The 221519-nt window shown below is 39.5% G+C and overlaps 1 long non-coding RNA gene across 1 annotated transcript; it reads right to left on the bottom strand.

Moving 5' to 3' along the window:
• Positions 1-237: 237 nt before the first annotated feature.
• LOC129044618 (uncharacterized) lies at positions 238-148279 on the bottom strand. The gene is made up of 3 exons (XR_008504719.1): positions 148224-148279; positions 146383-146582; positions 238-313 (listed from the first exon to the last, which is right to left on the bottom strand). It is a non-coding gene; the product is annotated as an uncharacterized LOC129044618 (long non-coding RNA).
• Between the last annotated feature and the right edge of the window lie 73240 nt (positions 148280-221519).

Genomic DNA, 221519 nt, shown 5'->3' with positions numbered 1-221519 from the left:
ACAGACCCTTTAAAGGAAGTGGATTGCTCTTGCAGGCCATGAGAGACAGCCAAAAAACTGTGAGTGCCTAAAGCATAAAAATGTGACAGGGGAATCATTCACCCCTGAACACATATCCTCACTGGGGATCCCAAAGGTCCAAGTCACTGGAGAAGGATTTGACCTTACCTGGAGCTGAGACAAATTTAGAGAGTCAAACAAAATACAGGCGTAGAAGAAGCAGCAGGAAGAGCCTTGTGGGCTCTCTTGGTCCCCAGGGAAGCCATTTCTGCTTTTGTCTCACAGAGGTCCTTGAGAAGGGCTGCCAAAGGATCTGTGAAAAGACCAGAGGAAGAAGGAAACTTCCAGCTAAACTTTGTAACAATTTCACCCAAACACAAAGTTGCCTGAACAGAACTTGGGGGAGGGGGTGCATTGGGAGTGCAGACACAGCACAGAAGCCACTGTAGGCTGGGAGGTGTTAAACCTCAAAGTCCTGCTTGTTTTCTCAGCTAGGAGGCTGGTTGCCTGGGGCAAGTTCTCAGCCCTATTCACTTACTACTTGGAAATAAACTTAGTGCTGTTGGGAGGTAGGGGGTGGGTGGGAGTGAGACTGGCCTTTTGGGCTGTGTGGGAGCTGGGTAAGGCCTGTAACTGCCAGCTTTCCCTCACTTCTCTGGTGATCTGCATTAGACAGCAGAGGCAGCCATAAACCCCCTGGGAACATAACTCCATTGGCCTGAGAACCATACCCCTATCCCCACCAGTAGCTGCAGCAAGCCCCACCCAAGGAGAGTCTAAGCTCAGACACACCTAACCCTGCCCCAAACTGATGGTCTTTCTCTACCTGCCCTGGTAGCTGAAGAGAAAGGATATAATCTCTTGAGAACTCTAGGGCCCCGCCCACTGCCTGATCTTCCCTATACTACAGCAGTGGATGCTCCCTTGAAAGCTTCACCTCCTGGCAGGAGGCCATCCAACACAAAACTAGTGCAATCAACAAAACTACAACTAAAGACTCTCACAGAGTCCATTTCACTCCCCTGCCACCTCCACCAGAGAAGGTGCTGGTATGCATAGCTGAGAGACCGGAAGATAGTTCACACCACAGGACACTGTGCAGACACCCTCAGTACCAGCCTGAGGCCTGGTAGCTCTGCTGGGTGGCTAGATCCAGAAGAGAAATAACAATCACTGCAGTTAACTCTCAGAAAACCATATCCCTAAGGAAAGGGGGAGAGCACTACATCAAGGGAGCACCCCTTGGGATAAAAGCATCTGAACAGCAGCCCCTGGGCCCCAGATCTTCCCTCTGACATAGTACAACAAATTAGAAGGAACCAGAAAAACAGTTATGGTAATATGACAAAACAAGGTTTTTTTAGTTTCCCGTAAAGATCGCACTAGCTCATAAGCAATGGATACAAACCAAGAAGAAATCCCCAAATTGCCAGAAAATAATTTAGAAGGTTGATTATTACACTGGAGGCATCAGACTTTCTGACTTCCAAATATACTACAAAGCCATAGTAACGAGAATAGCATAGTATTGGCACAAAACAGACTCATGGACCAATAAAACATAATAGAGAATGCAGAAATAAATACATGCAAGAATCAGTGAACTGATTCTTGACAATGGTACCAAGAGTGCACATTGGGGAAAGAATGGTCTCTTCAATAAATGGTGCTGGGAAAACTGGATATGCAGAAGAATAAAACTAGATTCCTATCTCTCACCATATACAAAATCAACTCAAAATTGATTAAAGACTTAAAAGGGAGACCCAAAATTATGAGGTTACTGAAGAAAACCTAGGGGGAAACACTTTATAACATTGGTCTAGGCAAGGATTTTTTGGATAAGACCTTTCAAAAGCACAGACAACAGCAAAAATAAACAAATTGAATTATATCAAACTAACAAGTTTCTGCACAGCAAAGTAATCAATCAACATAGTGAAGAGCCAACTTATAGAAGGGGAGAAAATATTTGCAAGCCATGTATCTGACAAGGGGTTAATATATCTAGAATACATAAGGAATTTAAACAACTCAGTAGCAAAAATAAATTAATTTTAAAAATCTGATTTTAAAATGGATAAAAGACCTGAATAGACATTTTTGAAAAGAAGACATGGTCAGGTATGGTGGTTCACCCTATAATCCCAGAAATATGGGAGGTCAAAGTGGGCGGATCACCTGAGGTCAGGAGTTTGAGACCAGCCTGGCCAACATGATGAAACCCTGTCTCTATTAAAAATACAAAAACATTAGCCAGGCATAGTGACATGCGCCTGTAATCCCAGCTAGTTGGGAGGCTGAGGCATGAGAATCACTTGAACCCAGGAGACAGAGGCTGCAGCAAGCCGAGATCATGCCACTGCCCTCAAGCCTGGGCAACAGAGTGATACTTTGCCTCAAAAAAAAAAAAAAGACACATAAATTATATAAATGGCCAACAAGTACATGAAAAAGTGCTCAACATCACTAATCAGCAGAGAAACACAAATCAAAACCATAGTGAGATGTCATCTCACTCTGGTTAAAGAGATGAACCATTATCAAACAGTCAAATAACAAATGCCAGCATGGATGTAGAGAAAGGGGAACTTTTATACACTGTTGGTGAAAACATAAGTCAGTATAGCCACTATATTCAATAGTATGGAGGTTCCTCAAAAAATTAAATATATAACTACCATGTAATTCAGAAATCCCACTGCTGGGTATACATCTACAGGAAACAAAATCAATATGTTAAAAAGATATCACTACTCCCATGTTTATTGCAGCAAAAATTCACAACATCTGAGATATGAAATCAAGTGTCTGTCAACAGACGAATGGATTTTTAAAGTGTGATATATGTACAAAACATAATACTATTCAGCCATAAAAAAGAATGAAATCCTGTCATTTGCAAAAACGTGAATAAACCTGAAAGACATTATGTTAAGGGAAATAAGCCAGGCACAAAAGACACATACCACATGATTTCACTCATACATTGAATCTGAAATATTTGACCTCTTAAGAGTAGAGATTGGAACAGCGGTTACCAGAGGATGGGAGAATGCAGGGAAAAGGTGGGAATGGGGAGAGATTGGTCAACAGCTACATTACAGTTAGAGAAGAAGAAGAAGTTCTGGTGTTCTATTATACAGTAAGGAGTATGCAGTGAACAATAATGTATTGTGTATTTCAAAATAGCAAGAAGAGAGAATTTTGAATGTTCTCATTACAAAAAAAAGGTTGAATGATGAATATACTAATTACCCTGATTTGATCACTATATAATGTATACATGTATCAAAACATCACACTGTACCCAATAAATATATACAATTGTTAATTGTCAATTAAAATTTTTTAAAACTACAAAACACTTCTGAAAGAAATTAAAGGTGATGTAAATAAATGGAAAAACATCCCATGTTCATGAATTGGAAAACAATAGCATGAAGATGTCAATACTATCCAAAGTGCTTTACAGATTTAATTCAATCACTATCAAGGTCCCAATGACATTTTCTGAAGAAACAGAAAAACTCATTCTAAAATTTATATAGATTTCCAAAGGACTCTGAATAGCCAAAACAATCCCCAAAAAGAACAAAGCTGGAGGACTCACATTTCCTGATGTCAAATCTTACCATAAATCTATGGTAATCAAAAGTGTGGTACTAGCATACAGACATATAGACCAATGGAGTAGAATAGAGAGTCCAGAAATAAACATTGAATAGTGCCAAGACCATTCAATGGGAAAAGGAAAATCTTTCCAACAAAGGTGCTGAATATCCATATGCAAAAGAGTGAAGGTAAACTTTTACCTAACACCATACCCAAAAATTAATGTCAAATGAATCAAAGACCTAAACATAAGAGCTAAACTATAAAACTCTTGGAAGAAAACATAAGGCAAAATATTAATACCACTGGATTTGGCAATGATTTCTGACATATGACATCACAAAAACCAGCAATAAAAGAAAAACAATTGGACTTCATAAAAATATTTGAATGTGCATCAAAAAACACTATCAGAGTAAAAAGGAAACCCACAGAATGGAAGAAAATATTTGCAAATAATATATCTGATAGGGAATTGATATGCAGAACATATAGAGAATTCCTACAACTAATAAACAAAAATCAAACAATCTGAATAAAAAATGGTCAAAAGTCTTGAACAGACATTCCTCCAAAGAAGATATACGAATGACCAATAAGCACACGAGAGCTTGTTTGGAGGTTCTAGCAGGGGAGCGCAGCTACTCCTACTCGTATACCCTTGTCCTGTCTTCCTCTATTGGGGATGGTCATCCTCTATCACTGAGCATGCAGCTTCAAGAGGGACACACATAGAGCAGTGACAGAGGAAGGGCATACCTGCTTAGCCAGCCAGATCAGCCAAATCAACCCTGGCAATCAAAGGGGAGACAGATGTTGCAGCCAGATCACCCTCATATCCAAGCACATAAAAAGATTATCAAATTCCCTAATAATCAGAAATGTGAATAAAAGTTGTACTTGTATCTCACCTGTTACCCATTAGGATATCTACAGTAAAAAAAAAAAAAAAAAAAAAAAAGTGTTGGTGAGGATGTGGAAGAATTAGAATCCTTGTGCACTGTTGGTGAGAATGTAAAATAGGATAGCCTCTGTGGAAAACAAATGGCAGTTCCTGAAAATATTAAAAATAGAATCACTACATGAACCATCAATTTCACTTCTGGGCATATGCCCAAAAAACTTAAAAGCAGGGTCTAGAAGAGTTATTTTTATACTCATGCTCATAGCAGCATTATTCACAATAGTTAAAATGTGGAACCAACCCCAAATGTCCATCAACAGATGAATAATCAAAACGTGGTATATACATACAATGGAATATTATTCAGCCTTAAAAAGGAATAAAATCCTGACAAATACTACAACACAGATGAGTCTTGGGGACATTATTCTGAGTGAAATAAGCCAGTAACAAAAATATAAATATTTCATAATTCCACTTATAAAAGGTATTTAGAGTAGTCAAACTCATAGAAGCAGATAATAGAATGGTGGTTGCCAGGGGCTAGGGATAAGAGGGGATGAGGAGTTATGGTTTAATGGTTATAGAGTTTCCATTTTACAAGATAAAAAGAGTACTGGAAATGGATGGTTGTTATGGTCACACAACAATATCAATATGGTCAATACCACTGAACTGTACACTTAAAAATGGTTAAGATGGTAAGTTTATGTTATATGTATTTTACCAAAATAAAAAGTTGGAATAAAGCGATGTAATTAATCATATTAATAATCTATAAAGGAGAAACCCTGTGATCAGCTCAGTTGATGCAGAAAAATCACATGACAAAATCTGACATCCATTCCTGACAAAATCTGTTAGCAAGAACATACGGACACTTTCTTAATCTCATAAACGGCATGTATGAAAAACCTATAGCTAACATCTTGTAGTGGTTACCTTACAAATTTCAACATTCATATTTTACGTATTTAGCATCCATCTTAAGTTAGTACTTTTGCAATCTCCCAAACAAAAGCTTAACTGTATTTAACTTCAATCTCTTGCCATTTGTACTATTGTGATATACAGTTTAGCTACATATGTAGTAAAATTCATAGGACTTTATATCATCATAATCATTTTAAAAAGCATTCTTTTAGTTACCATCTCCTGTTGTTTTCATTCTTTCAAATAATTCCATGATTCAAATAGGATAATTTTCATACAGCCTTAAGAACAGGAAGGGGAACATCACACTCTGGGGACTGTTGTGGGGTGGGGGGAGGGGGGAGGGATAGCATTGGGAGATATACCTAATGCTAGATGACGAGTTGGTGGGTGCAGCGCACCAGCATGGCACATGTATACATATGTAACTCACCTGCACATTGCGCACATGTACCATAAAACCTAAAGTATAAAGAAAAAAAAAAAAAAAAGAAGTACAAAAAAAAAAAAAAAAAAAAAAAAAAAAAAAAAAAAAGAACCTCCTCTAGTGTTTTTTTAGTGCTTATTTGCTTGCAGTGCATGCTGTTTTTATTTGTCTAAAAACCTTTACCATAATTTTCTCTTAACTTTTTATTTTGACAGAATTTCAGAGTTCAAAGAGTCAAAGCAGTAATACAAGTTGAAATAATACAAAGAATTTCCATATTCACCTAGATTCCTCAAATGATTACTTTTTTGCATTTATCATATCATTCCCTCTCTGTCTTCTCCCCCAACCCCACTTCTTGTTTTTTTTTTTTTGAGACAGAGTCTTGCTCTGTCGCCAGGTTGGAGTGCAGTGGTGCGATCTTGGCTCACTGCAGCCTCCGACTGCCTGGTCTAAGCCATTCTCCTGCCTCGGCCTCCTGAGTAGCTGGGATTACAGGCACGTGTCACCACACCCAGCTAATCTTGGTTTTTTTGCTTTTTTTTTTTTTAGTAGAGACGGGGTTTCACCATGTTGGCCAGGATGGTCTCAATCTCCTGACCTCATAATCCACCCGCCTCGGCCTCCCAAAGTGCTGGGATTACAGGCTTGAGCCACCATACCCCTTGATAATTTTTTAATTACATTATTCTTTCTAAATTCATTGGCTATCTAGCATCAGAAACAGCTTTTCCTTCTTAGTCATTTATTAATTGGTATCAATGTGAATTTGTGGGTTTTTTAATTTCACCTTTATTTTTTGAAGGATATTCTCTCTGGACGTAGTTTTTTTAAAGATGTCATTTCAGTGCCTCTGGCTTAAAGAGTTTTAGTTGAAGAATCAGCCCTTAATCTTGTTGTTACATTGGAAGTGATATCTGCAGTTCCCACTTTGCTCTGCCCCCAGCTATGTTTGAGGTTATCTCTGTCTTTGGTTTTCAGCAGGTTGAATATATATGCTATAGTTGGTTTTCTTTGGATTTAGCTTGTTTGGGATGTGCTAAATGCTTTGATCTTAGAATTGAAGACTTTCATTCACAGATGAATGAAAAATTCTCATCCATTACCTCTTCAGTTATTACTTTTGCACCAACCTGTCTTTCTTCTTCTTCTGGGACCTATATGTAATCCTATAATTTTTTTTTATTTTATTTTTTTGAGATGGGGTCTCATTCTGTCACCCAGGCTGGAGTGTAGTGGTGTGATCATGGCTCACTGCAGCCTCTACCTCCCTAGGGTCAGGTGATCCTCCCACCTCAGCCTCCCAAGTAGCTGAGACTACAAGTACATGTCACCACAGTCTATTTTTTGGTATTTTTTGTAGAGGTGAAATTACACCAGGTTGCCCAGGCTGATCTTGAACTCCTGGGCTCAAGATCATCTTGACCTCTCAAGGTCCTGGGATTATAGGCATGAGCCACCATTCCTGTCTTACTACAATTTTTTTTAAACTGAGTTCCACACATCTGTTACTCTCTTGTTTCTAAAAATTTTTAATCTGCTGTGCTTCAATTTCAATTTCAATTTGAGTATTATCTCTTGATCTTCAGTTTACTAATTCTATATTCTGTGTCTAAGTCCACTGTTGAAACTAATGACATTTTAAGATCAATGAATTTTTAATTTGTACTTTTTAGTTCTAGAGTATCCACCTGACACTTTCATTGGTTTTCAGTTCTCTGATGAAACGTTTCATGTTTTATCCATTTGGTCCTCTTTATGTTGTTTACCATAAATCATTGTTATTTTAAAGTCGTTGTCTGTTAACACCAATATCTGGATCATTTGTGGATCTTCTTTCCGTATTCTTCTTTCTCTTCCTCTTTCCCTCTTCTTCTTGTTCTTCTTTCCTTGTTTTTGGCTATTTTCTGACATGTTTGCATTTTCAGTAACTTTTAATTTTAATATACCTATTGTTCATAAATAAACTATAAAGACACCAGATGATAAGTTCTATAGCTATTGTTCTCCCTTTTTGTCTGTTAGGCTTATTGAGTATAGGTTTAATAATCTCAATCTGGTCAGGCTTTCTACTGAATAGTGTCTGGTTTGAAGATTTAGTGTGACTCAGTTTACCTCTGGTGTGTCTCTATACCCCAAGATTAGCCCTCCAAGGCTTTTTGTAGTCTAGTGAGCATCTTTCTCCCACCTGAAGGATGGCATGTGCTTCTATTATTCCTTTCAGAGGTTTTAAGCTTAGCTTTTTAGTCTCCTGCCTTATTCCACTTCAATATCTGAGAAAGGAAAGGACAGTCTGTTTGCGGTAGCCCCCTTTTCTCTAGAAAGAATTTGTCTCTTAAGTCCTGTGGTGTTTGGTTTTCTGTTCCTGTGTTAGTTCACTTAGAATAATGACCTCCTGCTCTGTCCATGTTGCTGCCAAGAACATGATATTGCTCCTTTTTATGGCTGTGTAGTATCCCATGATATATATGTACCACATTTTATCCAATCTACCATTGGTGGGCATTTAGGTTGATTCCATGTCTTTGCTATTGTGAATAGTGCTGTAATGAATACACATATACGTATGTCATTATGGTGAAACAATTTATATTCCTTTTGGTATATACCCAATAATGGGATTGCTGGGTTGAATGGTAGTTCTAAATTCTTTGAGAAATTGCCAAACTAGCTGGGCACAGCGGCTCATGTCTGTAATCCTAGCACTTTGGGAGGCAGAGGCGGACAGATTGCCTGATCTCAGGAGTTCAAGACCAGCCTGGGCAACATGGTGAAACCTCGTCTCTACTAAGAATACAAAAAATTAGCTGGGTGTGGTGGCAAGTGCCTGTAATCCCAACTACTGGGGAGGCTGAGGCAGAAGAATTGCTTGAACCCAGGAGGCAGAGGTTGCAGTGGGTCAAGATCACACCACTTCACACCAGCCTGGGCGACAGAGTGTGACTGTGTCAAAAAAAAAAAAAAAAAATTCCCAAACTAATTTTTGCAACTTTTGAAAATTATATTTTAGTTGCTGCAGATATGGTTTCTAATTTTCTAATGAAAACTAGGTGTCAGTATATTAATAACTGCTACATCCTCTTATATTACTTTTTATTTAAATAAGATAGCAGCATCATTTTAGGAAACTGGAAAGCCTGAATATCCACTAATTCTAATGATATTTGAATTTCATTAATTGACTGTGAAAAATAAAGGAGGAGTTTTATAAGTTAGTTTATACAATCTCAAACATTTTTTAAAAAGATTCTTCAAAATACATCATAGGAATATATAGAGGAAAATGAGATATCAATGTTGTATTTATACATTGTTTATATTCACACTATAGTTATTATACATTTATAATGCAACAAGACTTCTTTAAGCATCTTTTTTGTGGCTCCCTGTGAGATATAGGTGACTAGATCTCTATCCTTAGTCTCTTCTGAAATCACTGAACTGAAACAATGTCATGACCATAACCTTGGACAACGGTGTGTTGCTAAATATCTAACAAGTGGCTCTTCAAGGAAGAAACAAACACACATGGACTTATAGCATTATCCATTACTCATAGCATAAATCCTCCCACTATGTTCAATTTCAGCAACCAGCATGATTACTTAATGTGGGGTTTGGGAAGAGATATGAACAAGTGGCTTGCATAAGCCAATGCCAACAAACTCCAGTATGCTACTGAGTCCTAGGAATGACTGAGTTGAGCATAGTGAGGAGTTCTTTAACAAGTCTATTCCGGCTTACTTGATGCTTTACAACTGCCTACGCTGGTATGGTTAGTGTGCACAACAGGCTGCCTTAAGTGATTATCTCTTTATTCCATGAGCCATTATTCATTTTACACAGGCAACTCACAAACAGCATCTTCTACTGAAACACTAAGATAGTAACAAAAATAAAATGAAAAAAGGTTTCTAAAATCCAGGGGTGCTGCTCCATCTGGGACATTTATGAAGACGGTGTATGCAGACTTCAAGTGAGAGTCAGCTCTCAGAAGGAAGGGAATCTTAGCAGAGGGCAGGGAGTCCAGTGGGGGAAAAAATAAATCACAAACCTGGAGTTGCTGCTGGACATAGATTTACCCTCAGGAACAGTGGCTGAGAAGCCTAAGAAGAACCATAAAGCTGCTAGAATCTCAGGGTTAGAAGAGTTCCTGTGATTAATCTGGATTTACCTCCCACCCAGGACCATGTTCTCCCCCAGAGAAGAATCTGAATGTCCCCTGGAGTTCAGTGATTTCTTTCTCTTCATCTCAGTTTCTCTATCCTTTAATTAACCAATGTCTTAAGAAAATTATGACTCAGATAATCCTAAAATATACTGAGAATCTATGTCTTTTCCAAATATGAACAAAACTTAGAGGGATGTTTTATATTGACTGCAAACTACAGATGACTACTCAGCCATGATCCATCAGTGCCACCTGCCATGGACACAGGAGAGGCAAGTGACTGTGCTAACACCACAAATCCATCATCTTTGACTTAAAAGAATCTATTCCTCTCAGGTTTCCCCACATATGAAAATTGATCATCATAGCATTAGAGAAAATGAGAAGAAATCCCAAAGCAGAGGGAAGTTGTTTACTTCTTTCATGCCTTGCTTTCTCTGTTATAATTCACAGGGGTTATGACGACAAAATAAGACATGTGTAACTAACCTGCACATTGCGCACATGTACCCTAAAACCTAAAGTATAATAATAAATAAATAAAAATAAGACACCATTCAGAATTTGGAAAGGAGGTAAAGCCGCCTTGCAGAATTATTATTATTATTATTATTATTATTATTATTATTATTAAGATGGAGTTTCGCTCTATCGCCCAGGCTGGAGTGCAGTAGCGCAATCTTGGCTCACCACAGCCTCTGCCTCCCAGGTTGAAGCAATTCTCCTGCCTCAGCCTCCCGAGTAGCTGGGACTACAGGCAGGTGCCACCAGGTCCAGCTAATTTTTGTATTTTTAGTAGAGATGGGGTTTCACTATATTGCCTGCCTCAGCCTCCCAAAGTGCTGGCATCACAGGCATGAGCCACCATGCCTGGCCTACAGGACATAATAAGTTACAGCAGAGATATGTAAAGTCATCTTGAAAGACAGCAAGATTACACTGTAACGTGAATGGATGTCCATTCAGGTTATATATAACCTTTCTTGGATGTCCAAGAAAGCATATGGCAATCAGGATAGGGACGACCAGCAAGAGAAACTTAGAAAAAAATAAATAGAGGGATGACTTCAACTACATAAAAGGGGTAGAAAATACAAAGCCAGAGGTCAATGTTGGCAGAGTCTTCGAGCAGTGTCCAGGACAGAAGAAAGTCTGACTGCAAACTGGAGAGTTCCCACTGGTAAAGGACCCTTCATAATGCACTGAAGAGTTTCATGCCACCTTAGCTGGAGTGGGACCCCATCTAAAGAAATACACTGTTCTATTTGCCTAATCCTGGAACACTTAGCTGTCCAGAAAAACATGCCTATTTATAATGATGTGGTCAATTGGAGAATGACAAAGAGAGGTTGTCTGCACCTAGGAAACTTTCCAGGAGGTGCAAGTGTGTCACGATGAAGGCAAGTGGCCATGTATTTGCTGAAATCCTCTCCAGTGACCCTGGCATTCATGCCATCACCCATTTCTGAATATCACCAGGCTTCAGAAAAAGAGTATATCACATCTACATGAAATTAAAGCCCATGTGACAATTATATTTCTTTTCATAAGTTCATAAATAATTTAAGTAATATGTACATCAACTCCTGTGAGATTAATGTAATGCTACCCCTGAAAGACTCACTCACTCTCAGAAAACCAAAACAGGTTTCAGGTGTTCAAAACTGATGGCTAAAACCTGGACTTAGGTGAAGTCAGCTGGTTAAATGGCAATCAGCTAACCTTCCCTGATAGCTACCTTGCCTTGTGATGGAGACTTTTAATTTTGGGCAACAAAAGGTGGCATAACTAAGAGTGTTAGCTCTTTCTAGTTCCTACCCACAAAATGAGGCTAACACCTTCTGCATAGCATTGTTGTGAGAATAACAATGATAAAGTTCCTGGAACATCTTCAGTGGTCAGAGACAGGCTAGATGCTCATCAGTCCAACTTCTTCTTGTGCACAAAGAAATGCTACATTTCCCAGCCTCCTCTGGAATTACGTTGAGGCCATTAGATTCTCACCAATGGGATGTGTCTGGAAGTGATACGCATCACTTCCAGGTTTGGTCACAAAACTCCCTGTACTTTCATATGTGGTTAAGAAAAATTACATATAATAGGAGGCCTCTGAGAGAAATCAGGAGCCATTGAGAATAATGAACAAGAGAGTTATTTCCATAGTCGGGGCATAGTAAGGAACCCTTATGACATCTGCCTAACAGGATTCCAGAACTGTTACAAACAAGTAACTGTACAGTGTCTCTACTTTTCCCCTTTCTGAAGGGTACTTATTGTGGTTATCCTACCTCTGTTCCATCATTGTATACTGGGGGGAAAGGAATATAACTTTTTTATTTCATAAGTTGCCAGGCTTAAAAAAGCGACATTTAGATATGATGGAAAGGATGACTGTACAACTATCAGGATTCCTGAACTTTAAGCTGGATGCAGGGACTTGAGGGAGGGGGTTTTGGTGATGACCTTGGAGAGCATGTCCTATGTATAAAAGCAAGAATGAAAGAGACTTCTCTGATCATATGGGCAGTGCATGAAGAGGCTTGCTTGCTGTCCACTACCAAACCTGTTTTTCTCAAGCACACAGAAGCCTGCATTTTCCAGTATAATTTGCAGTTATGTTGGAACAATAAGAATGGGTTCTGGCAAGTGGGATGTGGATAAAAGTGATCATCCATACTCACTGTTACCAATAAGTAATAAAGTGGCCCCTAGCCACAGGTAACTATTTAAAAGCAAATTAACAAAAAGCAAAAATAGACAAATGGGACTGAAACTAAAATGCTTCCTCACAGCAAAAGAAATAACCAGGGTAAACAGACAACTTAGAGAGTGAGAGAAAATATTTGCAAACCATGCATCTGATAAGGCAAAATATCTAGAATCTATGAAGAACTCAAACAGCTAAACGAGAAAAAAGAAAACCATTAAAAAGTGGGCAAAAGACATGAACACTTTTTCAAAAGAAGACATACATGTGGCCAAAAAACATGAAAACATGTTCAACATCACTAATTATCAGAAAAATGCAACTTAAAACCACAATGAGATACCATATTACACCAGTCAGAATAGCTATTATTAAAAAGTCAAAAAACAACAGATGTTGGTAAGGATTCAGAGAAAAGGGAACACTTATACACTGTTGGTGGGAATGTAAATTAATGCAACCTCTAAGGAAAACAGTACAGAGATTTCTCAAAGAACTAAAAATAGAACTATGATTTGATCCAGCAATCCCCCTGCTGAGCACCCCAAGGAAAATAAATCATTTTATGTGTGTGTGTGTGTGTGTATGTATATATATACATGTATGTATATGTGTGTGTGTGCATGTGTCTATATATACATTTTATATATGTATAAAATCACTTTATATATATATGTATATATAAAAGACACCTGCACTTGTATGTTTATCACAACACTATTCACAATAGCAAAGTTATGAAATCAACCTAAGTGTCCATCAATAGATGATTAGATAAAGAAAATGTGGTACATATATACCATGGAATACTACTTAGCCATAAAAAAGAATGAAATTATGTCCTTTGCAGTAACATGGATGAAACTGGAGGCCATTATCCTAAGTGCAACAACTCAAAAAAATCAAATACCACATGTTCTTACTTATACGTGGGAGCTAAAGAATGGGTATACATGGATATACAGAGTGGGATAACAGACACTGGAGACTCCAAAAGGTGGGAGGGAGGTGATGGATGAAAAATTACCTACTGGTCAGTGGGGCCAAGATGGCCCACTAGAAGCAGTGGTGTTCCAAAGAGCCCATCGGAAAAAAAACCATAATAAGCATGTGAATCCTTCACCGGCAACCAAGGTATCCATGTTCTCTCATCAAAATTGACTAGAAGGCTGGCACGAATCAGAGAGAGAAGGAAGAGCAGTGTGGTGCAGCGGCCCATGTGAGAGCCACATGGGAAAGGGAACCCTCTCCCCCAGCCAAGGGAGGCAGTGAGTGAGCATGTTACCCAGCCAGGGAAACTGCTTTACTGTGCAACCCATGGATTGGAAGACCCCACTCGTGAACCCACACCACTGGAGCCTAGCGTACCAACCCTGGAATGCACAGATTCTTACAGCCTCTCAGCTGGAATTTGCTTAAGCCTACCGAACTCCCAGGGGTAGGAGCAACAAGCACCTGCTGCGGCTGCCAGCTGTCTAAGTCGTTTGAGCTCCTTGGGGGAGGGGCAGCAGCCAGCACTGGGACGCACAACTACTTAACGTGCTAAGCTCCCTGGGTGGGTGAAGGGTGGCACTCATTTCTATAGCTCCAGGCTGTGCTTTTCCCCTGCTGGAACCAGGGAGGCTGGATGGCTTGGTCCAAAACTTGCCTTCACAAACTAACACACTGGCTGTGGCAGTCTGCGGCCAGAGTGCCTCTTTAGGTCTAACCCTGACCCATCCTTCCTGGGTGAGTGGGGCTTCCCTGCAGGATCTCCAACAACTCCAGCCAGAGGCTCAGGGACAGAATTAGGATCTCCCTAGGCCTAGGGGAGGGGTGGTCACAGTCTCTGTGAACCAGCAGACTTAGCCTCTCCTCCTGGTAGTTCTGAGGAATCCAGGAAGCCCAGATGACTGGGTTTTGCCTCGGTAAAACACATCATCTCCACCAAGGCACAAAGTGCTTTGTTAAATGGGTTCTGCTCCTGGTGCCACCAAACTGGGTGAGACCCTCCAACAGGGTTTGTCAGACACCCTACACAGGAGCATCCTACTGACATCAAGTTGATGTTCCTTGAGGTCAGAGGTCCCAGAAGGAGGAGGCACCCATCTTTGCTGCTCTCTAGCCTTCCTGAGTGACATTTCCAGGCACGGGAGTGAATCAGATGAATAGGGCTGGAAGTGAATCCCCAGCAAATTGCAGCAGCCCTACAGAAGAGGGACCTGACCATTGACAGAAAAACAAACGGAAAGTGACAATGACACCATCAACAAAAACAACAAAACAGGCCCCCACAAAAATCCCATCCAAGGGTCAGCAGCCTCGAAGACCAAAACTGGACAAATTCATGAAGATGAGAAAGATTGAATGAAAAAATGCAGAAAACCCAAAATGCCAGAGTGCCTCTTCTCCTCCAAATGATCACAACATCTCTCCATCAAGGGTGCAGAACTGGATGGAGGATGAGATGGACAAATTGACAGAAGTAGGCTTCAGAAGATGGGTAATAAAAAACTATGATGAGCTAAAGGAGCATGTTCTAACCCAATGTAAAGAAGCTAAGATCATTGACAAAAGGTTAGAGGAATTGCCAACTAGAATAACCAGTTTAGAGAGGTATATAAATGACCTAATGGAGCTGAAAAACACAGCATGAGAACTTCATGAAGCATACACAAGTATCAACAGCCAAATCGACCAAACAGAAGAAAGGATATCAGAGTTTGAAGACTACGTTACTGAAATAAGACATGCAGACAAGAATAGGGAAAAAAAAGAATGAAAATGAATGAACAAAGCCTCCAAGAAATATGGGACTTCATAAAAAACCAAACCTATGATTGATTGGAGTACCAGAAGGAGACAGGGAGAATGGAAAACAGCTGGAAAACACACTTCAGGATATTATCCAGGAGAGCTTCTCCAACCTAGCAAGACAGGCCAACATGCAAATTCAGGAAACATAGAGAACACCACTAAGGTACTCCATGAGAAGATCAACCCCAAGACACATGATTATCAGATTCTCCAAGGTCTAAATGAAGGAAAAACTGTTAAGGGCAGCCAGAGAGAAAGGCCAGGTCACCTACAAAGGAAAGCCCATCAGGCTAAGAGCAGACCTCTCAGCAGAAACTCTACAAGCCAGAAGAGATTGGGGGCCAATATTGAACATTCTTAAAAAAAATAATTTTCAACCCAGAATTTCACATCGAGCCAAACTAAGCTTCATAAGTGAAGGAGAAATAAAATCCTTTCCAGACAAGCAAATGCTAAGGGATTTCATTACCACCAGGCCCACATCAGAAAGCTAGAAAGATCTCAAATTCACACCCTAACATTACAATTAAAAGAGCTAGAGAGGCAAGAGAAAATGAATCCAAAAACTAGAAGAGAAGAAATAACTAAGATCAGAGAAGAATTGAAGGAGATAAAGACACAAAAAACCATGCAAAAAAATCAAAGAATTCAGGAGGTGTTTTTTTGAAAAAATTAACAAAATAGATAGACAACTTGCTAGACTAATAAAGAAGAAGGGAGAGAAGAATCAAATAGACACAATAAAAATGATACAAGGCATATCGCCACTGACCCCAGAGAAATAAGAATTACCATGAGAGAATAATATAAACACCTCTATGCAAATAAACTGGAAAATCTAGAAGAAATGGATAAATTCCTGGACACACACACCCTACTAAGACTAAACTAGGAAGAAGTTGAATCCCTGAATATACCAATAACCAGCTCTGAAATTGAGGCAGTAATTAATAGCCTACCAATCAAAAAAATCCCAGGACCAGACAGATCCACAGCTGAATTCTACCAGAAATACAAAGAGGAGCTGGTACCATTCCTTGTGAAACTATTCCAAACAATTGAAAAGGAGGGACTCCTCCCTAACACATTTCATGAAGCCAGCATCATTGTGATACCAAAACCTGGCAGAGACACAACAAAAAAGAAAACTTCAGGATAATATCCTTGATGAACATCAATGCAAAAATCCTCAATAAAATACTGGCAAACTGAACCCAGCAGCACAAAAAAACTTATACACCATGATCAAGTCGGCTTCATCCCTGGGATGCAAGGCTGATTCAAAATATGAAAATCAATAAATGTAATCCATCACATAAACAGAACCAATGACAAAAACCACGTTTATCTCAATAGATGCAGAAAAGGCCTTTGATAAAATTCAACACCCCTTCATGTTAAAAACTCTCAATAATCTAGGTATTGATTGAACATATCTCAAAATAATAACAGCTATTTGTAACAAACCCATAGCCAATAAAATATTGAATGGGCAAGAGCTGCAGGCATTCCCTTTGAAATCCGGTGCAAGACAAGGATGCCCTCTTTCACTGCCCCATTCAACATAGAATTCGAAGTTCTGGCCAGGGCAATTAGGCAAGAGAAAGAAATAAAGGGTATTCGAATAGGAAGAGAGGAAGTCAAATTGTCTCTGTTGGCAGATGACATGATTCTATATTTAGAAATCCCCATCATCTCAGCCCCAAAACTCCTTAAGCTGATAAGCAACTTCAGCAAAGTCTCAGGATACAAAACCAATGTGCAAAAATCAAAAGCATTCCTTTACACCAACAATAGGCAAGCAGAGAGCCAAATCATGAATGAACTCCTATTCAGAATCACTACAGAGAATAAAATACCTAGGAATACAGGTAACAAGCGGTGTGAAGGACCTCTTCAAGAACTATAAAACACTGCTCAAGGAAATAAGAGAGGACACAAACAAATGGAAAAACATTCCATCCTCATTGATAAAAAGAATTAATATCATGAAAATGGCCATACTGCTCAAAGTAATTTATAGGTTCCATGCTATCCCAATCAAACTACCACTGACATTCTTCATGGAATTAGAAAACACTATTTTAAATTTCATATGGAATCAAAGAAGAACCCTGTATAGCCAAGAGAAGTATAAGCAAAAAGAACAAAGCTGGAGGCATCATGCTACCTGACTTCAAACTATACTACAAGGCTACAGTAACCAAAACAGCATGGTACTGGTGCCAAAACAGACACACAGACAAATGCAGCAGAACAGAGACTTCAGAAATAACACCACACGTCTACAACCATCTGATCTTTGACAAACCTGACAAAAACAAGCAATGGGGAAAGGATCTCCTATTCAATAAATAGTGCTGGGAAACCTAGCGAACCATATGCAGAAAACTGAAACTGGACCCGTTCCTTACACCTTATATAAAATTAACTCAAGATGGATTAAAGACTTAAGTGTAAAAACCAAAATGATAAAAACCCTAGAAGAAAACCTAGGCAATACCATTCAGGGAATAGGCATAGGCAAAGGCTTCATGACTAAAACACCAAAAGCAATTGCAACAAAAGCCAAAATTAACAAATGGGATCTAATTAAACTAAAGAGCTTCTGCACAGCAAAAGAAAGTATCATCAGAGTGAACAGGCAATCTAAAGAATGGGAGAAAAATTTTGCAATCTACCCATCTGACAAAGGTCTAATATCCAGAGTTTACAAGGAACTTAAACATATTTACAAGAAAAAAAAAACCATTGAAAATGGGCAAAAGATATGAACAGACAATTCTCAAATGAAGACATTTACATGGCCAAAAACATATGAAAAAGAGCTTAACATCACTGACCATTAGAGAAATGAAATCAAAACCACAATGAGATACCATCTCATGCCAGTCAGAATGATGATTATTGAAAACTCAGGAAACAATAGGTGCTGGCAAGGCTGTGGAGAAATAGGAACGCTTTTACACTATTGGTAGGAATGTAAATTCATTCAACTATTTTGGAAGACAGTATGGGGATTCCTCAAGGATCTAGAACTAGAAATACCATTTGACCCAGCAATCCCATTACTGGGTATATATCCAAAGGAATATAAATCATTCTTCTATAAAGACACATGCACATGTATGTTTATTGCAGCACTATTTACAATAGCAAAGACATGGAACAAACCCAAATGCCCATCAATGATAGACTGGATAAAGAAAATGTGGTACATATACAGCATGAAATACTATGCAGCCATAAAAAGGAATGAGATCATGTCCTTTGCAGGGACATGGATGAAGCTGGAAGCCATCATCCTCAGCAAACTAACACAGGAACAGAAAACCAAACACCACATGTTCTCACTCTTAAGTGGGATTTGAACACTGAGTACACATGGATACAGAGAGGGGAATAGCACACGCCAGGGCCTGTTGGGGGTTGGAGGTGACAGGAGGGAACTTAGAAGATGGGTCAATAGGTGAAGCAAACCGCCATGACACACATATACCTATGGAACAAATCTGCATGTTCTGCACATGTATCACAATTTTTTAGAATAAAGAAAAAAGAAAGAAAGAAAAGTCACCTCTTGGGTACAATGTACACCATTTAGTTGATGGTTACACTAAAAGTCCAGACTTCACCACTATGCAATATATCTATGGAACCAAATTGCACTTGTACCCCCTAATTCTATAAAAATAAAAAATACTAAAAATTTAAAAGATACTTTTCCTAGGATAGTCATGACGATTACATCATACAAAATTTTTCTTAGTATTTGGAATGAAAGGTATGGTAATTAGTTCTGGTTAACCCAGCCAGAAAAGTCACTTGAATTTCAGTGGAATGACATTTCCTGATATTGTTATGTGCTAGGTGCAAAAATATGGCCAAGGACAAAGTTCTGGTAAGCAGACTGAGTGGAGATTCTGAGTATGAGGTCTTTGGTCTGGCTTTGGGTCCTCTGCTGGCTCACAGATTGGTGCCCATAAACAAATGAAACTTTGTTCTTAGTCACACTAGCTACATTCTGAGTGTTCAGCAGCCACATATCTAGTGACTTTCATACTGGATGGTGCAGATAAAAAGCATTTCCTTCATCATGGAAGGTTCTATTCAACAGTGCTGGTCTAGCCCCACGGGAGTGAACTTGGCATCTCCTTAAATGAGATGAAGGCTCGGAAGGCCCAAATAGTGGGGAGACTGGTGACTATTCATTAGGACAAATTTAGGACATATTCAAGTGTCAGTCAGAAATAACAAATGCCTCTAATTAAATATGTGACTGGTGGATGAAACAAGCATATTTATGCCTGTAGCAGAGAGTTGGAGACAAGAGGACTAACAGTCGCTACTTTAATAACAATGTTATCTTCCTCTACAGTGAAAAAATGTTTGCTATTTATCTAGCTTATATAGGTACAAAGTGCTATGAAAATAAGTCAGTGGGCTATCCTGACTTCTGGACTGATTATCCCCTCAAAAATCATATTAGCACACTTGAATTTCGCTCTCTATGAAGGAAGAGTTTGTAAATCAAAAGTAAACCTCAAGACCTGTTGAAACAAATTTCTAATCAATGAAAAGTCCTGGGATGCCTGCAAAAGTGCTTTCAGAAATATTGAATATTATCTAAATCATGATCAAGGCCAATGGCTGCCTGTGTGGCTGAAAGTTTCCCTATAGGACTCACAGAATGTTTCCACACCGCCAATCCAACAGAATTTGGTTTCTTAAACATTGCTCCAGAAGAATCCCACAGGTAACAAGCATCACTTGTGACATTAGCTTCCTCTCTGGTGATTATGATGAGGTCAAATGTCCTATGTCAGTCTGGAGCCATAGGTATTGTCTATTTGTTTATTTTTCATGTATGAATGTGTGCCTAAATATAAGTGTGATATCAACTTCCTTAAGATTTTTTTGCATATCTAAATCTACACATGTTCCTATACACAAAAACATGATCATACTGTAGCATACTGAGGAGAAAAACAGCAGTTTTACTGCTATTCATGTGGACATAGGCAAGTCACTTAATTTTTCAGAACACTGTTTAACTGTACTCTAAAATGCATGAGTGAACTAAATGTCTACAATCCAGTCTCATTAACTTACATTATTTTTAACTTCTATATAAAGAAAAAACAAATAGAAAAATATATTAATATTCTACCTAAGATTTTATTGTCCCATTTAGTTTTAAACAAGCATATTTGACTTATTAGTGCCCGTAAACAAATGAAACTTTGTTCAAATTTCCCCCAAGTACTCTTGAATTGCTACAAATATTCATGAATTCACAAGAACCCTTGGATATAAGGGCAAACTATTACACCATTGAATGACAGGGCTGATGGACTGATCTTGTTAGCTAGACAATCCAGGATGACATTTGCTGTAATCCAGGATTTGACTGAACTAAATGTGTATCTTTGCCCTATACATTGGAAAATGGCTGTTTACATTGTAATCCTGTGTGAGGCCATATCCATCTAACTTTGAGTCATCTTAATCTTTCAAATATCTTTCTTTAGTCAAGTAAGTACCATAAGTAACCATATGATCCTCAGAGCAAACACTTAGTCCTTGTCAATTATCCCTTAACATATCCATAAGAAAAGAATGTTCAGTCAGGAGGCATGGCTGTAGTGTGGAAATAAAGTCATACTAGGAACAGAAAAACTAAATTTGAGCCCCGGTTTCCATTCAGTCTAACAAACATTTATTGAGTAACCAGTATGTGCAAAAATGTTGGGTTAGATTCTGGAGATACAATGGCAAATAAGACAAAAATAGCTTACTAATTCATTGGGGGAGATAAGCACTAAACATGTAATTGCAGATATAAGCATTTCTAAGAGGGATATGAAAGATACTATGGGGGCATAGATGAAGGGACTTTTACTTACTGAGAGTTAAATGGAGATGAGAAAATTAAGTGACAGTTATCCAGGGAAAGATAAAGGAAAAGTAATCCAAACAGTAGGAAACACATGTGGTGAAGCTTTAGTGGCAAAAGAGAACATCACACACGAGGAATTAAAGGAAGTTCAGATGAGTTAGATCATAGAGAACAGGAGGAAAATATCCTGAGACGAAGAAGAGGAGGTACACAGGAGCAGAATGTGGAAGACCCTGAGATAACATCAAACAGCTATGATCTTGGGAAGACCTCCTTGGGCCATCATAGTACAGGATACTAGAATGGGTGAACGTAAGAACCCTTCCAACTCTGAGGTTGAAAGATTGTATGATGTTTAATTATTCCATGTTCCAGAAGCCCACAATTTAAATTTGAGGGTTGAGAGAAATGTAGCTAGAGGTACACTATAGGGTATAGTTTAGGGTAAAGTATAGCCTGATGTCTCAAGCAATTTTTCCCTATTCCATGAATTTTAGGGATGTCTCTGTGTGTTGTCATGGAAACAAAGCACAAGGATTCCAAACTTTCATGCTGTGTGATATAGCCATTGAGTGGAGATTCTGAGTATGAGTTCTTTGGTCCTGCTTTGGGTCCTCTGCTGACTCACACCAAACCTGGGATGTTTATTACTCTCTGACTTATCACCTCCTTTCAAAACTATCATGGAGATACTGAAAACACTTTTCCTAGGATAGTCATGATGATTACATCATACAAAATGTTCTTAGTATTTGGAATGAAAGGTATGGTAATTAATTCCGGTCAGCCCAGCCAGGAAAGTCACCTGAATTTCGGTGGAATGACATTTCCTGATATTGTTATGTGCTAGGTGCAAAAATTTGGCCAAGGACAAAGTTCCGGTAGGCAGATTCACAGCTGGTAAGCAACTGTTGCTAAGACTGCATGCCTTGTGAAACAGAAAATGTTTTTCTTGTTCTGCGATGTTTCAAACACCCTGACAGTGTTGGGGCCATAAAGATGCTCAAGAAATATTGATAGAATATGAAATGAATCAAAGTGTCTATTGGTATGGTTTAGGTTTACTCAACCCACCTAGACAGACATGCAGCAGGAACCCATGTAAATCATAAAGGATAGGAACACACATTTCCAGAATTGGTCCAGCCTCCTTTCTATTTATGCATTCTGACTTGCTTTGTGTAACTCTGGACTTCCTTGGTTTTTCTACCTTAGTTTGGCTTTGTTATTGAATGTCACATTTCCTATAACCTCCCACCCCTAGCTCTTGATAATTTATTTTAGGCTCACTATTCCAGCTAACCGGCATCTCACATTGTAGCAAGTGCTAATATTTAATCACTTAAATAACAGACATCATGACAGAAACTTTTAATTCTCCTAGTGACACAGAGCAAGCCATTTGTGAATACAAGGGTCACATGTCACTTGAAAGCCCTTTTTTGCATAATGGCAGGTGTTTCCTTTAACTTCAAGTCACTTAACCTAGTGCTTTCCCTTGGAGAAACACAGAATAAGTCTGTTCCTTTAACATGACAGTCATTTAAATAGTGAAGATTAGGAATTACTTTCTATCTCAAGCTCTTTCCTAGAAATTCTTTCAACTACCATGTAGGGTACAGTTTTGAAATAATCTACCTTCCTGATAAATTTGGTATATAAACCAAAAATTACATGACAAAAAAACACCATAACTGAAGTCAAAAGAGAAGTGAAAAGCCAAGAGAAAATATTTGCAACATATATCAGAGATAAAAGCTAATATCCCTAATATGTAAATGTCTCATAAAAATTAAGAGGAGAGACTAAAATCCTGATAAAAAGATAGGCAAGGCATGAATAGAAACTCACAAAAACATACAAAATGACCCTCAAACATATGAAAAAATGGTCACTCATTGGATTTTATGCAAATTAATTTAATACTAACTACATTGCACTGACATACCATTTCTCATTTATCAGAAGGGTGAAAACTGCAATAAAAGGCATTTTGTTGGTGATGCCATGTGGAAATGGCTCCTTCTTACATTGATGGTGGGAATATAAATTAGTACAATTCTTTTGGAGGAGAATTTGGCAATACATAATTTAAAATATATATATGCAGTTACCTATTGGCCCAGCAAAATAGTCGAAGCAATTGTGAGAAGTAGTTTTAAGAATTTACCCTAAAAATATAACCTCAGCAATATGAAAATACACATGTACAATATTACTTATGGCAGCATTGTTTGTAATTGTTCAGTATTTGAAATAACTTAAAGGATAAAATATAGCAAAGTTATGAATAAACTATGGTACATCCACACAGTGCAATACTATACAGCTGTAAAAAGAATGAGTTATCTATGAACTGATAAAGAGTAATTGTTAGCATAGAATGTTAGTTGAATAGAAGCAACCTACACAAAAGTGCCAGTAGTAAGCTACTTTGAGTATAAGAAAGGAGGAATAAGAAAATACACATGACTTTGTTCATTTGTGAACAAATGAAACAGAAAAGGCAAACCAGAAACTAATAAGAGTGTTTACCCACAGACTGTGGGTAGAAACCAGGTGAAAAAGAAGGGGAATGGAGTATAAGGGACTGGGGGAGTGACACTTCTCTAGTAAAAAAAAATATATATATATATATATATATGTGTATATATATATGTATATATATAGTTGTGACTTTTAGAACTATGGTGATTTCTCACAGACTTGGAGTAAATATAATAATTAACAAAGTGGGGAAGGGGACCTCAAATAGGATATAACAGAAAAGAATGAGCCACACTCCATTACAAATAAAGTCATGTGTCACTTAACAATGGGGATATGTTCTGAGAAATGGTAATGTTGTCTTTGCATGAACATCATAGAGTGTACTTACACACACCCAGATGGTATAGCCTACTGAACATATATAAACACAGGAAAGACACAGTAAGAATATGGTATTATAACCTTATGGGATCACTGATGTGTATGTGGTTCATTGTTGACTGAAACATCATATTGTGGTGTGTGACTGTAATATAACCACACTGAAGGGGTGGTGCCTGTAGCTAACAAACCAATTAACTTTAAAAAACATCAGTTTGACTATAAATTTTTAAGGTCAAAGACAAAAGAAAAACTCTGCACAAATATTGTACTTTAGTTAGGTTTGTTTTCCACAGGCTTACATATCCTGAAACTACTTTGCATGTATTCTATGAATCAGCCTATGATATTAATAATAATAATAGGTTGGTTTTTGTTAGGGAAGGGCATTGTGAATAAGAAAATGGGGAAGGCTAGAAAAAACCTTATCTGGAGGTATCAGTACTAGCTCAAGGTTTGAAAATGCATCTAGATAGAGAAATACTTATAGGAATATGTGTGTGTGTATGTATTCATACATGTATTTCATAGGCCTGTCTTCTGAGGACTAGGAGCAATTATACCTACATATCCGTGAATGAACCTAACACTTATTCTCTAGAAAAAAGGAATGCTTTCAATAAAATATCATTTGTCAGTAAAATAAGCCAGGACTCCTTGAAGAAAAGGCACACTCCAGGGCTAGGACAGGGAAAGTATAAGATAAGCCTCCACCATCTTGTGGTGCCAGAGATCTAAAAGCGCTCAATGAATGATAGGGCCATATCAAAAGGACACTGGAGCTAATTGAATGAGCTCCTGGTGATCAGAAAAATTGGAGCAACAAAATGAATAATGGTGATGAATTGTCACTCATAGAATAAAAAGAATCTGTGAGTCCATGCTTATATAAATAAATAATTTAATAGATAAATGGTAAAGAAAGAAAAACACTTTTTTTATGAGACTCCAATTAATAAATGTAGAAGGAATGCTGAAAAGAGAAGTTCACCATTCAGCAAATACCTCAGTAACAGCTATTTAGGCAAGAATCATCAACAGAAGCTATAATTAGTAGACAAAATATGATGAGACAAAAAGGTATTTACATAGTCTCAAAGTATCTTACCATAAGATACTTATTTAAAAGGGGAAATACAGTGGAAGAGCTTGGCAGACACCATGTTGACCAACCGTCAAAGATAATGTCACCAGCAATGAGACAAGTCAACATTATGTGCCTCCTGATATGATACACTGAAAAGGACATGATATCACTTCTGTTGAATTCTTGAAAAAAAAAATGCCTATCCTGAATCCAATCATGAGGAAACATCATATAAATTGAAGAAAGTTGCATAATATTTTGAACAGTATTCTTGAAAAATGTTAAAGTAAAAAAAGAAAGATCAAGGAACTGTTTCAGATTAAAGAAGACTAAAGAGACAAGACAACCACTAAATGCAATGTGTGATCTCAGATTGGATCCTGGATCAGGAAAATGAGATAGGACAATTGGCAACATTTGAACAAGGTCTGCTAAATACATAATAAAATTGTATCGATGTTAATTTCCTGATTTTGATAAAGGTACCATATAGAATAGGCTGAATTTGCATCTTACTAAAATTCATATGTTAAAGTCCCCCAGTACCTCAGAATGTGACTATTTGGAGATAGAGCCTTTAAAGAGGTAATTAAGGTAAGGCGAGATTCTATGGGTGGGCCCCAATGCCATGTGATTGGTATGCTTATAGGAAGATATTAGGGCACAGACAACACAGACTGAGGGGTGACCATGTGAGGACACAGTGAGAAAGTAGCCATCTTCAAGCCAACGAGACAGGCATCAAATGAAACAACCTGCCAACACCTTGATGTAGGACTTCCAGCCTCCAGAACTTTCAGAAAATAAATTTCTGTTTTTTAAGCCACCTAGTCTGTGGCATTTTGTTATGGCAGCCCTAGCAGAGTAATACAACATACAATGGGATATTGTTTAGTCTTAAAAATGAAGGAAATTCTGACAACATGCTAAAATATAAACTTTGAGTACATTACATTAAGTAAAATAAACCACTTATGACAGGCAAATGACTCCACTTACATGAGATACTTAAAGTAGTCAAACTCATAGAGCCAGAAAGTAGAATGGTGGTTTCTAGGGGCTGAGAGGAGACAATGAGGAGTTACTGTTTAATTCGTATAGAGTCTCGGTTTGAGGAGATGAAAAAATGTTCTGGAGATAGATGGTGGTGGTTGTACAACAATGTAAATATACTTAATGCCACTGAACTATGCACTAAAAAAATAGTTAAAATGGTAAATTTTATATTAAGTATTTTGTCCACAATTTAAAAATAAAATTTAAGAAAAAACAAGGAGGAAATTTGGATAAAGAGATGAAAGACACAGAGAAGACACCATGTGACAACAGAGGCAGAGACTAAAATGATGCAGTCCAGGAATGCCAAGCAAGGACTGTTAACAGCCACCAGCAGCTGGGGAGAGGCAAGAAGGGATTCTCCCTTAGAGCCCTAGGGGAACACAGCCCCACTGACAGCTTGATTTCACACATCTAGCCTCCAGAACTGTGAGAATAAATTTTTGTTGTTTTAAGCCAAGAAAAAAAGGAACTCATGAGCCTTAGAGCCCCAACCTGAAGCTTCTGTGAAACATTACACAAAGCGATATATCTAGTCAGCTTAGAATGGATTCAGGAGGATGAAGTATCATTATTTCATGTGGATTAAGTGCTTGAAATGTGCAGGTCTGAAGTGTCTGTAAATGTACCTGCCCAAACAACAGCCAAGTCTCATTCTTTTCCTTGGGGGAAGCTACTTGTCTTCGTAAATCACTGCCTAAGTAGGGCATCACCAGGAGGAAAGAGTGAAGCAGATAAACTTTATCTCCTGTGATCCTAAGCCCAGTTTGCCCACTCTCACTTTCCACCAGAGCAGCAATGGTGGTGGGAAAATTGTGAAGGAGTTAAGAGACTTGTTTTTATTTTTCGTGTTTATTTATTATTTGTTCACAGAGAGTCAACTATTGAGTACTTTTTGCATAATCCAAGGAATATGTAAATTTGTTTAGTTGACAAATATTTGAGTGCCTGCCATGTGTAAGATGCTGGTATATGCACAGGAGATATGGTAGTGAACAAGACAATGTCCCTGTGGCTACCATGAAAATGCACCTCTCAGATCTCCTATTTCAGGGAATGTCACTGACACCCCCAGATGTTGTGTTCTGAAATCTGTCACAATATTCCTGCCAAGGCCACATTTCCCATAATCTGCTTCCAGCTATTAACTGAACATGGCAGTGGTACTAAGATAGGCCAGGTCCTGAAAGATGTAGGCTTCCTATAATGAATGACTTTGGCTTAGGGACTCCTTGGCCTTCCAGAAACTTTCTTAAAATTATACTGCAATCCATGGTCTGTCTTTCTTACTTTCCCTCCTTCATAAGAGTCAGAACTCCAGTATGGTCTAACCTGTTTTCCAGCTTTCTCTGGTTTCTTCCCCATATTCCCTTACTGGTGTTTCCCCTAGTATGTCTATTGTGTCTTGTATCAGGCCATTTTTGTGTTGATATAAAGAAATATCTGAGGCTGGGTAATTTATAAAGAGAAGAGTTTTAATTGGCCCAAGGTTTTGTAGGCTTTATAGGCATGGCTCTAGCATCTTTTCTTCAGTGAGGGCCTCAAGAAGCTTACAATCATGGGAGAAGGTAAAAAGGGAGCAGACATCTCACATGGTGAGAGCAGGAGCAAGAGAAGTGGGGAGGTGCTACACACTTTTAAACAACCAGGTCTCATGAGAACTCACTCACTATCATGAGGACAGCACCAAGACATTCATGAGGGATCCACAGCCACACCCAAACATCTCCCACCAGGCCCTACCTCCAACATTGGAGATTACATTTCAACATGAGATTTGGAGGTAACAGACATCTAAACTATATCACATCTCTAACCCCATCTTGATGTCTGCTTCTTAGAGGGCCTTGACTATCAGTCCCCAACTCTGTGTGGGAGGTGGCAAAGAGAGTGGTTAAGAGCGCAGGCTCTGGAGTCAGACTGCCTGGTTTGAAGCCCTGCCCTGCCATTTGCTAACAGGTTGTCTAATGTCTCCCTGCCTCCATTTCATCAGCAACTTTGCCTCAGTTTCATCATCTGTAAAATGAGGATAATAATAGTATATTAATCTCATAGCATTGTAGTTACGATTAAACAAGTTGTTTTATTTAAATACCATGAGATTTACAAAACACTGCTGAAAGATATCAGAGACAACACAAACAAATGGAAAAACATTCCATGCTTGTAGACAAGAAGAATCAATATTGTTAAGATGGTCATACTGCCCAAAGCAATTTACAGATTCAATGCTATTCCTATTAAACATAACAATGTCATTTTTCACAGAATTAAAAAAAAAAAAACTACTCTAACATTCACATGGAACCAAAAAAGAGCCTGAATAGCCAAAGCAATCCTAAGCAAAAAGAACAAAGCTGGAGGCATCACACTACCTGACTTCAAACTATACTACAAGTCTATAGTAACTAAAACAGCATGGTTCTGGTACAAAAACAGATACATAGAACAATGGAATAGGTTAGCAACCCCAGAAACAAAACCACACGCCTAAAACCAACCATCTGATCTTCAACAAACTCAACAATAGCAAGCAATAGGGAAAAGACTCCCTATTCAATAAGTGGTGCTGGGACAACTGTCTAGCCATATGCAGAAGATTGAAACTGGACTCCTTCCTTTCACTATATAAAAAAACAACCCAAAATGGATTAAAGACTTAAATGTAAGACCTAAAACTATAAAAACATTAGAAGAAAACTTAGGAAATACCATTCTGGACATAGGCCTTGGAAAAGATTTCAAGAAGTCTCCAAAAGCAATTGCAACAACAAAAAATTGACAAGTGAGTCATAATTAAATGAAAGAGCTTCTGCATAGCAAAAGAAACAGAATAAAGAGAACCTACAGAATGGGAAAAAGTATTCACAAACTATGCATCCAACAAAGGTCTAATATCTAGATTCTATAAAGAAATTAAACCAACAACCAAAAAACAACCCCATTAAAAAAAAAAGACAAAGGATATGAAAAAACCCTTCTCAAAAGAAGATATACACATGGTCAATGAACATGTGAAAAAATGCTCAACATCACTAATCACTAGATAAATTCAAATCAAAACTATAATAAGATACCATCTCACACCAGTCAGAATGGGTATTATTAAAAGTTCAAAAAACAACAGATGTTGATGAGGCTTCAGAGAAAAGGGAATGTTTATACACTGCTATTGGAAATGTAAATTAGTTCAGCAACTGTGGAAAGCAGTTTGGAGAGTTCTTAAAGAATTTAAAAAATAACTCTCATTTGACCCATCAATCCCGTTACTCGGTATATACCCAAAGGAATATAAACCGTTCTACCAAAAAGACATATGCACATGTATGTTCATCACAACACTATCCACAATAGCAAATACATGGAATCAACTTAAATGCCCACCAACAATGGACTGGATAAAGAAAATGTGGTATGTATATACCATGGAATACTATACAGCCATGAAAAATAAAATCATGTTATTTGCAGCAACATGTATGCAGCTAAAGGCCGTTATCTTAAGCAAACTAACACAGGAACAGAAAACCAAATATCACATGTTCTCACTTATAAGTGGGAGCTAAACCTTGAGTGCATATGGACATAAAAATGGGAACAACAGACCCTGAGGCCTACTTTGAGTGAGGGGAGGGTAAAGATTTAAAAAAACACAAACCTACCTATTGGATACTATGCTCACTACCTGGGTGATGAAATCATTTGTACACCAAACCCCAGCAACATGCAACTTACCCATGTAACAAACCTGCAAGTGTACCCCCCAAACCTAAAATAAAAGTTGAGGAAAAAAATATGTAAAGTACTTAGAATGGTGCAAGGTTACAAGGGCTATATAAACATCAGTTATTATAGAGCTTGTGTTTTAGTAAAGGAGATAGAAAAATATATATAAAAATACTAGGTGGTAAAAATACTAAGGTGAAAATCAGGAGAGTTATGTGATATGGTGACTAATGAACTATTTTAGATTTGGAAGCTAGGAAAGGTCAATAAGAAAGAATAACTAGAAGTTATTCCATATATTGCTGAGTTCAGTATAGCTAAACTTGACTGTGCTCCAGCTGATCTGAGATCTGGGGAAGAATTGCTTAGCCAAAGGTAACAGCTTGCGTAAAGACCTGAAAGCAAGAATGAGTAGGTCATGACTCAGACAAAACAAGAGGAACAGGGAATCTAAAGGATGATAAACAGTGGAGGAGACAGGTGAGGAGTCCAGGGATTCAGGCAGAAACCAGACAGAAGAGTCTCATTCCTTTCTTCTTTCATTAATTCATTCAGTGTGTATTTGGCAGCCACCCAACTAAGTACCAAGAACTCTGATAATTCTAGCTCTGAACTTTCTAGTCACATATTAGAGGTAACTTGAAGTAGTCAAGTCCTAGACAAAACTCACACAGGAGGCAAAACATTCCTCTAAAGACTGCCTCCTTCTTTGTGTTTTTGCATAACTTGATTCAAGTTTTCTGCCGTTTGCACATTTCTACTTATAGACATATTTATGATGAACATAGGCTGTTTTTTATTTAAGTTTACCTTATAGATACTTCAGTTTTTAAAAATTATATATGGTGCTTAATACATATAAAATAACTAGATTCATTTTAGTTATCAAAGTTCTGATAGCTTGAAAACAACAACAAACAACTCTGACTAGTAGAATTAGAAATTATTCCATACATTGCTGAGTTCAGTATAGCTTAACTTGACTGTGCTCCACTTGATCTGACCAGCAGTTAATGAATTCCTTTCATAAGGGGGCAGAGTTTGGTAACCCCTCTAGCAGTTTTATATAATAGTGTCTGAAACACCCACTTAGGGGTATGTGTTATTTTACCTTGTGTTGCAGTCTAATGTGAAGCCAGAGATTAATGTTTTGCAACTTCAAGGTCTTAAGCAAGCACTTAATTCTGCATGACATTGAGCTTTCTCTGAACAGGCATAGCCATATAATTCATCAGGGTCTAAGTGTCCTCATTTATAAAAAAAGTCTAATAAGCATTTAATATATATTACATAAACATTTAATTAAATATTAGCCTGAATGAGTCACACCTTCTCCAATGGAATCCCCTGAATCTGGAATGTGGGACAATGAGGAGATTACAAAGCTCTTTTGGGGTACACTTTTTACCCACAAATTCAGTCAAGGTGAAAAAAATCTCTAACTGGAATTTCAGATGGGGAAGTGACAGCTAAAGTGGTGAACTAGACAGAAAAGCCACTGGGCTTTCATCTCAAATTAGAGCCTGAGGATAAGAATAGCTTTTGCAGCAACACTCACCTAGGCAAAATTACAAAGGACATTAGTTTCCAGGTCTCAAGCTGCAGTTGACTATAGTGAGTCTTCCCTCAAGGGCTGCATACCTTCCTCTGATAAAACCTATGAACTCCCCAGGGAAGCCAGAGATTTCCTTGTTATATCTGCCTCTAATTGGGGTTCGGCCTCTTAGTCCATTTGTTGCCGTGAAGGAATACCTGAGGCTGGGTGATTTGTAAAGAAAAGAGGCTTATTTGGATCATGGTTCTGCAGGCTGTACAAGGAGCATAATATCAGTATCTGCTTCTGGTGTGGGCCTCAGGCTGCTTCCACTCATGGTGGAAGGCAAAGGGGAGCTGGCTTGTGCAGAGAGCAGATGATGAGAGAGGAGGCAAAAGAGATGGGAGGGGGGTGTCAGGATCTTTATAACAACTCTCTCTCATGAGAACTAACGGAGCAATAATTCACTCATTACTGTGAGGATGGCACCAAGACATTCATGAGGAATCTGCCCCTATTACCCAAACACTTCCCATTAGGCTCACTTCTAATATTGAGTATTGAATTTCAACGTGAGGTTTGGAGGGTCAAATATCAAAACTATAGCAGGACCTGTGCTATTTACTAACCCTGTGGCATCAGTTGTTCAGTCTGCAAAATACAGCAACATATAACTGACACCTATCTTCCTCAAAGAGTTATGGTGAGTTTTTACCATAACTATATGTGAGGGAGAAAAGCAGTAACTTAGAGAACAAAGTGGGCAATGAAAAGAAGCACTTCCTGAGATCTTAGCATTGAAGGGGAAGGATATAAAACTGATTATTCTCTAGACTAGACAAAGGGCCATAGCAGCAGAAAGGAAATCGCTTCTAACATTGGATAATTGAGGAAGGAAAATAAAGCTTGCCATATTGTGTTGCTTGTTTGATTATGGAAATGAAAATATTATTTTTACTAAGGTGGTTCTTTACCTGAAGCAGTGACTCTCAAGTTTGGTTGCTCCTCAGAGTCATTTCGTTGAGCCCAATGCCACACTTACTGAGAATATCTGAGACATCCACTTCTGGCTAAGATGGAATAACAGATCATGTTACTTTCCCATTTAAAATAGCCAAAAAATGGACAAAGTATATAAAACAATGTTCTACAAGGCACTTCACATAGAAAAAAAAGGAAGGACAATAATCTTTGAGACAAGGGAAAAACATTAGGTAAGCATTGATTATCCCAAGCTTACTACCTAAGAAACCTGAGAAAGCTTCTAGGCTCTGATGCAGAGTGGAGCCTAGTGGACTGCTTGAGCTGGAAGGAGAAAGCAGAGTCTGGTGAGATTAAGCTGGTAGAATTCTAAGGACAGAATACCAGAGAGAAAGAGCCACAAAGAGAGAGAATGAAAGTGTGAGAACTTTGGATCTGTGCAAATATACCCCTTGAATATTCAACTGAATATTGAAAATGTATAAGAAAACTACCTAAGACTGGGTTGGAGGAACTGTCTAAAAGGACTAGAAGTGACAGCATCCAGCATCCACATAGGGCCAAAAATAGTGCCTATTCTTAATAGCCAGAATGGAAGACCTCAAGATTCAAAGGTCAATGGGTAGGTCAAACAGGTTGTTGCTTCAGTGGTATGGAATAATTAGCCCTATACTGATAACTGCTCCAATCCTGCCTAACAAAACTTAAAATCAGACAGAAAAATATTAAACTGTTTCCAAGTAACTTAACTATATTCCAGAGTATATAAGCCCAAGAGTATTTATAGAAATACAAACATACCCAGCAGTCAACAAGATAAAATTCACAATGTTTGGCATTCAACAACAGAAATAAATTACTGGCCATAAAAGGAAGCAAGAAAATATAACTCATAATGAGGATATAAGCCAAGTAATTGAAAATGACCCAGAATTGACACAGATGCTAGAGTTAGCAGACAAGGACATGGAACCACCAGTTATGGCTGTATTCTATATAAGTCAAAAAGTAACTAGAGATATTGCTATGAAAAAAGCTTAAAGAAAACTTCCAGAGAATAAAATTACAATGTTTGACATAAAAACACACTAGCTGGAAATAGCAGATTAGAGATGGCAAAAGAAAAGATCAGTAAACTATAAAGACAGAGCAACAAAAACTATTCAAAATGAAACCACAGGAAAAAAAGAATTAAAAATAAAAACAGCAGTGAGCTATGGGATACCTTCAAGCAGCTTAATATTTTTGAAACTAGAATACCCAGAGAGAGAGACAGAGACAGAGACAGAGAGAGAGGGAGGAGTGGTGAGAAAAAAAGTTATAATATTTACAGAACAAAATGACTGAAATGTCCCCAAATTTGAGGAATACAATAAGACACAGATCCAAGGAAGTCAACAAAACCCAAGCACAAAAAATTAAAGAAAATTACACCACATCGAATAATAAACCTGCTCAAAACCAATGATAGAGAATCCTAAAGGCAACCAGAGGAATAAAAGACATTAACGGCTGAGGAACAAAGATAAAAAAAAAAACAGGCTGGGTACAGTGGCTCAAGCCTGTAATCCCAGCACTTTGGGAGGCTAAGGTGGGCGGATCACGAGGTCAGGAGATCGAGACCATCCTGGCTAACATGGTGAAACCCCGTCTCTACTAAAAATACAAAAAAATTAGCCAGGCATGGTGGCGGGTGCCTGTCGTCCCAGATACTCTGGAGGCTGACACAGGAGAATGGCATGAACCCAGGAGGCAGAGCTCGCAGTGAGTCGAGATCGCACCACTGCACTCCAGCCTGGGCGACAGAGCAAGACTCCATCTCAAAAAAAAAGAAAACAGACATCTTATTGGAAACAATGCAAGTTGAGAAGACAGTGGTGTCACACTTCAAAATACTAAAAGAAAACAACTATCAACCTAGAATTTTATAATCAGTGAAAATATCTTTCAAAAATTAAGGCTAAATATTTTTTCACACTAAAAGAATGTTACAGCTTTTTTTTACAGCAGATTTGCACTACAATAAATGTTAAAACAAGTTCTTCAGGCAGAAGGAAAGTAATACCAGATGGAAATACAGATCTGTAAAAAAGAATTAAGAACAATGGAAATTGTAACTACATAGGTAAATATATATATATTATTAAGTCACTTTTAACAATAATTAGCTGCTTAGACACAAATGATACATTGTGGTATTTAGTTTATTACAGATTTAAACATCTGTAAAAGTAAAATAGATGACTAAAATAGCATAAAGTTCAGAAGGGAAGTAATATACTATTGTAAATTTCTTCTATTATATATGAAGTGAAGGTAGACTCTGATAAGTTAAAGAAGTAGACTATTTACCTTAAAACAAATACTAAAATAACAAAGAGGTATAGCTAATAATCCAAAAAATTAGATAAAATGAAATAATAAAATCTATTCAAATATTCCAAAAGGTGGCAAATATAGGGGGAAAAGGTGGGGGAAGGGGGATGCATAGGGAACAAATAGAAAACAAATAATATAATAGACCTAAACCTAACCATCTTAATAATCACATTAAATATAAGTGGTCAAAGTGCCTTCACTAGAAGGCAGAGATTATGACATTGGATAAAAAGTAAGACCCAACTGTATGCTGACTACAAGGAATATACTTCAAATATGAGGACACAACTAGCTTAAGAGTAAAATGATGGAAAAAGATTACCACACTCACACTAATCAAAAGAAGGTCAGAGGGACTTGACCTTCTTTTGATTAGTGTGAGTGTGGTAATCATCTATCATCATGGCAGATGGGAGGTAGGACTAGATTGCAGCTCTGACTCAGATGGACAGAGCAGCATGTGGAGGTTCACATTGTGAATTTTAGCTCCTGAACAACTGCAAGAACAAACCAGGAATCCCAAGAGGACCCAAAGACCCTCTGAAGGAAATGGATTGCTCCTGAATGACCTGGGAGACACCCCAAATACTGTGAGTGCCCAAACTGCAAAAGTGGGAAAGGGAGATCCTTCAATCTCAAGTGCACACCCCCACTAGGGAAATCGAAAGTGTAGTTTGTGGGAGAAGTTTCTGACTTTATCTGGAGCTGAGTCAACTTAGAGAGCTGAGCAAAATACAGTGGCAGAGGAAGCAGTGGGAAAGGCCCTGGGAATTCTCACAGGGTCCCCAAGCAAGCTATTCCTTCCTGGCACCACAAGGATCCTTCAGGAGGGTGGCCAGAGGCATGGGGGAAATGACACAGGGAGGAAGAAGTCTGCAGCTCAACTTTGTAACAATTTGAATGGGGCAAGAAGCCTCCTGGCCAGAACTCAGGGGAGGGCATGAATCCAACATGCAGACTCCATAGGTGGGGGAAGAACTAAAGCCCTTTTCTTTTGCAACTGAGAGGTAGGTAGCCTGGGGCAAGTTCTCAAGCCCTACTTGCCCACAGCCTAGAAACACTTGCTGCTGTTGGGGGTGCACAGTGGGAGTGGGACCAGCCCTTTGGATTGCATGAGAGCTGGGTGATGGCTGTGATTGCCAGCTTTCCCCCACTTCGCTAACAACCTGCATTGCTCAGCAGAGGCAGTCACAGTCCTCCTAGGTACACAACTCCATTGGCCTGGGAACCTCACCCCCACCCCCCACAGCAGCCACAGCAAGTCCCACCCAAGGAGAGTCTGAGCTCAGACACACCTATCCCTGCCCTCACCTGATAGCCCTTCCCTACTCACCCTGGTAGCTGAAGACAAAAGGCAATACTCTTGGGAGTTCTAGTGCCCTGCCCACCACCAGCTCCTCTCCATACAATTACAGCTGATGCTCTCTGGAAAGTGCCACCTTTTGGCAGGAGGCCAACCAGCACAAAACAGAACATTAAACCACCAAAGTTAAGAACGCTCACAGAGTCCATTTCACCTCCCTGCCACCTCTACTGGAACAGGTGCTAATATCCATGGCTGAGAGACCCATAGATGGTTCACATCACAGGATTTTGTGCAGACAACCCCCAGTACAAGCTCGGAGCCTGGTAGACTTGGTGGGTGGCTAGAGAGATAACAGAAGAGAGGTAACAATCACTGCAGCTTGGCTCTCAAGAAGCCATATCCATAGGAAAAGGGGGAGAGTCCTACATCAAGGGAACACCCAAGGGACAAAAGAATCTGAACAGCCTTCAGCCATAGACCTTCCCTTGGACAGAGACTATCCAAATGAGAAGGAACTAGAAAACAAACTCTGGTAATATGACAAAACAAGGCTCTTTAACATTCCCCCCCTCAATCACACTAGCTCACCAGCAATGGATCCAAATCAAAAGAAGTCCCTGATTTACCTGAAAAAGAATTGAGGAAGTTATTAAGCTAATCAGGGAGATACCAGAGAAAAGCAAAGCCCAATGCAAGGAAATCCAAAAAACAATACAAGAAGTGAAGGGAGAAATATTCAAGGAAATAGATAGCATAAAGAAAAAACAATCAAAACTTCAGGAAACATTGGACACACTTATAGAAATGCAAAATGCCCTTGAAAGTCTCAGTAATAGAATTGAACAAGTAGAAGAAAGAAATTCAGAGCTCAAAGACAAGGTCTTCAAATTAACCCAATCCAATAAAGTCAAAGAAAAAAGAATAAGAAAATATGAACAAAGCCTCCAAGTCTGGGATTGTGTTAAACCACCAAACCTAAGAATAATCAGTGTTCCTGAGGAAGGAGTGATATCTAAAAGCTTGGAAAATGTATTTGGGGGAATAATTGAGGAAAACTTCCCCAGCCTTACTAGAGACCTAGACACCTAAATACAAGAAACACAAAGATCACCTGGGAAATTCATCACAAAAGATCATCACCTAGGCACATAGTCATCAGGTTATCTAAAGTTAAGATGAAGGAAAGAATCTTAAGAGCTGTGAGACAAAAGCACCAGGTAACCCATAAAGGAAAACCTATCAGATTAACAGCAGATTTCTCAGCAGAAACCCTACAAGCTAGAAGGAATTGGGGCCCTATCTTCAGCCTACTCAAACAAAACAATTATCAGCCAAGAATTTTGTATCCAGCAAAACTAAGCATCATACATAAAGGAAAGATCCAGTCTTTTTCAGACAAACAAATGCTGCGAGAATTCTTGTAGCCACCACTACAAAAATTGCTAAAAGGAGCTCTAAATCATGAAACAAATCCTGGAAAGATATCAAAACAAAACATCTTTAAAGCGTAAAGCACACAGGACCTATTAAACAAAAATACAATTTAAAAAGCAAAAACAAAACCCAAAAATATCAAGGTAGACAGGCAACAAATAGCATGATGATTAGAATGGAACCTCACATCTCAATACTAATATTGAATGTAAATGGCCTAAATGCTCCACTTAAAAGATACAGAACAGCAGAATGGATAAGAACTCACCAACCAACTATCTGCTGTCTTCAGGAGACTCTCCTGACACATAAGGACTCACATAAATTTAATGGGGTGGAAAAAGGCATTTCATGCAAATGGATACCAAAAGTGAGCAGCGGTGGCTATGCTTATATCAACAAACAAACTTTAACGCAACAGCAATTTAAAAAGACAAAGAGGGACATTATATGGTGATAAAAGGCCTTGTCCAACCGGAAAATATCACAATCTTAAACATATATACACCTACCACTGGAGCTCTCAAATTTATAAAACAATTACTAATAGACCTAAGAAATGAGATAGACAGCAATACAATAATAGTGGGGGATTTCAATACTCCACTGACAGCACTAGACAGGTCATCAAGACAGAAAGTCAACAAAGAAACAATGGATTTAAACTATACTTGGAACAAATGGACCTAACAGATACCTACAGAACATTTCATCCAACAACCACAGAATACACATTCTATTAAATAGCACATGGAACTTTCTCCAAGACAGAACATAGGGTAGGCCACAAAATAAGCCTCAATAAATTTAAGAAAATTGAAATTATATCAAGCATGCTCTCAGATGACAGTGGAATAAAACTGGAAATCAACTCCAAAAGGAACCCTCAAAACCATGCAAATACATGGAAATTAAATAACCTGCTCTTGAATGATCATTGGGCCAAAAACGAAATCAAGATGGAAATTTAAAAATTCTTCAAACTGAATGACAATAATGAGACAACCTATCAAAACCTCTGGGATACAGCAAGGATGGTGCTAAGAGGAAAGTTCATAGCCATAAACACCTACATCAAAAAGGCTGAAAGAGCAAAAACTGGCATTCTAAGGTCACAGCTCAAGGAACTAGAGAAACAAGAATAAACCAAACCAAAACCCAGCAGAAGAATGGAAATAACAAAGATCAGAGCAGAACTAAATAAAAGTGAAACAAAAAAATACAAAATATAAATGAAGCAAAAAGCTTGTTCTTTGAAAAGATAAAAAAAAATTGATAGACCATTAGTGAGATTAGCCAAGAAAAGAAGAGAGAAGAGCCAAATAAGCTCAATTAGAAACAAAATGGGAGATATCACAACTGATACTACAGAATTACAAAAGATCATTCAAGGCTACTATGAACATCTTTACATGCATAAACTAGAAAACCTAGAGGAGATGAATAAATTCCTGGAAATATACAACCCTCCTGGCTTAAATCAGGAAGAAATAGATACTCTGAGCAGACCAATAGCAAGCAGTGAGATTGAAATGGTCACTTAAAAATTACCAACAAATAAAAGTCCAGGTCCAGATAGATTCACAGCAGAATTCTACCAGACATTCAAATAATAATTGGTACCAATCTTCTGACACTATTCCACAAGGTAGAGAAAGAGGGAACCCTCCCTAATTCATTCTACGAAGCCAGCATCACCCTAATACCCAAACCAGGAAAGAACATAACCAAAAAAGAAAACTGCAGACCAATATCCCTAATGAACATAGATGCTGAAATCCCTAAAAAAATACTAGCTAACTGAATCCAACAGCATATCAAAAACATAATCCACCATGATCAAGTGGGTTTCATACCAGGAATGCAGGAATGCTTTAACATATGCAAATCAATAAATGTGATATACCACATAAACAGAATTAAAAACAAAAAAGCACACACATGATTATATCAATAGATGTGGAAAAAGCATTAAAAAAAATTCAGCATCCTTTTATGATTAAAACTCTCAGCAAAATCAGCATACAACGGACATACCTCAATGAAATAAAAGCCATCTATGACAAACCCACAGCCAACATAATACTGAATGGGGAAAAGTTGAAAGCATTCCCTCTGAGAACTGGAACAAGAAAAGGATACCCACTCTCACCACTCTTCTTCAACATAGTACTAGAAGTCCTAATCAGAGCAATCAGACAAGAGAAAGAAATAAAGGGCATCCAAGTTAGTAAAGAGGAAGTCAAACTGTCCCTCCCTGTTTGCTGATGATATGATTGTTTACCTTAAAAACCCTAAAGACTCCTCAAGAAAGCTCCTAGAACTGATACATGAATTCAGCAAAGTTTCCGGGTACAAGATTAATGTACACAAATCAGTAGCTCTTCTATGTGCCATCAGTGGCCAAGTAGAGAATCAAATCAAGAACTCAACCCTTTTCACAACAGTTTCAAAAATAATAAAATACCTAGGAATATACCTAACCAAGGAGGTGAAAGACCTCTACAAGGAAAACTACAAAACACTGCTGAAGGAAATCATAGATGATGGAAACAAATGGAAATACATCCCATGTTCATGGATGGATAGAATCAGTATTGTGAAAATGATCATACTGCCAAAAGCAATGTGCAAATTCAACCCAATCCCCATCAAAATACCACTACCATTCTTTACAGAATTGGAAAAAACAATTCTGAAATTCATATGGAACCAAAAAATAGCCCACATAGTCAAAGCAAGACTAAGCAAAAAGAACAAATCTGAAGGCATAACACCACATGATTTCAAACTATACTATAAGGCCATAGTCACCAAAACAGCATGACCCTGGTATAAAAATAGGCACATAGACCAATGGAACAGAATAGAGAACCCAGAAATAAAGGCAAATACTGACAGCCAACTGGTCTTTGACAAAGCAAACAAAAACATAAAGTGGGGAAAGGACACCCTTTTTAACAAATGGTGCTGGGATAATTGGCTAGCCACACGTAGGAGAATGAAATTGAATCCTCATCTCTCACCTTATACAAAAATCAACTCAAGATGGATCAAGGACTTAAATCTAAGACCTGAAACTATAAAAATTCTAGAATATAACATTGGAAAAACCCTTCTAGACATTGGCTTAGGCAAGGACTTCATGATTAAGAACCCAAAAGCAAATGCAACAAAAACAAAGATAAACAGCTGGGACTTAATTAAACTAAAGAGCTTTTGCACTGCAAAAGTAACAGCCAGCAGAGTAAACAGACAACGCACAGAGTGGGAGAAAATCTTCACAATCTATACATCTGACAAAGGACTAATATCCAGAATCTACAAGAAACTCAAATTAGTAACAAAAAACAAACAATCCCACTGAAAAGTGGTCTAAGGGCATGAATAGACAAGTCTCAAAAGAAGACATACAAATGGTCAACAAACATGAAAAAATGCTCAACATCACTAATAATCAGGGAAATGCAAATCAAAACCACAATGCGATACCACTTTACTCCTGAAAGAATGGCCAAAATAAAAAAATCAAAAAATGGTAGATGTTGGCATTAATGCAGTGATCAAGGAACACTTCTACACTGCTAGTGTGAATGTAAACTAGTTCAAACACTGTGGAAAACAGTGTGGAGATTCCTTAAAGAGCTAAAAGTAGAACTACCATTTGATCCAGCAATCCCACTACTGGGTATCTGTTCAGAGGAAAATAAATCATTACACAAAAAAGGTACTTGCACATGCATGTTTATAGCAGCACAATTAGCAATTGCAAAATCATGGAACCAACCCAAATGCCCAGCAATCAATGAGTGGATAAAGAAACTGTAGTATATATATATGAGATGGGATATTAACTCTGCCATAAAAAGAAATGCATTAACAGCATTCACAGTGACTTGAAGGAGATTGGAGACTATTATTTTAAGTGAAGTAACTCAGGAATGGAAAATCAAACATTGTATATTCTCACTGATATGTGGGAGCTAAGTTATGGGGACGCAAAGGCATAAGAATGATACAATAGACTTTGGGGACTTGGAGGAAATGGTAGGAGGAGGGTGAGGGATAAAAGACTACAAATAGGGTGCAGTGTCTACTGCTCAGATGATGGATGCACCAAAATCTCACAAACCACCACTAAATAACTTACTCATGTAATCAAACTCCACCTGTACCCCAGTAATCTATGGAAAAAAAAGAGACAAATACAAGAAGGTTGGAGGGATGGTTTTAATATCATAACAAGAATATTAACAGAAATAAAGAAGATCACTTTTTACATTTAAATTTTAAGTTCGGGGTATATATGCAAGTTTCTTATATAGGTAAACTTGTGTCATGGGGGTTTGTTGTGCATATTATTTCATCACCCAAGTATTAAGCCTAACACCCATTACTTATGTTTTCTGATCCTCTCCCCCCTCCCACACTCCACCCTCAGGCCGTGTCTGTTGTTCCACTCTATGTGTCCATGTGTTTGTTGTTCCATTCTATGTGTCTATGTATTCTCATCATTTAGCTTCCACTTAAAGTGAAAACATGTGGTATTTGGTTTTCTGTTCCTGCATTAGTATGCTTAGAATAATGGCCTTCAGCTCCATCCATGTTGCTGAAAAGGATGTGATCTTGTTCTTTCTGGCAGCATAGTATTCCATGGTGTATATGTACCATATTTTCTTTATCCCGTCTACCATTGATGGGTATTTAGGTGGGCTCCATGTCTTTGCCATTGTCAGTAGTGCTGCAATGAATATACACGTCCATGTGTCTTTATAATAGAATAATTTGTGTTCCTTTGGGTATATAACCAGTAATGGGATTACTGGGTAGAACGGAATTTCCATTTTTAAATATTTGAGGAATCACCACACTGTCTTCAACAATGGTTGAATGAATTTACACTCCCACCAACAGGGTACACCATTCCTTTTTCTCTGCAACCTCACAGGCATCTGTCATTTTTTGACTTTTTAATAATAGCCATTCTTATAATCATATGAAGAAAAACTTTTATTCATATGATTGTTAGCTATTCCTATTAAACTACCATTGACATTCTTCACAGAACTAAAAAATATATATATTTTAAAATGTATATGGAACCAAAAAAGAGCCCAAATAGCCAAGAAAATTCTAAGCAAAAAGAACAAAGCTAGAGGCATCATGTTTCCTAACTTCAAACTATACTACAGTGCTACAGTAAACAAAACAGCATGGTACTGGTACAAAAACAGACCCATAGACCAGTGGAACAGAATAGAGAATCCAGAAATAAGGCCACACACCTACAACTATCTGATCTTCAACAAACCTGACAAAAACAAGAAATGGGAAAAAAAATTCCGTATTCAATAAATGGTGCTGGGATAACTGGCTAGCCTTATGTAGAAGACTGAAACTGGACCCCTTCCCTATACCATATACAAAAATTAATTCAAGATGCATTAAGACTTAAAGGTAAAACCCACAACTATAAATGCCCTCAAAGACAATCTAGGCAATACCTAGACATAACAATGGGCAAAGATTTCATGACAAAGACACCAAAGCAATTGCAACAAAAGGAAAAATGGGCATACAGGATCTAATTAAAGAGTTTCTGCACAGCATAGGAAACTAGCAACAGAGTGAACAGACAACCTACAGAATGGGAGAAAAATGTTGTAAACTATGCATCTGACAAAAGTCTAATATCCACCATCTATAAGGAACTTAAATTTACAAGAAAAAAAAACATTAAAAAGTGGGAAAGGGTAGGGGGAAATGGCAGATAGGAGGGAGGACTAACTTGCAGCTCCCACTCAGATGGACAGAGCAGCATGTGAAGACTCACATTGTGAACTTTTACTCCAATAACTACCACAGGAACATACTAGGAAAACTGAGAAAATCCACAGACCCTTTGAAGGAGGTGAGCTGCTGCTGCAGGCTCCATGGGACAGCCAAGGAACTGTGAGTCTGCTTGGTTTCTCAGCTGGGAGGCTTGTAGCCTGGGGCAAGTTCTCAGCCCTGCTCATTGGCTGCCTGGAAATAAACTTGGTGCTGTTGTGGGGACATGGTGGGAGTGAGATGGGCCTTTCGCATGGCAGGCTGCATGGGAGCTAGGTGAAGCTTGTGGCTGCTGGCTTTTCCCCACTTCCCTGGTGACCTGTGTGACACAGCAGACACAACCATAATTCCCCATAACATAACTCCATTGGCCTGGGTACCACATCCCCATCTGCCATAGCAGCTGCAGCAAGCCCTGCCCAAGGAGAGTCTGAGCTCAGTCATTATAACAAAAAGATACCTGCACATGCATGTTTATAGCAGTACAATTCACAAATGCAAAAATATGCAACCAGCCCTAATGCCCATCAAGCAACAAGTGTGTGTGTGTATACATATACATTTGTGTGTGTATATATGTGTGTATATATGTGTGTGTGTATATATATCCCTATATATATATACAAACATATTTGAAAACACACACACGTATTTACATATAGACACACACACCATGGAATACTAGTCAGGCATAAAAAGAAACAAAACAATGGCATTCACAGCAACCTGGGTGGAATTGGAGACCATTATTCTAAGTGAAGTAACTCAGGAATGGAAAACCAAAGATCACCTGTTTCTCATTCATAAGTGGGAGCTAAGCTATGAGGACACAAAGGCATAAGAATGATACAGTGGACTTTGGGGGCTTGGGAAATGGTGGGATGGGGGTGAGGGATAAAAGACCACAAATTGGGTACAGTGTACACTACTGAGTTTACAGGTGCACCCAAATCTCAGAAATCACCACTAAAGAACCTGTTCATGTAAACAAACACCACCTCTTTCCCAGAAACCTATTGAAATTTTTAAAAAGTGGGAAAACAACATGAAGAGACACTTTTAAAAGGAAGACATACATGCAGCCAACAATAAAAAGATCATTTAAACATAATAAAAGGGTCAGTTCAACATAACAATTTTAAATGTTTATACAGCTTATAACAAGTTCAAATACATAAAACAAAAACTGACCAAACTTCAAGGAGAAAGACAAGTCCATAATTGCAGCAATAGCTTCCAATACTTTCTCTCAAAACTTGATAGAATATGAATACATAGGCCAGGTATGGTGGCTTATGCCTCTAATCCCAGCACATTGGGAGGCCAGGGCAGGCAGATCACTTGAAGTCAGGAGCTCAAGAACAGCCTGGCCAACATGGTGAAATCCCGTCTCTACTAAAAATACAAAAAAAAATTAGCCAGGCGTGGTGGTGTGAGCCTGTAGTCCCAGCTACCTGGGAGGCTGAGGCAGGAGAATCACCTGAACCCAGGAGGCAAAGGTTGCAGTAACCTGAGATTACAGCCTGGGTGACATAGTGAGATCCCATCTCAAACAAACAAACAAACAAACAAAAAACCCATAAAAATCAATAAGAATATAGAAGACTTGACTATCAACAAACTTGAACAAATTTGTATGTATAGAATACCCTGGCTGACAATATCAGAGTAAATATTCCCTTCAAGTACATGAGGAATATTTACTAAGATAGACTACACCTTGGCTCATAGAGCAAGTCTCAGTATACTTGAAATAAAAAAAAAACATACAAAGCATGTTCTCATGTTCTCTGACCACATTGCAATTAAATACAAAATCAAGAACAGAAAGATACCTGGAAAATGTCCAAATATTTGGAAAAAAAAATAAGTTTCTAAATAACCCATGGCACAAAGAAGATGTCTACAGGGAAATTAGAAATTATTTTGAACTGAATGAAAATAACATAACAGATCAAAATATTTAAGATCCTACTAAAGAAGTAAATAGGGAAAATTAAATGCATATATTAGAAAAGCCTCACATCAATGACCTGATCTTGCATCGATGACCTGAGATCTATCTCGCATCAATGACTTGAGATTCTATCTTTTTTTTTTTTCTTTTATTGTAATTATTATTATTATTATTATTATTATTATACTTTAGGTTTTATGGTACATGTGCCCAATGTGCAGGTAAGTTACATATGTATACATGTGCCATGCTGGTGCACTGCACCCACCAACTTGTCATCTAGCATTAGGTATATCTCCCAATGTTATCCCTCCCCCCTCCCCCCAACCCACAACAGTCCCTGAAGTGTGATGTTCCCCTTCCTGTGTCCATGTGTTCTCATTGTTCAATTCCCACCTATGAGTGAGAATATGCGGTGTTTGGTTTTTTGTTCTTGCGATAGTTTACTGAGAATGATGATTTCCAATTTCATCCATGTCCCTACAAAGGACATGAACTCATCATTTCCTCTCTTAAGAAGCTAGAAAAAGAACAAACCAAATCCAAAGTAAGCATAAGATAAAAATAAATAAATATTACAGTGGCTATTAACAAAATAAAAAACAGGATCCCATTCCAAGATGGCTAAATAGTAACAGCTCCAGTCTACAGCTCCCAGCATGACTGACACAGAAGATGGGTGATTTCTGCATTTCCAACTGAGGTACCTGGTTCATCTCATTGGAACTGGTTGGACAGTGGATACAGCCCACGGAAGGTGAGCCAAAGCAGGGTGGGGCATCGCCTCACCTGGGAAGCGCAAGGGGTCAGGAGATTTCTCTTTCCTAGCCAAGGGAAGCCATGACAGATGGTACCTGGAAAAACAGGACACTCCCACCCAAATACTGTGTTTTTCCAATTCTCCAACAGTCTTAGCAAATGGCACACCAGGAGATTATATCCTGTGCCTGGCTCAGTGGGTCCCACGCCCACGGAGCCTTGCTCACTGCTAGCGCAGCAGTCTGAGATTGACCTGCCAGGCAGCAGCCTGGCAGGGGGAGGGGCATCTGCCATTGCTGAGGCTTGAATAGGTAAACAAAGCAGCCAGGGAAGCTCAAACTGGGTGGAGCCCACCACAGCTCAGCGAGGCCTGCTGCCTCTGCAGACTCCACCTCTGGGGGCAGGGCATAGCTGAACAAAAGGCAGCAGAAAATTCTGCAGACTTAAACATTTCTGTCTGACAGCTCTGAAGAGAGCAGTGGTTCTCCAAGCACAGTGTTTGAGCTTGGAGAACGGACAGACTGCCTCCTCAAGTGGGTCCCTGATCCCCGTGCAGCCTAACTGGGAGATACTTCCCAGTAGGGGCCGGCTGACAACTTATACAGGTGGGTGCCCCTCTGGGACGAAGCTTCCAGAGGAAAGATCAGTCAGCAATATTTGCTGTTCTGCAATATTTGCTGTTCTGCAGCCTTCGTTGATGATACCCAGGCAAACAGGGTCTGGAGTGGACCTCCAGCAAACTCCAACAGACCTGCAGCTCAGGGGCCTGACTGTTAGAAGGAAAACTAACCAACAGGAATAGCATCAACATCAAAAAAAAGGACATCCACACCAAAACCCCATTTATAGGTCACCAACATCAAAGACCAAAGGTAGATAAAACCACAAAGATGGGGAGAAACCAGAGCAGAAAAGCTGAAAATTCTAAAAACCAGAGCACCTCTTCTCCTCCAAAGGATCGCAGTTCCTCGCCAGCAGTGGAACAAAGCTGGATGGAGAATGACTTTGATAAGCTGCAGAAGTAGGTTTCAGAAGCTCAGTAACAACAAACAGAAGGATGTTCAAACCCCAAACCCATCGCAAGGAAGCTAAACACCTTGAAAAAAGATTAGATGAATGGCTAACTAGAATAAACAGTGTAGGGAAGACCTTAAATGACTTGATGGAGCTGAAAACCATGGCACAAGAACTTTGTGATGCGTGCACAAGCTTCAGTACCCGATTTGATTAAGTGGAAGAAAGGTTATCAGTGATTGAAGATCAAATTAATGAAATAAAGTGAGAAGAGAAATTCAGAGAAAAAAGAGTAAAAAGAAACAAGCAAAGCCTCCAAGAAGCATGGGAATATGTGAAAAGACCAAACCTACATTTGATTGGTGTACCTGAAAGTGACAGGGAGAATGGAACCAAGTTGGAAAACACTATTCAGGATATTATCCAGGAGAACTTCCCCAACCTAGCAAGGCAGGCCAACATTCAAATTCAGGAAATACAGAGAACACCACAAAGATACTCCTCAAGAAGAGCAACCCCAAGACAGACAATTGTCAGATTCACCAAGGTTGAAATGAAGGAAAAAATGTTAAGGGCAGCCAGACAGAAAGGTCAGGTTACCCACAAAGGGAAGCCCATCAGACTAACAGCTGATTTCTCAGCAGAAACTCTATAAGCCAGAAGAGAGTGGGGGGCCAACATTCAACATTCTTAAAGAAAAGAATTTTCAACACAGAATTTCATATCCAGCCAAACTAAGCTTCATAAGTAAAGGAGAAATAAAATCCTTTACAGACAAGCAAATGCTGAGAGATTTTGTCACCACCAGGCCTGCCTTACAAGAGCTCCTGAAGGAAGCACTAAACATGGAAAGGAAAACCCATACCAGCCACTGCAAAAACATGCCAAATTGTGAAGACCATTGATGCTAGGAAGAAACTGCATCAACTAATGGGCAAAATAACCAGCTAACATCATAATGAGAGGATCAAATTCACACATAACAATATTAACCTTAAATGTAAATGGGCTAAATGCCCCCATTAAAAGACACAGACTGGCTTTTTTTGCAGCCAAAAAACACATGAAAAAATGCTCACCATCACTGGCTATCAGAGAAATGCAAATCAAAACCACAATGAGATACCATCTCACACCAGTTAGAATGGCAATCATTAAAAAGTCAGGAAACAACAGGTGCTAGAGAGGATGTGGAGAAATAGGAACACTTTTACACTGTTGGTGGGAATGTAAACTAGTTCAACCATTATGGAAGTCAGTGTGGTGATTCCTCAGGGGTCTAGAACTAGAAATACCATTTGACCCAGCCATCCCATTACTGGGTATATACCCAAAGGACTATACATCATGCTGCTATAAAGACACATGCACACATATGTTTATTGTGGCACTATTCACAATAGCAAAGACTTGGAACCAACCCAAATGTCCAACAACGATAGACTGGATTAAGAAAATGTGGAACATATACACCATGGAATACTATGCAGCCATAAAAAATGATGAGTTCATGTCCTTTGTAGGGACATGGATGAAACTGGAAATCATCATTCTCAGTAAACTATCACAAGGACAAAAAACCAAACACCATGTTCTCACTCATAGGTGGGAATTGAACAATGAGAACACATGGACACAGGAAGGGGAACATCACACTCTGGGGACTGTTGTGGGGTGGCGGGAGGGGGGAGGGATAGCATTAGGTGATATACCTAATGCTAAATGACGAGTTAATGAGTGCAGCACACCAGCATGGCACATGTATACATATGTAACTAACCTGCACATAGTGCACATGTACCCTAAAACTTAAAGTGTAATAATATAAAATAAAATAAAATAAAATAAAAAAGACACAGACTGGCAAATTGGATCAAGAGTCAAGACCCATCAGTATTCTGTATTCAGGAGACCCATCTCACGTGCAAAGATGCACATAGGCTCAAAATAAAGGATGGAGGAAGATCTACCAAGCAAATGGAAAGCAAAAAGGAGCAGGGGTTGCAATCCTAGTCTCCAATAAAACAGATTTTAAACCAACAAAGGTCGAAAGAGACAAAGAAGGCCATTACATAATGGTAAAGGGATCAATTCAACAAGAAAAGCTAACTATCCTAAGTACATACACACCCCAAACAGGAGCATCCAGATTCATAAAGCAAGTCCTTAGAGACATACAAAGAGACTTAGACTCCCACACAATAATAATGGGAGACTTTAACATGCCACTGTGAATATTAGACAGATCAACAAGACAGAAGGTTAACAAGGATATTCAGGACTTGAACTCAGCTCTGTAACAAGCAGACCTAATAGACTTCTACAGAACTCTCCACCCCAAATCAACAGAATATACATTCTTCTAAGCACCACATTGCACTTATTCTAAAACTGACCACATAATTGGAAGTAAAGCACTCCTCAGCAAATGTAAAAGAACAGAAATCACAACAAACTGTCTCCGAGATCACAGTGCAATCAAATTAGAACTCAAGATTAAGAAACTCATTCAAAACTGCACAACAACATGGAAACTGAACAACCTGCTCCTGAATGACTACTGGGTAAATAACAAAATGAAGGCAGAAATAAGGATGTTCTTTGAAACTAATGAGAACAAAGATACAATGTACCAGAGTCTCTGGGACACATTTAAAGCAGTGTGCAGAGGAAAATTTATACTACTAAATGCCCACAAGAGAAAGTAGGAAAGATCTAAAATCGACACCCTAACATCACAATTAGAAGAACTAGAGAAGCAAGAGCAAACACGTTCAAAAGCTAGCAGAAGGCAAGAAATAACTAAAATCAGAGCAGAACTGAAGGATATAGAGACACAAAAAAACCCTCCAAAAAAATCAAAGAACCCAGGAGCTGGTTTTTTGAAAAGATCAACAAAATTGATAGACTGCTAGCAAGACTAATAAAGAAGAAAAGAGAGAAGACTCAAATAGATGCAATAAAAATGACAAAGGGGATATCACGACCAATCCCACAGAAATACAAAATACCATCAGAGAATACTATAAACACATCTATGCAAATAAACTAGAAAATCTAGAAGAAATGGATAAACTCCTCGACACATACACCCTCCCAAGACTAAACCAGGAAGAAGTTGAATTTCTGAATAGACCAATAACAGGCTCTGAAATTGAAGCAATAATTAATCGCCTATCAACCAAAAAAAGTCCAGGACCAGACGGATTCACAGCTGAATTCTACCAGAGGTACAAAGAGGAGCTGGTACCATTCCTTCTGAAACTATTCCAATCAAAAGAAAAAGAGGGAATCCTCCCTAACTCATTTTATGAGGCCAGCATCATCCTGATACCAAAGCCTGGCAGAGACATAACAAAAAAAGAGAATTTTAGACCAATATCCCTCATGAACATCATTGTGAAAATCCTCAATGAAATACCGAAAAACTGAATCCAACAGCACATCAAAAAGCTTATCCACCACAATCAAGTTGGCTTCATCCCTGGGATGCAAGGTTGGATTAACATATGCAAATCACTCTGATGGTAGTTTCTTTTGCTGTGCAGAAGCTCTTTAGGTTAATTAGATCCCATTTGTCAATTTTGGCTTTTGTTGCCATTGCTTTTGGTGTTTTAGACATGAAGTCCTTGCCCATGCCTATGTCCTGAATGGTATTGCCTAGGTTTTCTTCTAGGGTTTTTATGGTTTTAGGTCTAACATGTAAGTCTTTAATTCATCTTGGATTAATTTTTGTATAAGGTGTAAGGAAGGGATCCAGTTTCAGCTTTCTACATATGGCTAGCCAGTTTTCCCAGCACCATTTATTAAATAGGGAATCCTTTTCCCATTTCTTGTTTTTCTCAGGTTTGTCAAAGATCAGATGGTTGTAGGTATGTGGCATTATTTCTGAGGGCTCTGCTCTGTTCCATTGATCTATATCTCTGTTTTGGTACCAGTACCATGCTGTTTTGGTTACTGTAGCCTTGCAGTATAGTTTGAAGTCAGGTAGCGTGATGCCTCCAGTTTTGTTCTTTTGGCTTAGGATTGACTTGGCGATGCAGGCTCTTTTTTGGTTCCATATGAACTTTAAAGTAGTTTTTTCCAATTCTGTGAAGAAAGTCATTGGTAGCTTGATGGGGATGGCATTGAATCTATAAATTACCTTGGGCAGTATGACCATTTTCACGATATTGATTCTTCCTACCCATGAGCATGGAATGTTCTTCCATTTGTTTGTATCCTCTTTTATTTCCTTGAGCAGTGGTTTGTAGTTCTCCTTGAAGAGGTCCTTCACATCCCTTGTAAGTTGGATTCCTAGGTATTTTCTTCTCTTTGAAGCAATTGTGAATGGGAGTTCACTCATGATTTGCCTCTCTGTTTGTCTGTTATTGGTGTATAAGAATGCTTGTGATTTTTGTACATTGATTTTGTATCTTGAGACTTTGCTGAAGTTGCTTATCAGCTTAAGGAGATTTTGGGCTGAGACAATGGGGTTTTCTAAATATACAATCATGTCATCTGCAAACAGGGACAATTTGACTTCCTCTTTTCCTAACTGAATACCCTTCATTTCCTTCTCCTGCCTAATTGCCCTGGCCAGAACTTCCAACACTATGTTGAAGAGGAGTGGTGAGAGAGGGCATCCCTGTCTTGTGCCAGTTTTCAAAGGGAATGCTTCCAGTTTTTGCCCATTCAGTATGATATTGGCTGTAGGTTTGTCATAGATAGCTCTTATTATTTTGAGATACATCCCATCAATACCTAATTTATTGAGAGTTTTTAGCATGAAGGTTGTTGAATTTTGTCAAAGGCCTTTTCTGCATCTATTGAGATAATCATGTGGTTTTTGTCTTTGGTTCTGTTTATATGCTGGATTACATTTATTGATTTGCATATGTTGAACCAGCCTTGCATCCCAGGGATGAAGCCCACTTGATCATAGTGGATAAGCTTTTTGATGTGCTGCTGGATTCTGTTTGCCAGTATTTTATTGAGGATTTTTGCATCAATGTTCATCAAGGATATTGGTCTAAAATTCTCTTTTGTGGCTGTGTCTCTGCCAGGCTTTGGTATCAGGATGATGCTGGCCTCATAAAATGAGTTAGGGAGGATTTCCTCTTTTTCTATTGGTTGGAATAGTTTCAGAAGGAATGGTACCAGTTCCTCCTTGTACCTCTGGTAGAATTCGGCTGTAAATCCATCTGGTCCCGGACTTAAGAGTGAACAGGCAACCTCCAAATTGGGAGAAAATTTGCACAACCTACTCATCTGATAAAGGGCTAATATCCAGAATCTACAATGAACTCAAACAAATTTACAAGAAAAAAACAAGCAACCCCATCAAAAAGTGGGCAAAGGATATGAATAGACACTTCTCAAGAGAAGAAGACATTTATGCAGCCAAAAAACAAATGAAAAAATGCTCATCATCACTGGCCTTCAGAGAAATGCAAATCAAAACCACAATGAGATACCATCTCACACCAGTCAGAATGGCAATCATTAAAAAGTCAGGAAACAACAGGTACTGGGGAGGATGTGGAGAAATAGGAACACTTTTACACTGTTGGTGGGAATGTAAACTAGTTCAACCATTATGGAAGTCAGTGTGGCGATTCCTCAGGGATCTAGAACTAGAAATACCATTTGACTCAGCCATCCCATTACTGGGTATATACCCAAAGGATTATAAATCATGCTGCTATAAAGACACATGCACACGTATGTTTATTGCGGCACTATTCACAATAGCAAAGACTTGGAACCAACCCAAATGTCCAACAACGATAGACTGGATTAAGAAAATGTGGCACATATACACCATGGAATACTATGCAGCCATAAAAAATGATGAGTTCATGTCCTTTGTAGGGACATGGATGAAACTGGAAACCATCATTCTCAGTAAACTATTGCAAGGACAAAAAACCAAACACTGCATGTTCTCACTCATAGGTGGGAATTGAACAATGAGAACACATGGACACAGGAAGGGGAACATCACACTCTGGGGACTGTTGTGGGGTCGGGGGAGGGGGGAGGGACAGCATTAGGAGATATACCTAATGCTAAATGATGACTTAGTGGGTGCAGCACACCAACATGACACATGTATACATATGTAACAAACCCGCACATTGTGCACATGTACCCTAAAACTTAAAGTATAATAATAATTTTTAAAAATATGGAAATCAATAAACATAATCCATCACATAAACAGAACTAATGACATAAACCACATGATTATCTCAATAAATGCAGAAATGGCCTTCGACAAAATTCAACAGCCCTTTATGCTAAAAACTCTCAATAAATTAGGTATTGATGGGACGTATCTCAAAATAATAAGAGCTATCTATGACAAACCCACAGCCAATATCATACTGAATGGGCAAAAACTGGAAGCATTCCCTTTGAAAACTGGCACAAGACAGGGATGCCCTCTCTCACCACTCCTCTTCAACATAGTGTTGGAAGTTCTGGCCAGGGCAATCAGACAAGAGAAAGAAATAAAGGGTATTCAATTAAGAAAAGAGGAAGTCAAATTGTCCCTGTTTGCAGATGACATGATTGTATATTTAGAAAACCCCATTGTATCAGCCCAAAATCTCCTTAAGCTGATAAGCAACTTTGGCAAAGTCTCAGGATACAAAATCAGTGTGCAAAAATCACAAGCATTCCTATATACCAATAATGGACAAACAGAGAGGCAAATCATGAGTGAACTCCCATTCACAATTGCTTCAAAGAGAATAAAATACCTAGGAATCCAACTTACAAGGGATGTGAAGGACCTCTTCAAGGAGAACTACAAACCACTGCTCAACAAAATAAAAGAGGACACAAACAAACAGAAAAATGTTCCATGCTCATGGATAGGAAGAATCAATATTGTGAAAATGGCCATACTGCCCAAGGTAATTTATAGATTCAATGCCATCCCCATCAAGCTACCAATGACTTTCTTCACAGAATTGGAAAAAACTACTTTAAAGTTCATATGGAACCAAAAAAGAGCCCACATTGCCAAGACAATCCTAAGCAAAAAGACCAAAGCTGGAGGCATCACGCTACCTGACTTCAAACTATACTACAAGGCTACAGTAACCAAAACAGCATGGTACTGGTACCAAAACAGAGATATAGACCAATGGAGGAGAACAGAGTCCTCAGAAATAACACCACACATCTACAACCATCTGATCTTTGACAAACCTGACAAAAACAAGAAATGGGGAAAGGATTCCCTATTTAATAAATGGTGCTGGGAAAACTGGCTAGCCATATGTAGAAAGTTGAAACTGGATCCTTTCCTTACACCTTATACAAAAATTAATTCAAGATGGATTAAAGACTTACATGTTAGACATAAAACCATAAAAACCCTAGAAGAAAACCTAGGCAATACCATTCAGGACATAGGCATGGACAAGGACTTCATGACTAAAACACCAAAAGCAAAGGCAACAAAAGCCAAAATAGATTAATGGGATCTAATTAACCTAAAGAGCTTCTGCACAGCAAAAGAAACTATCATCAGAGTGAACAGGCAAACTACAGAATGGGAGAAAATTTTTGCAATCTACCCATCTGACAAAGGGCTAATATCTAGAATCTAGACAGAACTTAAAATTTACAAGAAAAAAAAAAACAACCCCTTCAAAAAGTGGGATATAAACAGACACTTCTCAAAAGAAGACATTTATGCAGCCAACAGACACATGAAAAAATGCTCATCATCACTTGTCATCAGAGAAATGCAAATCAAAACCACGAAGAGATACCATCTCACACCAGTTAGAATGGCAATCACTAAAAAGTCAGGAAACAATAGATGCTGGAGAGGATGTGGAGAAACAGGAAGGCTTTTACACTGTTGGTGAGAATGTAAACTAGTTCAAACATTGTGGAAGTCAGTATGGCGATTCCTCAAGGATCTAGAACTAGAAATACCATTTGACCCAGCAATCCTATTACTGGGTATATACCCAAAGGATTATATAAATCATGCTCTTATAAAGACACATGCATGCATATGTTTATTGCAGCACTAGCAAAGACTTGGAACCAACCCAAATGTCCATCAATGATATACTGGATAAAGAAAATGTGGCACATATACACCATGGGATGCTATGCAGTCATAGAAAAGGATGAGTTCATGTCCTTTGCAGGGACATGGATGCAGCTGGAAACCATCATTCTGAACAAACTATCACTAGGACAGAAAACAAAACTCTACATGTTCTCACTCATAGTTAGGAATTGAACAATGAGAACATCTGGACACAGGGTGGGGAACATTACACTCCAGGACCTGTCGTGGGATGGGGGTCTTGGGGAGGGATAGCATTAGGAGAAATACCTAATGTAAATGACGAGTTAATGAGTGCAGGAAACCAACATGGCACACGTATACCTATGTAACAAACCTGCACGTTATGCACATGTACCCTAGAACTTAAAGTGTAATAAAAATAAATAAATAAATAAAATCAAAAACAAAAAAAGGAAAAATCAAAATCAAAAGCTGGTTCTTTGAGGATATTAATAAAATTGATAAGCTTTCAGCACGACTGATAAGGAAAAAAGAAAAACACTCAAAACACCAATATTAAAAATGAGAGAAAATACAGCACCACAGATCCTTCAGATATTAAACGGATAGTAAAAAGATATTACAAGCAACTTTATGCCAATAAATTTCATAACTTAGATGAAATAGACAAGCTCCTTGAAATACACAAACTACCAAAAACTCACTCAAGAGGAGAATCGTTTGAACCCAGGAGGCAGAGGCTGCAGTGAGTCGAGATTGCACCACTGCACTCCAGTCTGGGAGACAGAGTGAGAAAAAATAAATAAAAAGATTGGGGCCAAAATGGGCAAACAGAAACAGCTCCGGTCTGCAGCTCCTAGTGAGACCAACACTGAAGGCAGGTGATTTCTGCATTTCCAACTGAGGTACCCAGTTCATCTCATTGAGAATGGTTAGGCAGTGGGTGTAACCCATGGAGGGTGAGCAACAGCAGAGTGGGGCGTCACTTCACCTGCAAAGTGCAAGGAGCCAGGGGGACCTCCCTCCCCCAACGAAGAGAATTCATGTGGGACTGTGCCACCCTGCCCGGATACTACACTTTTCCCACAGTTTTTGGAATCTGTAGATCAGGAGATTTCCTCATGTGCCTACACCATTAGGGCCCCAGGTTTCAAGGACAAAACTGGGTGGCTGTTTGGGCAGACACTGAGCTAGCTGCAGGAGTTTTTTTTTTTTTTGTACCCCAGTGGTGCCTGGAACCCCAGCGACAGAACCATTCACTCCCATGTAAAGGGGGATGAAGCCAGGGAGCCAAGTGGTCTTGCTCAGTGGGTCCCACTCCCATGGAGCTCAGCAAGCTAAGAACCACTGGCTTGAAATTCTCACTGCCAGCACAGCAGTCTGAAGTTAACATGGGACGAACCAGCTTAGAGGCAGGAGGGGCACCCACCATTACTGAAGCTTTAGTAGGTGGTTTTCCCCTGACAGTGCTAAAGAGGCTGGGAGGTGTGGACTCGGCAGAATTCACCACAGCATGGCAAAGCAGCTGTGGCCAGACTGCTTCTCTAGATTCCTCCTCACTGGGCAGGGCATCTCTGAAGAAAAGGTAACACCCCCAGTCAAGGGCTTATAGATTAACTTCCATCTCCCTGGGATGGAGCAGGTTGGGGAAGGGGTGGCTGTGGGCACATCAGCAGCAGATTTAATCTCTCCCACCTGCCTGCTCTGAAGAGAGCAGCTGATCCTGGCAAGAGGCATTCTCACAGCACAGCGTACCAGCTCTGCTAAGGGACAGACTGCTTCCTTAAGTGGGTCCCTGACCACCATGCCTTCTGACTGGGAGAGATCTCCAAATAGGGGTTGACAGACACCTCATACAGGAGAGCTCTGGCTGGAATTAGGCCAGTGCTCCACAGGAAGGATCAGGCAGTAATCTTTGCTGTTTTGCAGCCTCCGCTGGTGATACCCAGATGAACGGCATCTGGAGTGGACCTCCAGCAAACTGTGGCAGACCTGCAGAAGAGAGGCCTGTTCGAAGAAAAACTAAAAAACAGAATGCAACAACATCAAAATCAACAAAAGGGACCCCCACACAGAAACCCCATCCAAAGGTCATCAGATTCAAATATCAAAGGTAGATAAATACATGAAAATGAAAAAAAAAGGCACAAAAATGCTGAAAATTCCAAAAACCAGAATGCCTCTTCTCCAATTGATCACAACTCCTCTCCAGCAAGGGCACAAAACTGGACAGAGAATGAGACTGATGAATTTGCAGAAGTAGGCTCCAGGAGGTGGGTAATAACAAACTCCTCTGAGCTAAAGAAGCATGTTCTAACCCAATGGAAGGAAGCTAAGAACCTTGATATAAGGTTACAGGAACTGCTCACTAGAATAACCAGTTTAGACAGGAACATAAATGACCTGATGGAGTTGAAAAACACAGCATGATAACTTCATGAAGCATAAACAAGTATCAATAGCTGAATCGATCAAGCAGAAGAAAGAATATCAGAGATTGAAGATCAGTTCACTGAAATAAGGCATGAAGATAAGATTAGAGAAAAAAGAATGAGAAGGAAAAAACAAAGCCTCCAAGAAATATGGGACTATGTGAAAAGACCAAACCTACATTTGATTGGTGTACCTGAAAGTGACAGGGAGAATGGAACCAAGTTGGAAAATGCACTTCAGCATATTATCCAGGAAAATTTCCCCAACCTAGCAAGACAGGCCAATATTCAAATTCAGAAAATACAGAGAACACCACTAAGATACTCCTCAAGAACAACAACCCCAAGACACGTAATTGTCAAATTCTCCAAGGTTGAAACTAAGAAAAAAATGTTAAGGACAGTCAGAAAGGTCAGGCTAACTACAAAGGGAAGCCCACTGGACTAACAACAGATCTCTCTGCAGAAACCCTAGAAGCCAGAACACAGTGGAGGCCAATATTCAACATTCTTAAAGAAAAGAATTTTCAACACAGAATTTCATATCCAGACAAATTAAGCTTCATAAGTGAAGGAGAAATAAAATCCTTTACAGACAAGCAAATGCTGAGGGATTTTTGTCACCGCCAGGCCTGCCTTATAAGAGCTCCTGAAGGAAGCACTAAACATGGAAAGAGAAAACCAGTACCAGTCATGGCAAAAACACACCAAAATATAAAGACCAATGACCTATAAAGAAACTGCATCAACTAATGTGCAAAATAACCATCTAGCATCATGATGATAGGATCAAATTCACACATAACAATATAAATCTTAAATGTAAATTAGCTAAATACCCCAATTAAAAGACAGACTGGCAAATTGGATAAAGAGTCAAGACCCATTGGTGTGCTGTATTCAGGAGACCCATCTTACATGCAAAGACACACATAGGCTCAAAATAAAGGGATGGAGGAATATTTACCCAGCAAATGGAAAGCAAAAAGAAGCAGGGGTTGCAATCCTAATCTCTGATAAAACAGACTTTAAATAAACAAAGATCAAAAAAGACAAGAGCATTACATAATGGTAAAGGGATCAATGCAATAAGAAGAGCTAACTATCCTAAATACATATGCACCCAATACAGGAGCATGCAAATTCATAAAAAAATTCTTAGAGACCTACAAAGAAACATAGATTCCCTCACAATAATAGTGGGAGACTTTAACACCCCACTGTCAATACTAGACAGATCAATAAGACAGAAAATTAACAAGGATATTCAGAACTTGCACTCAGCTCTGGACCAGGTGGACCTAATAGAAATCTATAGTACTCTCCACCCCAAATCAGCAGAATATACAGTCTTCTCAATATCACATTTATTCTAAAATCAAGCACATAATTGGAAGTAAAACACTCCTCCGCAAATGCAAAAGAATGGAAATTATAACAAACAGTCTTTCAGACCACAGTGCAATCAATTTAGAACTCGGGATTAAGAAACTCACTCAAAACTACACAACTACATGGAAACTGAACAACCTGCTCCTGAATGACAAAACAGCATGGTACTGGTACCAAAACAGATATATAGACCAAAGGAACAAAACAGAGACCTCAGAAATAACACCACACATTTACAACCATCTGATCTTCGACAAACCTGATGAAAACAAGAAATGGGGAAAGGATTCCCTATTTAATAAATGGTGCTGGGAAAACTGGCTAGCCCTAAGCAGAAAACTGAAACTGGACCCCTTCCTTACACCTTATACAAAAATTAACTCAAGATGAAGTAAAGACTTAAATGTAAAACCTAAAACCATAAAAACCCTAGAAGAAAACCTAGGCAATACCATTCAGGACATAGGCATGGGCAAAGACTTCATAACTAAAACACCAAAAACAATGGCAACAAAAGCTAAAGTTGACAAATGGGGTCTAATTAAACTAAAGAGCTTCTGCACAGCAAAAGAAACTATCATCAGAGTGAAAAGGCAACCTACAGAATGGGAGAAAGTTTTTGCAATCTATCCATCTAACAAAGGGCTAATATCCAGAATCTGCAAGGAACTTAAATTTACAAGAAAAAAAAAAAACAAATAATCCCATCAAAAAGTGAGCAAAGGATATGAACAGACACTTCTCAAAAGAAGACATTTATGCGGCCAACAACCATATGAAAAAAAGCTCATCATCACTGGTCATTAGAGAAATGCAAATCAAAACCACAATGAGATAACAGCTAACGCCAGTTAGAATGGCTATCATTAAAAAGTCAGGAAAAAACAGTTGCTGCACAGGATAGAAATGCTTTTACACTGTAGGTGAGAGTATAAATTAGTTCAATCATTGTGGAAGACTGTGGCAATTCCTCAAGGATCTAGAACCAGAAATACCATTTGATATCCAGCAATCCCATTACTGAGTATATACCCAAAAGATTATAAATCATTCTGTTATAAAGACATGCACACATATGTTTATTACAGAATTATTCACAACAGCAAAAACTTGGAACCAACCCAAATGCCCATCAATGATAGACTGGATAAAGAAAATGTGACACATACACACCATGGAATACTATGCAGCCATAAAAAAAGGATGAGTTCATGTCCTTTGCAGGGACATGGATGAAGCTGGAAACCATCATTCTCAGCAAACTAACACAGGAAGAAAAAACCAAACACCACAAGTTCTTACTCATAAATGGGAGTTGAACAATGAGAACACATGGACACATGGGGGGGAACATCACACACTGGTGCCTGTTGAGGGGGTGGGGGCCTAGGGTAGGGATAGCATTAGGAGAAATACCTAATGTAAGATGATGGGATGGGTGCAACAAACCACCATGGCACCTGTATACCTATGTAACAAACCTGCAGGTTCTGCACTTGTATCCCAGAACTTGAAGAGTGAGTGTGTGTGTGTGTGTGTGTGTGCGTGCGTGTGTATAGCTCAAATTAAAAAGACTGACTATATTATGTACTGAGAAAGATGGATGGGGAGGAACTGTGTTTTTTATACACTGCTGCTGGCAATGTAAAATGGTACAACCACTTTGGAAAACAGTTTCACAATTTCTTAAAAAGTTAAAAAATACAACTACTGTGATTTGTCTATTCCACTCCTACACATTTATCCAAGATAAATTAAAGCATATGTCCATATAATGACTTATACATGAATTTTCATAGAAACTTAATTAGGAATAGTCTCAAACTTGAAGAAACCCAAATGTCCATCAACAGATGGATGGTTAAAGTGATACGTCCATACAATGAAATACCACTTATTTAAAGTGGGCATGGGTTAGGAGAGGAGAAAGAATGACTCCTCTAAAGAGTTTAACTGAGATCACTTTGACAACATCACGTGAAGGCCTTGAGGTGTCTTATCTGCCGTGCAGCTCTGGTGCTCAATTGCAGTCCCTTGCCAGGAGCCACTGGCAATGCTGTTTGACCTTGTGATAATTTTTTAGGATGTTTCTGTGTTCTTTATAATCCCACTTGCAGCTCCCCAATTTAAGTCAGTCATAGAAGAGTTGCTTAGATACCTATCTGGCTATCATCTATCCTCTAAACATACCTACTGCAACAGACTAGAATACATTTAGAATTGTGAAACTGCAAAATGTTTAGTTTTTGTGAGAAATATTTTATAAAACCGTAAGACAGGCATACATACGTTCTCTCCCTTCAAACTTCATTTGCAATTTTCAGGGATGGAAAATGGTTTATTCCTTCAGTGGAAACCAGAAAAAGACAAAGTTTTCCAGCTCAAGGTAGATATTTAGTCTTTCTTTTCTTGCAAAATACTAAGACAAATATTTGCCCTCCAAAAAGTTCTCCATGAACAATATTGTAGGAGGAACGTGCTGTCTTCCAGAAGTGTGTTTGGGTGTGATAAGGATCCTGTAGAGACCTACCGAACTCTAAAAGCCTCCCATTCCTGTGATTCATAACTGCAGGGATGATTTCACCGGGAAAAACCTAGGGATACATATTCAGGATTTGTGGCGGCCTTGGGCAAAAAGCTGAAGGCCTGAGGAATCTGTGGTCAGGGCTTTGGATAAGGTAAGGTCTGAGAAGCTGCTGACTAGCCCTTATTGTAACGATTGCGATCTGGACTTTCTTATCTGAGTCTCCAGCCACGAGTGGACTCTCAGCGCCTCCCAGTCGTTCTTCTGTAGGTTCCTTCTATACTTCCCCATCTTCACAAGGCTGTTTCAAACCTTCTCCACCTCTTTTCAATTTCTGGCCCTTCAAAATATCTGGACTTCTCTCTTCCATCAGATGTAACCTCACTCCAATTCTGGCCCCTAGATCCATAAGTGAACCTGCATCCTTAGTCATTCTTTTCTACTTTTCTCCTTCTAGAGAGGGAAAGGTCTCTGGATCCTATGCCACCTCTTTCTCAGAAGTTTTCACCTATAGGTTACCCTTTTCTCCCCCTGTATCTTAAACCACCTCTTCCCTACTGGTTTCTTGCCATTTATTGTTAAATGATGTTAATTTTCTTCCATTGTAACACAGAAACAACATATAAAGCCATAACACCTTCTCCCTTTATCCCTTCTTCCCATCCAGATATTACCCTCTCACCTTTCTTTTACAATTAAACTTCTTAAAACACACACATAACACAACTCTCTCCCACTCACTCTTCTACTCAAATATGTCTTTCCACATCATGCCATTAAAGTTCCTATTACCAAAGTTGACAGGAACTCTCTTGCTAAATCTAATGAACACTTCTCATGTCCTACCTTCTCAACCTCTGTTGTGTGTGACAATGCAGTATAGCATAGTGGTTAGAGCATGAACTCTGTAGCCACAGTGCCACGGTCTGTCTCTGATTATTCCTTTTATTACCTTTGAGTAAGTTCTCTAACTTCACTTGGCTTTGGTTTTCTTCCCTGGAATATGAGGATGTTAGTAATAGTGTTAACCTTATAGGATTGTTGGGAGGATGTGACGAGCTCTGTGTATAGCACTTAGCACAAGGGTGCCTGGCACAGGGTAAGCACTCTCTAAGTGTTAGTATTATTATTGACCACCCCCTTCTTCATTCCTGAAACACTCTTTTCAGCCATTCTGCACTCCTCAAGCTTTCCAGAGACCTGTCCAGTGTAGCTTCTCATCTCCTTAGCAAGTACTATTTCTCTGCCATCCTCTAAATGTTAATGTTCCCCAGGGATTTTTCTTAGGTATTCTCTTCTCAGTCTCCTTGGGTGAGCTATCCCAAATGTTATTTCAATTCTTTCTTATATCCCAATGACCCCAAACTGCCTCAATGCCCTAAACTTCGTATCTGAAATACTTACTAAACATTTCCATTTATATGCCCCATAGGCTGTTCAAACTCTACATGTCCAAAACTCAGTTCATTTTCCCCTCCAAAACTTGTCTCCTCTTTTTTTATTATCCTAGAGAATGACAACATGATCTCCTCAGGTACCCAAGTTAGAAACATGGGTTGCAGTTTGAATTTCTCCTTCTCTCTTCATTTCACCCATCACAATCTATCACTAAGTCAGGGCTACTTCATATATAATTTTGATTCTATTTTTATCTATTCTTACTTTTAGCCCCTGGTTGAGGCTATCACCATCTCTAGCATGGATTACTGGGAAAAAAAGAATTTGTCTTCCTCCCTTCAGTCTGGTTTCTTTCTACACAGTTCTTTGTACCTCAACCATAAGACCTTGTTAAAATGCACACCACTTTCTACCAATTCTGTATACCAAATCTTTCAATATCTCTTTCTTGCTCTTAAAATCCAAATTTTTAGACATGGTGCTCAAGGCTCTTTAAGGTCTTCTATTTTAATTTCTGACCATTTTCTCCCTTCACCCTGAATTCTGTACTCCATCAGACTAAGCTACATTCAATTCTCCAAAATTTTGAAACTCACACTCACCTCCAGACTTAGCAGTCCTCTTTCCCCTTTCTACTGTCTCTCCACTATCATCTGGTTAATTCCTACCTGCTTCAGATGTCACTTCTCATGTTCAGTAAAATGCAATTGATTATCACCCTGCTGATGTTGGGCAGCTCTGTGTCTATTTACAGACAAGAGAGTTTCTTACACCCTTTTCTCTTCTTACCCCTGGACCTCTTATCCTGTTCCTTTTATTCACTTCCCATCAATCTACTGATAATTTCCAAATCTCTAATCCTAGCTTGGGTCTGCCCTTCAAATTAGCATTAACATTACCATTTCTGATTATGTATATATATATATTGCATAGTGTATGTGTGCATATATACATGTATACATATTCTTTGACTTATGTGTAACATCTTACTAGTTTCCTCATTTATGATATAAATATTTAATACATGTTCACTTTACATTTTACATTTGTATGAGAATCATTTTACCCTTTTTAAAATTTATCTTTTAATAACCATGTAATAGATTTACTATCATTATCCCCATTTTACGTTTGATGAAACTGAGCCCTAATTGATAATAGAATTGGGTCAAAGAGGAAATAATTTACTAGTAAGTGACAGAGAAGAGCTTTAAACCCAGTCCATGCTCTTAAGTACTATCCTACCTTCTGTGAAAAGTTGGGGTCCCTGTTGGCTTTGTCCACCAGAGTATCCCAGTACCTAGAACAGTGTCTGACAAAAGGTGGATATTCAGTAAATATTTAATAACTTGTGGGCTGAATTAGTTGATTAAATTCAAGTATCTGACAAATTTCAAACTGATTTTCTGACAATTCCATCCCCCACAAAGTAGAAAAATCAGCTACAGATACACTGCTACCCCAGGAGATCAGGAAAATACAAGATAGTTATTACATTTAGATTTTGTATCAGTCAGGATTCTCTGGAGGTATGAAACTAATAGGATATATGTATATATGAAAGGGAGTTTATTAAGGAGAATTGACTCACACAATCACAAGGTGTAGTCCTACCATAGGCCGTCTGCAAGTTGAGGAGCAAGGAAGCCAATAGTAGCTCAGTCTGAGTCACAAAACCTCAAAAGTAGGAAAGCCAACAGTGTAGCCTTCAGTCTGTGGCTGAAGACCCCAGAGCCCCTGGCAAACCACTGGTGTAAGTCTAAGAGTCCAAAATCTGAAGAACGTGGAGTCTGATGTTCAAGGGCAGGAAGCATCCAGTAGGGGAGAAAGATGAAGGCTGGAAGACTCAGCATGTCAGCTCATTCCACCTTCTGCTTGCTTTTTCTAGCCATCCTGGCAACCAGTTGGATGGTACCCACTCAGATTGAGGGTTGGTCTCTCTCTCCCAGTCCATTGACTCAACTGTTAATCTCCTCTGGCAACACCCTCACAGACATACCCAGAAACAACACTTTGCATCCTTCAATCCAGTCAAGTTGACAATATTACCATCACAGATTGCAATATAGCATTTGACAAGGTCTCTCATGTTACCCTTTTGGGGAAGAAAACAAAATGCAAACTTGATATTATTTATTAAGATGCTCAAAATTAGCTGAAACAGAAGGAAGCTGATTTCCCAACTATAGAAAGACAATACTCTGTCTTATCTCAGTCTTGTTGAAATATTTTAATCTGCCTTACACAGAGCAAGTCTGCTTTATTACCTGCTTTAGCTCCAGGACCTAGAAGAATGCCTAGCATGTAGATATAAATTTGTTTGAATGAATATTGTGACATACTTGCTAAAGTTTGCATAATAGAATTGTAATGAAAGAAATACACTGGACCTCTAAGCAGCATTTGAAACAATTGACAATTCCATCCTTGAGACCTCCTTGCTGGTTTTCTATCTGTAAGTCAGGATTACTCCCTTTCTTCTTCCTTTGTGGAGTCCTCTTTCTCTTCCAAGACCTATGTGGTGGAGTTTCTTACACCCTTTTCTCTTCTTACCCCTGGACCTCTCATCCTGTCCCTTTTATTCACTTCCCATCAATCTACTGATAATTTCCAAATCTCTAATCCTAGCTTGGGTCTGCCCTTCAAATTAGCATTAACATATTCAACTGTATATTTGACATCTCCATTGTTGCCAATCCAAGCTTATCATGTGCAGAATAGAACTTATAACTCACCCAAGAAACCAAGAAAACACCTGCTTTTCTTCCTATGTTTTCTCTTTCAGCAAATGTACTCATAAAAATTGTTTACCTGAATGAACAATACAGAGGCCACACCTAAGAATACCCATTTAAGTCCCAGAGTTAGCTCTTTGTTCCAAAAAAAGCATCTGCATCAGCAAGGGTGGAGGAGAAGGAGCTTAGCAACAGCACATGTGACAGAGACTTTGGGAATTGTGTGACGAGAGGCTGAGGATGAGTCAGTACTCTGAGCTGTGTCAGCCAAAGAACTGATTCAACTTTGATAGCATTGACCTGAACTATGGTATTTGAAAAAAGAAAGTGGTGGCTTTTCTATACTCCATATTGGTTATAACACACCTGGAATATTGTGGTCACTTCTGGATACTAGGCTTTGGGTGTAATAAAGATAAGTTGGAGATAGAAGAAATTGACTAGAAAGATGCTGCAACTTAAAACTATTAGAAGTGAATCAGAATACACTATCCCAAGATATTCTGCTTTGCCATATTGATTACTTTGAGCTGATGACAATGAGAAAGAGTGGATAAAGGGCTCTCAACTCTCCCCCTTTCTACTTAAAAGGTGGGGCATAAATTTCCTTTGGGAAAGGTGCCCTTCATGTGCCAGGAAGAAAACATTCCTATCTCTAGAAATAGGGAGTTGACACAGAGATGAGTCTGTACAAATAAACCTCACTAAAATAACACTTATCTTCCATTAGTTTCCCTATATATTTCCTAGTTGCTTTCCTACAACTTACTGCCTCCAGCCCAAGTCTCTTTTTCCTTTTTCTTGTCATGGCTCCAAAATCTATTACTCTTTGTTAAAATGTATATAGGCCCACAGGTCTAACTTCTTCTTTGGGTTTTAAAATTATTTCTATGGATCCCCAATGCCACATAAAAATATTAACATCAAATAAAATTTGTATGCTTTTTCTCCTGCTAAGGTGTCTTATGTCTGTTTAATTCAAAGGCCCAGGAACAGAAACTAATGTGAAAGGAAAATAAATCTTGGCACCCCCAAATCACTAAGCCAAGGGAAAAGTCAAGCTGGGAACTATGTCAGGCATACCTGCCTCCTGTTTTATTCCTAAATAAGATAACTACAAACATAAGAAGCTACATACCTCCCTCACAATTTGCCCACAAAGAAATTCCTTGTGGACAAAGGACAAACAGAACTCAAAGTCATCCCTCTGCTCACGTGAGACAAATGCATATCTGATTGTCTCCTTTGCTCTATTGTTTCACTAAGCCAGACTAAAGCATAAGTGACTATTCCTATAAACCATGTATTCAGAGAAAGGCTAATCAGAAACTAAAAATAATGCAACCTTTTGTCTTTTTTCTGCCTATGACCTGGAAGCCCCCGCTTTGAGTTATCTTGCCTTTCTGGACCAAACCAATGTATATCTTACATATATTGATGTCTCATGTCTCCCTAAAATGTATGAAACCAAGTTGTGTCCCAACCACCTTGGGCGCATGTTGTCAGGACCTCCTGAGGCTGTGTCATGGGCGTGTCCTTAACCTTGGCAAAATAAACTTTCTAAGTTTATTGAGACCTGTCTCATATACTCTTGGTTTACCCCAAGAGGGTAGAGGAAAAGTCTTTCCTTCCTTACACATGTGAATTGAGGAGCTATTAAAGGCTCAGTATAGACATAAATGCTGCATCTCTACAGTTGTGCTACTTTTATCCTTTAATCCAAGATACAGGGTGCCTAAGAGAGTGATAGAAAGCAACTGGTCTCAAATATATTTGCTGATTGATCCAGGACTTTAGCAATTGACTTAGTCTGCTTTCTTAAAAGGCTGAATGGCTTTCTTAGTCCGATTAATGGCACATAATTTGGATATAATTAAATATTTATTTTACAGATTTTGTCAATTCCTTGGAATCCTATGGTGGAGCAGTCCAGATTCTCCAAGCTGAGCAATTTGGCTTCTCCACTTTTTTTGGAAAGTAGATTTGGTGCAAAGGTGTTTAATTACCTTCCAGCCTCTCTAAATAGGTATGAGATTCCAAGCTTTATGATCCTTGATAGCTGTAACCAGCTTATGTAAAGATGCTCAAAGTAGCTCCTATGGCCTATTTCTTTTTTCTTTTCTTCCTGGAGTTTCCCAAATACCTCTAAGATGCAACATTTGCATGCCCAGTGGGTATATTCAATCCTATTACTGTGCTGAGTGTGAAACAGTCCACCCACAGAATGGTCTCTGCCCTCAGGGTAAATTAAATGAGATACCAGATGTGGTAGAATACTGCATTGAGTAGGTGCTTGATAACAGTTGGATGTGAATGCAAAAGAACTATCTTGCCTCTACACTAATTCATTATTGAGAAATAGCTCTAAATATTGGCCAGTTTTCAATAAGTATAGATATTGCTAATGAAACCAACACAGACCGTGAAAAAAGTGTTCTTATTATTTAATCTGGGTATTTCATCTCCCACCAGATACTTTTCAGATCTTGGGTATTCTCCGGAGATAAGCAGTGGGTGTAGTGACCGTGGTAGTAAAGATCATGGATCTCATTAATGAGACGTTTTCAGACAAGAAACCTGTCATGTCTAATGCAAAAGTTTTCTGTGAAAACTTAGAGATAGATGCACTCACTCAACATTATTTACAAAAAAGTGGATAATACATTTTCTCCCTGTGAAAATTTATTCATAAAATAAGAACACAGAAGCCAAATTGGAGAGTATGACTCAGTGGACTTCTGGTTGATTGACAGACTGATTAATCTGAAAAGAGCCTTTCTTGTAAAGAGTTTAAGGTGTTCCTCTTAGAATAAAATAAAATTAAGGACACCTGAATACAAAGCATTGGCATTGAAACTACTAGAATGTGGCACATTTTTAAAATGTTAATAGTGAGAGAATTTCCAGACTTTGTAATCATGTGTAAAGTTCATATCATAGTTTCCCAATACAGTTATACTGTAGTATGATTATATGTTTCTGACATTCCAGCAACCATAACAACAGTTCACACTTACTGAGTACTTATTATGTGGATGACATAACACTAAGACCTTATACGGATTAATTCAACAACCATGTGGGATTGGCAGGGTGGGGTGGGGTGGGCTGAGGTGGGAAGATCTCTTGAGCCCAGCCAGGTGGTTGAGGCTACAGTGAGCTGAGATGGCACCACTGCACTCCAGCCTAGGTGACAGAGTGAGACCCTGTTTCTTAAAAATCAACGACAAAAAAACAGAAAACCACCACCACCACCACCACCACGACAGTCAAGTAATTAAAAGGGGCCCCTGGAGAACCTCGGGCCAGCTGGCACACTGGGAGGATGGGGTGAGGCCTTGGGAAGTTCGTGCCATTTGCAGTGGGGAGGAGCCTGGCCTCTCCTGTTCCTGGATGGTGACCTGGAATTCAATCTGTGAGATGGGGGCCTGTTAACAGGAATCTCTCTGGCTTTGCTGACAGTCTTTTTCCTTTTTGCCCAATAAATCCTGTAACCCCTCACCCTTTAAAGTGTCTGCATGCCTAATCTTTCCTGGTCATGTGACAAGAACCCAATTTTTTCTACAATACCACCATGTGGGCCATAAACATTTTCCCCATTTTGCAAGTAACGATGAAAATATCTAATATTTACTGAACATAGGCACTATTTCAATGGCTTTATGAGCATTATTGCATTAAATCCTTTAAGTAAAATTACGAAAAACTTGGAAATAAGGTAAAAAGGCTACATCATGACCTTTTGAAGACTTACAGAGCAATGTCCAACAAACTTGCATAAGGGTCATATGATTCTCTAGAGGAGGTAACTTTGACTTACCATTTACTACTAATCAGATCCCAGGCTCTGTAAAGTTAGTTTCTAACTTTTAGAAAATCAAACGTTACAAATGATTTTTGCGAATTATTTTTGTCTGATAGGAAAGATAATCCTAATGATCATAATGCTTTTACTTACAGGACATTAACCAGTTTTCTGTCAAAATGTTCCAATCTTATTCTGATGCTTCTTTCTATTTTCCAAGTTTCTTGTATCTTCCTTTACACCAGTTTTGTCATCCTCCTGGTTCCATCATTAATAAGTCAAATTAATCCTTGATACATTTTGTACCCTATATTTGCATAATTATGTATTTCACTTATTGAAAATTATATAGTTTGATATTATAATACTTCCAATGATCCTCTGAAGCGGTTGCTATAGTCATCATTCCTGTACAAAAGTTGAGGAAACAGACACAGAGGAGTTCCTTACTTGCACAAGAACATATGAACGGTAAATAATAGAGTCAGAATGCAGAGCTAGGCTGTTTGATATCAAAGCTTACATGTTTAACTTCTGAGTTGTCTTCTACGAAGGCCGAGACAAAGAGTTAACCAATTTTACCAATAAGACTGTGTTCTAGTAGGTGTGAGAGCTTAATTATTCTGGCTCTGATTCCACAGGCTTAATGTCTATGTTTTGCTGTATATGACATGTAGGCATTGAACACAGTCTAGGGAAGTAATTCATGGAAAAGAGGAAGGGAATTTAAAAAAATCTTAATTCTTATCCATTTTGCTAACTTCATTAGGGATACATCACAAGAAACCAAAGCCAAATTAAGAAAACAAAACAAAAGAATAGTCCAGAAACCTAAAAAAGTGACAGAGTAATTTCCTACACCAGCATTTTTTTTTTTTTTTTTTTTTGCTGAGTCAACAAATGAATTTGCTAATTGCCAGGGTTCCAAACTCTTGGTTTTGCATTTATTCTAATTTGCATTTCAATGCCATTAGGGAAGATTTCTGGAAAGAAATTTAGGGGATGAGTCTACTGCTGGTACATATGCCAGAGAGAAAGCCAAGTTTACTATTTACCAAGTGAAACAGTATGAGAAGTAACTTATGGCACTTACCAAATACAGATTGCCAGGTAGTCAGGAAAACATGTGCCTTTTGTTAGCACTTCTGATAGGTCCCTCATTTGGGGGTTCCTTGGGAAACCTGTGGGACAGAACCCTTCCCACCTACATGTGCTCTTTCCATGATCTATATGACCTAGACAGATAGAACACATCTTCATCCAAGAGTTCTAATGTAAATGCACACAGGGAGGTAAGTACGGTGTGAGGATCAGGGGAGGACTGTGGCCTCGCTCTGACGAAAGGTGGTGGTCATTCCGTCACTCAGCTGATTGCGGTCACATGCTACATGCTGACAGGCTTAGTGTGACATCATCCCACTTACAAAAAAATTAAAAGCCCCACAAACTCAGAGTTTTATGTAAAAACTCCTGCTTTTAAATGTTGGCAATTATTTCAGTATTTAAACACTGTGCTGAATAAACAAAACATATCTGAAATCCAAATTTAGCCCACAGGCTACTGGTCTGCAATTTCTGATTTAAATAGACCTATTATGGGAAAAACTAAATTTATTCACAAGTTAAAATAGGGCATAATTATTGTTTAAAAAGATTTATCATAGGTTCCTTTAAGAAGCAAGTTCTTTTCCATGTTTAAAATATTACTAGATTCAGGGAAACTGAATTTTAGACTCATTTTGAGTAATACATCAATTATGTAGAATGCCTTATTTGCAGAGACTACCTAATCTTGCTTGGTCCTATCCTAGCTCTTTGCATTCAGAACAATTCTAATTAAACTTAACACTTCACTCATTCAACATATAAAGTAACTACCACATAAGAAATTTGCAAGGTGTAGAAAATACCAAGGTAGGTAAGACTTGGTCTGGAAGAGTCCTATTTACATGAGCATAGTATATATAGTGGGAAGAATGTGAGTGACTTTGGAACTGACAGACTGAGTCCTGAATCTGATTTTTTCTTGCTATTTGAGACAGGGTCTTGCTTTGTTGCCCAGGCTGCAGTGCAGTGGCACAAACACGGCTCCTTGCAGCCGTGACCTCCTGGGCTCAAACGATGCTATCTTCTGCCTCAGCCCCCTAAGTAGCTGGGACTGCAGGCGCACACTACCAGACCCGGCTAATTTTTGTGTTGTTTGTAGAGATGAGATTTCATCATGTTGCCCAGGCTGGTCTTAAACTCCTGAACTAAAGTGATCTGCCTGCCTTGGTTCCCAAAGTGCTGGGATTACAGGTGTGAGCCACCACACCTGGCCTCTGATTGTTATTAGTTCTATTATCTATCATTTGCTGTATATTTCTTAGTTTTAGTTTCCTTATCTGGAAAATGTGAGAAATAACATCACCATTCTAAGAAGATTTTGTTACATATACATGAAGGCACTAGGCAAATAGTAAGTGCTTAATAGTTAACTGAGTTGAATCTTTGTGAAAATTTTTTCCACTCTGTTTTTATGAAGTAAAAATTTTTGTTGCAAGTGACATAAACCCAACTCAAACTGATTAGGCAAAAAGGTGAGTTTTTTGGGAGAATACAAAAATAATCTATGTAACCAAAAGAAGAGTCGAATAATCAAACAACAGGAGGGGCAGGGATGCCTCAGGTGGGAAACAGAACCTGGACTGCCATCAGCATCTCTCTTTCTCTTTCCTCTCTGTATTCTCTTTTATTGCAGTTCAGCTTTCTCCACATAGCAGTGCAGATGCCATGGATAGTGCCCAGCCCTCACACTTCATAGCTTTTACCTCCAGAAAATAATCACCACTATTATTTTAGTGCCAGTTTGAAGAGTGACAGGGAAGGACCCTGATAGGGTTGGCTTAGACCAGCACTCACTTCTAAAAGAAATCACTAGGGACCATGAATTTAGGTTGTGGGAACACATGAAAATTTAAAATTCCCTATAAGTACATGAGTGCCTGGAGAAGAAAGTTTCAAGGAGAAGAGGATAGGCTGGTACCCTGAGAAGGGAAGGCTGTTGGACAGACACAACAGACTTTAACCACACAGTCTTCACCCTCCTGCTTCTTTTTGTATGGATCTAAAACATCTGAAATGAGAGTAATTATCAAACACATTCTGACAATTATCTAATTACTTTATGCTTATAGCACCTCCACAAGGGGCAGGATAAGTATTTCCATCCCTTTTTATACATCATAATTTCAATCAGCATATGGAATTGAACCAAGAGCCAAGTCTACCAAGCAATATATTTTTTATGTTGAATCATTATATGCTGAGGCTAATTTGCTTTTTCCACTTGATTCATAATTCCTGTTGGGGAGGAAAAACTTCTCATCTACCCTTTTAGGTTCAATGACTAATGACTAGGGGACTTCAAATTAGACTAATAAAAGACAGATTAACAGGAGAAAAAGCACATAATTTTCATTAATGTTTACATGCACAGGAGTTCACAGAAAAAAGTGAGACTCGAAGTGGTTAGAATCAGGGATTTAAAGACAATTTTAACAAAGGAAAGGGAGTTTGGACTTTGAGGGACAATAAATCATGGGGAAGTGACTTAGGAAATAAATTAGGGAATGAATATAAGGGTTATTTTAGTAAAGCTGTTTATGCAAACTCATCTTGGTGTCAACTCTCTGTCTCTGGTGATAAGAGTCCCTCCTCTTCTTTTCCTGGTACGGGGGAAAACCTTCACAGAATAAATTTATGCCTTGCTTTTAAGCAGATAAAGGCAGAAATCTCTTTCTGCATTTATAGGTTCTTAGTTGCCTTCATCTCAAAACTATCCCTTTTCCAAAGTAGCATATGCAGGGTTGGCATATCCTGATCCCTTTCATTCCTTTAAGGACTAGAAGCTCCTTGGCTCTAAACCATGTTCCCATGAGAACTGGGCACAGAACTAGGTTGCATGTGTGGCAGAGTGACCGAAGCTGTCAACAGATAATTCCATGGATGTTTTCTTTACCTTAAAAACAATCTGCAGGCTCAGAATGCTCTGGAGATTCACCATGTGGTGCCCCATTAATCCAGAACACTCAGGCGCCCCCATGGCAGGAATATTATGCTATCACTGTTGCTAACTATGCACAGGAAAAGTATCCCATGGGATGCCACTTCCAGTTTTACTAAGGTATAATTAACATACTGAAAACTGTGTATATGTGGAATGTACAATTTTATAAATTTTGCCATTTTAAATACTTGTGAAGGCATCACTACTGTCAAGATAACGAACATATGTGTCACTCCCTAAAGTTTCTTCATCCCTCTTTGAGATCCCCTCCCTTGTGCCTTTCTCCCCATCTTTATCTCCAAGCATGCGCAGATCTACTTCTGTCACTATGCATTAGTTTGCATTTTCTAGAATTTCATACAAATGAAATCATGCAGTATGTACTCCTTTTTTTCCTGGCTACTATCACTCAGTATAGTTATTTTGAGATCCATCCATGTGGTTGTGTGTATTAATGAGTTCTTCCTTTTTATTGCTTGATAGGGTAGTGTTTCATTGTATGGATATGCCACAATTTGTTCATCTGTTCACCTGTTGGTAGACATTTGGGTTGTTTCCAGTTTAGAGCTAGTGCAAATTCAGCTGATACGAATAGTGAGCAAGTTGTTGAATGGACATGTGCTTTTGTTTGGAGTAATACCTCGGAGCGGAATAGCTGGATCACATCGCAGGCATATGTTCAACTTTTTAAGAAACTAAGTTTTTCACAGCCATTACATTATTTTACATTCCTACCAGCAATGCATTAGAGTTTCAGTTCGTTCATATTTTTGCCAACACTTGGTATTCTGTCTTTTGAAGTTTAGCCATTCTAAAAGATGTGTAGTAATATTTTATTGTGGTTTTAATTTGCATTTCTCTCACGACTAATGATACTGAACATCTTTTCATGTGCTTAAGTGCCATTTGTATATCTTTTTTGAAGTGTCTGTGCAAATATTTTGCTCATTTAAAAACTTGGTTACTTCTTGAGTTTTGAGATTTATATATTCTAAATGTAAGTTATTTATCAGATATATGCTTTGCAAATATATTTTCCCAATGTGTGGCTTTTTATTGCCTTAATAGTGTCTTTCAAAAAGCAGAATTCTGCTGCAAGTAATCACTGAGAAGCCCATCTCAATATGCTGGGATGTGTGATGCTAGTTTCTAGGAGGGGTAGAACAAGAGCTCTGTTACTGGTGCCCTTGTATAATCTAGGAAGTTAGGTGGTGTTAGCACATGTGGCACCACACTTACCATGTAGCCAGGACATGGGAGTTATGTTCTGTGCCACGTCACGGGATCATTAGGTAGTATTTTCATCTAACTCCTGACACCACCACCAGGCAGCAGGCCCCCCTTTAGTGTTCACCAAGATGCTTGGCAGGTTGGCAGGTACAGTGACTTCCTCACTGTGTTACAATCAATCACTCCTAGCATCCTCTGGAGCCCAGAGGCAAACTCGAAAGCTAGGTGCACATTCAGCATCTGCAGCACCTTGCAGTTCATTGCAGTTTCCTATGTGGGGTACAGCTGCAAATCAGCATCATCATCTTCAGCATGCCAACAAGCCTGCATCAAATGGCAAGTAAAATGCATGGAGGCAAATGCTCTCCAGCTGTGTTCTTCTTGCAGGACTGCTAAGTCCTGAGATTCCTCCAAAGGTCTTAGTGTGGCAGGAGTAGTATTGTATGACAGTCCATAGAGGGAGTATGGATTCCATTCCAGAGTCATCTACAATATACTTGATTATCTGGAAATGCCCAGGGGCATGGTTAGGTTGATTTTTCCCCAGACCGCCATCCATCACATAGGCCCATCATCCTTCCTGGGTTAGAGAGCTGATGACTGACTAAGCAACATTGCCCACAGCCAGGGGCTGCCTTCATTACAAGTGGCCATGTCAAATATATGACGGAAATTATTTGAGAAAAAGGGGGTAGGAAGAGAAAATTAGTGCTCATATTTCTGACAGGTTAAAATAGCTACGGTGAAACAGGGTGCTCTTTAGTGCAAGTAAATGATTCTTTTTCTGTCCAGAAATAGTCTTGGACCCCAAAAAAGTGCTAGCAAGGTCATGCTGTATCTGGTAAGCATCTTCCTAATCGCTGAGGCTTTCACCAAAATATTTAACTGAATTTGAGGCGGAGCGTCAATTTTTTAGAAGAAATAATATAGGCTCTGAAATAATCCTTGACAAGAATCCATGATAAGACATGAAGTCTCAGATAATAATTTGGGGAATGTGTGGCTAAGGGGTCCAAGAAATTTGCCCTGAGGTGGAGGAAGACAAGTCTTCACACACTTGGAGGACTATGGGTGAGGTGCCCAGCCAGGTTTCCAGTCATGGGGATACAGACCTCCCAGGTACTCTGGAAGACAGACTTAGAGACCCTGATGGCAAAGTCACCTTCAAAAAAGAACTCTGGGGGAAAGGAAGGAAATAACCACTGATTGAAGAGATACTGGTATCAGACAATAAGCACTAGGATACCCCTAAGCTACAATTATCCTGTACACAATTAGAGAGTATCTCACTGCATCCAGACAATAATACTGTGAAGTCTTATTTCTCTCACTTTTAGATTGATGCTCAGAGTGGCTTCTCTAATTCATTCACTTATCCTAGCATTTACTGTACAGCTTTTACTGTGCAGTGTGTCAGCACTCTGACAGTCACTGGGGCCACAAAGATGAATGAGACAAAGCCCCTGACTTTGAGGAGCTCATGATCAAATCAGCCTAATTCATGGGACAGATATGTCAACAGAAAAATGACTGTACAGTGCTCTGTAATATGTTGTTTTATTTCAACTGTGCCATTCAAGCTGAGAGGCAGGGCAATATTAGAGCAGAAGTAAGACTAGAAGGACAGCAAATTTGGTCTGAGCCAGTTATGGAAGGCTTCTCTTAGGAACTGACCTGAATCATGTTCTCAAGGGCAAAGGAATTAGCTGGACAAAGAAGGGAGGAAAAAGGCTTTCCAGAGTCCTGAGCTACTATATCTCAGAATGGATTTTGAGCCTGGCTCTTGTCCATTTTCAAAATGGACTCCAACAGTTACCAGGATCCCAGCCTTGAAGATTTCTGAGCTCCCAGAACTGGGCTAACTCTGAGGGAGATGGAGTGTCCCTAGTCAGGTCCCAGGGGGTGAGATGAGCTTCAACAATCTTACTTTGACAATACTCCTAAAGTAGTAGACCTTGATTTAACCCACAGCTTTTGAGACCTGTGGGGCATACCCTAAGCATCCCTGAAATTGAGACAAATAACTGATTACTTCCACCTTTCATGTGAGGTCCAAGAACAGTTTACCCTTCACAAAATCAAGTGAGTTACTTCTTAGCATCTTAGCATCTTCTAGTTTTCTTAGTGGTTAATAAGAGCTAATATTTATTGAATGCTTACTAAGTAGTAAGCACTAAGCATTGTTCTTAATATTTGCATATATAAATGCATTCAATATTCAATATAATAAGTAGATAATTAAATATATTTTCCATTTACTAGATGAGGAAAATGAGGAACTGAGAAGCCAGATTGATCTAGTGTGAATCAGGTCCTGAGGAATGGGAGCCCACATTTTCAGACTCAGCACCAGATTTATTAAGTTACGAGAAGCTCTAGAAACCAACTCTCAGGAGGGGAAACCTATTAGTACATCATTTGAATCAGAGCTATGTACCAAGTTGGGACAAAGACTCACATTTTTCAGATTTTTTTGTGTGTGGGACTCCTACAATCCCAAGTGCCAAGTAGCTAGAAACAGCAACACAGAGAGACAGTGGGCAAAGAAGAGGGTAGCATTTCATTTCCACAGGACTCAGATGCTAATGCATTATGTCTTGTTATTAATAGCACTTACTACACTCTTACCTGCCCTTGGCCCTCAAGAGAAACTGAGAAGACTCCTAGTAGTCTAATCTCACTCTCTTTCCACATGTACCTTGCCAGCTCCATGCTAGTCCTTTGGGACACTTTCCCCCATTTTCATACCTCCAAATTTCCCCTTGATAGTCACTGAACTCGGATTTCACAAAGTACAATTTGCTTCAGTTTCCAAAATTGCCCCAAGGAGGGCTTTGCTATGGCAGTTGTTTTGTACTAACTGGATGACCTGTCCTTGGCACACTTCCTTTAGCATATAATATGGTTTGGCTCTGTGTCCCTACCCAAGTCTCAAGTCAAACTGTAATCCTCACATGTTGGAGGAGGGGCCTGGTGAGAAATAATTGAATCATGGGGGCAGATTTCCCCTTTGCACTTCTCATAATGAATGAGTTCTCATGAGATCTGGTTGTTCAAAAGTGTGTAGCACTTCCTCCTTCTCTCTCTCCTGCCACCATGTGAAGACATGCTTGCTTCTCCTTCACCCTTCCACCATAACTGTACGTTTCCTGAGACCTCCCCAGCCATTCCTCCTGTACAGCCTGTGGAACTGTGAGTCAATTAAACCCCTTTTCTTTATAAATTAACCAGTCTCAGGTAGTTCTTTATAGCAGTGTGAGAAGAGACGAATATAGTATAATTCAGCCACATTTATCAATGGTTCCTTGACACATGCGGTTTACCATTGACTTACTGACTTCCACCTGGAAAGAAGCAACAAAGCCTTCTGCCAGAGAGGGCAGTGTTCTGCTAGGTAAACAACCATAGACCAAGTTCTCAATGTTGGGATCCTTCTTACAGTTTAAAACTCATGGACCTCCAAGGCAATTCTCAACACAACCCCTCCAACCCAAACCCCCCACCCATAGAGCAAGAGTATCATTTCCTTCCTAGTTGCTTTTGGCTTGACTCCTTTTTTTTTGTTTCTCCAGACTTGGGAAAGTGTTTTAAGAAAGAAGTTATTATAATTATTTTTCTGGTATTGCAAGGCCAATAGATTGGGAGACAACTACCACTGAAAAGAGAACTTGTTATACTAACATACTGCAAAAGGAGGGGCCACACAAGAATGTGCCAGGGTCAGTAGAGAGACAGAGGGAATGGAAGGAAAACATGGGAAATGCTTTTATTGTAATTTCTCTGGGAAGAAATGGGCAAGGCAGGGTAAGCAGGCTTAGAATAGGCTAGTTTGAATAATTTTAATGGTTTCTAGGGATGTTCCTAGTTTTCTGGCTTCTGGTCCTGGGGTGAGTAGGGCAGGGGAATGGTGGTATTGCATGTGAGAACTGCACAGAGGAGATAGTTGGGGATGTGGGCTCTGGATTGGATGGTTTGCGTGTAAAACACAGGCTTGCAGGCCAGTCCTTTACCATCTTTAGAAATTGGCTAACCCTGGGAGGGGCAGTCTCTACAGGATGAGGAAAGCCCTAGATTTCAAAGCATCAAATACGAGAACTAGAAAATGTAATTATTATAGAAAAGAGCTGCTAGATTCTTCTCTGCTAAGGAGGTATGTCTCTCTCCAAGGTCCTGCCTTAAGCATTTTTTTTTTTTTTTTTTCCAGAGTGAGGTGCTCTGACTCATCCTGGGAATGCTCCATTTTCTCTGATTTGCATCTAAAAATTAAAATATCCAAATTCAGCAGTGGATCTGGAATTCACACATCTTTGTATGTGAGGCTAGTTTCCCTGGATTGAACATGACTTCCTCTTTCAAAGAAGGATTTTTAAGTCTCTAAGTCTCTGCTGAAGTTGGGATTATGGATCCCCAGGTCATGTGTGAATAGCCAATTGTTTCTTGTGGGTCAACTGCTGAGAAATCAATCAACCAACAGCAGCCAGATCAAGCTGCTATTAATAGTTACAACAATTAGGCTCGGGCTAGGTATTCTCTATACTAGTACCTTTCAGCTCCAGCTGCAAAATAGAATCACCAGAGGAGCTTTAAAAACTATCAGTTACTGGCGCTGGCAGCAGACCAGTTAAAGCAGAATGTTTGAAGGTGTGATCTGGGTAACAATATTTTTCAGAAGTTCTCCATTAAATTCTAAAGTTCAGCCAGGGATAAGAACTACTGTTCCATACTAACTGAATTATTAAACAATTTGACAATGGGTCATTAGAATAGCTGGTTAATGGCCAATAGATAATGTAAAATTAAAACTCTGGATTAATTTGGAACCATCTCGATTTTTAGAACAGAGAGTTCTTGCCATAGAAGAGCTGGGTCTGAGGCACTCAGTGTCTGTTGCTTCCTGCTTCAGACTTCAAAACTGCCTGTCTTCTCCCTTACACTGCCTGTATGGGTAACTCCACTGGACTTAGAATATCCTCTATTCCCCTTACTCTGTGAAAATAAAAGATCGTCAGAGGCTATGATAGATTCCAAGAGGCATGTTTTCACTTCCAGTTGCCATTCTGGTGGCAAATTGGATACTCTTCAGCCATGAGACATGGCTCAGCTTCTGACAGAATTTAGTGGAATGCCAGGAGGGAATTGAGGTATCTGACTTTGGGCCAGGATGCCTGTTCTCTGTAAGCCTTCCAGATACCTAGCCAAGCTTCTTGCACTCTAATTACTGAGATAAACAGCAGCAGACCATTCACTCAAATCAGCCGAGACCTGCTGCTGTTCCTATTTTCATAGGCACCAGGAAGAGAAGCTGATGTTCCTAAAGAATCCTCAAGTTTTCCATAAAGTCCTGGGGAGGGGAGGATAGTCCCCAGAGAATGCCACACCCAATTGCAGAGTTGCCTTGGTAAACCTTCTTCCAGAATTTTCTGTTTCAGAAATCTCATTAAAGAGTTTGAAACTCTATTTTGGCTGTACTTTTGGAGGCTGATCATGGAAAACCTCTCTTGTCTACCTCAGCCTTCTTCTGCCTTTTTAAGCATGTGAAATGATCATATTATTGGGAAATCAGAAGTATCCAGGAACAAATTAAATGAGCTTTGTCAAGGTCACTGAGAGAACATCTTCAGATTCTCTTATTTAAGATGTCATGTGTATTGGTAAGTCATCTTAATGATCATGGACCCAAAAAATACACAGGTTCTGAGAATCTGTAAAATAATGATGGTAGTAGCAGTAGGATCCCTCAGCACATTATAATTTATAAAGCATTTTTCTTTTTTTTTATTTTTTAATTATTTTATTTTATTATTATTATTATTATTATACTTTAGGTTTTATGGTACATGTGCACAATGTGCAGGTAAGTTACATATGTATACATGTGCCATGCTGGTGCGCTGCACCCACTAACTCGTCATCTAGCATTAGGTATATCTCCCAATGCTATCCCTCCCCCCTCCCCCCACCCCACAACAGTCCCCGAAGTGTGATGTTCCCCTTCCTGTGTCCATGTGTTCTCATTGTTCAATTCCCACCTATGAGTGAGAATATGCGGTGTTTGGTTTTTTGTTCTTGTGATAGTTTACTGAGAATGATGATTTCCAATTTCATCCATGTCCCTACAAAGGACATGAACTCATCATTTTTTATGGCTGCATAGTATTCCATGGTGTATATGTGCCACATTTTCTTAATCCAGTCTATCATTGTTGGACATTTGGGTTGGTTCCAAGTCTTTGCTATTGCGAAAAATGCCGCAATAAACATACGTGTGCATGTGTCTTTATAGCAGCATGATTTATAGTCCTTTGGGTATATACCCAGTAATGGGATGGCTGGGTCAAATGGAATTTCTAGTTCTAGATCCCTGAGGAATCGCCACACTGACTTCCACAAGGGTTGAACTAGTTTACAGTCCCACCAACAGTGTAAAAGTGTTCCTATTTCTCCACATCCTCTCTAGCACCTGTTGTTTCCTGACCTTTTAATGATTGCCATTCTAACTGGTGTGAGATGGTATCTCATTGTGGTTTTGATTTGCATTTCTCTGATGGCCAGTGATGGTGGCATTTTTTCATGTGTTTTTTGGCTGCATAAATATCTTCTTTTGAGAAGTGTCTGTTCATGTCCTTCGCCCACTTTTTGATGGGGTTGTTTTTTTCTTGTAAATTTGTTGGAGTTCATTGTAGATTCTGGATATTAGCCCTTTGTCAGATGAGTAGGTTGTGAAAATTTTCTCCCATTTTGTAGGTTGCCTGTTCACTCTGATGGTAGTTTCCTGCTGTGCAGAAGCTCTTTAGTTTAATTAGATCCCATTTGTCAATTTTGGCTTTTGTTGCCATTGCTTTTGGTGTTTTAGACATGAAGTCCTTGCCCATGCCTATGTCCTGAATGGTAATGCCTAGGTTTTCTTCTAGGGTTTTTATGGTTTTAGGTCTAACATTTAAGTCTTTAATCCATCTTGAATTGATTTTTGTATAAGGTGTAAGGAGGGGATCCAGTTTCAGCTTTCTACATATGGCTAGCCAGTTTTCCCAGCACCATTTATTAAATAGGGAATCCTTTCCCCATTTCTTGTTTTTGTCAGGTTTGTCAAAGATCAGATACTTGTAGATATGTGGCATTATTTCTGATGGCTCTGTTCTGTTCCATTGATCTATATCTCTGTTTTGGTACTAATACCATGCTGTTTTGGTTACTGTAGCCTTGTAGTATAGTTTGAAGTCAGGTAGTGTGATGCCTCCAGCTTTGTTCTTTTGGCTTAGGATTGACTTGGCGATGCAGGCTCTTTTTTGGTTCCATATGAACTTTAAAGTAGTTTTTTCCAATTCTGTGAAGAAAGTCATTGGTAGCTTGATGGGGATGGCATTGAATCTGTAAATTACCTTGGGAAGGATGGCCATTTTCACGATATTGATTCTTCCTACCCATGAGCATGGAATGTTCTTCCATTTGTTTGTATCCTCTTTTATTTCCTTGAGCAGTGGTTTGTAGTTCTCCTTGAAGAGGTCCTTCACATCCCTTGTAAGTTGGATTCCTAGGTATTTTATTCTCTTTGAAGCAATTGTGAATGGGAGTTCACTCATGATTTAGCTCTCTGTTTGTCTGTTATTGATGTATAAGAATGCTTGTGATATTTGTACATTGATTTTGTATCCTGAGACTTTGCTGAAGTTGCTTATCAGCTTAAGGAGATTTTGGGCTGAGACAATGGGGTTTTCTAGATATACAATCATGTCATCTGCAAACAGGGACAATTTGACTTCCTCTTTTCCTAATTGAATACCCTTTATTTCCTTCTCCTGCCTAATTGCCCTGGCCAGAACTTCCAACACTATGTTGAATAGAAGTGGTGAGAGAGGGCATCCCTGTCTTGTGCCAGTTTTCAAAGGGAATGCTTCCAGTTTTTGCCCATTCAGTATGATATTGGCTGTGGGTTTGTCATAGATAGCTCTTATTATTTTGAGATACGTCCCATCAATACCTAATTTATTGAGAGTTTTTAGCGTGAATGTTGTTGAATTTTGTCAAAGGCGTTTTCTGCATCTTTTGAGATAATCATGTGGTTTTTGTCTTTGGTTCTGTTTATATGCTGGATTACATTTATTGATTTGCGTATATTGAACCAGCCTTGCATCCCAGGGATGAAGCCCACTTGCTCATGGTGGATAAGCTTTTTGATGTGCTGCTGGATTCTGTTTGCCAGTATTTTATTGAGGATTTTTGCATCAATGTTCATCAATGATATTGGTCTAAAATTCTCTTTTTTTGTTGTGTCTCTGCCAGGCTTTGGTATCAGGATGATGCTGGCCTCATAAAATGAGTTAGGGAGGATTCCCTCTTTTTCTATTGCTTGGAATAGTTTCAGAAGGAATGGTACCAGCTCCTCCTTGTACCTCTGGTAGAATTCGGCTGTGAACCCATCTGGTCCTGGACTTTTTTTGGTTGGTAGGGTGTATGTGTTGAGGAATTTATCCATTTCTTCTAGATTTTCTAGTTTATTTGCATAGAGGTGTTTGTAATATTCTCTGATGGTAGTTTGTATTTCTGTGTGATTGGTGGTGATATCCCCTTTATCATTTTTTATTGCATCTATTTGATTCTTCTCTCTTTTTTTCTTTATTAATCTTGCTAGTGGTCTATCAATTTTGTTGATCCTTTCAAAAAACCAGCTCCTGGATTCATTAATTTTTTGAAGGGTTTTTTGTGTCTCTGTTTCCTTCAGTTCTGCTCTGATTTTAGTTATTTCTTGCCTTCTGCTAGCTTTTGAATGTGTTTGCTCTTGCTTTTCTAGTTCTTTTAATTGTGATGTTAGGGTGTCAATTTTGGATCTTTCCTGCTTTCTCTTGTGGGCATTTAGTGCTATAAATTTCCCTCTACACACTGCTTTGAATGCATCCCAGAGATTCTGGTATGTTGTGTCTTGGTTCTCATTGGTTTCTAAGAACATCTTTATTTCTGCCTTCATTTCGTTATGTACCCAGTAGTCATTCAGGAGCAGGTTGTTCAGTTTCCATGTAGTTGAGCGGTTTTGAGTGAGATTCTTAATCCTGAGTTCTAGCTTGATTGCACTGTGATCTGAGAGATAGTTTGTTATAATTTCTGTTCTTTTACATTTACTGAGGAGAGCTTTACTTCCAAGTATGTGCTCAATTTTGGAATAGGTGTGGTGTGGTGCTGAAAAAAATGTATATTCTGTTGATTTGGGGTGGAGAGTTCTGTAGATGTCTATTAGGTCCGCTTGGTGCAGAGCTGAGTTCAATTCCTGGGTATCCTTGTTGACTTTCTGTCTCGTTGATCTGTCTAATGTTGACAGTGGGGTGTTAAAGTCTCCCATTATTAATGTGTGGGAGTCTAAGTCTCTTTGTAGGTCACTCAGGACTTGCTTTATGAATCTGGGTGCTCCTGTATTGGGTGCATATATATTTAGGATAGTTAGCTCTTCTTGTTGAATTAATCCCTTTACCATTATGTAATGGCCTTCTTTGTCTCTTTTGATCTTTGTTGGTTTAAAGTCTGTTTTATCAGAGACAAGGATTGCAACCCCTGCCTTTTTTTGTTTTCCCTTTGCTTGGTAGATCTTCCTCCATCCTTTTATTTTAGCCTATGTGTGTCTCTGCACGTGAGATGGGTTTTCTGAATATAGCACACTGATGGGTCTTGAGTCTTTATCCAATTTGCCAGTCTGTGTCTTTTAATTGGAGCATTTAGTCCATTTACATTTAAAGTTAATATTGTTATGTGTGAATTTGATCCTGTCATTATGATGTTAGGTGGTTATTTTGCTCGTTAGTTGATGTAGTCTCTTCCTAGTCTTGACGGTCTTTACATTTTGGCATGATTTTGCAGCGGCTGGTACCGGTTGTGCCTTTCCATGTTTAGCGCTTCCTTCAGGAGCTCTTTTAGGGCAGGCCTGGTGGTGACAAAATCTCTCAGCATTTGCTTGTCTGTAAAGTATTTTATTTCTCCTTCACTTATGAAGCTTAGTTTGGCTGGATATGAAATTCTGGGTTGAAAATTCTTTTCTTTAAGAATGTTGAATATTGGCCCCCACTGTCTTCTGGCTTGTAGGGTTTCTGCCGAGAGATCCACTGTTAGTCTGATGGGCTTCCCTTTGATGGTAACCCGACCTTTCTCTCTGGCTGCCTTTAACATTTTTTCCTTCATTTCAACTTTGGTGAATCTGACAATTATGTGTCTTGGAGTTGCTCTTCTCGAGGAGTATCTTTGTGGCGTTCTCTGTATTTCCTGAATCTGCATGTTGGCCTGCCTTGCTAGATTGGGGAAGTTCTCCTGGATAATATCCTGCAGAGTGTTTTCCAACTTGGTTCCATTCTCCCCGTCACTTTCAGGTACACCAATCAGACGTAGATTTGGTCTTTTCACATAGTCCCACATTTCTTGGAGGCTTTGCTCGTTTCTTTTTATTCTTTTTTCTCTAAACTTCCCTTCTCGCTTCATTTCATTCATTTCATCTTCCAGGGCTGACACCCTTTCTTCCATTTGATCGCATCGGCTCCTGAGGCTTCTGCATTCTTCACTTAGTTCTCAAGCCTTGGTTTTCAGCTCCATCAGCTCCTTTAAGCATTTCTCTGTAATGATTATTCTAGTTATACATTCTTCTAAATTTTTTTCAAAGTTTTCAACTTCTTTGCCTTTGGTTTGAATATCCTCCCGTAGCTCAGAGTAATTTGATCGTCTGAAGCCTTCTTCTCTCAGCTCGTCAAAGTCATTCTCCATCCAGCTTTGTTCCGTTGCTGGTGAGGAACTGCGTTCCTTTGGAGGAGGAGAGGTACTCTGCTTTTTAGAGTTTCCAGTTTTTCTGCTCTGTTTTTTCCCCATCTTTGTGGTTTTATCTACTTTTGGTCTTTGATGATGGTGATGTACAGATGGGTTTTTGGTGTGGATGTCCTTTCTGTTAGTTTTCCTTCTAACAGACAGGACCTTCAGCTGCAGGTCTGTTGGAGTACCTGGCCGGCCGTGTGAGGTGTCAGTCTGCCCCTGCTGGGGGGTGCCTCCCAGTTAGGCTGCTCGGGGGTCAGTGGTCAGGGACCCACTTGAGGAGGCAGTCTGCCCGTTCTCAGATCTCCAGCTGCGTGCTGGGAGAACCACTGCTCTCCTCAAAGCTGTCAGACAGGGACATTTAAGTCTGCAGAGGTTACTGCTGTCTTTTTGTTTGTCTGTGCCCTGCCCCCAGAGGTGGAGCCTACAGAGGCAGGCAGGCCTCCTTGAGCTGTGGTGGGCTCCACCCAGTTCAAGCTTCCCAGCTGCTTTGTTTACCTAAGCGAGCCTGGGCAATGGCGGGCGCCCCTCCCCCAGCCTTGCTGCCGACTTTCTGTTTGATCTCAGACTGTTGTGCTAGCAATCAGTGAGACTCCATGGGTGTAGGACCCTCTAAGCCAGGTGCGGGCTATAATCTCCTGGGGCACCATTTCCTAAGCCCGTTGGAAAAGCACAGTATTCGGGTGGGAGTGGCCCGATTTTCCAGGTGCCGTCTGTCACCCCTGGAAAGGGAACTCCCTGACCCCTTGTGCTTCCCGAGTGAGGCAATGCCTCGCCCCTGCTTCGGCTGGCGCACAGTGCACTCACCCACTGACCTGCGTCCACTGTCTGGCACTCCCTAGTGAGATGAACACGGTACCTCAGATGGAAATGCAGAAATCACCCGTCTTCTGTGTCGCTCACGCTGGGAGCTGTAGACCAGAGCTGTTCCTATTCGGCCATCTTGGCTCCCTTTCAAGTGAGGTAAGCATTTTTCATAGCATTGTTAACAATAGTTAAAATTTAATGAGCACTTCTCCTGTGCCAGATTTTGAGTAATTTGGATGTATTTTCACCTTTAATTTTCACAAACTCCTTTGGAAGTAGGGGCTACTATCCAAATTTGAGAGAAATAAAAAAGGAAGGAAGGAAGGAAAGAAAGAAAGAAAAAAGAAGGAGAAAAATTGAAGAGAGGTTAATAACTGGCCAACATTTTCACATTGTTAAAAGATGGTGCTGGATCTCTAAGTTGAGTGTGTCTGACTGCAGGGCAGGTGCTGTTAACCACCCAAATGCCTACAGGGGCTAGGCAGGTGAGAAAAAAGGGGAGACCAGGTATAAAATAACACTCTCTTTTGCTGGATTTTCCTGTTCTTCCACATCTCTAAATGTAGAAGAGAGCCTCTTGTCCTTGGGTCTCTTCTGTACCCACCTTTACTCCCTGAATGACATCATCCAGTTCCATCTACTATCAAGGACTCCCAAATTTTCACCTCAGAATCCAGCCTCTTCCACACATCCAGACCCATATATCCAATGCTTATTGTTACTTTCACACTTGAATGTCTAATAGACATCTCAAAGCTAACACGTGTAAAACCAAACTCTCAAGTTACATCCCTGGAGACCAATCTTCGCTACCTCAATGTTTCCTGGCTCAAGAAATAGCCCTGTGATTCACACATGTGCTTATGACAAAACTCTTGGAGTCATCCTTATTGCCCCTCTTATTCTTACACCTCATAACTAATCCTCTTTTCATTTTATTCATTCATTTTACCCACAGAGAATATCCCAACTATTCTCTCTCTCTACCCTGCCTTCACTGTTATCATAATTTAAGCCACCATTATCTCTGGCCTGGCCCTTGCCTTTTAATGGTTCTCCCTGTCTCCTTGTCTGTAGTCTCTCCTTTGTCCCCCTAACAATTAATGATGAGGACAAACATCAGCTGGGTAAAAAAGAAACTATCAGTATGTGGAAGGACTGACAACTTAAGTATTGTCAGGTCTCCCTAGCCTCCATCTGGTACAGTTTAGAAACTGCACAAACTCCCTCACCTCATGACATTGCTCCCACAATGACCACAGCCACTGGGCTTTTGCATTGGGTTCCAAATCACTCGTCTGACAACCATGACCTAGAATCAATGCTCACCACAGGGCTGCTTGGTTATTCCTCTGTACCATTTCCCCAAGATTCCCCCCTTCTAATAATGGGGTTCTTGAGGTCTACTCCATCTCTGTCTTTACCCTCTATGCTGTATGCTTAGCTTGGATGACTGAGTTTATGCTTCAGCCCTGACCCCAACCTTCCTGTTCCAGCAAGCGGTCTCTCCCTGACCCTCCTATGAGAATCAGGCCCTGTCTTGCCCTCGCAAACCCCTCCTTAGGATTCAAGACCTGCATCAACACCAGCACTATGCTGACAGTGGTTGCTTTGCAAATGGCACTCTCAAGACTGACCCTCAAGGCCAAGCCCGACCCTCAAGGCCAAGCCCAGGCTGGTGCTGAGGCAGGCTTCCTTGGCGGCAACATAATAACTGTGCCGATTTATAGAGGGCCTGTCTGCTGAGTCTGGGATGCTGTATATAATAATGGAAACTCAGTCATCCTGGGGGATGGAGGTAACCAGGTCCCTTACCAACTCAGCCAAAGTGCTCAGAGGGGCCCAGCTGAGCAGCCAGGAGAACAAAGTTATAGACTAAATAAATTTAACCTAGGTCCAAGAGCCAGAAATTGACGATGAATGAAACACCCTCCGGAAGTAACCAAAAGGATCAGAGCTTGAGACCTTTGTCGTCAGGGCACCTGTGGCTTGAGCTCTCAAAACACTTTGAAGAGAGGGAGTTACTTCTCAAGGAAGCACTAAAGGCCTAGCTGAGCATGTTTCTTCTGTGAGGCCAGTGTATTCTGCAGAGGAAAGGTCACCTGGGACCTAGAACAGGCTCCCTTCAGATCCAGAGAAAAAAAGAGCTGCTCTGCTAGATTGGGGCTGGGCTCAGAGCTCAGCTCCTCCACCCCCAGCTCTGTGGCCCAGCATCTCCATGTACACCACTTCCTTTGAACTTCTCAAGACTCTGTGGGCCAGGTAAGGCTGTGTATTCATTTCCTGTGGCTGCCATTATAAGTTATCACAGACTAGGTGGCTTAAGACAGAAATTCATTCTCTCACACTTCTGGGTGCCAGAAATCTGAAACAAAGGTGCCAGCATGGTGGACTCCTTCTGGAGACTATGAGGGAGAATTTCTTTCATCCTTTTTTCCTGGCTTCTAGTGGCTGCTGGGAACCCCAGCATTTTTTGACCTCTACGTATATCACTGCAATTTCTCCTTTCTTCATAAGGTCTTTCTGTGTTTCTCCTCTGTACCTGTGTCTCTTATTTTTATCTTTTATAGGAAACCTATCATTGGATTTAGTGGCCATCCTAATCCATCATGATCTTGAGATCCTTATCTTAGTTACATCTAGAAAGGCCCTTACCAAGTAAGGTCACATTCTGAGGTCTTAGGTAGACATATATTTTAGGGGGTGATATGGTTTTGCTGTGTCCCCACGCAAATCTCATCTTGAATTGTAGCTCCCACAGTTCTATGTGTCATGGGAGGGACCCAGTGGGAGGTAATTGAATCATGGGGGCGGGTCTTTCCTGTGCTGTTCTCATGATAGTGAATGAGATTTCGTGGTTTTATAAAGGGGTTTCCCCTGCACAAGTTCTCTCTTGCCTGCCACCATGTAAGACGTGACTTTCACCTTCTGCCATGATTGTGAGGCCTCCCCAGCCACATGTCACTGTGAGTTCATGAAATCTCTTTTTCTTTATAAATTACTCAGTCTTGAGTATGTCTTGTTTAGCAGTGTGAAAACGGACAAATACAGGCGACATTACTGAACTCACCACAGGCTGACAATTTTATTACATAAGGGAAACCAAGACTGTGAGAGGTTAAATCATCCAAATCACAAAGCTATTAATGAAAGTGCCAGATTTGGAACACAGAGGACATGGCATATCTCTTGGGATGTTCTGAAGCAATGGAATACCCAATGCTTTGTTTTAGCAATAAATGGGTGTCTCAAGTTATGTGCTGTTCATTGTAGATGAAGGAAAGATCTTAGAGTAAAAATTAAGTGGTAATGCCAAGACTAAGTCATCTCAATATACTTTTAGTTGCCCAGTTGCTTTCCACAGAATTTCCATTTAATTTGTAGACGATTTTCTTTAAAGCTAAAGTCTCTGATAACACACTTCTTTTCTGATTATTTAATTACATTTATGTGACAGTTTTGTATCAAGTGCCTATTATGTGTCAGACTGGTATAAAGATGTGTAAGACATAGCCTCTGTCGACAGAATGCTCACTATCTGGGGATAAGCTTGTGTCTAACAGACCATTGCTGTCCAGAACAGAGAGATGAGGGTAATAGAGAATGTTTGAAGTACCAAGAAAAGACAAAAGATGGAGCCAGGAATTATGCCTAAAGACCAGAGGGCAGGGTTCAGGAAGTGAGCTTTAATGAAGTCTTGAAAGAAAAGTGGTGATTCCTCAGGGGGATAAGTAGGGAGAGGATTCTAGATCAAGAGAACAGCATGTGCAAAGGTATTTATAAATAAGTAGGGATGTTTTGTTTGCTGGGGTAAGGGTTAATATCTATTAAAAGTTTGAGAAAGTAAGCAGAGACCATATTGTTACCGGCCTTGTGTACTAGAACAGGCATTCAGGTTTTATCCTAAGCCACTGATGAGCTTTAAGTAGGGTGAGGAGTGTCACAGGTGAGTTTGCACTTTAAAAAGACCCAGCAGCAGTATGGAGAATATATAGGCAGAGGGCCAGTATGGAGACAAGAAGACCATTAAGAGACATTTGCAAGTTGTCAAAAGCTTAGAGTGATGGCACATATGGCATTGGGGATGAAGGGGTGGGATGAACTAGAAAACCATTTGCTGGCACCCATCCTGAATCCCTGCCAGGCTGAGTTCATGACTCCCTTTGTGTTCCCACAGCATTCCTGCTGTGATGTATTGTTCACATATCACATCGCACCATATTTTTGGTTTACAAGTCTGCCTCCATCATCAATCATGGACTCCTTGAGATTGTGCCTTATTCATCTTTGTTTCCCAGAACCTAACAGAGATGTCCAATAAATACATATTGATAGAATTTTTAATGAGGCAGAACCAACAATAATTGGTGATAAATTCAATGTAGGAAGTAAGGAGGAAAGGGAGAGTCTCAAAAGAGGAAAAGGAGGCTCCTAAGGCCTCACTTGTGTGGGCAGGGAGAAGGTAGTGCCTATTGCTATTATTAGCCTATTACCAAGAAGTTTTTGATTGCTCTGGGCTTGGAGTTCTTTGAGGAAAGATATCTCATCAGACCCAGCTTGGTACTGAGGGTTGTAAATACTTCATCAATTGTGTTAGGTTGAATTGCCTGCTGGATCAAAACTCACCATCTAATGGCTAAATATCCCTGGAGTGGGATTCAGGAGAATGAAGTTCTACCACTGGTCCTGCTCTGCCAGCCACAAACTCTTTGCACTCAGAGATGAGGTCCAGCCTCTCTGACTGGAGAGCCATGCTTGCAAGCCCAACTGCTTCAAACACTACCTCCCACTGCAAGCTTTCCCTTGGGACCTCCCAGTAATTTTTTCCAGCTTTATTGAGATATGATTGACAAATAAAAATTGTACATATTTAGGGTATACAATGTAATGTTTTGATATGTGTCTATACTATGAAATAATTAATACAACCAAGCAAGTTAACATATCCATTGCCTCAAGCAGTTACCATTTTTTTGTGACGAGAATACTTGAGATCTACTTTCTTAGCAAACTTCAGGTATATGTGTTAATAACTATAGTCACTGTGTTGTATATTATTGGTCTCCAGTTCTCATTCATCCTTTAACTGAAGGTTTGTATTCTTAGTGCAGCATAATTTGATATAATCTCTCCTTCTTCTGATCAGTCATAACCACGCCCCCTCCCACACACAACCCCTATATCTCTTAAGATATTTTCATCACTCTACCTTGTATTACAGTTTAGGGTGAGCACATTCTGACTCCCTTCATAGATTAAAACTACCAGGAGCAGGATTCATGGCAGATTCATTTGACAATAATATGCAGCATACTGCTTCATATTCAATAATTTGGCTAAATGAGTAAATGAATAAAACTCATTGAAAGGTGGGAAAAAATCCATCAGGAAAAATCCATCTGGAAGATTCCTCCTGGTTTTTATGTTACTTTGACAATTATTGCCTGATCTGCAGGGTGAGCTTGGCAGGAGGACTGGATGGGGTGCAAGAGGGCAGATTTCTGGGGGAAAAGGACTCAGCTCTTCTTATAAGCCAGGGGATCCCATGAGAACATGGCAGTCACTTACCTGATGCCCCCTGCTCCCCATCTTAGAGAATAACTGGATAAGAATATGGCTCATTGAGTCTAGAAAATTATCAAAAAAGACATTCAGGATGGGCAGGTTGCTGGTTTCCTTACAGCCTGCATGAAGTTTCTCTTCAGCACTGAGAATACTCCCAGTTTTATAGCCTACACAAGCTTCTGGTTTCACTTGGTTGCATATTTCAGCACCCAATGATCCAAAAGACTGATAAGGATTCCCTCAGTTGCTGGGGTCACATTCCCTGCCCACACCCAGTCCTGGTTGGAAATCTGCTGGGTCTCTGGAAAACTGCCTGCAGCACTGATCCACAAGCAGGGATCAGCACCTATGGGGGGTGGCTGACACTCTCAGGGTCCTTCTTGCTATAAGGGCTACCCTTTGTAATCCACTAAAATACTCAGGGCCTTGGTGACTCATGCCCGCCTGACATTTGCCTAATTAATTCTGCCTCTTAAATTCTCAGCTCTCTGGTCTGTGAAGGGGTGGCTGGGAGCTGCGGGGGAGTGGGATTTGCTGAAGCTGCAGGGGCAGAGCCAGTGGGAAAATGGAAAAGAGCACAGCCAGGGAAGGGACTTTCCGGGAGCAAGGCAAGTGGCTGGACCCCCTCAGCTATTCAGGGAACTTGTGGGGCCATCTTACATTTCTGTAGCTGTGCTGGGAAGACCTGGAAAAAGCAAAGGACCAGAGGGGCCTGCGGGCAGGATGTCAGGGGAGGGGAAAGGGGGGATCCCCTCTTGGTGTTGATAGATATTGATACAGAGCACTCCTGGCAGCTAGCGAGGGCATTGCTGGGGCATTTGGTCAAGCTGAGGGACTGACATAACTACACTGCAAGGAGAGAGAGAGGAGAGGAGGCTTTCCTCTGGAGCTCCTGGCCAGAAGCATCACCTACTGCCTGCTGCTGTTCATTGTGGGCATTGCAATGGGGCTAGTGATGTATCAGGATGCTGGGGAGGGATTTTAGGACTCAGAAAGCAGCAATATTTAAATTGTTATATACATTAGAATGGTATAGGAAGCTTGTAAATTGAAAACTCCTAGGCTCTGCCTCTCAGAGATTCACTGCTCATGTTACAAACTCCAGGGTGATTCTGATGCCAACAGTCCTCAGATCAGGCCAGACACACCTACAGGGTGGGTTGGACCAAATGGCCATCCCATGACAACAGGCTGCCCTTCCAGAAGCACAGGTAGCTTACTTTAAAAGTGTCAATTGGGAGCCAGGCGCGGTGGTTCACATCTGTAATCCCAGGACTTTGGGAGGCCGAGGTGGGCAGATCAAGAGGTCAGGAAATCAAGACCATCCTGGCTAATACGGTGAAACCCCATCTCTACTAAAAATACAAAAAATTAGCCAGGCGTGGTGGCACGTGCCTGTAGTCACAGCTACTCGGGAGGCTGAGGCAGGAGAATGGCATGAACCTGGGAGGCAGAGCTTGCAGTGAGCTGAGATTGTGCCACTGGACTCCAGCCTGGGTGACAGAGCAAGACTCCGTCTCAAAAAAATAAAAAATAAAACATAAAGTGTCAATTGGGAATTCCCAGGCAAGATGGCCAAATAGGAACAGCTCTGATCTGCAGCTCCCAGTAAGACCAACGCAGAAGGCAGGTGAGTTCTGCATTTCCAACTGAGGTACCCAGCTTATCTCATTGGGACTGATTAGACAGTGTGTGCAGCCCATGGAGGGCGAGCAGAAGCAGGGTGGGGCATTGCCTCACTCAGGAAGTACAAGGGGTCAGGGAACTCCCTCCACTAGCTAAGGGAAGTGGTGAGGGACTCTGCCATGAAAAATGGTGCTATCCAGCCCAGATACTACGCTTTTCCCATGGTCTTCACAACCCACAGACCAGGAGATTCTTTCGGGAGCCTACGCCACCAGGGCCCTGGGTTTCAAGCACAAAACTGGGCGCCATTTGGGCAGATACTGAGCTAGCTGCAGGAATTTTTTCATACCCAAGTGGCACCTGGAAGGCCAGTGAGACAGAACTGTTCACTCCCCTGGAAAGGGGGCTGAAGCCAGGGAGCTGAGTGGTCTTGCTCAGTGGATCCCACCCCCATGGAACCAAACAAACTAAGATCCACTGGCTTGAAATTCTCGCTGCCAGCACAGCATTCTGAAGTCAACCTGGAACACTCGAGCTTGATCAGGGGTGGGGTGCCCACCATTACTGAGGCTTGAGTAGGCAGTTTTCCCCTCACAGCATAAACAAAGCCTCTGGAAGTTCAGACTGGGCAGAGCCCACCACAGTGCCTCAAAGCCATGGTAGCCAGATTGCCTCTATAGATTCCTCCTCTCTGGGCAGGGGATCCCTGAAAGAAAGGCAGCAGCCCCAGTCAGGGGCTTATAGATAAAACTCTCATCTCCCTGGGACAGAGCACATGGGGGAGGGGTTGGCTGTGGGCACAGCTTCAGCAGATTTAAATGCTCCTGCCTGCCGACTCTGCACAACTATACACACATACAACTGCATAACTTCATGGAAACTGAACAACCTGCTCCTGAATGACTACTGGGTAAATAACGCAATTGAGGCAGAAATAAGTTCTTTGAAACCAATGAGAACAAAGACACAACATACCAGAATCTCTAGGACAGGGCTAAAGCAGTGTGTAGAGGGAAATTTATAGCACTAAAAGCTCACAGGAGAAAGCAGGAAAGATCTAAAATCGACACCCTAATATCACAATTGAAAGAACTAGAGAAAGAAGAGCAAACAAATTCAAAAGCTAGCAAAGACAACAAATGACTAAGATCAGAGAAGAACTGAAGGAGATAGACACATGAAAAACTCTTCAAAAAAAAAAAATCAATGAATCTAGGAGCTGGTTTTCTGCAAATATCAACAAAATAGAGAGACCGCCAGATTAAAAAATAAGCAAAGAGAGAAGAATCAAATAGACACAGTAAAAAATGATACAGTGGAGATCACCACTGATCCCACAGAAATACAAACTACCATCAGAGAATACTATAAACACCTCTATGCAAATAAACCAGAAAATCTAGAAGAAATGGATGAATTCCTGGACACATACACCCTCCCAAGACTAAACCATGAAGAAGCTGAATCCCTGAATAGATCAGTAACAAGTTCTGAAATTGAAGTAGTAATTAATAGCATACCAACCAATAAAAGCCTAGAACCAGACAGATTAACAGCCAAATTCTACCAGAGGTACAAAGAGGAACTGGTACTATTCCTTCTGAAACTATTCCAAAAAATATAAAAAGAAAGACTCCTCCCTAACTCATTTTATGAGGCCAGCATCATCCTGATACCAACATCTAGCAAAAACACAACAAAAAAAGAAAATTTCAGGCCAATATCCCTGATGAACGTCAATGGGAAAATCCTCAATAAAATACTGGCAAACCAAATCCAGCAGCACATCAAAAAGCTTATCCACCACAATCAAGTTGGCTTCATACCTGGGATGCAAGGCTGGTTCAACATACACAAATCAATAAACGTAATCCATCACGTACACAGAACCAATGTCAAAAACCACATGATTATCTCAATAGATGCACAAAAGGCCTTTGATAAAATCGAACATATTTTCATGTTAAAAACTCTTAATAAACTAGGTATTGATGGAACATATCTCAAAATAATAAGAGCTATTTATGACAAACCCACAGCCAGTATCATACTGAATGGGCAAAAGCTAGAAGCATTCCCTTTGAAAACCGGTGCAAGACAAGGATGCCCTCTCTCACCACTCCTATTCAACATAGTATTAGAAGCTCTGGCCAGGGTAATCAGGCAAGAGAAAGAAAGAAAGCGTATTTAAATAGAAAGAGAGGAAGTCAAATTAGCTCTGTTTGCAGATGACATGATTATATATTTAGAAAACCCATCATCTCAGCACAAAAACTCCTTAAGCTGATAAGCAACTTCATCAAAGTCTCAGGATAGAAAATCAGTGTGCAAACATCACAAGCATTCCTATACACCGATAATAGACAAACAGAGAGCCAAATTATGAGTGAACTCCCATTCACAATTGTTACAGAGAGAATCAAATACCTACGAATACAACTTACAAGGGATGTGAAGCATCTCTTCAAGGAGAACTACAAACCACTGCTCAAGGAAATAAGAGAGGACACAAATGGAAAAACATTCCATGCTTATGGATAAGAAGAATCAATATTGTGAAAATGGCCATACTGCCCAAAGTAATTTATAGATTCAATGCTATCCCCATCAAGCTACCAATGACTTTCTTCACAGAATTAGAAAAAACCTACTTTAAATTTCATATGGAACCAAAAAAGAGCCCTTATAGCCAAGACAATCCTAAGCCAAAAGAACAAAGCTGGAGGCCTCATGCTACCAGACTTCAAACTATACCACAAGGCTACAGTAACCAAAACAGCATGGTACTGGTACCAAAACAGATACATAGACCAATGGAACAGAATAGAGACCTCAGAAATAACACCACACATCTACAACCATCTGATCTTTGACAAACCTGACAAAAACAAGAAATGGGGAAAGGATTCCCTATTTAATAATTGGTGTTCGGAAAACTGGCTAGCTATATGCAGAAAACTGAAATTGCACCCCTTCCTTACACCTTATACAAAAATTAACTCAAGAATGGATTAAAGATTTAAATGTAAGACCTCAAACCATAAAAACCCTACAACAAAACCTAGGCAATACCATTCAGGACATAGGCATGGGCAAAGACTTCATGACTAAAACGCCATAAGCAATGGCAACAAAAGCCAAAATTGACAAATGGGGTCTAATTAAATTAAGAGCTTCTGCACAGCAAAAGAAACTATCATCAGAGTGAACAAGCAACCTACAGAATGGGAGAAAATTTTTGCAATCTATCCATCTAACAAAGGGCTAATATCCAGAATCTACAAGGAACTTAAACAAATTTACAAGAAAAAAACAACCCCACCAAAAAGTGGGCAAAGAATATGAACAGACACTTTTCAATAGAAGACATTTATGCAGCCAACAAACATATGAAAAAAAGATCATCACTGGTCATTAGAGAAATGCAAATCAAAACCACAATGAGATATCATCTCACACCAGTTAGAATAGTGATCATTAAAAAGTCAGGAAACAACAGATGCTGGAGAGGATGTGGAGAAATAGGAATGCTCTTATACTGATGGTGGGAGTGTAAATTAGTTCAACCATTGTGGAAGAGAGTGTGGCAATTCCTCAAGGATCTAAAACCAGAAATACCATTTGACCCAGCAATCCCATTACTGGGTATATACCCAAAGGATTATAAATCATTCTACTATAAAGACACATGCACACTTATGTTTTTTGCAGCATTATTCCCAATGGCAATGACTTGGAACCAACCCAAATGCCCATCAGTGTTAGACTGGATAAAGAAAGTGTGACACATATACACCATGGAATACTATGCAGCCATAAAAAGGATGAGTTTGTGTCCTTTGCAGGGACATGGATGAAGCTGGAAACCATCATTTTCAGCAAACACAGGAACAGAAAACCAAACACCACATGTTCTCACTCATAATTGGCATTTGAACAATGAGAACACATGGGCACAGGGAGGGGAACATCACACACCGGGGCCTGTTGGGGGGTGGGGGGTAAGGGGAGGGATAGCATTATGAGAAGTACCTAATGAAGATGACAGGTTGATGGGTGCAACAAACCACCATGGCACTTGTATACCTATGTAACAAACCTGCACGTTCTGCACATTTCCCAGTACTTAAAGTATAATTTTTAAAAAGTGTCAATTATCTCTCCTTTCTTCTCCTTTCTCATACAGCAAAACCCCAACATCAGATCTATCTAATTCTCTACCTTTTTAAACTCCTTGAGATACTGAATTTTGTTGGATAAACACGAATTCTTGGGCAGATTAGTGGCCCTCAAAGTGAGGGCCTTCAACTTGGCTCAGCCACGACCCAACCATCACACTGTGGTCCTGCCACCTCACTAACCTATTTTTAAGTCTATGCTCTTCACACTTTTGCCACTCTCCTCCGCCTGCCTAGACCGCCTACCTGCCTCATTATTTGCAAATGGCTTTAACCTTCACATCAAGTAAAATAAAGGTTCTTGGGTTGGAAATCCACTACCTCCCAAAACTACCTAGCACCGCATCTGCATGAGTGTCCACCCTGTCTTCTGATCTCAGGGAAGAGATCACAGTCCCTGTGCTTTGTCAGTGTCTTAATTATCTCCCCCCTCTCTTTATCATCTTTCCTTCATTGACTTTTTTTTTTTTTTTTTTTTTTTTTTTTTTGAGAAACATTCTCATTCTGTCACCCAGGCTAGAGTGCAGTGGGCATGATCTCGGTTCACTATATCCTCTACCTCCTGGGCTTAAGTGATCCTCTCACCTAAGCTTCCTGAGTAGCTGGGACTACAAGTGCATGCCACCACACCTGGCTATTTTTTGTGTTTTTTGAGGAGACGGGGTTTTGCCACATTGCCCAGGCTGGCCTTGAACTCCGGGAGTCTGGTAATCCACCCACCTCGGCCTCTTAAAGTGCTGGGGTTACAGGTACGAGCCACTGGGCCCAGCCCTGTTTTTTTCCCTTGACAAATATACATGTCCAAGTCTAACTTAAAAAATTCTCCCTCATTCTTTTGCCCTTCTTTCACCACTCCATGACTTCTCTTCTGCTTTTTCAATGGGCAGTTTTACCACAACTGTCTCCACTTTTCACCTCCCGTTGAATCCTCTGTTTGTTATATTCCAAGTCCCACCACCTCCACTCTGAGGCTGCTCATCAAGATGGAAAATTATCTTCACTTGCCAAACACTATCTCATTTGACCTCTGGGCAGCTCTTGAACCTGTTTGTGTCTCCCTCCTCAAACCTGTCTTTTTCACTGGCAGCACTGCCTACTGGTTTTCTTCCTACCTCTCTGTTGCCTCTCATTTTCCTTCCCAGGGTCCTTTCCTTTACCTGCCTCAGAAGAGCCATTCCCTCCCTGGATTTCTTTCTTAGCTCCTATTCTTACTCCATACACTCTCACAGCTTCAACTACCATCCATAGCCTGATATCTCCCAAACTAGATCCCAAGCCCAGATCTGTTCTATGAGCCTTGAACAGTTCTGTCCAATGATTTATTGGTTATCTCTACTCAGATCTCTAACAGAGAGCTTTAACTCATGCCCAAAACAGAACTTACCACTCCTTTATCCCTGCCATTGATAAATTCCATTCTGTTACTATTTCTATATTTTGTAACTCAGTGTTTCTCAAACTTTTTCACTTATTGTTATGTCTCACCTTGTCACCTTTTCAGAGGGTTCTCTAACTACCTTATCTAAAATAGCAACCCTATCCTCACCTTCCAACAATCTCCATCCCCTTATCCTGTGTTTTCTTCATAGAATGTATTGGAACCTAAACATTATTGTATATATTTGCTTTATTTTCTGTCTCTTCTAAAGGCTGTAAAAGACAGGGACTTTCATTCACCACAGCATCTCCTGCACCTAGAACGATGCCTGGGACATAAGGAATGAAAGTATGGGCTCAGAATTATGCAGTGGACTCCACTGGGGTGATTTTAAAATACAGATTCAGAGGCCCCACTTCACCTCAGCCTCTAGGGTGAAGCCCAGGAATTGACATTTTCAAAAAGCTTTCCAAGTTAGTTATTGTAGGAACTCTTTCCTAACAAGATGAATGTCACTGTCACCAATCTGCACATCCTAACTCATCATTCCCTCTTACTTTGCAGATCCAGTTATTCACCATGCCCTATTTTTCTCTCTCCTCATCCCATCTAATGTTTCTGACATTACTTAGATGTGTACCCTCCCTATTTTCCAATGTCACTACCTTCTGTGAAACAAAAATAAAATCCTAAGTTCCCTGACTGACTGAATGAACGCCTCTTGGCCAAGAAGACTCCAGAAAAACTTTAAAAACTAAATTTCTGGGCCATCACAGGACAGGAGGTTGGTCATGCCTCTCAGTACACCCTCCTTCCTTGCTAACTTGCCAGATTTTTTCCCTAAGAGTAAAATAGAAACCAGCCTTGCAAAACAAAGAGTGGAAAACTCACTCCTCTGCTGACTTCAGCCAACCACTTGATATTATGGCCAATTCCCCTCTCTTTTTGCAGTTTCCTGGTGACACTAATCAGTTTCACAAAGCATTCTTTCCTGATAAATGACCACCAACCACAGATTAGGTCCAGCTGGTTTATGAAGCTTGTGCCCACAAAGCACCTGTGTCCTAAATTTCACCTTTTGATGTATAGAGACTAATTTTACTGTATTTTAAGGCTACGTCTCTACCCCAAAGTGAACATGGGATGTCTGTAACATGTATGTTTCCTTGCCAAGCCTGCATGACCTCCCTTTATGAGTATTCATAGCTCCTCCTAAAACCTGTTGAATATGTATATTTCCTCTTTGGCATAAAATTCCTGTTCTACCTTTCCTCCCCTCTAAGTGCCTGCTTTTGGTCTCACCGCAGGTTGCAACCCTTCAGAAGAAATAAAGTTCTCCTTTCCAAATTTTAGATCTCATGTTTTTAAGTCAATACTTCATACCATTACTATTTTTTGTCAGCTATCTGGGCATGTTTCTAATCGATATCTCCATCCTTGACCTGACATAATACATTTTTCTATGCTTCCCTCAGATTAAATATCACATCACTTCCCTGTTAAAAATCTTTTATCCATTTCCTACTGCCTTTGAAATTAGGCCCAAATTCATGATTGTGTTCTGGCTACCACATAGCTCTCATGTCAGTCTTCCTGAATCAGCCTTGTCCTCTCTGCTCCAGTCAAACTGGACAACTTGCATGGCCATGTTTATCATCTCTCCTCCTAGCTGCACATGTTTGTAGCTATTCTGTCTGGAATTCCCTTTCCTCTGCTTTTCCCCATAGCCAACCCCAATAAGTCACACCCTCCCACTCAGGTATGGGTCTTCTCTCAGAACCAAATGCACTCCTAGGTCACAGCTGGATGAAGTGATTTCTACCACTAGCTTGTAGGTCTCTTAAATGCAAAGTCTGTGCCTTTGAGCTCTGCATCCCCAGAGCCTACATAGTCAGGGTCATGCTGAAGCCAGCTTTCTCCAGCTTGGAAAAACCAATTGAGCAGCTCTCCCCAGTTTCCAAATTTACATTAGTAGCTTGTAATCAGCCATGGAGGGAGTATTTACACCACAGAGATTGGCAAATTATATAAATCAGGAATTTTTTCCTTTCCTGGAGAGCTGGTTGTTAAATATTCACCAGGATATCCCTGCCTACAGAGCACCATGTCTAACACCAAATATGCACTCAATTCAATCAATATTTGCTGGATACATGAATGAACATATGAGCAAATAAAAGCTTTTGGGAGTCACAATTGTCTTTTTGAGACTTGCAATTTCATGTTTTTTTCCTTGTATAACACATTGCCCATTCATTCCCTCTTTTATAAAATCCTTCAATTGAAGAAAGAGATAGCTATCATGTTTCCCCTTAGTCTTCTATTTCTCATACTAGAGTTCCTCAGTTCCTTCAGCCATTCCTAAGGATACTCTTCACTCTGGCCATGTCCCTGGAAAGGCTCTGACATATCAGGGTTCCTTTTTAAAAACCATGGCTCCCAGATGTGACACATTCTCTAGGATGGCCTGACCAGTGCTGATGACAATGGACCCATGGAATTCCAGTAACTAGTGTTTGGTGCTTCTATCACTAAAGCTTTGGGTATGAGCTGTGCTCACACACACCTAAACTCACACAAATCCAACATACACTTATGTACTAAGTGGATATTGATACAAAATGTCATTTTCCCAGATAGCCTTGTTAATGTTGTTCTATATTTTTTCAGCCTCAATCTCTTAACCTATTAAGATGCTATTTAATCTTGATTCTATCATCTCTCAGTGTTTTTGTCTGCCCTGATGTCTGAATTTCAAATTATGCACCAGAGATTCTTGAGTAGGTAATAGAAGAGGAACCATGGGAAGGAAGGAAGCTAACATTGATCGAGGAATGCCTTCCTTATGCAAGGTATTAGGCAAGATATTTATTATTATTATTTTTCAAGACAGGGCCTCACTCTGTCACCCAGATTGGAGTGCAGTGGCACGATCTCAGCTCACTGCAACTTCCGCCTCCCAGGCTCAAGCAATCCTCCACCTTAGCCTTCTGAATAGCTGGGACCACAGGTGTGTGCCACCACACCCAGCTAATTTTGTGTGTGTATTTTTGGTAGAGATGGGGTTTCATCATGTTGCCCAGACTGAAGGTATTTCCATATATTTTACCTCCTTTAATTCTAGTGACAACCTACAAGGAAAGCATTGATAGTAACATTTAAACAGATTAAAACTCTTCAGTGCCACACAGAGTGAAAGTGCCCTTGATTGGAGTGAAGCTGTTTGTAAGCTGGAGGTGGAATCAGATCCCATGTTTATCTGAGTCTACACTTTGTGTGCACCATTGCACTGCTTCCCAGAAAACATTACCAGTAGCTAAGGTTAGCATTAATGAAGTGCTTTCATAGTGACTTCTTTATAGAACACTTACAATGTTATGAGGGAGTTTCTACTCCCTCTTTTTAAAAGACTTACTTCTTTGGCCAAGTTCAGATAATCTCCACAGAGTGGCCAAGGAATGGCCCATGCTGCCTGACCATAAGATAAAATGCCAACAGGCAAACCATTGCTGCCCTCTAGCCATGACAGCAGTAATAAAATCAACATTATTTCATAGCCTGTGTTGGGCACTGAGATGGCAAACTCTGTGTGAAGCTTGCTATTTACATGTTCTTGATCACTTTCATAATCAGCCTATGAGGCAGGTGTTCCTATATTCAAAGTGTGGAAACTAACACCTTGAAAGGTGAGTTCACCTGCCTAGGATCATGGTTAATAAGAGGCAGAGTTGGGCCTTATGAACTTCTGTGCCCCATTCTCATCCATGACAGTTGAGGGGGAAGAATCACCTGAAGGAGTACAAAAGCCCAGATTGTCTCATAGGCCACTGGAAAAATTCCTGGCCTTGCTTGACCTTTTCTCCAAGACTCTCTGGGTTTTCTAAGAGTAATCACATATTTGCAATTCAGTGATGTCCAGATCCATGTCCAAATTCCATTTATTGTTTAAATTTATTGTAAAGAAACAAGGAAAATAAGCAAACAAAGAGGAGACAAGGAAGGATTTGTGCCTGTCCATTTTAGAACTGCCATTCCCCCCACTCCCATATGTTGCCATTCTGGCTATGAAAGTCAAGTTTCTTCCAGCATGTGCATATATGTATGATGTCAAAATGGTCAATCATCCAGGCCTACAAGGCTGTCTGGATTATATGTCAGCATTTAACATCATATCAATGACCCAAATAGGCCAACAGACTCCTGACAGGTTTATTTCCCCCAGACAGAGGTATAAACACACCCATTCCTAAGAAAATGGTATCTTTTTTTTTTCTTTACTTATTCTCTCTTAGATTCTTTCTCCTGCCTGAACAGGTCCTGACTAAACGTTGTCACCACGATGAATGGTGAGGTGTCATGCAGAGAGAAGTGCCATACTGCAGAGGGCATTAGCTGCAAACGGGAGCATGAGATCTTAAGACAACACTTCTGAAGCCAGAATAGCTAAGAAGAGAGAAGTACTGCTAAGACTTGGGTGTTTGGTCCAGACATGCTCCTTTTAGCTCAATGTCATTCCATTCTCCTCTCACCCATCAGATTGGATGTACCTAATTGGTCTCCAGGTGTGTTTTTGCTGTCTCTTGTCTCTGATTCTGCCCTATAGCCTGCCACTGCCTATTAATGCTGCCTGGAATTATGCCCCTGCAAGCTTCCTTTCCCTCTGAAGACCTTCCTAACTTAGTGTACCTTCCAGAGGTTCAGGCTACTATCCCAGGCCACCTTTCCACAACCTAGAGTCTCCAACTGAAAGAACAGGGTCCAATTTATTAACACAGTTGTTGGATGGCTTCTTGGTCACTGACCTGAGTTGTATTTCTTGAATCTGCCTGTTGGGGAAGAGGCAGAGTTACTGACCAACTCAGAGCAAGGAGGGTGTCCTACTATATTATTTTTAGCTAGATTCTTAGCAGGGAGATCTGAAGCCAAGACCCCTGTCTATGTCACTGCAGACCAGACCTTACAAGCTGCCAAGGCTCTTCAACCCAGCCCAGCTTTGAATGGCCTTGCCTTTGGAAATATGGCCTTTATTAGAATGAACTAGGTGTGTTTTAGGGACAAGGAACATTCAAGGAGGCTTGAAAAGATGCAACACCCACTCTTTCACACTCTACTTCCCATACATGAGAGATGATGATCATAAACACCATCCCTCCAGGGCCAGGACACCATGCTTATCCTAACTCACAGACAAAAACAATTCAATTTATGCCTGTTCCAAGGACACCCTTAGTTTCAATGCCCTTAGTTTTAATACCCTGTCCCTGAGGGAGGTGACTAAGCCCAATACATGTCCCAGGTTTGAAGGATATCGCTTAGGAAAGGTTCAGTCTGCAATTCCACTCCTCACCATTCCTAAGAATGATGAAATAGGATCTAGGAAAATACCCTCACATTTAGGGGCTTCCTGCTGGCAGGACAACTGAGCCACTCATTCCTTTGCAGTTGAGTCTGCTTATAGAAATACTATTCAATTTCTGCTCAGTTCAACATCCATGTGTTGAACATTTAAGTACCTGGTTCTGTGCTATATCCTGAAGATGTAAAAATAGATAACAGGACTACATCACTCAAGCAGTTTATGCTCCAGTAAGAAGACCCAAACTTCTTATATAATCATGTTACATATGCAACTAAATAAGTATGTACAAGGTTCAGATACAGAAGTGCTATAAAGAAGGAAGCCATTGATCCTATAGGTGTGGGGGCAGTCAAGTGTCCTAACAGGAGATCATGCCACACAAAAATTTGAAAAATAGCTGTGTACTTCCTATTCGAGTTAGTGGAATGAATGTACATTATCCCCACTATCTCCTGAAACCTTACCAAAAAACAACACAGGGATTTTTTTTCTTTAAGGAATAAATATTTAAAGACAAAGAGATCAGGAAAAGAAACAATACCAAACACCTTATTTTGAAGAAGAAAAGCAGATGGGCATTTGATAACGACTCTACAGAGCTGAGAAGACTGAAATCTTAACTGGCAGTGGAAGTGACTGCACCACAGAACCTCAGAAGGGTACAAGATGTCTCTAATCATGAAGGTGAAAGTGAAGCTAAAAGCAGAAGCATCTCAAAGTTGACCCCATGATGCCTTCTCCCCACAACCACCCTCCCCACCACACATGCAGATAGCTCTCCCTCCTCAACCATGGCAGAAGCTGGGAGAGGATGAACTAGAGGGACTCCAGGTTGGGGCCATCAGGTACAGTGAGAGCTGAAGTGCTGTCCTGAAAGCAGGGATTCAGGGAAAGTCTGCACATAGAACTGTCAGAGCCTTCCATACTCTGCAATCAGAACATCAGCACCAGGCTCATTCTCTCTAGAAAAAGAGAGAAAACTGCCTAGTCCAAGAGAAAAGACATAAAGGGTGCCACCATAAAACAGCATGGTCACGTCACCCAACCGATGAAGCTGTTTCTAGTCAACAGGCCCCATTCACAAGAGTTCTTTAGGGCTTGGCTCTTAGAGTGGACAGCCCAGAATTTCCAGGTGTTGGAGAAAAGCCTCTGAAAGCAAAGCTCCCCCTCCCTCCGACAACAGGAAAAAAAAGAATTTAGAAGAAAATCAAGACAAGTCAGGGAAAAGAGGCCTGTATAATTTTATATATATACGTTCATATTTGTATATACAATTTACATATATATATAAAATTGTATAGGTCTCATATATATAAAAGATATATATATCATATATAGAAGAAATAAGATATGTAATTATATAAAAGATATATATCTTTTATATTTTATAATATATAGTTATATATTATATATAACATATCTATTACTACATATAAGCTATATAGTAACATTATATCTATTATATATTATACATAATATCTAAGATGTTATATGTATTATGATATAATATAGATTATGTTATCTATCTATATTTTTTCAATATCCTTAAAGAGAAGAGAAAGTTTTATTGACGAAACAAAACAGGATGATTTAGAAAGAAGTAGGTCATTCAGAGGACCAAAAATTAACAATTTCTTAGAAATGCATAAAAACTTGACAAATATTTGGAAGATAATTTGAAGAAACCAGAGAATAGAATTAAAAAAAACAAAGAGATAGAAAACAGGAAATTATGAAATTAGGGAATCAGCCCAGGAATACTAAAGAATTTCTAAAAGAAACAATGGCAAAAATAGAAATTATTAAATATTTCAAGAAAATTTCCCAGAACTGAAGGACTTTAACTTCTGGATTATAAGGTGCACCAAGCAACCAGCACAATGACAGAACACAGGCTCACATCAAAGCACATCATTGTAAAATTTCACACCGTGAAGGACAGAGAGAAGCCCCTGAAACGTTTTCAGGGAAGTCAGATACGAAGGATCAGGAACCAAAAAGGCATCAGACTTGCTTAGTTTTCATTTCTTCACTTACTACTAATCCATGCTTTTTTTCCAGAGAAAACTGCGTAATCCAAGAGAAAAGCATTGGGAGCTGCTGTCAGTGGATTCATAGTGAGTAAAGAAAATGGGGCAATGCCTTTAAAACTCTGAAGAAAAATCATTTCCAATCTAGGATTCTATACATAGGCAAACTGTCAATCAAAAGTCAGAACAGAATAAATATACTGTCAGCTTGCAAGTTTTCAAAAACATTTATCACCCATCCATCTTTCTCAGGAGGCTACTTCAGGATATGGTTTGACAAAGACAGGGAGTAAATAAAGACAAGATGACATGGGATCCAGGAAACAGGCAATCTAACATAGGAGAGGGGAAGGGGGAAAAGAGAATTCTAAGATGATGAAGAAGGGAACTCAGGAAGATAGCTGCTCAGCAGGCATGCAGTGCAGGTAGCACAGACTGGAGAGGAAGCATAGAGAGTATCTAGAAAGCTCCCAAGAAGATGAACTTGATGGAATATCTGATGTGTTTAAATACATTGAGAAGAAATGTACATATATGGAAGAATGTCTGGGTAGGAATTAATGGTAGGTGAACAGAAAACTGCACAAACGAAGAAATAATTATTAACTCCAAGGAATATTAAATGTTGTACAAGAAAGAAAATGTAATCATCCTTTACTACATGGACATGCTGTGAATACAGTCATAATTATGTAAACACTGAATACAGATCTAACTAAAATGATGATATAAGCCTACTGGGAGGTTTGGAAAAAAATTGTGGAGGTGGGTGAGGGAGGTGTTAAAGAGAGCTAATTCTTCATCTTTCATAGTGAGAATTTAATAATTCCTAAAATGAAAAATCAAGAGGTCGGTAGTAGAAACATGTTATTTAACAATTTGGAGGTAAATGCCCAAAGAGCAATCAAAAGTGGTTGCCTCTGGGAAGTGGGAAAGAAGGATGGAGAAGGGGAAGGCCAGGAATCTGCTATTTTTCATAATAAGGCTTATAACTACTTGACTTCTTAGAACCCATATAACATTTAAATTTAAAAAGATTTCCCTGGGTGGAGAGAAGGAAGAAATCATCTTCAAGTATTTACAAATACTCAACATGTGACACAGTGGGGAATACACTCAGAGTTGCCCTAGGGCGTTGGAGTGTGGAAGAGTTAGGAGACCTGGGAGAGACCAGCAGAATCCAGATCATTAAGGGCTTTGCATGCCCTCAACCCAGATGGATCACTTCCCAGGGCGTTGTGAGAAATCTCAAACCGAACCATGGAAAACGGAAGATCGGCTGGGCTATTAAAATGGAAAAATGTTGGTCTGGTTTCTGGAAGGAAGAAAGAGCAATGACTCATTGTTCAGGTAAAATTCTAGAGTGGACTTTGAAAAGAACAATTTTGACAAAAGGAATAATCATAAAAAATCAACATGGGTTCATGAAGAAGTTACACCAGAATGCCTCTTTCCAGTGTGGTTATGAGATTGAAAGATCCAAGAAAGCTGTGCACACAGGATCTCTTTATTTCAGTTAAATATTTGTCTTCTTGCTGCTGCTATGAATAAGACGAAGATATGGACCAGGCGACAATACGGTGGGGTGACTATATAACTGATTGATTAGCCATAAGCTGTGGTTTATGTCCTTTGCTCAGGGGTTCTGCCCTGATTTCTGTCCCAAGTCGGTATTTTAAACCATGAACTGGATGATGACATTTTTATCAAGTTTCCATGTCAGAACCCCAAAAAGGCTAATATTTGGAAAAGGCAGCCTTCTAAATGATCTTGACATGTATGAAATAATGGATTGAATCTAACAACCTAAGCTTACTAGTAACAAATATGAATTCCTTTGCATGGAGTATGTGGCCCTGTCATCACCAGGCCAGCTTTACCTGTGGCTACAAGTTCCTTAGACTCTGGACAAGGGTAACTACCTACAGTACTGAGACAAGCCTTGCTTCTTCTGTTTTAAGTGTCACCCCAGTTTTCTCCCCCACCGCAAAATATACTTAACACAAACTCCACTGGCAGATTCAGCACAAGCTATGAATTTTTGTCTTACTGCACCCTCTCTTTCTCTACCCCAATACCAGTAGCATTTGACATTTTTTCCTCTGGTTTCCCACTGTACCCAAGTGATGTCTCCAAAGTAGCTACAGCACTCCAAGGCCGTTTCCCCCTTTAATTAGTGAGGAAGTATAATGGGGTAGTTAAATAGCTGCTGGAACCAGACTCACTGGGTTCAAATCCTGGCTCTACCATTTATTGACTGTGTGATGGTGGGAAATTCTCTTAAATGCGCTATGCCTCAGTCTCCCCATTTAGAGAGAAGAGGTGATAATACTTCCTACCTCACTGGGAGGAAAAGAGGATTAAATAAGTTGATGTTAATAACTAGCACAAGGAAAGTATAAGCAGTTATATGTGTATACCTGTGTCTCTTAATAGTCACTGACCACCTTATGAATTGTATCTCTGTATCACAGCACTTAACATTTTGGAACATAGCAAATCCAAGAGCACTGACTTACAACCCTTCAGTAGCTCTCTACCACCCCTAAGACAAAGACCAACTTCCACAGCCTGCCTAGATTTCCTTGAGACCTGGCAGGAGCTGGCCTCTCAAGCCTACACTCTCCCTCAACACTCTTCAGATGCTACACTGAAGCCCTGAAAAATATCCCAGCCACTAACCTTCTCCAGACCTTTGTTCTGAGGTCTTCTCCTCCCTCTGAATGTTGATGTTCTAGCCAGAGCCAATTTCATGGCTAGACAGCTGGCAGAGAGCAGCAGAACCCAGAAAAATAGTGATGGCTCACGGTTCACCAGTGGCTTACTCTTTGTGAGGATGTCACCATGGACCAGAACATGTGTCACCTGCACACCACCCTCAGGCTGCCTGTGTGAGCATCTCGGCATGGACCAGAGCATGTATCACCCACATACTGCAAACAGGCTCTCTGTGTGAGCGCCTCAACATGGACCAGGGTATCACCCCCGCACCACCATCAGGTTCTCTCTGTGTCTTACATGAACCAGGACATGTGTCACCCCCACACTGCCATCAGGCTGAGTGCTTCACCATGGACCAGAGTGTGTGTCACTCCTCCACCACCATCAGGCTCTCCCATCATTTGAGTGGCTTCTTGCAGAGCCTATTAGCACCTGAAGGGAGCCCTCATCTCTCTTAGCCCTTGGTCTCTCAGGACAGCTTTTTCCTCATGTGCGCTGCCCTCTTCAATGCAGATATTCTTGGGGAGTCCAGTTAATTTTTTACTCTTGTAAAATTAACTCAGTATTAGCCAGATCCGGGAATATTAGCTGAGAACATCTTGGTTTCTTCATGACCTTTACATATATTATAACTAATGTTTTGTGGTCAGGGCCTCTGTCATCTCCACATTTGACCTTCTCAGATTCCTAATCTGAGTCATGAACTTGGAAGGTACTTTCAAACCTCACTGTTGATTTTGACAACCTGAAAGCCCACAATTGGGGATGAAGAACTGGACTGAGAAGAAACATGCTTATGTTGCCCTCTCTGAAAACCTTTAATCACTATTAAAAAAAAAAAAAAAAGGCAAAAACAGTGTCCTGTGTAAGTTCAGCTCTCTGGGGCATGTGGACCTCCACAAGCTAGAGGCCATTTCCTGATGCAGAGGCTCCGGTTGCCTGTGACTGGAACCGCAGTGCCATCCAATGGCAATCTTGTGTAATGCAGTAGCTCCTCCATCTTTCTGCACCTGTAGTTTTCCCAGTGCTCCTGAACAGGAAGCCTCACAAGTCCTGTGGTATAGAAACCTGTTTTCTGTTCCTGTGTTGGTTTGCTTAGGATAATGGCCTCCAGCTCCTTCTGTGTTGCTACAAAGGACATGATCTTGTGTCCTTGAGGGTGGAAGGTGGGAGGAGGCAAAGGATCAAAAAACTATCGGGTACTATGCTTACTACCTGGGTGACAAAATAGCCTGTAAACCAGCACCCCCCGCCGCCCTGATATGCAATTTGCCCATATAACAAACCTGCACACGTACCTCTGAACTTAAAAGTTAAAAAAAGGAAACCTGTTTTCTCAATGTCATTTGAGTATGCAGCCTTTTTCTTTCTTTTTGTTTAATGTCTATGAACCTTTGAAGGCTTAATGCTTTATAGAGTTTAAGTAGCAGTTCGCAAAGTGTGGTCTAGGGAGTCCCAAGAACCTTTTAGGGATTTTGCAAAGTCAGAATCATTTTTATAGTAATACTAAGACATATTCTGCCTTTGGCTTCTTATTCCGTTATAAGGGTACACTGGAGTCTTCCCAGGGCTATGTGACCTACACTGCCATCAGACTCAAACAGAGGCAGATATGAGAATGGAGCTGCCTTCTATTAAGCAAGATATTATAAAGATTTGCAAAATTTAAAAAATGTCATTTATTACTTTTTTGGAAAATACAGTTATTTTATTGAAATACGTTATTATGTGTATGTAATAATTGTTTTTTGTTGTTGTTGTTTTGGTTTTTTTGGTTTTTTTTGAGACGGAGTCTTGCTCTGTTGCCCAGGCTGGAGTGCAGTGGCGCGATCTCGGCTCACTGCAAGCTCCGCTTCCCGGGTTCACACCATTCTCCTGCCTCAGCCTCCGGGGTAGCTGGGTCTACATGCACCGACCACCATGCCCGGCTAATTTTTTGTATTTTTAGTAGAGACGGGGTTTCACCGTGTTAGCCACCATGGTCTGGCCCTCCTGACCTCGTGATCTGCCTGCCTAGGCCTCCCAAAGTGCTGGGATTACAGGCGTGAGCCACCGCGCCCGGCCAATAATTGTTATTTTTAATGAACATTTTTAAAATTTCTAATTCTGAATATGGTTAAGTATTGAGAGACGCTACCCACCCACATAGACTAAAGCTCTTTGGAGTCCTGGATATTCATTTTAAGAGTGTAAAAAGGTACTGAGACTAAAAAACTTAATAACCAAAAACTTAAAAACTTAAGTTTCAGAGGCTTAGTTGGACTGTCCAACTATGTACTCTCCTTATTTCTGTATCGAATGGGACACATGGGTGGCCCAGAATCTCACTGGCATAGTAAACAAGGGGATGTGGGTATATTTTTTCTAGGGAGAAGGCTTAGTGTTTCTCTAGTTTTCAAAGCTCTGTATGACACTGTCCAACCCTATAAAGGTTAGGAGCCACTTAAAAGCGAGCATGACAGCCAAGGGGCTAGAAGGCTTGACACGCATCCCCTCTCTGACACTGACTACTCTGTGACAGATACGAGTCACCTAATCTGTGCTTTATGAGAGGAAAGGGGTAGAGGATCTGTCTGGTGTTTCTCTCCTGTCAGAATATAGAAAAATCAGATAAATGTCCATTTTAATTACTGTATAGTTAAAGGAACAATCTTTTAAGTTGTGATTTATATGATGCCTTGTCCGTAAAAGAACTGAAGGTAGTTCGATTCTTCACCAGCTAATGTGAAAAATGTGATCTACAGCCTGGGGTAACCGAAGGAGAGTAAATTGAAATTAAGACTTATTGCTTTTCCAGATGTTTGTCTATTTTAGTGATCTTTCAAAGATCATGTTGTTGGACTTATTTGTCAGGCCCACTGCCTTTCATTTTTCTGTTTTATAGTCTCTTGATTTTTGTTTTCCTGGGTAAATTTATTTCATTACTTCTTGTTTTATAATTACTTAACATCATGAATTTTCCCTTTAAGGTACAGATTTAGCTATATTCTTTGTTTTTATATGTAATGTTCTATTTTTAAAAAATTCTAATTATTGAAGTTTTAGTTTTTTCTATTGTCCAAAAATTAAAAGCTTTTAAAAGTTTATGATTCTTTTAAAAAATACTTAATTTCTAGTTGCATTACATTTTTATAACTGCTGTATTGATATAATTCACATACCCTAAAATTTACCTTTTTAAAGTGTATAATTGTTTTTTATATGTCAGTTATGTAATAATCACTACCATCTAATTTTAGGACATTTTTATCACCCCAAAAAGAAAACCTATACCCATTAGCCATCAATCCCTAATCTCCTTAGACCCCCACCCCACTCCCATCTTAGAAACCTCTCATCTATTTTCTATCTCTATAGATTTTCCTGTTAGGGACATTTCATATATATGGAATTATATAATATGTTGCCTTTACTGTCTGGCTTCTTTTACTTAGCAAAATGTTCTCAAGGCTTTTCTATGTTGTAGCATGAATAAATACTTCATTCTTTTTTATGGCTGGAATATTACTGCATTGTATGAATTTACTGCATTTATCTCTGTTCATTAGCTGATGGGCATTTGGATTGTTTCCTTTTTTGGTTATTATGAATAATGCTACTATTAATCATTGTGCACAAATTTTTGCATGAATAAAAACACACAAAAACTATTCCTCTTTGCTGTATAGCTTTACCAGTAGAATTGCTGGATTATATGGTATATTAAAGTTCTATGTTAACATTTTGAGGAACTGTCACACTGTGTTCCAAAGTGGCTGTACCATTCTATAGTCCAAACATTTCTCCACATTCTGCCCAATAATTGATATTTTTTTTTCTTATTTTAGTCATCCTAGTGGGTATGAAGGAGTAGCTCATTGTGGTTATGATTAGCATTTTCTTAATGACTTATGATGCTGAGTCCACTGCATTTTGGTCAGAGATTGTGGCCAAATCTTAGAATTTATTGTGATGTTTTCTTTGTAGCTTAATATGTGATCAATTAAATATTCTCTTAATTACGGAAGACAAAATCTTTGTTCTTCAGTAAAATGTGATGGCTTTCTATAAAGATCTCTGATATGTAGGGTATACATTGCAATATACATATTATTCAATTATATCCTTATTATTTGCCTGTTAAAAATGCAAAATGTCAAAATATTACTATATTTCTGCTGCTTCTTGTATTTCTATTGTCTTACCCTTAAACAAATTGAGGCAATGTTATTTGGTACATAAAGGTTTATGACAGTTTCAGCTTCATTGAGAACTACATCCTTGTTAATATAGTGGTTCTCTGTGTAAAAATGTATAAAATTTTTTTTATCTGATATTGACATTGTTCACTGTTTCTTTATTAGTTGCATTTGCATAAGATGCTTTTGGTATGTTCATAATTTTATTGCCACTTTGCTTTAAATAAGTATCTGATAAATAAGATATAGACAATTTAAAGCTTTTATATTAATATTAGAATATATTTATACAAATGTGCTTTATTGTCTACTAGTAAAAACAAATAAGTGAAAACAAATTTTCTGTCTTTTAGTGTGATGTCCCTTTTTTCTCAATAAGCTGTTAATAAATTAATGGTAATATCACAATCTCAATGTCATCTTATAAATGAAAAACTATATCCTAGGAATAAAGGATATAGGTTGTGGGTTTTTCAAAAACTCAATCTGAGTGTCTTTATATTTTAACGAAAAACTTCATCTATTAATAATTTGCATTTATTTTGATAAATTTCATATTTGGTTTTAGTTCTTTTGTAGCATTCCATACTTTAAAATTTTCTGTTGATAAATTATATTTTCTCTGCATTTATTATTTATAGTTTTCAAAGGGTATAAGCAGTTCCTAATTATGCCATTGGCTTCCCATAAGCTTTTCAAAAGCATTGTGTTAACTTATATTTCTTTAAAATTAGATTAAAAAGTTCAACAATATTTTAAAACTCCCATATTTGATGCCATTTTTTCCACCCTACCCCTCGATCACCAACTTCTACGTTTTTATTACATTTCAAGTTTTTCTATCCATGTTTTTATTATGCAATTATTTTATATGCTTTATATTGTCTTTTGATAAACATTATTTGAAGTTTTCACTAATTTATTTTTCTATGAGACAGGGTCTTGCTCTGTTGCCCAGGCTGGAGTGCAGTGGCACGATCTCAGCTCACTGCAACTCAGCCTCTCAGGTTCAAGCAATTCTCCTGCCTCAAGCTTCCCAAGTAGCTGGGATTTTAGGCCCATGCCACCACACCCGGCTAATTTTTGTATTTTTTAGTACATACAGGGTTTCACCATGTTGGCCAGGCTGGCCTCAAACTTCTGACCTCATATGATCCACTCACCTTCCTCCCAAAGTGCTCAGATTACAGGCCACTGTGCCCGGCCTGAAATTTTCATTAAATTTTATGTTCATATAAACAGCAAATATTTAGACATCTCTTATTTTAACTGGTTTGAGTAGTCATTGCTGCTTTTCTTTTTATATCCTGATCTCCCTAACCTTGAGCTTTCAGTTTTGCTCCATTATTCATTTGGAAAAAATATTCATGTAGCTTATAAAAAGTAATATACATGAGTAGGACATTTTCTGAGTGCCTAAACATCGTAGAATATCTTCAAATTGCTGACACATAAGGAAAGAAAGCTTAGCTTTGTACAAAATTCTTAGGTTACAAAATTTTCTAGGTTGTATTCCATTGTTTTCTAGAATTTCCTGTTTCTAGAATCTAAAATCAACCTGTTTTATCAGGCAAAGAAAAATAATGTACAAATACTACCAGCAATGAACACAATAATTTAATATTAATAACTTCAGATTTTTTTATTCCTAGGATATAGTTTTCCATTTATAATATGAAGTTGAGATTGTGACATTACCATTAACTTATTAACAGCTTATTGGGAAAAAAGGGACATCACACTGAAGGACATAAAAGTGGTTTTATTTGTTTTTACTAGTAGACAATAAAACACATTTCTCTGTATAAGTATATTCTAATATTAAAATAAAAACTTTAAGTTGTCTTTTCATCTGAAGTTTAAAAAAATTATGGAACATTTTAGCCATTAGCAATCATACATAAGAATAATATACTTTTATAACTTATGTTTATAACATTGATCTTTTTAGCAACATTAGAATTAATACTATAATTTCAAAGTAGACCATGTAATGCCAGGAATTTGTCTACATTTCCTATTTGGACATTTTTATTATTTCCTTAATCATATTATTGGACAGAGCCTGAGTGACAGCACTTCTTCCAGACACATGAATTTGTCAGAGCTTTTCTAGTTTTGAAAATTCTATTTGGTACAAGAAATCTGATGGTACCTACCATCTTTTATCACGTTGCTTAGCATATAACACGCAATCTTCTATTTGCAGGAAACCTTTTTATTTTAATGTTGTCATCATACAGACATCTTTTTGGGACATTTTATGCAATGAAGAGGTATTTCAAAATAAGTTAAAATTCAATGGTTAGTGTTATACCAAGACAAGTAACTTAACTAAAAAGACAACTCAGTGTAAAACTATAGTCTTCAGTGAGGTTCATACATGTAAAAGTAATGACAATCACATAATAATTTACTATTCTACCAGACAAATGTAGGTGGCCTTCAACATCAATTGTAGTGTGCATTTAATCTGGAAATATAAGACTGTCTTACAATTTCAATTCTTTTGCATTTGCTGAGAGTGTCTTACTTCTGATTATGTAATTGATTTTAGAGTAAGTGCCATGTGGTAATGAAATGAATGTATATTGTTGTTTTCTTGGGTGGGGAGCTCTGTAGATATCTGTGAGGTCCATTTGATCCAGTGTTAAGTTCAGGTCCTGAATATCTGTTAATTTTCAGTCTTGATGATCTGTCTAATATTGTCAACGGGGTGTTAAAGACTCCCAGTAGTATTGTGTGGGCATATAAGTCTTTTTGAAGGTCTCTAAGAACTTGCTTTATGAATCTGGGTGCTCCTGTGTTAGGTGCATGTGTATTTATGATAGTTAGATCTTATTGAATTGAACCCTTTACCATTATGTCATGCCCTTCTTTGTCTTTTTTGATCTTTGTTGGTTTAAAGTCTGTTTTGTCAGAAATTAGGATTGCAACCTCTGCTTATTTCTGTTTTCCATTTGCTATCTACATTTTTTTTACATCCTTTTATTTTGAGCCTATGTGTGTCACTGCATGTGAGATGGGTTTCTTGACAGCATACCAATGGATCTTGGGGTTTCTCATCCAGCTTACCACTCTAACGGCCTCTCAGACCACAGCACAATCAAATTTGAAATCAAAACTAAGAAATTCACTCAAAACTATACAATTACATGGAAATTGAATAACCTGATCCTGTATGACTTTAGGGTAAATAATAAAATTCAGGTAGAAGTCAAGAAGTTCTTTGAAACTAATGAGACAAAGATACAATGTATCAGAATCTCTGGGACACAGCTAAGGCAGTCTTTTTTTTTTTTTTTTTTTTTTTTTGAGACGGAGTCTTGCTCTGTCGCCCAGGCTGGAGTGCAGTGGCACGATCTCAGCTCACTGCAAGCTCCACCTCCTGGGTTCACGTCACTCTCCTGCCTCAGCCTCCCAAGTAGCTGGGACTACAGGCACCCACCACCACGCCTGGCTAATTTTTTGTATTTTTAGTAGAGATGGGGTTTCACTGTTAGCCAGGATGGTCTTCATCTCCTGACCTCATGATCTGCCCGCCTCGGCCTCCCAAAGTGCTGGGATTACAGGTGTGAGCCACCATGCCTGGCCAAGGCAGTCTTAAGAGGGAAATTTATAGTACTAGATGCACATATCAAAAAGTTAGAAAGATCAAGTTGACAACCTAACATCACAACTAAAAGAGCTAGAGAACCAAGAGCAAACAAATCTCAAAGCTAGCAAAAGACAAGAAATAACCAAAGCCAGAGCTAAACTGAAGGAGATAGAGACACAAAAAACTATTCAAAAGATCAAGAACTTCAGGAGCTTGTTTTTTGAAAAAAATTAATAAAATAGGTAGACCACTAGCTAGACTAATAAGGAAGAAAAGAGAGAAGATGCAAATAAACACAATCAGAAACAACAAGGGGGATATTACCACTGACCCCACAGATATACAAACAACCATCAGGGAATATTATGAACATCTCTGTGGACATAAACTAGAAAATCTAGAAGAAATGAATAAATTCCTGGAAACATACATCCTCCCAAGACTGAACCAGGAAGAAATTGAATTCCTGAACAAACCAATAATGAGCTCCGAAATTGAGGCAGTAATAAATAGCCTACCAAAGAAAAAAAGCCCAGGACCAGATGGATTCACAGCTGAATTCTACCAGATATACAAATAAGAGCTGGTACCATTCCTACTGAAACTATTCCAAAAATTGAGGAGTAGGGACTCCTCCCTAACTCATTCTAGATGGCTGGCACCATCCTGATACCAAAACCTGGCAGAAATACAATAAAAAAAGAAAACTCCAAGCCAATATTCTTGATGAACATTGATGCAAAAATCCTCAACAAAATACTGCCAAATCGAATCCAGCAGCATATCAAAAAGCTTATCCACCATGCTCAAGTAGGCTTCATCCCCAGGATGCAAGGTTGGTTCAACATACATAATCAATAAATGGGATTCATCACATAAACAGAACTAATGACAAAAAAACCACATGATTACCTCAAGAGATACAAAAAAGGCTTTTGATAAAATTCAACATCCCCTCATGTTAAAAACTCTCAATGAACTAGGTATTGAAAGAACATACCTCAAAATAATAAGAGCCATATATGACAAACCCACAGCCAACATCATACCAAATAAGCAAAAGCTGAACCCTTTCCCCTTGAAAACTGGCACAAGACACATATGCTGTCTCTTACCACTCCTATTCAACAGAGTACTGAAGGTTCTGGCTAGGGCAATCAGGCAAGAAAAACAAACAAAGGACATCCAAACAAACCATCCCTGTTTGCAGATGACATGATTCTTTATCTAGAAAACCCCCATCATCTCAGCCCAAAAGCTTCTTAAGTTAATAAACAACTTTAGCAGTCTCAGGAGACAAAATCAATGTACAAAAATCCTAGCATTTCTAACACCACCAACAGTCAAGCCAAGAGCTAAATCAGGAAAAAATTTTCATTTACAATTGCCACAAAAAGAATAAAATACCTAGGAATACAGCTAACTAGGGAGATGAAATATTTCTACAAGTAGAACATAAATCACTGCTCAAAAAAATCAGAGATAACACAAATGGAAAAGCATTCCATGCTCATGGATCAAAAGCATCAATATTGTTAAAATGGCCATACTGCCCAAAGCAATTTATAGATTCAATACTATTCCTACTAAACTACCATTGACATTCTTCACAGAACTAGAGAAAACTATTTTAAAATTCATATAGAACAAAAACAGAGTCTGAGTAGCCAAGGCAATCCTAAGCAAAAAGAAGAAAGCTGAAGGCATCACACTATCTGATTTCAAACTATACTACAGGGACACAGTAACCAAAACAGCATGGTAGTGGTACAAAAATAGACACATAGACCAATGAAACAAAATACAGAACCCAGAAATAAGACTGCACACCTACAACTATCTGATTGTTGACAAACTTGACAAAAACAAGCAATGGGGAAAGAATTCCTCATTCAATAAATGGTGCTGGTATAACTTGCTAGCCATATGCAGAAGATTGAAACTGGACCTGTTCCTTATGCCATATATAAAAATTAACTCAAGGTGAATTAAAGACTTAAATGTAAAACCCAAAACCATAAAAATCCTGGAAGACAACTTAGGCAATACCATTCAGGACACAGGCATGGGCAAAGATTTCATGAAGACACCAAAAGCAATTGTAACAAAAGCAAAAATTGACAAATAGGATCTAATTAAACTAAAGAGTTTCTGCAGAGCAAAAGAAACTATCAACATAGTAAACAGACAACTTACAGAATGGGAGAAAATTTTTGCCAACTATGCATCTGACAAAGGTCTAACAACAAAAGTCTACAAGGAACTTAAATTTACAAGAAAAAAAACAAGCATCCCCATTAAAAAGTGGACAAAGGACATGAACACTTTTCAAAAGACAGCATACATGAAGCCAACAATCCTATGAAAAAAAGCTTAACATAACCAATCATTAGAGAAATGAAAATCAAAAACACAATAAGATACCATCTCACACCAGTCAGAATGGCTACTATTAAAAAGTCAAAAAATAACATGCTGGCGAGGTTGTAGAGACAAAGAACACTTATACACTGTTAGTGGGAGTGTAAATTAGTTCAGCTATTGTGGAACACAGTGTGGCAATTTCTCAAATACCTACAGACAGAAATACCATTCGACTCAGCAATCCCATTACTGGGTATATGTCCAAAGGAATATAAATCATTCTATTACAAAGGCATATGCACACGTATGTTCACTGAAGCACTATTCACAATAGCAAAGACATGGAATCAACCTAAATGCCCATCAACAATAGACTGGATAAAGAAAATGCAGTACATATAAACCATGGATTACTATACAGCCATAAAAAGGAATGAGATCATGTCTTTTTTAGGGACATGGATGAAGCTGGAGGCCATTATGCTTAGCAAACTAACACAGGAACAGAAAATCAAATACTGCATGTTCTCACTTAAAAGTGGGAGCTAAATGATGAGAACACATGGACACATAGAGGGGGACAACACAGACTGGGGTCTTTCAGAGGATCAGGGAAAATAACTAATGGGTACTAGGTTATTTTTAGGGTATAGCCCCTTCCTTTAGATGTTAAGCCCCCACCCTTAATATCAGAGTGATGAAAATAAGCTTTACCACAAACCCCCATGACACAAGTTTACCTGTGTAACAAACCTGCGTTTACCTGAACTTAAAAAACAAAAAAGAATGTCTTGAGGTCTATGAAATTCATTATAAGCAACCCGAATTGGATATTGATATTTACAATTTGAGCTATTTCTTAATGGTGCAATTGGGATTTTGTACCTACCTTTTTATACTTGTTTAAACATTTCCTTTAGGTCAAAATCCTAAAAGATTGTTGAGCAAAGAGCTAAACACTTAAAACTTATGATACACATTGCCTAAATTGCTGTTGAAACAATTTATCTGAATTTATGGTTTTGACCAGAAATGAGTTCATATTCTCCTATGTCCATGCCAAAATTGGTTTTACCATTTTATATTGTAGATATAATAGTGATATGGTTTGGCTGTGTCCCCACCCAAATCTCATCTTAATTCTAGTTCCCATAATCCCCACTTGTCATGGGAAGGATCTGAAGGGAAGTAATTGAACCACGGCGGTGGTTACCTCCATGCTGTTTTTGTGATAGTAAGTTCTCACAAGATCTGACGGTTTTATAAGGGACTGGTTCCCCTTTTGCTTGGCACTTCTCCTTCCTGCCATCATGTGAAGAGGGATGTGTTTGCTTCCCCTTCTGCCATGGTTATAAGTTTCTTGAGGCCTCCCAGCCATGTGTAATTGTGAGTCAATTAAACCTCTTTTCTTTATAAATTACCCAGTCTTGGGCAGTTCTTTATAGCTGCATGAGAACAGACTAATACAATAAATTGGTACCAGGAAGTAGTGCGATGCTGCTATAAGGATACCCAAAAACGTGGAAGCAGCTTTGGAACTGGGTAACAGGCAGAGATTGAAACAGTTTAGAGGGCTCAGAAGAAGATAGGAAAATATGGGACAGTTTGGAACTTCCTAGAGCCTTGGAGGGCTCAGAAGACAGGAAGGCATGGGAAAGTTTGGAAACTCCTAGAGATTTGTTGAATGGCTTTGACCAAAATGCTAATAATGATATGAACAATGAAGTCCAGGCTAAGGTGGTCTCAGAGATGAGGAACTTGTTGGAAACTGGAATAAAGGTGATTCTTGCTATGCTTTAGCAAAGAGACTGGTGGCATATTGCCCCACCCTGGAGATCTGTGGAACTTTGAACTTGAGAGAGATGATTTAGGGTATCTGGTGGAAGACATGTCTAAATGGCAAAGCTATTCAAGAGGTGGCTTGGGTCCACTTAAAAGCATTCAGTTTTATGCATTCACAAAGGTATGGTTTGGAATTGGAACTTATGTTTAAAAGGGAAGCAGAACATAAAAGTTTAGAAAATTTGCAGCCTGATGATGCAGTAGAAAAAAAACCATTTTCTAGGGAGAAATTCAAGCCTGCTACAGAAATTTTCATAAGTAATGAAGAGCCAAATGTTAATCACCAAGACAATGGGGAAAATATCTCCAGAACATGCCAGAGACCTTCATAGCAGCCACTTCCATCGCAGTCCTAGAGGCCTAGGAGGGAAAAATGGTTTCCTGGGCTTGGCCAAATAGTTTTCCCCCTGCTCTATGCAGCCTTTGGATATGGTGCCCTGAGTCTCAGCTGCTTCAGCTCTAGCCATGGTTAAAAGGTGCCAATGTACAGTTCATGCCATTGCTTCAGCAGGTGCAGCCCCAAGTTTTGGTGGCTTACACGTGGTGTTGGGCCTCCAGGTGCACAGAAGTCAATAACTGGGGTCTGGGGACCTCAGCCTAGATTTCAGAGGATGTATGGAAATGCCTGGATGTCCAGACAGAAGTTTGCTGTAGGGGCGGAACCCTCAAGAGAACCTCTGCTGGCGCAGTGTGGCAGGAAAATGTGGGGCTGGAGTCCCCAGAGTCCTAACTGGGGCACTGCCTAGTGGAGCTGTGAGAAGAGTGCCAGCATCCTCCAGACCCCAGAATGGTAGATCCACCAACAACTTGTATCATGTGCCTGGAAAAGCTGCAGACACTCAATGCCAGCCCATGAAAGCAGCCACGAGTGGGGCCATACCCTGCAAAGCCACAGGGGCAGAGCTTCCCCAGGCTGTGGGAGCCCACCTCTTGCATCAGCATGACCTGGATATGAGGCATGGAGTCAAAGGAGATCATTTTGGAACTTTAAGGTTTAATGACTGCACTATTGGATTTTGGAATTGCATAGGGCCTATACCCCTTTGTTTTGGCCAATTTCTCCCATTTGAAACAGGTATATTTACCCAATGCCCATACCTTCATTTTATCTAGGAAGTAACTGACTTGCTTTTGATTTTACAGGCTTATAGGCAAAAGGGACTTGCCTTGTCTCAGATGAGACTTTGGACTCGGGGTTAATGCTGGAATTAAAATTTTTGGGGACTGTTAGAAAGGCATAATTGTGTTTTGAGTTGTGAGAACATGAGATTTGGGAGGGGCCAGGGCAAATGATATGGTTTGGCTCTGTCCCTACTTAAATCTCATCTTGTAGTTCCAATAATCACCATGTTTCATGGAAGGGACCCTGTGGGAGGTAATTGAATCATAGGGACAGTTATCCACATGCTGCTATTCTCGTGATAGTGAGTTCTCACAAGATCTGATGGTTTTATAAGGGACTTCCCCCCCCTTTATGTGGCACTTCTCCTTCCTGCCATCATGTGAAAAAGGATGTGTTTGCTTCCCCTTCCACAATGATTGTAGGTTTCCTGAGGCCCCCCAAGCTATATGGAACTGAGTCAATTAAACCTCTTTCATGTATAAATTACCCACTCTCAAGCAGTTCTTTATAGCAGCATGAGAACAGAATACAGATGAAAATGAAATGTTTTAATTTGCACTTCTCGATGTCTATTAAGTCTGAATGTTTTCTCTATGTTCCCTGCCTACTTTCTACTGATTTGAAATATTTCTTTATAAGAAAATACTAATAGTTTATCTGTCATATGTTATAAAATATATATTCCCAATGTCCTGTTTGTATTCTGATATTGTTCATGATGCTTTCATCACATGCAAGTTTTCGATCGTAATATAATTAGGTCTATCAGGCCTTCCCTTTATTCATTTCCTTTGCTATGATTCAGCCTGATTTTCCCCCACACAAGTTCCTTTTAAGAATTTTTCTTTATCATCAACTCTTGGCATATTTTGAAGTTCCTTGTGTATTTTTGTCTGTATTTGTCTTGCTTGAAGTTCATAGTACTTCCTCAATATGTAGGTTGAGGTCTTCAGTTTCCTAAAATTATCAGTCATAATTGCTTCAAATATCACCTCTATCCTCATCCTCATTTTCCTCTGAGATTAAAATTGTATATTAAAACTTTTCATCATAACCTGTGTGACTCTTAAGTTTTCCATTATTTCATCACTTTTCCTTGACTCTTACCTTGTTTTTCTTACCTGTCTTATCTGTTTTTTTCAGTTGTTATTTAAACCGAGTTTTAATTACAGCTGTGTTTTTCAATTCTAGAATTTCCATTTACTTTAAAAAAAGTTTCTAGTTCTCTCAGAAATTCCCCTTGTCTTTTAATTCCCTCAACACAGTAATCAAAGCTATTTTAAAGTCTGTTATAACTTCCCTTATAACTTCCTTATACCTGTTTTTCATGGATTTGTTTTTATTGTCTGCTTTTATTTTCTCTTGGTTTTCACTTAAGTGTTCTGTTTTCATATACCTGGCTATATTTGACTAAGTACTGAAAACCATTAATGAAAAATTTTATAAATAGTTGAGGCTTTGGATGATATTTTTATCTTCCTTCAAAAACAGCTTATATTTTATTCCCATGGGCCGTGACTCTGAGAGTACTAATAATCCCAGATCACTTACTACCATCAGATATTTAGATGATTCAAAGGTAGTTTTATGTCTCTCTGGGAGTCGTTCCTAATTCATGATTACCCATAGTGTATAAATCTTAACTCAGCTGCTTTTGAAATTGACAGATGTCTTAAGAGGTAAGATGACACAAAATGCTAGGCTTATCCCCTTAAGCTTTTCTTTCCAGATTGTAGCCTCACAAATTCTCATTGACTTGGAAGCTCTACAATGCTTTCAAAATTGAGTTTTCTAGATTTTTTAAAATAAAACCTCAGCCTGATTTTTTTCTCTTTATTCTTAGTCTATCTTTGGATGTATGTAAGATTTTCTTAAATTAAAAGAAATTGGTCAGGCTATATCTAGATATGATCTCTTAAAGTGATTCATTTGTCTAAAGCTTGCATGCAAACATGTGCTCTCCTACCCCACAATCAGATAATGGAAATACTTTTCTCTATTTCTTGAACAATTACATCAGTTCCACTTACTCTGGTCTTTCATCCAAAAATACCTATTATCCACATACTGTGCTCTCTATTTTCCACCACCTATATTCAAAATATTCTTGGTCAGCATTTTTCTCTTCGTCCTTTTAATCTGAATTCCAAAAATCTTCCCTGTTTCGTCTGCTGATTCAATTCTCTACAATTTCAATTCTGCTCTTCATGTCTGACAGTAAATTTTAATGTATAATATTTGTGTTACAATTTTCTTACAAAATTCTTACTCTTTTTAATCTCATTTTATGATTTTCATTTCACCTTAGTCTCCCTTTGTGACTTTTTGCTATTAATTCATAGACTTCATGTTAACTTTCAAGGCTGTTGAATGGCTTCCTGAAGTCCTCTAAATCCTGCAACAGTTGTATGCTCATCGTTTGAGTCCCTCACATACTGTTAGACGTTTTCTTTTTATTGATTCATAATTTGTCTAATGCTAACTTCCACTTGGGGCAGCCATTTAAAAATCTACATAGACAGGAAGAGAATGTGTTTATAGTCTCAGAATTTAGAAATAACTTAGGGTCACCATCAGAATATTTGGAGCTAGTAAAATTGAGTGTTTATATTACATTCTTGAAATTTTAGTAATAAAATGGATCCCAAGGTTGCATTTTTGTTTGTTTAAATATATGTAATATTTGAAACTACCTTAATGCCAGCAGCATACTTGTTTCTATTGCTTGTTCAACAAACATAATGAAAGGATATGTGTACCTAATTTCTTACAGGGAATAGGGGTTAAAAAAAAGAAGAGAAATGTGTTAGTGAAGCAAAGTATTGGAGTGTACTAGTAGAGAAAAGTATAACCTACTTGAAAGATGCTTGATGAAAAAAATTGGGAATTATTTGTCCTATTTCATCCATAGGCACTATGTGCAATGTTGTCAGTTAACTTATTTAAACTTAATTCCATCTGTGAAAACACTGTTTTAGCTCCTAAGTTGCCTAAATTTTGTGTATTAATGGGAAAATATGAGGAATGCTCAGAATTTGACATAAGAAAGTCCTTGTATAAATTCAAGGTGGATTATTAATGCTATTATTTTTACTGTAATTATTATTCTCTGTGCTTCTCTAGGTCAATCTTTTATTAAATCCACAGAAAAGAATCCATTGGGATTGATGCATCTTCAAAAACATAGCTTATATAACAAATAGATACATTAAAAGCTGATAAGTGATACCTAGAACTGTTTCAAGAAGTTACTAAATTAAAGGAACTTTTATATGTTTACATCTTTTCCTTACATAGTTTGCTGTCTTCTTAATTATATGAAGTTTTTGCTACCTTTGCTTGATTCTCTGACATCCCCATCATTAGATATTATTTGGTCTATTTTAGCAAACATCAATGCTCAAGATTGCCAGTGAGAATTACAAGGTAATAGCTCATGTTGGGGTATTTACTAGTAATATGCAGGGTCAGAAGCGCGCACACACACACACACACACACACAACACACACAGCACCCCAGCTTTGTAGATGACTTGGTCCTTTAATTTTAGAGGTTTTCTTTCTTAGCTTTTATAGTGCCAACCTGTGGGCAAGAGGCAGTGAAAAATTCACTGTGACAATTGTTATATATTTTACATATGTATCATTTTATATCTGTTATATATATCTGATATGATAGTAAACGTTCTCATATCTTACACTTTGCACTTTCAGTTTTGTAGTAATGGAAATTAGGCAGAAATTTTTATTTTTAATTTCAAGTCCCAACTTCACTAACCTCTGAAAAAGATACACAAAGAACCTTTCTCACGACCCACTAGCACTGAGTTTATGCTTCATTTTCTGAAGCAGATTGTCTTCCATAATTGCATGCTTTGAACATTTTAACATAGAAAACAGTCTTTAATTCAACTATCTGAAATAATTTCTCCAATGATCTATAAACTAGTATCCACTAGATTGCACACCTACTGATTAAGTAGTACTGAAAAACAGAAACAGCATATTGTGTTAACTCAGAAATATGTTAGAGAGGAATCATCTTTAAGGAGAGAAGCCTTATTCATCTGACTTCATCCTCTGCTGTTATTCCCCTGTAATATTTGGAGTAGACAATTTAGTTTGTCCATTGGATTTAAGCTATTTGTCACTAAATTTCTACTGAGCCATGATTACAAAAGAATTATTTTGAGAAGGCATGATGACTGCTAACAAAATTCACCGTTATGACTGGACCATCATGTCAGCAAACACTTAGTGAATGTACTATGTATCGGACATCATGCCAGGCAGTGGGGGACTAAAGAAATGAGAAAGACATGGTCCTTGCATCAGTGGAGTTTTTCAGGGGGGACCAAAAAGTTTTCTCAGGATACCAAATTTCATTCAGAAGGGAGAATTCAAAATAAAGTCTATAAGACTAATGAGCCAAGCTAAGGATGTTAAAATTCACAAGAGGTCCCAGGCTCTGAATATTTACATGGCAGCATTGGGATCCATCTGCCCAGCAAAATGTAGCCATAATCATAGCTGACATTTGGATGGCACATTTACAAAATTTTTTAATTGACAAACAGTAATTGTACATATTCATGAGGTATATACTGGTGTTTTGGTACACAATGTATAGTGATCAGAGTAATTAATATCCATCATATCAAACATTTATCCTTTCTTTGTGTTGGGAACATTCAGTACCTGCCTCCAAGCTATTTGAAACACTATATTATTGTTTCTTTTTTAATTTTATTATTATTATACTTTAAGTTTTAGGGTACATGTGCACAACGTGCAGGTTTGTTACATATGTATACATGTGCCATGTTGGTGTGCTGCATCCATTAACTCGTCATTTAACATTAGGTATATCTCCTAACGCTATCCCTCCCCCCTCCCCCCACCCTACAACAGTCCCCAGAGTGTGATGTTCCCCTTCCTGTGTCCAAGTGTTCTCATTGTTCATTTCCCACCTATGAGTGAGAACATGCAGTATTTGATTTTTTGTCCTTGAGATAGTTTGCTGAGAATGATGGTTTCCAGTTTCATCCATGTCCCTACAAAGGACATGAACTCATCATTTTTTATGGCTGCATAGTATTCCATGGTGTATATGTGCCACATTTTCTTAATCCAGTCTATCGTTGTTGGACATTTGGGTTGGTTCCAAGTCTTTGCTATTGTGAATATTGCCACAATAAACATATGTGTGCATGTGTCTTTATAGCAGCATGATTTACAATCCTCTGGGTATATATCCAGTAATGGGATGGCTGAGTCAAATGGTATTTCTAGTTCTAGATCCCTGAGGAATCACCACACTGACTTCCACAATGGTTGAACTAGTTTACAGTCCCACCAACAGTGTAAAAGTGTTCCTATTTCTCCACATCCTCTCCAGCACCTGTTGTTTCCTGACTTTTTAATGATTGCCATTCTAACTGGTGTGAGATGGTATCTCATTGTGGTTTTGATTTGCATTTCTCTGATGGCCAGTGATGATGAACATTTTTTCATGAAAGCACTATATTATTGTTAACTACAGTCACCCTACAGTGATATAGAACAATTGAGTATATTCCTCCTATCTGCTTGTAATTTTGTATCCTTTAACAAATCTTTGCCTCTCCAGTCTCTAGTATCCTCTACTCTATTATTTACTTCTAAGAGATCAACTTTTTAAAACTTCCACATGAGTGAGAGCATATGGTGTTTAACTTTCTATTCCTGGCTTATTTCATTTATCACAGGGCCCACTAGCTCCATCCATTTTGACACAAACTACAGGATTTCATTATTTTTATGGCTGAGTAGTATTCCACAGTGTATACATGTCATATTTTCTTAATCCATTCATCTGTTGTTGGACACCTAGGTTGATTCGTTATCTTGGCTATTATGAATAGTTCTGCAATAAACATAGGGTCTCTTCAATATAATTATTTTCTTTCCTTTCCTTTGGATAAATGTCCAGTAATGAGATTGCTGAATCATATGGTAGCTCTATTTGTAGTTTTATGAGAAACCTCCACACTGTTCTCCACAGTAGCTGTACTAGTTTACATTCCCACCAACAGTGTAGAAGAGTCCCCCTTTCTCCATATCCTCTCCAGCATGTGTTATTGTCTGTATTGTTGATAATAGCCATCCTAACGGGGTAAAATGATACCTTATCATGGTTCTGATTTGCATTCCTCTGATGATTACTGATGTTGAGTGTTTTTTCATGTTTCTGGCCATTCGTATGTCTTTTTAAGAGAAATGTCTGTTAAGACCATTTTCCTGGTTTTTTAAAACTATACTTTAAGATCTGGGATACATGTGCAGAACGCGCAGGTTTGTTACATAGGTATGTGCCATGATGGTTTGCTGCACCCATCAATCCGTCATCTATGTTAGGTATTTCTCCTAATGTTATCCCTCCCCTAGCCCCTCACCACCCGACAGGCCCCAGTGTGTCATGTTCCCTCCCTGTGTCCATATGTTCTCATTTTTCAATTGCCACTTATGAGTGAGAACATGTAGTGTTTTCTATTCCTGTGTTAGTTTGCTGAGAATTATGGTTTCCAGCTTCATCCATGTCCCTGTAAAGGACATGCACTCATCCTTTTTTATGGCTGCATAGTATTCCAAGGTATATATATGCCACATTTTGTTTATCCAGTCTATCATTGATGGACATTTGGGTTAGTTCCAAGACTTTGCTATTGTGAATAGTGCTGCAATAAACATACATGTGCATCATGTGCGTGTGTCTTTACAGAATTATTTATAATCCTTTGGGTATATATCCAGTAATGAGATTGCTGGGTCAAATGGTATTTTTGGTTCTAGGTTCTTGAGGAATTGTAACACTGTCTTCAACAATGGTTGAACTAATTTATACTCCCACCAACAGTGTAAAAGCATTTCTACTTCTCCACATCCTCTCCAGCATCTATTGTTTCCTGACTTTTTAATGATAGCCTTTCTAACTGGGGTGAGATGGTATCTCATTCTGGTTTTGATTTGCATTTCTCTAATGACCAGTGATGAGCTTTTTTGCATATGTTTGTTGGCCACATAAATGTCTTCTTTTGAGAACTGTCTGTTCATATTATTCGTCCACTTTTTGATGGGTTTTTTTCTTGTAAATTTAAGTTCCTTGTAGATTCTAGATATTAGCCCTTTGTCAGATGGACAGATTGCAAAAATTTTCTCCTATTCTGTAGGTTGCCTGTTCACTCTGATGACAGTTTTTTTCTTTCTTCTGTGCAGAAGATCTTTAGTTTAATTAGGTCCCATTTGTCAATTTTGGCTTTTGTTGCCATTGCTTTCGGTGTTTTAGTCATGAAGTCTTTGCCCATGCCTATGTCCTGAATGGTATTGCCTAGGTTTTCTTCTAAGGGTTTTTATGGTTTTAAGTTTTACATTTCATTCTTTAATCCACCTTGAGTTAATTTTTTTATAAAGTGTAAGGAAGTGGTCCAGTTTTAGTTTTCTGCATATGGTTAGCCACTTTTCCCAACACCATTTTAAATAGGTAATTGTTTCCCCATTGCTTGTTTTTGTCACGTTTGTCAAAAATCAGATGGTTGTAGATGTGTGGTGTTATTTCTGAGGCTTCTATTCTGTTCCATTGGTGTATATATCTGTATTAGTACCAGTACCATGCTGTTTTGGTTACTGTAGCCTTGCAGTATTGTTTGAAGTCAGGTAGTGTGATGCCTCCAGCTTTGTTCTTTTTGCTTAGGATTGTCTTGGCTATACAGGCTTTTTTTTGGTTCCATATGAAATTTAAAGTAGTTTTTTCTAATTTTGTGAAGAAAGTCAATTGTACCTTGATGGGGATACTATTGAATCTATAAATTACTTTCATAACATTGATTCTTCCTATCCATGAGCATGGAATGTTTTTCCATTTGTTTGTATCCTCTCTTATTTCCTTCAGCAGTGGTTTGTAGTTCTCCTTGAGGAGATCTTTCACATCCCCTGTAAGTTGTATTCCTAGGTATTTGATTCTTTTTGTAGTAATTGTGAATGGGCATTCACTCATGATTTGGCTTTCTATTATTGATATATAGGAATGCTTGTGATGTTTGCATATTGATTTTGTATCCTGAGACTTTACTGAAGTTGCTTATCAGCTTAAGGAGATTTTGGGCTGAGATGATGGGGTTTTCTAAATATACAATCATGTCATCTGCAAACAGAGACAATTTGGCTCCCTCTATTCCTATGTGAATACCCTTTATTTCTTTCTCTTGCCTGATTGCCCTGGACAGAACTTCCGCTACTATGTTGAATAGGGGTGGTGAGAGAGGGCATTCTTGTTTTGTGCCAGTTTTCAAAGGGAATGCTTTCAGCTTTTGCCCATTCAATATGATATTGGCTGTGGGTTTGTCATAAATAGCTTATTATTTTGAGACACGTTCCATCAATACCTAGTTTATTGAGAGTTTTTAGCATGAAAGGGTGTTGAATTTTATTGAAGGCCTTTTTGCATCTATTAAGGTAATCATGTGGTTTTTGTCATTGGTTCTGTTGATGTGATGGATTACGTTTATTGATTTGCATACATTGAACCAGTCTTGCATTCCAGGTGTGAAGCTGACTTGATCATGGTGGATAAGCTTTTTGATGTACTGCTGGATTCAGTTTGACAGTATTTTATTGAAGATTTTCACATCGACATTCATCAGGAATATTGGCCTGAAATTTTCTTTTTTTGTTGCATCTCTGCCAGTTTTTGGTATCAGGATGATGCTGGCCTCATAAAATGAGTTAGGGAGGAGCCCTCTTTTTCTACTGTTTGTAATAGTTTCAAGAGGAATGGTACCAGCTCTTCTTGATACCTTTGGTAGAATTCGGCCATGAATCCGTCTGGTCCTGGGTTTTTTTTTTTTTTTTTTGGTTGGTAGGCTATCAATTACTGCCTCAATTTCAGAACTTGTTATTGGTCTATTCGGGGATTTGACTTCTTCCTGGTCTAGTCTTAGGAGGGTGTATGTGTCCAGGAATTTATCAATTTCTTGTAGATTTTCTAGTTTATTTCTGTAGAGGTGTTTATAGTATTCTGATAGTAGTTTGTATTTCTATGGGATCAGTAGTGTTATACCCTTTATCATTTTTTATTGTGTCTATTTGATTCTTCTCTCTTTTCTTATAAGTCTGGCTAGTGGTGTATCTATTTTGTTAATCTTTTCAAAAAACTTGCTCCTGTATTCATTTATTTTTTGAAGGGTTTTTTGTGTCTCTATCTCCTTCAGTTCTGCTCTTAGTTATTTCTTGCCTTCTTCTAGTTTTTGAATGTGTTTGCTCTTGCTTCTCTAGTTCTTTTAATTGTGAGGTTAGGGTGTCAATTTTAGATCTTTTCTGCTTTCTCCTGTGGGCATTTAGTAGTATAAATTTCCCTCTACACACTGCTTTAGCTGTGTCCCAGAGATTCTCGTACATTGTCTTTTTTCTCATTGGTTTCAAAGAACTTATTTATTTCTGCCTTAATTTCGTTATTTACCCAGTAGTCATTCAGAAGTAGGTTGTTCAGTTTCCACGTAGTTGTGCAATTTTGAGTGAGTTTCTTAATCCTGATTTCTAATTTGATTGCATTGTGGTTGAGAGACTGTTATGATTTCCATTCTTTTGCATTTGCTGAGGAGTGTTTTACTTCCAATTATGTGGTCACTTTTAGAATAAGTGTGATGTGGTGCTGAGAAGAATGTATATTCTGTTGATGTGGAGTGGAGAGTTCTGTAGGTGTCTATTAGGTCTGCTTGGTCTAGAGCTGAGTTCAAGTCCTGAATATCCTTGTTAATTTTCTGTCTCATTGATCTAATATTGACAGAGGGGTGCTAAAGTCTTTCACTATTATTGTGTGGGAGTCTAAGTCTCTTTGTAGGTCTTTAAGAACTTGCTTTATTAATCTGGATGCTCCTGTATTGGGTGCATATATACTTAGGATAGTTAGCTCTTCTCGTTGCATTGATCCCTTTGCCATTATGTAATGGCCTTCTTTGTCTCTTTTGATCTTTGTTGGTTTAAAGTCTGTTTTATCTCAGACTAGGATTGCAACCCCTACTTTTATTGTTTTTTGTTTTTTTGCTTTTCATTTGCTTGGTAAATATTTCTCCATCCCTTTATTTTGAGCCTATGTGTGTCTTTGCATGTGACATGGATCTCCTGAATACAGCACGCCGATGGGTCTTGACTCTATCCAATTTGTCAGTCTGTGTCTTTTAATTGGGGCATTTACCCACTTACATTTAAGGTTAATATTGTTACATGTGAATTTCAGATGCTAGCCAGTTATTTTACCCATTAGTTGATGCAATTTCTTCATAGTATTGATGGTATTTGCAGTTTGGTTTGTTTTTGCCGTGGCTGGTACCGGTTTTTCCTTTCCATATTTAGTGCTTCCTTCAGGTGCTCTTGTAAGGTTGGCCTAGCAGTGAGAAAATCTCTCAGTATTTGCTTGTCTGTAAAGTGTTTACTTCTCCTTCACTTATGAAGCATGGTTTTGTTGGCTATGAAATTCTTTTAAGAATGATTGGGCCCCACTCTCTTCTGGTTTGTACGGTTTCTGCAGAGAGATCTGCTGTTAGTCTGATGGGATTCCCTTTGGGGGTAACCCAGTCTTTCTCTCTGGCTGCACTTGACATTTTTTCTTTCATTTCAACCTTGGTGAATCTGATTATCTTGTGTCTTGGGGTTGCTCTTATATTTGTGGTGTTCCTTTTCATTCTTTTTTCTCTAATCTTGTCTTAATGCTTTATTTCATTAAGTTGATCTCTAAATCTCAGATATCCTTTCTTCCGCTTGATTGATTTGGCTATTGACACTTGTGTATTTTGATCTCTAAGTCTCGGATATCCTTTCTTCCGCTTGATCAATTTGGCTATTGATACTTGTGTATGCTTCATGAAGTTCTTGTGCGGTGTTTTTCAGCTCCATCAGGTCATTTATGTTCTCTAAACTGGTTATTCTAGTTAGCAATTCCTCTTTTTTCAAGGTTCTTAGCTTCCTTGCATTGGGTTAGAACATGCTCCTTTAGCTTGCAGGAGTTTGTTATTACCTACCTCCTGAAGCCTACTTCTGTCAATTTGCCAAACACTCACCGTCCAGTTTTGTTCACTTGCTAGCGAGGAGTTGCAATCCTTTGGAGGAGAAGAGGCATTCTGGTTTTTGGAATTTTCAGCCTTTTTGTGCTGTTTTTTCCTCATTTTCGTGGATTTGTCTACATTTGGTCTTTGATGTTGGTGACCTTCCCATGGAGTTTGTGTGTGGACATCCTTTCTTTTGATGTGATGCTATTCCTTTCTGTTAGTTAGTTTTCCTTCTAACAGGCCCCTTTGCTGCACGTCTGCTGGAGTTTGCTGGAGGTCCACTCCAGACCCTGGTTGTCTGGGTATCACCAACGGAGGCTGCAGAACAGCAAAGATTGCTGCCTCTTCCTTCCTCTGGAAGTTTCATCCCAGAGGGGCACCTGCCAGCCGGAACTCTCCTGTATGAGGTGTCTGTCAACCCTTGCTGGAAGGTATCTCCCAGTCAGGAGGCACAGGGGTCAGGCACCCAGTTGAGGGGGCAGTCTGTCCTTTAGCAGAGCTCAAGCACTGTGCTAGGAGATCTGCTGCTCTCTTCAGAGCTGGCAGGCAGGAACATTTAAGTCTGCTGAAGCTGTACCCACAGCCACCCCTTCCCCCAGGTGCTCTGTCCCAGGGAGATGGGAGTTCTATCTATAAGGCCCTGACGGGGACTGCTGCCTTTCTTTCAGAGATTCCCTACCCAGAGAGGAGGAATCTAGAGAGGCAGTGTGGTTACAGCAGCTTTGCTGAGCTGTGGTGGGCTCTGCCCAGTTGGAACTTCCAAGCGGCTTTGTTTATACTGTGAGGGGAAAACCGCCTACCGAAGCCTCAGTAATGGTGGATGTCCCTCCCTCCACCAAGCTCAAGTATCCCACGTTGACTTCAGACCGCTATACTGGCAGTGAGAATTTCAAGCCAATGGATCTTAGCTTGCTGGCTCCAACGGGGTGGGATCCACTGAGCTAGACCACTTGGCTCCCTGGCTTCAGCCCCCTTTCCAGGGTAGTGAATGGTTTTGTCTCACTGGCATTCCAGGCATCGCTGGGCTCCGTGTCTGCACAAATGGCTGCCCAGTTTTGTGCTTGAAACCCAGAGCCCTTATGGTTTAGGCATCTGAGGGAGTCTCCTGGTCTGTGGGTTGCAAAGACCATGGGAAAAGCATAGTATTTGGGCCAGAATGCACCATTCCTCATGGCACAGTCCCTCACAGCTTTTTTTGGCTAGGGGAGGGAGTTCCCTGACCCTTTGCAGTTCCTGGGTGAGGCAACGCCTCACCCTGCTTCAGCTCACCCTCTGTGGGCTGCACCTACTGTCTAACCAGTCCCAATGAGGTGAACCAGGTACATTAGTTGGAAATGCAGAACCACCTTCTGCACTGATCTTACTGGGAGCTGCAGACTGGAGCTGTTCCTATTTGGCCATCTTGCCAGCCACCTCCTTTCCTGTTATGTTAGTTGGATTTTTTTTTTCTTTCGCGATGTCTCAGTTTTTTATATGTTCTGGATATTAATCTTGTTGGATGAATAGTTTTGAAGTATTTTCTTTCATTCTATAGGTTATCTTTTCACTCTGTTGATTGTTTCTTTTGCTTTATAGCACTATTTAATCTATAAACTCATGTCCCTGCATGATTATATTTCATTTGCATAGTGACTCATTCACTTTTTAGCTACATGACCCTAAGCAAATCATTTACCTTCTATGAGTTTGGAAACAGGGATAATAGTGCCTATCTCTTAAGGCTGTTCGGGAGGTTAAATAAGCATAGCACTTAAAATAATTTCACTGAAAACTACAAGCTTTTGCTGAGATTAAAGTAAAGAATAGCAAATAAATAGAGAAAAATACCATATTCATGGACTGGAATAGTTAACATTGTTAAATTTAAGATGTTAAATTTGCCCCCAGGTGATTGATCCAATCAAATTATCAGAAGGTTTTTATAAAAATTGGTAAGCAGATTATTTACATGGAAATACAAAAGACTTAGAATTGTGAAAAAAAATGTTGAAGAGCAAAGTTCAAGAATCTAGTTTAAAGCTACAGTACTATAAATATTATGTGGTATCAGTGAAAGAAATAGAACAATGAAACATAGGAATACTTCTACATAAATACCATCACACAATTTGTTACAAAGATGTCATTATAAGTCACTGGGGAAGGATGTCCTTCTTAATAAATGTCGATTGGATGTTGATATAGGAAAAATGAAACTGACCATCCTATCTTGCACCATAAAAATTCAGAGAGACTATAGACCAAATACAAAACATAAAATGATAAAATTTCTAGAAGAAAGAATAGGAAAACATCTTCAGAAACCTTGCCAGAAGCAAATATTTTTAGACAGGACATAAAGATCAATAATCATAAAAGAAAGGATATATTAATTTTGGCTTCTTTAAAATTAAGAACTATGGGCCAGGCATGGCGGCTCACACCTGTAATACCAGCACTTTGGGAGCCTGAGTTGGGAGGATCATTTTAGGACAGGAATTGAAGACCAGCCTGGGTAACATAGAGAGACCTTGTCTCTACAATAAAAAAACTTGCCAGGCATGGTGGTGCATATCTGTAGTTCCAGCCACTCAGGAATCTGAGGCAGAAGTTTAAGGTTACAGTGAGTTATGATTGTACCATTGCACTCCATCCTGTGCGATACAGTGAGACACTGTTAACTAAATAAATATTAAGACCTATCAACAGAGTGAAAAGTCAAGACACAGAGGGAAAAGATATGGGCAAAACATATACTTCACAATGGACTACCACCTGTAATGTATAAAAACTCTAATAAACCAATAAATAATACAAACAACAAAATTTAAAAGGCAAAAGACCTGAACTTCAAATAGAGGCTATTCAACTGGCCAATACACATATAAACAGTTACTTATCATTATTAGTCAGAGAAATTCATATTAAAGCCATGACAAAACATTTTTAATAGAATGACTAAAATTAAAGACTAGCAATACCAAGTGTTCGTGAAAATACAAAGCAACTGAAACTCAAATTATTATTGCTGGTGGGGGTGAAAATTGGTATAGCCTGGTTGGAAAACCATTTGGCAGTTGATATTAAAGTTAAACATACATAATTCCTAGATCTAGCACCTTCCAACCATCCCAGTTATATACTCAAAAGAAATAAAAGGATTTCCACCAAAATATTTCTACAAGAATTTTCAAAGCAGCTTTATGCATAATAGCAAAACCTGGAAACAATCCAAGTGTTCATCAATAAGAGATTTGATATAGTATAGTCATATAATAAAACATTACACAGGAGTAAACAAAACTAATGACTGTTACATGCAACATGGATGAGTCTCACAAACATGTATGAAAAGAGCCAGGAAAAAAATGAATGCATCTTGTATGAATTCCATTTATATAAAAGTCAAGAATATGCATAACTAATCATATTAGTCCATAGCTAATAAAGACATACCCAAGACTGAGTAATTTATAAAAGAAAGAGGTTTAATTGACTCAGTTCCATATGGCTGAAGAGGCCTCAGGAAACTTACAATCATGGCAAAAGGCACCACTTCACAGGATGACAGGAGAGAAAATGAGTGCCCAGCGAAGAAGGAAGCCCTTTATAAAATCATCAGATTTCATGAGAACTCACTATCATGAGAACACGATGGTGGAAACCACCATCATGATTATCTCACCTGGTCCCTTCCATGACACATGGGGATTATGGGAACCACAATTCAGGATGAGATTTGAGTGGGAACACAGCCAAACCATATCATTCTACCCTTGGCCCTTCCAGAATCTCATGTCCTCCCAATTCAAAACACAATCACGCTCTTCCAACAGTCCTCCAAAGTCTTAACTCATTCCAGTATTAACTCAAAAGTCCAAGTCCAAAGCCTAATCTGAGACAAGGCAAGTCCCTCTGCATATGAGCCTGTAAAATTAAAAGCAAATTAGTTATTTCCTAGATACAATGGGGTACAGGCACTGGGTAAATACACCCATTTCAAATGGGAGAAATTGGCCAAAACAAAGGGGCTACAGGCTCCATGCAAGTCTGAAATCCAATAGGTCAGTTATTAAACCTTTGGAAATTTAGTTCCAAAATGATCTCCTCTGACTTCATGTCTCACATCCAGGTCACACTGATACAACAGTGGGGCTCCCATAGCCTTTGGCAGCTCTGCTTCTGTGGCTTTTGCAGGGTCTAGTTTCCCTCCTGGGTACTTTCACGGGCTGGTGTTGAGTGTCTGAAGCTTTTCTAGGCACACAGTGCAAGCTGTTGGTGAATCTTGTGAATCTACCATTTTGGGATCTAGAGGACAAAGCCCTCTTCTCACAGCTCTACTAGGCAGTGCTCCAGTTAGGACTCTGTGTGGGAGCTCCAACTCCACATTCCCTTCTGCACTGCCCTAACAGAGGTTCTCCATGAGGGCTCCATCCCTGCAGCACACCTCTGCCTGGACATCCAGGCATTTCCATACATCCTCTGAAATTTAGGCAGAGGTTCCCAAACTTCATTTCTCGTCTTCTGTGCACCTGCGGGACCAACACCACGTGGATGCTGCCAAGGCTTGGGGCTTGCATCCTCTGAAGCAATGACTCAAGCTGAACCTTGGCTCCTTTTTAGCCACAGCTGGAGCTGAAACAGCTGGGATGCAGGGCAACATGTCCCTCAATTGCATAGAGCAGGAGGGAAACCATTTGGCCCAGCCCAGGAAATCATTTTTTTCCCTCATAGGCCTCTGGGTCTATGATGGGAGTGGCTGCCATGAAGGTCTCTGATGTGCCCTGGAGACATTTTCACCACCATCTTGGTGATTAACATTCAGCTCCTTGTTACTTATGCAAATTTCTGCAGCAGGCTTGAATTCCTCCCCAGAAAATGGGTTTTTCTTTTTTACTGCATCATCAGGCTGCAAAGTTTCCAAACTTTTATGCTCTGCTTCCTTTTGAATGCTTTGCCACTTATAAATTTCTTTCACCAGATACTCTAAATCATCTCTCTCAACTTCAAAGTTCTACAGATCTCTAGGGCAGAGGCAAAATGCCACCACATCTCTTTGCTAAAGCATAACAAGAGTCACCTTTGCTCCACTTCCCAACAAGTTCCTCACCTCCATCTGAAACCATCTCAGCCTGGACTTCATTGTCCATATCATTATCAGCATTTTGGTCAAAGCCATTCAACAAGTCTCTAGGAAGTTTCAAACTTCCCTACATCTTCCTGTCTTCTGAGCCCTCCAAGTCTCTAGGAAGTTTCAAACTGTCCCACATTTTCCTGTCTTCTTCTGAACTATCCAAATTATTCCAACCTCCACCTTTTACCCAGTTCCAAAGTCACTTTCACATTTTTGAGTATCTTTACAGCAGCACCCCACTACCCAGTACCAATTTGCTATATTAGTCTGTTCTCATGCTGCTAATAAAGACATAACCAAGACTTCGTAATTTATAAAGGAAAGAGATTAAATTGACTCACAGTTCCATATGTCTGGAGAGGCCTCAGGAAACTTACAATCATGGCAGAAGACACCTCTTCACAGGGTGGCAGGTGAGAGAATGAGTGCCTAGCAAAGGAGGAAGCCCCTTATAAAACCATCAGATCTCATGAGAACTCACTATCACAAGGACAGGATGAGGGAAACTGTCCCCCATGAATCAATTATCTCTACCTGGTCCCTCCCACAACACGTGAGGATTATGGGAACAATTCAAGATGAGATTTGAGTGAGGATACAGCCAAACTCTATCACTAATCTATTGTGATGGAAGCCAAATATCAATTACCTTTGGAGGCTTTGAATTGGGAGAAGGCATGAAGGCCTCTTCTGGAGTGCTTGTCATCTATATCTTTATCTGGGTAGTGGTTTTACAAGTGTATAAATATACAAAAACTCACTAAGCTTTACCCTTAAGATTTGTGCACTTTATTGCAAATATATACACTTACATATATATATATGTATGTATGTATGTATAAATATATACACATTCACTTTTAACATCATCTGGTACATAGTGAGCACTCAATAGGTGTTAACCGTTTTCATAATTAAAACCCCACAGAGGAAATAGAACAAGTAATGTCTCATTTCGCAGATGGAAATGAAGCTTGACTATATTCAAGTCCTCATCTAAGCTTGCAGAACTGACAAGTGGAGGAGCTGGGGTTTGAGCCTTGACTCTGATGCTGGGTCTAGGGTAGGCAGTGCTACCTGCTTTGTCTTGGTGTGCTCTCTCACACGCGTGCGTTCTCTCTCTCTCTCTCTCTCTCTCTCTCTATATATATATATAATATAATATATATGTTTTATGTTACTTTTAATTGACAAATAATTGTTTATATTTAATGAGGTACAATGTGATGTCTTGATACATGTATATACTGTGGAATGATCAAATCAGACTAGCATATCCATCACATCAAATATTTATCACCTCTTTCTGGTGAGATCATTTAAAATCCTATCTTTCAGCTATTTTGAAATGTACATTATCTATGATCACTATGCTGTATAATAGAACACCTGAACTTATTACTTCTAACTGAAAATTTGTACCCATTGACCAACATCCTGTTTCCCCACCTATTGACCCTTCTCCCAGCCTTTGATAAACACCATCCACTCTTTACTTCTATGAGCTCGATTTTTTAAAATTCCACATATAAGTGAGGTCATACAATATTCGTCTCTCTGTGCCTGGCTTATTTTACTTAACATACTGTCTCCTAAGTTCATGCATGTTGTTGCAAATAACAGAATTTTCTGCTTAAGATTGAACAATATTCCATTGTGCACATATACCGTATTTTGTTAATCAATTTATCCATTAATGGACACTTAGGTTGATTCCATATCTTGGCTGTCATGAACAATGTTGCAATGACATTGGAGTACAGACATCTCTTTGGCATACTGATTTCAATTCCTTTGGGTATATATCCAGTAGTAGGATTGCTCAATCACATGTTTATTATTCATTTTTGGAGGAGTTGCTATACTGTCTTCCAAAATAGCTGCACTAATTTGCAATACCACCAACAGTGCATAAGAAGTCCCCTTTCTCCACATCCTCACCAACATTTATTTTTCACCTTTTCAATAACAGCCAATCTAAATGGTGTGAGGTGACATTTCATTGTGGTTTGAATTTGGATTTCTCTGGTGATTAGAAATGTTGAACATTTTTTTTACATATCTCTTGGCCATTTATATATTCTTCTGAGAAATGTCTTCATTTTGAGAAACGTCTATTTGACATTTCTTTGCCCATTTTAATAGTTTTTGTTTTGAGTAGCTTGAGCTCCTTGTATATTTTGGATATTAGCCCCTTATCCCTGTTGGTGCTCTTTCAAGGGTGACTTCAGTTTCCCCTGACTGCTCCTCAGCTATCAGGGCGTGCTTTCTACTTTTCCGCATGGGGTTGGGAGGCTTCTCAGGTCTTTGGCTGATTAGGGGAAGCAGGCAGGCAGACAGAACACACACAGGATGCCTCACTAAAGGTGTATTTACAGCTACACACCAAGTGCTTAGAACCATGCATTATTCTAATTACTCACAATTACTCACTTGGTATATTATAAGCCCGGAACACAGGGATTGAGAAATAATGGGGTTTTTACACAGTCAATGTAAAAGATGCCCCTACTTCCTGTGTTCTGAGCCCTGCACATGGCTGTGTTCCAGGCAGAGGACAGAAAAAAACAAAGGGGAAAAATTCACTCCACACTAAGACCTCTTCAGGGTTCTTTTACTATGATTCCATTTCCAATTTCTTGAAGTACAAATATGGCTGCTATATTAGGTACAATCTGAGTAAAGCAAATCTTCTCAGTAGTCATAGGTGCTATGGTTTGCCTGATTAGCTCTCAGCAATCATACATCCCTGAGGCCACCCTGCTCTCATCCTCATAACTAAGTCATGACCACCTGAGTCATGACTGGAAGGGACAATCTGTCATTCATCAAATCCTTTTGGGGGGAAGTCTGTCCTATGCTGCTATCAGATGTGATTGAAAATTTTGGCTGGGTGTGGTGGCTTACACCTGCAATCCCAGCACTCTGGAAGGCTGAGGCAGGTGGATCACTAGAGGTCAGAGTTCGAGACCAGACTGGCCAACACGGTGAAACTTCGTTTCTACTAAAAATACAAAAATTAGCTGGGCATGGTGGTGCACGCCTGTAATCCCAGCTACTCAGGAGGTTGAGGCAGGAGAATTGCTTGAACTCGGGAGGCGGAGGTTGCAGTGAATGAAGATCACGCCACTGCACTCCAGCCTGGACAACAGAGTGAGTGAGACTCTGTCTCAGAAAAAAGAAAAAAAAAGAAGTTTGATCATTTGTTTGTTCATCAGACCGTGTGATGGATACTGTTCTGGATCTGGGGATGTATCCATAAACAAAAGAGATGAAAATTCTTGCTTTCATTGGAGAAGATGAAGCATAAGAGAAATAACTGTTATGGTAGGTTTAAAGGTGGCATGTGTCACAGCAGAAGTAGAGCAGGGTATGGAGGATGGAACGTGCTGGCTGGGGAAGGGGCATTGGTGAATGAGCCCCCTGAGAGGGTGATGTTTTGGCAGAGGCTTGGAGGAGGTGAGGGAATGAACTTTTCTCGGGGAAGAGGCCTCTGGAGGGAAAAAAGAACAGCCAGTGCAAAGGTCCTGAAGCAGGAATATGGTTGCTTTTCTTAAGAAGCACCAAGGCTGGGGCAGTTGAGTGAAGAGGAGCTCACTAGAAGCTGAGGTCATGTGAAAATATTTTTTTTTTTTTTGAGACGGAGTCTTGCTCTGTCCCCCAGGCTGGAGTGCAGTGGCGAGATCTAGGCTCACTGCAAGCTCCGCCTCCTAGGTTCACGCCATTCTCCTGCCTCAGTCTCCCGAGTAGCCGGGACTACAGACGCCCGCCACCACGCCCAGCTAAGTTTTTTGTATTTTTTAGTAGAGACGGGTGCTCCAGGATGGTCTCAATCTCCTGACCTCGTGATCCTCCCGCCTCGGCCTCCCAAAGTGCTGGGATTACAGGCGTGAGCCACCGAGCCCGGCCTGTGAAGGTATTTTTAAAATGCTGAAGGAAGGGGCCTTCTGAGAGCTCTCTATTATTTTCTGCTCTGAACCCAGTGATTAAAAGGTGTTTGGGAGGAAGAGGAACTAGGGCAGGTGGCTGGATGGATTTTGTACCCCTGTGGTGTGCCATTGTCTAGGAACAAAGCACCCCATGCTGGGAATGACTGGAGCTCAGGACTAAGGAATTATATATATATATTTTTAAAGAATCCAATTCCCCTCCACCGTCCTAAGATCCCTGCATCTTGGGGGACCAGTGCAAGTTGGTCAAGTTTCTGTTCTTACTTAGCTTCAGCCAGAATACATTCTGACTCTCACCCTCCCCCTTCCTTCCCTCCCAGAATCAGGCAGAGAAGGTACAGAATTTATTTTTGTGCTTTTGTGGCAAGGCTATTTTTATCTTTATAAATTATTTCCCATTTTAAAAAATATCTCATTTAATGAGCTGTATTTCTAAGTGACAAGGGTTATACATATTTCAAAAGGCACCCTCAGGGGCCATCTGAGAGCCTCGCCTGGCAGGAATGTTTCCAAGTCCTCCTTGTTCCCTTTCTGGGTGCAGCCTCAGGTGGTCACTGGGCCCCAGGACACTATGAGGATGGAGGATGCAAACCTGAGGAGGTGGGGGTAAAACAGACTCTGCCTCCCAGTCTCCCTCCAAGGTTGTCTTTGTCAACTAATAACTTTGTTATAGTTGGGGTCAAATTTCCATGGAGACTAACCAAACAGGGCAATAAAATGCCTCCTCTATTCAGTCCTCAGTAACAATTTTTACTGTAAACTGCTGTGTGTAGATCATCACTAGAAATTGAAAAAGAAGTCCCAGGTCCCCCCATCCAGAGTAAACATCATGGTACCTACATCTTCATCATAGATACTTCCAATTATGGGTTGAAAACATTTTGACACATGAGCAAACCTCTGGATTTACATAGAAGACGGTCTTAAATTAATAAGAAACCCAGGAAAATCTAGAAATGGCTTTCTGACATAGGAAAAAAGAAACAGAAAAGGACCTATGAATAAATAAAAATAAAAACAGTAACACTGGCAGCAATGGCTAAATATAAGAGCTAGCAATTATAACACTTTATGTGCTCGAAACTGAGCTATAGGCCCTATCTTTATTACTCATTTAACCTTGAAAAACCTCTATGAAGCTGCTATTATCCCCATTTTTCAGAAAAAAAAAAGGAATTTTAAAGAGGTAACAAGTCCAATTCCAAATAGCTTGTGTCAGAAAAGGTCTGTCTGCTCTAAGTTTTTGAAGAAAAGAAAAACAGAGGGTAAAGAAATGGGAAGGACATTGGGAGAAGCAGAGAGAAACTTAGAGGTAAGAATAAAAGAAGCAATTTCTGTTTGGATGATAAAAGAAAAATTAAAATATTTGAGCTTGTAAAACAAATGTCATATCAAGAACTTCCATAAAGTTATGTTTTTAGATAGAAATGTTCTTTCTTAACTGGTTGACAGGTGTTATATTTGTCCATAGTCTTTTGAAACATTAGAAAGATGAGTCATAAGATGATAAAAGGTAAAAAATTATCCTGGGGTGTCAGCTACTGATCTGGTGGTAAAGATTAATTACTCTGAAAGCCAGGTGCTAGTTGTTATCACACTTTCAGAATAGAGTGAGGTTCTGGTGGCCTGACAGCTCATGAGAGCTTGTTAGGCCCACTCAACTCCTGGAGTGGTGAGTCTAACTGACTGCTAGGTTTCCCTCACAACCCTAAGGTGTTATAATTTCCTCCCTTTGGTCAGGTCACACTATCTCATCTATCTACTTATTCTATCTATTCTATCATTTATCTTCATCTCTGTAAATGGCTCCCAAATCGAATTGCAACTCAGAATTGCACATTTGTGAAGCTTTGAAAACTAAAATCAGGTTAAAAAAAACCTAAAATATGTAATACTCTAATATTTAATGTATATAATGCTAATACAGTATAATAAAACTAATCCCTCAAAACAGTTTTTTGTTTGTTTTGTTTTGTTTTGTTTTTTAAGACAGAATTTCACTCTTTCGCCCATGCTGGAGCACAGTGGTGCAATCTTGGCTCACTGCAACCTCTACCTCCTGGGTTCAAGTGATTCTCATATCTTGGCCTCCTGAGAAGCTGGAATTACAAGCATACACCACCAGGCCCAGCTAACTTTTGTATTTTTAGTAGAGACGGGGTTTCACCATGTTGGCAAGGCTGTTCTCGAACTCCTGACCTCAAGCGATCCACCCGCCTCGGCCTCCCAAACTGCTGGGATTATAGGCGTGAACCACTACACTCAGCCAACAAGTTTTAACTCTTATCAGTTTGCCCCATTCCAAGTTTGCAAGAAGTCCAGGCAGGAAGCGAAAATGGCAGCTTCTGGGGCTACTTTGTTAGAGTTAGTCATAGGTTGGCAACTCTTTTCCAAAGGAGGGCATTGTAACTCTTGAGCACAAGAACATGCAATTGATCTTTGTAACCATCAAGGCACCTAGTTCTGTGCCTGTCACATGGAGGTGTTCTGCATTGGCTTGTAGGATAGATGGGTGCGCTGAGATGAGACAAACAAGAGGAGAGGTTGAATATCTCCCAGCTCTGCCACCTACTAGCTATGTAAATTAGGTAATTTACTTAACCTCTTTAAGTCATAATTCTGTATCTTCCAAATGCAGAACTCATACCCATCTCATATTTTTTGTTATGAGAAGCCAATAAAATCATCTCTATAAAGCACACAGCACAACACCTGGTGTTTTTAACTTGCTTAATAGCTTTGACCTAAAGGAGGATAGGGATAAATGTTTAAGATAGAAAGAACAGAAATTCAGGGGGCTCATGGTAGATGACAATGTAGGAAACGAGGTATTTTATTCAAATTGAGACTTAGAAAATCTGTCAGAATTCTAGAGGAGAGTCAGTAAGAATACAATAGATGGCGCCAGGTGCAGTGGCTCACACCTGTAATCCCAGTACTTTGGGAAGCCGAGGCAGGTGGATCACCTGAGGTCAGGAGTTCTAGACCAGCCTGGCCAACATGGTGAAACCCAGTCTCAATTGAAAATGCAAAAATTAGCCAGGCGTGGTGGCAGGTGCCTGTAATCCCAGCTACTTGGGGATGAGGCAGGAGAATCACTTGAATCTGGGAGGAGGAGGTTGTAGTGAGCCGAGATCCTGCCATTGCACTCCAGCCTGGGGGACAAGAGTGAGACTTCATCTCAAAAATAAATAAATAAATAAAATAATAATAGTAATAATACAACAGATGGTACCTGGTTGGGAAACTAGGATCTGATTCTGAGTCAGAAGTTTTGGGAAAACACTTATTTGTTCCAAAAAGTATGTAAACAAGTAAAGCCACAATCTTAGCTCAAGACCAAGGAGTAAAGCTCCTTTTCTCACATGACAGCTGAAAATAAGCCCTATATCTTTAGAGAAATTGCCCCTAAATTAGTGCGCCCTTGTTTTTAGACTTTGACGCAGCAAACATTTATTAAATATTTGCTATCTTCTAGGCATTGTATCATCATAAAGTTCTTTGACTATCACTAAGAAGCCCCACAGTTGCCAGTTTGATGTGCAAGGAGCTTGTCAATTGTAACTCCTGACCTCACAACAAGAAATAAACTGAAAACCAGTAATTCTTCTTATATCCATCAGAGAATTAAGGTCACAAAGCCAACTATTAAATACATCCTCAAAATTGGAGAGGCAGATGAATATAGAGAACTGCAGCTTACCTGGAGCAGAAGTTGCTGCTAGAGACAGGTAGGAGTATTTAAGGAAAATTGACTAATTGCTGGAGACTTAATGTAAATCAGCTTGAGAGATAAAACTTCGGGTGCCTCACTTTAGGGTGGATCTCCACACTTTCATGAATTTTACCTTCAGGAATTTCACCAGATTCTTGGGGTGAAGATTGAGGAAACCCTGCCCCAACCTGAAACATAAAAAAAAGCCCCCAACATAAAAAATAAATTGTATGCAACATAAAAGAAAGCAAAAGCACACACACTTATGGGGAAGCCTGAGACCAGGTAGGTAGAACCCAGTGTTAGCCAGAGGTGGCCACAGAGTTGACTCTTTCAAAATCAACTCACAATTGTTTGGGTTATCTAACTGGTAATGCTGGGGATTTCAGGGGGCTATTATGGTTGAGAACTGGTAAAGTAGGTCAAGGTCACAAGAAATTATGGTGAACACATCATAGACAGTGAGAAGGGAAATAAGTGAGTTTGGGAGTAGGTGGGATGGGATGGTGGAATTAGGGAGATCAAAGAACTGAGTTCACAAGATGGCCAACTAGAAGCAGCAGCGATCAGAGGCTCCCACTGAAAAGAATGATTAGGCTGGGCACGGTGGCTCACTCCTGTAATCCCAGCATTTTGGGAGGCTGAGGCAGGCAGATCACTTGAGGTCAGGAGTTCGAGACCAGCCTGGCCAACATGGTGAAACCCAGTCTCCACCAAAAATACAAAAAACCAACCAGGCATGGTGGCAGCTGCCTGTAATCCCAGCTACTTGGGAGGCTGAGGCAGGAGAACTGCTTGAACCCAGGAGTCAGAGATAGCAGTGAGCCAAGATCATACCATTGCATTCCAGCCTGGGTGACAAGAGCAAAACTCCATCTCAAAAAAAAAAAAAAAAAAAAAGAAAGAAAAAGAGAGAAGAAAAGAACCATTATACTATGTGAATCCTGCACTGGCAATCAAGGTATCCAGCTTCTCTCATTAGAACTGACTGGATGGCTGGTGTGATACACAAAGAGGAAGGAAGGGCAGTGTGGTGCAGTGGCCCACCTGAGAGCCACAGGAGGCAGGCGAGTCCCCATCCCCCAGTCAAAGGAGGCGGTAAGGGAGGTGGTGAGTGAGCGTGCTACCCAGCAAGGGAAACCATACTTTTTCCATGGAACTGTGCAACCCACGGATCAGAAGATCCCACTTGCAAACCCACCCGACCAGGGCCTAGGGTCCCAATCCCAGACCTGCACAGATTCTCAACAGCCACTCAGCTAGAATCTGCTTAAGGTTGGCGAGTTCCTGGGGAAAGGGGCAACCAGCACCAAAGCTGCTGCTGCCTATCTAAGCCATTTGAGCTCCTTAGGAGAGGGACAGCAACCAGCATTGGGACTCATAACTGCCTAATATGCTAAGCTTCCTGGGCTCCATCTCTGTAGCTCCAGGCCATGCTTTTCCCCTGCTGGAGCCAGGAAGGCTGGACGGCTTGATCCCAAAAAGTGTCCTCCACAGCCCAACACACCAGATATGGGAAACTGCAGCCAGAGCGCCTCTTCAGGCCTGACCCTGACCCATCCTTCCTCACTGGGTGGGGCCTCCCTGCAGGAACTCTAACAACTCCAGCCAGAGTCTCAGGGACAGAACCCCAATCTCCCTGGGCCTGAGCCCCTAGGGGGAGTGGTGGCTGCAGTCTCTGCAGACTAGCAGACTTAGCCTTTCCTCCTGGTGTGTTTGAGGAATCCAGGCAGCACAGACAAGTGGGTTTCCCCCCAGCAAAACACACTCCCTCCACCAAGGACAGTCCAAGTGCTTGTTAAACTGGTCCTGTTTCCCATGCCACCCACCTGGGTGAGACCCTCCAACAGGGGTTGTCAGACGCCCTACACAGGAGCGATCCTACTGGCATCAGGTTGGTGCCTCTTGAGGTCAGAGATCCCAGAAGAAGGAACAGGCACCCATCTTTGCTGTTCTCCAGCCTCCTTGAGTGACATCTCCAGGTGCAGGAGGTAACCAGATGAACAGGGCCTGAAGTGAACCCCCAGCAAATTGCAGCAACCCTACAGAAAAGGGACCTGACTGTTGAAAGAAAAACAAACAGAAAGCAACAACACCATCAACAACAAAAAAAGTCCCCACAAAACCCCATCCAAGGGTCAGCAGCCTCAAAGATCAAAAATTGACAGACTCATGAAGAATCAATGAAAAAATGCTGAAAACCCAAAAGGCCAGAGTGCCTTTTCTCCTCCAAATGATCACAACACCTCTCCAGCAATGGCACAAAACTGAATGGAGGATGAGATGAATGAATTGACAGAAGTAGGCTTCAGAAGATAGGTAATGAAAAACTACACTGAGCTAAAGGAGTATGTTCTAATCCAATGCAAAGAAGCTAAAAACCTTGATAAAGGTTAGAGGAACTGCTAAGTAGAATAACCAGTTTAGACAGAAACATATATGACCTTATGGAGATGGAAAACACAGAATGAAAACTTCGTGAAGCATACACAAGTATCAACAGCTGAATTGACTGAGTGGAAGAAAAGATCAGAGTTTGAAGACCACCTTGCTGAAATAAGGGATGCAGACAAGAATAGAGAAAAAAGAATAAAAAGGAATGAAGAAAGCCTCCAAGAAATATGGGACTACATAAAATGACCAAACCTATGATTGGTTGGAGTACCTGAAGGAAAGGGGGAGAATGGAAACAAGCTGGGAAACACACTTCAGGATATTATCCAGGAGAACTTCCCCAACCTAGCAACACAGGCCAACGTGCAAATTTAGGAAATACAGAGAACATCACTAAGATATTCCATGAGAATATCCACCCCAAGACACATAATCATCAGATTCTCCAAGGTCAAAATGAAGAAAAAAATGTTAAGGGCAGCCAGAGAGAAAGGCCAGGTCACCTACAAAGGGAAGCCTATCAGACTAATAGTGGACCTCTCAGCAGAAACCCTACAAGCCAAAGACACTGGGGGCTGATATTCAACATTCTTAAAGAAAAGAATTTTCAACCCAGAATTTCATATCCAGCAAAACCAAGCTTCATAAGCAAAGGAGAAATAGAATCCTTTCCAGACAAAAAAAATGATGGGAATTTCATCACCATTAGGCCTGCCTCACAAGAGAGTTCCTGAAGGAAGCACTAAATATGGAAAAGAAAAACTGGTACCAGCCCCTACAAAAACACATCAAAACATAAAGACCAATGATATGATGAAGAAACTGCATCAACTAGTGTGCAAAATAACCAGATAGCATCATGACAACAGGATCAAATTCACACATAACAATACTAACCTTAAATGTAAATGGACTAAATGTCCCAATTAAAAGATAGAGACAGGAAGGGGAACATCACACACCAGGGACTGCTGTGGGATGGGGGGAGGCAGGAGGGATAGCATTAGGAGATATACCTAATGCTAAATGATGAGTTAATGGGTGCAGCACACCAACATGGCACATGTATACATATGTAACAAACCTGCACGTTGTGCACATGTACCCCAAAACTTAAAGTATAATAATAATAAAATTAAAAAAAAAGATAGAGACAGACTGGCAAATTGGATAAAGAGTCAAGACCCATCAGTGTGTTGTATTCAGGAGACCCATCTCACATGCAAAGACACACATAGGCTCAAAATAAAGGGATGGAGGAAAATTAACCAAGCAAATAGAAAGCAAAAAAAAAAAAAGCAGGGGTTACAAAGAAGGGCATTATATAATGGTAAAGGGATCAATTCAACAAGAAGAGCTAATTATCCTAAATTTGTATGCATCCAATACAGGAGCACCCAGATTCATAAAACAAGTTCTTAGAGACCTACAAAAAGACTTAGATTCCCACACAATAATAGGGGAAGACTTTAACACCCCACTGTCAATATTAGATCAACAGGACAGAAAATTAACAAGGATATTCTGGACTTGAACTCAGTTCCAGACCAAGCAAACAGAATATACATTCTTCTCAGTATCACATGGCACTTATTCTAAAATCTACCACATAATTGGACATAAAACATTTCCCAGCAAATGCAAAAGAACAAAAATCATAACAGTCTCAGACCACAGTGCAATAAAATTAGAACTCAGGATTAAGAAATCCACTCAAAACCACACAATTACATGGAAATTGAAAAACCTGCTCCTGAATGACTCCTGAGTAAATAGTCAAATTAAGGCAGAAATCAAGAAGTTATTTGAAACCAATGAGAAAAAAGAGACAACGTACTAGAATCTCTGGGACACAGCTAAAGCAGTGTTAAGAGGGAGAATTTATAGCATGAAATGCCCACATTAGAAAGCTAGAAAGATCTCATATTGACACCCTAACATCACAATTTAAAAAGCTATGAAAAAGAATGAGTTCATGTCCTTTGCAGGCACATGGATGAAGCTGGAAGCCATCATTCTCAGCAAACTAACACAGGAACAGAAAACCAAACACTACATGTTCTCACTCATAAGTGGGAGTTGAACAATGAGAACACATGAACACAAGGAGGGGAACATCACACACCGGAGCCTGTCAGTGGGGTGGGGGACAAGGGGAGGGAGAGCATTAGGAGAAATATGTAATGTAGATGGTGGGTTGATGGGTGCAGCAAGCTGCTATGGCACATGTATGCCTATGTAACAAAACTGCATGTTCTCTACATGTATCCCAGAACTAAAATTTAGCAAAACAACAACAACAACAAAAACACTTAAAGGAGCTACAGAAGCAAGAGCAAATGAATCCAAAAGCCAGCAGAAGACAAGAAATAACTAAGATCAGAGCAGAATTGAAGGCAATAGAGACACAAAAACAGCCTCTAAAAAAAATCAATGAATCCAGGAGCTGGTTTTTTGAAAAGATTAACAAAACAGACTGCTACCCAGACTAATAAAGATGAAAAGAGAGAAGAATCAAATAGAAACAATAAAAAATGATATAGGGGATATCACCACCGACCCCAGAGAAATACAAACTACCATCAGAGAATGCTATAAACACCTCTATGCAAATAAACTAGAAAATCTAGAAGAAATTGGTAAATTCCTGGACACATACACCCTCCAAAGACTAAACCAGGAAGAAGTCAAATCCCTGAGTAGACCAATAAGAAGTTCTGAAATTGAGGCAGTAATTAATAGCCTACCAACCAAAGAAAGCCCAAGACCAGACAGATTCACAGCCGAATTCTACCAGAGATACAAAGAGGAGCTGGTACCATCCCTTCTGAAACTATTCCAAACAACTGAAGAGGCAGGACTCCTCCCTAGCTCATTTTATGAAGCCAGCATCATCCTGATACCAAAACCTGGCAGATACATAACAAAAAAAGAAAGCTTCAGGCCAATATCCCTGATGAACATCGATGTGAAAAGCCTCAATAAAATACTGGCAAACTGAATCCAGCAGCACATCAAAAAACTTATCCACCATGATCAAATCAGCTTCATCCCTGGAATGCAAGGCTAGTTCAACATACACAAATCAATAAATGTAATCCATCATATAAACAGAACCAAAGACAAAACCACATGATTATCTCAATAGATGCAGAAAAGGCCTTTGATAAAATTGAACATATTTTCATGTTAACAACTCTCAATAAACTAGGTATTGATGGAACATATCCCAAAATAATAAGAGCTATTTATGACAAACCCACAGGCAATATCATAATGGGCAAAAGCTGGAAGCATTCCCTTTGAAAACTGGTACAAGACAAGGACGCCCTCTCTCACCACTCCATTCAACATAGTATTGGAAGTTCTGTCCAGGGCAATCAGGCAAGAGAAAGAAATAAAGAGTATTCAAATAGGAAGAGAGAAAGTCAAATTGTCTGTTTGCAGTGACATGATTGTATATTCAGAAAGCCCCATCATCTCAGCCCCAAAACTCCTTAAGCTGATAAGTAACTTCAGCAAAGTCTCAGGATACAAAATCAATGTGCAAAAATCACAGTCATTCCTTTACACCAACAATAGACAAGCAGAGAGCCAAATCATGAATGAACTTCCATTCACAATTGCCACAAAAATAATACCTAGTAATACAGCTAACAAGAGATGTGAAGGATCTCTTCAAGGAGAACTACAAACCACTGCTTAAGGAAATAAGAGAGGACACAAATGGAAAAACATTCCATCCTCATTGATAAAAAGAATCAATATCACGAAAATGGCCATATTCCCCAAAGTAATTTCTAGATTCAATGCTATTCCCATCAAACTATCACTGACGTTCTTCACAGAATTAGAAATAAACTATTTTTAATTTCATATGGAATCAAAAAAGACCCTGTATAGCCAAGACAATCCTAAGCAAAAAGAACAAAGCTGGAGGCTGTTCTGACTTCAAACTGTACTACAAGGCTATACAAAACAGCATGGTACTTGTACCAAAACAGACACATAGACAAATGAGGCAGAACAGAGACTTCAGAAATAACACCACACATCTACAACCATCTGATCTTTGACAAACCTGACAAAAACAAACAATGGGGATAGGATCTCCTATTCAATAAATAGTGCTGGGAAAATTGGCGAACCATATGCAGAAAACTGAAAGTGGACCCCTTCCTTACACCTTATTCAAAAATTAACTAAAGATGGATTAAAGATTTAAGTGTAAAACCCAAAATGATAAAAACCCTAGAAGAAAACCTAGGCAATACCATTCAGGGAACAGGCATAGGCAAAGACTTCATGACTAAAACACCAAAAGCAATTGCAACAAAAGCCAAAATTAACAAATGGGATCTAATTAACCTAAAGAGCTTCTGCACAGCTAAGGAAACTATAGTCAGAGTGAACAGGCAACCTAAAGAATGCAAGAAAGTTTTTGCAATCTACCCATCTGACAGCGGTCTAATATTCAAAATTTACAAGGAACTTAAGCAAAGTTACAAGAAAAAAACCAACTTCATCAAAAAGTAGACAAAAGATATGAACAGACACTTTTCAAAATAAGACATTTACACGGCCAAAAAACATATTAAAAAAAAAGCTCAACATTACTGACCATTAGAGAAATGCAAATCAAAACCACAATGAGATACCATCTCACACCAGTCAGAATGGCAATTATTAAAAAGTCAAGAAACAATAGATGCTGGCAAGGCTGTGGAGAAATAGGAACACTTTTATACTGTTGGTGGGAATGTAAATTAGTTCAACCATTGTGGAAGACAGTGTGGCGATTCCTCAAGGATCTAGAACCAGAAATACCATTTGACACAGCAATCCCATTACTGGATATATATCCAAAGGAATATAAATCATTCTACTATAAAGAGTAGACTATTCTACTCTTTTCTAAATATCCTTTATATATATATATCTTTTTAAAATATTTATCAAAAATATTTATAAATATATTTATAGAAAAATTCTACTATAAAGTACACTTATGCTTATTGAAGCACTGTTTAAATAGCAAAGTCATGGAACCAACCCAAATGTCCATCAGTGATAGAATGGATAAAGAAAAATAAATAAAATGTGGTATATATACACCATGGAATACTATGCAGCCATAGAAAGGAATGAGATCATGTTCTCTGCAGGGACATAGATGAAGCTAGAAGACATCATTCTCAGCAAACTAGCACAGAAACAGAAAACCAAACACTGCATGTTCTCACTTATAAGTGGGAGTTGAACCATGACAACATATGGACCTAGAGAGGGGAAAAACACACACCAGGGCCTGTTGGTGGATGGGAGGATAGGGGAGGGAACTTAGAGGATCGGTCAATAGGTGCAGCAAACCACCATGGCACATGTATACCCATGTAACAAACGTGCACATTTTGCACATGTATCCCAGAACTTAAAGTAAAATAATAAAAATTAAAAAAAACTGAGCTCATGATGGGGTGCAGAGCAAAGGTGAGTATGGGAGGTGTAAATCATAAAACAGAAAGGATGTTTAAAGTCTGGAGGTACAATAAATGTGAGTAATGTAGAGTTCAATTAGTTTGTATACACTAGGATAGGATAGAAAAATGGGGAGGGATACATTCAAAGGCATCTGTGTGACTGCATGTGTAAATCAAAGGACATGTTCTATGGGTAGAGGATAACTTGCAATCTTTACACATTTACCTTTTATTGTTTTAGAGTGTTTTTTGATCCTCTGTTGCAGATACCTCCTGTCTCCATGTTTTATCTATTACATCAGACTATGGCTCTAGCTTTTTAGGCAATAAGAAATTTTTTCAAACTATGGAAAAGGGGAAGGGCATAATAAACACTTTGGACTTAAGTCATTGTGATGCATTATCTTGCCACTTGGTTTGAAATCTAAGTCTGCAAATCAAAAAAGGTAAAACATTCTGAAGCATCGCCAGCTGTGAGCTGGGCAGGCCACCTCAGGAAGGGCTTGATCACTCAAGTGGCAGAAATGGAGGAGTCAGGGAAATGTGTATGGTCAGCAGCAGAAAGTATCAGACGACAATGCTTGATTATTTAGAATTTGAGGTTTGATGCTTGGGAAATGTGAAATAATAGGCCACATGAATCATTATCACCTAGGTCGGTATTGCTCTTATTTTAGAATAGACAATAGCCTGTGTGGTATGAATTGAAGGACATCACAAGGAAATATCATGAAATCTTACACTACTAGAACGAAGACAGACCTTAGAAGTCACCTAGTCTAGAAATTCCCTCCCTGTGTGTTATGGGTGTACCTCAGCCCTTAGGGAAGACTCTAGAAGCCTCATTCCCAGGGGTGCAGTACAAAAATTACTTTGTATGTGTGTTATGACGGGAAAAGGCTTGTGGGTACTAAGTGGTACAGCCTCATCATAGTCCATGTCTAAAATCTGAAAGCAATGAGGTGAAGGAGTTTCACACGTTGTTTTGGGTACTTAGAACTGTGATCCAGATGTCCTGAAGCTGCTTCTCAATACACTGTCTTAGCTCTTCCTCTGCTGGCTTGAAAGTTTCTCCACAGGTAGAGGAACATTCTGTTAAGTTAGAGCCTGGCCTTTTAGTAATTAAATTGAAAGTCAGTCTCCTTCCAAAACCCTCCAAAGACTTCCCATTGCACTTATAAAATCTAAACTTCTTATCAGGGACTACAAAGCACTGCATGACTTGACTGTAGCCCACCTCTCCAGGCTTATCCCCTCCACTCTCCTTACTCATCACACCACAGCCATCCTCACTTCCTTCCCTTTCCTATCCAAGTTGTTCCCACTTCAGAAACTCTACACTTGCTCTTCCTTCTGCCTGAAACACTCTTTTCCCAGATCTTGCTCTGCTTCATTCAGGGGAAGATTCAAATATCACCTCCTCAATGAAGCCCTCCCTACTTACCCCAGCTCAACTAATTATTCTATTATATTACCTTCTTTATTTTCTTCATAGAACCTACTACTATCACAAATGGTCTTGTTTATGTACTTACTGTCTGTCTCTCCCACTAGAAGGTAAGCAGGGACCTTGTCTAAATTGATCCCTAGAATAAGGCTTAGCACATGGTAGGTATTTCAGTACTTTTGTGAATAAGTAATATATTATTTGCCTAGGATACGTCACATTTCCTATATTATTTGCCTATATTATTGCCTATATTATTTGCCTAGGATATATCCTAGGCAAATAACATATAGTCATTATCAGTTAATAGATTATTAGGAAATTGTTTATCAGCTTATTTCCAGGCCTCCAGCTAGCAGGGATGCATGATTATCTCTAGCAGTTCAGGGGAGAAACTAAAGAGGATTAAATAGGACTGCAGATAGGTAAAGAGGTTTTGTTATGGGTAAGTAGGAAAAAGAGAGGCCGAGGTAGGAGAAACTGCCAGGATGAGGGTGCACGCCGGTCAATGACATTAGAAGGGACTTCTAGAAAGGAGAGGAGATTGCCATCATGACAACTCACTCTGTTCGCTGATGTGCTCAAAGCTGATCCCAAACATGGGCATTTATGGAGGCAGCAGAGTGGAGCCAGAAACATCAGGCCAGTTGTTCCAACATAAATGTGACTCTCTTTCAACAACTCACCTGTGTGGTATACAAATGCCTGCCATTGGCCATCAGGATTCCTGCCACCCTGTACCACTTACTAGGAGGAAGTTCAGAGAACTGTTGTAAGCAGTCACTAAATGTAAGCTGGAAGAAGAATCTAAAGAAATGGATTTCTAAAACCCCTGGAGGCCTCTTTCTAAAACCACTCAGAAGGTAAAGATAGAAAAAGGAAAATGGAGAGAGAGATGCCAAAGGAATGAGGGTGGGAGGTAGAAAGAGACGTTCCTTCAGGAGTTTAATAAGAATAACGTTAAGGCTTTTGGAAATGATTAACAACAGTGACAGCTCTATTCAGAAGTGAAATGAATAAATATTAGAGCTACCCCACAACATCTAGGTGGGAAGCACTTGACAGACATCAGCTCTAACAGACAGCACCACTCACAGCTGCACGGATGGAAAAGCCAAAGGTTCCCGAGTTTCATAGTCTCTCAAATTTTCTGTTGAATCTTTCTTGATGGTTCTTTTGGGATAGGGCTGTCCTTTCCCGTTTGACTGTTCTGCAGGCCTGTGGCACAGACTTACATAAGGCATATGCAGAGAAATAACAGGATTTCTGGGAAGCAGCACTTAAAGGCTTATTTTTTTAAAACTGCATTGCTATATTTAGGGAAATGATTCAGAAGACACCCCCACTCCATCACATGCACACCTCTCTGTCTAGTGTTCCATGCACGTTTGACTGTTTTTCTTGGCATTTTATGTTTTTCTAATTTCAGTATAGGGTTTTGCATCTCTCCATAAAGGTTCTTTCTGTAGCCATCATTTTTGCCTTTTTTTTTTTTTTTTTTACAGGTGATGTGATGGCTTGGGCTATCATGAATAAAATATAAAGCAGTGTATGACATCTCCTCACATGGATCAAAAGTTTGGAAACTGCATGGTTCATGAGGGAAAATGTGTTCTCTAAAGGCCTGGGGAGGTTTGGGGTAGTTCTTATTGTCACAGGACATGAATCTTTGAAATGTCAAGCTAAAAACAAGCTCTTGACATCATATTAGTGCTACTGGCTCATTCAGCAGGTTCTCTCCCCATTGCCTGGGATGCAGAGGCTGTCGTGATTTTCTGTAGAAAAAAGCACAGCAAGGAGAGGTCTATGTTCTAATCCCCAGAGGCACTGATAATAAGGTAAATGCCTGAGTGTGTTTTTTGTTTTGTTTTTTTGAGACAGTCTCCCTCTATTGCCCAGGCTAAAGTGCAGTGGCGCAATCTTGGCTTACTGTAATCTCCACCTCTCGGGTTCAAGTGATTCTCGTGCCTCAGCCTCCCAAGTAGCTAGGGTTACAGGCATGCGCCACCACACCTGGCCTTGCTATTTCCTCTTACAGCCTCATTTTCCTCATGTATAAAATGAGAGGATTGATTTATTTATATGTATAAAATGGTATCAGCCCTTCCCACACTGACCCACAGAACTCTAGTGAGAATACACAATATACACGTATGTCCCTTCTTTTGGTCATTCATAAGGCTCTATAGCACTTTAAAGACTCAGTATGTTCCATAATAGTAATAAAACTTTGTTGATTACATTATTTTCCAAACTAACTTGCCCATGAAACAGCCCCTGAACCTCTCTTTCCTCTTCCCCGACACCCTTTAACCTCTATCTCATTGGGCCCTAGTGTTCTAAGGAACCTATTAACTAGATGATTTTGTGGGCTCCTTTCAGCTCCAGATTCAATTTGGTTCTGCCTTAAGGCCCTACTTCTTGCCAAACATGTGCTGGTGCAATGAGAAGGGACATGTCCCCTGCCTCCAAGCTGCTCACAGTCATGGTCTATTCTGGTCCCTGTGATAGAAGAGCAAGTTGTCTAATTAGCTGAGGACATCACTTTGAAGGGTGAGCAGAATGCCCAGAAGCTGAAGATTGCTTACAGTTCATTGGCTAATAGCTTGCTCTGTGCTTTAGATGTTTACTTGTGAGTTCACCAGAAATATGTGAATCTATGATGAAATATTAAAGAGAAACTGTGTCATGGTTTTCCCAAAAAATCCCCCGAGAGAGCTCTGTGCTGATTTTGGAGAAGACCATGATCAAATGTGCCCATTGGGATAAAATGATGGTCGCCAAGGATCACGCAGGTAAGTGTCGGGAGCTTCTGCCCAGGATGGGCATGTCTGAAATCATTTGAGGGGAAAAACTGCACAGAGAACAGGAAGATTCTTGTTTTGTGGTAGAGCAGCTTTAAATTTGTTCCAGAATATTTTATGAAAACATTTCTCTGATTTGGGATTCTCTCTTCTGGACAAAGCAAATGCAAATCTGCCTCAAGCTTTACCACTAATGGTACCACCCACCAAGTCTCCATATGGCCCCGTGACTAAGGACATTTGTTTTAACTTTAAAGTGGCCCCTAACTGTGCCATAGGCACAGTAGTACATGATATCAAGCTACTAGAGATATGGCTTGGGGGGGAAGAGAGAGAAAGAAAAAGCAGGCAGAAATGCTGCTTTGTGCTGCACTGATGACAGATGGATCACCTATGGCATGTGGAACATTTCCTAAACCACAGCTCGCCTCTAACAAGAACACAGAAAGAAGGGCTCTCTCTGCCCTTCTTCCAATATAGTGTTAACAGAGATGACATTTGATTTGGAAGAGGAGTAAATAAAAATGAAACAAAAATGTGGGGAGACTGTGGGATCGGAGGAAGGCAACTGATGAGCAATCAAACCACAAGGTGATAACACTGAGCACATGTAAATTAGAGAGAATTTCAGTAGAGATGGATTCAATTTCAAGTCCAGGGAAATCAAATGCCCACTCCTGCTACCCCCCATATGTGTGGCAGCAGGCAGAAGAGAACATTGTTCCCTAAAAGGAGAGTGGGATGTTAGAGAAGTGGGAGAGAGAGAAATAGGAGCTATTCTGCGACTGTGTGTTTCCTAAACTGGATGACCACAGGTGCTGCAGGGAGCCGTGCTAAGCCTGCCTAGGGAGGGGCACTTGATTTCCTGATTAGCCTTCTCATCAGGCTTCTGTGAAGCTGGAGAGGTGGGCTGCTTTATGCTGCTGCAGCTTTGGCAGGCTGATGTCTTTCAGGGAGAAAATGGGAGTACAGCCAGCAGGCAGCGCCAGCATGGCGTTGAGGCCCAGTGGGCACTCAGGTCCTAGGGTGCAAGGAAAGCCAAGCAACTGCTGAATCTTAACTCCTCTATGAACCCCCTTTCTGACATTACCTCCTTCCTGCCTGCCCCTCCTTTCACAGCCCATGTTCCAATCTTGTTGAGATGTTGGATTTTTCTTTCCTTTTTTGTTTTCCTTCTCCTCTTCTTGGCCCATTTTCTCACTGTCCCGCTCAGACCCACAGCCAGTCTCGCCAGCAACTGTCTTGTCAGCACATTATATAACTTTGTGTCTTTGTCTTTATCCTGTGCTCACTCTGCAGACTTTAACCCCAAGAAAACCCAGCAAATGTTTCACTTTTCTGCTTGCATGGCTGATTGCTAAAGAATCTGTTTCAGCTGAGTTCCCCAGCATCCCTGGCATTCCTTTCCCTTGATACTCCTGTCTCCCTTTTCCTTGTAGAGGCCACTTGGCATTACCCTACCCCCTTCCCAAGCCCTTTATTACTCCTTCCCTCACCACCTTAGCTCCCCATCTTAGCAGATGGCCTTGCTTCCATCTGCACACAGGGCAATAGAAAGGGAAACCAGGCAGCTGGATCTTGTTTCATGGCAGATCTTTTCATCAGTGGAAAGCCTTAATGAACTTGGATTTACAAAGGAAGGCTTAGACCAGAAAGGAGAGTAAGGGATAGGAACAGTTGCCTAACATAATAGAGTGAAAAAAAAAATAGCATTCTGAAGGACAACAAGGAGAGGAATAAGGAGGAGTTGGCAAGTTGGCCAAAGTTAACTGACAGTCAGGAGAAGCCCCAAGTGCAAAATCCCAGTGGGGAAAACAAAGTCTTTTAAGAACAAGAGTGGATAAATACCCCTTCTTTGCCTCCCATCAAAAGCCTCTGTACAGTCCACCACAAATACAAGTGCTTCGTGAGAATGTGGTTTTGTAGAATTTAAGGAAGGAACACTTTTCTATCTGGGGCATGAAGCATAGACATCAGAGTGCTATGATTGAGACCCAGAGGAATCTATGAAAACATGAGCCCTGGGACTCTGTAGAAATTTTGGGAAGGCCTTAATAACTTTCACTTGTTTGAAATACTGAAGCACTCTTATCTCAGTTTAAAGGGGAAGAGAGGACCCCTGCAAATGGATATCTGGATTAAACAGAAAAACAAAAACAAAAAACATGCCTTCAAGAGTAAATTTCTTCAACTTTGCCCCCATTCCACATATATATCTTCAGCTATACCTATCTTACCTCAGTCTCATTCATCTCAGAGAAGAGGTATAGAGGCAGAGTGATTTGAGAGAAAAAGAACAAATGTGAACAAACACACCTGAACAAAACTAAACAAAAAGAAAAAAGATTTGGCTTTTGAATCTTAACTCAAACCTGACTAGCTGTGTGGCTTTGGGCAAGTTGCTTAACCTCTCTGAGCTAAGGTCAACTTTCTCATCTCTAAAATGAGGAATAAAACCCTTTTAGAGTTGTTAGTTTTAAATGACAATGTATGATAGTAACCCCACGGTCCCTCCCTAAGAGAGCTCAAGCAAAAGCTCTACCCCAGTTCTAAGATCCCAGTTTTTCTACCTGCCAAGGACAGGCGCCAGCAGGAAGCCCCAGACACTCATGCCTCCATACCCCTAAATGCTCAAAGCTCAACACTCAAAGTTTCTCATCAACATCTGCCTTGAGTCCACTGGAACCCATCTCATTATGGCGTCTGTCCCTGTTTGTGTTACTTGCCCCAAGAAGCTGCTGGTTCCCAGGACACTCTCACTTCCCATCTTTTTATCCCTATATGACTCTGTACAACCTAATTCTATCCCCACATCCCACCCCTCCTGAGCTCCCCAAACCTTCCACTGTGCCCTCTTGAATTCATGATCCATCATTAGCAAAAATTCCCTCTGCCTCCAGCCTCTTCTCTGAACATTCACTTTCTTGCTCTAACCAAAACTTGGCTCTCCCCAGAGGACACTGCCTCCAGTAGCGCAGAGGCTGCTTTTCCTCCCACAGCCCTCAGACTTCTGGGCTTGAAGTCAGGATGAGGTCCTCCTTGCTGCTCATCACAACTTCCAGACCATTCTCCCTCTCTCCTCCCAAAATACCCCTGCTTTGAATCATATGTCATCCGACTATATCACCCACTACCCTTCATTGCAGCTATAACTTACTGACATTTGTCTCACTGTCATTTTCTTCAACATTACTTCTATCTTGATTTTTCGTGGTTTTAATATACCACCTGAAGAAACTTCATGTGTCATGGCCACTCACTTCACTAAATGTCCCTGCATTGGTGATCTTATCCTCCACCCTCCCTCATTACTCTCATGGTGACACCCTGGGCCTTATCATAACAAATTACTGTGACTATTCCATGATACTCCCTCTGTGATTGCTCTTATATTTTTAGCTCTTTCTAAAGCCCTAGATCCAAAAAATCCTCTGCACCCCCCTCCACAGGACCTATAATCCATTGATCCTGCCACCTTTTTACTGTCCCCACCCACTTTATGTCCTCTTCTCTTCCCTCCTAAACCAGCTTAGAGCCATAGTCAGTCATTAGTCACTTCTGTGTATATATCCTCACTTTCCATGTCCCTGTTGTTTCATTATATTTGCTTGGCTAAACTCCAAATCTGATTATTTCTCATTTTTGCTGCTTTGGCCTATGAAGTCAGTCCAGCTAGAAGTGGCTGGAAACATAAAAAACCATGCTGGCATGTCTTGCTTTAAATTCAACTCTTGACCTCAAGGAGGTCCATAAAGCTGCCTGACAACCACACTGTATTTCCCTAGTACATTCACCCTCCCACTCTACTAGATGAGTATTTCGCACCTTCTTCTTTCTCCTCACACATCCAACACCTCTGCCCCCACTCGCAGCAGACAACCTTGCTTCTTACTTTCCTGGCAAAATTGGAGCAATCAGAAGACAACTTCCACAAACTCCCACTCCCTCAATCTACCCACCTTCCACCATCTGCACCCATATATTCTGCCTTCCTGCTGTTACTAAAGATGAACCCTATGCTCCTCTTTCAAGCCAATCTTTCCCTCACATAATTAAGAACACCTGACTGGGGTAAGTTGACTGTGTATGTGTTGAAACTGTGTGTGCTTTTAATTTCTTCCTGTTATAAACAAGACTGTTATGAATAACTTAATGCCAAATATGCTGAATTTTGGATCATTTCCTTAGAATGGATTCCCAAAAAGATATAAAGATGAGGGCAAACCATATTTCTATTTTCATGGTAATATAGTATGTGCTGAGGGGAGTGGGAATCAGGGGAATAAGCTATCTCTGGCTCACTGTTGCATATGAGAGGGAAAAATTAACCTTATGAAAGAAAAACTTAAAATAGAGCTAAGCTACAATGAAAACATGAATAACACTCAGGAAATATGTCTGAGTTTATATGTTACAATGCAGTTAATCCAAATGATAACTTTTACATCTATTCCTTTCTCCAAAAAAGTCAATTTTTCATGTTTACAATTTTGTTCAGAAACCAAATAACAAAGCAACAAAAACTAAAATATTAATTTTTGCTTGTACTATTGGTGCCAATTCACAGAAAACAATTCTGGAAAGGAGTTTTAGTGATGTGATTTTTCTCATCAATAAGTATTCCTGAAACTGAATTACTAAACCTTCTTAATATTTCAAGAATTGCATAAGCACCTACAGAATTCCATGAAACCTTTGCTGATATTAGAGGGAGGTAAGTGGAAAGAAAATCAAATCATGTCTGTTGGCCACTTTCTTGCTGTACTTGTATAGATTTTAGTAATTCATAGTGAGCAGTGTTGGCACTTCCTTATAATTATTTTTTTTCAGATTTTTCCATTACAAAAGCAATATATCTCCAGGTAAAAGAGGTAATTTGCCATTTATTTTCTAAAAGAAATTTCTTGTCTGTTCCTACATGCCGTCAAGTCTCAGTGAAGGAATAAAAATACATAAATCCCACAAGAAACAAGAAAACACACAAGCAAACCACAGATAAGAAGAAAATTTGGCAAGTTTGAAAGTTCTCATTTATGTCAAGTCCAAATACCAGATGGAGGAGTAGTGACTGACTGCAGAGTGGAGTAAGCCCAGCCCACATGCCTACAGCAGAAAGGTAACTTGCCCAATGGGTTCCTGGGAGGACTTAGCATTTGGAAGACCCAGGCACTGCCAAAGACGAGGATGAGGCATAAGACTAAAAATAGAGGGCTTGGTTGAAATCCGTATGTAGTTGGATCCTCCCAAATCCCCTTCTCAAAACTACACAGGCCGGGCGCGGTGGCTGAAGCCTGTAATCCCCAGCACCTTGGGAGGCCAAGGTGGGCAGATCAAGAGGTCAGGAATTCAAGACCAACCTGCCCAATTTGGTGAAACCTTGTCTCTACTAAAAATACAAAAATTAGCTGGGTGTGATGGCGCGCGCCTGTAGTCCCAGCTACTTGGGAGGCTGAGGCAGAAGAATCGCTTGAACCTGGGAGACAGAGGTTGTAGTGAGCCAAGATTGAGCCACTGCACTCCAGCCTGGGCGACGGAGCAAGACTTCATCTCAAAACAACAACAACAACAACAAAACAAAAACAAAAACAAAAAACTGCACAACCAGATGACTAACCCTGCAAAAGATCAGAAGTTGATTCTCTAGCAAAATCGAATAAGGCTTCCAAATGTGGGGACACCAGGCATTGAAAATGCAGAATTTAGTGAAAGTTTGCACTTTAAATAATGAGACTCTTCCCACACCTTGCTCTCACAACACAGACAGATGTATGTGCCATCCCACCTCCCAAAATATTGGAGGACTATTCTATTTGGATATTGAATAGCCCCAAAGGATTTTCATGTACTGACACATGTGGGTCTCTCAATGAAGAGCTAACCCCTGCTTAACGGTCTACAAGACCCATCCATGCTTACAAAACTTTGTATCAAATTTTTAATACTTTTAAATTGAATGGTCAAAAAACATAGGATATTTAAGCAGAGCCTCTAACATCCAAAAGAGAAACAACAAACAGGAAAAAGGAATTAGAAGAAAAACAGATTATACCAGCAAGGAATTATTATAATACTGAGAGGAGAAAAAATACTGCATTCATGAAGCAAGACAGAATGCCATGAAAAAAAGAAAAAGCATTGCATTAAAATATAATAGGCTATGCTGTAGCAACACTCAATTTTCAATGATTGAGGACAACTAAAGTTTATTTCTCATTTATAGCAAGTCCAAAGCAATTATAAGTTGTTCTCCTTTATCTGGGACTCAGAGATGCAAGCTCCCTTGATTTTAAGACACCACCATTTTTACATGTGGCTTACAAGGACACCAGAGCAGGAGGCAAGAGGGATGGACCCAGGCACAGTAGCTTTTAGCTGCCTCAGCCTGAAAGTGACTTATGTCACTTCTTCTCACAGACCACTCACCAGAACTAGTCACATGGCTCCAATCTAACTAAAGCCAAGAAATGTAGAAAAGCACATGGAATATTTGTTGAGCTTCACATGTCTGCAACAGGAACTATCAGAGAACAAGAAAGAGCTCATGAAAATGAATAATGATCGCTGAAATTAAAGATTCAGTAGAAAATTTAGAAGATAAACTTGAGAAAACCTATCAGGAGATACAGTTGACCCTTGAACAACACAGGTTTGAACTGGGCAGATCCACTTATAAGCAGATGGAAAATATAGTATTTGAGGAATACAAAAGGTGCTTACACTTTTTCTGTATGCAGATTTCACAAGGCCAACTGTGGAACTTGCATATATGTGAATTTTGGCATACAAGGGGGTCCTGAAAATGATCCCCTGTGCATCCTGAGGGATGACTATACATTTTTAAATCACAGAGAAACTTAAAGAGGTTTATAATCCATCCAATTATTAGGAATGACAAAGATTGCAGACAAAAAGAATGGGAAGAAATTTTCTATAAATACCAAAAAATCATCCACAAACTAAAATATGCAAGTCTCCAAATTAAAAAGGCCCACTAACACATACACTCACCCTTTGGGCAAAAGCTATGATGAGGAGTCATGTGACACATGACCCAACAGCCTGTGGTTGAAACAACAAACCCTCAGAGGTATGGCCCGCACTTTGTTTAATGGAAGGGAGCAGGATGACCGGCAAGTACCTTGCAGAGCATGCTCAGTTTAGTGTAGGGTGTCATGCCTTTTGTTTATCACTTAACATTGTATAATAATTGTATTTCCATGGAACTTGATGACCTTCACAGCTATTACATTTAATGGTTACAAATATCCTATACAACAGGCACACCATATTTCACTTAACCCTCCCACTAGTTAGACTTTAATGTTGCTTCCAATCTTTTGTTGTTCTAAATAAGATTGTTGTGACTATCTGAGTAAATTTTAAGTTTTAAATGATTTCCTTAGGAGGGACACCCTAAAGCTGTAAAGAATGGGAGCAAACCTTATTACATTTCCATGATTCTTGGTGGATTTTACAGAAATCAACTTCTACAATTATTATACCAGCTCCTAATGCATGCGAGAATAAATGCACATACTCACAGTCATTGGCATTGTTTTTATTGAAAAATATTTTGCTAACTTAGGAGAACATGGATTTTTATACATTTCTGTATATTTGTATATAATTTCATTTTAATGAATTATCTGTCTGTAATCACCACTTATGTATCCATTCAGTGCTTAGTGCTTTTCTTATTACTTTGTAGAAATACTCTATATTGATCCATCAGTTACTTATTTGCCTTTTAATAGATGTGTCCTTAAAATCTTTAAATCAGTTGATCCTCTTTTAATGATTACTACTAATCACATATTTCTCTAGAAATTTCACAATTACTTGTTTCACTGTGATTAAATTTTGTAAATGCAGGTCCTCAGTAAAATATGCTCAGTATTATTTGATGAGTGCCTCCTACATTTCAGGCATTGGAGGTACAAGATAAGCAGAAATGGTCCTGCCTCCAGCAGTTTACAGAGCTGATGCTTCCTACAAATTGTTAATCCCAGTTCCACCACTGAGCAGAATGCTTTTCCCACTGCTATCTCCTGTAAAAAATTCTTATATGTAAATGCATTCTATTTTTAGCTGTTTTTCCTGTTTTTTCTTGTGTCAGAACTATAGTTTTAATTATTGTAATGTGTTTTGACATCTGTGAATTTAAGTTTTTCCTGTTTTTCATTATTTGATATTCTTTTTTGTAGAGACAGGGCTTCACCATGTTGTCCAGGCTGGTCGTGAACTCCTGGCCTCAAGTGATCCACACATCTTGGCCTCCCAGAGTACTGGTATCACAGGCATGAGCCACCGTGCCCGGCCAAATGTTCATTTCTTTAAACAAACATTAATCATTTTTTCAAGTCCCCAAATATTGGAATTTTTATGGGACGTGTATTAATGTCAAGTAGGTAGAAAATAGTTGAAGTCCTTACATTATTTGGATGTTTCAATTCACAGTATGGTAGGGTTCTCTATTTATAAAGTTTATAGTTTTTTTGTTGTTGTTGTTGTTTTTTATTGAGACAGAGTTTCACTCATGTTGCCCAGGCTGGAGTGCAGTGATGTGATCTCGGCTCACTGCAACCTCTGCCTCCCAGGTTCAAGCCATTCTCCTGCCTCAGCCTCCTGAGTAGCTGGGATTACAGGCGCCCATGACCATGCCTGGCTAATTTTTGTAGTTTTGGTAGAGACGGGGTTTCACCACGCTGGCTAGGCTAGTCCTGAACTCCTGACCTCAGGTGATCCACCCGCCTTGGCCTCCCGAAGTTCTGGGATTACAGGTGTGAACCACCGCACCCGGCCTTTAAGTTTATAGTTTTAATACTTGTTGAGTATCTGGCAAAGTGTTTCCTGTTGTTTAATAGTGCTTAATATTGTCTTTGAGGTATTGTATCCAAGTTCAATGATGAGAGAATAAAAGGCCAACTTATGAACAAAGGAAAATAAAGGTAGGTCTGAGTACTACATTTATCTTTGTAACTTTTAATAAACCAGTTAAATATCCTAAACTTTCATACCTTTTTAATAGTTTTAGACTCTGCAAAGTTATTGGATTTTGTTTTGTTGTTGGTTTATTTAGCATTCAGAGGTGTGTGTGTTTTATGGCAGGCAGGGGTGGCAGTGTCTGCCATTGATATCTTGAGATTCAGAGATAATATTAACCAACTGAGAAGAAGGGCTGTAGTTTATACTTGTTGATTCTGGTGGAATCCTGAGACCTGTCCACCTATTGCTGAGTAACAAAGCATTTCGTAACTCAGTGGCCTAAGACAAAAATAATTTACTGTTGCTCATATTCAGTTTGTCAGCTGGGGTTCAGCAGATCTGGACTGGGCTCTGCTTCTCACTACAGCTCTACAGATCAGCTGGCAGGGTAAGAGGAGGGGAGGTCTGCTTTAAGCTGCCAGTGGTGGGAGCAGATTTGTACCACATGATTCTCATCCTCCCTACCCTGGGCATGTCCTTCTCATGGCAAATGGTGAAAGTGCAAGAGAGCAAATGGAAAGGCAAAGCAAGCAACAGGACTAAGCCCAAAGTCAAGCCCCACTCACAATGAGGCCATGACAAGGATGTGAATGCAGAGAATGGGGCAGAGAATGCAGAGAATGGGGCAAAGAATTGGGACCAATGATACCACGAACTCATGTAGGAAAGAAGGAACTGGTGAGGAAGGATCCATAAGACCAAGGGAAGATTGGGATTTGAGGAAGTAGAGAAATAAGACAAGCACTCTGTAAATAGTTAAGCCTACAGGAGATCAGTGGGGTTTCTGCTATCATCTAGGCAAGGAGTCCAGGACATGGAAAAGGAATGATGACAAGAACTTCATCAATCCTTAACTTCTTCCAAGTCTGTGACCCAGTAGTAAAGAGCACTACAACCTTTTAAACAAAAGGCTATGTGTTTGTTCTTGGGGCCTGCAAAAAGGCAGCTGTAGTCTTCTTGTAGAGACTCACTCTGCATTCAGTCACAGGAAAGGACTTTACACAATTAAAATGGAGACTGGTTGAGATTAACCTCTTTTCAGATTGCTTCTGTTCTGGGCTGCTGGCCTTAGGTGGCCTTCTGGGGAGGGTAAAAGTCCTATGCAGCAGTGGAGCTCTCCCCTGCTCCATTTGTTTTCCTCCTGGTGATATATCCCTGGAACGTTTTGGAGAAGTTTAAGGATCTGTGTGAACATGAGGGAGAGGAGTAGATTCTCAAAGACTTGGTATAATTCAGATTAGATTTTCCCTCTCTCTGTGCAGAGATTTTGCTCCCTCTCACTCTTCTCCTAAAGCTGGACTCAGGAGGAGCCAGCTGGGAAACAAGCTCTTAGGGGGAAGAGAGATTATACTTTCCAGTCAGAATAGGGGGAGTTTCTGGTTCCCCACATTTCTCCACAAAGCTTAAATCTGTTTTTATCCCCAACTGTGAGTCATACTTATTGTTTGTAAGGTCTCTATTTTAAACCATTTAAAAACAAGATTTGATATATTATAAGCTCTTACCAAAATGTATAAATTTGTTAATTGGCATAATTATTTGAAAGCCCCACTTAATAGTAGAAATTTAAAGTAATCTACTAGCTACTTACATTCTCACTCTACTCTACAACCCAAAATGTAATCAGACACCCAACCCATTTTAAGAAATTAACTCTAATAGCCAGCGATGTGAGCATTTTTTCATGTGTTTTTTGGCTGCATAAATGTCTTCTTTTGAGAAGTGTCTGTTCATGTCCTTTGCCCACTTTTTGATGGGGTTGTTTTTTCCTTGTAAATTTGTTTGAGTTCATTGTAGATTCTGGATATTAGCCCTTTGTCAGATGAGTAGGTTGCGAAAATTTTCTCCCATTTTGTAGGTTGCCTGTTCACTCTGATGGTAGTTTCTTTTGCTGTGCAGAAGCTCCTGAGTTTAATTAGATCCCATTTGTCAATTTTGGGTTTTGTTGCCATTGCTTTTGGTGTTTTAGACATGAAGTCCTTGCCCATGCCTATGTCCTGAATGGTAATGCCTAGGTTTTCTTCTAGGGTTTTTATGGTTTTAGGTCTAACGTTTAAGTCTTTAATCCATCTTGAATTAATTTTTGTATAAGGTGTAAGGAAGGGATCCAGTTTCAGCTTTCTACATATGGCTAGCCAGTTTTCCCAGCACCATTTATTAAATAGGGAATCCTTTCCCCATTTCTTGTTTTTGACAGGTTTGTCAAAGATCAGATAGTTGTAGATATGCGGCATTATTTCTGAGGGCTCTGTTCGGTTCCATTGATCTATATCTCTGTTTTGGTACCAGTACCATGCTGTTTTGGTTACTGTAGCCTTAAAATGCTCACCATCACTGGTTATCAGAGAAATGCAAATCAAAACCACAATGAGATACCATCTCACACCAGTTAGAATGGCAATCATTAAAAAGTCAGGAAACAACAGGTGCTGGAGAGGATGTGGAGAACAGGAACACTTTTACACTGTTGGTGGGACTGTAAACTAGTTCAACCATTGTGGAAGTCAGTGTGGTGATTCCTCAGGGATCTAGAACTAGAAATACCATTTGACCCAGCCATCCCATTACTGGGTATATATACCCAAAGGACTATATATCATGCTGCTATAAAGACACATGCACACGTATGTTTATTGCGGCATTATTCACAATAGCAAAGACTTGGAACCAACCCAAATGTCCAACAATGATAGACTGGATTAAGAAAATGTGGCACATATACACCATGGAATACTATGCAGCCATAAAAAATGATGAGTTCATGTCCTTTGTAGGGACATGGATGAAATTGGAAATCATCATTCTCAGTAAACTATCGCAAGAACAAAACCCCAAACATCGCATATTCTCACTCACAGGTGAGAATTGAACAATGAGAACACATGGACACAGGAAGGGGAACATCACACTCTGGGGACTGTAGTGGGGTGGGGGGAGGGGGGAGGGATAGAATTAGGAGATATACCTAATGCTAAATGATGAGTTAATGCGTGCAGCACACCAGCATGGCACATGTATACATATGTAACTAACCTGCACATTGTGCACATGTACCCTAAAACTTAAAGTATAATAATAAAATTTTAAAAAATAAAGAAAAAAATAGAAATTAACTCTATGTCTAATTGGTCTATTTAAAAATTCCCAAGTTCATGAATTCATGAATGTCTTTCATGAAAGACATAGGTACTCTTGGGGAAGATAATTTTGTCATAAGTTTATGATAAGTAATGATACCACATCCAGCACAGCAGTTGCAATTAGGAATACTATTTGGTTTCATATTTAATAATCCAATATTGTTCATAATTCATCTGTTTGCAGGGACCAAACTGGTGAATTAAAGAGGAATGCAATGAAGACAATTATACCTGCATCCTTTGGATCTCAGGGTGGTGCTAAATCTGCCATTCCTTTGTGATAAAATTTTTTTAATCTTGGTGTGGGCAGAAAGGGACAGGTGGTGTGAAGTTTCAGGGGTTTCCACTTAATCTTCTCTACTACAGGACTTCTTACTGTATACATCAAGAAATGAATGTGAGGTTTCCACCAAATGCTAAATATGTCTCTTCCAGTTATCAAGTTGGAAACAGAAACATGAGCACAGTGTGGGACTGTGACCCATTGGATCCACCGTGAGGTTGGTCTGGGCCAAGATTCCATTTGCTGTCTCAGCCGCAAATGTGCCCCTGCTCTAACAGCGGTGCCACATTGGTGCTCTGAGCCCCCTGGGTATCAGCATCAACCCAAAATGTGTATCTAATAGCTCTAGAAAGATCTGGGTAAATGGTCAAAGATTTTTTTGGGGGGGAAGATTGGAGAAATAACTACTGTCTACAATTGCCATGGTGTTGCAGCATTCTTCCTCATAGGGACCTGGCCTCTCCTTCAGTAAATGGGTTCTAACCAGAGAGCCAAAAACTGATTAGTAGATTATGACTTTCTACAGAAGTGGCTGACTTCAGCCTTCTACCCAACCATTCTTGATCTCTTGATTATATATAAGCAGTACCCTTTTTGGCTGTCCATTTATTTTGTCCCTAGGAACACCATGTTCTAGCCATCTCCTTTGATATCTGTAGGTTAGGCCTCTCTGGCTGCCATTCTGAGCCTGCTGCCCATTATGGTTATTGCACCCACCTTGCTTCTGACAGTTAAGTGCTGCCACCTGACTTGTTTTTCCAGACTCCTATCATCCCCGTTGTTATTAGGGACCCAATTCTGTAACCGCATGACCTACCACCAGAACTGGCTTACAAAAGACAGCTACTACTGAGGTTTTCAATGATGCTGAAGCCCCCTCACCAGTGCATTTCTTTCTAAATGGATTGCCCTGTGGGTCCTCTTAAGAATTTGGTCATCTAGTGGTTTTCTTGCCTTATTTAGCAGATGTAACCCAGCATACCCACTTCTCTGAAATTTCTAATACCTTCTCCATTATTTGTCACAAAAGTTCCTGCATTTTTACTTCACTTTGCTTCATTGCCTTTTTCAATCTTCCAAAATGTTTCCTAGCATCAGCTTGAGTCACCTCCCAAGTCCTTGCTAGGGAATTAGCTTACAGCAGTGGTGGAGTGCCCCAAATCTCCAAGCTTTCCCTTAACAAACTTATACTCTGTTCCCTTTGGTTAGGCACTCCTAGGGTCCTCTCTTAAACACACTCTCCCAGCTTCTGCTTAGTAAGTTTTCTCTAGGTCCTGAGGTTCCTTGAACAAATAATGTCATCTTCCTTTAAGAAGGCCCAGCACTTTTCTGATTGAGCTGAGATTTGATGCTAGTTATGCATCAGGTGGCTAAGAGGGAAAGCGGGGGTATATCCTGAAGAGGACCCTTCATGGTCTTGTAAGGCCTTATTTGAAGTCTCTTTATAGTCTTCAAGCAAGGTGGAGAATGGGGGACAATCTTCAACAATGGAGAATAGGCCATTTCTTCAGGAATGGAGGGTTCAGGGGAAATTAAAGTTCGAAGTGCATATATGCAAAGATCTATTCCAAGAGTCAAAATCACATGCTTTCCCTATTAAGATCATGACTTTGGCTTAAGAGACTTGCCTAGCCTGAGAGCTCTGCCTTCTCAGAGTTTTGCACTATTGCAATCAAGTCCTGTGCCCCCACCCCATTCCAGCTGCAGGAATTGAAGCCTTCTACTCTCATGCTTTGCCTTAAAATTTTGACTAATTTATCTGAGTCTGTAATTTTCTCTCAACTACTCATTCAACTCCAAGTAACTTATAACTATTTTCCCTCATTTCTCAAATGCCTGAGACACTGCACCAGACATTCCACCCAAACCCACACCAGCTCATTACAATGGAAATCTTAGCAATCACACTGTATAGCATACCAGGGATTAATTCTCCACCTACCTCCACCAGTGGGGTCCTCATTGCCATCCAGCCAGCAAGTGAATTAACCCTAGAATCCATCTCCAATGCCAGTTTTCTTAAATTGGGTTCCTAAGCAGTGAGGACCAAGATGAAGATTCTTATACTTGATTGGGAAGGTGCTCCCAGGATAAGAGGAGTGAAGGAAGCAGGATAGGACAGGAATAGAAAACTTAAACAAGAGTGTGGTCATGGCTGAAGACTAGTTTTGGTTTGCTTCTACAGGAAAGCTCAAGTCACACCACATATCAAGCCCACTTTGAGGTAGCGGGTAGAGAACGCAGTGGGCAGGCTTTTGTACCACCGTGTCTGTTACAATTGGCTGTCCTGGGAGGTGGGGGCGTTTCCTCCCAGGAAAGGAGGCTTCTGTTTGGCTGAAGGCTAGTTCCTAGTGGAGGGGCAGCTGAGAATTATCAGCAGCCAACGCAAAGAACAGCAACCAGGAGATATAAAGAGGCCTATAAAGAGGATCTAGGTGGAGTACAAAGCTAATCCTTTACACTAATGAGTATGTACTATACGATAAGCTTTCTTTCCTTTTTTTTTTCTTCAGACAGTGTCTCACTCTGTCGCCCAGGCTGGAGTGCAGTGGCGCGATTTCGGCTCACTGCAACCTCTGCCTCCTGGGTTCAAGCAATTCCCCTGCCTCAGCCCTCCGGAGTAGCTGGGATTACAAGCGTGTGCCACCACACCTGGCTAATTTTTAGTAGAGATGAGATTTCACCATGTTGACTAGGCTGGTCTCGAACTCCTGACTTCAAGAGATCCACCTGCCTTGGGCTCCAAATGCACTGGGATTATAGGCAGACTAATGATAAGCTTTTTAAAATTGACTGTTATTTAAACTTCACAACAATTCCATGAAGAAGGTATTATGATTATCTCCATTTTAGAGACAAGGAAAATGAATCTTGAGAATTCAAGTGACTTTCTCATGGTTATACAACAAACGGCCATGTTTTCAGGTGTAATAATATCATAGATAAAAAGGCATATCTCAGTTTCTGCATGTTTTAAGTGGGTACATGCAGAACCTACCTCTGTTTATATCTTAATGTAGGGACACTAAGGTTAGCCAACTGGATTCATATCCTGGATTTTAAGTGCTTTACAATAATAGTGCCCTTAGAATTCAATTGTGAATCTTATTCCCTAAGTATTATTGATCTTACATATTGGTTCTATGTGTGTGTGTATCAACTCAGTTACTGGTAATATTTAATTAATTGAAACACTATATTTACCAATTACCTTGGATAGTCATTGTTAAAAATTACTGAGAAATTCTCCATTAAGTAATAGAAAGGCCAGAAAACAAGTCTCCATACGGGATTAATAATTTATTTGGCTTTGGGCTGTGTGTTAAGCACTTTACATCCATTTTCTCATTATGAAGTAAGTACTAGCATCACATCCCAATGCAGATAAGAAAACTGAGACTCTAGGGGGTTTGTTAACTATTTTCAAATCACTGAACTAGGAAGGGATGAGTCTGAGAATGAAACTAAAATTACTATCTGACACCAAAACTAATACTGGACATTTAACGAGAAAATGGCTTATCTTAGATTCACATATATAGACACAATTGGTGATAGAGAGATCAGTATGGGTAAAGGAAATTTTCCACCTTCTCCGCTTTCTTTCACATGAGCCAAATCTGAAGGCTATGAAGGAGATGGAAAATTTCAAAAAATACTCATTCACCCAGCACATCACTGAGCAGGAGAACATTTCTGAAACAAGAAAGAAGAATCATTAATAATGACTTGCTAAAATAAAAAGTATTTTTCTAGAGGCAGTGCCCTGAGCTGACACAGAATTGAGTGACTCCGACTCCATAGCTTGGATTAAATCATCAAATTGGGTCCTCTGGCGTAGAGGAGGATGAGGTTTTGTGCAGGGGTTTGTATCTATTACTATAGGAACCATGCCAGCCACCTGCCCTCAAGGGTGGCTTCCCCAGAATGCTACTGAGATTTTCTTTGCTTTCTTTTTCTGCTCACCACCTCCTACCACCAATGGAGAAGACAAGTGCTGAATCCCTCTGTGCTCTGTCTCCTGAGGCTACTCTGAAAAAGGAAGCAAAGCTGTCCCTCTGTTGGCAGAAGTCTACTCCTGTTGTCCTCAGATGTTACTTACCTTTCTAGACATCGATTTTCTCATTTGTGAAGTAGGAATAGTTCACTCCTTTGGATTGTTGTGGGGATGAAATTATTTTATACACATACACACACAAAATAGCATACACAACACTATTTTGTGTGTGTGCATGCACACACATACATGCATGTCTAGGACAAAAACATTTCTGAATAAGTTCAGATACTCTCCACATACCTTACTTTATTAAAAGTAGAAGAACTGAAGGAAGGGAATATTATTATCCTGTTCAAAACTCATATTGATTCTCTACAGCCTACGAGATTAAGAACAAACCCTGTCCAATATTCAAGACCTTCCTTGGTCCGGTCCCAGATTCCCTTCTCAGCTACCTTTCCCATGATGCTGCATCTCTCGCTAGTCACTGAACATGATCTGCACTTGCTGACCTTTATGCTTTTCTCATCCCTTTCTCTCTACTTGCACCAGTCTCTCTAAATTTTGCCCAAATCTTATCTACCAGTTTAGTCTCAGAATGTGGAAATTCTATACAAATCAAATTTCAGGAATAGTTATGGGTAATAGTATTTCATTCCATCAATGTAACTTATCATTTGCTGTGGGTGAAACTCCAGTTTAAGAATGTTTCTTAATGTTATCAAACCATCTGTGTATAACTTGATGGATTTCTACAAGGTACACATGCTCACATAACTACCTCCCAGATCAAGAAATAGAGTTTTAGAAATACCCAAGAAGCCTCCCTTGTGCCCCTTTCTAATCTGTACCCCCTTCTTCAAAGGTAGCTGTTGTAGTGATATATCATAGATTAGCTTTTGTATTTTTAAAAATGTTATATAAATGGAATCATATAGCATATATTCTTTTGTGTATGGATGATTTTGACTAATATGTTTATGACATGTATTCATATTGTTACATATAGCAGTTCATTATTTATCATGGCTTCATAGCATTCAGTCACATAAAAATACTACTAACCATTTTAGTGTTAACGGGCATTTTGGTTGTTTCCAATTTGGGGTTATAATGAACAATGTGATATGAACATTTTTATATTAATATTTTTGTCTACATGTGTACATGTTTTTGTGAGCTATATACAGGAGTGAAATTGCTAGGCATAGGGTATGCCTAGTTCAAATTTAGTGAATACTGCTAGTTTTCCAAAGTGGTTGTACCTGTTTACACTCCCACAGAATATAGAATTTAAGTGTTTCTGTCTTCACCAACACTCATTATTGTATGTCTTTTTCATTATAGTCATTTTAGCAGATGTATAGTGGTGCTTTATTATGGTTTTTTCATTTTCTGGATGACTAATGATTTTGAGCTCCTTTTCATGTTTACTGGATATTTAGTATTCTCTTCTGTGAACTGCCTATTCAAGTTCCTTGCCCCTTTTGCTATTGGGTTAAGACTATATAGCTTTTATGATTTCAACCCATTATTCCTGTATTGTCCCTCAGTGATTAAAATCTTACCTGTCTTATAGACTCTTTTATATAAAGCATCTGTAGAATTTCATCAGTAATTGTTTTAGAGTCCCTCAGGGAAGCCTAGAGTTGCGGCTTGAGCAGCAGGATCTCTGAATTTTGAACCTATAAGAGTTCCTCTGACATTTTATCTGACTCCAGTAAAGAAAGTTTGTTTTTTTTTAATTATGTATAGTGAGTATTGAAAATTAAAATAAATGAAATGAATGAATCCAGATATCAGTAGATAAAAAGTTTATTTCACAGACTAACCTTTTTAAAAAGATACATCAAAAAATATCGAGATGGGATTGTTCCCTTGACCTTGACTCCCTTCATGGGCGGGAACTAGGGTGGCTCGGGTCACTCAGCCTGCCACTGGCCACTCCTCACAAGAGGGAGTGTGTGAGCAAGTGAGCGCAGGAAACAGAGGGAACAAATGCTGGAACCAGCCAGTCACTCCTGTCTGGCAGAAGCAGGCTCTGTGCAGGCCCCACAGCAGCATCCAAGCCCCTGCCCTCTTGGCACCCGAGTTCTTGTCTGGCGTCCAGGAAGAATCAGGTCACACAAACGGATTGAAGGGTAGTATACACGGAGGATTTTATTGGGCAATAAGCGTGGCTCTCAGTGGGATGGGGAATTGGAAAGGAGGAGGTGCAGGAAGAAGGTGATCTTTCCCTGAAGCCACACCATCTGAAATTAACCATGTCTATCCTTAGTCTCTGATGTTCAGTTGCTGCTGCTCTGCTTGACACTCAGCCACTTGTATCCCCGATGCTCAGCAGCTTGTGTTCCTGACGCTCAGCAGATTGTATAACTCTGCCAGCTGAAATATTTTTGTGAACACAGGAAAGGGGCGTGGCAGGACAAAAAAGCAACATTTGAGTGGAAAAAACAGGGTCAGCTGTTTTCATTTAGGGCGATGTTTCCAGGCTTAAGGGTGGGGTTTGGCTGGGATCCCAGCCATTCTGGATCAATATGATAATTGACCTATAGGCAGGGGATAATGGCAAATAGGAGGCAGGACTAACTTGCATTTCCCACTTAGATGGACAGAATAGCATGTGGAGACTCACATTGTGAACTTTTGCTCCAAGAACCACTGGAGAAACATACCAGGAAAACCAAAAGAATTCACAGACCCTTTGAAAGATGCAGCTTGCTGCTGTAAACTCCAGGAGACAGCTGAAAAACTGCGAGTGCCCAAAGCGCGAGGCGGGAGAGTCTACCTCTGAACACACATCCACACTGGAGAGCCTGAAAATCCAGATCACAGGAGAAGAATTTAACCTTACCTAGAGCTGAAACGAATTTAGAAAGCTGGGAGAAATACAAAAGTAGAAGCAGCAGCATGAAGAGCCCTGTAGGCACTCCCAGGCCCCAAGAAAGCCCAGGGAACCCATTTCTGACTTTATCTCACAGAAGTCCTTGAGGAGGGCTGTCAGTGGAGTTGCGGAAGGACCACAGGGAGAAGGAAACTTCCAGCTGCTTTGTAATAATTTCAACCAAGCATGAATTTTCCAGGGCAGAATTTGGGGGTGAATGGGAAGTGCAATCACAGAAGCCATGGCGAGGAGGGGCAAAACCTGAAAATCCTGCTTGCTTTCTTAGTGGGGGGGCTTGTAGCCTGGGGCAAGTTCCCAGTCCCTGCTTACCAGCTGCCTGGATATAAACTCGGTGCTGTTGGGGGAGCATGGTGGGAGTGAGACTGGCCTTACTGGCTGTGTGGGAGCTGGGTGGGGCCTGTCACTGCGGCATCCTCCCACTTCCCTGGTGACCTGTATGACTCAGCAGAGGCAGCCATAATCCCCCTAAGAATATAACTCCATCAGCCCCATCCCCACAGCGGCCACAGCAAGCCCCGCCCAAGGAAAGTCTGAGCTCAGACACCCTAACCCTTCCCCCACCTATGGTCTTTCTCTGCCCGCTGTGGCAGCCGAAGTCATAATCTCTTGAGAGCTCCATGGCACCACCCACCACCTAAGAAACCCCAGTATTTACCTAGGCTACCCTAGGGCAAGCTTGTATCCTAGCCGAAGTCATAATCTCTTGAGAGCTCCATGGCACCACCCACCACCTAAGAAACCCCAGTATTTATCTAGGCTACCCTAGGGCAAGCTTGTATCCTAGCCGAAGTCATAATCTCTTGAGAGCTCCATGGCACCACCCACCACCTAAGAAACCCCAGTATTTATCTAGGCTACCCTAGGGCAAGCTTGTATCCTAGCCGAAGTCATAATCTCTTGAGAGCTCCATGGCACCACCCACCACCTAAGAAACCCCAGTATTTATCTAGGCTACTCTAGGGAAAGCTTGTATCCTTCCTATAATACGCAGTGGATGCTTTCTTGAAAGCACCACCTCCCGGCTGGAGGCCAACCAACACAAACCATTACAGCAACTCATAAAAGAACAACCCTCCCCAAGAAAGGAGAAAACAATAGCTAACTCCACTGCCTGTGACATCCTGGCTAACTAGAGGTCCTGAGTCTGTCCACGTGACAACTTTACTGCCAGCACAACCAGCATTCGAGAACACCAGAGCATTAAACAAAACTACAACTAAGGTCCCACACAAAGTCCACCTCACTCCCCTGCTACCACCACCAGAGCAGGTGCTGGTATCTATGGCTGAGAGACCTGAAGATGGATCACATCACAGGACTCTTTGCAGACACTCCACAGTACGAGCTCAGAGCCCAGTAGACCCGCTGGGTGGCTAGACCCAGAAGAGAAATAGCAATCACTGCAGTTTGGCTTTCAGGAAGCCCCACCGCTAGGGGAAGGGGGAGGACACCACATCAAGGAAGCACCCCGTGGGACAAAAGAATCTGGAGTGCAGCCCTTGAGTCCCAGATCTTCCCTCTGTCATAGTCTACCCAAATGAGAAAAAAAACAGATAAACAATTCTGGTAATATGACAAAACAAGGTTCTTTGACACCCCCAAAAGATCACACTAGCTCACCAGCAATGGATGCAAGCCAAGAAGAAATCTCTGAATTTCCAGAAAAAGAATTCAGAAGGCCAATTTTTTTTTCTGATAAATACAGTTTTATTTATCTCAGGATATTTCTAGGGATATTTTTATGTACCTGTTATATTTTAGCACCCATGATAGCCACACCCTAAATCTAGCTCTGAACATGCTATCAAATTAATTAAATTGTAGCAATCACTAACACGTGGGTTGACTATGTGCCAGGCATTTTACGTATATATATATATATTTTTAATTATACTTTAAGTTCTAGGGTACATGTGCACAATGTGCAGGTTTGTTACATATGTATACATGTGCCATGTTGGTGTGCTGCACCCATTAACTTGTCATTTACATTAGGTATATCTCCTAATGCTATCCCTCCCCCCTCCCCCAACCCCACAACAGGCCCCGGTGTGTGATGTTCCCCTTCCTGTGTCCAAGTGTTCTCATTGTTCAATTCCCACCTATGAGTGAGAACATGCATTGTTTTGTTTTCTGTCCTTGCGATAGTTTGCTGAGAATTATGGTTTCCAATTTCATCCATGTCCCTACAAAGGACATGAACTCATCATTTTTTATGGCTGCATTGTATTCCATGGTGTATATGTGCCACATTTTCTTAATCCAGTCTATCATTGATGGACATTTGGGTTGGTTCCAAGTCTTTGCTATTCTGAATAGTGCCAAAATAAACATATGTGTGCATGTGTCTTTATAGCAGCATGATTTATAATCCTTTGGGTATATACCCAGTAATGGGATGGCTGGGTCAAATGGTATTTCTAGTTCTAGATCCTTGAGGAATTGCCACACTGTCTTTCACATGGTTGAACTAGTTTACAGTCCCACCAACAGTGTAAAAGTGTTCCTATTTCTCCACATCCTCTCCAGCACCTGTTGTTTCCTGACTTTTTAATGATTGCCATTCTAACTGGTGTGAGATGGTATCTCATTGTGGTTTTGATTTGCATTTCTCTGATGGCAGAAGGCCAATTATTAAGCTACTCAAGGAAGCATCAGAGAAAGGTGAATACCAACTTAAAGAAATTTTTTAAATGTTGCAGGATATAGACAGACAAATCTCCAGAGAAATAGACAGCATAAATAAAAAACAATCACAACTTCTAGAAATGAAGGACACACTTAGAGAAATGCAAAATACACCAAAAAGTCAACAATAGACTCAAACAAGTAGAAGAAAGAACTTCAGAGCTCAAAGACAAGGCTTTTGAATTAACCCAATACAACAAGGACAAAGAAAAAGGAATTTAAAAAAATGAATAAAGCCTCCAAGAAGTTTGGGATTATGTTAAACGACCAAACCTAAGAATAACTGGTGTTCCCAAGGAAGAAGATAAATCTAAAAGTTTGGAAAACATATTTGAGGGAATAATTGAGGGAAATTTCTTGACCTTGCTAGAGATCTAGACATTCAAATACAAGAAGCTCAAAGGACTCCCGGGAAATTCACTGCAAAAAGATCATCACCTAGGCACACAGTCATCAGGTTATCTAAAGTCAAGATGAAGAAAAGAATCTTAAGAGCTTTGAGGCAAAAGCATCAGGTAACCTATAAAGGAAGACCTATCAGATTAACAGGAGATTTCTCAGCAGAAACCCTACAAGCTAGAAGGGATTGGGGTCCTATCTTTGGCCTCCTTAAACAAAACAATTATCAGCCAAGAATTTTGTATACAGTGAAACTAAGCTTCATAAATAAAGGAAAGATACAGTCTTTTTCAGAAAAACAAATGCTGAGAGAATTCACCACTACTAAGCCCATACTACAAGAACTGCTAAAAGGAGCTCTAAGTCTTAAAACAAATCCTTGAAATACACCAAAATAGAAGCTCCTTAAAGCATAAATCTTACAGGGCATATAAAACAATAACAAAATGAAAACAAAACAAGGTATTCAGGCAACAACTAGCATGACGAATAGAAAAGTACCTCACATCTCAATACTAACATGGAAAGTAAATGGCCTAAATGCTCCACTTAAAAGACACAGAATGGCAGAATGGATAAGAATTCACTAACCATGTATGTGCTATCTTCAAGAGACTCACCTAACAAATAAAGACTCACAAAAACTTAAAGGAGTGAAAAAAAATATTCCATGAAAATGGACACCAAAAGCAAGCAGAAGTAGCTATTCTTATATCAGAAAAAACGAACATTAAAGCAACAACAGTTTAAAAAGACAAAAAGGGACATTATATAATGATAAAATTTGTAGTCCAACAGGAAAATATTACAATCCTAAATTTATATGCACCTAACACTGGTGCTCCCAAATTTATAAAAAATTACTACTAGACCTAAGAAATGAGATAGATGGCAACACAATAATAGTGGGGATTTCAGTACTCCACTGACAGCACTAGACAGGTCATCAAGACAGAAAGTCAACAAAGAAACAATGGACTTAAACTATACATTAGAACAGGCCGGGCACAGCGGCTCACACACCTGCAATCCCAGCACTTTGGGAGGCTGAGGAGGGTGGATCACTTGAGGTCAGGAGTTCGAGACCAGCCTGGTCAATATGGTGAAATCCTGTCTCTACTAAAGATACTAAAATTTGCTGGGCATGGTGGTGCATGCCTGTAATCCTAGCTATTCAGGAGGCTGAGACAGGAGAATTGCTTGAACATGGGAGGCGAAGTTGCAGTGAGCCAAGATCACACCACTGCACTCCAGCCTGGGTGACAGAGTGAGACTCCGACTCAAAAAAAAAAATAAAAAAATTAAAATAAAATAAAAAATAAACTATACCCTAGAACAAATGCACTTAATATTTACAGAACATTCTAACAACTGCAGAATATACATTCTATTAATTAGCACATGATACATTCTCCAAAATAGACCACATGATAGGCCACAAAACAAGTCTCAATAAATATAAGAAAATTCTACCAAGTACTCTCTCAGACCACAGTGGAATAAAAATGGAAATTCTCTCCAAAAGGAAGCCTAAAAACCATGCAAATATATGGAAATTAAATAACCTGCTCTTAAATGATCATTGGATCAAAAATGAAATCAAGATGGAAATTTAAAAATTCTTTGAACTGAAAGATAATAGTGACACATCCTATCAAAACCTCTGGGAAATGGCAAAGGCAGTGCTAAGAGGAAAGTTTATATTTTTAAATGCCTACATCAAAAAGTCTAAAAGAGCACAAATAGACAATCTAAGGTCACACCTCAAGAAACTGGAGAAACAAGAACAAACCAAACCAAAACACAGCAGAAGAAAAGAAATAACAAAGATCAGAGTAGAACTAAATGAAATTGAAACAAACAAACAAAAAATACAAAAAACAAATGAAACAAAAAGCTTGTTCTTTGGAAAGATAAATAAAATTGATAGACCATTAGTGAGATTAACCAAGAAAAGAAGAGCGAAGATCCAAATAACCTCAATTAGAAACAAAACAGGAGATATCACAACTGATACCACAGAAATAGATCATTCAAGGCTACCATGAACACCTTTACGTGCATAAACTAGAAAACCTAGAGGAGATACATAAATTCCTGGAAATACACAACCCTCCTAGATTAAGCCAGCAAGAAATAGAAACTCTGACCAGACCAATAACAAGCAGCAAGATTGAAATGGTAATTTAAAAATTGACACACACACACACACACACACACACACACACACACACACACACAAAGTCCAGGACCAGATGGATTCACAGCTGGTGCTGAATTCTGTCTGATGTTCAAAGAATAGTTGGTACCAATCCTATTGACACTAGTCCACAAGATAAAGAGGGAATACTCCTTAAATTATTCTATGAAGCCAGTATCACCCTGATACCAAAACCAGGAAAGGATGTAACAGAAAAAGAAAACTACAGGCCACTATCCCTAATGAATATAGATGCAAAAATCCTTAACAAAATACTAGTGAACTGAATCCAACATGATCAAGTTGGTTTCATACCAGGGATTCAGGGATAGTTTAACATATGCAAGTCAATAAATGTGATACACCACATAAACAGAATTAAAAACAAAAATCACATTATCATCTCAATAGATGCAAAAAAAAGCATTTGACAAAACCCAGCATCCCTTTATGATTAAAACCCTCAGCAAAATTGGCATAGAAGGGACATATCTTAATGTAATAAAAGCCATTTATGACAAACCCACAGCCGACATAATACTGAATGAAGTTGAAAGCACTCCTCCTGAGAACTGGAATAAGGATGCCCACTCTCACCACTTCTAATCAACATAGTATTAGAAGTCCTAGCGAGAGCAATCAAACAAGAGAAAAAAATAAAGGGCATCCAAATTGGTAAAGAGGAAGTCAAATTGTTGCTGTCTGTGGATGATATGCTCATATACCTAGAAAATCATAAAGACTCCTCCAAAAAGCTCTTAGAACTGATAAATGAATTTAGCAAAATTTCAGGATAAAAAATTAATTTACAGAAATCAGTAGTTCTGCTATGCACCAACAGTAACCAAGCTGAGAATCAAATACAAAAGTCACCCCCTTTAATAATAGCTGAAAAAAAAAAAAACCTAGGAACATGCCTAACCAAGGAGGTGAAATACCTCTACAAGGAAAACTACAAAACACTGCTGAAAGAAATCACAGATGACACAAAACAATGGAAAAACATCCCATGCTCATGGATGGAATCAATATTATGAAAATGACCATACTGCCAAAAGGAATATACAAATTTAAAACAATTCCTATCAAAATACCATCATCATTCTTCACAGAATTAGAAAAACATCCTAAAATTCATATGGAACCAAAAGAGAAACTGCATAGCCAAAGGAAGATTAAGTAAAAAGAACAAATCTGGAGGCATCACATTACCTGACTTCAAACTACACTACAAGACTATAGTCACCAAAACAGTATGGTACTGGCATAAAAATAGACACATAGACCAATGAAACAGAATAGGGAGCCCAGAAATGAAGCCAAATACTTGCGGCCAACAGATCTTTGACAAACTAAACAAAAACATTAAGTGGAGAAGGGACACCCTATTCAACAGATGGTGCTGGGATAACTGGCAAGCCACATGTAGAAGAATGAAACTGGATCCTCATCTCTCACATTAAACAAAAATCAACTCAACATGGACCTTAAATCTTAAGACCTGAAACCATAAAAATTCTAGAATATAACAGCAGAAAAACTCTTCTAGACACTGACTTAGGCAAAGACTTCATGACCAAGAACCCAAAAGAAAATGCAACAAAAACAAAGGTAAATAGACGGGACTTAATTAAACTAAAAGGCTTCTGAAGAGCAAAAGAAATAATCAGCAGAGTAAACAGACAACTCATAGAGTGGGAGAAAATATTTGCAAACAATGCATCCGACAAAGGACTAATATCCAGAATCTACAAGGAATTCAAACAAATCAGCAAGAAAAAAACAAACAATCTCATCAAAAAGTGGCCTAAGAACATGACTAGACAATTCTCAAAAGAAGTTATAGAAGTGGCCATAGGTAAAAATGCTCAACATCTCTAATTATTAGGGAAATACAAATCAAAACCTCAATATGATACAAGCTTACTCCTAAAAGAATGGCCATAATTTTAAAAATAATAATAATAATAGATGTTGGCATGGATGTGGTGAAAAGGGAACACTTTTACACTGCTTGTGGGAAAGTAAACTAGTACAACCACTATGGAAAACTGTGTGGAGATTCCTTAAAGAACTAAAAGTTGATCTACCATTTAATCCAGCAATCCCACTACTAGATATCTACCCAGAGGAAAAGAAGTCATTATACGAAAAAGACACTTATACAAGCATGTTTATAGCAGCACAATTTGCAATTGCAAAAATATGGAACCAGTCCAAATGCCCATCAGTCAACAAGTGGATAAATAAAATGTGATATATATATATATATATATATATATATATATATCTCTGTAAACAAGCAGCCCCAGAAATATGTGTACACACCATGGAATACTACTGAGCCATAAAAAGGAATGAAATAACGGCATTTGCAGCAATCTGGATGGAAGTGGAGGCCATTATTCTAAGTGCAGTAACTCACAAACATCGTACGTTTTCACTCATAAGGGGAAGCTAAGCTATGAGGATGCAAAGATATAAGAATGACACAATGGACTTGGGGACTCAAGAGGAAAGGTGAGAGTGGGGCGAGAGATAAAAGACTACACATTGGGTACAGTGTGCACTGCTCAGGTGATGTGTACACAAAAATCTCAGAGATCACCACTAAAGAACTTGTCCATTTCATCAAATACCACCTGTTCCCCGAAAACCTACTGAAATAAAAAAAGGCTGATAAAAAATAAAAAGATACACCAGGTTAATTTTTATTTCATCAAACACTAGCAAAAAGTTTTTCAAGACCTGGGCCATGGTTTACTTATTTCTAGTAAGTGCCCACATAATATTCTAGGACAAACAAAATAAATCAAAACAAAACAAAAACCTCTGCTGAAGTCATTGAGAATCATTATAATAAGCTCCACAATTAAATACCAATCCTACTCAAGTATGTAAGGGCAAAAAAAATATGATGACTTTGAATATCTATATGTAAATAAAAAAGTAAAAGAATCAGAGCTGAAAGGAAAAAGCGTATTTATTTTCCAGGTTTCTACCTGATGAGCACAGTCTTGTATCAGGACAAGGTCTGGTATCAAAGCCAAATGCTTTTCATAGAAGACACAAGGCATAAATGAAATAGATCTAGAGAGACACATAATATTATGGCTCTGGCTATGATGAATAATGAATTTTGGACTTACTTTCCAAATGAATAACTCTAAAAATGTATAAATACATAAAGCATCAATTTTTAGATGTTGGATAAGAGGTAGCACAAGGCAGTGATCCTTAAGAAGAAAACACAGGAGGTGAGCTCAATATTCACCATAGGTTCTGCTTGAGGGCAACACAAAAGGCAGTGGTCATGCTGGATGGAGAAAACACAGACTAGAGGTTAGTAATGCTGGGGTAGCTCAAATTTGGGTACTAATGAGGCAGGAGCTCTGTAAACAAGCAGCCCCAGAAATATGTGTAGAAGTCTCCTTGGTTTTTTGGGTGAAAACTAAGTTGCACAAACATGTAGGAAGACTCTACAAGGACATGGCATGGAATCGCTGCTGGGGTTGTGGGGGCAGTGCTCTAGCTGGATGAAAATGCAAGAGCTTGCACAAAACTGGGAGATGTTGGGATTCCTACCAGCCAAAGTGGAAAGGCTTTGCTGAACACTCAACGTAAACAACTGAATGCTAGAAAGGCCACTCTTTAGGACTGAAGACCATAGCATAGAGTGAGGGCTACTCTAGATTTGCTCTAACAAAGCTTAAAGCTAAGTCACCCCAGGATCAAAATGACTCACTAGTAAGTTAACTACTTGCTAGAACAAAACTCAGTACCTTTTGAAGGAGATGGCATAATCCAGACTTTCTTTAACATAGCAATTGATACATCTAATGTATGATTAAAAAAAAACACTAAATACAAGAATAGCAAAAATAGTGTTAATTACACATACACACACCTAAATGAAAACAGATTCAAGATGACATAGATGTTTAGATTAGCAGAAAAATATATTTTAAAACAACTATTATAAATATACACAAGGATTTCAAGAAAACTATACACATAATAAGTGAGCAGATGCAGAAATCTCAGCAGAAAAATGTAAACTATAACAAAATCAAATGGAAATTATAGAATTGAGAGTACAACATCTGAAAGGAAATATGTACTTGAAGGGATTAATAGCAGATTGGATACTGTAAAAGTAAAGATTATTTACTGAAACAAGTAAATAGAAACTATTCAAACTGAATTACAAAGAAAAAAAATCAATAAGAAGAATCCCAGAGACATATGGAACAACATAAAGCAATATATACATATAACTGAAGAGAAAAGAGAGAGAGAAGAGATAGACTGGAGCAAAAAAAAATGTTTGAAAAAATAATAGCAAATATTTTTCTAAATTGTTAAAAACAAATCAATCTACAATCCAAAAATTTCAACAATCCTGAGCAAGACAAACACAAGGAAAACCATACATAGGCACATTATGTCAAACTACTGAAGACAAACAAAAGTCTTTAAAATAACCTGAAAAATATAGTCACAATACATAAAAAGGAACAATGAGAAGAATGGCAGTTGATTTTTCATCAGAAACACTGGAGGACCTGGCCAGGCATGGTGGCTCACACCTGTAATCCCAGCACTTTGGGAGACCGAGGCAGGTGGATTGCTTGAGTCTAGGAGTTCAAAATCAGCCTGGGCAACATGGTGAAACCTTGTCTACAAAAAATACAAAAATTAGCTGGACATGGTGGTACACACCTGTAGTCCCAGCGACTTGGGAGGCTCAAGTGGGAGAATTGCTTGAGCCCAGGAGGCCAAGGTTGTAGGGAGCGAAGATCATGCCACTGCACTCCAGCCTTGGCAAGAGTGAGACCCTGTGTCAAAAACAAAAACAAACAAAACAAAAACAAAAACACAATGCAAACAAAAAATGATGGTGGACCCAAGACAAAGGAACAACATGCGTAAAGTGCTGAAAAAACTCCCAAAAAACTTTCTTCCTAAAATTTCCTATGCAGGGAGAATATCCTTCAAAAGTGAATGCAAAGTACAGAAACCCATGAAGTACATTGATTCAATTCATATAATTGAAATGAAAAAAAATATGACTTAGAAAAGAAATACAACCTCAGATCTACTGTAGGGCAAGTGCTTCCCCTAGTCAATGAGATCTGCTGCCTCCTACTGGCTCTTCTCAATGTATGGGATTTACTGTTGGTTATCTCTTGCTATCCTTAAGACAAAGCTTTGGAGGCCCAGTTTCATTTCATGTAGTATTTGTTCTCACAGGAAATTCTAATGTTTCATTTGCTACTCAATTCTTGGTTGCCTCAACATATGCTTTTTTTCTATACTAGACCAAGAATAAATTATTGGATTTTTTTTATTTACTTATTGAGACAGAATCTCACTCTGTCATCCAGGCTGGAGTGCAGTGGTGCGATCTCAGCTCACTGCAACCTCCGCCTCCCAGGTTCAAGCAATTCTTCTGCCTCAGCCTCCCAAGTAGCTGGGACTACAGGTACACACCACCACGCCCTGCTAATTTTTGTTTTTAGTAAAGACAGGGTTTCACCATATTGGCCAGGCTGGTCTCAAACTCCTGACCTCCTGATTCACCCACCTCGGCCTTTCAAAGTGCTGCGATTACAGGCATGAGCCACCGTGCCCGGCTGGATTCCTTCATTTTTACATAAACAACCACGTACTGTTAAGTTCAATTACGGTTTCAGACTACAGGAAATATCTGACATAGTCTTTCTTGGGTTTTTCAGCCAAAGTTCAATTCTCTAAAAGGTACAAAAGGAAGGATATAGAACTTAGCATTATTTTTTAGAGCAAACATGCAGGGGCAAGCTTCTAGAACCCCCCCCCCTTGATTCTGATGGAGGGGAGGGGAAGGAAGCACAGATGTTGCTAAGTCCAAGTAAGTGAGGGTCATGTGAAGCTTGATTAATCCCCTCCAGTAGTTCTGTCTATAGACTAATCAGGATATGTCTTCATCTGAGTCAGGTGCATCTCATCAATCTCTGACCCAGACAATGTACAACGTCACTTCTGAGTTCAGTGCAGTGTACAGAGGCTTAGACATAATAACCATTTTTCTCCTTCAGCCACCCCCTCTCCAAGGGTGATACAGCTTGGTCTGAAAACTTTCTTGAAGTTTAAAGCTGCAGAACTACAACAAGGTCACTTACCAAAATGCTTCATGGAGTTATGCCAATAGACCCTTAAAATAGCCATGAAACCTGTTTTTTTTTCTATTTTATCTTCTTTAATAATAGTGTTTGAGAATTATGGATGTTGGCCCCATATGGAGGAAAAATGTACTTATGTTTTCTGAAATTATCGTGATTCACGAATTACATAATTTTAGGATGATAGACCTGAAAGGGACTCTGAAGCTTAGCTGTTTTAATGCCCAATTTACAAATTATAGAAAAGAGACTTAGGGACATCAGTGATTTTTCCAGGGCAAGTATCTTAGGAGCAGAATTAGGCCTAAAACTTGACTAGGAGTCCTTTCTCCAACAAGATACTATCCAAGCCACCCAGCAGATTTCATAACTGTAACATGCCAACCTCACTTCCCTATAAACATGCAGTTTTCCTCACTGATTAGCAGACAAATATCTAGTTTCCTTCTGTGGGAGTGTGGAGGGGAGCCCACTACAGGTTCATCTCAAACCAAATGTATCTTTCCATTTTTTTGTAAATTGACAATTTACAAATGCATATATTTATGGGGTACAAAGTGATATTATGATTTATGAATATAATGTGCAATAATTAAATCAAGCTAATTAACATATCTCCCCAAATTTTTTTTGTGATGAGAACATTTGAAATTTACTCTTAGCAATTTTGAAATGTAGAATACAATATTATTAACTATATTTATCATATTGTACAATAGCTCTCAAGAAAAAATAACGCTTTTTTCTCCTGAGATTTTGTACCCTTTGACCATCATCTCCACATTCTCCTCACCCTCCAGCCTCTGTAACCACCATTCTGTTCTCTGCTTCTGAGTTCAATTGTTTTGGATTCTACATGTAAGTGGGAATATGCAGTATTTATCTTTCTGTACCTGCTTATTTCACTTAGCATAATGTTTCCCAATTCCATCTATATTGTCACAAATGACAGAATCTTTAAGGCTGAAAAATATTCCATTTTGTATATATACACCACTTTTTTGTTAATCCATTCATCTGTTGATGAACATCTAGATTAATTCTATAACTTGGCTATTTTGAATAGTAGTGCAAGGAACATGAGAGTGCAGACATCTTTTTGACAAATTGATTTCAAATATTTTGAGTCAATACCCAGAGGTGGAACTGCTACGTCATATTGTAATTACATTTTTAGATTTTTGAGGAAACTTCATACAGTTTTCCATAAAGATTGTACTAATTTACATTTCTACCAGCTGTATACAAGAGGGACCCTTTTTTCCACAAATCTTCCTAACACTTGTTCTCTTTCAGCTTTTTGATAGTAGCCATTCTGACAAGTGTGAGATGATAAAGAAATTTTAATTTTAATTTTCTGAATGATGAGCAATGTTGAGCATTTTTTCATATATCTGTTGGCCATTTATATATCTTCTTTTGAGAAATGTTTATTCAGGTCCCTTGCCCATTTTTTAGTTGGGTTTTTTTTGTTTTCTTGCTATTGAGTTGAGTCCCTTACATATTTTGGATATTAGCCCCTTATTGGAAGTATAGCTTACAAATATTTTCTCCCAATCCATAGATTGTCTCTTTACACTGCTAAATATTTTCTTTGCAGTGAAGAACCTTTTTAGTTTGATACAGTCCCATTTGTCTATTTTTACTTTTGTTGCCTGAGCACTGGGGGTTAAAAAAAAGTCCAAAAAACTATTGCCCAGATCAATGTAATGTAGTTTTTCCCTTTTATTTTATTCTATATTTAGTATCCCTAGGCTGGGTACAGTGGCTCATGCCTGTAATCCCAGCACTTTGGGAGGCCAAGGTGGGCAGATCACGAGGTCAGGAGCTCAAGACCATCCTATCCAACATGGTGAAACCCCGTCTCTACTAAAATACAAAAGATTAGCTGGGCATGGTGGTGCATGCCTATAGTCCCAGCTACTTGGGAGGCTGAGGCAGGAGAATCACTCGAACTCAGGAGGCAGAGGTTGCAGTGAGCTGAGATCACGCCACTGCACTCCAGCCTGGCAACAGAGCAAGACTCCATCTCATAAAAAAAACAAAAGAAAAAAAAAAATTAGTATCCCTAATCTGAAAATCTGAAATTTGAAATGCTCCAAAATCTGAAACGTTTTTAGTTTTGGCATGACGCTCAAAGGAAATTCTCACTGGAGTATTTTGGATTTTGGATGTTTGGGTTAGGGATGCTCAACCATTAAATGTAATGCAAATATTCCAGAATAAAAAAAAAAATCCAAAACACTTCCAGTCCCAAGTATTTTGAATGAGGGATACTCAATCTGTAGTACTTTTACAATTTCGAGTCTTACATTTAAGTCTTTAATCCATTTTGAGTTGATTTTTGCATATGATGTAAGAGTCTAATTTCATTCTTCTGTATATGGATGCCCAGTTTTTACAAGACTCTTTTATTGAAGAGACTATCCTTTTCCCATTGTGTATTCTTGACTTTTTTTCTGAAAATCAATTGACCTTACATACATGTACCCATTTCTTGGGTCTCTATTCTGTTCTATTGGTCAATGTATGTATTTTTTTGGCAGTATCATGCTGTTTAAATTACCATAGCTTTGCAGTATAGTTTAAAATCAGGTATTGTGTTGCCTCCAGCTTTGTTGTTTTTGTTAGTGACTGCCTTTACTATTCAAAATTTTTCTGGTTCCATATCAGTTTTAGACTATCTTTTCTATTCTATAAAAAAATGACATTGTAATTCTGATAGGGATTGCTTCAAATCTGTATATTGCTTTGGGTAGTATGGACATTTTAACAATATTAATTCTTCCAATTGATGAATTGATTGGAAGTGGTATCTTTCCATTTGTGTCTTTGATTTTTTCATTAACATTTTATAGTTTTCAGTGTATAGGCCCTTCTCCTAGGTTAAATTTATTCCCAAGCTTTTTTTTTGGTGGCTATTGTCAATGGGATTGTTCTCTGACTTCTTTTCCAGATAGACTGTTGTTAGTGTATAGAAATGCTGATTTTTGTGTGTTGATTTTGCATCCTGCAACTTTATTTAATCTATTTATTAGTTTCAATAGTTTTTTTGAGTCTCTAGATTTTTCTATATATAAGACCATGTCATCAACAAACAGTGACAATGTCACGTTTTCCTTTTCTCTCTGGATGTCTTGTTTCTTTTTTTGCCTAATTGCTCTCGTAAAGACTTCCAGACAGGAAAAACAAGAGCTGTGAATTCCCAGGCAATTCCCTTGAACTCAAGCTGGAATCAGTGGCTCACCCTTATGAATTGGAACATGCATATTTAGGGTATGTACACAGCTGAGTTGAAGATCCAAGAAAGAGTATTCATCACTGTTTCACTGTGCATCTTTTTGATTATTAGTGAGAATGTTTTTCTATATGTTACTACATAAACATTTCCTCCACGTTTGTCATTTGTTTTCCAGTGGAGGCTCATTGGCTAAATAATTTCCAAAGGAACCCTTGAGAAATGCAGTGGAGGGCTAAAAGGGAATAAACTGAAATGTAAACTCAGAAAGGTTACTCCCATCTCCTCCACACCGTCCTTCTTAAATTTCACGCTGAGATAGAACAGTATATTCCAGCATATTTCAAATATCATCATGTAATCAATATAAGAAATTGTTGCAATATTTTCTATTCTTTTTGTCATACTAAGTCTTTGAAATCTGGTGTATATTTTACACTTACAGCACATCTCAGTGCAGATGTTAAATTTTCATCAGAAATACCTGTACTAAGATTTCATAAAATTTACAGTTGGAAAAATAGGTTTATATACCCAAATTGTCTCAAACATACTTAGAAGTTTTCCAATAACTGAATCATGTACCAAGACATCAACTCCCTTTAAAATTTGCATGTACATTTGCCAAACTAGTTCATCCTTTTAGAAAAATGGCTTTGACTTTGAAGTAAATGTATTTCATGTTCGAAGCTGTTTGTCCAAGTTAACTCACTAACTCTTATATATTAGCATCAAATTCAAAGGGATACGATATAAATAGCATCTCTAAATTTATAAATATTAACAACCTTTTCATATTTTTCTTGTGTTTGCTAATTTATATAACACTGCTGATGACAACTAAAATCTTGTGCATTTTGATTCATATTAGAGAAAATGTAAGAATCCTTATTATTGATTTTTATTATGAAAAGATTGAATTTCAATATACAGACCTGACTAGCGGGATCTTATGTGAGCTTTTCTTTTCCTTAGAGTTTCAAACTTAGCTGTTCACATGAGAAGCATAATATCAATGAGAAATCATAAATAATATACTGCCATGTTTTATCTTTGATGATTGAATATTTAGGAAGCACTCCTTCTGTTTTTAAAAAAACTGGAATAGTATAGTATATCTCTGTAAAACTCTCCTAGTACTAAACCAACATGCAACTTTTGTCCCATTCTCAACTCTCCTGTTTTTCCTTCCACCATGTTTTTGCTCTTCTCCCCTTCTCAAGGGAGAGGAATTGCTAATCCAGTTGGGTTTCAAGTCACTGATTGGACCACATTTCTTAGTGGGTGCTTCCTTCATTTTTCAATGCCATGTAGATACTCTGTCTTCCATTTCCTTTTTCTTTACAGCTAATGAACTGCCTCCTCACAGATGACTAGCCATCTTGTTCTCTCTCTCTTACTCCTTTTCACTTAGGTGGGTAAGCTGATTTAGAACTTCCTGCTTCAGGCCAGGCGCGGTGGCTCACGCCTGTAATCCCAGTACTTTGGGAAGCCGAGGTAGGCGCATCATGAGGTCAGGACTTTTTTTTTTTTGTCTGAGACGGAGTCTCACTCTGCCCCCCAGGCTGGAGTGCAGTGGCGTGATCTCGGCTCACTGCAAGCTCCGCCTCCCAGGTTCAAGCCATTCTCCTGCCTCAGCCTCCCCAGTAGCTGGGACTACAGGCACCCGCCACCATGCCTGGCTTTTTTTTTTTTTGTATTTTTAGTAGAGACGGGGTTTCACCGTGTTAGCCAGGATGGTCTCGATCTCCGAGGTCAGGAATTTGAGACCAGCCTGCCCAACATGGCAAAACCCCATCTTTACTAAAAATACAAAAAATTAGCCGGGCATGGTGGCAGGCACCTGTAATCCCAGCTACTTGGAAGGCTGAGGCAGGAGAATTGCTTGAACCCGGGAGGCGGAGGTTGCAGTGAGCCGCGCCACTGCACTCCAGCGTGGATGACAAGAGCAAAACTCCATTTCAAACAAACAAACAAAAAGAACTTCCTGCTTCAAAACATGCCTTGCCATCTTGCACTATCTTCTATCTTCCTCATTCATACACAAAGTAAAAATCCTTGGCTTGATCTCCAACATGCCACTGACTAGAAAGTGGCAAGGTCCCAAGATCTGCAGGTTTAGGGAAAAACAGATAGATCTGACGTGACCTTTAGGTTAGGCTACATGTCCCTACCCAGGTTTACCGGGGCACTAGACATATATTTAGCTAGGACTCTCAGATACAAGTGAGCAAATCTAATAGGAAGTACCTTAGGGGGTGGGGGAAATTTTATTGGCTCATATAATCAAATAATGCAAAGGACGGGAATGTAGCTATTCTTGGAGACTTACTAGAACTGAATTATTTACCATTTGGACTATATCTTGCCTCTGCTTTCCTCAGCAAGACGGCCTCCTTCTCTCAGACCAGCATCCTCTAGAAGAGTGGAGTCATGGGCACTAGCATCTTTCCACTTCAACTTCAGGTAAAAAGAGTCTTTTTTTCTTAATTTCTATTTGGAAAATCTCAAAAGGATCCTGAATGACCACATTTACATAATCTGCCCATCCCTGGCAGAGCTGGGTAAAGAAATAGTTCCCAAAAAGAAGTAGGGAATGCTGTCAGCAGGAGAAGGGAGGGGTTCTAGAGAGACAAAATAAAAAGTACACATTACTGTAATTATCAAATACTAGCCCAACTAACAACAAAGTCCTTCTGTATTACTTTGTTCCCTCTGCTTAAAACCTTTGGTAATTTTATGAAGGCAATGTGACTGGGCTGAGTCAAGATTTCTGGAATTTCTGGAATCCTGAAGTTAAAATAAATATTTCACCTGCGCTTCTAGTGCAGGTCAAGAAATGAATATAAACTTTAGAATGTTTAGGATGGTTTGGAATGCTTATGATGCATATGCTTTTTTAAAAAAAAATAACAAAAAGGTGACAAAATCTGATTATCTAATTAATTACGACTCTTTTTGTTGTCAATTAAAAGAGAAAAAATACAGACTGACTGAAGCCAAAATAAAGCTATGGGCTCACATAACTGAAAATTCCAGGGATAATTTCACATCAGACACAGTTAGGTCCTGGGGCTCAAACAGTGTTCTCAAAATCCAGTCTCCTTGTCACCATCTCTTGTCTTTGTGTTCCTCTGTCTTGGTTCCCTTCACAGATAGATTGTACCTCCACTCTGACTATATGGCTGCCTACAGCTCCAGGCTTCCACTCTATCCTCTTACCAATCCACAGTGGAAATAACTTGCATCTTTTCCTAAAGTTCCAATAAAAGTCCTAGAATTGGGTCTAATTGCTTTTGATGATCTTGGCTTGGGCTATGTCTCTGGTGGGGTGGAGTCAACCCCACTGAAACCACATGAACTCAGAGAAGGAACCTGCAATTCCCTCTGTTGAGGCAGGGAGCTTTTATTAGAGAAAGGGCAAGTGATCCCTGGGAAAATGAAAATGATCAATCTCTGATACGCAGATAATTTGGGAACAAACAAACAACCTATAATTTCCCCATCCAAATATAACTATTGTTAGTATTTTGGCAATATACTTACATTATTTTTCATATATATTTTTTACATGGTTATAATTATAGTCTACTTAAAATTTTCTCCTGAATTGTCTAACATTCTATCATATACACTTTTCATGTCTCTCTATAATTTTCCAACCATAATTTTAATGGTTACACATAAAATAACTATAATTTACTCCCAGGGACACCAAGGTTGCTTCCTTTCCTTTAAAAGCTATAAATAAAGCTGTGATAAACATCATCATGCATACAGCTTTTTCTATTGCTTAGATGATTTTAGAGTAGTTGAATTTTCAAAAAGTTGAATTACTGAGTTAAAAGGTACACATATTTATGACTTCCCAAATTTTTCCCCTTTTCCAAAAAGGATAATGCTTATTCATAATGCTATCGCAATATATAAGTGGTAATCATATCTAAAACGTTAAGTCCAAGAACACTGAAATGTTAAACTGAAGAAGGTAGTAAATTTCTCTGAGAGTAATAAAAATACTTATGAAGAGGATATTTAACCCTTTGATTCTATATCAAATTTTTCAGAAATCAGTTATATCACACTGCTCAGTCATGCAGTTGCACATTTGTTCCTTTTGGAAAGTTATGTCAATCATAGAAGAACAAAAGTTGATAAGGACATTATTAAACAAAGTAATATAAATGACATGGCATGGGATTATAAATTTCAGCCATTCTCATTTCTCTAATAGCTTCTGCACAGTGTAGATAATTAAGCATCTGGACAAAAATTTACCCACAAGAACATATGTGACAATGTTGTTAATAATAACAACAAAATGGAGACATGTCTGCTGAGCTTTAGAAGCCTATCTCTACCTGTTTGCTAAACATCTCCATCTCGATGTTGGAAGGCATTCTCAAAGTTATGTCCAAATTAGAAATTATTCTGGGGCTTAGCATAGTGTCTAGCATGTAGAAAATGCTTAAATGTCTGTCTGATGAATGAATCAATACATGAATTTTTTCCAATAAATACACTTCACTTCCTATAATCCATTGTGCTAAATTGTTTTTCATCTACCCCATTACACAAACCAGAAACCTCATCATCCTAGAGTCCACCTTTCTTCCTCCCTTTTGTTTGGTTTGTCAACAAATTCTCCTGATTCCACTTTAGAAACACCCATTGTCTCTACTCTCCAAACCATGTCCATTGTCCTAGTTCACCTCATCACCATCTCTCACTTGGATTATTACCACAGTTTCTTCCTTGGCCTCCTGCTTCTAGTCTTAGACTTCTTTTGCTTTCCTAACAATAAGCTTTCTAAAACTTAGCGCCAATTACACTACTCTTCTCAGAATCCCACAATGGCTTAGCATACACAGGGCAAAATTTGAAACCATCTAGTATGGCTAATAAGACCCTTCATATTACTTGACCCCTGCCTATCTGCTTAGCCTCACCTCTCATCTCTCCACACATCCTGACCACACCTATTCCACTTCACCCTGCAGCAATACTAAACTTACCACAGACCTCTCAATTTTTACTGGTCTTTCATACTTCTGTACCTCTGCACATGATGTCGAAACTGCCTGATTAGAATGCCCTCTCTCTCTACTTTGAGAGGTTCACAGCAAATTTTCACTTTTTCTTCAGTATTCATCTTAAGAGAAAGTCCTTTGGAAATATTAAAGAGGAGGTCAGGTGAGGACAGAATCAGCTATACATCTCTGGTGTGTAGCTATGTATAAAGGTACTGGTTGAAGCTATCAGAGTGGAAGAATTCTCGGGATGGCATGCAATGAGAGACAAGCTGTGAGCCATATTAGAATGTAGAGGAAGAAAAAACCCAAGAAAACTAAGAGGAGCACAGACAGATGCAATCTTCCAGAAGCCAAGAAAAAGAAGACTTTTAAACAGAATGAGGTAACAAAAACTGTCCGCTACAGCAGAGAAATGGAGTAAGATGATGATTTCAAAGCATTCATTGGCTTTGGTATTTAAAAGGCTTTCGTGTAATCTTAGAGCAGTTTCAGTGGAAGGTGGGATCAAAATCTGACTACAGTGGATTAGTTGAAGAAGAAATGGAGTTGACAACTGTATACTATACTTTTCTCTCCAGGGCTCAAAAGAAAAAGAAGGAAAATAAGCCATTGGGTGATGACTCGGGGGGTGGATGCTATAAAGGGATTTTTAAAAAAATAGAGAATATTAGTAAGTGCAGAGGAAGTCGGAATGATGAAAGATACAGTTCTGAGATAAAGATCCCCAAAGAGACTAAAAGGGATGAGATTAAGAGCACAAAGGAGGGGTGAGTCTTACACAGAAGGATCTTGGTCTCTGAGAATGCAGAAAAAGAGAAAAGGCTGGGTATGATTGTCAGTCTCCAAAGTATTCCACAAGGCCTTGTTAAAGTTTACCAAATGATCAAAAGAAGATTTCTACATACTTCACAATTTTACTTCTGGCCAATTTGGGGAAAGAGAAGCAGGGATTTAATGAAATATATGAATATGGAAAATGACAGCTCCAAGTGACTACTTGGAAAGGAAATAGGAAAAGATAATGTGAGTTTGGAAATAATACCACAGGTGATGGAAGGAGGGGAGAATAATACATGTGCTCTTTGGAGCTAGGCAAACCTGGGGGGAATGTTGTCCCTACCACATGCTAACTCTGATCTTAAGCAAGTTACTTAACCTTCTCTCAGCCTGAGTTTCTTCTTCTAAAAGCAAGGTTAATAAGCTTGTCTCATGGGGTTGGAATGAGAATTAGAAATAATATATTATAAACAGTGCAAAACACTACCTTTTCTCACCTTCCCTTCCCTCACTTCCAGGACATATCACCTGAGACATTTGTTGATTATATTTGGGAGCTCTTCATTAAGGTGTGTGCTAGAGTTTTTAAAGGGCATATCCCACATATAAAGATAGTTTACTTTAAAATATGAAAATAGAAACACAAATAGGGTGAGGCAAGAAGAGGGTGAAAAGCAGAACTCATTGCTTGTGACTGTAAAGGATAATAGTAGAAAATTTTAGAAACACTGTTTAAAGATAGTATTGATAACTATAAGATTGGTGCAAAAGTAATTGTGCTTTTCACCATTAAAAGTAATGTATCCAGCACTTTGGGAGGCTGAGGCAGGCGGATCACGAGGTCAGGAGATCGAGACCATCTTGGCTAACACAGTGAAACCCCGTCTCTACTAAAAATACAAAAAATTAGCCGGGCATGGTACGGGTGCCTGTAGTCCCAGCTACCCAGGAGGCTGAGGCAGGAGAATGGCATGAACCTGGGAGGCGGAGCTTGCAGTGAGCCTAGATCATGCCACTGCACTCCAGCCTGGGCGACAGAGCAAGACTCCGTCTCAAAAAAAAAAAAAAAAAAGAATGTATCATTCCAATGGACTGGTTTTTATTACATTTCACTTTTCTTACTTATCATGTGTCAGATATTGTGCTAGGAATTTTTAAAAATAAGTTCATACACGGTTCTCATAATGGCTCTCCAAGGAAGGTACCTTTATTCTCAACTATGTGATGAAGATACTGAGTGTTATGGATTGAATTTTGTCACCTGAAAAGTGACATGTGAAAGTCCTAACCCTCAGTACCTGAGAATGTGGACTTATTTGGAAATAGGGACATTGTAGATACAATAATTTGAGTTCATACTAGAATAGGGTGGGTTCCAAATGCAATGTGACTGGTGCCCTCATAAGAAGATGGTGAGACCCAGAACACCCTGTGAAGACAGAGCATTGGAGTGATGTATCAGCAAGCCAAGGAACACCGGGGCCTCTAGAAGTTAGGAGATGGAACAGATCCTCCTATAGAGCCTTCAAGAGAGCATGACCCTACTGACAACGATTTTGGACTTCCGGCCTCCAGAACTGTGATACAATACATTTCTGTTGTTTTAAGCCACCCAGTTTTTGGTGCTTTGTTACGTCAGCCCTAGGAAACTAACACTGAGTCTTAACGAATTCCTCACTTGTCCAGAATTGCCCAGCTAGTTTGGGATAGAGCCAATATTCAAACCCAGGGCTGCTTGGCCCCCAGATCCATGGTCTTTTTTTTTTTTTTTTTGAGACAGAGTCTCAGACTGTCGCCTGGGCTGGAGTGAAATGACGCGATCTCAGCTCACTGCAACCTCCGCCTCCCGGGTTCAAGCGATTCTCCTGCCTCAGCCTCCTGAGTAGCTGGGATTACAGGCACACACCACCACATCCGGCTAATTTTTTGTATTTTTAGTAGAGATGGGGTTTCACTATGTTGGCCAGACTGGTCTCAAACTCCTTACCTCATGATCCACCCGCCTCAGCCTCCCAAAGTGCTGGGATTACAGGCGTGAGCCACCACGCCCGGCCTCCATGGTCTTTTGATAATGCTGGGGTGAGTCAATCTTTGATTCTATTTTACTGTGATAACATGATGTAGTATCAAATATTGACTCATATCAGAAAAGTGATTCCTTATCTTCTAGTCTTTTTAATATTCTGTGAATAGTATATACTTCTTTTGTTAGAAAAATTACTGTACACTACTATAGACTTCATAAACACTGTACACTTGTTTCACTACATTTATGAAAAAATATTTTTCTTTCCTCAGTAACTAACCTTAGCTTACCATAATGTTTTTACTTTATAAACTTGAAAAAAATGACTCTTTTGTAATAAGTTTAAAACGTAAATATATTGTACAGAGACACAAAACTTTTCTTTCTTTATATCCTTATTCTATTAGCTTTTTATATCTTAACTTTTTAATTTTTAAACTTTCTTATTAAAAACAGACACAAACACACACATTAGCCTAGGCTTACACAGAGTCAGGATCATCAATGTCACTGACTTCCACCTCCACATCTTGTCCCATTGGAAGGTCTTCAGGGGCAATAACACACCCGGAGCTGTCATCTCCTATGATGACAACACTGTCTTATGGAATACCTCCTGAAAGGCCTGCCTGAGGCTGACAGTTAACTTTTTTTATAAGTAGAAGGAATGCACTCTAAAATAATGATAAAAAGTATAATACAGTAAATATATGAAGCAGTAACAGTCGTTTATTATCATTATGAAGTATTATGTATTGCACATAATCATGTGTGCTATCTTTTCATATGACTGGCAGCATGGTAGGTTTGTTTACACCAGCATCACAACAAACATGTGAGTAATACATTGCGGTACAATGTTACAAGGCTTTGTCACTAGGTGATAAGAATTTTTCAGCTCCATTATAATCTTATGGGACCAATGTCATATATGTAGTCCATCGATGATCAAAATGTCATTATGGGGCACATGACTGTAAATCTACATCTTGAGGACTGGCCTTTCTGACAGCTTTTTTTTTAGTTTTGAGGATCAAACCCTTGGGGCCATTGATTCATTGGATCATTCAGCAAATGATCAAATGGGTAATTTGCGGTACAATCTAAGCAAAGGAAAACCTGAAGATGTCCATTTCTTCAAGGAACCTCTAATCTGGAACAGCAATAAATTCTCTACGCAAAAGAGAATCACTCAAGGCAGTAAGGTAACAGCTAAAGTGCTAAAATATGGAGGGGAGAGAGCGATAACTTGTATGGTCACCACTGACCTTGCTGATGCAGAAATAAGTCATCTTTACTCTTCATTCTCTTGAATTCTCACCTACCCTGCCACCTCATCCAAAATTTGTTAATTCTATGTGCAAAACATCTTTCAAATCCACCCCTCTCTCTTCATCCTCACTGCCCCCATCCTAGTCCACATCAATGCCAGTCTTCTGATTTTTCTGTCTCTAGTCTGATCTTCTCCCAATGCACTCTGCAGAGTGACCTTTATGAAATGTAGATCTGATCATGCCACGTTCCCACTTTAAAAGCCTAAAGTGTGAACCTCTAGAGTCTTCTAGAATCTGATTTCCATTCTCTGTCCAGCTTTATTTCTTGCTGGACTACTCTATGCTTCAGCCATATTGATCAAAAATTGTTTTAGTTTCTGGAACCTATGGTGATCCTCTCACTGAGGCCTGCTATTTTCTCTTACTGGAACTCTGTCCCCTCCCCTGGGCACCCTCCCGCCTCTGGCCTAGCGAATTCCCTCCATCTTCCGGTCTCAGTTCCTCCAAGAAACCTTCTCACCTAACCCGTCCGGTCAGGGTGCTTTCCTTACCTAACACCCACTCCCTCGTTTACTTCTCTTTGGCTGGACCGAAGTTGGACAGGGCAGGGGCTAGTCTGCCTTCTCCTGGGGCCGACCCTCCCGGCCGGCACCACAGGCATTACAGGTACTGAGTGCACTCAGGCTGCGCAGACCCGCAGCTTCCTATCCCGGAGCTCACTTTCCTCTGAGGCGGGCTGGAGGCGGAGCTTGTCTGCTGGGGGTGGGGCTCAAAGCTGGGGCGGGAACACGGAGCAAAACTTAAGAGGAAGATGAGAAGCCTGGTTGGCCAGGAGGCTTATCTGTCAGGACAGGGGGCGGGGCCTTGGGGGGCCGGACCTTTGCTTACCGCGAGTGGGCGGAGCAGGATTTACCGCCGCGGCAGATCAGCGAAGATCGCTGAGCAGTGCCCGCCTTGCGGACCTCCAGGACCCGGCCGCCGCCATCCGGCAGGAAGCCGGGTGGCCTGCGGGTGTGGGGGGCGGGGCGGGCGGAGGGCACCCTACATTCGGGAGTCGGGGCGGCGCCTGGAGAGCGGAGCAGGCAGCGCCTTCCGCCCGCTGGGTGGGTCAGGCGCCGCCCCGTTGTGGTCTCGGCCGGCAGGCAGCACTTTGGGGCGCGCGGGAACCGGACGCCCGCCCGAGGAGAGAGGATCCAGGAGACCACTCCGGGCGGGATCCGCGGAGCCTGGGGCCGGACGGTTGGCCCACATTATAAGGGGGCCTGCGTTGCTTCTACCTCAAAGGCTTTAGGGTGTTTGTTAATTCCCCGCCCCCCAACCTGGGATGCTCCAGGTATTTACAGGAAGGTACCCCATAGGCTGTTTACTGGGAAGCAGAATTGGTGGACTCCGTTCGGGGATATGAGGAAAGATCCATAAGCAGAGAGAATAAAGCCTTTGCACTTACATTTTACTTCTCTTATTCCTCACCTCTACCACCTTTCCGCTTGACCCCCAATGGGCTGCAGGTCACATCATCTTGTTCTTGATATATTCAGATAATAGAAGCCCCTCAAACAACTTAGAAGCAGTCACCGCATGTCACCAAATAATAGACCACAGCTGGCATGTGAATGCTACCAGTTAGAGATGTGTAGTAGTTTGTAATTTCCTCATGAATAGTTCAAACTAGAGATTTCTAAATTATTACTAAGTTTTAGTATTAATCTAAATATTGTTAATAGATTTTTCTATTATTACTAAATGTATAATCTTTGGAGCAGAAGTTGTGGGAAAAGAAGATTTGGACAAATACCTGACAAGTTACCCAGTATTTTACCTTCTTTGAAGCAATTAAAGAGGTCTGTGTCTTGTCTTGAATAATTAATTTACTTAGGTTGCTGTTTAAAATGCTTTTAAATTTTCAAAACACATCTGTGAGGAGAAGTCTCCACATCTTCAGTTGAAAACTGGAAGAAGCAAAAGGAATAGAGTGTTTATCTTTGAAAAAAGCACACCTAACTAAATAATAAAAAATATGCAGCTGGATAGAAACTCAACCGCTTTCTTCATAGGGTTTGAAACCATAACTGAAGGAAAGGCTATCTGCCATCTCCACTTTGTCCGCCTCTTCAGTCATCTCTCATTATTCAACTTACCTTCTAGTCAGGTCAAATTACAGTTTCTCCAGACTCATATTGCTTTCATATATCTCTTTGTCTTTGTACATAATACTCCTTTACCTTCCTAATGCTTATTTTACCTTTGAAATTCAGCCAATGTATCAACTCTCCTAGAAAGTTCCAGTGTCTTTCCTCCAAGTACAGGTCTTTCCACTGTACTACCATCGAGTTCTGGGATGCTTCTCCTTGGTGGCACTTTTTATACTGTGATATAATTCTCTGTTTACTTATTCCTGTATCAGGTTGTTAGGTCAATGCCTTTATCTCAATATTCTGTAAATGTAGCATGGACGTATTGATGATGGACAGACAGGTGGGCGAGGGAATAGCTACAAGGATGGACATATACGTGGGAGAAAAGGGACGGACAAATGTATAAATAGATGTTTTAAGGTTGGGTAGGTGAGTGGATGGAACTAAATCTTGGAGAGTAAATCTTGATGAAGACTCTTGTTGGGAAACAAGAAGATATGATGAGCTCAAGGAGGTTGATGGAAAGGGGTGGGGGATAGTTGAGGATGGGTCATTGAAACCATTATTTCTTTTGGAAAAATATTGAGAAAACATGTACTAAAGTTAATAAATGCTACTTTGTGAGGAAAAGATAATATTAGTTTGATATTCTTAGTATTTAAAGTGTAAAGGACTAACATTTCCCTCTCCTATTTAGTCTCCATTTCTTTCTTAATCTCTAGTGTAAATATTATTTAAAAGTTATTTATTATAGTAAATATCGGACATTCTCATCAGTGTGATTATTCTTAAAAGTTGTCGGTGAGGCGCTATGGCTCACGCTTGTAATCCCAGCACTTTAGGAGGCCGAGGTGGGTGGATCACGAGGTCAGGAGATCAAGACCATCCTGGCCAACATGGTGAAACCCCGTCTCTACTAAAAATACAAAAATTAGCCGGGTGTGGTGGCGTGCGTTTGTAGTACCAGCTACTCAAGAGGCTGAGGCAGGAGAATCACTTGAACCCAGGAGGCGGAGGTTGCAGTGAGCCAAGATCACACCACTGTACTCCAGTCTGGGGAACAGAGCAAGACTCTGTCTCAAAAAAAAAAAAAAAAAAAAAAGTTGTCAGCCAGGCACTGTGGCTCGTTCCTGTAATCCCAACACTTTGAACAGCTGAGGCAGGCAAATCACCTGAAGTCAGGAGTTTGAGACCAGCCTGGCCAAAATGGTGAAACCCTGTCTTTACTAAAACACAAAAATTAGCTGGAAGCGGTGGCGCATGCCGGTAGTCCCAGCTACTCAGGAAGCTGAGGCTGGAGAATTGCTTGAATCCTGGAGGCAGAGGTTGCAGTGAGCCGAGATTGCACCACTGCACTCCAGTCTAGGTGACAGAGTGAAACTCCGTCTCAAAAAAAAAAAAAAAAAGTTGTCTAAAGTATTTTATTGTTGTTGCCTAAATTAATTGACTTCTGTGCTTTTGGTCCTTTAAAACACTGTTTTAATAGTTACACTTTTTTCTGTAATAATACTTTACATGTGTTAAAAGAAAAACTGTAGACGAATTAAATTTACGTTTATTTGAGCAAAGAATGACTCAGGAATCATGCATCACTGAGAACCAAAAGTTCAGAGTGCTGCACAGTGTGAGCAATGTATTTTATAGGCCCAACACAGAAGCAGAGGAGAGGAATCACCTGATTGGTTGGGCATGGTGGCTGATGCCTGTAATCCCAGCAACTCGATAGACTTACTAGGGAGGATTGCTTGAGCCCAGGAGTTTGAGGCTGCAGTGAGCTATGATCGCACCACTGCACTCCAGCCTGGGCAACAAAGCAACCCTCCTGCCCGCACCCTGACCCCATCTGCTGTACTTACTGTCAGTAAGCTTGCTTTGGGTTTATGAGATCCAATAAATATGGATTCATATCAAACTGTTTGTCTCACCTTATTCATCAGTTGACACCTATCAAAGGCATATCCCGGGCACTGTTCTGAACATGTGAGGACAAGAGCTTCAAAATGCTAAAGGCTCACAATATCACAGCAAGATGCTATTGGGAATTAAAGAGACCAGCATGTTGCTAACAAGAAAACCTGTGTATGTGATTGCAGAATGCTACAGGTGGTCTTAAAGAAGTTTTCTCATGGGCCATATTCATATTCTGTGCTTTATTCAGCTTCATATTTTTTCTCTAGCAAGGTATCATCAAGAGTTTGCAGGAGGACATTGTTATTCTTGCTGAAATTCTGTCAGCAGGACTAAGGTTATATATTATCATGCCCCTTCTGCTTCCAATAACAAATGACCTTAAAAATAGCATGGCCTGATCTATGCCAAGAAAATATCCACATTATATTTGTAATTCACACTGTTCTGAAGTTGAATTTGTGATTATTATATTGAGACTATATTAAAATAATTCCCTAGTTGTATTTATTATACTCATGAGATTTGGTGATTTATTATTAAACCTCTTAGAGTTAATTATGTTTATTGCCCCAGTCTTCTCTGAAGGAAACTTGGGAATTGTCTTTCTTATCCCTAATTAGGAAATTACAAAATGCTCTTCTGAGCACACGGGAATTGTTTTCCCTTGCTCCATGAGACTGACCCACCAGGTTTATTAAACAAAAACCTCTTTGATAACAGATAAAAATTTTAACTTTACTATTAAAATATATAAGGATATTCTATTAAATAGCAGATCAGCTTCACCCCTTCTAGTTCCTCATTTTACATTCTTGAGGGAAGAAGGGTTTTTTCCCTCTGGTTGAAAACATACTTTTAAAAAAAATAACAAAATTGCCAAGTTATAAATGTTGTATTAGTTTGCTAGGGCTATAATAATAAAGTACTATAAGCTGGATGACTTAATAAAAATTTCACCTCTCAGTTCTGGAGGCTAGAAGTCTGATATCAAGGTGTCTTAAAAGTTGGTTCCTTTTAAGGGCTGTGAGGGGGAGTCTGTTCCAGGCCTCTCCCTCTTGGCTTTGTTAATGGCCATCTTCTCCCTATGTCTCTCCACGTTGTTGTCCTTCTATTCATGTCTTTCTCTGTGCCCAAATTTATGCAATGGACTGAATGTGTCCACCCTAAAATGCATATGTTGAAATCCTAATCCCAGTGGGATAATTGGGGCTTGTGGGAGGTGATCACGTCATAAGGGTGGAGCCTCGTGATTGAAATTAGTACCTTTTATAAGAAGAGGTCCAAGAACTGCTAGCTCTCCTTCTGCCATGTCATGGTCCAATTAGAAGTCAGCAGCAGTCTGCAACCTGGAAGAGGACCTCCACCAGACCCTGACTCTGCTGGTGCCCTGATCTTAGACTTCCAAGCCTTTAGAATTGTGAGAAATAAATTTCTGTTGTTTATAAACCACCCAGTTTATGGTACTTTGTTGGAACAGCCAAATGAGTAAGACAATTTACATGAATAGACTTATGGTTCTGTGACTTGGTTTTTTCACTCAACATTTTCTAAACCTGTACTTACAGCTTTGCTTCATTCATCTTAACTGCTATTTAACATCCCATTATATTAATAAAACACAATTGATTTATGTATTCTTTTACTGATGAATATTTAAAATGTTTCCAAAGTTTTGCCATTACAAATTATGCTGCAATTAATATTCTTACATATATTTATAATCTCCTCATGTATACTTAAATTTCTTAAGGTGAGTGGTCTGCTTTACTGATTGTGTTGCCTCATCAATAAAAAAGCTTAACTGCTTATCCTCAATATGTCTCTATTTATAAATTATATAAATGTCCTATTGTATTAACATGTAATACCCATTATAAAATATAAATTTTTTCTTAAGAGATAAATACAAAGTTCTACTATTTTCTTCCCATATCCCATTTGAATTGCTAAGGGTATAAGGTATAGATATATTGATCACTACTGATATTACTATCATATCATCATCATCATACTGTATTAATATTATATCAATGTAATATTAAACATCATTATATTACTCTCCAAGAACTGTACCAATAATTTGCATTCCTTTTATCAGAGTATGAAAATTTCCATTTCTCCACATCCTTACCAACACTTGATGTAAATATGTATTTTTAACATTTTATATTGAAAAAATTTCAAACTAGCAGAAAAGTTGTTCGAATAATACAATGACATCCTGTATAACCTCCACCTAGATTCACCAATTAATAACAGTTTGCTGCACTTACCTTTTTTTCTCTTTGTCTATCTCCCTCTCTTCTTTCCTCCCTTCCCTCTGTTGTAGAAAAAGCTAGGCTTCTGTCACACAACCAGGAAAATTTAGGCATGCAGGCACATTGTAGGGTGAATAGGGCGGTGTTTATTGGGTGAAAAGGAAAAAAGGCAAGAGGAACTCTCAGCAAAGTGAGAGAGAGTCCTGCTAGCGGCCCCCCACCTTACAGATTGAATCCCAGGCCACCACACAGGAAATGAAGAGGCCAGGCTCCTCCCCATGCACGGATTTCCTCTGGCTCCACTCCCTTTCCCCAGAGCACAGGTGGCCATTATTCAGAGAGAATCAGTCAGGAAAGGGCGGGCTTTTTCCAGGACTAGCAGTCCAGTTTTTCAGCCTTCAGGCTGTTGTAGGCTTGAAGGTGGGCTTTCACCAGGGACCCTTGGCTGTCTCCTGTCTCTATCATTCCCCCTTCTAAAGAAGTACATCTAACTGCTGTTAGGGTAAGGATAAGGACAGTAAGATGATCTCAACTGCCTCCTGCTGACAGGGGGTGCTGTTTCAGGAATACCGCAGTCAGATCTCTCTCAGAGGCCTATATAATGGTTTCTGGCAAAAGGGGCCATCATCTGAGGCTCTGGATGCATGACCTTTTAGAGTTTGATGGCCTGAGGCGAGAAGAAACAAATCGGGTTGTTAGAAAATATGTATTAAAACGAAACAAGGTGAGGTAAGGACAGCTCAAAAATCCTAAGGCCTTTTACCAGTTTGCACTGGGAGAAGGAGGCCAAAAGCCCAACTGGAAAAAAAACTTTTGCCCTTGTGCCAGTATGTCAGGCTTCTGGGTTCCCTTTCCCCAAGCCCAATCCTATGCCAATGAGTTTAAGGTTTGGGAAATTAACTTTTTGCAGTTTGGAGGATGCATCCAAGGGGAGTTTCCTGTAGTACGAAGACACAATTACTTTTCAGTGAAGAGAGGACAGAGGAGGAAAAAGGAAAAAAGAAGGCAATTTTTTCAGAGGAGTCCCAGGGGTTCAGGATGCATTTGAAAGAGATACAGACTGAAGATAAATGGCTACTCATCTAGAAAGAGAGGAGCTGGTGTCCCTGCTTCCTTTCTTTCCCTGGAAAATACTCAGGGTACATGAGGGAGAGAAAGTGGGGCATTTCTCTTTGTCTCTTCCATCCTTGTATCCCCAAGTCCGGTGACCATGACAGGGTGCCACCCATGGGTGTCAAAGCAGCTTTCACCCATGTTATCAGGGGGACCAGGATGGTGTGGGAGTATCTGCTCTTACCTACATATGCCCCATCTACCCTGCTGTCAGTAGCCTTTGAATTCCTTAGACCTCACTTATACCATGGATACTAGCATGACTTTTATCCATGAAACCGGAAGCTTGGTTTAATCAGTAGGAATTAGTCATGTTCACCTGTGCTGTGCCTTTTAATTTCTGCTATTGTCTGCCTCTGGATCCCTCAGATCCCGTTTTCTTTCCTAGGGCTTTTGCCCGAGCTTGGAATTGAGTGTGTCTCTGGGGCATTGCATGGATTCCTTATCATAAGCCGAATGCTATGATGAAGATATGGGATTGAGTCCTCCTCCAACAAGGGAGAGAAAAGGACATCCAGATAATTGGTGACTATAGATATGCTTGCTAAGGTTTGGAATTCATGGGGCTTGGCTTTGGTTAGCTCTCTTGGTCTTACTTTCCCAAAAAGGAAACCTCTGGGTTATGGGCACCCTATATATTCCCATCACCTGGCAGGAATTGCAGGCTAATTGCTCAGAACTAGAATATTGATCCAGATTTTTATATCACCCATCCCTCTTGTTCCCTCTGAGCTGCAGCTGGAGATCACTGGTCGGTTTACAGGAATAAGCAGAGTTAGTCTAAAATGTAGGCAAAAATTTAAAAGCAACTAATGAGTCTAGAATTTAATGATAAATGTGTAAGTTTTAAAATATAATTTATCTTTCTTTAGTCCTAATTTCTGTTAAAAACAAATCATGATAGGACTGCATTATTTATGAAATAGATGTTAGTCTTATACTTGGCCTGATTATTTGCATAAAGTGCAACAAGAATAGTTATTTCTACATAGGCCTTTTAGATTGGCTTTGGTGGAACTGTTCCACAAGGAATCTCCAGTAAGACCTTTTAAAGCTGAGCCCAGCCATGGGTTTGTATCCTCAAATACCTGTGAGTTGGGTAAACTCTGCTCTTCTTGAGGTCCCAAGAGCATGTCGTTCCTGGGCCTGTTGGAAAGTGACATTCTTTACTCACAGCAGGTTAGGAACCATGTATGGAGACTGTGTAGACAAGGGTATGAGACCTAGTTTTATCAGCTCTGCAAGTTGAGCTTGACTCTTTAAAGGGAAGCATACCCTTCCAGTCAAAGCCTTGGTAAAACAACCAGTTTCTCTAATTGCATCCTGTTGCAAAAGAAAATGGATTCTTATTGCACTAGATGCAAACAACTATATTGCCATAAGTTAAGAATACTCACAGTTTCCAAATTCCAGAGGAACCAGGCAGAGAGAAACAAACATGCTCCAAATTTTGTTCACACCTTTCTCAATTATTAAAGGCCATAAATAGTTCAAAATAAGTTTCCATAACTCTGAAAAACAAAACAAGGATTAACAATACTCCAAGCAAAAGTAAAAAAGATTACTGAAGTTTTCTATTAGTTCAGTCCATTCAATTAGTCTTGTTTTGCTTGATATTCATGAGCATTTCAGCTCTTCATGAGTCCTGATGGAAATAATTATATTGCCATAAGTTAAGAATACTCACAGATAGTTTCCAAATTCTAGAGGAACCAGGCAGAAGGAAACAAACATGCTCCAAATTTTGTTCATGCCTTTATCAATTATTAAAGGCCATAAATAGTTTTTCCTTTATTTCAATGTTACAATCTCCAAAGTTATCAGAAACCTGTATTTGAGTGCACCTGGCAGAGGCCTATAGCTTATTATAAACCATCTTTTGAAAAAGCTCAAAGCAAGACAACACTTTTCTGAATAACAAAATGTCCAGGGTAGTTACAGTCAGAAACACAGTTGACAAAGAAGGTTGGTTATCTCTGGGGTTTACAATAACTTAATATAACAACCTTAATTAGGATTGAGAGTATATACTTTAGACATTAGAATTTTAGAAATCCCATACAATTCTGGAATATATATTAATATTATTCACTAAAATATAACCTAAAGAAGATTGAACATCATTTTGGCAAACCCATGTACCTAAACATGTCAACTAATCCCGTTTACCTCCTTTTTGAGTATTCCAGGGGCCCTCTGTAGCATCCAAAGCCAGACATCAGGAAAGACAATTTTGAAACTGAAGTTTGATTTGGGGAAGCCAGTTAAATATGTGAGAGGTTTAAAACACTTGAAGTTATGAAACAGAATTCCAGATTACCATAAGTTATTTATTTTGCCAAAATGATTCAAAAATTTAAAAAAGCAAAAACCTTTTATAACCATTTACAAATTTTGCTAAAGAGCAGATTAGTGCCTTAAGAGTATCTTGTTGTGCTTTTATTTCAATGCTCAATTTACATAAAAACCATATAATAACCTTTTGAATTTAGTTAATATGTTCACACGCAGAATTTCTTTTGCAAGATGAATTTTTAGTCTTTCCACAGCTTGTTTGAATTTTGAGTTTTATCTTATCTAATTCAAAACAATCCTTTAACCCTAAGAATTTACATTTCCACACCGTCTTATAATCTTTTATTAAAAACACATTTTACTGCTCTTACATATGTTGCATGTAAATCTATTTCCAGTAGTTTCTATTACATGTTATAATGGTAATTCCTAACAATTTTTAACTTTAATGTAAAACCTGGTAAATTGTATTAATTATGTACTAAGTGAAGCCAAGGTTTGACTCCTTCCAGCATAATTAAGGGTGTAGTTGGTTCTGTATGTCCCCAGGCCTTACCAATTGTGAGACAGGAAGTTGAGCAGTTCTCAAAAACCAAGAAAGAAGTTTATAACCCCAAAACATTTAGCAAACCTAGTATCTGACCTGCACAATCTAGTCCACCTATTTACATTTTGATGACATCTGCACTTTACCAATAATCTTTAAGGCTATTTTTACTTTTCAAAGATTAAAATCATGTGAACTGAAGGGTATCACACAGCTTTTATCTAACCTTTAAAAATTTTTTTTGATCCAAGCACTTATCCTTCTTTAAGTCAATTAATTAGAGCTTTTTTTTAATAGACATCACACTCACAACACATATGTAACTACACAGATAGGCAGAAGAAAACCCAGCAGCCATAAGAGTTTTCCTTTGCCAATCTCCTAATTGGATTATTAGCTTCTCATGTGTGCATTAAGAGTGGCAAGACAAAATGGAGAAAAAGAATTCATTTGGCTGAGAAAAAGAAACAAACATTTTTCCAGCAAAACAAGATCCAAGAAAAAAGAAAAAACATAAAGGCCTTTTAAATATACCTATAACTTGGATATCCAGTTTTAATTAAGCTGAGCATGCTCTAAGAAAATCCTTTTAACTCCCTTATTATCCTACTTTAGCCTTGCCAAGCTGCCAATATTTCTGGCTTTCAAACTTTACTAAAAGTAACCTCACAGGCGAAACCAGCAAGTCTTAATTAAGGTTATGATTTAACTGCAAGTGTGTGAGGTATTTTCAAAGAGGTAAGCAGTTCTTACAAAATTTAGAACATTTAAAGGTTACCTTTAATGTAAATGGCAATCAATAAATGGCAAAAGCCACACAGCTATCAACCTGAAAGTACTCATTCCCTAAGCCAGGATTGAATCAGCTGCCATTGTAAAGTGGCAGAGGATAAACAAAATATTGCCATGTGGTTACAGGTCATGCTCCCAGGCACATGAAAAAAGTTGGAGGCCTACAGCAAAGTTTGCTACTGACTATATAGAAAATCATGCAAAGCACACCAGATTGGCTACATCTTAAGACCAACCTCACAAATCCTTTTACATAATTAAAACTTTTCAGAGTGGCCAGGCGCAATGGTTTACACCTGTAATCCCAGCACTTTGGGAGGCTGAGGCTGGCAGATCACCAGAGGTCAGGAGTTTGAGAACAGCCTGGACAGCATGATGAAACCTTGTCTCTACTAAAAATACAAAAATTAGCCAGGCGTGGTGGTGCGTGGCTGTAATTCCAGCTACTTGGGAGGCTGAGGCAGGAGCATAGTTTGAACCTGGGAGGCGGAGGTTGCAGTGAGCTGAGATAGCACCACTGCACTCCAGCCTGAGTGTCAGAGCTAGACTGTATCTCAAAAAAAAAAAAAAACTTTGCAGAGAATATAAACAGTGATCCTTATCATTCCTGGCCTAGTAAAACATCTTCTAAAAGCAAAAAACAAAAACAAAACAAAACAACTCCTTAAAAGTTAACTGCTGACAGGGTGGAGAAAAGGAAAGAAGTTTAAAGTGCAGGGTTGGAAAGATGCCTGGGGAAAGAACCTCTTATTCTTATGCAAATGGTTCCTTTCCCCTGGGTTTGGACTGAGTCTGGCCAGCCAGCGCTTTGGGGCTGCCTTGGGGCCTGGGCAGCGGCTGTGGCTCATTCCCATTCTGTGTGACTTCACCTTACACACATGCTGCAGACACAGCCGTGCACCCCCCTGGGAGAGAAGGGGTGTGGGGAGCTGCAGCTCACCCAATCGTCCTGCACATGCCTGCCGCCATTGAGGTGGGTGTGGACCACCAGCAACATTTTAAAAGAAAAGATAGGTGCTGTTACTGTCTTGAAAAACGAAGAAAAATGCCATAGGACCAAAAGGCTCAGAAATGAAAGTGAGAGGTTTTGGGTCTGCATTTTACTTACTCTTCCTCAGATCCCACATTCTGGGCGCCAAAAATGTTATAGGAAAAAATAGGGTTCTTGTCACATAACCAGGAAAATTCAGGCACGTAGACACATTGTGGGGTGAGTAGGGCAGGGTTTATTGAGTGAAAAGAAAAAAAGGAAAGAGGAACTCTCAGCAAAGTGAGAGACAGTCCTGCTAGCAGGCCACCACCTTACAGATTGAATCCCAGGCCACCACACAGGAACTGAAGAGGCCAGGCTCCTCCCCCTTCAAATGGAATGAACTTCCCCTGGCTCCACCCCTTTCCCCAGTGCACAGGTGAGCATTATTCAGAGAGAATCAGTCAGGAAAGGGCAGGTTTCATCCATCCCGGACCAGCAGTCTGGTTTTGGAGCCTTCACGTTGTTTTAGGCTTGAAGGAGGGCTTTTGCCCGGGACCCTTGGCTGTCTCCTGCCTCTATTACATTCTTCCCTTCATACATATTTATTTTTTACTTATATAATTTTTTAATCCATTTGAGAATAAATTGCAGACATCATGACCCTTCAGTCCTAAATATTCACACATGTATTTCCCAAGAACAAAGGTATTCTCTTATGTAACCATGATAAAATTATCAAATTCAAGAAACTTACATTGATGTAGAACTATAAAATTCACCAGTTTTCCCAATTAAGTTATTTCTAGCAATTTTTTTTCTGACCCAGAACATACAATGTATTTAGCCGCCATGTTTCTTTAATCTCCTTTAATCTGGAACAGTTTTTTAGATTTTCTTTATTTTTCATGACATTGATGTATTTGAATTGTACAGGACAGTTATTTTGTTTCTTGTTCCTAAATTTGGGTTTGCTTAATGGTTTACACGTGATTTGATTGGGCTGTGCATTTTTGTCAGGAATATTATACAAGAGATGTTGTGTCCTCAGTGAATTGCATAAGGAGGTTGTGAAATTTGTGAAATGTTTGCCAATCTAATGGAAGTTAAATGGAGTTGCACTTTATTTTGGGTTTCCTTGTTTATTCCTGAGGTTGAGCATCTTTTCCCATGTTTACTGGTAATTCATGTTTCTTCTAGATTTTTTTCCTAGTCTTTGCCAATGTTTTTGATATGTTTTCCTTATTGATTTGTCTGAGTTACTTATAGATTATGGATAGTCCTCCTTTGACAAGTATATATGTCATAAATGCTCTTCCAATCTGTCACTTGTCTTTTATATTTAGTCATGTCACCCTTTATTTTACAGAACTTTAAGTTTTTAATGTGGTCTAATTCCAGCCTATTTTCCTTTATACTTCCTTTTAATGTCTTATTAAAGAAAATCATCTCCTATGCTATAAAGGTATGTAAGTTTACTTCTTACAGTTTTAACATTTTGTTATTTACACTTGGATATTTAATCTTTTATGGCATGAGGAGGAAATCTAATTTTATTTCTTTCTGTATGTATATCTTGTTGTTCCAACACCATTATTGAATAACTTGATCTTTCTCCACTGATTTGTAATGCCCGCTCTATCATATACCAAGAGCCTATATGTATGCTTGGGTCTCTTTCTGGATTTTCTAGTCTGTTTTTATGCAAATATTTGTCTAATGTTATGTCAATATAAAACTGACTCAATGAGTCTAAAATGACTTGCTGTGGCATACGTCTTACTAACTGGTCAGGCTACCGTACCTCCATGTTTCTTTTTTATTTTTTCCCTCTCAGAATTATTTTGGCCATTTATGGGATTTAACCTTTCCATGAATCTTAGAACCATTTTCTTCAAGGTCCTTAAAACATATGCATTGGAGTTTTTGTTGGGAATGCGTTGACTTTAAGTTCCAGATAATTTAATCTTTATAGTGCTGAGTCCCTCCATCTATGAGCATAAAGTTGATCTATCTTGTATTTTATAAGGTTCTATTTTGTATTCCTCAATATAATTTTATAATTTTGTCCATAAGAGTTCTGTTAATCTTTTATTGGATTTTATTCCCAACAATCACAGAGATTTTACTGTTAATGTGAATATTACTTTAATTACATTTTAAAAATTGATTATTGCTTGTACAGAAATCTATTAATTTTTATAGGGTAATCTTGTGTTTAGTTCTAATGAATTATCTGTAAATTTTCTTAGACTGTTTTTTAGGCAGTTATTTTACCTACAAATACAGTTTTGTCTCTTCCTTTTAAATTTTTATACTTCTCTGTCCTTATAGCATCAGGTAGGCCTTCAGATACAATGTTGAACAGTAATTTTCATAACAGGAGGCTCTTTCTCTTGTTTCTGACTTTAAAGCATTTCACCATTATGATGTTGGTTGTAGGTTTTTTTGTTTATTTTGTTTTGTTTTGAGACAGAGTCTCACTCTGTTGCCCAGGCTGGAGTGCAGTGACATGATCTTAGCTCACTGCAACTTCTGCCTCCCAGGTTCAAGCGATTCTCCCACCTCAGCCTTCCAAGTAGCTGGGACTGCAGGTGTGAGCCACCATACCCGGCTGATTTTTGTATTTTTGGTAGAGATGACGTTTCATCATGTTGGCCAGGCTGGTCTCAAATTCCTGACCTCAAGTGATCTGCCCGCCTTGGCTTCCCAAAATGCTGGGATTACAGGCATGAGCCACCACACCCCGTCAGTTGTAGGTTTTTGTTAGTTAGCTATGATAGACATTTTTGGTACCCAGCATCACATCCCCTCTGTCCACCTCTAATTATAGCTGCAGCTATAGCAGACATTGATGGCTTACGCTAACAGCATCTCACCTCAAGCATACGCCATGTGTCTTTCTCTTTTGCCCAGTGACTTCTCTGCAATAGCAGGCCTTCTCAGAAACCACAGGAGCCCACTCAGTCCTAGTGTGGGTACAACCTGGGAGTCCTGGGCTGGGGGTGTTAATGTTGCCTGTGGGCCTCTGTCAATCATTGGTGGATGGGAGCTTATGAATAGATGCCTCAGCCTCTAGTCTTACTTTTCTCTGATAGACAATTCTTTGTATACTCCTAGAAGTCTCAGTGGTATTGAGACCTTCTTGCTTAGAGCAGCAATCTTGATAACACACACCCTTATACTGGCTTGCCTTCCTTGCTTGTTTCATCCTCCTTGTAGCCTCATTCCTACTTCCTGGAATCATCTCCCAAAAAGAGTACTTAGTACTTTGGTCTCTGTCTTAACCTCTGTGGTCAAGAAAATCTAAAGAGGTGTCTTTTAATTTCATAGTTTCCACGAGTTTTTATTATGAATTTCTAGTGAGTTTTATTGAATACTTTTTCTATCATGTCTGTTACGATTATGCTGTTTCTTTTATTTTAATCAGTTAATGTGGTTAATTACTTCAGTAGAATTTCTTTATATTGCAACATCTTTTTATTCCTGGGATAAACCTTCCTTAGTCATTTTTTTTTGTTTCATTGTTATTTGGTTTTGAGGATTTATTTTTCCCTATTGGATTTTATTTGCTAACATTTATTTAGGATTTTTATATTTGTATTTACACGTGAGATGCAGTCATAATTTTCTTCCCTTATATCTTCCTAATCCAGTCTTATGTAAAAGTTGCCCTCTCTCATTTTATTTTCTAGGATAGTCTGTATTAGAAAAGGATTATCTATTCCTTGAAGAACAGATAGATAGATAGATAGAATTTACTTGTAAAACCATGTAAGCCTAAGTTATTTGGAGGTTGAGGGAAAGGGAATAAAATTTTAAATAATAGATTAATAATTTTTAGTGCTTATTGATTTGAAATTTTTTGTTTGTCTTGTTGTTTTGTTTTGTTTTTTGAGACAGAGTCTCACTGTGTTGCCCATGCTGGGGTGCAGTGGCATGATCTTGGTTCACCGCAACCTCCACCTCCCAGGTTCAAGCAATTCTCCTGCTTCAGCCTCCAGAAGTGGGCTTAAAGGCGGGCACCACCATGCCTGGCTAATTTTTGTATTTTTAGTAGAGATGGGGTTTCACCATGTTAGCCAGGCTGGTCTCAAACTCCTGACCTCAGGTGATCCACCTGCCTTGGCCTCCCAAAGTGCTGGGATTACAGGCATGAGCCACTGCACCTGGCTTTTTTTTTTTTTGGTTGGAGTGCAGTGGTAAGATTTCGGCTCACTGCAACCTCCACCTCCCAGGTTAAAGCAATCCTCCCACCTCAGACTCCCAAGTAGCTGGGACCAGGAGATGCCACTATGCCTGGCTAATTTTTATATTTTTTGGTAGAGACAGGGTTTCACCATGTTGGCCAGGCTGGTCTCAAACTCCTGACCTCAAGTGATCTGCCTGCCTTGGCCTCCCAATGTGCTGGGACTACAGATGTGATCCACTGTGCCTGACCTGAATGTTTTCTTTCTTTCTTTTCTCTTTTTTTGAGACAAGGTCTTGCTCTGTCACCCAGGCTAGAGTGCACTGGTGTGATCCCAGCTCACTGCAGTCTTGACCTCTCAGGCTCAAGCGATCCTCCTACCTCATGCTCCCAAGTAGCTGGGACCACAGGTGTGCGCCACCACACCTGACTAATTTTTAAATATTTTATTGAGACATTGTTTCCCCTATGATGCCCAGGCTGGTCTGAAACTCCTGGGCTCAAGTGATCCTCCTACCTCTACCTCCTAAAGTATTGGGATTATAGGCATGAGCCACCACACCTAGCTACTGGGGGAACCTGCCCCCAATATTTCAATGTAGGTTCTTTGTATTTTCCATAAGTGTCGGCCGACTGAGAAATAAAGAGAAAGAGTACAAAGAGAGGAATTTTACAGCTGGGCCACTGGGGGTGACATCACATATCAGGAGGACCGTGATGCCTGCCTGAGTCTCAGACCAGCAAGATTTTATTAAGGGTTTCAAAAGGGGAGGGGATGTAAAACAGGGAGTAGGTACAAAGATCACATGCTTAAAAGGGCAAAAAGCAGAACAAAGATCACATGCTTTTGAGGGAACAGGACAAAAGACAAAACAGAACTACTGATAAGGGTTTATGTTCAGCTATGCACATATTATCTTGATAAACATCTTAAACAACAGAAAACAGGGTTTGAGAGCAGAGAACTGGTCTGACCACAAATTTACCAGGGCAGAGTTTTTCCCCACCCTAATAAGCCTCAGGGTACTGCAAGAGACCAGGGCGTATTTCAGTCCTTATCTCAACCGAATAAGACAGGCACTCCCAGAGCGGCCATTTATAGTCCTCCCCCTAGAAATGCATTCCTTTCCCAGGGTATTAATATTAATATTCTTTGCTAGGAAAAGAATTTAGTGATATCTTTCCTACTTGCACGTCCGTTTATAGGCTCTCTGCAAGAACAAAAATATGGCTTTTCTTGCCCGACCCCGCAGGCAGTCAGACCTTATGGTTGTCTTCCCTTGTTCCCTAAAAATCGCTGTTATTCTGTTCTTTTTCAAGGTGCACTAATTTCATATTGTTCAAACACACATGTTTTACAATCAATTTGTACAGTTAACACAATTATCACAGTGGTCCTGAGGTGACGTACATCCTCAGCTTACGAAGATAACAGGATTAAGAGATTAAAGACAGGCATAAGAAATTACAAAAGTGTTATTTGGGAACGGATGTCCATATTAAAATGAAATCTTCATAATTTATGTTCCTCTGCTGCAGCTCCAGCCAGTCCCTCCGTTTGGGGTCCCTGACTTCCCGCAACACCCAGCCTGATTTGAACTTCTATATTCCCAGGGCTATTTTGATGATTTATATTATTCTGGAAACTTTTCCATTTCATTGAAGTTTTTAAATTTACAGGCACTAGGTGGTTTAGTGTATTCAAATACTATTTATTCTGTTCTGGTTCTTTTTCTTTTAGAGATGGATCTCACTGTCACCAGTCTGGAGTGCAGCGGTGCAATGATGGCTCACTGTGGCCTCGACCTCCTGGGCTCAAGTGATCCTCCTGTCTCATCCTCCTGAGTAGCTGGGACTAAAGGTGTACACCACTACACTCAGCCAATTTTTTATATTTTATTTTTTGTAGAGATGGGTCTCAATGTGTTGCTTAGGCTGGTCTCAAATTCTTGGCATCAAGTGATCCTCCTGCAGCCTTGACCTCTCAGGCTCAAAAATCCTCCTAGCCTTAGGCTCAAGTGATCCTCCTAGCCTCAAGCTACCTCGGAGGCAGGAGGATCACTTAGGCCAAGAGTTTGAGACCAGCCTGAAACTGCTGGGATTATAGACATGAACCACCATGCTTAGCCTCCCTTTTCATTTCTAATATTTTGGTGCCTTTCTCCCTTTTCCCTTTAACAGTCCTGCTAGTGCTTTCTCTTTTTGATTAGTGTCTACAAAGAACCAACTTTTCATTGTAATCCCTTTCTCTCCTGCTTGTCTTCTAGATTACTAATTTCTTCTTATTGTGACCACATCCTGGTTCAGAGGATGTATCTTCTTCTAACTGCTATTCCAGCTATGCAGCTTTGTATAAGCATCTCACAGGCTGTGAGCACAACTTTTTCTACCTAAGTTTCATTTTTATTTTATTTATACTTTGGGAACTGTACTGTCAGCCACTTCTGCCAATTCTCAGACACAGAACCCAACAAGCCTACATCTTTAGTCTCAACTACTGCGTTGTATTTCTATTTAGTTATAGTCCATGAGGGTTTTAATCTTAATTTTAAGCACAGCTATATTTTAAGTATTTTCTCTTGTTATATCTTATCTATAATTGCATTGCTATGTATTTTAGGAGTGGTGGTTAAAGTGTAAACTTCCAACACCATCTTGACTGAAGGTCAAGCAACTACTGTTCTACTTCTTTTTAGAATTAGAAACTATTGGCCACGTGTGGTGGCTCATTCCTGTAATCCCAGAACTTCCAGAACTTTGGGAGGTCAAGGCAGGCAGATCACTTGAGGCCAGGAGTTTGAGACCAGCCTGGCCAACATGGCAAAACCCCATTGCTACTAAAAATACAAGAATTATCCAGGCATGGTGGTGCATGCCTGTAATTCCAGCTACTCGGGAGGCTGAGGCCTGATTCTGCTTGGGAGAACTGCTTGAACTCAGGAGATGGAGGTTGCAGTGAGCTGAGATCACACCATGCACTCCAGCCTGGGTGACAGAGTTAAGACTCTGTCTCAAATTAAATAAATAGAAACCATTTATCTATTGAGAAAACTGTAAATAATTTTGTAGTTCCTTGAGTAGATTTTAGCAAATTCTATGAATAAAAGTTATTTTCTTTTCCTTTAGGATGTTTAAAAATTAAAATAAAGCTATGTCAAAACTGTTTAGGAAGTATGCAAGGCCAAAGGACCTTCACCAAAAAGCCAAAAACCAATACCCAGCCCAGTGACCTGAGAATGGACATAGAGGTAGCAAGGCAGTCAGATGATGCCCAGGACACAGAGAAGCCATCTTCAGATGACTCCAGCCTGAGCTCAGGAAAGATAAATCAGGAATTAAGGCTGCATATGGATATTCAGGAGGAGTACTGGCCACCCTCCTTGCTGGCTGTATCTTAGCAGTTTTCTCAGGTTGGCAGGAGCTTCTGATAGAACTTTAGTGTGAAGATGAGGAAATTTATGAAATCTGTTACCACCCACAGAGTGAAACCCCTATAGGGATCTCGGTCACTTCTAGAACCAACTTTAACCTACAGAATGAGGATGAAGGCATAGAATCATATTGTTCTGAGCACTCAGAAGAGCTTCAGGGAGAGTCTATTGAGGATGATGAAAATATGATCCTTGTTGACATTTTATGATGAAGACATAGATCTGATCTCTAGAGAAGATTGCTCTGATC

This window comes from Pongo pygmaeus, chromosome 1 (genome assembly GCF_028885625.2).
Source record: "Pongo pygmaeus isolate AG05252 chromosome 1, NHGRI_mPonPyg2-v2.0_pri, whole genome shotgun sequence".
Taxonomy (NCBI): Eukaryota; Metazoa; Chordata; class Mammalia; order Primates; family Hominidae; genus Pongo; species Pongo pygmaeus.
The sequence above is the reverse complement of the archived record's forward strand: the minus strand, read 5'-3'. Positions and strand labels throughout refer to the sequence as shown.